The sequence below is a fragment of the Schistocerca cancellata genome, chromosome 2 (assembly GCF_023864275.1).
Source record: "Schistocerca cancellata isolate TAMUIC-IGC-003103 chromosome 2, iqSchCanc2.1, whole genome shotgun sequence".
Lineage (NCBI taxonomy): Eukaryota > Metazoa > Arthropoda > Insecta > Orthoptera > Acrididae > Schistocerca > Schistocerca cancellata.
Window position 1 is genome coordinate 591,599,351 of NC_064627.1, and position 288,358 is coordinate 591,887,708.

At 39.1% G+C, this 288,358-nt stretch overlaps 1 protein-coding gene across 1 annotated transcript; it reads right to left on the reverse strand.

The window, feature by feature from the left end:
- Nucleotides 1-54,406: 54,406 nt before the first annotated feature.
- LOC126162227 (E3 ubiquitin-protein ligase CBL-B-B) lies at nucleotides 54,407-233,354 on the reverse strand. The gene is made up of 14 exons (XM_049918588.1): nucleotides 232,523-233,354; nucleotides 229,857-230,003; nucleotides 204,998-205,129; nucleotides 193,229-193,366; nucleotides 192,886-193,105; nucleotides 192,552-192,692; nucleotides 136,379-136,459; nucleotides 122,209-122,357; nucleotides 119,265-119,362; nucleotides 112,303-112,383; nucleotides 96,503-96,583; nucleotides 92,835-93,146; nucleotides 65,099-65,183; nucleotides 54,407-58,179 (listed from the first exon to the last, which is right to left on the reverse strand). Exons 1-14 carry the CDS (start codon nucleotides 233,059-233,061, stop codon nucleotides 57,840-57,842), a joined length of 2,544 nt encoding a protein of 847 aa, XP_049774545.1. The 5' UTR covers nucleotides 233,062-233,354; the 3' UTR covers nucleotides 54,407-57,839.
- Nucleotides 233,355-288,358: the final 55,004 nt, after the last annotated feature.

Here is a 288,358-nt window from a genome sequence, read left to right on the forward strand (position 1 = left end):
GCAGGAAGAAGACGAACCGATGTGATCCTACACTGGGCTGGGAAGTGACCATAGCTGGCATCTCAAAGACGCGGTTGCTACAGCCTGGAATACGTAACGCATCTGATTCACATTTCTGTAACTAGGTTTAGGGACTGGAGCGTAGTTACTAGTAATACTCAGAACTGACTGCAAACTAAGCATCATAAATCAGTAACTGTAATACTTGTTTTTATATTTCTTTCGTAACTGTACTCAAAAACTAAGAAAATCATTCACGGACGTTTTCATGCCTCACCGAAAGTCGAGCACACCAAACAAATAAAAATAAAAAAAGAATGTGTGTGTGTGTGTGTGTGTGTGTGTGTGTGTGAGAGAGAGAGAGAGAGAGAGAGAGAGAGAGAGAGAGAGAGAAATAAAAAAGAATGAGAGAGAGGGTAAAAAAATTGTTGTAAAAAAATTGAATACCAATATGTTAGGAAATCTTTCATTAAAATGACACGTTCCACATCGTTACGAAATGTTGTATTCATGATCTGTGGAATAAGTATTAATCTAATCTAATCATATCATATTGCTGACTAGCCGTGAAGAGTCATGAATTACCGAAATTTTCGCCAATATCAGTAACCAAATCTAAACTTGAAAATAAAAGACGACAATTTTTGTAATAAACTGGGACTAATATCAAGACCCTTTCATCCCTGTTAACTAACCACGAAAGAGGTCTAATATACCTCCATTCTGAAGTAACAAAGTGTGTATGCATTTGCCGGCCGGTGTGGCCGAGCGGTTCTAGGCGCTACAGTCTGGAACCGCGCGACGCTACGGTCGCAGGTTCGAAACCTGCCTCGGTCATGGATGTGTGTGATGTCCTTAGGTTACTTAGGTTTAAGTAGTTCTAAGTTCTAGGGGGCTGATGACCACAGCAGTTAAGTCCCATAGTGCTCAGAGCCATTTGAACCATTTGTGTATGCATTTAAAGATAAAGCACATGATGTGAAGTTCTGTGACGGAGATACGAACCCAGCACGTAATCGGATTGTTAACTAAGTAAAATTAAATGATACCTATCGGTTTTCTAACTAGCTGCTAGGTGTCTGAATCTAAAAGAAGGATACAAATTTTTGTGCCTGAGCGACAATCGAACCGCACTGGTATCGTTCTTATTATCGTCCACGATTGAACTATACTGTTCCGAGAGTATCAGATCCTCGAAAGAGGACATACAAATTCGAATCACAGTCCAGCACCAAATTTTTCAGCGTCTCTAGTTCAATCAAGTACAAGTAAAATAAGAGCCCTGTTCCTTTAAATATCTATCGGTTCATCAAATAAAATAAAATGCCCTAATGTAAGTAAGTTTACTGGCGACAGTATTTCTGTTTGCCATGACCCCACCTATGTCATTTCCCAAAGTAATCCGGCTCAGTCCAGTTGGGATTGAAGGAACGTGATGTTTAATGCGGATTCTGGATTATAACGTGTTTCTCTTGTGTTACCAGAGGTAAAGTAAATCTGTTTGTGCCTCTTAAAAGTAAATGCCTGAACCCACGCATTGCACTTGTGATAGTTCGTTCCACCAGACCATTATGGCCACATTTCCCAGCCCTAGGAGTGTGCTGTAACGGATGATGTGCTTAGCTTACAAAATTAGTCACGGTGGAAAAAATGCGAGTCTATTAAATGGTTAGGTAGAAGCAAGCTTCTGGCGCGGAGATTATTCTATTCTCACGTCAGCAGGATTTAAAGACGCTTCTAGGCATCGTAGCCTCGATGAGAAGTTCGAGAAAATCTACTGTGATTTGTGAAGTTACCGGATAATTCGATTATTACTGTCATTATTACTATCATTTTCTTCATACCGCTGCTGGAACACATGTGCTTGAAGATCGTTTAAGGCCTTTTGGTCATTATAGAACTACTTGCCCAAGAACAGGTTCTTTCCCTGTCTACGGAATGCTTTTCATGTTAATATCAAACATCAGCAATTACTCGTAGATTACATTAAAACCAAAGTAACTGATGAAGACGTTACTTGATAACAAAAACGCGCTGCCTTTCTTCATTTACTTGCGCCTAGAAATGGCTGTCGAATACTGCCAAACCAAAAGCCAAGCGATCTTACTGCCTTCCGATATACGTCGCTGTTAGTTCTTCCATATGATTTGGTCGACGTGACCTGTTTCAAGTTGTGTATGACAGATAATGTTTTAGAAAATCAATTGTTTTCCATTGCAAGGAACAGAAAGATTTTCATTCTAAGCTATCCAAGTTCAAAATTTTCGCTATGTTAGGTCAAATTTAATATTCGCTTCTATAATGTAGGAAAGTATTTCACAGTTGCAAAACCCGCATCTGACTCATTGTCCTTACACTTAGTCGCTGACAATAAATTCTAGCTCAGAGTGACACCAGTTTAAGTAACCTAATGTAGCGAAGACTGTTTGCCAGTGCTCTTTCTCACCGGAAAATATGCATTTCACTCATTGGGCTCCATAAGTACACTGTAACAGTAATTTCTGTGTCTATGCGGATTGTAGAATTTAGTGGTGCTCTCTCTTCCACTTCTGTATACAATATGCCTGACCTAAACGGGCCCTTTATCTAATGATAAGGGGCCCTGGGCGGTGCAGCATCATATTGACAACAGTAATGTGATTATATTGACAACCTCACTGTTCGTTTTACCTGATTTTGTAATCATTAAAATAAAACAACATGACCTTCCAGTGGGAGACATTTCGTCCCCCTTTTCCTTCTGTGAAATTTGTTAGTAAGCTTTTTGCCTTCCAACCAGCGAAATGCGGCAGAGTACGGCCAGTAACCGATTCACAAACCACGATTTAGTGCCGTTAAGACGATTTCTTTAAACACTGGTGTAGCTGAAGGAATTTAGTTTCTTCTTAAATCGTCTTATGCAGCAACGTTCACAGATATCTCAAATAGGAAAAGCTCTTTATCCAGGTACGAAGGTTGTGAAAAAAAACTTCCCACAGTTTGTGTCACGTTGATCTTTTCGTCTGATAGCACTGCGTAAGTATTTTGTCTAAGAGGTATGACAAGCAGTGTTCCTGTAGCTGTGGGAATCATTGGTTGAAAACGAGTTTAACACCAGTGGGTACAGCACTGCTAAATATTCAAAATGATTATCAACCTGAGTTCATCCACAAACTGAGGCGTATTTATAATATTGAAGCTAGATTGTGTATCCTTCTCTTCCTTGAGTGGGCATCCAAAGGCGTTGACACACACGTATTCAATACAATAAATACTTCTAACGCTGTATTTAACGTTGCTCTCATAAACTAATTTTTTTTAAATTCTTCTGTTTCTTAAGCGTGCAATATGTGTTGTAGATCCAGTCTTGGAGAAAAAAACTGACCGCCGAGTCGTTCACGTAAGGTGGACAATGCAGTTGTGCTCCCATCTGAATTCTATATTCAACAATATGCTCTATCTGGCAACATTGTAGACTGCTACACTTCCCGGAGGAACTCTCGACTGCAGTCTGAGTACATCACTCCGGTCCACGACCGTAGTCTTCAGGTAAAACGAGAGACTAACTAATACGACGTCTGGTAACCAAAAGCACACGTCCACAGAATTTTTATCGCCCCTTTCCTCTCGGTGCTGAAGCTATGAGTATAATTCAAGCGAATCTACAATATATTTCGCTTTCTGTCACATTGGTAATAACAGTTTGGTTCAACAATATTTTAGCGAGAGATTTCTTGGCCGACCATCTGCCTCTGAACACCGCATGCGTCTGAGTTCTTTGTGACCCGTTTCCTGTCTACCGTCGGGGGCTGAGGCACTGCGCTGCCCCGCCATCTGCGACGTCTGCTCCACTCCTCACTTTAGACGGTTTCAATGTTGTTGAGTGGTGACCCATAAAATGTCTACGATTTGTGTTTCACACTCGATAGCAATGGAGGCACAAAACCGGTTTTATTTGATGAGTATTTTATTACACTAGTATGCAATACATCAATGTGGCACGGAATTAATTTCATTGTTTCTGATCCTGTGCGCTGTAATTAAAGCGTCACATCCTGTTCTTTTTCCTTTCACAGGAGGTTCTTCAAATAATTTATTTTTGTCATGGATTCATATGTGTCCAGGCACAGAGAGTAAATGCAATGTAATGTGTTTGGTTTCTTTCTTTGATTCCCTATGGTAAATGGATGCAAAACATTGTGTCTATACCTTTCAGAACCTGCTCTACAGCTACTAAGGCAAATAGCTTGTTTTGACGTCCATACATTAAATAATGGAGAAGTGAACGCTGTTCAAAAGTGATATTTAAAATAATCGATTGGATTTAAGGCGACAAAATTGCCCATATTTGAAGCTACCCAGAGAAAAAGTAAGTTGCTAGAGCTGCCGTTAGCAAATGTCTGCAGAGAGTTCGTAACTGCTACTGTGGATATTTAGCATAGAGGCCTTGTAGTAACCAAGAGGTTCATTTCCTTCATACTTATCACCCTGGTATGTGAGTCTTAAGTGAAGAACAATATTGAAATTCGTATCGTTGACAGTCAATTCGAATTTCTTCAGAGGCGCTTGTATTCTGAAGCAGCTCTGCAGTCAGAAAGCTGAGATCTATGATCATTAACACAACTTACTGTGTCGAGCTACCAAGAGGATTTGATATGTAAAGGTTTTCTCCTGATTTCGTTACAGAATTTTTTCGGGAAATTCGCAGCCCCATAAAATAAATCAGAAAAAAAGTTCCCACGCGGTGGCCTCTACCACGGTTACAACTGACGACTCCTTTCACCGTTGCGACACGAGACATGTGCGGTACCATGGGGCTACGGACACACTGCTGCCAGCACGCCAATCTCATCATGATGTTGGTCGCTCAGCCTCATAATGCATCGTGAAAGGTAATAAAAGTTGTCTAATGTCGAGGTATATCACTCTCTATATGCCTAGTCAGGAATGACTGTTAGTTTCCGTCAGTCACGAAATCTTAGTCTGCATGACCTGGGTTTGAATCCATGTGAAGAACGAGGCGGTTCGTCGTGTCATTTGAAGTTCATACATATTTCAACTAGCTGCTCGTGAATAACTTAAGTTTTTAATGTCATTTTGTGTTAAATAACAAGTACGGTATGATACTTTGAAGAGGAAATCATAAATACGACGAATTTAATACGTGCATTACCTATCTGACGTAATAATGAGAGCGGTAACATTTCAGGTATGTCATTTATTGCCATAAATGTGAGATTACAATCATTAAGGACAGTCTTATCTGTGATAAGGTGTTCCCTGATATTTCTAGTATCGTGGTATTACTTTGCATCTTGAGTTATTGCGATACAGAGCAGTGTTTTCTAGTGGTGACTTGTTGGAACCATTTTCAATAGTCAAACAACTGTACCAAGGAGCGATCAGAGGACCTGCTAGACAGCTGCATTATTTGGGTTGCATGCGAATCAGGCGAAATGCAATTCAAGTCGTTCGGATACTTTTGAGTATGACTGTACATATACGATCTCTATTCTTCATGCTATCTTTCTCTTTTTCGTTCCATTACAAGATTGCTGCGCCCATCATTTGCTTATCTTCGAGTATAGTTGTGAGCAGACCGCCATAGTGTTTTGTAAATTAATGAATAATTCAGTTTTCGGTAAAACAATGGAGAGCTTGAGGGAACGATGTGAAATTTTGATTAGAATCGTATGTGATGGGCGTTATGGCGTAATAAAATGCATTGCCAGACCAAAATTTAAGCGGGTCACCATATTCAACAAGAACTTTGTTGCTGTGGAGATGGCGAAGACTGCAGTAGAGATTACCAAACCTATTTATGTGGGGATGTGCATACTAGACCTATCCAAACTCCACAGTACCGCTTTCATTATGAGTTTGCGAAAACTCATTTTGCAAATCCTAAATTACTTTATGTGGGTACAGATAGCTTCACCTATTGGGTGAAGATGGTTCAAATGGCTCTAAGCACTATGGGACTTAACATCTGAGGTCATCAGTCCCCTAAACTTAGAACTACGCAAACCTAACTAACCTAAGGACGTCACAAACATCCATGGCAGAGGCAGGATTCGAACCTGCGACCATAGCAGTGTTGCTTAGCCTGCATCCACTTGCAGAGGGGTCTGCAGCCGCCTGCAACCTCTGCCATGCAGCCGACAAAGGGGTGCGAGCTGGCGACACATGCAGGTGGGGACCTGTCCCTTTCGCAGCCCCGCGTACACCCGGGGAGGCTGCAGGAGCGTGTACCGTGTGCTGAGAATGTGGTTCTGTAAAGATAGGGCCGGCTGGGGTAGCCGAGCGGTTCTAGGCGCTACAGTCTGGAACCGCGCGACCGCTACGGTCGCAGGTTCGAATCCTGCCTCGGGCATGGATGTTTGTGATGTCCTTAGGTTAGTTAGGTTTAAGTAGTTCTAGGTTCTAGAGGACTGATGACCTTATAAGTTAAGTCCCATAGTGCTCAGAGCCATTTGAACCATTTGTAAAGATAGGACGGAAGCAATAAGTACCCGCATCCACATTATATGAGGAAGAGAACACTTGTTCTTATAATAGCAATAATAATAATAATAATGATAATGGTAATTACCTAATTCACCCTGCCGCGAGGACTGTATCTCCTCCCAAATATCCGCGTCCAGGAGGATGTCTTGCGTTCAATTTGGCGGTGTGTATCCCCGCTCCTCGGCCATTTCATGTATCCTCTCAGGCACGGGGGAGGATGGACGTGGATCTACAGACGTATCCACATCAATAGACTCTGTAACATGAAGCGCATCAATTCAGCAAAGAAACTTCATGCTCTAAACCATAACTGCACAAGGTAATACTGTCTCCATCAGATGTCTGTACATATACTCTAAAGTAGAATGCACAAACAGAATCACAATATTACAAGATAAAGAAGTTTTGAAGTAAGGAAGAGTGCTGTTGCTCTCTGATCTGCTCCTCCGCAAACTTCGGGTTTATTTCTCTCAACATCTCTAGCTCGAATGCTGAAACGAAAGGAGCCAATATAATGTAGGAGAGAGAGAGAGAGAGAGAGAGAGAGAGAGAGAGAGAGAGAGAGATAAAATTTCTTCGACACCAACGCACAAGAACTGAAACAACTTGCACTTCCACGTGCTAAAGATTGATCACACACACAAAAAAAGGATAATCATAACTTACGCTGGGTCTCGGATTAGCGGATGCGTTTGACCTTGTCGGAACTGTGAGCAAGACCGTTTCCGCTCCTCTTCATGGTGTAAGAATACAGACACACACACACACACACACACACACACACACACACACACGAACGAACGCTGAGACGAAGTAAAGAGGAGGGAGAAAGACTGTTGCAAAGCGATTCCTTATATAGATGTGATGACGCAGCATCACGTGTACAAATCGGTGTTGAGCATCTTAGGGAAGGGAGGGGATGGGGGGGTTGTAGTGAGTGGGTGTGGGCTCACTAGCAGTCATAGCAACTGAAAGCTGAACTACCCAGATGCTCTCAGTACCTCGAGGAGACCTGAGTCTCTGATAATTTTTGAATTTACAGCGAAAGAAATGGCTCAAATGTCTCTGAGCACTATGGGACTTAACATCTGAGGTCATCAGTCCCCTAGAACTTAGAACTACTTAAACCTAACTAACCTAAGGATATCACACACATACATGCATGAGGCAGGATTCGAACCTGCGACCGTAGCGGTCGCGCAGTTCCAGACTGAAGAGCCTAGAACCGCTCGGCCACAGCGAGCAGCTACAGCGAAAGAATTTATACTATGAGTGAAGATGCTATTTGGAGTACACGCTGGATGATATTGAATTCAGCCGCTGCATCTGGAGTCAGTATGTGTATTACGAGCTCAGCTGAGGAGAATGCAATTAAATATATTCTTGATCAGGGAAGGGAGGTATTTTTATTGAATTTCGCTCAAAGTCTGTGAGCTTAGTGATTTTAGAAGGTTAATGTGATATATGGATGATACTAGGTTGCTGGTATTAAGACTAGTGTTTCTTACATTTAGCGTAGCTTCGTAAATGCTGAAGCAAATGATTTCAAAAGGCTTGAGATGATAGAACAGAGGATTTTAGTATTTAGGAAAAGATGAAATTCTGTACTATTTTCTTAAACAGCTTAGGACAAGAATTTCTATGCAGACAAGCTGAGACATCAAGAAAGCTCCTACAAAAGAGAACATTAAGTATTTCTGGGACACTATACAAATTTCTGAGAGGTCGACTTGGTTCTTATTCTACATAGCCATGTGACATCATTATAACATTGAGAACCTTGTTAGATGCACTTGCGATGGTATGTAGCTAAGCGCACACATTTTTCGCAGTGATGCAGCAGCCACGCGCGCGGGCTAGACGTGTCTCACATGTCCTATTAGGATCACGAGGGAGAGAAAGCGGTTGAACAGATTTCTATAGCACAATCTGTGCTGTCAGTATGCACAGGTTTCACGCACGCGGGCTAGATGCGGTTCGCATGTCCCATTAGGATTGCAAGGAAGAGAAAGCAGGCCATCAGATTTCTGAAGCGCGATCTGTGACATCAGTATCCAATGGTAACACATCAGCAATGGTAAACACATGTGCGCGTGGCCCAGAGGATGACTTGGCGCTTATTTAGATAGACATGTGACGTCAGTATAACACTCGAAGAACGTTAACTGTAGACATGACTTTTAACATGCTGTTGGCAGCGGCGTGACCCGCCATTTTCCCCTAACACAGACCACCATCTTGGGTTACACCACAGGAGGGATGACAGTGCTCTCTGGTGGTGGTACTGTGCACTAGGTCAGTTGGACTCCGGACCCCATGGCGAACACACTTGATGGTGGTACTGACTCTAATTGTTTAAATAAAGACTGCATGCAGAATAAAGACTTATGTCCAGCACAGGCTGAGTCTTTTTCCCCTCCAGTTCCTAGGAACAGGTGGTGGTTGGATGACTTATGTTAGTGGAGGTAGCCCAAGTGCCCTTTCTTGCCCACCATTTTGTTAGATTAGTAGAGGTAGCCGTGTTGCATTGTCCTGATGGAATTTGAATTTCCCGCCATTTTCTGGGGGTTATGTTAGTGAAGGTAGTGCAGTTGACCTATCTTCCCACCAAAATTCAAACATCCCGTCAAAAGCCGCCATCTTGGGTAACGGTACCTGCATCATCAGCTGACGTCGCGGCCGCCATCTTGCATGATGTCATCAACTGATGTCACAGCCACCATCTTGGATAATGGTACTTTGGGGCTGACCGAAGATTGTCGCCCTACTTCAGTGTCCCATGTTAGCCACTACATTAGTCAAAGATTAATTAAAAGCTTTCTGTGTCTTGTGTTTAAGTGTCCTCTTTTTATGCTAGCAATAACACCTGTGCATCTAAACAGGGACGGCTTAAGGCTCGAATGACCTAAGTGGCTACATAGGGTGCCATGCTGAGAGGGGTGCAAGAGTCGCCCATATCGCAAAGTTTGTACACAGCGTATTTCGTAATTAGAGATCCAGATTTGCTTCTTTAAGTCCTACCAAGACAGTAAGGAACGGTAACTAATGTATAAGGAAGGAAGGAAGGAAATGGGATAGGGGCGAGGACACCACATAATATGTCGCTTGTGTGGCAAAATGAGATCAGTTCTAGTGTGCGATTCCAGTTCTCTGCTTTTAGCAACGATGCCATGGGTGGCGTCACAATTTTACGATGTGAAGGATGTCAGCGGCCTGTTATCAAGTGTAACCTGTGGTTGTCTTAGTAATTGCAGTAAACTATTCTAGTTATTGCGAATACATCGCGGTTTCCGAGGCTGTGGTTAGGCAGGAAACTAAGACCATAGCTTATTTTGTTGTGAGTGGAACGATCGGCAATCATATCTACACTCCTGGAAATTGAAATAAGAACACCGTGAATTCATTGTCCCAGGAAGGGGAAACTTTATTGACACATTCCTGGAGTCAGATACATCACATGATCACACTGACAGAACCACAGGCACATAGACACAGGCAACAGAGCATGCACAATGTCGGCACTAGTACAGTGTATATCCACCTTTCGCAGCAATGCAGGCTGCTATTCTCCCATGGAGACGATCGTAGAGATGCTGGATGTAGTCCTGTGGAACGGCTTGCCATACCATTTCCACCTGGCGCCTCAGTTGGACCAGCGTTCGTGCTGGACGTGCAGACCGCGTGAGACGACGCTTCATCCAGTCCCAAACATGCTCAATGGGGGACAGATCCGGAGATCTTGCTGGCCAGGGTAGTTGACTTACACCTTCTAGAGCACGTTGGGTGGCACGGGATACATGCGGACGTGCATTGTCCTGTTGGAACAGCAAGTTCCCTTGCCGGTCTAGGAATGGTAGAACGATGGGTTCGATGACGGTTTGGATGTACCGTGCACTATTCAGTGTCCCCTCAACGATCACCAGTGGTGTACGGCCAGTGTAGGAGATCGCTCCCCACACCATGATGCCGGGTGTTGGTCCTGTGTGCCTCGGTCGTATGCAGTCCTGATTGTGGCGCTCACCTGCACGGCGCCAAACACGCATACGACCATCATTGGCACCAAGGCAGAAGCGACTCTCATCGCTGAAGACGACACGTCTCCATTCGTCCCTCCATTCACGCCTGTCGCGACACCACTGGAGGCGGGCTGCACGATGTTGGGGCGTGAGCGGAAGACGGCCTAACGGTGTGCGGGACCGTAGCCCAGCTTCATGGAGACGGTTGCGAATGGTCCTCGCCGATACCCCAGGAGCAACAGTGTCCCTAATTTGCTGGGAAGTAGCGGTGCGGTCCCCTACGGCACTGCGTAGGATCCTACAGTCTTGGCGTGCATCCGTGCGTCGCTGCGGTCCGGTCCCAGGTCGACGGGCACGTGCACCTTCCGCCGACCACTGGCAACAACATCGATGTACTGTGGAGACCTCACGCCCCACGTGTTGAGCAATTCGGCGGTATGTCCACCCGGCCTCCCGCATGCCCACTATACGCCCTCGCTCAAAGTCCGTCAACTGCACATACGGTTCACGTCCACACTGTCGCGGCATGCTACCAGTGTTAAAGACTGCGATGGAGCTCCGTATGCCACGGCAAACTGGCTGACACTGACGGCGGCGGTGCACAAATGCTGCGCAGCTAGCGCCATTCGACGGCCAACACTGCGGTTCCTGGTGTGTCCGCTGTGCCGTGCGTGTGATCATTGCTTGTACAGCCCTCTCGCAGTGTCCGGAGCAAGTATGGTGGGTCTGACACACCGGTGTCAATGTGTTCTTTTTTCCATTTCCAGGAGTGTATTACCTTGATTCTCTCCGAATGTGAACAATTTCGTTTAGCTTTTAGGTTCAGTATCGCTGTCTACTTTAGCTTCATAGCTCAGTTTAAGTTGTTGATTCTACATTGCGTTATTTTTCATTAGGTGTGTGCGATTTCTTTTAGGACATAATTTTTTTGTGTACTAGAGCTATACAGCTCAATTCTAGTTGTTGATTCCACGTTTCGTTATTACTTTTAGCAAGTTTCATTTATATCGCGTTCTTGCCTGTTGTATTTCCTCTATTTACTTATTACTAAGAATCTGAGGTTCTTATGGTACATGTTTCTTTCTCCCCACCCAGAACCCCATTTTCCCGCCGTTGTCCCATTAGTTCCTATATTTATTACTAAGAATTTCCCGCGATTCTATAATTCGTGATTACATTTCGGCGCCATGGAAATATTTAGGAATATTGGTCGTCATTTTGTAATCTTTTGTGTGTTGCATCCTTATGTCCGGTATGATGTCACTGGTCAAAGCCGATGGGTGGAACCTTACCCTAGTATTTATTTGAAAAACGTTCTCGAGCCGGCCTTGGTTAAACACTGATTACATTCTGCCCAACACAGACAATATTACGGTTTTGGTCTGTTTTTGCCTCAGTAAGAATGATTATTATTGTGTAAGTCAATATTATTAGCCATTCAAGATGGAGTTTGTAACAGAGAAAGCGTTCCAATTCATTATGAGGAACGTTCAATAAGTAATGCAACATTTTTTTACTCGGCCAATTTCTGTTGAAAAAACGCAGAATTTGTTGTGGGACATCGTGGAATATTCCCAATTCAGTCCCTACAGTTTCATACAATTCCTGTAGATGGCAGAGCTATACATGCCCTTCAAAACGACATTTGTAATGGAGATACGCTCCAAGCAGAGAGCCGTCATTGAGTTTCTGTCGGCGGAAAACGAGAGCATCGCCTATGGAGACCTGGCAGGGGACAAAAGCACGATGAGTCGTTAGGCGAGGCGCCTGTCATCATCACAACAAGGTCGGGCAAACATGTCATAACTCCTGCGGGCCAGCTGGCCGCACGTAGCTGTGACCTCTGCAGTGTTGGAACGTGCAGACACTCGCATTCGAGGTGATTGATGGATGACAATCAAACATCTCACTGCTCAACTGAATGTCTCTGTTCGTGGTGCTGACACACTCGTCCACCAGTCAGGATACACAGAGATGTGTGCTCGCTGGGTTCTTTGCTGCCTGGAAGAAGACCATAAAGAGCAACGAAAGATCATTTGTGTGGAATTGCTTGCTAATCGCGAAAATTTTTTGTCGAACTAGTTACAGGTGATGAAACCTTTTTCATCACTTGGAATCGGAAACAAAACAGCAATCCGTGGAGCTGAAGAAAAACTGCAAAGCCACGCCCTCCGCTGGTACAGTGGTAGCAACTGTCCTCTGGGACCCTGAAGAGGTTACTCTGTTTGTGTCCTCTCTCGTAGCACAACAATCAACTCTAAACTGTATCGTACTATCCTCAGGAAATTGAAGAAATACTTTATCGTGTTAATCAACACGAAAATACAAATAAACTTCTCCTTCTCAATGACAATGTAAGACCTCACGCAAGTCTGCACACCCGAGAGGAGCTCACAAGACTTCATTGGGCTGTTCTTCCTCATCCACCCTTCAGTCCTGTTCTTGCACCTACTGACTTTCATCTATTTGGCCCAACGAAGGATGTACTCTGCAGGAAGCAGTACACTGAGAATGAGGAAGTTACAGAGGCAGCAAAATGTTGGCTCCCACGTCGACCAGTAGAATGGTGCCATGCAGGCATACAGATCCTCTTCGTGAGACTGCATAAGACAGTCACATTGAACATAGATTATGTTGAAAAATAGGGTTTGTAGCCAAAAGGGAGGGGAATAATGTAATGTATTGCAATAATGAATGAAACCAACTTGTTCTCAGGAAAAAACTTGTTGCATTACTTACCGAACGTCCCTCGTATGTTACTCCATTCCAAATGACAGAAACTGACCAAGGGCTCCAAGTTGGACAACAGTGAGACACTTTATGATCAACCATGAGACACATTATCATTCTCCCAGTAGTGTATATTATTTTCTATTTCTCACCATAAATGTGAAATGTTACCAAAAAAGTATTTATTTCTCTGTAGCCTGTGGACTGACATTACACGCTTCATTGCCACCGCATAACGCCCACGACATAAAAAGGGCGAGGAGGTGAACTTTTCTTTCGTGTACTGCTTCCATTTCAGTGACAACTGCTTTGTTTCCAGGATTTCATCCCCCAGTGTCTTGTTCTCAACAAGATAGTTTTCCTCTCCGTTTTCGATCTAGGACTGTTGACATTTTTAAAAATATTGGGTATCAGATATATCGATAGTTAAAAATCGCCTTTAGATATATCGGGAGAAAGTATCGATATATCGGTATATCGGCAGGAAAAATATTGACGAACCTGCCTATAAAAAGATTGGCAGCCAGTTTGAGAGCTGTATGTTTAAGTATTGATTTACTAATAGATACTTACTAATATTTACTAATAGATATTTACTAATAGATATTGAGTAAATCAACAAGCTAATAGCCGGCCTATCCCCCTTAAAGCAAGAACTGAAAGGAAAACGAAGCACGTTTACTCTTGGCGATAACAATGGTAACAGCAAGTGGCAAAATAAAAGATATCTGATACGTCCATCGTTGTTCGGTTTTGCCGCATATCGGATTTCTCTGGAATATTTCATGTCCACTTTCCTGTTTGTTTTTTCATTTCTGAAAACGCCAGCGATACAGCAGTTGTAGTGTCAAAATTGCGTGGTGAAGCTAAATATTGCAGTTTCCGCTGGTAGGGCTGAGCGCCGTTTACGTTAGCATTTCCCCTCACATATCTCCGTAATCGGCAACGACCAGTTTTGTCATTTAGATTTTTGTTCATCATTTTCAGCAACTGTGTTTGAAGAATGTCGATGTAAAGAAATAGCACACTAGTTGCATTAAAAATTGTTTTTTAACGCAACTGGTGTGCTGTTTCTTCACATCAGAAATCGTGTTATTCCATCCACACTGCCAATCCTTGTGCAATTGGAACTCTTCTGTGCCACACAAACTTGCTTCACACAATCAAAGAGACAGACTGGAAGCTCAAAAAAGGGCAAGACTTCGTCACACAGTGAAAGTAAAATTATGGCCTACTAAAATTTATAAAGAAAATCTTTAAATATTTTCTGAAAATTGTGAAAAAGTGTAACATAAAATAAAAATATGGGCACTCGATTTTGCCCTTTTGATATTGATATATCATGGGCAAAATATCGCTGACATATATCGATATTAATTGGAAAAAATATCGACAGCCCGAGTTTGAGCACACCCAACACAGTATTTTTGTGGTTCTGCCCCACATTTCAGCGTCTACTAGTTACTCTTGGCTACTTGGAATTCTTGCTATTGTCTGAGCACACTTTTTGCTCTGTCACATTTCATGATTCTACATCTTGTTCTTGTTTTCTCTTGTCTCATGCTAATACAGCTTTTCCCTTTGCCCCGATGTTTTTCCTTGTGTTGTTTCACTGTGCCCATCTGTTTCCCTCACTTCCTGTCAATACTGGACCCTCTGTCATATATTCGTGATTGGCCTCACTTGCTCTTTTACCATGGCTACTTCCACTCCAGAATTATCTCTCCTGAAGCTTTCCCAGTTACATGTTTACCAGTGGCACTGTTTAACCCAGGGCATCACTCACTTGACATAGCAATGTTTGGTGACAATGCCCCCATATGCTATAGGTGGGACAGCACATGTCCTGCATCATGTATGGCACTTCCTGCATACCACTGAGCTTCTTTGATGGAGCCTCACCCATCGTGACACTTCCCTTGCCCAGGCCTCGTCACCACTGCAATCGCTTCCTCTGTAGTTCAACAATGCCTTTGATTCAAGGCCCACCTTCCCTGCTGCAGTGAACTACCTCCTATATGTTTCTGCACTTCCTATTAGTTCTCTCCTGGCTGCCTCTGACCAATCTGCCTCTGGCACACTCACCACTGGCACTGACTCCACAGGTTCTGCTGCCCTCTCGTGCTCTAATGCATCCCTGGACTCCAGTGCCCTCTCCAGGTCCGATGCATCTCCAGGCTCTGATAACCTCACCAGTTCTGATGCGTCCTCTGTCTCCGCTGTCCTCTCCAGCCCTTCTGCCCCCTCAGGCTCTGCCACCTCCTCCAGAGCCACCTGTTCCAGTACTGCCTGCTCTGCTGCCCATTCTGGCGCTGCCTACTGCGGTGCCTCCCATAGCTGCACCACCATTTCCTGCACAACCTGCTCCTGCGCAACCAGTGCCCTCACCGCTTCCCCCACTGCCTCCTTAGGTTCCAGACCTTTTGCCTTTGACTTCTTTGCTGCTCATTTCCAGCATGGTTCTGGAATCTCTCATAATGTCCCCTCTCGGAGCAGTGAGTGAGGCTGCTCAGAACATGCATTGCCCAGTCGCTAGCTAGCACTGCTGAGTCAACAATGATGGTCAAGCACTGATTGCAGCCCCATTGCAGACATGGAAAGGCAGCAACATTATCTGACTTGTAGCAGGTCGCATTATTTCTCAGAGTCAAACTCTGGACTGAGGGCTGGAGAGCAGCAGAGGGTGAATGGTAGACTCGGGTGCCAGATATGAATGCAAATGACCCCATAGAGGTGTCAGCAGAGCGTTGGCTGCCAGGGCCTGGGCTGTCAGGTAGTGGTTCTTTGACAGTGGCCCAGTGGCAACAGATGTGTGTGTCACATGGAAATATTTTGGAACAGAGGCAATGGCTGGGATATGGCTGTTATCATGTGGCAGCCGGTCAAATTGCTGACATTTCCTGTAAGCTTTCAGTTGCAGGCCATTGACATGTGGAAGGATGACAACAAGTGAGCAGTAACTTTTGCTGAGTTGTTGAAATGGCAAGGACATTGAACAGCAGCAGCCAATGCCTGGGTCCTGGTACAGTGCTTTCAGATCCAAGCATAGCTACAGTTCACCTTTTTGCAATTCCTCCTTCCTAGGGGTAACTCAGTCACCAGATTTCTGTTGAAAACTGATAGAATGTGGTGGCAAAGTATTGGCTTCCAGGGTCTGGGCAATAAGGGGCTGTGTTTCTGTGGCACCATGGAAATGTCAGGAACAGGGTGGTAGCCAATGTCCACCTGTGTGTCAAGCGGCAGTGTGTCAAACTACAGAAACTTCCTGCCATCCCAGACTGTTGACGCACATGCAGAAGTTTGATGCTTGGAAGCAGCTGCTCCTGCTGAGTTGCTGAATGCTGCTTCTGCTGAGTTGCTGAATGGGAAGGGGCACTGATCATTAGTGCTCAAGGCTCACACACCAGCAGTCTGTTCATGGCTCTGGCAGTGTCTTTTCCATTCTGATCTTGTTATGAGGGGCCACTTACATAAGCATATTTTAGTCAGAAGCATGGTTCCAAAATATTGTCAGTGGTGACTTATCCTGGCTCTATGTTCATATAAATACTTCACCTAACTACATCTGACAATGAAAGATACCTTCCAAAACATGTAGTGAAAGGAAGAAATTAATTCTGCGACAAAATTAAAACATTTTGTTATTGCTTACCATGCATTTTAACTCTTGTCAGTAAATTTATATTTTAACTTCTAAGTTTCTGTATTACACTTACTACTGTTACATTAATTTAAAGAGATCCACTTCAGTTGCAGTAATGATTTATTCAATCTGTGAACAGTTTTGGGATGTTAAAGTCCCATCTTCAGGTATATACAACAGTAACACACAAAGAAGGTGAGGGAAGAAATACAACATATCTGGAAAAACAAGAAGAGCAGAGTCATGAAACAAGGTTGCCTGCATATGAGGGGCAGTCAAATGAGAACCAAACATCCGCCACAATGGGACCATGAAAAGATTTCATTCAAAAGTACTCACCACATGTATTAAGACATTGATCTCGCTTGGAGATAAGATGATCAGTTACTGTTTCATAGAACACGGTCAGCTGCTGATGGATCCCAAATTGCACCCACTCTTGCACTTCCTCATCCAACTGTAACCAACATCCATGCATATCTTCCTTCAAATCACACAGTGAAAGATCCAGACTGTGCAGAGGATGTTGTAGTGTTTCCCTACCAAACTGCTTAAGTGTCATCTTCATCTAATTGACAGTGTGGGGGCAGGTATTGTCATACAAGAGGATGATACCATCTGACAGCATTCTCAGGTGTTTTGACTCTATGGCACATTGCAGTTTCTGCCAAGTATCTTCACAGCACTGCACATTGCTTGTGGTTCCATGCTCAAGGTACTTGACAAGCAGAGGAAGCATCCTGTTGCCCAATAACACAGCCCCTGCACCGCCAATTGGCTAAAGGATATACTTCACTGATTTGGTTGGTAAATGCTGCAACATCAGCCTTGCAACCAGGATCTTTCACCATGTGATTTTACATCGTTGGTGACCTGAAAAAGACGTGTGTGGATCTCAGTTTCAGTGAGACAAGGAAGTGGGTCCATCAGCAGCTGATCAATTATACAAAACAAGAACTGATTGTCTCCTTTCCCACAGGAGTAAATGTCTTAGCACATCTGGTGATTACTTTTGAATGGAACCATTCCATGGACCCATTGTGGCAGGTGTTTGGTGTTGATTTGACTGCTCATTATACTATATCTCATTATACATAATATGCAGTTGGTCCAGTCAGTGCAAGGGTTCCAAATCACTGCATCTTAGATGGTTCAACTAGAAGAAAGAGGAGAGAGTCCAATAATCAAATGGATATAAAAATGGAACATCCAGGCAGATGCAAATAGGATGAAGGAGGAAGAAACCGAAAACCAAACAGTGTACTCGCACTGTTGCCATGGGGCAGCTGCATGCTATGAATGCCAACCACGACAGTGTAGAAGGTGAAAAAGACAGAATGAGGATTGTGGAAGTTTGTTCCCAATTTTTATGTCAGTCTTTTAAAGAGGAGCATATTCGCTCTGACAGAAGCATTTTCCAGCTGGTATTTTTTACATCTATAAATGAAGAGTCCTATTTATAGTATATTATAGGGTGACAATTATTGAACTATATGAAAAAAACGTAAGTTAGTTACAAACTACAGTGTGCGCACATTTTATTCAACATGTAAACGTCACTACAAATATTCAGATTTAGGTTATGACATGTTTGATATGCCTGCCATCATTGGCAACGATGTGGATCAGACAAATAGTGAAATTCTGCATGATCTGCTGAAGTGTTGGAACATCGTGACCTGCTGAAGTGTTGGAACATCGATGCTGTATGTCTTGCCTTTAATACAGCCCCACAAAAAGGAGTCACATGTTTTCAGATCTGGAAAATATGGCGGCCAATCGAGGCCCATGCCAGTGGCCTCTGGGTACCCCATAGCCTGAATGTGGTCCCCAAAGTGCTCCTCCAGGACATCAGACACTCTTCTGCTTCAACGGGGTTGAGCTCCATCTTGCATAAACCACGTCGTGTTGAAATCAGGGTCACTTTGGATAATGGGGATGAAATGAGTGTAAGAATTACAAGATTCTTAAAAAGGCCTCTGCAAGACTTGTGGTTAACTACTTTGCACAATATTCTTACTACTTGTTTCTGCTGAACAAACATTTTATTTACTTTAGATGCACTGCATGAGACAATAATTTCATAAGACAACAGGGAGTGAAAATATGTAAAATAGACCAACAGTTTTGTCTTTTGGTTAATATAGTGAGAGATTATTCTAACGACATAACAGAATGAACTGAGCTTGATTAGCTCATGTGTTGACTCTATTTTAACTTGTTATCCGGATGGAGCCCAAAAAAGTTTACACACTATGCTTCATTCAGCCTACTCTCTTTGTCAGAAAAGTAGAAAAGTTAGAGAACATTTTTTTTTCTAAAATTAGAAAACTATCTCCTAGCTCCTATCAAAGTAATCCCCTTGACTACCTGTACAAAATTGCCAACATTTTTGGAGGTCTTGGAGGTAAGCAGGGAAATTTTTTGCTGTAATGCTAGTAAGCTCATTTGTCACAACTCACTAAATGTCTGTGATATCTTGATGAAGCTTTCCTTTCAGTCACCTTTTCACTCACAGAAACAGGAGGGAAAAAAAGAAAAGAAAAACACATGATGAGAGGCCAGGCAGATATGGGATGGTAGTAACAGAATGTCTTGCCAGATTCTCAGTAAGAGATAGATCAGTATGGGGTCTCACACAGGAAGAACCAGTCCTGAGAATGCCACTAATCAGTGACATGAATTGCTTGTTGCAAACATTTCAAGACTTTGATGTTAAGTGTTGATTCACTGTTTGACCTGGAGAAACATACTTACGTGGAACTAATCCTTTACTGTCAAGGAATGTGATCAAGAATGAGATTTTCACTCTGCAGCGGAGTGTGCGCTGATATGAAACTTCCTGGCAGATTAAAACTGTGTGCCCGACTGAAACTCGAACTTCTGCCAGTACTGGCAGAAGTAGAGCTTTGAGTACCGGGCGTGAGTCGTGCTTTGGTAGCTCAGATGGTAGAGCACTTGCCCGCGAAAGGCAAAGGTCTCGAGTTCGAGTCTCGGTCGGGTACACAGTTTTAATCTACCAGGAAGTTTCAATGTGATCAACTTTGTGTGTTCTCGAAGGTTGTCATTTGACTATTTTAAGGCCAGTAATCCAGGACACTGCCATTCAGCACTGTGATACTTCATGTGATGGTCATATTGGTAGCATCAACTTCCATACCCAGCAATAATCTGTGACAGAAATGTGGGATCTTGTCTGGCTCTATCCAGCAGTTCAGCAGAAATTCTTCTTCTTTCCCCTTTCTGTTCATTTGTTAGTGTGTGAGGTACAAGTTTTGCATTAAGTTTCCATTTTCCTAAATCTTCACGTACAATCTTACGACACACATCGTAATTCAAGTTAAGTTCTTCTACTATCACATGCATTTTGCAATAACTGCCTTACATGCTCCATGTCTGCATTGGTACCTGCTGTAGATGGGCAACCAGCTCTGGGACCATCTTGCACTGAATTGCTGCCTTCATGAAACATTTTTTGCAATTTGAAAACACAACTTCTTGTATGTACCTCGACTGCATATGCTTGCTTAATCATGCCAACATTTCACCAGAGGTTTTCCAAAGCTTAATACAGAACTTAATGTTCACTCTTTGCTAGCAATGAGCATCCATTGTGTCACCATAATTAATGTGACAAGAACCCTGACATTATGTTACTAAACACAGCCACGCTACGTAGTGAGTTCATGTGGAAACATGGCCAAGGTCATTTGAAGGATGCATACATACCAGGTAACATAAAAACATTTGTTCCTTTTTGGTTTTTCAAACTTAGAAACAAAAAAGAACCTGTCCTGGAACCTTTCTGACAAAGGAAGTATGAACACTGTTTCTAATCTTGATATCAAAGTCTTTGGATCAAACTTGTAGAGGTGTTCAAATCATGGGGAATGACTTATTTTAGAGACAAAATGTCCACTGATGCTTGCTGGCAACACTAGGCACCATTTAGTATGCGCAGACCCTGGGACGATGAGATTTCACCAAACTAGCAGGGTCTTCTAACAACGTGTTCTGGGTACTACCTACCTCAGTAAATTGAAAGAGTGATTTTCAACAAGAAAAACCACAAGATTTAGTTCCTATTAGTGAAGAAATATATTTAAAAAGTGAATCAGGAACTTTAATATTGTTGGATGCCTAGTGTCGCCAGAAAGTATCTTGTCTCTAACTGAATATCTAGATTCAGGGACTGAAAAATTCTGTTAGCTACATGACAGGTGGCAGTGTTTGTTGTAAAGCTGTATGATAAGTAACAATATACTGCTACTATAAATAGGACTCATTATTTATAGATGTAAGAGATGTAAGAGTTTTTGTTTTCATGCTACTTTACTCTGTGAAAGTTAGCTTAAAATTCCTAAATTGATGTATTTCAAAATGTGAACACATTGAGTACAAAAAAGATTTAATTACTACAGTTCTACAGGTTTACTATGTAGATGAAAGTTATCCTTTGGTGCTGCATGGTCATTATTGTTTGTCTGAAACTGCATAAGAAAAACTTTCAGCAATTGGCAACATTGGCAAGAGCTTGCATCAATATGCATAAGACCGTTTCCACTAACTTGCAGAAGCTACTTCTGCAAGCCAGTGAGACTGGTGAAAGTCTCCTTGCTGAATGTTTTTCCATGTCAAACAACTTCCAGAAGTAACTTCTGCAAGTGACTTGTGGAAGTTTACTTATTAGTGGGCACGTGCCTTTATGTCTTAGTGCCGAGGAATGAGCATCTGATAACAGTGAAGCTGGTTGGCCATTTGTGTGCTTGTTATGGGCCTCTATGGAAAGAGGTTGAAGGACAATGCAACCACAATCAGGTAACAAAGTGTTGAACTTCTATACCTCATCACAGAACTTGGAAGTTTGAGGCTAGCCCACTGTGTAAAGCAGGACAGACCTGATACAGAGTACAATGCTGGTGTATACAAGTGTTTCAGAGCACATTGTTCAGTGCACCTTGTCAAATAGGGCTCCACAGCATATAACCCCTACAAGTTCCAATGTTGACACAATAACATCATCAGTTTTGATTGCAATGGACTTGGGATCATTGATATCAGACTGTGGACCAACAGAAACAAATTCAAGTCCTTGATAGTTTTCTGCAAGTTTATAGCACCCGATGTCTCTGCACAGGCCACAGAATTTCTGTAAATTATGGGCTGTTGATCTATGGGTGGGGACCTGAGGCTTCAGCTTAGACAACAGTTAAACATGCCTACAAGTGGTTCACAGCTAACTGTTTAAGCCCTAATCTCGCAAGGATTCATATTATGCAGTTTTTCTTAAACTTACAGAAGTTTTGTGTGTTCAGTACCAGTACAAATCTGTCAGTGTCAAAAAGGAGAATGGCTAAAAACAGATGGGCCAAAATAAATGTACCATACCATAGGGTCACCTAAACACATAGAATTGACTACCACATGCAGGAAATATGAAATTAATTTACAGATTACCTTGTTTCACCAGAAAGGGATGTGGAATGGACGTACAGATATCTTTCAATATTAGCCAGATTTTTAATTTTAGCATAAACATAATTGCATTATATTTGTAATAAAATTAATAAATACCATTTGGAAAAACTGAACAGTAATTAAATGTAAAAAATACCAGCTGAAAAAAAGCTTCTGTCAGAGCACAAAAATGTGAATATGTTTCTCTTCAAAAGACTGACAAATAAGTGGGGAACCAACTGCCTCAATCCTCATTCTGCCTTCCTCATTCTCTATGTAGTCATTGTTGGCATTTATAGCATGTGGTTGCATTATTGTGGTATTGGGGACATTCATTTTTGTTTCCATGGGATATGTAATTGTAACTGAAGGCATCACAACAACTGTGGACTGTGTGAACATTACTACACCCCACCTGCATCCCTTCAGGCTTAATGTATTCCACAATGATGTTGACATCTTCCAGCAGGATAACTATCTGTGTCGCAAGGCCAGAGTCATGCTACAAGAAAACAGACCTAAGGAAACTCTACACAAAAGAAAGAGAGAGGGTAAAAAAATCAGATCTGGCAGAAATATTTAAATGTCAACTTGAAATCACCAGAAGACAATGTTGTTACTAAGACCTTATTCAGTGACTTTACCAAAAGAATGAGTATAGATACACTGAAGACTGCCTAAAAAATAGTGAAGCACCCAGAAGGGGGTGGAGGAGGGGGTTGGGGGTGGGGGGGATGAAATGAAAGTTCACAGGTTGAGAGAGTATGTGATATTGTTACATTCCATCCTGGATTTTCGATTGTTTGATATTATTTCAGTAATTAAAATATGGAGTTAAATTTACAAAGAACTTGACAATATGAGCACACTTACTAGTCTACATTGTGCCCCTTCTGGCTTGGATGCATGCAGTGATTTTGTTGGGAAGAGTGTCTTGATCCTGTTGTATCTTTTTCTGTGGCAAGCTGGCCCACAACTGTTGTGACTGGATTCTAGCACTGGAACAGAGTTGACATCCCAGCTGGTCCCACACATGTTCTGTTGGATACAGATCCTGTCTACAGGAATACATCATAATCAGGCAGACAGCTCATGGAGGCACATACCATGTGTGGACAAGAATTATCCAGTTAAAAAAACAGCACAAAGATATTGTCACATGAGAGGTATCACGTGACAATGCAGAATGTCCATGAGATACCACTGTGGTAAAAAAGTTCCCTCAGTCATCACCAGCTGTGCCCTGATATTATACGCGATGCTTTCCCACACCCAGATGCCAGGAGTTACACAAGAACTGAAATAAAAAAGGTTTCTGGTTGTGTACTGTAACTCAGTTTTCACTTCATTGTCACCGAGATGCTTCTCATGCTCAGTTTTTACTAATTTTCTTGAAGCTGTGGACCTACCATGCAGTTTCACTAATCATACCATGTAGATTTCTTTGCCATCTGCAGAGAGTGGAGGACTGTAAGAGAGCTCACAAACACGTCAACGTATTACAAAATGATGTAACCATTTTTTTAAGAACTCTTCTGTATTTTGCTGCTCAAATAAAACCATTACACAGTTGGCTGAATAGCTCTCCATTAGCTAGAGAAACACATCTGGAGTTAACCTTATGACAGCACATCAAAGAGTACATTGAATCAAGTTACATTTCAGACTTAAAACATTTCATTTGTTTTTGCCCCTCTCTTTCTGTCATCAGAAACACTGCCAAACCACACCAACAAAGCATTAGCAGCCCCTTCACAGCAGGTGGAAAAGGTTCATTGCCATCTCACTTTGTCAGTATCCTGTGCTCACACTTATTTCATCATCTCTGCACTCATATCAACATAAAGTATAAACAGTTGAATATTCTCTATCTATGAGCTACCTAATATATATTTTCAAATTTCACAAGCATCTTTTGTTGGGCTAAGAGGATAACAGTGGAACACGTTATTCCAGAGAATCTCATGCTACAACACAGATTCCCCCAGTTATGTGAAAAATGTATTGAAACTCAACTTATATAAATAATTATAGTTTTATTATAACGTTTTACTTTTAACAAATTATTAGCACTACATAAATAATTATCTCATGACACTAAATTAAATTTCTGTATAAAAAAACATGACTGATTATGCATCTTCAGTCAGCCATTTCCCATTTAATAATTGCTTCGTCTGTTAAAAGCAAGTTTCATAACTTGACTTTCCAGTTTTGGATAAGCATTATTTTTCATTTTGCTAAAAAAATTACATCTTTTTACAATATTCATTTATTTTTAACATACTTAGATCAACTTGCTGGCAGATATTTATTTACCCTGGAGCTTGTCTGATTGTTAGAAACAATCCATGGGTGCTAGTTGTCCTGTTACATCAGGCTAAACCATGATTTCATTTCTTTTGTTCAAACATTATCAGCTTTATGCTGTCTTTAAACCACTGTATAAAATGTCACTAGGTTCTCAAATATATTAAAGCAGAAAAAAATGAACAAGTTTTTGTTTATCATAAGGAGTTACATGCTGACATTTTACTATACAGTGCTTTCCACACTTCAAAATCTCAGAGTTGTGATAAGCCAATATGTACAAAAACGAAGATTCAGAAATATCCATCGTTGGCCAGGTAAGTCTATTTGCTTTTGGCTATTTTGGGAGAATATTTTATTTATGTGACTAACAGTCACATTACAGTTACATACCTTTGTAAGAACTGCACCTACACCTTATTCTTTGGACATATAATGTGAACATACATTGTCACCTCTGCAGTGGGATTGTCCCTCTCCTCAATCCTCTGCATGAAGAAAAAAGTACATATCATTCCTTCTATGGATTCATCTGACCATGGATCATACTATCCCTTTCCACAGGTTTGTCTGTCCTTTACTCTCCACTACATACAGTAAACAGTACAGACTATTCCTTCTGTGGATTCACCTGACCATGGATTAGACATCCCTTCCTGTGAGTCCGGCTAACCCTTACTCCCCAATACCTGCATAATACTAGGTTGACACCCATCTTAAAATTTTGAATTCATATGCACAGCTTAATATCCTTACTTCTATAACTTTTCATGATTCTCCAAAGCCTATTCTACTCTCTATGCTTTTCTCTAGACCATCATCCATATACATTCTTTTGACTGAAACACTGCACAGCATCCTTTCCCCTGAACATATCTTTAATGGCTATTTCTTATGAACCTTTTCTTTTCTACCAGGTTGAACTATTGTTCTTGGTCTTTATTGTAATAACTGTGTAATACATGAAACTGATCCAAGTAACACAAATATGACTTTATTCAAAAATTTCTGAAGAATAATGGAAATAAGCCTCTCATGAATCCATATGTAACAAGACACAGAAAAACTGACATGAGCAGTACAACTGGATGAACATAGAGGGAGTCAGTCAGCACCACTCCAAGCACATATGTGCAAGAGTCACTGGCAGACATCATGGCAGAGACTGTGCCGTGTGCACACCTTACATAGGTGGCCTCCAGCAGCCAGCCTGCACTGATACAATTGGTGGCTGATTCAAGTGCACATGCATGGCTACACCACAATTGGTGCACTCACATTCACACACAATAGTAGCAGGATACAGCAAACTTCTCCCTCGGGAGGACTAGGCATCCAGGGGACGGAGATGACAGCTGCCTTTGAGAGAAACATCCACCGAATCCTGAGTGGAGGCAGCCGGTGCTGATGGAGGAGGCAGGATGATGTGCTTAGCAGGCAGAGCATAGGGCCAGAATGCGCAGGGGTTCGGGTATGCCTGAGGGTGGTGGGTCTGTGCAGTGCCCGATGACAGCACCGGAGAGGAGGGTGCCATCACCATCGCCATCTCTGCATCGTCATCAGCAGGCAGGTCCCAGTGCAGAGGAGATGGACCTGAGGTGATGATGGCAAGGGGGCTGGTGGAGATGGCCAGACCAGAACAGCAGGCTGCAGACATGGACCCGAGGTCAGAGACAGTGTGGCACCCCATGCTGGGAAGCTGGAACAGCAGGGTGCCACTTGTGGAGGAGGTAGCCAGTTGAACTGGGGTGCCTCCACAGCAGGTGACAATGGGCTCAAGGTGGAGGGCAGTGAGGTGGGCTGCGATGGTGGGGAGTGCACCCGTGAACCAGCAGTTTCCAGCGGTAAGTGGGGATGCAACTGATCAAAATGGCATGCCACCACCCATTGGCAGTACAGATATCACAAAGAAGGTGTCCCTGTCAGCTTACAATAGCAGCCGCTATCCACTTGGGCCTGCAACCAAACCCTCGCACCCACACTGGTGATCCTGGCACATAACCTGACTGCAGCAGGTGCGGCACACACTGCAAAACGTGGAGGAGGGTGCAAGGCTGCCGGCCATGAAGCAACTTAACCAGGCTCCACTGGTGTGAAGCGATAGATGCTCAGAAAATAGAGAAGGGCATCACATGGTGAAGAATCCACAACCTCTTTCATTTGGGACTTGAAGGTACGCACTAGTCATTCTGCCTTACCTTTTGATTGAAGGTGTAATGGTGAAGCCATAACATGATGAATACTGTGACAGGAACAAAACAGTTGAAAAGAGTAAGAAACAACATGGGGTCCATTATCAGAAACTAAGGTACAAGGCAACCCCTCATTGGAAAAACCCTCAAAAGTGTATGAATTGTGACCTCATCCAACATTGACACACAAGGGAGAATGTAAGGAAACTGTAAAAATCCATCCACAACCAAGAGTCAACAGGAATTCAAGAAGGGATCCACAAAGTCTACATGAATGTGTTCCTATGGCTGGTTGGGAACAGGATAGGGGGCAGGGATTCCCTGGGAGCTGCTTGTTGTTGGGCACACCAGTCACATACTGTAACAAAATGGACAATTTTGCTATCAATCCCTGGCAAAAAAACACATCTCCTAGCTAATAGTTTATTGCGCATAACTCCCCAATGGCTCTGGTGGAGAAGATATAGAACCTCACACTGTAGAGGGGTGGGGTGACTACTCTGAGAGAGAGGTCTTCTGTGGACAACAGCAAAACTCTGTCGAAAACAGAGGGGCAATACCATAAGGAAAAATAGTTTTGCAGGGGATCTGAAGCCTGACCCAATGGTTTTCCATCCAGCCCTGTTGAACAAACTGAACTACATGGCAGAGAAACAGGTCAGCAGCAATGGCAGCTGCTGTGCTTGAGCTCATAATTGAGAAACCCTTAGCCATGGTCTGCACTTCAGTACAAAGTTGGAAATAAAGCAATTCTTCATGATCAATGTTGGGATCAGGACTCTCAGGAAGGCGGGACAAGATGCCCTCATTGGTATGTTTAATGTAGGTCGAATATGGATTTCATAATTGTAGCTAGACAAGAACAGCTCCCAGTGTTGTAGGTGGTGTGCTGCCTTGTCAGGCAAGGAAGTTGAGGTTTAAACAAGGCAACCAAGGTTTTATGGCCAGTAATAATGTGTAACTTGGAGCCACACAAAAAGCATGAAATTTCTGGAGAGTATAGACTACAACACGGGCCTCTTTTTCCATCTGAGAGTAACACTGCTGGGCAGGTGTCAGAGATTTAGAGGCAAAAGCAACAGGTCATTCAGAACTTTATGCATGTCAATGCACTAGGACCACACCAAGGCAGTACTGTGAGGTGTTAGTCACTAAAACTACATGCTGGTCAAGAGAGAACGTGGCTAAACAAAAGGCCAAGAATAGTTTGAATTTCAAAATTTGAAAAGCACATTCACAATCTGAGCTCCAGCAAAAAGGTACATTCTTGTGTAACAAAGTATACTATGGGTGGGCCAATATGGCAACCCCAGAAGGTAATTATGGTAATAGGCTATCTTCCCTAGGAAGACCTGAAGCTTCTTCATGGATGAGGGGTGAGGCTTAGACATAACAGCAGAGATGTGGTCTGGCAGAGGGCAAACCCCAAGCTGCGAGATCTCAAATGCCAAATAAACAATAGAAGGTTGTAAAAACTGATATTTTGCAAGGTTACACTCCTAGCCTCCTCACTGTAAGACAGTAAACAAAGTGTGCAAATTTTTCAAGTGATCAGCTGTGGAGAAGCCTGTGGAAACAATATCATCCAGATAATTAATGCAACCCAAAACAGTCACAGACAATTGCTTTAAAAATCGTTTGCAAATAACAGGAGTGCTAGCCACACCAAAAAGCAGGTGCAAGTATTGACAGCGACCAAAAGGAGTATTCAAAACCAGAACTTGCTGAGACTCTTCATCCACAGGAACCTGCATACACACTTCAGACAAGTCAGTTTTAGAAAAGCACTGACCACTTGATATTTTTGCCAATAGTTCCTCATGGCATGAGAGGGGATATGTATCTATGATCAACTGTGCATTGATAGTAGTACTGATGTCATCACACAGGAGAAGTTTTCTTGATGGCTTCCAGATTACAATCAGCAGAGATGACCATTCACAGACTGTAACAGATTGCACCACTTGTAGAGATTGAAATCTGTCCAATTCTGCTTTCACTTGATCTCTGTGGATGACAGGAATAGGATGAGCTGTGGATTTCAAAGAAATATGAGCAGAAAAATTTGTAGCACACTCTATATCTTCCAAAAACTCCTCACACAGTGTTTCCAGTTGAAAATACAGTACCCAATTAGATGTGAGGTGAAGAATATGGTATCCGATCAGACACAAGGTGAACTGTGTTGGCAACAGAAAATCCAAATGCCTGAAATGCTCCCATTCCAAACAAGTTGTCAGAACTGGAATCAGTAACGACCAAAATTGTAATGGAATGAACCAATGACTTGTAAGAGGCAAATTGTCCCAACAGTGCACTGTTCTGTTTGTTATAACTGACTAGTTTTCATGTGTGGTGTCAATGGCAGCGAGCCTAAACTCATGTAAGTTTGAGAATCCAGTTACGTCACTCAAGCACCTGTGTCAACCTGTAGCATTTGGTGAAAAACTCGTAACTCAATAAACAACTTGGGGGAAATCACAAGCATTGGAATGACACAGTTTATGTCAATGTCCATATCTTGAGCAACCTTCAGTGAACAACACATGGAAGTGATGTGGCCTTTCTTCTGGCAAGCATTACACTCAGCCCAGCACTTAGGGCATGCTGAACATTCATGCTGGACAAAACGGAAAGGACAAGACAGACATAGAAAATGCTGATGGTCGTCACAGCTGCTGTGGCTGGCCTTGGTCTGCTTGGTACTGGGCCTGGATGTTTACTGCCATCACTGTCACTTCCTGGTGCAAGGTATCTGTCATCCTAGTGGACACATCTTGTGACATTACTGCCACATCACCCCATGCTTCAATTTGTTCACCTACTGCCTGAGAAACTTCAAAACATTCTCTGTTTCCAAAGCTTCTACCAACAGGGGATTTTCACACAGTAAAACCTTCAGACACAGTTCCTTGGCTGGAACTAAATGGATAATTGCATTGCGCACCATAGAGTCTGTGTAAGATTCATTATGGGCATCAGTACTGAATTGACACTTACAGTTAAGGCCATGAAGTTTGGCTACCCAGGCTCTGTATAACTGGTTTGGTTTCCTGTAGCATCAGTAGAATTCATCTTGCACCACTGTGACGTGCTTTCGGTTGCGATGGTAGTTGGACAATAAACTGCACATGTGATCAAACGTAAGAGCTGCTGGTTCTTGTAAAGTGTCAAGCTGACACAGTAATTAATACATTTTATGTGGAATCTACAAGTGGAAGAAGGCTTTACACAAACTCTAGTCTGTTGAGCCGAAAGCCAAAAAATTCTGTCTGAGTCTTTTTTGTTAAGGTTATCGCTGGCCGGAGTGGCCGAGCGGTTCTAGGCGCTACAGTCTGGAACCGCACAGTCGCTACGGTCGCAGGTTCAAGTCCTGCCTCGGGCATGGATGTGTGTGATGTCCTTAGGTTAGTTAGGTTTAAGTAGTTCTAAGTTCTAGGTGGCTGATGACCTCAGCAGTTGAGTCCCATAGTGCTCAGAGCCATTTTTTGTTAAGGTTTTCAACCCTTGGCTGAGTCATCATACAGAGGAAAAGTGGGTGGATGGACTGGTGGAACAGTATCCCATCTGTTCATGGAAGCTGACAAAGTGGTCACTGCCAAAGTAAGTCGTTCAATCAGGGCAGATGCACGCACCCATAAACACTAACTTGATGAAACCGCACTTAAAGACAGCACACATGGAAACCATTCCAAACTTGTCACCAGTCATGTAGTAACCAAGTAATATGTGAAACTAATCCAAATAATACAATTATGGTTTTATTCATAAACCTCTAAACAACAACAGAAAGAAGTCTCTCATGAATCTACACATAACAAGACGCAGAACAACTGATCTGAGCATTCATTACAACTGGATGAAGATAGAGAGAGTCAGTCAGTGCTGCTCCACACATACAATTGCATGAGTCATAAGTAGACATGTGGCAGAGACTGGGCCACAGGCACACCTCCCACAGATGGCCTCCAGCGGCTGGCCCGTGCTGATACAGTTGGCATCTCATTTCAAGCACACACACATGATGACACCACACTGGATGCACTCACACTCACATGCACAAGTAGCAGGATACAGCATTTATTATTCACATTGCATTTACTTTAAAGAAACAACGGAGAAGTACTGAGAAATACAGAAACAGTTTCCTTCAATTTGTTACTTTTTACTTCCAATTGTATGGACAAATACTAGTGACATATATTAAAACCTAGGTTCCTCAATTAGTTAAGAACATTTCTTCAATGAGTGTCATCTCTATTTAATCCTTTTTTTGTATAAATTGTCATGTACAAAACCTTTACTTAATTACTCTTAATTTTTTTTACTATACAATAAAATATATGATTGATAATTAATTATTGCCTTTTTCTTATGTGGTGTCACCGCCAGACACCACACTTGCTAGGTGGTAGCCTTTAAATCGGCCGCAGTCCGTTAGTATACGTCGGACCCGCGTGTCGCCACTATCAGTGATTGCAGACCGAGCGCCGCCACACAGCAGGTCTAGAGAGACTTCCTAGCACTCGCCCCAGTTGTACAGCCAACTTTGCTAGTGATTGTTCACTGACAAAATACGCTCTCATTTGCCGAGACAATAGTTAGCATAGCCTTCAGCTACATCATTTGCTGCAACCTAGCAAGGCGCCATTACCAGTTACTATTGATGCTATAAAACATGTACCGTCAAGAGCAATGTTCACCATTTATGTATTAAAGTTAAGTATTCCACAGCTACGTCCTTTTTTTTGCTAGTCTCATTTCCTTGACCTGTTCCAGACCTCACGCCAGCCTGCATGAGCTAAAATGCGTGCCTTTCGGCTTCCTCTCATAGTGGGTTGGCTCTCTTGCCAATCCACAACATCTTATGTCTGCCTTAATCTTTTGTACACAGCACACTCTTCCATAGCTGATGTGAGTTTCTCAGAGTACTTCCTTCTTCATCTGTTAAAACAAGTTATAACCGTTATTGAAGGCTAATGCCATGTACTGTGGCCTCAGCAATACAGTTCATGCTTTTCTTATTTGATACCTCTCTTTCAATTGACATTACTAACATATACATTTAACCATATTATAAACAATTTCCTATCTTTATCTTTGTTAATAGGTTGCATGGAAGTTATCTTGTATCTCCCAGCTAAAACCTGTGAAAACATGTTGATATTGTCAGTATGTGGCGCAGATGAAAGAAGGATTACAGCTACAGAAACGGAAAGAGGGAAGATAGAATCATTGCTCCTGTCAGAGAAGAATGAAAGGAAATACAGGAATAAATGTGTTGAGACCAAAGAAATAAAGAAGACAGAACTCCAAAGACAGATTCACTTACCACCCCCATCCCTACCTACACACCCCAAGGTACCCTTCACGATGGGTTCTTCACTAAAACGCCGGAGGACGAAGTGTATTCAGCATGCCCTTCAGAATGGCCTTGTCCTGGTTTCACCTGTATAGGCCCTGAAAATTGATCCTAACTAGATCCCTATATGTAGCTGGTAGAGATTCGGTAACCACATTTTAGTTATCAGTAGTGTTTTTGAATCAGTAGTCTGCAATGCAACAGTTGCTCACATTATTTATTTACTGTGAAACATATGTCTTGATGATAAGTATCTCTGTACTTCACAGTTTGTAGTATTTACTTTACATCTCACATTACCCAACCTCTCCTATGAAACACATACAGAACTATGAAACACATACAGAACCCCTGTACTTCACAGTTATTAGTATTTACTTTACATCTCACATTACCCAACCTCTCCTATGAAAGACATACAGAACCCCACCATTTTTCACATGTGAGGAGAAAGAAAAGGCAGAAAACTGTCACATACAAAACATACAAAGGTCCTCCATCCACATTATAACCAAAGTTTATAAAGCTATTTCATGTTTACTGCAATCATGTGCTTGAGCATTCCATTTTAATCCTTACACCATAGCAAAGATTCATGTCATTCTACTATGGGCTCAAACAAAAAAAATAAGTATATTTCTTTATTTTAAAAGGATGAGTTTCTTTCTCCTTTTATTAATGTTCTTGTAGTTTCTGTATGTGATATGGTAGTTTAAATCTCTCTAGGAAAAGATGTAATTCATGCTTTCTCTTACAAATCCAGAATAGGATAATGAAAGATGAATGTAGCTAAAAGAGAATAGGATGGCTGAAGATGAAGGAATTGCTCCATGGAAAGCTAAATATGAAGTAATGAAGTAATTAACTCTGAACCTAGCAGATGTCAGTCTGCCTCATGCAAAGTTTGCAGATTCTCCTGAGAGTTTTATATTTCTTTATTGCATCTGTATTATACAGCTTATGTAGCTTAGTGTACCTTAATGCTTGCTGTAATATTTTCTAGCAATTATTATTCATTTTATGTTCTCCTACAATACAAGTAATACCCTACATAGTGCACACCAATCTTGCCATCTCACATAAAAAGTGCCTTATTCATCATTAATATCCATCACCAACAGTTATTAAATTTATTTAAAGTGCTAGTCTAATGTACTGACTATCCTATACAATCCACAGTAATGCCTCAGTACCTGTGAAATATTTTATTCAGTTTTAAGTGCATATCTTGTTGCTTAACCAGAAATTACATTTGATTCAAACTTTTCTGCTAAGATGGTACTCAAACTCAACAGGAATTTGCAGAACAATTGAATGTGATGGAGAAAGCCATTTCTCTTTGGTTTCTCTTCAAATAGTGACAGGTGATGAAAAATGGATATATTTTGAAAATCCTAAGCATCATAAATCATGGGTGAATCCAGGCAAACCATCAACAGTGACTGCAAGACCAAATCACTTTGGAAAGAAGACAGTGCTTTGTGTTTGGTGGGATCAGAAGGGTGTCATCTGTTATAAGCTGCTAAAACCTGTTGAGATCATTAACACTGATTGGTACCAACAGTAAATGAATGATTTAAATTACATGAAAAATGACTGGAATATAAGCAAAACAAAGCCATATTGCTCCATGATAGCACCCCATTACATGCAGCAAAACAAGTCAGGGAAACGATTGATGCATTCATTTGGGAAATGCTAGGGCATGTGGCAATATTCTCCAGACTTGGCTCCATCCAGTTATAATCTGTTTGCATCACTGGGACAGGCTCTCACTGAACAACACATCAATTCATATGAAAATGGGTTGCTGACTGTTTTGCTTCAAAAGAAGAACTGTATTTTTGGCATGTAGATGTCAAAGAAATGTTTAAATAGCAATGGAGATTATTTTGAATAAAATATTGTTTATCAGTTTCAAACAACAGACATGTAATTATTGCAACCAAATTCCAGTTTCATACTTCTACACCTAGTATTTTTTCCTTTTCCCTGGTATGGATGCATTTGCACTAAACCTTATTTTCTCAATAAACAATAAATAACATGAAAACTTTGTGTTTGTTCATAATCCTATGCTTGCAGCAATAGAGCTGGAAATTAGTATATACTTGAATACTTCCAATCGTAGTTTTAATTTCCAGAGCTACACTACAATCACAGCTGCATCTTCCGTAGAAAACTCATTATAGCTTAAACTTCCTTCAAATATTCCTTTGCATTTTCATACTTATAATGACAACTCATAATTTTAGTATACCTATGAATATCTTTACTAGTAAGTCTACCTCCTTGACATGCATTGAAATCAGAAATCTTTTCTTAACTTATATACTTGCTACAGCATAAATATTTTTTATACTGAGGTTTACTGTAATCAAACACTTTTGTAAGCTCACTAGGACACAGAAATCCTCTTTGAAACACTGTTTTAAACGGACACATTGTCTTAAACTTATACTTTTAAATAGAACTCCAATCTACTGCTTCCTGCTGTAAAAAATAAATTTAATTTTAGTCATATCCACCCAACTTTTGATTAACACTTCCTTAAACTGCTTCAAAAAAGCAACCGGATGCACCAAAACATATGGTGTGAACGTAATAAATTCCTTCTGGTGTATCACAGCATCATCCAAAGAGCTGGTGAGAGTACTCATGAACTCAAATTTCTCATGTACCTTTGATTAATCTCCTTCTTGTAAGTATTCCTCCAATCTAATTAAAGCATTTTTCTCACCATTTACTTCAATAAATTTTTAAGTTCAAGTATTTATACATATCCATGCTTATCTGAGATTTGGTCACTTATACTTTCACCTTCCAAAACTGATGATTTATCTAGGTCAGTATATAACCTCCTAGGTAAATCTACTAAGGTACCTTCTACCCTAGAAAGTGTATCTGCATTTGTATCTATCTCTTTCCATTTTGTTTTTGAAATCTGTCATACCGTTACACAATGCATCATTAAAGCTTTTAATGTCATTTACGACAGCTTCCCTTTGAATTTGAAGTGTAGTGATACTACGTTTTAGTTCTTCCATTTGGGTTTTGTTACTGTTCTTTAATTCCTCCATTTGTGCCATATTACTTTCTTGTAATTCATCTCATTCAACAAATAAAGCCGCTTAAGAAGAGTAAGAACAGTATTCCCGTTAAATCACACTGCAATACTGTTATACAATTTCAACACCACTGCACAATACTAGAAAGATGTAAATCTACAATTCTGTAAGTCAGATTAAAAAAGAAATTCAGCTTGGCATTTTTACAGCTCACCTAATGGGGGTACACAGCAAGCTGCATTGCTTTGCTGATGCAGTGTGTGTGGGCGAAGTGATGTCTCATTGAACCATTGTGTAGCCACTGTCATAGTCAGCTGACTGGCTGCCATGTTGCAAAGCAAAGGTGTGCTGCTGTTGTATTGTTCAGCTGCCACATAATCATTCTCAGAGATCACAGCTGACTGGGCAACACTGCAACAAGTGTTTGCCTATACCTTCTTGATTGTTTACTTCAGTTGTTCTAGGCAATGTAATATATTTCTTCAGTATTACTTCCAAATTCCTTTCTATAGCACAAAAGCTCTCATATTTCAGAGCCTCTTATCCATGTCATTCACCTTGGGTGCCAAACTGAAGTGAAATGAAAAAGGTTTCTGATGGTGGGTTGTTACCGAATTTTCACTTCATGACACCCTGTCACCCAGAGGCTTCTCATGCTCAGCTTCTAACTTACTTTAATCTTTAGTTACCTTGTCGTATTTTCTTAAAGCTGTGGACCTCTAACACAGTTCCACTAATTATACCATGTGGACTTCTTTGCCTTCTACAGAGATTTGAGAGCTGTAAGAGAGCTCACAACTGTGTCAACTCACTATGAAATGATGTAACCATTTTTTGAAGAACTCTTCTGTATTTTGTTGTTCAGATAATACCAGTACACAGCTAGGTAAATAGATATCACATTAACTAATGCAACACATCTTGAGTGAATCTTATGACATGACATCAAAGAGTACATCTAATCAAGTTACATTTCAGACATAAAATGTTTCAATGTTTTCTTGGACATTGACAGAGCAGACAAGACCCTTTCTCTCTGCCATCCAGAACACCACTACGCAACAACACCAAAGCATAAGTGATCCCTTCACAGCAGGTGGAGATACTCGGATCACCATCATGCTTTGCTGATGTCCTGTGTTCATGCTTATTTTATCACCTCTACATATATACACTATGTGATCAAAAGCATCCGGACACCTGGCTGAAAATGACTTACAAGTTCATGGTACCCTCCATCGGTAATGCTGGAATTCAACATGGTGTTGGCCCACCCTTAGCCTTGATGACCACTTCCACTCTCACAGGCATACATTCAATCAGGTGCTGGAAGGTTTCTTGGGGAATGGCAGCCCATTTTTATGGAGTGCTGCACTGAGCAGAGGTATCGATATCGGTCATGAAGTTGGTGTTCCAAAACATCCCTAAGGTCAGGACTCTGTGCATGCCTTTTCATTACAGGGATGTTATTGTCATGATAGTGCCATGCAAAACAACAAATGGTGCAAGCCCCTCCATGAAAAACACGACCACACCATAACACCATCACCTCCAAATTTTACTGTTGGCACTACACACACTGGCAGATGATGTTCACTGGGCACTTGCCATACCCGCACCCTGCCATCGGATCACCACATGATTTGTCACTCCACACAATGTTTCTCCACTGTTCAGTTGTCCAATGTTTATGCTCCTTACACCAAACAAGGCATCATTTGGCATTTACTGGTGTAATGTATGGCTTATGAGCAGCCGCTTGACCATGAAATCCAAGTTTTCTCAACTCTCACCTAACCGTCATAGTACTTACAGTGGACCTGATGCAGTCTGGAATTCTTGTGTGATGGTCTGAATAGACGTCTGCCTATTACACATTATGACCCTCTGCAACTGTCAACGGCCTCTGTCATCAACAGATGAAATTGGCCTGTATGCTTTAATGCTGTACATGTCCCTTCACATTTCTGTTTCACTGTCACATCAGAAACAATTGACCTAGGGATGTTTAGGAGTGTGGAAATCTCACGTACAGACGTATGACACATATGACACCCATTCACCTGACCACGTTCAAAGTCTGTGAGCTCCACAGAGGACCTCATTCTGCTCTCTCACGATGTCTAATGACTACTGAGGTCACTTACATAGAGTACCTGGCAGTAGGTGGCAGCACAATGCACCTAATATGAAAAACATATGTTTCTGGGGTGTCTGGATACTTTTGATCACAGTGTATCAACACAAAGTGAGCACAGTTGTATGTTCTCTATCTACTAACTAACTAACATATGTTTTCAACTTTCACAAGCATCTTTCATCAACTTAAGAGTTAATAGTGGAATGGGTTTTTCTGGTGACTCTCATTTTACACTACACACCACTGTGGATCTTCAAAGTATTGGAAGAATGAGACCTCTCCTCAGGTTTCAACCATAATTACTAATAATGGGGTCATCAAAGATAACACAGAACTGTGATTCATCACTGAACACAATGTGATGCCATTCATCAGCAATCCATGCTTCCTGGTCATGGCACCACTCGGGAATCAGCTGCTTGTGTTGTGCTGTTAATGTCAACCTACTTATGGGACATTAATTTCCTCGTATGGCTGCTGCTAGTCCCTGACCAATGGTGCAGGATGACACAGAATCCTACAGAGACCCTATTACTTGTTCTTGGATGGCAGGTGCAGATGTGAAGGGGTTATGATGTGCTTGGTGCACAATATGGCAATCTTCCTTTTGGGTGGTCAGACATGGTTGATTTGAACCTTGATGACGAGTATGCCTGTCTGTCTTCAGGTTTTCATGCAGTCCAACATTGGGCCTCTGTCACATCTAAATGCCTCACAAATCTGGTTATTGCACAATTTGAACGGCCGGCCAAATGGAGATCCACAATAAGGCCACTTTCAAGTTTTGTCAGGTGCTGATAATACTGTCTCACACGAGAACATAGAATCTCCATGTCCTTCACAGTGACCACTCAACATTTGATGCAATGCATGCCCCTTATATATCCTACCAGACCTGGTAACAAAACCAAATACAACCAACACTAATGCACTCTAGTGTCCATTCTACCTGTCACAGAGAATTTGCAACTCTAATTATTAACATATTGTAGATGATGTGTATGAGTACAAAGCTACACTGACATCTGACTGTGTTTTGTTGGTACCACATTTTTTTCCCCAGTGATGGTATGTTTAAGATAATCAGCATGGGAACTGCTTACAGTATGTTATACGAGGAAGTACCTGAAAGAAATCAAACATTTTTTTGGTGGGCAAAACTTTTGTGGTACCATGTTTTTCCACTAGGAGTGCATAGAGCGAACAGTGCCATTGGTGAAAAAAGTCAGGACTAGTCTTGCCAGAGTTTATAGTGACATCTATATTGTGTGACTGCTGTTTTTGCAATGGCTGATTTTTGTGAACAGTGTGCAGTGGTGGAATTCTGCTTTTTGCCTGGAAACTCTTGAAATGGACAATTGGTATACCAGGATGATGCTATGGGAGAACTTATGTATTTGAGTAGTTTTACAGTTTTAAAAATGGTGAAATATCATTTGGTGACAAACCTCATTCTGATTGTCCTTCCATGGCCTGAACACATGAAAATGTTGGAAACATTGCTGGAATCATAAACAAAGATTGTTGATGGACCACTGAAGAAATTGTGGAGTTGTCAAAAGTGACCTGGAGTTTGTATAGGGACATTCTCCTCTAGCATCACTTTTCCTCAACAGTAGTAGTCGATACCAGTAACATTTTTTGAATTTTGGACAGATCAATATTATCTCAGCTGTTTTTCTGAAAAATTTCATACTTTACAACTACAACCAGGGACATCAAAGGGAAAGATAATACAAACTATTTGTGAAGCTAATTTGTTTGTGGACTTGTGTGCTTGTTAAGAAAATGAATAGGGATGAAGGAAAAAGGGAGGCAGAAATAGAAGCTGTAGGATCAAGTCACGACATGTCTGAGCCAAGTAAAATTGTAGTCAGTAAATAAACAGTAAAAACTGATATTTTGCAGTTAATTTTGGCAAAAATAGAGGAAATGAAGTCAGATAACAATAGCAATTTGGACACAGTACAGGATCAGATAGATCAACTTAGTAATGAAGTTTCAGAGCTAAAAAATGGGTTTTCAGAGGATTTCAAAAGTGTGAATGAAAAATTTGATGTTTTAGTCAGATGCGGTTATTCAGAATTTGTATCACAATTGGTGGAATGAAATGAAAGAGGATCTAAGCAGGAAGTGTAATTTTGACAGTAACGTGTTTTGTGTTCCTTCTGTAACAAGTGATGTCAGTTGTGCAATGGAATTTATTTATTTTGTTCAATCTTTACCTGACAACATAAGGAACCAAAGTGTAGCAGCACCACCATTTAAGATAGGAAAGTTAGATTCACTGCAATATTTCTGAGCGCACAAGTTACAGCCAGGTGTGGGCCTGTTGACAGTAAGTTATGCTGACCAGCGGTTGCAAAGTAGAATGGAGAGCAAACGTAGCAGTTTGCATGGCGCAAATTACAGGCACTCATGTTATGAGTACATGACTTGGAGTGGCATGTTAGCAAAACAGAGATGCACAGCCACGTATAAATAGGTGCCGGTTTCTAACAAGGGAATTCATGTGTGGCAGCTCTCCTGGATGGCGGCACATCTTACACCACCAGCTACACGCAGCAGCTAATGGGGCGCCAGCATTCCAGTCCACAGCGGGTCACTTATTCGACCTTTTGAGGCCAATGTGGGGTCTGTAGCCAGCCAGCGGTGGGTCACTCGATGGCTCGCTACCGCTCCCAACACACGCCGGAGGCATCCCGAGTGAGGACCACAGATTTGGCTGTCAGATCGCAGGTGCTTGTTGTTGCCACAGTCTTAACCACAACGTCAAAGAAGCACACAGCAGGCTGCCCTGTGGCTCCCAGTGGGTGGTGCTAAGGCAACAGAGATGGAGGCCACTGAGTCGGTTGCCAGTGCATCCTGACATTGTCAAAACTCCACGGCTGTACACGGCCGGCATGCTGCAGTACATTTCTTGGGTCGCTGAGGTAGTCCTTCTGCACCAAGCTGTTTTACAGAGAGTAAAGTGGCGTCCTCAGCATCGCGAGACCCAGTGACATAAACAGAGAAGAATGTGGCACCGTAGCTGGGATTAATAAAGCACTTGAAGATCATGGCCGAGTTTTAATACGGCACATCCTGACAGTTTCCATCCATGTCCTACATTCCTCCACTGCACGCCGAGATCTACATTTGGCAGTGACGGCTACATTAGTTGTCAGAACAGCGGGTGTCGTCTGTACAGTACAACATTCAAGCCCACCACCTCCATTGCAGTCACAAAATGTGGTGAGTAGTGTTGACCAGTTTTTCTTTTTGAGTGTTGGACGTTGTCTTCCTTTGCGCTGTCAGCATAAGTGTTAGTGTGTTTGGGGTAGTAGGATTTTTTTTCTTTCTTGGCATTTAATTACTTTTGTATTGCGTTGAGTATGATGGTTTATTTATCTCCTCCTAAAACATAAGATGACATACTGAGCTGTAGGAAGTAAGTTTATTTTTGTAGTTAAATGTTTTATTTCGGGGGGATTTTATAGGTTGATATGGGACTAATTGGGAACAAAAGTAACATAAAGGCAGAGTCAAGGACGCAAGGTGTGTCAGAACCAGAAGAGGTATGGATTTTGTTGGAAAAGGTAGCAAATTAACAGCAGACAATATAGATGTGAATTAACATCTAGGAGTGAGTGGGAAACCACATCTGATCAGTCGTTGTTACCTAGGGTGCCACAGAGGAGACTGATACAGCTGCCACAAGTTTGATTATTCCATTTTCTGACAAGGCATCTTAAGATGTGCATTCATTTGTGGAGGACTTGGAAAATTCAGCTGTGATGAATGGGTGGTCTGATGAATAATTGTTACGTGTAGCCAAGATTAGGTTAATGGGTGAAGCAAAGACATATGTAAGGTGTTCTCAGGCCTTAAGGAAGGCAGAACAGTTTAAGCAGTTGAAGGAAGGGATTTTACAGAGGTACAAGAAACAGAATAGCACTCGGTACTTTAGGGAGAGGTTGAGTACAATGACGAAGAGACAGGGGGAGGCAGTAGAGAAATTTGCGGACAGAATAAGAGAAAGTATACTTACAAGTTGGGTCAGAGCAATGAAGTGAATGGTGTTCTGTTGCAGGAGGTTGAGCAAGGGGCAGTTGATGTATTTTTGAGCGGGTTACCGGCACATATGGCGCGGAAAGTGTGTGAAGGGACTCCAAAAGATTTGTATTCGGCCATTCATCTGGCAATCCAATGTGAGAAAATAGATATGGCAATGGGGGTATGTGATAGACAAAGTGTTATGAGTGTGGTAATATGGGACATGTGCACAGGCAATGCACCCAGTCACCGAGAAATAGAGGAAGGGATGGAAATCAGCAGCATGGAGGATGAAGTGGAGTTAGTGGAGGTGGACAATCATTAAACAGCAGAGGGGCCCAAGACCCACCTAAGGGAGTTCTTGTTTAATTTCAATGCTACAAATATGTATGAACAGGTGGAATTTTCAGTGGTAGGATCCATAGGAACTAAAAAGGTTAAGATTTTGTTGGAAACATAGGCGCAGGTGTCAGTGGCTACTAAGAGTTGAATGGGATGAAAGAAGTTAGAACCACCACATTATAGGTTGTGTGAAGTGGGGGAAAGGAGGTCACACCTTTGGGATTAGTGACAGTTCATTTTCGCATAGGGAAAGTCCGTTTTGATGCATGCCTAGAGGTAGTACCATGGGTAAGCGAGGGCTACGACATGATCCTAGGAGTAGATTTCCTGCATCAAAATCATGCCAAAATTGATCTTGGACAACAAACTGTGGAACATTATGGAATGTTATTTCAGCTAGGGGAAACAGTTGTCGATGCACAGCTGTCGCGAGGGGTGTTCAACATAATGAACAAACCAATTGAGCCACGTACATTAGCATTAAGGCTTAATTCGCATGAGTGTGTGTCTATTGGCACTGGGAAGTCACTTTGGATAGGTGTAGAGTCAAATCTACATGTACGTATGGTATGTGTTATTGAATCATTGGAGGATAATGAAGTTTTGCATCCATTAGGTTGTTTTGTGAAACGTAGTATCGTATACATACAAAAGGGAAACAGCGGGTAAGTGGTCCCTGTGAACATGGATAATTTTAGCGCTGTAGATGTCAATTTGGGAAAAGGAGCTTTAGTAGCAAATTTGGATGTACCAGATGACGAATACTGGTGCTCAAGAGGTAGGCATAGCGATAAACCACTAACTGCTGATAGAACTGCATTGTGTAACAAAGTTAAGCATTTGAAAGGAGGAGAAAAAGAGCATATGGAAGAACTGTTGTGGGAATTTAAGGATTTGTTTTTTCTGCAAGGGCTGTTACCAGCAAATCCATAAGCTCAACGTAGGATACCAACAAGTAACAAAGCACCTGTTTACCATAAACCATAAGGAATAGCAAGGTATTTGCAGCTGATTGTGGAGGATTTCATTAATCAGCAGCTTGCGGACGGTATTATAGAGCATAGTAATAGTTGCTAGGGAGTGAGCATTGTCGCTGTGCCTAAAAAATCTATGGATAGAACTAAGAAATACAGGTTCTGTTGTGACTACTGATACCTCAATAATAAGACAACAGTGGATGCATACCCCATTCCAAACATGTTGGAGACTTTGGATCACTTAGGATAGTGCTAGTACTTTTCTACGATGGATTTGACAAGTGGTTATCATCAGTTAGAGGTGGCTCCAGAGGATCATCCAAAAACTGCTTTCTCTACTCCTGGAGGCCATTAACAGTACATCAGACTGCCATTTTGTTTGAATAACTCTCCAGCAACATTTCAGAGGTTGCTGGACAGTGTGTTGAGGGATTTGAAACCACAGCAGTGTCTTGTCTATTTGGATGACACTATAGTGTTTTCAAGTAGTATGGAGCAGCATAGACAGCAGCGAAGGGGAGTCTTTAAGAGGTTAAGAGCAGCTCGTTTGATGTTGAGCCTGGAGAAGTGTCATTTTGCACTGGGAGAAGTAAAATATTTAGGTCATGTCATCAGTAAGGACAGAGTGCGAACAGATCCGAGGTTGGTACAGGCTGTAAGGGATTTTCAGGAGCTGAAAACAGTTAAGGAAGTGCAATCATTCATTGGAATTTGCAATTTATGTGGATTTGCATCACCATCAGTGGGATGAGTATTTGAGGCATATTGTATGTGCATACAATACAAAAGTCTGTACCAATACTGGTTTGTTTCCATTTCAGGTAGTGTATGGGCAAAAAATGCTGTCACAGTTTGATTTAATGAAGTTAGAGAAAGGAAGGGCCGGTGAATCTGTATGTCAATTCGTGAGCACAATTCGGGATGTTTGGAAACAGGTAGAAAAGGCGAATATGAAGGTTTTGGAAAGGCAAGAAGTTTACTGCAGTATAGGGTAGGGCAATGGGTAATGCTATCCAACCCCTATATGGCAAAAGGGAAAATGAAGAAGTTCATCACGAGGTATCAAGAGCCATACCAAGTAGTTCAAACCACATCCCCCATTAATGTTAAGCTTCAGCTGCCAACTAGAACAATGAAAGTACACATTGGGCAGTTGTGGATGTGATTCCAGGCATGTCACAGGAAGGGAAGAGGAAGAAAGACAGAGTGGAGAGAGGTGTTAAGTGCAGGGAAAACCAGGAAGATAGAGTACAGCATGATATACATATGCTTTGCGATCCAGCAAGTAGTAGAGAATTTGTAGTTTATTTCAGAGCAAGAGGGGCGCATATCAGCTGAGCAGCTCGTGCAGCGTGTTGCTCAATATAGGGAAAGGCAACGACAAGTAATGATTGTTTTAAGCACCTCTGAGCCAAGTGCCATCACAGCCTTAACTTTGTTGTGTATTGTTTTCATTCTGATCAGGCGGAGAGCCAATTCCAAGAGGGAACCAACAGTACTCCAAATCCCAGTGGATTGGATACCGAGGGCATAAGACGGGTAGGTAACGGGTTGATCGAGCATTAAGTGGACTGGTCATCCAATAAGGAATTTTTATGTTTCGTCTCATACCATGTGTTTTAAGAGGACTAGACCACATCTAAGTTTTTTATTAGTAGTAGTAAATATATCATAAGTCGACCCGGGGACTGGGTCTTTCCGAAGGGGGGAAAAAATGTTGCGGCACCACCATTTAAGATGGGAAAGTAAGATTCGGTGCAATATTTCTGAGCACGGGTCTGTTGACTGTAAGTTACACTGACCAGCAGATGCGATGTAGAATGGAGAGTAAATGCAGCAGTTTGCATGGCGCCAGTTACAGGCAGAAGGGGCTCACTTGCCCAACATAGGTGTTATGAGTACGTGACTTGGAGCGGTACGTTAGCTAAACAGAGGCACACAGTAATGTATAAATAGGTGCTGGTTTCTAATGAGGGAATTCAAGTGGCAGCTCTCCTGGATGGTTGGGCGTGTCACACCATTGGTTACACACAGCAGCAGATGGGGCGCCAGCGTTCCAGTCCACGGAGGGTCCCTGGTTCAACCTACTGAGGCCAATGTGGGTTCTGTAGCTAGCCAGCACCGGGCCACTCGATGGCTCACTACCGCGGGCAGTCTTGTTGGCTCCCAACACACGCCGGAGGCGAGGGCTGCAGATTTGGGTGTTGGATTGCAGTTGCTTGTTGTCACTGTGATCTTAACCAAAACAGCAAAGAAGCACACAGCAGGCTGCCCTGCGGCTCCCAGCGGGTGGCGCTGAGGCAATGGGGACAGAGGCCACTGAGTTGGCTGCCAGCATATCCTGACGTCATCAAAACTTTGCTGTACATGGCTGGCACGCCGCAGTACGTTGCACGGGTCGCTGAGGTAGCCCTTCCGCACCAAGCTGTTTTGCAGACAGTGAAGTGGTGTCCTCAGCATTGCAGGACCCAGTGACATAGACTGAGAGGAACGCGACACTGTAGCTAGGAATAATAAAACACTTGAAGATTATGGCCGAGTTTTAATACGGTGCATCCTGACAGTTTCCATCTACATCCTACATTCCTCCACTGCATGCCAACGTCTACATTTGGCAGTGATGGCTACAAAAGTAATGCTATGGTACCTGTAAAGCTGATAAAACCCCATGAAGACAGTGTGGATGTAGCATTTGATGAAATTGAAAGTGATCTTTTGCATGAAGTATCTGTCAACAGAGAAAAATAAGAAGAGCTACTGGTAACCAAAGGAAATTGGTTAAATCTCAAGTACTGTTAACTTTCAGTACAGAAGACAAGATCCTTGAACATGGATGCATAATGATCCCTAGTCTGGAAGTAAATATACATTGTATTTGCATGTACACACAACTATGTAATCCTGGTTTGTAATGGATTGGTGCTTTAGAATTTGATACATATATGCCATGGGACTAAATAAGTAGATCCTTTTGCAATTTTGAAATGGGACAATGCCATTAAATATCTAGTAATAGATATCTTATCTTAGAATGCTGTTAGTGTTAAATATTATTGTTATTCCTGTATACTTGCAGAAAATATTAAATTGAATTGTCAATGACCTCTTTAGGGTAAAGTCATGGGTGTTGTGGTAAATTGAGCAAAGACTCATTTTATTCATGTGTACTGTAAATATTAGGAATAATATCTTAAAGTTTCATATGTGCAAGTATAACTGTGTATGTTACCTTACTAGTTCATTTTTTCATTGCATTTAGCTCTGTTTATTAATGTGCCATATATGTGAACACTGTTTAACTCATTCTCCCGTAAACCCATATACTTATTTTTTCAATATAAATAGGCAAAACATATGCCATGTCATGTGAGAGAGGTACTGAACAGCATACTTAGTACACAAAGCAACGTTTCATGATTTGATGTGAAAGCTAGACAGGATGTTGGAGCCTGTAATGAGAAATTTAGGGAGGAAACTGAAAGATGTGGGTGGATCCCCTCCCACACTCCTGTATGGCTGCACCCTTGCTGATCCAGTCAACTTACAAGAAATCATAGGTGCTGGGTAACATACTCAAGCATGCGTCAACTACATCAGTCTTGTGACAGAAATTTGTAAACTGTTAGCCAAGAAATTGTCCTACATGAAGAATTCATGGAGTTATTTGTTTAGAAAAGTAGTCGCCTCTATGGACAGTGTTATTCCACTTAAATGTATGTTTTTTTTCAAATAGGGGGATTAACTTCCCAATACATTATGCAACTTTAAATAATGTTGTGGAAGGTTTATGTTCTATGACTGATGATTTGTTATGTGAAAAGTTAAAAAATTCAAGAGTACATTCATCAATTTCCTTATCTCAGCACTCAGTATAAATGTTTTTAATTAGCTGTAAATGTATCTTCTAGGCTTCTATTTACATAGATTAGTTTGTATGAACAGTTAGCAAATAGTGTGGAAGACATTTATGATAGTGATCATAAATCAAGTATAGACTGTATAACAAGATTTATACATTTCTGGTTTCACTCTCTGATTATAGTCCTGAAGCAACACGATTACAGCATCATTCAAAGCTATTTATGACTCTGATTACCTGTATTTATCCTGAGTAGTGTTTTATTGTATCTCATTGGAACTATAGTTGTGTGCAAACTCATACTTAACTCTGTTTTGTGTACACTTGGTCACCACGACTGTGTGTGTGTGTGTGTGTGTGTGTGTGTGTGTGTGTGTGTGTGTGTGTGTGTGTGTGTGTGTGTGTACTCAAGGAGAGTGTGCAACTATTGACTGAGGAGGATAGATACTTCCTATAATTATTCTTTACATACAACTGAAATTATTGATATATGATTATGAACTTTATTCATTTTGTTGTGTCAAAACATTTCTTCTGTTGTGTACCTGGAGTGGTTTGGACTCTCAGGTTGGTCCCCACATCATAAGCATAGGCCCTAATATTTTTTCATTATTTTCTCCTTTCATGAGTCAACATATCCTTACTTACTCTGGTTTATGTGGGTGATTGGTTTTGTAGTATACTCCTACTCGTGACTGAATATATTCTTCTGGTCTGTACCTGCTGTTGTGTTTTTTCAAGTCAGCTTGCTCGTCATAGACTTAGGCTCTGAATTTTTTTCCTCTTTTATGATGATCTTGAAGATGTGACATTACAGATGTGAACTTGCAATTTGTAATGCTAGTAATTTACATTGTCTCTGCACTTATTTCTATAGTTTAATGTTGTAATGTTGTAGATTTGACTTAGTATCATTTGTCTTGTGACAGAATGTTCCACAGATCTGAAAATGTGAATGCCATGTCCTCATACATGTACAAATTATGACCTGTATAGTAGATATATTTCTTACATTTTCTGTAATATGTTATGTATCAGTTACTTCTATTCATCTGTATTCTGTCTTTTGGCATCATTTTGTACACGTTTAGCAAACCTTACAGTAGGTCACAAAATATCGTTAACACATTGTTTCCATATTATGTGAGGGGGATACTGTAAAGGGACACCCTCCTCTAGCATTACTTTTCCTCAACAGTAGTAGTCAATATCATTAATTTTTTTGAATTTTGGACAGGTCAGTATTATCTCAGCTGTTTTTCTGAAAAATTTCATGTAATTTTATACACGATATGTTACATTTCAAGCTAAAATTTATGAAAGGGAATTACTTTATTTTCATTGTTACAGTTGATACGTACTGGTTCTGAATGCACAGTTAAAATGGCTTTTTTTTTTAGAAACATTTGAAATTATGAAATATTTGGCTCACTTAAAATTTCTATTATTAATTATGCAATCTAGTACTGTTTATTACGTTTATTTCTGGATTCATTTATAAATTAATAATCGAGACTATAATAGAAATTCATTTGACAATAAAAATTGTAAATGCTTTGGAATATTGTTGTTATCAGTAGTAAGCATGCCTCTCATATGATCTGATGTACTTTCATATTTTGAGTGAACACTGTAATTTTAGCTTTGTTAATGTGAAAATCCAAAAGACCGTGTCATATACTAAAATGTGACAAAATAAATTAATGTAAAAACAAATCTTTAAAACTATTTGGATGAATTCAACCATGATGACCTAAAATGTGAGAATTTCAGCTTCAGGAATCAAACCTCTAGACAAGAAGTAATGGAGCCAACTCTAAAAGAATAGATAAGTAAACTAAAAAGTTTATTGTAATCTTACTCCACTCTAATCTTCAGAAAAGACTTTGCTCATTGTGAACAATAGCAGCCACAAGGAAGGAAGGGGTAGATTACAAGATCACTGCAGCAAATTGTGACAGAAGATTTGGGAATGAAAATGGTGGCTGCCCAGTTCTTGCCATGACTGTTGAACAAAAACAATGTTGTGTGGAAGCACCACGTGCTTGAAAAGAAGAGTCACAAATGATGCCAACATTTAAAAAAAAAATCACAGATGATGAAACTTTGTGCTATGCTATGCTTATGATCCTGAATCAAAGTAACAATCAAGACAGTAGAAGACTTCAGTTTCACCTGCCCCAAGAAAGCTCAACAGGTGAAATCAAACATTAAGACAATACTGGTTTCTGTTTGTTCTGCAGGCTTTCTACTCTACAGTGTGTGCTGCAGAAGTGGCCTGATTTGTGGCAGTCGAGTGACAGATTTTTCCATCCTGACAATACCCCTGCTCATGCAGCCTTGTCTGTACAACAGTTCTTGACCAAAAATGGTCAATTATTTTGGGTACCCCCTCGTATATCCCCTCCCCTCTGACATTATTATAGTGGTCTATATTTTATGAGACTATAGTGTTGATGTATAAATGTGAGAAGTTTGAAGAATATTATAGGTCAAATCTGTCATAGCAAAATTAAGGAAAGATCTTACTGTTACAAAGATAATATGTTGTAGAAATTGGTGAGAGCAACAGTGTCCATGTGAAAATTAGCTAGTGACAAAAATGACAACTTTAATAAAAGAACATAAGTCTGTGTTGCTCTTTTAACAAGACTGGATAAACATAGTAATTTTGTGAATATGAGGTCATAATTATTTATGGGGACAAATCTCATGCTGGTAGCCAAACAATAATCTGTTAATTCACTTAATTCTGGAATTGTGACAAATGGTTTTAAAAAAATAAGGTATTGATGGTGTTTGTTACTAGGAAATGGGTCAGCATAAGTAAGAGTAAGAATAACAACAATATTAGGCAAAGGACAGATTGCTTCCCACTGTACAGATGACCCACTGAGTTGCAGACAAGCACAATGAAAAGACTGTTACACATTATAGCACTCTTTCTAAAGCATGTGCTTTCATGCAACTTTTTGTTCAGCAGTCGTGGCAAGAATTTGGCAGCAACCATTTTCATTCCCAAATCTTCTGTCACAATTTGCTGCACTGAACTCCAATGCCTGGCATTCCAGTCAGAGCTGCGACTGATAGTGGTTATGTGTGCATGATGTGTGGTTGCTTGTGCAAATATGTGTTTGTTTTCTTGGCTGAGGAAGGCTTTGACTGGACGCTATATTGTGTAACAGTTTTTTTGTTGTGCTTATCTGCAACTCACTGTATCACCTTTACAGTTAGCAGCAATCTATTTCTTTCTTAATAGAGGAGGCAAAGAAAGAATAACTATAATTTCAAGAAAAAATTTCAGGAAAGAAACATAATTTTCTGACAAACGTGTATATTATGAAACAGTTTACAAAATACGTCTGCAATAATCTGCACAGACACTTTGCAAACTCAATTTTCTCTAGTAGCATTCCTGAAAATGCAACTAGCAACTTAATTTTTGGGGAACTACACATGATTTTTATAGTGTGACACACAGTGAAATATTTCCAGATACTGAATAAACAACAAATAATGTGCAGAGGAAAACAGAATGTAGGAACAGGTGTTTTTGATACTTTACCAGTATTTCAAAATATTACATAACAGTAATTCTACCCACAGAAACTAACAATGATGAAAAGAGGCCCAGTTACTCAGAAAAAACTCTAACAATTATTTATTTTTAACAATGTCTGAAGTAACAGACATTGGTGACAATTTTGCAGCTGTACTAAAATTTTGAAATTTATTCACAATTGCAGAATCTTCTTGATATTAGCTGCGTTAGGTATGAACATATTACCTATTGATGACGCATGTAAATTTGTGCCTGACCAGGACTCGAACCCAGATTTCTCCTCCCTTGTCACAAGCAGTCACCTTAACCATTTCAGCTACCCAGGTGCACTTCCAGGACTGACCCAAACTTCCAATTATCATACTGCTTATCATCCCATTGCCTGCAACTTCACTTGGATTCCTGCCACATGGTTTCAAGGAGACAAACATATTCATTGTTAGTATTATGATCATCATTTTACCCCTCAATGATTGCAATACTAATTTTTAACAATGTCTGAAGAAACATACATTAGTAACAATCTTGCAGCTGTACTAAATTTATGAAATTTATTTGCAGTTGCTGAACCCTTTCTGACATTAGCTGCATTAGGCATGAAGATATTAGCTATTGGTGACATGAAAATAGCTTGAACCACAGGATTTCAAAGAGCAGCTGCAAGATCATCACCAATTTATGTTTCTTCATACATTGTTAAAAATAAGTATTACAAGCCTTCATGGGCAAAATGACAATCATAATACTAACATTGAATACGCCTGCCTCTCTGAAATCCTGTGGTGGGGACCCAAATAAAGCAATGAGGTGATTGACAGTATCACATATAGAAGTTTTGGTTAGTCCTGTAAATGTGCCCAGATAGCTGAAGTGGTTAAGGTGACTGCTCAAGACAAGCACAAAATCTGAGTTGGAGTGCTGGTCTAGCACAAATTTTCATGATATCTTCAATATCTTCATATATAAAGCAGTTAACATGAGAAAGATTATACAATTGTGAGTAAATTTCTATCAGTTACAATAACTGGACCCATTCAGAAGTATGCGCGCTGAACAGAGATGAAAGAAAGGAGTGAGATGAGAAGTAAAGAACACTTTGCATGTGCTTAATTAACATGTTGTTGTTGTGGTCTTCAGTCCTGAGACTGGTTTGATGCAGCTCTCCATGCTACTCTATCCTGTGCAAGCTTCTTCATCTCCCAGTATCTACTGCAACCTACATCCTTCTGAATCTGCTTAGTGTATTCATCTCTTGGTCTCCCTCTACGATTTTTACCCTCCACACTGCCCTCCAATGCTAAATTTGTGATCCCTTGATGCCTCAAAACATGTCCTACCAACCGATCCCTTCTTCTAGTCAAGTTGTGCCACAAACTTCTCTTCTCCCCAATCCTATTCAATACCTCCTCATTAGTTACGTGATCTACCCACCTTATCTTCAGCATTCTTCTGTAGCACCACATTTCGAAAGCTTCTATTCTCTTCTTGTCCAAACTAGTTATCGTCCATGTTTCACTTCCATACATGGCTACACTCCATACAAATACTTTCAGAAACGACTTCCTGACACTTAAATCTATACTCGATGTTAACAAATTCCTCTTCTTGAGAAACGCTTTCCTTGCCATTGCCAGTCTACATTTTATATCCTCTCTACTTCGACCATCATCAGTTATTTTACTCCCTAAATAGCAAAACTCCTTTACAACTTTAAGTGTCTCATTTCCTAATCTAATTCCCTCAGCATCACCCGACTTAATTCGACTACATTCCATTATCCTCGTTTTGCTTTTGTTGATGTTCATCTTATATCCTCCTTTCAAGACACTGTCCATTCCATTCAACTGCTCTTCCAAGTCCTTTGCTGTCTCTGACAGAATTACAATGTCATCAGCGAACCTCAAAGTTTTTACTTCTTCTCCATGAATTTTAATACCTACTCCGAATTTTTCTTTTGTTTCCTTTACTGCTTGCTCAATATACAGATTGAATAACATCGGGGAGAGGCTACAACCCTGTCTTACTCCTTTCCCAACCACTGCTTCCCTTTCATGCCCCTCGACTCTTATAACTGCCATCTGGTTTCTGTACAAACTGTAAATAGCCTTTCGCTCCCTGTATTTTACCCCTGCCACCTTCAGAATTTGAAAGAGAGTATTCCAGTTAACATTGTCAAAAGCTTTCTCTAAGTCTACAAATGCTAGAAACGTAGGTTTGCCTTTTCTTAATCTTTCTTCTAAGATAAGTCGTAAGGTCAGTATTGCCTCACGTGTTCCAACATTTCTACGGAATCCAAACTGATCTTCCCCGAGGTCGGCTTCTACCAGTTTTTCCATTCGTCTGTAAAGAATTCGCGTTAGTATTTTGCAGCTGTGACTTATTAAACTGATAGTTCGGTAATTTTCACATCTGTCAATACCTGCTTTCTTTGGGATTGGAATTATTATATTCTTCTTGAAGTCTGAGGGTATTTCGCCTGTCTCATACATCGTGCTCACCAGATGGTAGAGTTTTGTCATGACTGGCTCTCCCGAGGCCATCAGTAGTTCTAATGGAATGTTGTCTACTCCCGGGGCCTTGTTTCGACTCAGGTCTTTCAGTGCTCTGTCAAACTCTTCACGCAGTATCTTATCTCCCATTTCGTCTTCATCTACATCCTCTTCCATTTCCATAATATTGTCCTCAAGTACATCGCCCTTGTATAAACCCTCTATATACTCCTTCCACCTTTCTGCCTTCCCTTCTTTGCTTAGAACTGGGTTTCCATCTGAGCTCTTGATATTCATACAAGTGGTTCTCTTCTCTCCAAATGTCTCTTTAATTTTCCTGTAGGCAGTATCTATCTTACCCCTAGTGAGATAAGCCTCTACATCCTTACATTTGTCCTCTAGCCATCCCTGCTTAGCCATTTTGCACTTCCTGTCAATCTCATTTTTGAGACGTCTGTATTCCTTTTTGTCTGCTTCATTTACTGCACTTTTGTATTTTCTCCTTTCATCAATTAAATTCAATATTTCTTCTGTTACCCAAGGATTTCTATTAGCCCTCGTCTTTTTACCTACTTGATCCTCTGCTGCCTTCACTACTTCATCCCTCAGAGCTACCCATTCTTCTTCTACTGTATTTCTTTCCCCCATTCCTGTCAATTGTTCCCTTATGCTCTCCCTGAAACTCTCTACAACCTCTGGTTCTTTCAGTTTATCCAGGTCCCATCTCCTTAAATTCCCACCTTTCTGCAGTTTCTTCAGTTTCAATCTGCAGTTCATAACCAATAGATTGTGGTCAGAATCCACATCTGCCCCAGGAAATGTCTTACAATTTAAAACCTGGTTCCTAAATCTCTGTCTGACCATTATATAATCTATCTGATACCTACTAGTATCTCCAGGATTCTTCCAGGTATACAACCTTCTTTTATGATTCTTGAACCAAGTGTTGGCTATGATTAAGTTATGCTCTGTGCAAAATTCTACAAGGCGGCTTCCTCTTTCATTCCTTCCCCCCAATCCATATTCACCTACTATGTTTCCTTCTCTCCCTTTTCCTACTGACGAATTCCAGTCACCCATGACTATTAAATTTTCGTCTCCTTTCACTACCTGAACAATTTCTTTTATCTCGTCATACATTTCATCTATTTCTTCATCATCTGCAGAGGTAGTTGGCATATAAACTTGTACTACTGTAGTAGGCATGGGCTTTGTGTCTATCTTGGCCACAATAATGCGTTCACTATGCTGTTTGTAGTAGCTAACCCGCACTCCTATTTTTTTATTCATTATTAAACCTACTCCTGCATTACCCCTATTTGATTTTGTATTTATAACCCTGTAATCACCTGACCAAAAGTCTTGTTCCTCCTGCCACCGAACTTCACTAATTCCCACTATATCTAACTTTAACCTATCCATTTCCCTTTTTAAATTTTCTAACCTACCTGCCCGATTAAGGGATCTGACATTCCACGCTCCGGTCCGTAGAACGCCAGTTTTCTTTCTCCTGATAACGACGTCCTCCTGAGTAGTCCCCGCCCGGAGATCCGAATGGGGGACTATTTTACCTCCGGAATATTTTACCCAAGAGGACGCCATCATCATTTAATCATACAGTAGAGCTGCATTAACATAGACAAAGATAAATTAACAAAGACAAAGATAAATTGTCTACCTTTAGAGATATTGCTTGATACATCCTACAGTAGTGATTTAATATCAAAGGTTATTGATTTTTCTCTCTTAAGCATGCTGAGGTTTTAGAGTATTTTTAACCAGAGGCAGTTCGCCTTTGTTTATAAAATAGCTTCATTGGGCATCGTGGTTTATACATTCTGAAGTGCACACATCATTTTCCTTTGTTGTAAGCACAATTGAACTGGGAAAAAAATCCTGGTTGCAAAAAGTAAATGTGCAGCCAGGTTTTATTCAGCTTTGGCCTCTGCTAACAACAAAGAAAAGGCAGTGAGTGAACTTCAGAAGGTGTAAACAAGAAGAAAAAACACCAATGTCCACAGAAGATATTTTATAAATGAAAGTGTACTGCATCTAACGAAAAATACTCTCAAACCTGCACTAAGCATAAGACAGAATGCTCAATAATTATTGATATATAACAGCTGTTGTGGAAATGGGTGAGGCAAACAAACATATATGATTAAATTCTTTTTCACACATAAAGGAAATGTAAATATTTCATGTGATCCTCTGAAGCTCACATGACACTGGACATTTACCTGCAGACATTCTTCCAATTATGCAAATATGTTGTTCTGTAAAATGATGAAGAATCATATGTAAACTACAGAAGCCTGGAAAACATGACAACAATGTAGAAAGGTAAATACCAGTCACGCACCATTTCCTTTACACATACACAAATTGGAGTCAAGATGTGATATTATCTTTTTATTTATTTTCAATAAATGTTGATACACAGTTTCTATGAGGATAGTGTTCTTATTAAAATGAAATTGCTTAGATATGAGTGACCACATGATTCCAATGGACACTGGAGAAATGATGCAGTAACCACAAACCGCCTTCAAACTCTGCAGCACCTACTTTCTCAATGGAACACACTGATAGGCATGAATATTTTGTTACTTATGAAGTGAATATGATTGCTTCAGTAGTTCTTTTAAAATATTGCAACAGTGACATATTGAACTGACTGTGAAGTACAAAAAGAACATTTAGCTGTTGTAGGGCACAGAAGTTTTATTGCATTGGCTTAAAAAAAGGAAGGCTGCCGTAAGAGGTGAAGAAATTGGTGAGTCTAATGAAATGTTGCCACGTATATTTTCTATCGGCAATCATTTCAATAATTCTGAAACAAAGTTTGCACCTTTACCGAAAATGTTTGAGTATTTAAGAAAAATAAAATATCTGGTCACTACTGAATATTATGTTTGTAGTTAACCAGAATTCAAAGAAGAGTTCATACATGGGAGAGGCATTTTCCAATTAAATTTGTTTCTGACTGCTGAAATATTTCTCAGCTGACAAAGTTTTATTTTTTATGGAATTATGGCTTCCTTAATTTATTTTAACAAAACTAAAGTGATGCTTTCACTTACATGAACTGAACTCTGAAACTCACTCCATCATCCTCATCATAAATCACTTCAACAGTTTCTCATACATATGAAAGTGTAAATACATTATTTCCTTCTTCATATTTGATATATCAGGAAACTTTGCAACTCCTTACAGAATCTCCGAATGGACACAGACATATCACCAGCCATATAGATTAATTTAAATAACATATTTTTCTTATTAAGCAATTAAACAATTATATTACATAATTATTATAAATAACTTTCATTTGAGACTCTAAGAACAAGTACATAGGCATAACAACCAGATAAATTAGTGAAAAAGGGACATTTTGCTACATATCCATGATCATCTGTATCTAAATACAATTATTAATATCTGACAAAATGAAAGGGCAACTGTACTAGCTGTATGCATTTGTCAATTGCTGTTCAAGAAAGTTCCAGTGTCCTGGGATGAAGGAACAATCAGTCAGTACTGTTTAATTTGTACATTGAAAACATCACATTATCCACACCACCAGTGTGGTGAATTCTAAACAACTACAAAAAACTTCATTCAAAAGAATTCAATAGATGTATCACATCAATGAAAAATGAATATGAAAAAAGTCATTCATTCCATAATGATCCTGTAAACCAATAATGCTTAAAAGGCACTCCAAAACACACTTATCTAAACTGTAGGAAGTAATTCCTGATATCCTGATCAAAAACACGATTCAGAACAATATTAACCTTACACACACTGATTTGGATCATCAAGGACAAGCCATATATACAATAACTCTTGCATTGTAATAAAAAAGAAAAAAATCTTTTTATAGTTTATAATATGATGATAATGGTACTGTGCAATTTAATATGTTAGATGATATTAAAATGTCTTGAGAACAGCACTTCAGCATTATTGCTACAGCATATTTCATTTAACAGTGCCAACAAAGAATTCATGTAAAAGTACATGCCACATTCTGTAGTATGAAACTGGAAATAAATACAGGTAAAAGTGTAAGGAATACGTGGAATTATGAGGCACTTGGAGATTGGATGTCGACTTCACTATACACAACACGGAGGTTAATTCTTTTAGTTCACTTTTTCACAGATAAAATAACACAATATAAAATGCAATACAACAATATTTCACATTCATTGATTAAAATCTTAATTAAACTTTGTTGTTCAAAGAAAAATGTTCTTTAGATGGGAATGCTGCACAAGGCAACAAAGAGGTATTTTTCTAGTAATAGTCTCACATGGCCTTTACTCAGTCAGTATAATCTCTCAGAATGATCAATTTCTTCCACTGCTAATTAATGGCAAAACAATTTTATTTCTTGTACTGCACATACTCATTTGTATATACACATTTATATCTTTTAGTCTCAGTCTTTTCATGCATTTGTTGCTATATAAAAATATTTAAGTTTCATCTGCAACAATTCTTTGATTGATATGCAGAATCTCTCTTAAAACTAATTTCATGTACAGTAAAAGTAAACAACAACTGGAGAAATTAAGGCCATCAACAGATGTATCGAGACACTTGGGTACGATACACAAAATAACACTCTGTGTACAAGGAATGTTATATAACAGTGATGTCAATGTGAATAGTAACAAGATTAATATTGATGAGTAATGATTCTCATTAACAAATATAATACACAATACACAAAAATGTGAAAGTATAAAATGGTCTGTTATCAACAACAAGATTTAGAAATTTGTATGCTTTGATTTTAGAAGAAATTCTCCACAATGTCAATAAAATCTGTTCCACATACGTGCATGTAATGTCGACCTCTTCATACAGAAGTCAAAATGTTTCAAAATGTAAACATTCTGGATGGAAGAGGTTTGCTTCTAAACCACTATCTCATGACTCCAAGTCTTTTTACTTTTGAATTTCTGCTCAGAAGGAAATTAAATGATCAGTATAAAACTGCACTGACATTACACTTAGATACAAAAGAAAAATGCAATACAGCTAATGACTGTAGACTAGCTTCAGAAGCATATGATACTTAGGAGGAGAGAAAGTGGCGGCAGCACGTTACAAAATCAGCAGTAACGGGCGTGCAAGCTGCCGCCAGGACCTGATCACGCACTAGTTTGTTTTGTAGCAAATTCATGCAATATGTCCCATGCCATTTCTATATCATTGCGAGTGATTCCAAGAGCACGTATGACAGCATCCTGTGCATAGCCTTCTGATGTAAGCTGTGCAATATAGTCCATATTCAAATTCTCATATGCGACTGCTGCTTCACCTGCTGATGCTGATGCTATTGACTGGTGATAGCGAGCTTTTTGTGCTTCACTGGCCTGTCTTGGCCTCTGGGTTGGACCATGCTGCAGTTGCATGTGAGACTGCATTTGAACGTGTGTTGCAGCCTTTGCTGGAGTCATTGTATCCACATGCATGTCATAGCTCACTTTACTGTTGGGGAAGAAAAAATGGTTAGAAAGAGAAAAAAGGAAGTATTAAAAGTTGTCTACAAGTTAAAAAACTAAAAAGTATTAAAAGTTGTCTACAAGTTAAAAAACTAAATTTAATAACTGTAAATCTATTAGAAATCAAAACCATATGCATTTTGTATTGTCTTATAAACGTATTTATAACCAGTGCTTTTTTTGTGGTACACAATATTGGCACCTTTTTTCTTCCATTTTAAAAATTGTTCAATTTATTTCGAGCAAAATGTATTATAAATATTGCAGTTGATAGCGTTGCCTTTGGGAATAAAATTTCCAGTTTTGTTTCTTAAAAGTTGGCACTACACGTTTTTCCTGGTCCATATGATAGTATCTCTATTCAAATTAAGGAGACCATGAAGTTCAAAAGAAGTGAATTCCACAAAAATGAAAGACATAGTGGTGCAATTAGATCAGGTTTTATAAAAGGCAAAAAGAAGCTGTTGGAAAGTGTTTGCTTTCAGGAGATGACGATTATCGACGTGCATGTGCTAAGATTTCAAGTGTTGGCCATAAAATCCTGGGAAGCATCTGACATTTTGCAATGCTGGAATTAGAAGGTTACCTCATAAATTTCACTTAAATGAAAGAATATCTGCACGAAAATAAATTCCCAAATATATTACTTCTTCTGAAGCACAGTTTGGGCACAATTGCAATATCATCCAGTGAATGTGAAAGGGGTTTCTCTTAAATGAATCTTATTGTTATGTCAGCTAGATGATTTATGCTTGTACAGACAACTTTTGCATTGCTGATCATCAGGATAATAGGGCCTAATCTCACTCAGTTCAGACCTAAGAAATATGTAAGGCGATGGCTGCTCCAAGGTTACTATTCTGCAGTGGCAGCAAAAGCAAGAAGCTATCTAGAAATGATAAGTGTACATCAGGGGAATGTTAAAATTGTGGAATTTGCTGTAGTAATATCTTCTTTGTGAGTGCTGGCACATTTTTTCCCTCAGAAAAAAAGCACTGATCATAATACAACTTATTTTCCTCCTGTATTTTGTTTCAAAAAACACAACATAGGATACATGGAAAATGATACCAATTATACAGTTTTAATATGTATATATCACAACTCTGTTCTAAATTCTATGACATACTCATTGGGAATAATCTCTGCAATTATTCAGTTGTGTTTTAAAGATGTGGACACAATGACACATAGCATACATGAATATAGGAAGAAGATGGTAAAGTAAGCAACAATAGTAAATAAAAGCATTAATCAACAGCACAAAATTATTAACAGAGAAAAGGAAAGACAGGTAGAAATGATATAAACAGCCAGTTTGTCTTCTGAAACAGTGCCTTTATTGTGAACTATACACCTATTGAAAAATGCCATTACACAAAATTTCCTTAAGAGCTCAGGCACGTTATTCCACAAACTTTTTGTCAGGGTCATGATTACCTGCCAGTCCAGTCCACTACTGTACTCATCATTGCTTTCCTTCCCTGCTAACTGGCCATACTTTAGTTACATGCCAGCTGGGTTCCAAACTACACTCAGCTGCGATAAGCTTGCTTGCCTGGATGATGATAGAGGTACCACTGAATATAATTTAATGGCAAATTTACAAGGTTTGTTTGCCATGATGGACTTCAACAGAGCACATTCTGTGGTGTCACCGCCAGACACCACACTTGCTAGGTGGTAGCCTTTAAATCGGCCGTGGTCCGTTGGTATACGTCGGACCCGCGTGTCGCCACTATCAGTGCTTGCAGACCGAGCGCCGCCACACGGCAGGTCTAGAGAGACTTCCTAGCACTCGCCCCAGTTGTACAGCCGACTTTGCTAGCGATGGTTCACTGACAAAATACGCTCTCATTTGCCATGATGGACTTCAACAGAGCACATTCTGTGGTGTCACCGCCAGACACCACACTTGCTAGGTGGTAGCCTTTAAATCGGCCGTGGTCTGTTAGTATACGTCGGACCCGCATGTCGCCACTATCAGTGCTTGCAGACCGAGCGCCGCCACACGGCAGGTCTAGAGAGACTTCCTAGCACTCACCCCAGTTGTACAGCCGACTTTGCTAGTGATGGTTCACTGACAAAATACGCTCTCATTTGCCGAGACGATAGTTAGCATAGCCTTCAGCTATGTCATTTGCTACGACCTAGCAAGGCGCCACTACCAGTTACTATTGATGCTGTAAAACATGTACCGTCAAGAGCGATGTTCACCATTTATGGATTAAAGTTAAGTATTCCACAGCTACGTCCTTTTTTGCTAGTCTAATTTCCTTGATCTGTTCCAGATCTCACGCCAGCCTGCGTGAGCTAAAACGCGTGCCTTTCGGCTTCCTCTAGTCTACCGGGTTGGCTCTCTCGCCAACCCACAACACATTCAAACTTCTATCATGCTCCTTCAAAAACTGTTGTATAAGGCATGCTGTTGGCTTAATACAATGATAACTGTACTTACATACACTGAGTATTCAGCAAAGCTCACTTTTGTCTTTAAAAGAGCATAGGAGTTACTGAACATCTGATTGAAGTGTGAAAACTAATTTCATATTGTCTCTCTTTAAGATCTGAGTTCCTTTACCCTTTGTTGACCTAAATGCACTTCTTAATGTTATATAATGTATAGAGATTATTGCAGCCACTTCTTTTGTGAGAGCTAATTATGAATAAGGGTAGATTATATACAATAATAATAATACTGAATTTTATACGAACTTCATTTAGATACATATTATTGTAATTTATTCAAAATTAGCAACACATCAAATTTTAGGACATTACATTACCAATGTGGATGCACACTTGGTATGATAAGTAAGTTCTGACATTTAGACAAATGAAACAATATGCTCTCATAATTTTTGATAAAAGAAAGTGAGTGCAGATCTCTCTCATTTTTCTTAAACTCTTGACTACTGGTTCCATGATAAATTTGATGCTGGAGACACCCATCACTGTATCACTTAAGCCCCCCCCCCCCCCCCCCTTCATCCTCTGAAGAAATTCTGCACAATATGGTTTCAAATATGAACAAAAATGCTAGTGTAAAACCTTGATTATAACCTAGCTCTTTGAATTAACAATTTGATCGCTCAGCATATAGTTACTCCACAAGTAAGCTATTTTGAAACTCTTTCTTAAAAATGAGTAATGCTGTGAACTCTGTAAAAAGGAAATTCCTATGTGAATTCTATTGTCTTTCATGATGAGAAGAAATGCATTTTACACAAAAATATATTGTTTATGATTTTTTTCTGTGACCAATTCTGTCAAGAAGATTATCCTGCTACGTCCCTATGAGTGTTATAACTCATAAATTCAATAAAACGACAGTGCCTATTAGTTCAGTGGTGATGTCAACTTTTGTCTTCTTTCTCTGTATCAATATGGTAACCACATATTTAATGACCCAAAAAACAGTGAAATATGCAAGCATTTATGAACTAAAACTTACATAAACATGATCTTAAAAAATAAAATATGACTTCACATAAGTTTTTTTAAAAACATTCCCATTGATTTTTTTTATATAAGATTTAATCCAAGGGCTATCCATAAATTAACAAACGTTTTGATCTATTGCAGTGGGCACGGCTACAGCTGCCACTTGGTGCCATAACATTCCTACACTCAGTATGCATCCATTGGTGGTAGCGTGTGGCCTGTCTCTGCTACTTTGCTTTCTGTGACATATTACAATGTGTGCTGCAATAGAAAATCTCATTACTTGTGAAGTGCGTTCTGTAATTAGGTTTCTATTGGCAAAAAACTGCAAACCCACTGGAATTTATTATGACTTTTGTGTGATGTGTATGGAAAAGGAATAATGAGTGAAAGCTGAATGAGACAATGGTGCACTGATTTTAGAAATGGCCATACCAATGTTCACAATGAGGACTGCAATGGTAGGCTTAGCCTTGTGACTGATGAACTGGTGATGAAAATCAACGAAAAAATTCATGAAAATCATCATTTCATGATTATGGAATTTTTGCAACATTTTCTCCAAATTTCACAGAGTTTGGTGCATTAAAATTGTGCTGAAGAAGCTTGATTGTCATAAATTTTGTACTCGCTGGGTTCTCAAAATCCTGATGGAAAAAAAAGAGGCTGGCTGCAGCAATGATTGTCCTCTACAATTACGAGAAAAATGGTAACAAAAATATCTAGCATGTTGTAACTGGGGACAAGACTTGAGTGCAGAATGTCAATTGTGAAAGAAACAAAATGGCAGTCAATGGAATAGGAACTCCAAGAAAACAAGGAAGTGTTTGCAAATGCTGTCAGCAAAAAAGATCATGGCTAATGTGTTTTGGCCAACAGAGTGATTCTTATTGATTTCCCTGAATATGGCACAACAATTAACTCAGAGGGGTATTGTCAATCAGTGACAAAATTAAGGTGGTGATATAAGTCAAGTGTTGGGAAAAACTTAGCATGCACATTTTGTTGTTTTGTTTTTTCATGACAATGCATGTCCAAACTTGGCCAGTCACAGATGAGAATTACTATGGAGTTTTGGGTAGGTGGTTTCTATAATCTACCATACAGCCTGGATTCAATGTCAAATGACTACCAACTCTTCCCAGCAATAAAACCATGGCTTGTTACACAACGCTTTGATACTAAAGCCTAATTTCATGGTAGTATAAACCAGTGATTGCAACTGCAGGTAGAAAATTTCTATTGAAATGATATTGTGTGATAAGTGCATCAATTTGAATGATAATTATGTAGGACAGTACTGAATGGATACTTTATTTACTTTAGCTGAATTTTCCCAGAAAATAAGACAATAGGGAGTGAAACTATGCCGAATATGCTTCTCAAGTCAACACAATGGCAAACATTGTTAAGTGAAAAATTTGCTGTACTTAGCTTCTTGATTGGTTTATCTATGTTTTTCCACTCAGTGATGGCTTGTTAACCAGATGAATATCATGGAATTCTATACATGTTGTTTCACACACTTTCTGGAAGTACTCATAAATTACAGGTAATGAGTGTTCCACATTGCTGTTCATCTCATCAGTAGGTATCTCCCATCAAGACACAGGGGTTATTTGCTTATTTGTGTCCTATCCACAACTCTGGCAACAATTTAAGCTATCAGTATTAGTTCTGTTGTTCTGTCACGGCACCAAATGATAGTGTACAGAGTGTGGATGATCCAGTCACAATGACAAATCTGCATCCACTATTAACAATCTATCTAGTTGTGTGGATTCTTTTCTACCTCTATTGTAATTAGTACAATATTCTATTCACATTCCCTGTGGGAATGACAATATAGGCACAGCAGTATATTCCTAAATTTTTCAATGCTTGAAACTTTGTAGTTGGTGTCTATCTTCTGGCGTCTGCTAAATCACGTTATGTAAATAATGTGTGATATGCATAGATTTTGCACTTCTCTGGTTTTATGACTACTTGTACACTATCATACCAAGAATGAACAGTGTAGCATCAGTTTATCCCACTAAAATTGGTGAAAAGAGTGGAGCACAACAAATCACATCTGACACACTGCAGGTTTTGAGATGAGGTATGATAGAAATTTTGGGGAAAATGATGTTAAGGCATTTGCAGTTCACTTTCAGTTGAACAAATGAGATAAAATTAAAGCTTTTCATATGTTTTTGACAATTGTGAAAACTTTGGTAGAAATTGTGAAAACAAAGCAAAGTATCTCACAAATTAGCTTCCACTGGTGATTACATCAAGACAGTTTCAGTGCCATCAAGTGAATGTCAATCTGATCATTAATGATGGCATAGCCTCTCTGTTAACAAAAAGTGTTTCTTCACAACTTTTTCTGAAGTGGAATGGCCCGTCACTAACTTGCTTTGACCCTTCAAAGTACATGGAATCTTGGCTGCTTCATGAACAGCACACCATTAAGGACACCAACAGCAAGGAAAGATTGAGAGGAGGGATGTACAACAAAAACCTTTCAAAACTTTGAATAGTTATATAAACTGTAAGTTAATTTTCTGTAATAAATCATAAATAGAGAAATAATGTTTAACTTAATTAATAAAACATGTCATGAAAATTTTAGTTTTCACCAGTACAAATATTGTATTCTCACTTTTAAAATGCTCAGAAAAATGTTAAAATAATTTTTGAAGAAGTCTAAATTTCAGAAACACCACCAGAAGGTAACAATACCAGAACCTCTTCTTTTTTTCTACAAAGCACTGCTGTAAAATCTCTGATCAATTTTACTGTTTATCTGAAAAATACCCCATCACATCCCCATCGAGCTTCTTTAACAGTAGACAATTATTTCCTGAAAATAATATTATATATATATATCTGCTTCTGGTATCTGTTACCAATGAAACTCAGAAAGCTCCTGATACACAGAGATTAATCCTGCCAGTGTTATGTTTGTAACTCTTGTAGCTTTTGTGGGATTATCAACAGCTGGATTATTTTCTTTCTTCAACACTCAGTCCTTCCACTAAAACCAACAGAGCATAGATTAAGCCACTTTCTACTAGCTGAATGTAAATTAGAACTAAAAGTTGAGAAAATAAAACAGTGAACTAAAAACATCAACCTCTTTAGTTCTTAATACAGAACTTTCCTCACTCTTCTTTGCCTACAATCTATTTAGATTTATGTGTTCTCTAGTTTTATTTTAAATTTGATAGCAGTACCCCTGCTCATCACCAAGGAATGCGAGGCAGAAGCCAACAAGCAATACATCAATGAGTGGCAATGAAAGCCTCTACAATTATGAATTGTTTCAAACTTCGGCAACATGACTGATAATTATAAATTATTGCTTTGATCATTTCCATAAGCTAACAAAATAACTGGTTTCTTCAATGCATTGAATATTCTAAATATATTGCAGGGCATACTAGCCCCTTAAAGAAGTCCCTAAGTTTAAATACCTTGATTTCCTCGACAATGATGTTGCAGATGGAGAGTCCATTTCAGTAATGGCATTGGCAACAGGTTTCACATGAGTCACACCACCTGTAGATGAAAGTTGTTACCAATATGCTCTTCACATTTATTGATTAATTATTAAACTATAAATCAACAAAACATAAACACATCTGATATACATTCTTATACATACGATGGATTAATTAATCTGTTGCAATGACTAGTAATAGAAGGAAAAACTGTTGTAAACTGTAAAAATTAGCATCAATAATTATGAAAACTGGAGGGTCTGAAAATGAAGAAATCTTTTATGAGAATAATGTACGAGTATGTTAAACAATGGAAGCTCCTTGATGGAATAATGTCAATATTACGACAAGGATAGATTACTACTCACCATACAGTGGAGGTGCTGAGTCACAGATAGGCACAACAAAAATACTATCAAACAAGTAAGCTTTCAGGCAAAAAGGCCTTCATCGGAATCAGACACCACACACACAAACACATGTAAATGCAACTCATACACACATGACCACAGTCTCCGGCTGCCGAGGCCAGACAGTCAGGCCTCGGCAGCCACAGACTGTGGTCGTTTGTGCATGTGAGTTGCATTTGCCATGAGTGTGTATGTTGTTTGAATCCAATTGAAGGCCTTTTTGGCCAAAAGCTTAAATGTTTGACAGTCTTTTTGTTGCAACTATCTGCAACTCAACATCTTCGCTATATGATGAGTAGTAATTTATCCTTTTAATAATAATATCATATAAGTATATTACTTGAATAAAAACTGACAACTAACATTTAATGTTGGCTTAGGCTTTAATGTTAACTTGTTCACTTTATGAATGCTTAAACTGAAAATTGTACACACATCAAGAAAAGTTTTGCATCAGCCCAGTTCCCAGAACTCCTGAAGATAGACATTGACTGTGGATATTGCATCACAGACACAGTCCCTTTGATTGTTCAGAGATCACTAAACCCACCCAAAGATGTAAACAACCATGCATGAGCAGTGCCTACTAAACGGAGGGGGTCCAACAGCCGATCAGTTCCAGTCATTCCACCGGGGAGGAGGTACACGGCTCATGTTGTCTGTAGTTCAACCATGCCTAGATGGTAAATACCACAGTTCAATCATGTCTGCATAGTTACTTTGTGCCAGGAAGGGCTCTCAACAAGGGAAGTGTCCAGGCATCTCGGAGTGAACCAAAGCGATGTTGTTCGGACATGGAGGAGATACATAGAGGCAGGAACTGTCAATGACATGCCTTGCTCAGGCTGCCCAAAGGCGGATGACCACTACCTACAGATTATGGCTCAGAGGAGCCCTGACAGCAACACCACCATGTTGAATAATGCTTTTCGTGCAGCCACAGGACGTCATGTTACTACTCAAACTTAGCACAATAGGCTGCATGATGCGCAACTTCACTCCCAATGTCCATGGCGTGGTCCATCTTTGCAACCATGACACCATGCAGTGTGGTACAGATGGGCCCAACAACATGCCGAATGGACTGCTCAGGATTGGTCTCATGTTCTCTTCACCTATGAGTGTCACCTATGCCTTCAACCAGACAATCGTTAGAGATGTGTATGGAGGCAACACAGTCAAACTGAACACACTGTCCAGTGAGTGCACCAAGATGGAGGTTCCCTGCTGTTTTGGGTTGGCATTATAAGGGGCCAACGTATGCTGCTGGTGGTCATGGAAGGCGCCATAATGGCAGAACAATACGTGAATGCCATCCTCCGAGTGATAGTGTAACCATTTCGGCAACATTTTGGCGATGCATTCCTCTTCATGGCCAACAATTCACACCCCCATTTTGCACATCTTGTGAATGATGCTTGACTAGAGTAGCCAGCATGTTCTTGAGACATGAACCCTATAGAACATGCCTGGGATAGATTGAAAAGGGCAGTTTATGAATGACATGACCAACCAACCTATCTGAGGGATCTACATTGAATCGCTATTGAGGAATGGGACAATCTGGACCAACAGAGCCTTGATGAATTTGTGGATAGTACGCCATGATCAATACAGTCATGCATCAATGCTACTTGGTATTAGGGGTATTGGTGTGTACAGCAATCTGGACCTCCACCTCTGAAGGTCTCGCTGTATGGTGGTACAACATGCAATGTGTGGTTTTCATGAGCAACAAAATGGGCGGAAATTATGTTTATATTGATCTCTATTCCAATTTTCTGTGCAGGTTCTGGAACTCTTGGGACCGAGGTGATGCAAAACTTTTTTTGATGTGTGTATATCATATATTCCAATGAGAAAACTGTAGAATTACAAGGTGGCAGAATGTCTGGCCAGTTCTTTGGTGAAGTTTCAGGTGCTGCTGATAGCCTCGTTCCCACATTACATGGGTCTAGTTCAACATGGTGTAATTGTTGAGGGATTTGTTGATGTATTCAAGTCCAGGATAATATTGGGTGACAAGGGGGACGCTTCTGTGTGGTTAATTACACCAATAACCTGACCAGTGCTTTCCTCTCCTGACCAGTGCTTTCCTCTCCCTCAACTGTCCTGCAGACCTTGTCCACAAACAGATCTCCTGAGCAATACATTCCTCCTCATCCAACAATAATGTTCCTATCCCCGGACCATACAGAAGCATTCCCCCTGTCACCCAATATTATCCTGGCCTCGAATACATCAACAAACTACTACGCCAGGGATATGACTTTCTCAAGTCAAGCCCTGAAATAAGATCATCCCTTGACAATATTCTCCCCACACCACTCAAGAGTTGCCTTTCGTCACCCCCCTAACCTCCGTAACATCCTTGCCAAAACCTACAATATTCCCAGACCACCTTCTCTACCCAGCGGTTCCTACCCCTGTAACCGATCCCGCTGCAAAACCTGCCCCATGCATCCCCCCACAACCACCTACTCCAGCCCTGCTACTGGTAAAACATACACAATTCAAGGTAGGGCCACATGTGAAACAACGCACGTCATTTATCAGCTGACATGCTTGCACTGCACACCCTTTTACATTGGTATGATGACAACTAAACTGGCTGAGCACATGAACGGGCACAGACGAACTGTCCGCCTAGGAGATGTCCAATTCCCAGTAGCAGAGCATGCCCTCCAGCATAATTCTAGGGACCTAGGAGCCTGCTACACCATATGTGCCATTTGGCTTTTCCCACCCAACACCAGTCCCTCAGAACTGCAGAGATGGGAACTTGCACTCCAACACATCCTTTCATCCCCCCGTCCCCCTAGACTGAACCTACGTTAACCAACCTCACTCCCATTTACTCTTCAGTCTTCTCCTCTTTCTCTTTCCTCTTTAGCCATTCACGCATCTTTTTATCCTACATAGTTGTGTTTATACTATATTCCTCTTCACTTCTGTATGCGTCCTCTTTGGTTTGAAGCTGGCACAGTACTTACAGTAGAATATCTTTGGCTTCCCTCTGACACCCAGGCCTCCATCTTTGATACCCTCCCTGTTTACCTTTCTCCTGTTGCTTCATAACCTGGGTTGTGAGTAACTGAATCCACTTTCCCTTCTTCCCCTTTTTTCTCCTCTCTCCTCCCTGATGAAGAAACAAAGTTCCGAAAGCTAGGATAAAAATTTTCTGTTCTGTTTTGTGTATCTATTGGCTGTACTGAGCGGAGGTAAGTACTGGCCAGCCCCTCTATCTCTTTGTTAGTATTTGTTTCACATCTTTATATGAGATTTTCCATTAATCATTTAAGTAAATATAAAAACATAATTGAACCTTTAGTTCTTAGAACTTTCAAAGTAGAGAGTGGATGATAAAAATAGGAAGGAAAAGCTACCTTTTCTTCCTTGTTCTTGTGACTTTTCTCATGATGTATGAACTACAAGGACAATTTGAAAGAAAACATACCTTCACATCATCACAAACAACTTTCAGTTATGTTACTAGTGCATTATCTCACACAACATGCCTCATTGGAAAACTTGTTCTGGAGCACATCATAGGCATACAGTTGCTTCAGGTCATAGAAAGATAGTTTTTTCAACTTTTGAAGTAAGAAGAAAATCACATGAGACCATTCCTATATTGTGAGATGGATATGGAAATACCTGGTTATGGGACTCCAAATGCTTGTATTTGGTCAATATGCTCAGAGCAGATGAATGTAATGATTGCACAAGATGCCATACAAGCATGCATTTGCACACTTCTAGGTTCTTCTAAAAATTAAGGAAATCATATTAAAAAGTACAAATCTGAATTACATATTCAAGTGCAATAGTTCCAATATGCTTGCTTTCAAGGAGGAATGTGCACAGTTGTCTTTGACCCAAACTCCTTGTGCATTTCCTTATTGTTGGAAGAGTATGATTAACATAGATGTAGTAGATGCATGATGCTACTTTGATTTTGATTTCTAGAGTCGCCTCTCACTGAAATGAATAAAATTAACAAATAACTGTTACAGACCTCCACGCATTAGAATAACAGTTATCAAACATCTATTTATAGAGCTGTAAATGCTGAGCCATTACTTCCTTGGCCGGCCGTGGTGGCCAAGCGGTTAAAGGCGCTACAGTCTGGAACCGCGCGACCGCTACGGTCGCAGGTTCGAATCCTGCCTCGGGCATGGATGTGTGTGATGTCCTTAGGTTAGTTAGGTTTAATTAGTTCTCAGTTCTAGGCGACTGATGACCTTAGAAGTTCAGTCGCATAGTGCTCAGACCCATTTGAACCCCCCCCCCCCCCCCCCATTACTTCCTTTGGTGGTAATGACTGAAAACCTACCACATTTGAAGACATACAAGTAAGATGTAAAGGATAGTTACCAAACTACTCTCAAGAGTATACTCTATATATTGGGAGGTACTGATGGTGTTTATTTTCCATATGCAAAATGCATGTCTGCACCAGTAGCTTCGCTGTACATCTGTACATCTGAACCATCTTGCATCTTTGACAGTTTTTCTTTCCTGTTACTGAACTCATTAAAACAATTACAGACTGTGAAGCATCTCCATGGGACTGGCTGTTGAACTCATTAAAACAATGAAAGTCTATGAAGTATCTTCAACAGACTTTTTTATGTTTACTGAACTTGTTCAAACTGTTCAAATGGCTCTGAGTACTATGCAACTTAACTTCTGAGGTCATTAGTCGCCTAGAACTTAGAACTAATTAAACCTAACTAACCTAAGGACATCACACACATCCATGCCCGAGGCAGGATTCGAACCTGCGACCGTAGCCGTCACGCGGTTCCAGACTGAAGCGCCTTTAACCGCACGGCCACAACGGCCGGCGTGTTCAAACTGTGAATCACCAAATTCAAATATACAGCTCTGCAAAACTTAAGGACATGATAGCTAAAGTAACATAACATATTAACTATTGTGACTCGCCGATCTTTCTTTTTGCATTTGTGACACACGGCCCAACGTTAGGGATAATCATCTCGTGAACGTTTCATAAAACTCCGCGGAAGGAAGTTGCCGTGGGGTTTGCTGCAGTTTCTTAGAGGTTTGTTTAGGGTTAGGCCGAGGCTGTGCTTGGGCGCACTGTGGCCACGTCAGCCGGCGGGGACATGCCACACGCTTCGTCAACAGCGCACAGAGGTTGTACATCCCCGACGTCACCCCCTGCCTCTATTTGCGCTCCAGCGGCGCGAGAAATTTCAAAAGACTGAGCAATGAATAGGACATCATCGAGAGTTGGATTTGCTAACTGAACAGCACATTGCCTAACTTCTTTGTTGGGCGCCGACCGAATAATAGCATCCCGTACCATGGAATCAGCGTAGGACTCTTTGTAAACGTCAGTAACAAATTGACACCTTCGACTGAGGCCGTGAAGTTCAGCAGCCCAAGTGCGATAGGATTAATTCGGTTGTTTTGACAATGATAAAAGGCAACACGAGAGACTACCACATGTGTATGCTTTTGAAAATATGCGGACAGAAGGGAGCACATTTCAGCAAAGGAAAAAGACGCAAGATCTTTCAAAGGAGCCAACAACAACCGATACATTTGAGGTGAAATCCATGAAAGGAACAGAGACTTACATGTTTGGCCATCCGCGACATGAAATGCCAAGAAGTGCTGTCAAAGACGTTTTTCGTAATGAGACCAGTCTTCCACCGTCTCGTCGTAAGGAGGAAAAGGAGGGAGCGACAACGACGAGAGACGTCCCGCATTGGATGCCGCGACGAAATCACGAATCGCATTTGTGAGAAGCGTTTGCTGTTCTATGAGACTGTGCAATAGTTGCTCTACAGTAGCCACAGAAGCCTGTAGGTCAACGATGAAAAAGAAAAATTCACTACCTCGTCGCCAATTGTTATAATGTCAAGTTGAACAAATATATTTCAAGGATGGCACAATACATGTAAGTCACAGACCAAGTAAACAAAGTAACACGGGTTAACAGTCAAATCAGAACTGAGTCCGAGTCTAGTGGCTGCTGGCTGGCTGGCTGCTTAGGTGGCACTGCTGCTGCATGGCTGGCAGACAGTGCCGCATGTAGAGGATGCGCGTAACTACGCGGCGGCACTTTGAAAGATCGGCGAACCACAACATTAACTACTCTGTGGAAATAAATGAAAGTGTGGGATCATGTTGCCAGGGTTCATGCACAAAAAGATGGATGTCACATGGCATGAGGTCAGCAGGACTATAGCGCCAGATGGGGCTGGCCCGCAACATGAGGCAGTTGAAGGGATGGGAAAAGACAGTCAGTGTCAATCAACAAGCAGTTATGATGCACTGTCGTGATGTTCTTAATTGCAACATGGAGACAAACTTTTGATGACTTCACACAGGAAAGAATCACCAGGGAACTGGAAGGGTGCAGTATGGCAAGTGCAGCCCAGGGGTTTGGTACTGCTCACAGGTTTGTTCACGGGCATGGAGAGTGTTCCAATCTCTGGTAGCCAGCTCCATGGAAGTTGAATGTCCAACAAAGGTAATGGATCTAGACGGCTGTTAGAGGGCACAGTCTTGTAGCAACACTGTGATCACAGCATAAGTGCACCACTCTTATCACCATGTGAATGCGCTGGCCAATAGTGATCCTCAAGGTCGATATCAATACAACTACCCAGTGAACGGTCAAATGGTCCTATACTCATGTCTGATATTGTCAGTTACTATCATCTCTGTCCTATGAAGTATTGTATAACAACCTCACTTGAGCCTCGGTCTTCCTCTCTTGTCATGATGCAGATTGTCTCTCTCTCTGCTCTTGCTCTTGGTCTGTTGATATCATTGTGGCACAGGTTTTTTGCTGTGCTCTTTGTTTTTTACAGAGTTTGCTTTGATCTTGTTCTTGTCTGTGTCCTGTACACTGTCAGTGAGCTGTGTTTAGCTTGGCTGCCGCTTGGTGCCATGTAACTCTACTGCAGGTTGCTCTTCTGTCTTGTGGCTTCAGGTTTTTCTCTCCTGAGTTCTGACACACACGCTGATATCCAGCTACTCACAGTTATAGCAAAAACCACAGGCAATGCTGTCCAAAGATGAGGAGGTGGTAAAACATGGTCAACTACAACAGCAGTTGACTGCTATATTATGCATCATGTAAGAAGGGACCGCAGCAAACAGTGGGTGCAATTGCTACATTTAAGATGACTGCAACGTATGCAAATCTCATGCTCCACAGTGGCATAGCAACTGCATGATGGTGGTCTCTTTACCCAATGACCAGAATTTTGTGTTCCGTTGACACCCTCACATTGTCCCATTGAGCACATTGCGATGATGCCAAGAGCATAGGGATTGACCAACAAGGACAAGGGTCACATGCTCTTCTGAGATGAGTGGAGATATAGCCTGGGTAGTGATTCTGAAGATACACTTATATGGCCAGAGGTGGTAACAATTAATGCACCCAGGAACACTATCAAACATGGTAGTTTTGGTTGTCCAAGTGTTGTGGTGTGGACGGGTATAATGTTGCATGGGCTTACTGACCTTCAGATCTTTGAAGGTGGCACAATCACCACTCATTGTTACTCTGACTCTGTACTATGTCCTCATAAATGTTTTTTCAGGGATGCATTCAACCCTGTCTGCATTATTACAGATGACAATGCAGGACTGCATCGAACAGCACAAGTGAAATAGGACTTGGAACAAGAAGATATTCAGCAAATGGACTATCCCTTGCGTTACCCCATCTAAATCCCATTGAGCACATGTTGCAAGCTTTGGGGAGACATACATGCAGTACATTCACATGCACAGATGACATCCAGCAGTTGTCAACTGCACTAGTGGAGGAATAATACACCCTCCCATCGGAACTCCTTACAAACCTTGCAGCCAGCATGGATGCATGCTGCAGAGTATGTATTGCTGTCCACAATGATCACACACTCTATTAAGAGCTATGTCCCAACTTTCATGATATCCGGAGGTCCATCATAAATCATGGTGACTTCACGGGTCCATCATAAATTATGGTGACTTCACTGTAATTATTATCTTCCTATAAAAGTTTCATTTCTGTTCATATCATTGCGTATATCTTTCAGTTACCTTCTGTACTAGAATGTAGCTGTTCTTTCTATGTATGGTCCAATTTTCATCGAGCTATGTTATTTGGCAGCTGCACATCATGTGAAAGTTACTTTAATCCATAAGATTTGCACACCAGTGTAGTTGCTCAGGATACTAATCTACAATCAAACTTTGAAATCAGAGTGTGTTGGTATGTTCTGATGGTTCCTTTTTAGTTCATATCCACATCCATACTTATCAAGCCTCCGTGAAATGCATGACAGAAAGTATTTGACATGGCACCACATACTATGGTATCTTTCCATTCCAGTTGTGAGTGTAGCGCAGGAAGAATGACTGTTTAAATGTTCCTGTGCACACTTTAATCAATCTCGTAAGACCCTATGATTAATGCATAAGGGGCTGTACTACACTACTGGCCATTAAAACTGCTACACCACGACGATGACGTGCTACAGATGTGAAATTTGACTAACAGAAAGAAGATGCTGTGATATGCAAATGATTAGATTTTCAGAGCATTCACACAAGGTTGGCGCCGGTGGCGACACCTACAACATGCTGACATGAGGGAAGTTTCCAACCTATTTCTCAAACATAAACAGCAGTTGACCGCCATTGTCTGGTGAAACGTTGCCTTGTGTAAGGAGGAGAAATGTGTACCATCATGTTTCCGATTTTGATAAAGGTCGGATTGTAGCCTACCGCGATTGCGGTTTATCATATCGCGACATTGCTGCTCGCGTTGGTCGAGATCCAATGACTGTTAGCAGAATATGGAATTGGTGGGTTCAGGAGGGTAATACGGAACGCTGTGCTGGATCCCAATGGCCTCGTATCACAAGCAGTCGATATGACAGGCATCTTACCCACATGGCTGTAACGGATCGTGCAGCCACGTCTCGATCCCTGAGTCAACAGATGAGGATGTTTGCAAGACAACAAACATCTGCACGAACAGTTCGACAACGTTTGCAGCAGCATGGACTATCGGCTCGGAGACCATGTCTGCAGTTACACTTGATGTTGTATCACAGTAAGGAGCCCCTGTGATGGCATACTCAATGACGAACCTGGGTGCACAAATGGCAAAATGTCATTTTTTCGGATTAATACAGGTTCTGTTTACAGCATCATGATAGTTGTATCTGTGTTTGGCAACATCGCAGTGAACGCACATTGGAAGTGTGTATTCATCATCGCCATACTGACATATCACCCTGCGTGGTGGTATGGGGTGCCATTGGTTACATGTCTCGGTCACCTCTTGTTCGCACTGACGGCACTTTGAACAGTGGGCGTTACATTTCAGATCTGTTAAGACCCATGGCTCTACCCTTCATTTGATACCTGTGAAACACTACATTTCAGCAGGATAATGCACGACCGCATGTTGCAGGTCCTGTACGGGCCTTTCTGGATACAGAAAATGTTCGACTGCTGCCCTGGCCAGCACATTCTCCAGATCTCTCACCAACTGAAAACGTCTGGTCAATGGTGGCCGAGCAACTGGCTCGTCACAATACGCCAGTCACTACTCTTGATGAACTGTGGTATCGTGTTGAAGTTGCATGGGCAGCTGTACCTGTACATGCCATTCAAGCTCTGTTTGACTCAATGCCCAGGCGTATCAAGGCCATTATTACAGCCAGACAGAGGTGATTGTTCTGGGTACTGATTTCTCAGGATCTATGCACCCAAATTGCGTGAAAATGAAATCACATGTCAGTTTTAGTATAATATATTTGTCAAATGAATACCCGTTTATCATCTGCATTTCTTCTTGGTGTAGCAATTTTTATGGCCAGTAGTGTATGAGACTTGTCTTTGAGACTTTGGAAGTAGGCTTTCCTGGGATTCTTTTATTTTATATGTTTAGTCCTGTATGACCAAATTAAGAAGAAAAACTCCATGGTCCTAGATCAAGTCAGTACATTAAACTAAAATCAGAAAAATTAATAACAGATAAAATTTACAAGAAGCCTATACAGATGACAAACTGCTGAGTCTATTTTAGTATGATCAACAATATAAAACAATAATTAGCTTAATGTTTTTTTGGGAACTGCCTGATGAAATAGAAGGCATTGGCCATGAGGAAACTCTTCACTTTGGAGTTGAAAGATAAAGGATTATTGCTATATTTTTTAAATCTTGCGGTAGTTTGCTGGAAATGGATGTAGCAAAATACTGTGTGTCTTTCTGTACAGGCATCAAGGAGGTGCGATCCAAATGCAGGTTGGATTTTTGCCTCATATTAACCAAACAAATGCTGATAATCCTTGGAATAAGCTTATATTGATAACAACAAATGACATTAACCCACTAATCATATGCTCATTCTGTGTATAAAAATGCTGGTTTTAATTTAATTGTATTTTACCAACTGTCAAAACTGAGTCTTACTGTGATTTATCATCAATTTATCTTTTACAAGCCACAAACTTATGTCCTGAACTGCACAATTTGATGTGCTGCCTATGTTGCACTCAACATACTTCATTATCAAGCTAGTGTCGTCAACAAATGGAAATAATTTAGAATCACCTGCCATACTAGAAAGGCATTTATATACATAAGGAAGAACAGTGGCCCCAGCACTGACCCCTGAGGCACCCTCCTTCCCCTCCCCCCCTACTCAACCATGCCCCAATTAGACACTATCTGGCAGCCATTCTCATTACTGTGGGTAATGACATTTTGCTGTCCGTTCATAAAGTATGAGAGGAGCCAATTGTGAGCTACTCCTCTTAGTCCATAGTTGTCCTCTCCTGTAGTAATATTTTGTGTTCACACATTCAAACACCTTAGTTAAATCAAAGAAGATGCCTAGTGTTCACAACTTTTTGTTTAATCCATCCAGCATCTCGCAGAGAAAAGAGAATATAGCATGAAGCATTGTCAGTTGTTAAACTACTTCCACACCCAAATTATATGGTTGACAGCAAATTTTGTGAACTGAAATGACAATTATGCTTATATGAGGTGTGATAAAAAAAATGGGAATTTTTATTTTTCTTACACAAGTTTTATTTATTTATCAACATCAACTTTGTACCCTTCACAGTAATCCCCCTCAGATATAACATATCTGTGCCAGCACTTTTTCCAATCTTGGAAGCACTTCTGGAACTCAATTTTTGTCATGGTGTTCAGCTCCTTAAGCAATACTGTTTTTGTCATCAAGGGTGGCAAATCAACATCCTTTTATGGTCCTCTTCAGCTTTAGGGATGGAAAGGAGGCCATGTCTGGTGAACACAGTGGCTGAGGAAACATAATGGTTTTGTTTTCTGCCAAAAATTCATAAACATGCATTGAGGTGTGAATGAGAATATTATTGTGATGCAATTTCCATGAGTGGATTTGTGGCAATTCTGGTCCTTTTCTTTGGATAGCGCCATGTCACAGATGCATAACCTCCAATTAGTACTCCTTATTGACCATAAAACCAGAAGATAGAAACTCATGATGCACTATCCCACTGCAATTAATTTTGCTGTTCGATGTTTCATGCCCAAACTATCCAAAAAAATTGCTTGGTATGAGCCAAGGATATGCCGACTTCATCAGCAACCTCTCTGATGGTGATTCAGCAATTTTCCAAAATCATTTTCTTTACTTCTTTCAAACTTTGCTCCCAAGACCACAAATTTAACACTGATTCATATTCATCCAAAAAATTTAGCAAATATGCAAAAACAGAGCACATCACATTTCAAAAACAGCTAGCCCGAAAACAGCTATAAACAAAAAGAATTGTGTGCTTGGTGACAGTGATTGATGTAGAATTGCTGCATTACTGAGAGATAAATGTAATTTAATGGTAACAGGTTTTGTAAAGCCAGGAACACAGTTTTGTGAGATAAATGGACTAAGAAATTCTACTGAAATATCCATCTTAAGTAAAGGTAATTTTGTTATGCAGGGTGGTTCAAACGATGTCTATGGAATGGAATGAATAAGTTTACAAAAGAAATGAAGAATTTTTAAACAACTTATTACATATAAATGCTCTCATCATTAACATCCCTCATCATTATGATTTGGCAACCAAGAAATTTACATTATTAACAAACTAGTCTCAGAAATATGTTCCATATTTCATAACATAGAGATGAGTGATACAAACAATTTAGGAAGAAGATTTCATACAGCACATGGGCTAACTTTAAATATGTTGGGAAAATACCAACTAGCAGAAAAATTATGAAATCATATCTTGAAGAAAACAACCCTAAGTTTCAAAACAGTCAGACAAACACAAATTACAAAATGGTTTAGACCAAAAACAATAGAAGCATCGGCAGAAGCAGCACAGTGCCAACCACTCAAAATCATCTCACCTACTGAAAACTACCTGCAAGAAGCCACATATGAAAATTTTTAGAGTAAGTCCTTTGTTGTAAATACCTTTAGAAAAATAACTAATTAAACCTTTGACTAAGAAGCCAAAAGCCCACCATTTGTTGTATTACATCATAATGTCCAATCAATCATAAATAAAATTCCAATGCTGCAAGTGTTACTTCAGTCACAAATAAAGCCAAATGTAATATGTATCACTGAACTCTTGTTGCATAAAAAAGGAATTCAGTTAACCTCTATTCCAAGGTAGCCACTAACAAGCTAATATTGTAGGAACTTCTCCACACATGGTGGTACTGCCATCTCTGTGAAGCACCAAATAAAATGTTTAAATAAACATCTTGCACTATCAGCATTGATAGTGAGCATTCTATGATTAAACTACCTGAACTAAACTATATAATTATAAATGTATATAGAGCAAAAAGTAGTAATATTCCCATCTTTGTGACCAAATTAGGAGTTCTGTCAAATAATGTCACCACATTCAATATGACAATAATTCTTTATGATGATTTTAACATTAATTTTTTGAAAAACAGTAATGCTATACATGCTTTGATAAACTTGAACAAATCATTCAATATGATCTGCACAATACACTCTCCAAAAAGATCAACTGAGCACATACATTCAATAACTGACTAAATCTTCATAACTGATACTACCTCCATATTCATTGGCGAAGTACTGAGCATGAAATACAGTGACCATGATACTCTCCTATTGAGCACAGATAAACAAAAAAGTAAAATCAGCCCCAAAACAGTAATTCAAAGAAGAACCTTTTCTGAGGACAATATTAGTATTTTTAATTTCCTATTAGCCAAGGAAAATTGGGGAAAGTGTTGATATGCAAACAATTGTTGACAGTATATTCTTAAGCTTTCATAATACCTTCCTTTATTATTTTAATAGAACATTTCTGCTTGAACAAAAATTTCAAGCAATAAAAATAGAAAGTCACGGGTAACAAAAGGAATCAAGATCTCTAGTGAAAGGAACAGATTTCTACAATACTTCCACAAAAACACAAAGTCACTCAACATTTCTCTGACTGACGTAAAACCTACAAAAAACCTATTTTAGCGTTATTAGACAGGCAAAACTTTTATGGAATGACAGTTTCATGAGTAATGTTCAAACAAAACGAAACCCATATGGAAAGTTATTAAAAAAGAAACTTGTAGTTCAATACCTAAAAAAGCGAATATTCCTCTATCACTTAAAGAATCTAAGGTCACAGATCCACATACAGTCCCAAACAAATTCAATAGATACTTCACCTCACTAGCCAAAGATCTCATTCAGGTTACCTGCAAGGTACCATTCTCAAGTTCCACCAATATGTCAAACACCAATAATGTTTAAATATTTGTTTGTGAAACAAACCATAATGAAATTATGAATATAATAAAATAATTGAGCAATAAAACCTCTAGTAGCTATGATGAAGTACCTGGCCTCATATTAAAAGTGTGTGATCCCCTCACAGTAAACCCATTATCAATCATTCATTAAAACTGGCATCTTTCCAGATGCTCACAAAATAGCTAAACTCTCACTGTTATTAAAGTAAGGTTCCCCTCATTTAGTATCCAATTATTAACCTTTTCCATATTAAGCATTTTTTCAAAAATCCTGGAAAAATCTTTTTTGTGACAGACTTATACATTTCATAAACACCTATCAGCATTCAACAACATGGCTTTAGAAAATCTATGCCCACCCAAACAGCAGGTTTTGAAATGTTGGACCACACTCAAAACTCAAAACATAATATAGCCAACATAATATAGCTGCAGGTATCTTCTTAGATCTCTCTAAAGCTTTTGACACTCTATATAATAAAATACTGCTTGATAAATTGGAAAAAAGAGTAATAAGAAGTGTGGCACATAGCTGATTATGCTCTTAGTTACAGAAATGCAGACAGAAGGTGTCACTTCTATATGATATTAATGTACAGAACAAAATCAGTAATAGGATTTTCCTCTCAGTTGAAAGATCAATAAAATATGTTGTTCCACATGGCTCTGTTCTATGACCGTTACTTTTCCTCATTTATGTAGATGACCTTGTTGATCACAAACAGTTCTGGAGACCTTCAGTCAGTGTCTGATAACTCTATGAAAAGACTTTCTGAGTGGTTTAACAAAAATTGCCTTCTTGTTAATAGTGAATAAACTTTATGTATCAACTTCCATTTAATTCCCTCACCCTACCAAAAAAACTATACAAATAAATTTAAATAATGATACAATTGAAAATGTAAATCCAATAAAATTTTTTGATCTATGAGTTCAATAGAATTTAAAATGGGATACACATATAAACAACTTATCAAAGAAACTCTCAGCATTGTGCTAAGGAGTAAGAATATTGAAGTCTGCTACAAGTAAATCCACAGTAATGCAGCATACCATACACAGTTCCACTCCTTGCTCCAATGTGGAATCATCTTCTGGGGAAATTCTACTAATGGCACAAACATATTTAAACTACAAAAAAGAGCATCAAGGATAATTTGTAGTCTGTAAATGTGACTTTATAAATCTTTATGTTCTAAGCATCCCATGCCTGTACATCCAAGAAACAATCCTTTCCACCGGGGAATACCCCATAAGAACAGGAAAATTAATGCAAAACAAGGATATACATACACATTATACCAGAAGACAGTCAAATATCCACCAAATCTCTTAAAGGACACCATCATACCAAAAAACTACAATTCAACTTGGGTCATATTACCTAATAAGATTCCAGATAAAATGAAACTTGCAAGATCCAGTACTTAAAAACAAACAAAAGGCATTTCTAACAAAGCATTGCTTCCATTTAGAGCAAGAATTCCTGGAAATGAAAAATTAAATAAGTGTTAACTGAATATTAATAATGAAGTGTAAACTGAGTTTCCAAACATGAAACTTCTGTTTCCTTTGAAAAGTACTGTATTGAGTGTAGAACATTCATAGGCAAAATAGTAAACTATAATTCTACAGTATACAAGTATGTTTCAGTTACATTTCTCCAAATTTTTTAAATACTTTTTATGTATGTACACCTTTTATCATTAGTAAATTTCATTGTCTGTGTACTCTCAATGTTTAATTTCATGTTTCATACATTTTTAAATGTTATTCTCTTTCTTTCGTATTTTCAATGGTCATTTTCGTTATTTCTGAATTGCAGTGGTTATTTGTATAGACTCTCAAAGCCTGCAAGTTTCTTAGTTGCTCGTATTCATTGACTATAGAGTATGTGTGTAACTATATTCATCAATGAGCAAATTTCTATAAATTTTTAGTAACAATCCATTACCTACATATTTCTTAGCTGCTCATATTCATTTGTCTGTATAGTCTGTGTGTTACTATATTTATCAAAGGGTAATTTTTCTGTTTCCAATCTCACTGAGTAATTTTTTTAGAGATAACAATGTTCTGAAAATGCATAATTCTTAATGAAAAATGACATATCCTACATCACATGTGCTTTTTGTACAATATGTGAGGAAGAGGATAAATGAAACACACATATACAAATACAATGTCATCAGTAATTGACATACTATAACATCAAGGGTAGTTGTCATCTTCAACTTCTTCTTGACCCTCTTTGAAATGTTTATCACACTTGTAAACTCCTGTCATACTCACATCACATTCACCAAAAGCCACAGTCAACATTTCAACTGTAGTCCTGCACTGTATTCCATTTTTCAAGAAAAATTTAATGAAAATTCTTTGATCCATCTTTTCAACCATCAACAATAAACTAAATATTCAAAACAGTTGACAATGCAAACATATATCAGGAACATGCGTACCAGTAACAGAAAAGAATTTGACAATCATATATATAAATCCTGTACACACAAAATTCAAGCTTTTGCAACAAACTGTTGCCTCATCAGGAAAGAGGGAAGGAGAGGGAAAGACGAAAGGATGTGGGTTTTAAGGGAGAGGGTAAGGAGTCATTCCAGTCCCGGGAGCGGAAAGACTTACCTTAGGGGGAAAAAAGGACGGGTATACACTCGCACACACACACGTATCCATCCACACATATACAGACACAAGCAGACATATTTAAAGACCAAATATATATATGTCTGCTTGTGTCTGTATATGTGTGGATGGATACGTGTGTGTGTGCGAGTGTATACCCGTCCTTTTTTCCCCCTAAGGTAAGTCTTTCCGCTCCCGGGACTGGAATGACTCCTTACCCTCTCCCTTAAAACCCACATCCTTTCATCTTTCCCTCTCCTTCCCTCTTTCCTGATGAGGCAACAGTTTGTTGCGAAAGCTCGAATTTTGTGTGCATGTTTATGTTCGTTTGTGTGTCTGTCGACCTGCCAGCACTTTCATTTGGTAAGTCACATCATCTTTGTTTTTTTATATATATATATATATATATTCTCAATAACTTTTGCAAACACCGATGGCACAGAAATAGATATTCTTCCGTAGTCGGCATATTTCTTCATGTGTCTGCACGTTCACATTTTTCAGTATTTCAGTGACACTGTCCCATGAGTCAAACAGTGTGTGACCTAATTATATTTGTAGACTGAGTACATTTCTTGAAAATCCTACCAATGAACAAAAATTACCATACACTTTACTTACAATTGTTGATAATATATTTGTTTGATTGCATGGTATTCAGTTCTTTTGGGCCTATGTGGCCATTCCATTTCATAAAAATGCCAACCAACAAATTTCATTACCTTGCAAAGATTTCAGAAATGTAGAACGCATAAATGTTAACAATACTAGGTGCAGATTCCACACATTACATGGATTACACATTAACAACATGGGGAAAAAGCTGCTTGTTGGGAAAATTAAAGAAATTATGAACAAGAGGTGTCAAACACTCAAAAGCAAAATCACCCTGGATTGTCCCCCCCCCCTCTCCCCCCCTCCCCACCAATATTTGAAGGAAACACCACCACCAAGACCTCACCCACCAACATCAACAACAACAACAAAAGAAGAAACAAGGTGCCTCCAATATTCAGCCACAGAACAACAATGAATGCAGTAACAGCTTCACCAACTGAATGCAGTGACAGGTCCACCGATTGCAGACCCAGCTCTAACACCAGCAGCAAAATCATCAACAGTAGCTTCAGCAGCAGAATCAACTACTGGAGCAGCTGAACAACTAACAGGGGAGACAGACACAGAAGAAAACTCTGCACCAGATGATAACAGAAACATAAGCGCAGTAGGGAAAAGGAAAGCAGTACTTCCAGTACACCTGAATGATTTTTTATTGACAAGATAAAGGTAAGTGATCAATTAAATATGCCAAAGTCTAACAAACCTTTTAATTTCATGCTGATTCATCAAAATGTCCAATCACTGCTAAACAAATTAAGTGAACTTGAAATTTTATTTACTGATGAGTTAAAAAATGCTTCTGTAATGCGTACAAGTGAACACTGGCTGCCTAAAGATGCAACGTCAGTCACAAAACTTGCAGACTTCAATCTTTCATCATCATTTTCTAGAATTACATCCAGTCATGGAGTGTCATGTATATTTGTTAAAACTGGTATTGATTATTGTAACATAAAACCCATTGAACTGTTAGCTGAAGAGAAGGTTTTTGAATTATCCATAGTTGAACTCTCTGCATTAAAATTAATAATCATCTATGTATATAGGAGTCCTGATGAGAACTTAAATGACTTTTGTCATCACTTAGAAGCAACTTTAAATACTATAAAAAACTTCAACAAAAAGTGATCATATGTGGACTTTTAATATTGATTTTCAAGAAGTCTCAAAAGACCAGCAGAGCTTAATGGTCCTACTGCAAACATATAGCATAAAAGCCACCATAGATTCTCCTACAAGAGTTACACCAACAACAAGCTCAACAATTGATCAAATATTAATAAACACATATTTAAATGACAAATTCTGTGCCAGAAATCTTAATACTGGCTTCAGTTATCACTATGCACAGTTTATTGCTTTACACACCCCAAACGAAACAAATGACGAAGAGGAACTTGTAAAAGAAACAAGAAAATTCAGTACCAAACAAATAAACATTTTTATACAGAGACTAAGTGAAGAAACCTGGTATGAAGTATATAGTTGTGGAAATACCAGCAAAAAGTTTGAAAAATTCTGGAAATCTTCATGTCATAATTGTAAGCTGCATTTCCATTGAAAAATCAAAAATGTCAACTTAACTTCAAAAAGAACAAATGGGTTACAACAGGTATTAGAATCTCTTGTGCAGAGAAGAGAAGATTACACAGTATAGCAAAGACACAGACCATGCCTCATGAATTTCATTTGTATGTGAAGAATTACAATCCTCAGAAATGTCATAAGGAAAGCTAAAACAATGGCAAATGACACATACATTGAAAATTCAAAAAACAAATCTAAAGCTTTATGGCAAGTTATAAAAAATCAAACAAGTGAAACCAAACAATATAAAAATATAAACTTATGTTTTGAAGGACAAATGATTTCTTGCCCAACAAAAATTGCAGAGACCTTCAACAAATATTTTGCAAATGTAAGTGAACAGTTGGTGAGTGGACTGGAAGAACACAACAAAATATCACCTCCATCATCCAATAGCATGAGAAATGTGTCGACATTATTCTTCCTTTCACCCACAAATACTGAAGAAAATCGTTCAGTTATAAAAACCTCGAAAACAGGATACTCATGTGGAATTGATGGAATATCAGATGCAATTATTAAAAAATGCTGTCTTGCCTTAGCTGAACCCTTGACACACTTGTGCAACAGCTCAATGGCATAAGGAATCTTCCTTCATGCTTAAAAATAGCAAAACTGAAACCACTGCTCAAAAAAGGAAATCCAGAAGGTGTTTCAAATTATAGATCAATAGCCCTGTATTTTCAAAAATTTTAGAAAAAAAAATTTAAGAGATTGTCTGATTTCCTAAATAAACATAAAATTCTCTCTTCCTCACAGCATGGTTTCAGGAAAGGTTATTCATCTGAGAGTGCACTATTTGAATTTCTTAATGAAATCTATGTTAAAATGGACGCGAGTGAGTTTGTGGCAGGCATATGTCTTGATTTTTTCCACAGCTTTCAGTGACATTGAGCATAATGTCCTACGCAGAAGCTTGACCAATTAGGAATTCGAGGTGTATCCAATGAGTGGCTCAGGACATAACTATGTGGTCGCAAACAGGTGGTTGTAGTGCAATATACTGACCATAACATAATCAGCTAATACTATTCAGGCTGTGAAAATCCTACCCCCATGAACCATGGACCTTGCCGTTGGTGGGGAGGCTTGCATGCCTCAGCGATACAGATGGCCATACCGTAGGTGCAACCACAACGGAGGGGTATCTGTTGAGAGGCCAGACAAACGTGTGGTTCCTGAAGAGGGGCAGCAGCCTTTTCAGTAGTTGCAGGGACAACAGTCTGGATGATTGATTGACCCAGCCTAGCGACACTAACCAAAACGGCCTTGCTGTGTTGGTACTGCGAATGGCTGAAAGCAGGGGTAAACTACAGGCGTAATTTTTCCCGAGGGCATGCAGCTTTACTGTATGGTTAAATGGTGATGGCATCCTCTTGGGTAAAATATTCCGGAGGTAAAATAGTCCCCCATTCGGATCTCCGGGCGGGGACTACTCAAGAGGACGTCGTTATCAGGAGAAAGAAAACTGGCGTTCTACAGATCGGAGCGTGGAACGTCAGATCCCTTAATCGGGCAGGTAGGTTAGAAAATTTAGAAAGGGAAATGGATAAGTTGAAGTTAGATATAGTGGGAATTAGTGAAGTTCGGTGGCAGGAGGAACAAGACTTTTGGTCTGGTGAATACAGGGTTATAAACACAAAATCAAATAGGGGTGATGCAGGAGTAGGTTTAATAATAAATAAAAAAATAGGAGTGCGGGTAAGCTACTACAAACAGCATAGAGAAAGCATTATTGTGGCCAAGATAGACACGAAGCCCACACCTACTCTAGTAGTACAAGTTTATATGCCAACTAGCTCTGCAGATGATGAAGAAATTGATGAAATATATGATGAGATAAAAGAAATTATTCAGGTAGTGAAGGGAGATGAAAATTTAATAGTCATGGGTGACTGGAATTCGAGAGTAGGAAAAGGGAGAGAAGGAAACATAGTAGGTGTATATGGATTGGGGGAAAGAAATGAAAGAGGAAGCCGTCTGGTAGAATTTTGCACAGAGCATAACTTAATCATAGCTAACACTTGGTTCAAGAATCATAAAAGAAGGTTGTACACATGGTAGAATCCTGGAAATACTAGAAGGTATCAGATAGATTATATAATGGTAAGACAGAGATTTAAGAAGCAGGTTTTAAATTGTAAGACATTTCCAGGGGCAGATGTGGACTCTGAGCACAATCTATTGGTTATGAACTGTAGATTAAAACTGAAGAAACTGCTAGAGGACAAATGTAAGGATGTAGAGGCTTATCTCACTAGGGGTAAGATAGATACTGCCTACAGGAAAATTAAAGAGACCTTTGGAGAAAAGAGAGCCACTTGTATGAATATCAAGAGCTCAGATGGAAACCCAGTTCTAAGCAAGGAGGGGAAAGCAGAAAGGTGGAAGGAGTATATAGAGGGGCTATACAAGGGCGATGTACTTGAGGACAATATAATGGAAATGGAAGAGGATGTAGATGAAGATGAAATGGGAGGTACGATACTGTGTGAAGAGTTTGATAGAGCACTGAAAGACCTGAGTCGAAACAAGGCCCCGGGAGTAGACAACATTCCATTGGAACTACTGACGGCCTTGGGAGAGGCAGTCCTGACAAAACTCTACCATCTGGTGAGCAAGATGTATGAGACAGGCGAAATACCCTCAGACTTCAAGAAGAATATAATAATTCCAATCCCAAAGAAAGCAGGTGTTGACAGATGTGAAAATTACCGAACTATCAGTTTAATAAGTCACAGCTGCAAAATACAAAATTCTTTACCGACGAATGGAGAAACTGGTAGAAGTCGACCTCGGCGAAGATCAGTTTGGATTCTGCAGAAATGTTGTAACACGTGAGGCAATACTGACCCTACGACTTATCTTAGAAAATAGATTAAGGAAAGGCAAACCTACATTTCTAGCATTTGTAGACTTAGAGAAAGCTTTTGACAATGTTGACTGGAATACTCTCTTTCAAATTCTAAAGGTGGCAGGGGTAAAATACAGGCAGCGAAAGGCTATTTACAATTTGTACAGAAAGCAGATGGCAGTTATAAGAGTCGAGGGGCATGAAAGGGAAGCAGTGGTTGGGAAGGGAGTGAGACAGGGTTGTAGCCTGTCCCCGATGTTATTCAATCTGTATATTGAGCAAGCAGTAAAGGAAACAAAAGAAAAATTCGGAGTAGATATTAAAGTCCATGGAGAAGAAATAAAAACACTGAGGTTCGCCGATGACATTGTAATTCTGTCAGAGACAGCAAAGGACTTGGAAGAACAGTTGAACGGAATGGACAGTGTCTTGAAAGGAGGATATAAGATGAATATCAACAAAAGCAAAATGAGGATAATGGAATGTAGTCGAATTAAGTCAGGTGATGCTGAAGGAATTAGATTAGAAAATGAGACACTTAAAGTAGTAAAGGAGTTTTGCTATTTGTGGAGCAAAATAACTGATGAAGATCGAAGTAGAGAGGATAGTTTGTTAACATCGAGTATAGATTTAAGTGTCAGGAAGTCGTTTCTGAAAGTATTTGTAAGGAGTGTAGCCATGTATGGAAGTGAAACGTGGACAATAAATAGTTTAGACAAGAAGAGAATAGAAGCTTTCGAAATGTGGTGCTACAGAAGAATGCTCAAGATTAGATGGGTAGATCACATAACTAATGAGGAGGTATTGAATAGAATTGAGGAGAAGAGGAGTGTGTGGCACAACTTGACAAGAAGACGGGACCGGTTGGTAGGACATGTTCTGAGGCATCAAGGGATCACAAACTTAGCATTGGAGGGCAGCGTGGAGGGTAAAAATCGTAGAGGGAGACCAAGAGATGAATACACTGAGCAGATTCAGAAGGATGTAGGTTGCAGTAAGTACTGGGAAATGAAGAAGCTTACACAGGATAGAGTAGCATGGAGAGCTGCATCAAACCAATCTCAGGACTGAAGACAACAACAACAACTATGAAAATGTGAAATATGGTGTCCCTCAAGGATCAGTATTAGGACCCATTCTGTTTCTCCTCTATGTCAATGGTCTTATGTACAACAGGTATTGCCAAACTAACCTCCAATTTGCAGACAATACAAGCTTCCTTATTAGTGGGAAAACAGAAGATAAACTAAAAGACTCCACTATCCAAACAATGAACAGTGTAGAACAGTGGTTTAACTATAACCAGCTAATTTTAAACAAAGAAAAGACAGTAGCACTTAACTTCTATAATCTAAAAGGAAGGCACCACCCAAACATACAAATAGAACTAAGGGACAGAGTTCTTGAAAGTCTTGACAGAACAAAATTCCTGGGACTCTGGCTCCAGAACAGCACAAAATGGGAGGTACACATTGAAGATGTGGAAAGAAAACTAAGCAAAACCTGGTACACAATAAAGATCTTAAAAACTTGTTGCAGAAAAACCAGCCTGTTACATGTATACTGCTCCTATGTGCATTCTGTAATTAAATATGGCATAATTTTCTGGATAATGCAACAACAAATATCAAAGTTTTCACGATGCAAAAGAGAATATTAAGAATTATTGAAGGAGTAAACAATAGGAAATGATGCAGACCCATACTCAAAAAATTGTCAGTTCTTCCTTGCATTTTTGTCTACAAAATGTCAGTTTTCATAAAACAATATATTGATAGACACCCAGATATCTTATTTAAAAAATGAAGATATACATGCATACAATACAAGACAAAAATCTGATCTTCATGTTAAACAGTTGAGAACATCATTGTGCCAAAAAGGCACTCTCCACATTGGGATAAAAATTTACAATAATCTGCCTAGCCATATTAAATCAGTAAGTAAACTCAGTAGTTTTAAGGCTGAACTAAAGGCATATTTAATTGATAATTACAGTACCTAGAAACCAAACAACAAAAATAAAGATGCATTATGAATATTCTACTTTGTATGTTGTCTCTAATGTTTCTTGTATGTATGATTCTTGGCTAAATTACTTAAATATCTAGTCTTTAAGTATGCAATACAAACTGTATTTTATCTTGCAAAGACTTAACCATATCCAATATCCTTGTATATATTCTATATATGTTGGATTAGGAGGAATAAAATAAATAAAAATTAAAAAAATTAAAAATTGTTACACACATGTCTTTGGACGAACGCACTGATTCCAGCTATGACTCACTGATATTGTAGTCAGGGCACTATGGTTTTGTGTTTTGTGAAACACACATTTGTGACATCAAGTTGCCAAATTTTGAAGCATTCTGAAATCTTGTCAAGATCTTACAGGATAATGATGCAGCTTTCTTCAGGTAAAACTTCATTATAGGTAACTGTATCATTTGCTAAATATCTGAGGTTACAATTAATATTGTCTGACAAGTCATTAATATGCAACATTAACAGTAAGGGTCTGAATCTATAGCTCTGCCACATGCCTGATGCTACTTCTAAATCTGTCAATGACCTTCATCCATGTTAACATACTGCATCCTCCCTACCAATAAATCCTCAATCTAGTCATAAATTTCTTTGTATGCAAAATGCATTTCTGTAGTAGTAACTTCCCTGGTGCATCTGAACCAACAAATATTTATCTTCTGGTCTTTGAAACCACTGAAAAAATGAAAGACCAGGAACTCCAAAATCCCAATATAATGCTCCAGATACTAATCTGCAATCAACTTAACTTTAAAATCACCACACAGTAATATTTCCATTTTAACTTCATGGCCCACAGTGATCAAACAATGCATACACCATAAGGGTGGAGACTTCTGTGCCACTGTTGATAGTGCATCACAGAAACCTGTAATAATAGATTGGACTGGACATTGTAATCACATGTCTTTGTTGGAAGTGTGAGAAGGACTAAAACAAAGCCATCCACATATCTGAAAATCATGACAGATAATTAGCCACACATATTACAATTAGCCCTATTCAAGTTTCTCCTACTTCAATGGATGATATGTAAATGTTGCTCTTATGTCTCAAATATCATTAACATTCATTTGATTTTAATTATAACTCTTAACTTATTCTGACATATCTGCATTATCTTTTATGAAATAGAATAAATTAGCATGAATTGTCAATTTACAATACAAGCATCTTTTGCTGAAATGCATAACCTGCAGTACAGAGGCGTTAACTAATGTGGAAAAAAAATCTCTGGGGAATGGACAGAGGAATTCAAAAGAAGCAAAAGAGTTCACAAATTCTTTTGGTCCTTTTTTATTTTCTTAGTTGTAGACACTTTTTTCATTTCTGTCTTTTTGTTTTAAAATTTCCAGTTTGTTTCTACAGATGTTTCTTTTTTTGTCATTGTCAATATTGTCTCCTGATAGCTAAATGAAACGCTCAAAATGTCTACCATCAGCCATAACACAAGCTTCTAAATGCTACATCATGGATTGTCTTACTTGCTCCCATGTTCCAAGCAACTGCAGTACCTTCTAAAATCTTTCTTGAAAATGCTGGCAAAGAATTTCAAGATTTGCTTTAGCCTTGAATACACTATGTCCTTTAAATGACCTCAAAAATAAAAATCCAGTGGAATGAGATTGGGAGATCTGGTATGCCAAGATGCTGCTGCTGCATGACTTATCATTTATTTTGTAAACACTCATTTAAAATTCTTGCTTCAAGAGCAAAATGAGGTAGTATCCCATCATGAATCAGACACATGTTCTGATGTAAGTGTTGTGGAACATCTTCCAGCAAATAATTTAACTATTCCATTAAAAATTCACTACAAAAACAATCAAATTATTTAACAGGATAGATAAAAAATCTATTCACCAAGTGGCGGCAGAACATACATATAAAAGATGGTTGTAACTGGCAAGCTTTCGGAGTGAGTGGCACCTTCTTAAGGCAGAACGGTTGAAGGGGAAGGAAGAGGAGTGAAGGAAAAGGACTGGAGAGGGGGTAGATTTTGGGAAAGTCACCCAGAATTGCGGGTCACGTGAGACTTACCAACAACCAGTCTTTCCTTCTCATCCCGTACGATAGGTATCGTCTCACCTGTGGTTCTGGGTGACTTTCCCAAAATCTGTCCCCTTTCCTAGACATCTCCAGTCCATTTCCTTCACCCCTCCGCCTTCTTCAGCCCTTCTGCATGAAGAAGGAGCCACTTGTTCTGAAAGGTTGCCACTTACAACCGTCTTTTACATGTGTGTTCTGCCAATGCTTGGTTTTTTTATCTATGCAATTAAATAATTGAAAATTCACTGTATGATGCTCCAGTCAGTGTTGCATGGAAAAATGAAAGGTCCAATTAATCTGTGACCAATTATACCAGCCCTTACATTAATGCTACACTGTTGTTGATGTATTGTATCCAAAACTGCAAAACAATTCTCATCTGTCTACACATGCACGTTGTGAAAATTCTTAATTGTATTCCTGGTAAACTTTGCTTCATCAGTGAAAAGTATAGCAGACAGAGAGTCTTGATCCTGAGCATACATCCTCAGTAACCAAGTGCAAAAAGCTTTTCTGGGTTGAAAATCTATTGCAATACAACCATGTACTGTCTGAAGATGGTGTGAATAAAGGAGTTGCTCTGGCAACACTTTCCACACCGTCGCATGAATCACAATCTCAGGTTTCTGCCATTTCTCTGGTACTGCTGCCATCATTGTTGTTAATATGATGAAGTATTTGATCTTCTAAATCAGAAATTCTAAGACTGTTTTTGGTCTGCCACAATAAACTGACTTTTTCTCAGAAAAGCCTGTCTCTACAATATGTTCATGTATTATTGAAAGCCCCTAATGTTCAGCAAATGTCTATTGGGAAATCTGTCAATATACAAACATTTGGCTTGAGACGCATTGCAATTTGAATAGCCACACATTAAGTGCATGTACACTGTGTGCTGTTTAGAATACATTTTAGCCATAAATGTACAGTACACACTAGTCCAATATGAATACGGTCAAACAGGTGTTATGCCCGTGACCAGAAATCAAACATAACATGTTGCTAATGCATATTTATTCCATGGTGGAAATAGCCTATTTGATTCCTGATGGGGAAGAAGTTTCAGTACAAACTAAACACTAGATCAAAAAGAACTGCAGAGTAAGCTTCCACTACTGATTGTGTTCTTAATACCAAAAGATTTTGTTTATTTACTAGTATCATGGCAACTGAGAAAACATAAGAAGGCTTTACTAATACTTCCCAAAACAAATATTTGAAAAAAAAAAAAACCCGTAGAACCAAGTTGGAAATTTGAGAATATCAAGACAGAAATCAAGCAAATATTTACCAAAAAAATTGTGTCTGTAACTAAGGGAAGAAGTGACCATATGCATATATGACATTTTTAGCTTCCTTTTAAGTCCTCTATGCATTCCCCAAAGATTTCCCACACATTAAGTAACATCATGTATGTTTCTAAGAAAAACAGATGACAGCACTTGGGGACTAGCCCGTGCACACCTGAATAAATGTGCAAAACCTCCATGAATTTAAATTCATTCTATTTTATTTGTCTAGAGTTTTCACTGTCGAAACAAGTCATGCTGTAAACACACAGTCCACAAATATAGTGATTAAATCGAGAAGGTCACCTGGTGATTTTGTTTTGTTGTTATCTCAGCAGATTCTTTTGGCCATGCTAAGGTAGTGTCCGTTCTTACACTAAAATATTGTAATTTTGTAAGTTTCTGATACTGACCTGGAGTAATAACAGTGTTCTCATAACTAGGTTCTTCTGTAGCTTCAGTAAGCTCTGCATAGTGCGCAGAATGTGTGCTGCCAGCACTCTGTTGTCGATGTAGCACAGTTGTTTCATGTGGTGTTGTAGCAGATGACTGACTTTGTGCCACACTGGCAGTGGGGGTAACTACAGAACATGACACAGGAGAAGTCGATGTGGTGGAGTCAGTGCTGGAAGTAGATGCAAGAACTGCTTTTGCTCCCTTGACCACACCACTGCATCCTGGAGTAGGAACTGGCTGCAGAATGTCATATCGCCTGTCTGCAGCACCTGAAATGACAAAATACTATTTCTTATAACTTATTCATCTTTAAAGCAGTGGTGTATAAACAGTTTTCTTACCATTATCAAGAAGGTTACATTCTGTACATTTCATTATAGTAAGCAGTCATTCAATGGCTTCACACTATCAAGTGAAGATATTGTATTTACTATGAAAGACCCCATAATATCATCTACAGAATTTTCATTAATGAAAATTGAATATGTAAGGAGAAAATAACAGCATCATTTTCATTCTATATTAACAAGATGACACATCATTTGAGAACACACAATAAAGTATGATAACTTTTTAATTTGCCTGCCACCAGTCAACAGCTCCAGGGTAGATGAACTACACAGCAGAAATATTTTGGTGACAACACACAACCAGAGTAAATACAAGCATCATGCTACACTTATCCATTCTTCTTGAAACATTATATGAGGGGTGTTCAAAAGAAAAGGTACAAAAGAACACTGTGGGTAAAATTGAAGTCTTTATATTTTGTAATCACCAGAGGCCTGAGCACAACTATCTCACTGTTTCATGAGCAGAAGGATATCCTGTTCCCACAATTCCCGTGGATGTGATGAGCCATTCCTCCTCTGTGTCCAATTCGTTGTCCAAGTTGAAGCTCCTCCCTTTGGTATGTCATTTTTGCAGACCACCAGCAGACACATGAAAATCAGAGGCAGATATGTCCAGACTTTAGAACAGATGCTCAGGCTGTTCCCACTTGAACTCGCCCATCAGACTTTGCTTTACATTGGACATGTGTGGACTCATATTTTTGTGGAGTGGTATCACCTCCCTGTTTTGTGGAGCAGTATCACCTCCTCTGTGAGCAGCCCTGGTTGTGTGCTATTTATGGACTTACATAGGCTACAGTGTGTCTCAAAGTTCATGTCACTGGTAATGGATTTTCCATGCCTGAGGAATTCAATGAGTATTGGACCTTGGAAATTGAAACAGATGGTGAGCATCACCTTGCCTGCTAAGGACAGAGATTTGAATTTCTTAAGGGGAAGTGACAACACTATATTTGTGTCCCTGCGTGTCTCACTATGTTATCCCAAACTGTCAAATGCAAATTTCAACCAGTTTGGATGTTACAACGTTAAGTACCTTTTCATTTGAACACTCCTTAAAAAATGACTCCTCAATGCAAGCTTCATCTGTGACCTTTCATTCCAACTGTTCTGTGCACTGAGTGCCATCATACACCTACAAACATCTTGAAATCATCACTATATTTCTTTAGGGGTCATGCAACACTTCTTTCGTGTATCCGGGGTCTTCACCGTACCAACTTATTACAGTGCCATTTATTGTGGGATTGCCTTGCTATGTGGCCACTCTGTTGATAATTCAGTCTGATTGATAACTGTTTAGAGGGAGCCTGTTCTGGTTTTCTTCTGATGACCTCGTTCTTCACCTTATGCTTGAATTTGATGCCCAGCTTCCTCCTCTCCATTGCTCTTTTTACACACTGTGATTTATGAGGATTTGCTTTGTCAGAGCCAATGTTTCTGAATCAAGTTATTCCTGGTAAGACACAAGCATTGAACACTTTCGTTTATAGTTTTGCTGAGACATCCTTAGCGATCAGGATGAAACAGAGGTTTCTTAATTCTGCCTAACTCAATCCTATTACTTGTGGAACGATTCCATTTATTACAAAATTAATACATTTTGTATGATCTAAAACACAGTAGCTACACTTAGCTGATTTGTGTGATCTAGAATACTGCATTAGCTGTTATGTTTAACTGTTTTATTTTCGATGGAACACTGTCAGCATATGCATGGTGAATTATGGAAACATGTAAAACGAAATAGATCACAAAGACTTAAACTAAATGTCAAACATAATATTGACTAAATCCTGCTCTTCAGTTACAAATCTGCATTGTAGTCAGTTTAGTGACTCTGAATCCTTTTGGTATCTCAATTTGTAATAACAATCAAATATTTTAATGAAACCACTATATTTCAAGAAGTTTTTCTGAGCCATTCCACAGTGAATGGTGTACAAGAACAGTCCTAAACAAAAAAAATATTTAAAATAAACAAGTTGAAATTGTAGTACAGCTATGTAAACACATGTACATAAAAACAGTGTTCTTAGTTTTGAAGACTAGTGTTCCCTGTTTCAGGGAAAAAAGAGAAGATAGCGGGGGAAGTATGAGAAGGAGCCTGCCCCAACAATTTCATCCTCCCCGTGAAGCTAGTACCGTGTTTTATTCATTCGATTTCTAAACTAAAATGAGAATTTATATATTTGCTGTGGAAAATGGCCATACCAACAAGCTTGTTATGTGTGTTTCTATTTTCTGTATAGGGAGCTACAGCTCCTGAAGGTAAGTATTGAACAATCAATGTGTTTGTGAATTTAACAAATGTTCTGAATGGAGTTATTTGAATTCTACATCTTTCAACCAATCAATAAAATCAGCATTTTTAAATGGTTTTGTCTTTACCAATATGATGTTAGCTTCAAAATTATCCCTACTTAAAAATTCCAAATGTGTTCCCAGACTCCTGACACATCAGCTGAAAATCATTTCACTAAAATACATTGCTTCAAAGTCAGTGAGGAGTCCTAAGTATTTTGTAGAATAGTTTCCTAACTTTTTTGTGTTTGATCACAGCAATATAGGGGTTAGGTTGTGAATATGTGATATTCCAAGCCCGATTTAATGCCATCCAAAGCAACTTCTTATTCCAAGGTAACTTTTATGCTATCTTGGCATAAAAGCCAAGCCTTCTAGGACAACTTTTATGACATCCACAATAACTTTTTATTCCAAGGTAACTTTTTATCCAAAATAAAAATAAAATTCAGAGAATTACTTTCTGTTGTCATTAGAGAAGGAATAATAACTGAGCATACAATAACAAACAAAAGACTATTATTTTTACATATAAATACTTTTATAAGTATTGCTTAGTAACATTGTGTTGATGTCATTTATTGGTCTGTACAATCAACCAAATACTACAGGTTACATTACCTTTCATAGTAAGCATAGGTAGTCATGGATAAACCAATGGGTTCATGTGATATATGAAACATATCCATACACATCTGATTTGAGATTTCACTTTTCAATTTCCAATGCCTGTAGTTCAACCTAGTGGCTACAGGAAGGAAGTCTCAAGACGACAATTTTTTACCTGGAGATTGAGAATCATCTTCAAATATTGCAGGCAACTTTTGTGGTTACATTTTATTTTGGAAGTTACTTTCCCTATTCTGGAGAAGCATGAAAGCTGCCAGTTGTCTTTACAAACAACTAATTTGTTGGTATGTGCTAATACATATTATTCTTATAAATATTCATTGCTCAAAGCCTCTTACCTAATAAGGAATCAACCACCTCATCATCCCTTGGTGGGAATGAAACCATATAGTGATTTGCGGGCTCAGGTGTTTCTTCAACTGGCATTGAAAGCATACAAGAGAAATTGTTAACAGGCTGACAGTTATGAAAAGGACCAAGAAGTAAACAATTAAAACACACACACATATCTATCCTAAATGATAACACATTTTAATGTACTTTTAAGAATTCATTACTCACAAATTCATGACTACCATAAAATAATACAAAACCAGTAGTAGCTTTATTCTCTGATAAGATGAATTTGTGTTTCAAATCCTGCAAGAGATTTCCTTTATTAAACTATTGCCATGTCAGATATTTCTGCTTGTCAATCATATGATGTCCCTATGAGTGTTTTTTCTTTAACAATTTTCTTTAACAATTGTCTGGTTTAGTGTTGAACAGAGGAAACAATTTTAGTGATGGAAATTCTTCAGGGGATTATTCATTGGAAAAAAATTAAGTTTTGTCTTAATGTGGATGGAAAACTCTCATAAATGAGTTAAAATGTTAAACCTTGAGCTTTTTTTTGTCTGGCTTGATCTCTCAGAAATTAAATACATAATGCCTTTAGTCATCTCAATTAATAATAAATACAAATCTATTTATTTTATTTTGAAAAACATTCACCCTGTAAATGTACGTGTATGTTTCACTATCTTTGAATAAGAAGAATGGCACTGAAAGTGGAACAGTTCCAAGAAAGTCTTCTGTAATAATGAGAAGTACACATAAGAGAGAAAGTATCGAATGATATTTCCATGTGCAATAAATAGACCCTGTAACAAACTATGCAGATTCACAATGAAATTGACAATGTTTTCAACAGTTCCCACATTGGGATAACATTTCTGTTAATGTTTATGAAGCTTGTTGTATAACCACTAAGGATAGCAATGTTTAATAACGCAAGTGCTGAACAATGTGATGTGCCCTATGATGTGATTTTCTTTAACAACTGTTAAACTGGTAAGGCTGTAGCAGCTGTTACAACATTTGTGCTGTGCAAAATATCTCTACAAATCTAAGGTAACCTCTTGCCTTGATCATGGACTCTGGTATCTGCTTTGTTGCAAACCAGCAGCCATATACAATTATGAAACAAAAGCCATGTGAACAAAATGAGGTTCGTGCTTCATGTCTTATTGATATCAGCACATTGTAGACACAGTGCTACATCAGCTGGAGAAGAATAGGGGAAAGGAACTGGCATCAATGTTGAGGAATCCTCTTGCATTCATCTTAAATGACTTAGTGAAATTGCAAAGGCCATATGATAGATTTGTACTACTATGTGGTGAGCTTCCTTATTTGGCAAAGTGTAGCAACTCATTGTGACATTTGCTAGACATTAGGACAGAAAATCCATGGGGAAACAATCAATAATCCAATTTCAGAAGCTGACTATGACTGTTTACTATTTGTAGATGGAGGCAGAGGCAAATATCCCCACTATAGTCAAATAATTCTCAATGAAGTTCCCATTTGCAGAATGTAACATTAGAATTTTCCATTGTGTTTCTTAAGGAGTGAAATACATTCCTTGCCTCATGACATGTGTCCTACACAATTAAAGTACCCCAAGTTCTTGAAAGTGTGCAAATTGAACAATAAGCTTAAAACAACCTGTCAGCAGAATGAAAATATTACTCTGTAGTGGCCAAAGTGAAGGCTCCTGATGGATTACAATTTACTGGATGAGTAACACAGATTGCTGCATGTTGGAGAGAGCTTCTGCAGTATTTGAGGAAGTAGGAGGCAGTTTCAGGAAGCTAGAAGTTTTGTATCAGTCTGTGAGGCATTCTTGGGTGGCTCAGATGATTGATGATGCTGTTACGGACATAATTGTGGATTAAAGTTTTAGACTCAGAAACAAAGTGTATGCAGCTGCTCTGCACTCTGTGAATTGTTCTGAAAAAAAAAAAAAATCTGCAGTTATTTCTGATGATACACATGAATCAATCTTGAATAGCCACTGTAGTCTTTCCTTGCTGGATATCTGATATATTTCCAAATTACTGAATGGTACATATTTCATCAAATGTGAGTTATCTACAATTGTTTCATGAGTTTTGCCCTGTAAGTGTAAAAGGTTCCATTTTCTTCCATGGCCACATTGAGATGCTACCAACAGAGAAGAGTTGATGGTTTTTTTTGTAGGAGCGGATGTTATATAATCGACAAACAAAGAGTTGTAATAAAAAACACATCAGTTTACTTGGATAAATGTGAAATAACACTTAATAAAGTCCAAACATTTCACTACATGTCTCTGTGCTCTTCTACCCCAAAATGAATTTAACGCTGATTTAACTGTTTTACTACTGCAACACCAACTTCTACTACATTCATTTCATGGTAATGGTTCAGGAGGAAAAACTAGTCTGAACCATGTTGCAGTTGGCACCAGACTGAGGCTTTTAAAACTGACAGTCACTACTGCCCATGTGAGCACCTACACTTATTTGTTTATCATACTTTGTCATGATTGATATATATTCATGATTACTCTAGCCAAAATAGCTTTGTGAGTGTGGTGTATATGACCTGACTCCCATATTTAGCACATTGGGAACCTGACAATACCAGAGAAAGAAAGTTGCTATTCACCGTATAGTGGAGATGCTGAATCTAATTATATATGGTGCCCTACTTTATGTGCATTATGGGCAAACCATTCAACTACAGATAAATTTATAAGGTTTCCTTGAATGTTTCTTAGCACTGTTATAAATAATGCTCTTAGTGTGGCAAATTACAATTAGATGGAGTAATTAAAGTACTGCAAATAAGTGAGGCACTTGTAAACAATAACAAATAAAAGCATTAATTGCAGGGATATAATTAAAGATAATTAAAAATGCTTTTATCTGTACATGAATAAGTCACTTTGGATTACATTTAAATTGATGGGTAACCATATCTGTTACGAAATTACTTAATACTTTACTCTGAACTATTTTAGTCAAAACAACCAACATGTTTCCACCACAAGCTAAGATGCAAAATTAACACTCTCATTGTATTAATAATAATACTGGGGCTACTTTCCTTGCTGTTAATTATTAATGCTTTTGAGGCAAACACCACATTTACTGGGTGCTTTGTGCACATCACGATAAGGTAGCGGGTGACAACTCTGTGGGCATCGGATGACTCATGGTTTCCACACTGTGCATGTGAGTCAACAGACAATGGCTGTTGCGTGCATGGTAGCTGGCATGCAGGACTGCACCAGGAATTTGCCAGCAGTGACCCTGCTCAACTGTCATCATTTACAATCATGACCAATGTCTAGAGTGACCTTTTGAAGAGTCTCACATCAGGTTTGGCAGCAAAGTTTCCACCCAGTTGGAGAACATGGCAATGTTATATGGAGTTCTTCAAAATTCTGTCCTGTACATAACCTTACTTTTTATTGGTTGTCCTGCCAAGTGAATTATTTTCGAACAATGGAAACTTTAGGTTGTAATATCAACTATTCCAATTCTGTCACAAGCTTAACCTACTCCATCAGAGGCTGGACCAGCTGTGAAAGCAGCCATGGCATCTACCAGCTCAGCTGCAATCATTGTGGAGCTTTTTATATTGATATGACTACCAAGCAGCTGTCCATCAGGATGAACGGCCGCATCAAAATTGTGGCCAAGAGCAAAATAGACCATCTGTGGCACAACATGTAGCTGAACATAACATGATTGATTTCAATGGCTGCTTCACTATCCAAACTACCTGGATCTTCCCCTCTGTCACCAGCTCTGAACTACACAGATGGAAGTTACCCTTGCAACGCATTCTCCACTCCCAAAATTATCCCGGCCTCAACCTATGGTAACCTACTGTCCCAACACCATCCAGCCAAAATTTTCCAGCCTGTCTGTCCTATCACCTCCTTCCTATTCTCATCCTCACCCTCTCTGTGTGCCATTTGCTACCAATGCACCTGCCCATCTTTGCCCTTACCCACTCTTCTCGTTTTTTGTTCCTCATTCCCCCCCCCCCCCCCCCCCCCCCTTTGTCCTACAGCCTCTTGACACTGTGCCTGTTGGCAGCCTAGCCCCTGCAAGCTCCACCAGACAGCACTCATCTTTCCCCTCACCCATACGCTGCTATCCCTTCCCCTTCCCCACCCCCTCCAGACTGCTGCCACCGTTCTACATGACAGTTGCACAAATGTCTGAGCTGCTGGAGATTGTGATCTTGTGTGCTTGAGCTTGCTTGTGTGTGTGTGTTTCCTTTTCTGAAGAAGGCTTTGGCCAAAGGCTAATGTGTAAATTTCTTTGCCTTATGTCTGTCTTTAACTCAATGTGTCATCTTTATTGTAAAGGAATTATTTTGTTAGCTCTTGCTCTTGACTATTAATCTATGGAGGGTAGCATTAATAATATAAGTTTGGTGCATATGGCACTTTAATGTATGAGTAGATTTCTGAATGCATCATCATTTACGACAGACTTCATAAATTTAAGGAAAAATAATAATTTTGTAGTTTGACAATGTTTGAACAATGTAGAAAATTATGCCTCTTCCAAATAGCTGACACAGAGGAAAATTCAAGTATAACTAATTCACTAGAAACATCTTAATGAGTCAGCAATCATTCAGGAACTGTAGTGGACTATGATATTTCAGTACACAGTGAAGTTAGAGGAAGTGGTAGCCCTAAATTACACTCAAAATTGAATGGTTCCACAACAGATAACACATGTGACCCAGTAAGAAATAACTACCAGAGAAACTTACTTCTTCAAATTTTAGAGAATATAAGTCAGAAACCATAAATTTGAAGGAAATAATTGTGAAGCAAATCAAAACAATGAAGAAAGTAATCAGAAAGTGGAAGAGTATCTCTTGAAAACAAAATAGGAACTTACAGAGGTGTCAACAAGAAAGCATAAACACGTAAGACAGTAACTCCAAGGTACATAGATTTGTATGAAATAAAAATGGAAAAGTCAAAAAAGAGGAAGAGTATTAAAATCCATTTACCGACTTTTCAATAAAATAGGAGAAACTCATAAAGACAAGTTGATGATCTATTAGACACAATGCTGCAAGCTCAAATATATATCAGTGAAGTTTAATTGAAAATAAATACATCAATATAAGTGTACATAGTGCTAATGACACCTATGCTTCCAATGGCTGCCATCTTCTGTCACTCCTTCTAAGTTCTGTTGTCTTTACAGAAATTGAACCAATGTATGTGCCATGATCATTGATATTTCTTTATTTTAATTTTCTTCTTTCACATTGTTATTAGTAGTTTATGATCATGTGTCAAAGCAAGAAATACAAGGTGTCCCTGGAGGAATGGTCAGTGTTCAGGGATATGACGGGAATGAACATTTGAAGCAAAAGAAGTCTAGTCAACATGAGCTCCAAAATGCATACCTTAAGAACTTCGTGCAATTCTTCATCTTTGAGAGGTGGTAGTATGGATCAAAAAAGAAAAAAAAGTCCAGTAAACATGGGCCACAAAGTGCATACCTTAATAGCTGTTAGCATGTGTTCATCTTTGCTACTGTGAAACACAACCCTTCCTCCTCGGACAGCCTGTATAATTTTCAAGGTACTGTTTTGAGTTATATTTGTTTATGCATTTCAGTGGTTAATACATTAAATAAATACAGTAATATCATGGTATTTTTGTTTTTTCAATTATATATATATATATATATATATATATATATATATATTAAATGACGTATCTTTACATTTTATGTTTATTTGACATTGTTTCTCATTATGCCATTCTAGTATGCAAAGAAATGTAAATTTTGGTGCTCGCTTCTTACATTTGTGTGATTTGATTTGATTGATTTGATTTTATTTCATGATCCATAGGTCCAACTGTGTTGGGTTCACGAGGACATGGAACGAGTCGGTCTTTTACAAATATAATATGATAATCTTACAGCATGTATAGACATTTGAGTACATAATTAAATAAAAATGTATACAGCAAATTCTTTGAGTAGGAATACAGAAAAAAGACAATACATATTTTCTTAGAATCATTAAAGCACTACGGAAAACAGATATGGAGCACACACAGATACAGAGCTCAAGTTAAATAGCATTCTTAGTGGCCTTATGTCAACTTGCATTATATAATATTAAAATGTTACAATTTATTTATTTAAAAATTCATCTAAATTGTAAAAAGCTTTTCTAGTGGAAATATTTTAGTGCTTTCCTAAACTTACTCTTGTTATGAATCCCTGTCTTTATTTCAGGAGGAAGAGCATTGAAGAGTTTTGTTCCAGTGTAGGTGATACCCTCTTGCACCAAGCTCAAATTTCTATGCTCACAGTGTATGTCATTCTTCCTCTGTGTGTTATGCTCATGATAATTACTGTTTGGTTGAAATATCTCTATATTTTTCCAAACAAAACACATGAGAGAAAAAATATATTGGCATATAGTTGTGTATATTTTAAGTTTTCGAAAGCTATTTCTACACGAGTCTCTTGGGCGCAATCCACATATAACTCTCAAAGCTTGCTTCTGAGCAATGAAAACTTTCCTTGCAAATGGCTGGTTGTCTCAAAAAATAATGCCATATTTAACGAGTGAGTGAAAATAGCCACAGTATGCCACTTTTGCAGTGTTAAGGTCAACACATGTAGTGACAACCCATAAAGCATATGTAGCAGAGCCCGTAAAGCAAATGTAGCAGAGCTAAATCTCTTACAGAGCTCTATAAAATGAGAAGACCAGTTCATTTTCTTGTCAATGTGCACTCCCAGAAATTACATTTCTCCTTCTGCAATTTCTGTGCCACCTGTTGATGCAAATTAACTATTTTTTGAATTATTTATATCTGTCCCTCAGGTTAAACATGTTTTTTGTATGTACATTTTTGTGTTTTCATTTTTATATTTGCTCCTCAGGCTGTAGATTTGTTGAGATTGTTATATTTGCTTTTCACTTCCTCTACTATTATTTTGAAAAAAAAAAAAAAATATTGCTTGCTGTTAAACTAATTATAACCTGTTAACTTAGACATAGTAGATTTCCTTACTGCATATACCATTCAGGATGCACCAATGACAACATAATTTGATTTGTTATATCTCTAAATTGAATGTTTTCTTGTTGAATACAGACACATCCAAATGCTATGACATGCCAAATTTCACTGAAAATGGTTACTGAAATTTATGCCTAAAAGACAGTAAATGGATCTACATATTTGATGCCTGTCTAAATGAATAGTGACCATTTTTTCAATATAATTACATAATTCATACTTTGGCTATGTAATAATATTTCCAGTGTAGTGAACATCCTTTTGCCCCAAGCTCAAATTTCTATGCTTGCTGTGTATGTCATTCTTCCTCTGTGTGTTATGCTCATGATAATTACTGTTTGGTTGAAATATCTCTATATTTTTCCAAACAAAACACATGAGAGAAAAAATATATTAGCATGTAGTTGTGTATATTTTAAGTTTTGGAAAGCTATTTCTACACGAGTCTCTTGGTCGCAATCCACATATAACTCTTAAAGCTTGCTTCCGAGCAATGAACACTTTCCTTGCTAATGGCTTGTTGTCCCAAAAAATAATGCCGTATTCAACGAGTGAGTGAAAATAGCCACAGTATGTCAGTTTTGCAGTGTTAGGTTCAACACATGTAGTGACAACCCTTAAAGCTTATGTAGCAGAGCAAAGCCTCTTACAAAGATCTATAATATGTGAAGACCAGTTCACTTTCTTTTCAATGTGCACTCCCAGAAATTACATTTCTCCTTCTTCAGTTTCTGTGCCACCTGTTGATGCAAATTAACTATTTTTTGCATTATTTATATTTGTCCTTCGGGTTAAACATGTTTTTTGTATGTATATTTTTGTGTTTTCATTTTTATATTTGCTCCTCAGGCTGTAGATTTGTTGAGATTGTTATATTTGCTTTTCACTTCCTCTACTATTATTTTGAAAAAAAATATTGCTTGCTGTTAAACTAATTATAACCTGTTAACTTAGAGATAGTAGATTTCCTTACTGCATATACCATTCAGGATGCACCAATGATAACACAATTTGATTTGTTATATCTCTACATGGAATGTTTTCTTGCTGAATATGGACACATATAAACCCTGTGATATGCCAAATTTCATTGAAAATGGTTACTGAAATTTATGCCTAAAAGACAGTGAATGGATATACATATTTGATGCCTGTCTAAATGAATAGTGACCATTTTTGCGATATAATCACATAATACATACTTTGTTTATGTAATAATATTTCGTTCCCTGAGATTAGCATTTTTTAGATAAAATTATATTTATCTATAAAAAGTAGTGCAAAACAGTATGTAAGAACTAAAAACAAGCATAGAGGAGATTTCTTGATCCTGTATCCCTGCACTGTTTAGAGTTTGTGCAAATATTGCTGTTGTTGATACTGTTAAGACTTTTCTTTTTTCCTGCCATGCTGCTAAGTAAACTGAATTAGTGATCACCAGGTACGTCTGGCAGAAAGTGTTTGTTTTTAAATTCTGTCTGCTTTTTGATTATCTACCTTCTGCATACACAAATAAATCAGAAGGTTTTTCAACACATGAGCAGGCCGCAGACAACTGTATATGTCAGAAGCATGAATTTGCCAAATTCTGTCCAGAGACTTGTAGTGATCGCCCATCTACATTGTTTATGGATATCACAAATGTGAGTCACAATGGAAACTGCAAACATTTGATATACAAATGCAACTCTCACACACATGACCACACACACACACACACACACACACACACACACACACACACACACACACACACATATATATATATATATATTTAAAAAGAAAGATGATGAGACTTACCAAACAAAAGCACTGGCAGGTCGACAGACACACAAACAAACACAAACATACACACAAAAATCTAGCTTTCGCAACCAACGGTTGCCTCGTCAGGAAAGAGGGAAGGAGAAGGAAAGACAAAAGGATATGGGTTTTAAGGGAGAGGGTAAGGAGTCATTCCAATCCCGGGAGCGGAAAGACTTACCTTAGGGGGAAAAAAGGACAGGTATACACTCGCAGACATGTCTGCTTGTGTCTGTGTATATGCGGATGGATATGTGTGTGTGTGCGAGTGTATACCTGTCCTTTTTTCCCCCTAAGGTAAGTCTTTCCGCTCCCGGGATTGGAAAGACTCCTTACCCTCTCCCTTAAAACCCATATCCTTTTGTCTTTCCTTCTCCTTCCCTCTTTCCTGACGAGGCAACCGTTGGTTGCGAAAGCTAGATTTTTGTGTGTATGTTTGTGTTTGTTTGTGTGTCTGTCGACCTGCCAGCGCTTTTGTTTGGTAAGTCTCATCATCTTTCTTTTTAAATATATTTTTCCCACGTGGAATGTTTCCCTCTATATATATATATATATATATATATATATATATATATATATATATATATATATATATATATATATATGTGTGTGTGTGTGTGTGTGTGTGTGTGTGTGTGTGTGTGTGTGTGTGTGTGTGCACATGAACGCACGTACACCATGTGCATGTACATGTGTGAGTGTGAGTGTATGTGGTCTAATTCAGTAGTTTACTTATTTAACAGTCTTTTTGTTGTGCCTGTCTGCAACTCTACATCTCCACTATCTCCCATAACTTTTCCATTTAAAATTATTGCTTTGATGTTATAACAATCTTTTTCCCTAAAACCCCAGTATTGTTCCAAAACTGTGATGTATATATGACTGGGAGAAGTATGATAGGCATACCACATTTCAATGTTAAAATGTGCAGCAGCATGATTGAAAAATGAAATGAATTAACAGAGGGTACCTTTCAGGACAGGAAACTGAAGTGTGCATATGTCATGGGAACTTGTTGGTAGCAATGGTGGTATGAGGTATAGAGGTGTGGTAGGAAAGGGAGGGTTACATTTCCCATTAATTTGTGAGTCTGTTACTGACAGAACACTAGTGCAGATAAATATGGGGAATGGCTCATACATGACCTAATGAATTACACTCTTACAGCATTCAAATTACCTTTCACATAGTTTATCACTAAAATAATTTGAGAAAGTGTTCTTGCTTATTGTTTTGATTTGTTTGTTAATAACAGAAAATTTAATGGCAAAATTCAGATGACTTAAACTCATGAATAAATTTTGTAAATTACTCAAACATAAGACATATAATAATTAAAGAACCCCCACAGCTGTTAAATGATCCATTATTGAAATGACCAGTTTTGCAGCATAAAGCTGCATATCTATACCCAAGTTAAAGAATGTAGTACTCATTATTAGTTCTTATGAAATCCAGACCAGAGTTAAATGGATGACCCAACATTCTAAGTCAGGTAAAAATAAATTGCCTGTTGAAGGAATGGTAGTCAGCTAATAAAAAAAGAAGAACTATGGAGTCGACCACCCCAGATAGCAAGGGATCCTACAACAAAAATGACAAGGGAATTGATAAAGTCTAAAATTCAGAATTTGAAAATGTGGAATTGAAATGAAAGTGATTAATAAAACAGGAATATAATTGGATAAACTCACCTTTGGGAGAGCAATTCAATGTAGAATAGACTCACTTGACATGGTGGTAGGCAGGCGGAAAAACAGATCATACAAAAACCACAATAAAACAGGAAACCTACAATAAAAATAGAGCATTCATGACCAACAAAGACAGGATGGGGGGAAATAGATATAGAGAAACAGACTATCCATTTTATCATGGTTTTTATCTGATCCGTTTTTCCACCAGCAACCACTGTATGCCACATGTGCCTATTCCACATTATGTTTCTCTCTCAATGGTGAGTTTATCTAACAATATTCCCATTTTATTAATCATCTTCATTACAATTTCAAATTTTCAAACTTTGAATTTTAGACCCAATCAGTCCTCTTGATGTTTTTTTATTGTAGGATTCCTCATTATCTGGGGTGGTCAACTCCATCATTCTACCAGTTTTATTAGCTGACTACCGTACCTTCAATGGATGTTTTATTTTGATTTTACTAAGAATGTTGACTCAATCCATCTAGCCCTAGTCTGAATTTTATATGACAAAATTTTAAGTAATGTTATCTGTAATTTACACATCGTACACACCAATGGCCTCTTTCTGATGTAGTATAAATCGTGGTTTATCTGAAAATGCCACCTGTCACCACTCAGTAGATGTCCAATTGAAGTCTTGGCATGCAAATTCCAGTATTCATAGCTGATCAACAGCAGTCAGCAAGGGCACATGAACTAGGTGTCTGCTGTAGAGACCCATACACAGCATTATTGACTGGAGGGTCATTGAGCAGACTCTGTTGGTAGCCCTTTGGTTCATCTGGGTGGTCATTTGCTCAACTGCTTCATATCTATTCACACGTACACATCTCCACAGTCATCGTTCAACCCTGTCATCTATGGCCCATGGTGCACTACAGCTGTCTCAGGGCCAGGGTAGGATAGCACCATTTTGCCATACATGGTACACCTTAACCATGTCAGCACACATACAGTTTACAAATTTACCCATTTTGGAAATGCTTCCCCACCCTTGACCTGAAAGCCACTGTCAATGCCCTTTTGAATGTCAGATAAATTGTTCCATTTTCTCATTACAACACTGATCGCACAGTTTTCTGAATCTCTCTGACATGCTTAATATACCCTCCACTATTACTAGTGCTGCCAACTGCCGTCTGTGAGTGGTTATTGGACATCGACACTGAACATAGGTGGTGATCACATTAATGTGTCTGGATTGTGTACTTTTTGACTTCCAAGACAAGGCCAAATAATTCAGTTTAGCATCCTATTATTTGCCTAGCACAATTTCTGTGGCATGGTGCTTAGCATAGATGATTAGTTGCACACAAGTTCTTTATTTGATTCTCAGTTGCTGCTTCAGATCTACTGTTGTTAAAGGGGTCTGGAATGTTCTTCACACAGCCTTGTGAGGCCAAATGAGAAGCTACCTGAATAAACTAGCAGCAACATTGACATGCAAGGAGCTGAAGCAGTGTCAGATCAAAAGGCTATGAACCGTATGAGAATTATTTTGTTCATTTAACTAATGAGGAAATTCAAGACTGTGTCTCTTATCTGAAACTGCCTTTCTACTTAGTTGGGTGATTTACATGGTCACCAGTAACAGAAGATATACCTCATCAGGGGGCAATGAATTATCAAATGCCAGATTATTTGTCAGTTGCATGTTAACATGCCAGCAGTTAGTGTATGGAGACATCACACTTAAAGTATTGGTGCCTCCAAAGAAAAGAAATAAAGAATGTTTCATGAACCTGATCAGAAGATCTACTGGTAAACAGGCAGTGATGCACTGTTTGAAGCCTCCAACAGTTGATAACAGTTGATGAAAAAAGAATATATGGTAAATACACAAGATAATATTTAGGAAAGGCTCAGTTTTCATTACAAGTTCCCTTTCCTTGGCTGTAGCTAAGGTAGCAACTGTAGGAGTCAGGAAAGGGGGGACGATGATATATCACTCATGCAGGATAAGAGAAACCTACGAAGTGTAGAGAGTAAGGTAAGAAATGGTAAAAAGAGTGACATTTGTAGGGGGTCAAATACTGTAGGTAAGAAGACAATTACACAAACGACAGATCAAAGGTGACAGAAGGTAAAATAAAATGTTGGAATGAAACAGACAGAAGAAATAAAACAATACAGTAGATGGTATTATGACAGCCAATGGCCTTGCCACAGCAGTAACACAGTTCCTGTCAGATCACCGAAGTTAAGCACTGTTGGGCTGGGCTAGCACTTGGATGGGTGACCATCTCGGCTGCCAAGTGCTGTTGGCAAGCAGGGTGAACTCTGCCCTTATGAGGCAAATTGAAGAGCTACTTGATTGAGAAGTAGTGGCTCCATTCCCCTAAACTGGCATACGGCTGGGGGAGAGTTGTGCTGACCACTTGCCCTCCATAACTACATCCAGTGACGCCTATAGGCTGAGGATGACATGGTGGTTGGTTGGTACCATTGGGCCTTCATGGCCTGTTGAGGTGGAGTAGTAGTAGTAGTAGCATAATGAGAAAGGGGCAGGCTGAGAAGAAAAATGCTAAAAAGGAATGTTCTCATTGTTATAAACAATACTATTAGTCACAATGACAAGAGTGCTGTCTCTACAACAGAGCAGCCATCTGTAATTCAATTGCTCATTTGCATACTAATCATTAAACTGAAAAGAGTCAACTGAATATTGACCTGATGAGTGATTAATGGCAATCATGAATAGATGCTGTAGAGAGGCTACATATCATGACACTGAAAGTGAGAAAATAATCAAGTGTTCTCAGAGTATTTTCTTACACTGCCTAAGAATCATCAGATATATATTACTTTCATAAAATGATGAGACTCATCTTGAAATTCAGCTTAATCACCAGAATTTCGTTGCAACAAAAATAATCAAGATTTTTAGTGTTACTAGTTCTTTTAAAAATTCTGACCAATTGAGTTAAGTGGGGATGAAGATTCAAGAGCTTTATATGGCACTATAAGCATATAATATGATCTTTTTTGTTTCTTATGCCTGATAGGTGTGGTCCAGGGAATGAAAAAGCAGATAAATAAGATATTTTTCACTCTGGACACTATTATGAAACCTACATAGTTTTTAACTACCTATTGCATTCTGTATTCTCAGCTTCCAGAGGCACTGCAGATTTATATCCAATGGACATTGACATTTTTCAAAAATTTATGAATGTGATTACTACAGTTTATCAGATTACGAAAAATGGAAGAGAGTGCATAATCTTCAGAAAACATTCTTCCACAATGAGATGTAAAAGGGACATTTTTAAAAATACTACACAAACTGGACATATTAAGCTTCAGAGAATATTTACAACATTGTACGAAAATTACTGAAGTATAATGGAAAGTTAATACTTTTCATTTTGTATTATGTATCAGTTTAAAAGTTGGTTACTACAACATAATCAAGATTTTAACACTGTAGGAAACCTTAAAAATTAGTGAATATGTTACACCATTAGCCATATGTTATATACACTAAAGCACTAAAGAGCCAAAGAAACTGGTACACTTGTCTAATATTGTGTGGGGCCCCCGCGAGCATGCAGAAGTGCCACAACACAATGGGGCAAGGACTTGACTAATGTCTGAAGTAGTCCATAAATACATAAGAATACAAGGGGGTGGAGGTCTCTTCTCAACAGCATGTTACAAGGCATTTTTATGCTCAATAATGTTAATGTACGGGGAGTTTGGTGGCCAACGGATGTGTTTAAACTCAGAAAAGTGTTCCTGGAGCCACTCTGTAACAATTCTGGATGTGTGGGGTGTCAAATTGTCTGCCAGAATTGGCCAAGTCCATTGGAATGCACAATGGACGTGAATGGATGCAGGTGATCGGACCAGATGCTTCCATATTTGCACCTCTAAGAGTCATATCTAGATGTTTCAGGGTCCCATATCATTCGAACTGCACATGCCCCACACCATTACTGAGCCTCCACCAGCTTTAACAGCCCCCTGCTGACATGCAGGGTCCACGGATTCATGAGGTTGTCTCCATACCCATACACGTCCATCCGCTCGGTACAGTTTGAAGAAAGACTCTTATAAACAGCAACATGTTTTCAGTCATTAACAGTCCAACGTCAGTGTTGACGGGCCCAGGCGAGGCGTAAAGATTTGTGTTGTGCAGTCATCAAGGGTACACGAGTAGGCCTTTGGCTCTGAAAGCCCATATTGATGATGTTTTGATGAATGGTTTGCATGCTGACACTTGTTGATGTTGAAATCTGCAACAGTTTACAGAAGGGTTGCACTTCTGTCACACTTAACATTTCTCTTCAGTCATCATTGGTCCCATTCTTGGAGGATCTTTTTTTGGCCGCTGTGTTGTCAGAGATCTGATGTTTTATCAGGTTCCTGATATTCACGGTACATTCGTGAAATGGTCATATGAGAAAATCCCCACTTCATCATTACCTTGGAGATGCTATGACCCATCACTTGTACGCCAACTATCACTCCACATTCAAACTCACTCAAATCTTGATAACCCACCATTGAAGCACCAGTAACTGTTCTAACACTGCACCAGACACTTGTTGTCTTATATAGGCCTTGCTGACCGCAGTGCTGTATTCTGTCTGTTTACGTATCTCTGTATTTGAATACACATGCCTACACCAGTTTCTTTGGTGCTTCACTGTATGTTTCATTCGGAGGGTGCAGATTAGTCTCATCTTCAGAACATTTGGCATCATTGTATTATTTGATGAAAGTAAAGTCATGCAGTGGTCAGAAGGATCAAAAGATTTACTGACAGGAAGTGAAAGCACTAGAAAAACAAAGAGGGCTAGCATTTATCAGTTTGAGGGAGACTACATAAATAGTAAATAATTAGTACCTAAAATAAAATATAGCTACGAAGAACTATCCTCTGATTATTCTGAAATAAAATTCTGTAAAGATGACCACCAAGAATCCTATCATCCTAACACATTTTTTGAAATGATGACATTTCATGTGTACTGGAGTTTGTAGAAGTGTGAGACAGTCCTCAATGTTTGAAAATATTAAGTTGCAGGCTGTCAGTTAACAATTTCATAGTGATACTATAGTGCAGTATCTTAGTTATGAATGTTGCTTAATAAAATATGTATCACAACTCTAACTTCGAAACATATGTATAAAATATTATCTCTGTAACACTGTAATGGGTGGTTATCACATATTGTTACAAATTATTTGTATGAATTTTCATTTCAAGTTGCTCATATTTCTTACCTAACAAGGGATCAAGCATCTCATCATCCACTGGTGGGAGTGACACCATATAGTGATTTGAAGATTCAGGAGATCCTTCAACTGGTATTGAAAGCATACAAGAGAAACCGTTATATAATGGACAGTTATGCAAAGGAGCAAAAAGTAAAGGCTTAATAAACAGGTAACTTTTATAAATAACAGTGAATTAAGGCTCGATATGTTTTTGGAGACTATACTCATTTTCTTATACTCAGATCGTTTCCTACCATACTACAATAGTGGGTAACGGTTAAGGGTGCTCTGCGGCCTCCAGCCAAAAAACTATAACTGACATATCAGTACAATAATATCATCAAAGTAATTTTAATTAAATCTTAAGACAATAAATATCTCAGACAGACATTGCTGCCTGTTGTCAAACAGTGCAGATGCAACACAAGATTTATTTCACCCAAACTTGAGGAGTTGGAACATTGTTAAAATGTTAAGTATTTCAGACACCTGATTTTTTCAATGATGTTAGTCATGGTAGCAGTTTGGTATGATGGTTTTGAATTGCGATTGAGCTAGCAAAATATTCATCTGTACTCCATATAGTGGAAAGTACATGCGATAATTTACCATATTCCTACTCCACTTGTGCATGGAACATAGAAAGAAAGACAGTATGTCTGCACATAAGCCCAAAATTCTCTAATTTTACCATTATAATTAGTATGTATGAAACATAATGTAATATAATTAGTGGAAGGAGTAAAGATAACCAGTCATCACTTAGTTGAAGCATTGAGGAGTCAACAAGCACATTACAAAAAAAGGATTGAAAACATGGCCAAGCTTTGGGATACGGACACACACACACACACACACACACACACACACACACACACACACAAAGATTGTCCTAACTAACTACATTGCCCTGACTCTGTAGCCTGCCTGAGTCAAGAGGTGGGAAGGAGCAGCAAGGAGGTAGGAAGGGAATGGGAGGAGTGCAATGGAAGGAAGGCTGATGATTGATGACTGAGAGTGAGAGGCAACAAGGAAATGGGATAAGAATGTGGACCAATGAAACTGTGTGGATTTGTTGGGTGGCAGAATACTGATTTGGGAGAGATAGTACAGATTGTGGGAAGGTTGTTCCTTATCACTGCAGCGCATAATGAAAAGCAGTTGGTGGCCTGGTGAAGGATATGGTTTAAATTTTTCTAGTCTGATGTAATACTGGGTAATGTGCTAGTTGCCTGCACATTTTAAATCTGCCACTGGTTCTTAAGTCAGAAGGGAAGTGCATAACATGCCATCTACTGTGAATTGACAATACATGCTGGACGCATATAGAACTGGCATGTTCAGATGGTTGTGGCATCTGTGTTAGTCTAGCTGGGCTCAAAAGTGTACAGTGAACATGGGTTTGCAAAAGAGAAAGTTTTGCTGCAGACGATTATGCAATTTGGTTTTAAGATCAGCAAGAATGCTTCATGTGGCAGGAACCAATGTCTGTACTGGAGTTGATCAGAGTGGCCAGTTTATGAAAGAAAGAAGCTTTTGGTTAGATAGTGAATGATTTGGGGCATTCAGTGCTGGAGCCAGACACTAGGGAGGCCAGTGTTATGGGGCTGGCACCTTGAAGAATACGGAGCACAGTGTGTTCTGTGGCTACAAATGACAAGGTACTGAACTGTGATTGCTCTCTGCTCTTTTTAACTGAGATTGGTGTCTTGAATCCAGTCTGAGTAATGGATGTCGATGACTGTCGTTAGAAGTCTGATGTATCCATACTGCCAGCCATGAAGCGTTAGACATAGCGTGAGCTGCTACTGGTTATTCACAGCTTTTGGTTTCCTTCCTGGACATATATTAAGACACAAGAGTGCTTTCAGCATAGCTAATAAGTGTATAGCACGTTTTACTTGGATTGTTACAAGGGCTGGATTCAAACTGATGAGTCAGTGAGCTGCCATCTGTGTTGACACAATGAAGGTCTGTGAGACGCGTTTGTATAGTGAACGGGTATAGTACTCCGTCAATCTACTCCAGTGTATAGACTGTTGAACATCATGTTTACAAAGATAGAGCAACGTTCTTAAGGAAAAATTGAAATGGCACAAGGTCAGAGTATGTAAAAATGTTTCTAGGAATTGCTTGAAGGATGGGGTGATGCAGCGTTGTCATATAGCACAGTTGCATGATGAGGTAAGGCATTCAGATTAGGTAGAGAAGCTGGAAAGGTCACCATGTACAGAATGACACCATGCAGCGGGCAATACGATTCAATTCCTTGGTTCCCTGTTGGATGTTGATCGCTGCTGGGCTGCATGTGAGTTAGCAGCAGAAGTCACAGAATGCCTTAAAACTGTGCTCCACATCCTGCACGACATCCTGGGGTTCCAGAGAATTTCAGCACACTGGATACCCCACGAAATGTCCAAGATGCAACAATGGCACCACTGTGCCACTGCACAGGATATGTTGGGCTGGTACAAAAGGGAAGGTAATGACTTTCTTTGACGCATTTCCGCTATCAACATGGTCATACGAATCGAACTTTAAATGCCAATCCAATGAATGGAAGCATCCCAGTTCTCCTTGTCCACAGAAAGTGCACACTACACCAAGTGCTGTGTAGGTGACATCCACTGTGGTGTATGACACTGATGGGGTAATACTCCATCATGCCTATCACAAAGGGTTATGGTAGATGCTGCCTACAACTGCACGTTCCTGCAGCACCACCTTAATCAAGCACTTAGGCAAAGACGATGGAACAGCACCCCATCATTCCGTATGGCAATGCATGATGCCACACCGCAGCTGCTGGCCAGGACCTCTTGCGCCACTGGCAAAGGGAGAGTCTGAAACATCCAATGTACTCACCTGACATGAGTCCCTGCAATCATGATCTCTTTGTCAAAGTGAAAGAACCACTGCAAAGTTATCCATGTTATAAGGCAGCCAGTACAGGACACAAACAGAAACAAATGTGCAAATCGTATACAACAACTTCTGGACATTTGGCAAAAGGTCATAAACAACAGGGGCAATTATAATGAAGGTGTGTAACTGTAAGTACATCTGTCAATAAAGTCTTTTCATAGAAAAATAATAGTTTTCATTACTTTTTTATCCATCACTTGTATCATTCTCACCCTATTTACTGAATGAATGCATTTGCCTTTAACCATTTTGTCAGCTGTTTTAAATGGCATAAGTGTGCACCGGTTATCATAGTTGAAAGCTATCATGTTAAAGGGGTTTAACTGATAAGTTCTTAATGGTCTAAGTGTTAATGCATGGTGTTAATACTAATTCATTTTCAGACTGCCATCTAAATATTAAATTCCTTGGCCTTCATTAAAGATGAATAAGAAAACTGAATGTTAGTGAACTGTACTGGCAGTAGCCAAAATTTGTTTATACTTATTTATGTAAAGACCACAATGGAGATATGAGAGAAAGTCTGCCAATTTTGGAATGTTTTCATGGCCTACAGTTTCTTATACGTTTTAAGGATTGTAATTAACTAAATATTTGCAGTTTCCTATGTTAAAGGTCCAAACTGTTAAATTTTAATTCATATTATGTTTAAATGAGGTTGTGTCTGAGAATTGTTTGGCAGTTGATTTTAATAATGGTTAACAGAGCAAAAAGAAATTATTAATAAAGCATGTCTTCAGGTTCATGTAATCTGTAAATTTCAAAACAAATGTGTAATGAAAGGTGCAACCTGTCTGTAATTTAGAACAATTCACCAGCTATTTCTCTCTAGTAAGTTTTTGATATATACTGATTTGCATTTTGTTGTCCACAACAAGGGCAGGGAACTTAGGTGGACCAGTAATGAGAAGGGTAGGTGCTTTTATGCAGCTGGTTCACAGGGGTTGTTAAAGAGTTAGTGGCATACATGGCTGCGACAAGGGAATCCAATTGTGGACTACATTTCGAGGGTAGTGTCTGTCCATGAACACCTTACTTAGTAATACTTTCAACAAATGGATAAGGGAGTTCTTGTCACTAAAGACATGCCAGACTACATGGGAGAGACATTTTAGCATGTGGGAGAGAATTTAGCATGGGAGAGGAGGCAGCTGTCAATGTGGAGATACATTCTCCTCTTTATCATGTACTATGACTTGAAATTTGGTATGCTTATGCCAGAATGGGCTCACGGGTGCCACATTACTATCCCATTCCCTTGCTGCTTCTCTCTCCCAACCATCAACCTCCTTATCCTCCACCCCTCCCTTTCCCATTCAACCTCTTTGTTCCTCTCACCCACTCCACTAGATGGTGAGTGTTACGTTTACTCCTTCTATTATTTGTGTTCTACCATGGACTTTCCAGAATAATATCACCAACCTAATATAATCTTATTGTATTTCATGACTCATCTTAGAATTTAGCTCTCATATTTTAAAGAGTGCACTTATTAGAAATGCACAATGTCATTCCAGTGGAGTGTCCCACTACAGATAGTTGATCATTACTGTGAAGCTTCTGCACTGATTAAACAAATCCATGACAAAAACCACATCTCTTGTTTAAACTTCCTCTAAGTAGTACCCATAAATGCTTTCAATAAAGTAAATTCAGAACAATTTTTCCCCTCCATCCAGGAATGGACCGGTACAAAACCTTCCCAGATGATACAATAAAAAGTACATTTTACCATACACTTTGCAGTTATTAGCAGAGTGCAGATATAGAAGTAGATGTAAAATCAAATTTAAGAGTGATCCATGAGGTAGAGTAAATAAAGTGATGCAGAGATAATGTAAGTAGCTGATGTAATAGAAATTAGGCGCAGAGTAAGGTAAATAAGGAAAGAAGTTGTAACACAGAATGACTATAATAAGGGAATAACATAAACTGGGGGAGAGAGTATGTGCCATGGGGAAAAGGAATGTAAAAAGAAAAACCAGCACATGAGAAAGGAAGGAAGGTAGGAAGCTGACATAAATTGATTCCCAAGAGTCACCCTTGGATACTTCCATGAACACAGTGGTTGTCCAAATTGCAGATAGAAGAAATTGCACTCCAACATATCCTTTCCTTCCACTACCCTCTTGGGCTCGTTAATTATTAATAAATGTTTACATTGCAACTTAGGGTAGGCCTGTATGTTTGTTACAACACGTCATCACATGTTATACCTAAGCAGAACATTTCAAGAATGATCCATAATTCCATTTGTGGAATGCACAGATGAATACATCTTTTATGACACAAAGATGGCCCACATTTCACCAAAACTGAAAGTCAAAAGAAAAAATATAAATAAAGCTGTGTATTAAATGTTGTAGTCCCTAACATGAGGGAACCAGTGGTTCTCAAAGGTAGGAGTACTGTGTTTATTTTCCAAGATGTGACTTTTAGCTGTAAAGGAAGATTCATCTCCTGAAATAAATGCTGGCCAGCCCTTCTGTCTTTCATAAATTTAACAAATCTCAGAATGCAAATTTTGTTTGTATATATCTTTTTTATACATTTTATATGAAAACTTTATTCTTAAAATTTTCTGGTAGATGGCTGATATAATGTACAATATATTACTCTTGAAAATTTTCATTTGGGTGATTAAATTTTATTATTCAACTATGGGACACCCATACAGTGATTTGAAGAGTCAGACACTTTGTCTACTAGCATCTGACACATATTAAGAATAAAGTATTCAAGAGAATGAAAAATGAAGATGTAGGATATCATACATTTATGGCATAAAATAAAATTATTCTTCCATATTTTGTCTGTGGGTGGTATTCATTTTGTTGTTCTCATATTTACACTATCATGATGAATGCAGCAATGGCAGCAGCAACAGCAGCTCTTCACCTTTTAGACAGATACTATTACAATTAAATGGGCCAGAGAGAAATTGGACTTGACCTGACAGCTGATAACATGTCTACACAGACTCTCCTGTACGGGGTGGACCTTATGCATGAACCTCTGTACTGAGTAAGGATGACAGTATCCAAAAAATTCATTTTCAAAGATATGCCACCACAAGGCACTTGTGTACTTCACACATAAAATGAGAAAAGTTCTTTAAATGTTATAATTCTTACATTTTCAAGTGAATACGACATTTACGGAGTTTCAGTAAGCTCTGGCTACACCAACCATATAATTTCCAGTTTTTATATTATCTCTGAGCTGCAAATAATTTACTCATTTATATTTAGCCCAAAATTGTTAGCATGACTATTGGTTATTATATTATAACACAAACTGTTTTTTTTTTAATTTTTTTACAGTAAACAGATGAGTTTTGTCATCACCATAGAAAATATGCAGCTCCTCAATCTTTGCTGAGAGACTAAGAGAGTCCTCTACTAGCAAAGAGAGAAAGCATAAAAATAATTTAAGAAAACCTTGCACATAATGTTGCATAATGGACCAAGAGGCTCAAAGTTAAGAAGACTGAAGTGTCAGCATGTATCATGATAAATAAAATGTCTTATGCAAAACTGAATTTCCTATGAAAACTGCTGCTGAGGTTCAGCTACACACCAGCAGCAGCAAACATTATGCACTTCCTATCTAAAAGCCATTGTAGCTGACGAACTATTCACTTCTTCTCTACAAAGCAGCAAGAAACATGATTAACTAATTTCTAGACCATAATAACTGAAAAAATATTTTATGCACATTTAATTAAAGCAATGTTCACAGATGGGAGCGCAACTGACATGTACCATAAAGTACCCAATATTTCTGCTGAGAATGATGCTTCTGGTAACCCTTTCAAATGCTACTCTTATGCAGCTTAGACACATTGGCATACCACAAGAACTCTGCTGACAACAACTGACTGTAGTAGTACTCTGAATAGCAGCTTCTACATTTAGTTTTGTAAGTTACTTACCAAGAGTAAGACTGGAACTTTCATCAAAAAATTCATGACGGTCTATTTCTATATACTCTAATAGATTACTTTCACTGATATTTATTCTGAATTACTTTGGTTTCCTTACCTGAGAAGGAATCGAGCATCTCATCATCTCTTGGTGGAAGTGAAACTATATAATGATTTGGAGGCTCTGGGGCTTCTTCAGCCGGCAAGGACAAATGACTAGGAAGAGAGTGATCAGATTAGAAATATTCATTTATCAAGATAATCTCACAGCACTGGTGATTCTTAAAATAGATACATAAAATTTAGAAAAAAATTGGAAGGAGAATTGAAAGCAGGAAAATCTTAAGTTGTGACCAGTAGTATCGAAACTAAAGAAGTCCCAAAGCAGTCCCAGAATAAAGAAAGACAAATACGTGCAACTTCCTCAGTTAAAGTCGTCATTCACTCAAGATTTTTAGTACTATTTGTTATGAACTCACTATTAACAAATATGAATTACGTATCTATTAAGCAATGAAATTTGTTTTAATACTTTATTTCTATAAATAAGATATTAGGCAACATTGGAAAATTCAAGAGAGTATTGTGAATGCGCACAGAAAAGTGTAGAGGATGACAAAATGGCAGCCGATGAAGACGAAGAACAAGAACTAAAACATTTCATGGGGGATAGGAAAGTAACTTATATTCACTGATACAAACATGTTGATGGAAGAAGGGCAGTCAAATCATAACTCACCAGTATACTTGCACTATGTTTTAACCAGACTAACAATAAAACCATACTTCATATTATGCTGACAGGATATAAATTATTCTGAATGTGCCCCTTGTACTGAGAGTTTGACTCATCATATAATTACCTTTGATGTTATTGGTTTAATGTGTAGTCTTAGGTTGGAAAAACTAATAATTCACAGGGAAATAAATTTATATATTAAGGGGTGTAAGCCATGGTTCCAGACACATTATTACCAAGGGATATCTGAATTATTAAGAATAATGTGGCTGATAGATTTTACATTAATTTATGAAGGAACATAATACTCAAATAATGGTATAAATAAAGTGAAGCACAAAATGAATTCAAAGGGCATTGTTTTTCTCTCTCATATGTTTTGGGACTACTAAGAGAGAGTCATCATGATCTTTCCAGCGAAATATTTCAGTACACCCTAAAGCAACATCTTTTTCCATCAATCTTACATACATTTTCCAATCTACAAGAAGCCATGAGAATACACAGTTTGGCACAATGTGAGGACACACATTATGGGGTACAACTATGGTTCTGTAAGACATTTAATAACCTCTGTAATGCACCAATAAAATATTTTGGCAACATACTCATTCTCCAATAAAAGAAATCATGCTAATCAATGCTAATATAGTATCTTATACTGTTCAATGATGTACTTCGCCATGCCTCTGCATTTCCGTTTTATTGATGCCTATGCACAATCTGCTTTTAGCATATATACATGACACTTGATAATGACCATGAGATCAGAACTGGCCAGTAGTGACAAATCCAACATTTTATTGGAATAAGAAAGACTTAGTGGAATTGGTGTCTTTTAACCGATATTTGATGCATCTCAATCCAAGTATAAGGAAAACAATACATTTTTTCATCTGAATGCTCATAATATTTTTAACTAGCTGAGAAATATGGTGTAGCTCAAGGATTTATTTGTAGCTGTGTTCAAGACTTCATACATATGGAATTTATTTTTGACTTATAAAGCTTTAAAAAATACACTGTTTGAAGTAGTATGATTGGGGACATGATTGAAGAGATTATCTGCTTCACTAAGCCACATAGATCTGGCTGTGCCAAAAGCAACTGACACTAAGGTCCACATTCGCAATACGCAGCATCTGGCTTTGTGTGTTATTTATGATGATGGCATAACATAAGCTCCCTAGAAATTGTGCATGTTTAATGTGAAATGATAAACTGTTAGGAATAAGCAGAATTTGGAGTATAAAAACTCAAACTCCTGTACCACTACTCCTCAAAATTTTTGCTTCTATGATGTTACATTAGAGAGAAACATTTGGTTTCTGTGAGTGGATGGTTCTGAACAGCAAGATAATGCAAGATGCTCCCAATCAGAGTTATGCTGTGCCTCATTTTTGGAAGGAATTTCCATAGAGCAAATTAATGTCTGATGTTCATGAGGTGCATCAAGTCTTGTCTCATGATCTTCATTGCGTTCTGGAGATGACATAGTCCTCAATATTTTAAGCATTCTAGTGTATTCAGAAAGACTCAACTGTTTTCTAGGCATTTTTATTCATAAACAAAATAAATCAAAATATAATAAGCTGGCACCCAAATCACACAGCAAACACAATAAATTTATTTCCTAGCCAAGAAGTCAAATATAAATAAAACCTATCAAAAGAAGACAAGCGATTTTGTTAACTTTGTAATATACCAAATCTGTAAATCCATGTATCCTAGTGAAGTAAATTCAGTGTTAGTTTGTAAATGACATAGACTTGGGAAAATATATCTGTCACCAAGTTAAAAAAAAAATTCTTTGTTGAACTACATTATAATGATTAGACATCTCAGCTACTAAGCTGAGCATACAAACTTAGACAAAACATTAAATTATGATATCTTCTATACCAGTGTCCTGGTTTTGACAAAATCGAAACTACACACTGCTTGAAACTGCACTCAGGTTACAAGTCAAAACAACATGAAAATTCATCTAGTAGTTTTCGAGATTAGCATGTTCAAACAGACACACATAACTATTTCAGATAAAACTTTCAAACACAATTTTTTTCTGTCATCCGATACATTGCTGATACATTGCCCCAAGTTACAATCAAGTTACCTGTAAGAACATCATGAAAATTTATCCACTTGTTTTGAAGATCAGGAATTACTGGTAACTGTACTCTAAATGTAGCTTCTTTCCACACATGCGATAATCCAAACAATTTGTTATCTTTAATCAAGTCTAACTTATTATTAAAAAATTAAAAATTCTTCCACATTTATAAAAACCAAATTAATAACAAATGAATTTTTGCCAGTATACCTTGGAGAAGAGCTAGGACTGCCTAGAGTGGGTGATGCCCTCCTCGGAGGCAACGGAGGAGGTGGAGCTGCAGTCACAACTGTAGCTGCTGTTGCTCTGCGTTGCAATTGTGGAGAAGGATGTGGGGATATCATAGGGCTTCGTCCACCCTGAAGACAAAAAAATACAATTTGTTTTGTTTATTAAGAATATGTTTGCGTCGCATAGACCAGTGTTGATTAGGTATTACAAGGTGTACAACTTTGCTTTCGCCATTTTTCGCCAACATTTGAGGCTTTAATGAAACAAATTGGTGACACATGTATCATTCAAAGTATTTTCCATCGCTGGCCACTACTTTCTCCCATCTTTTGGGCAGTGTACGAATCTCACATCAAAAAAATTGTTCATCTTTTGAAGCGATCCACGAATCGATCCAACTTGTGACTTCTTCATGAGATCGGAAGTGTTGGTCAGCCAGGCCATGCACCATTGATCTAAACAGGTGATAGTCAGAGGGAGCAATGTCTGGAGAATATGGTGGGTTGGGTAGGACTTCCTATTTTAATGTTTTCATGTACGTTTTGACCCCCCTTTTGCAACATGGGGTCGAGTGTTGTTGTGCTGCGAAGTCACTTTATCGTGCCTCTCACTGTATTGCAGCTGTTTGTCTTTTAATGCTCTGCTCAAATGCATTAATTGCATTTGATAACAAGCACCTGTGATTCTTTCACTTGGTTTTAACACCTCATAGTACATGACACTAAGTTGGTCCCACCAAATGCAGAGCATGATTTTGGAGCCATGAATATTTGGTTTGGCTGATGAGGTGGAAGCATGGACGGGATATCCCCATGATTTTTTGCATTTAGGGTTATCATAATGAACCCATTTTTTGTCCCTGGTCACAATGCAATGCAGAAATACCTTCCATTTTTGCCTCTGAAGCACACAAACACCGTTCAACGTCTCTTGGTTTCAGCTCACATGGTACCCAAGTTCCTTCTTTCTGAATCATTCTCATAGCCTTGAGATGTTTTGAAATGGCTTGCTGTGTCACTCCCACTAATTGTGCCAATTCTTCTTGAGTTTGACGAGAATCTTCACTCAGAAATGTCTTCAATTCTGCATTTTCGAAAACATTCTCTCTTCCACCACTATGCCGGTCTACGACGTTAAAATCACCATTCTTGAAGCGTTGAAACCACTCACAACACATTCTTTCACTAATAGCATACTTACCATATGTACTTGAGAGCATTCAATGAGACTCAGCTGCTGTTTTCTTCATACTGAAACAAAACAGTAACACCTCCCGCAAATGCTGAGAATTAGGCTCGTAAACTGACATTTTCAATCAAGAACAACTGTATGATGCAGACATAAATCGACTAATGTTTGAATGAGGTTATGTTGACCGAGCTCCACGCTAACTGCCTGATGTCTGCAATCTGTTTCTTTTGACCGCTACTTACTGTTGTCGCCACCTATCGGCAAATGGCGGAAGCAAAGTTGTATACCTTGTATAATTTTATCCAGTCCCTTAGCTCTGTAAATTAGCTTCAGTTATGATTAATTTCCTTTTCCACACTGTTGGAAAGTGTCATGTCTTGGTAAATAGCCCATCAACATAGCACAACCTACCTCAAGCTGCCATCTTTATACATCTATGCTACACTGTGACTTGGCCTCAAGAAGCTCTGACACAAGGACTTAGGCATTCAATGACCTGTTACTGTGTTGTGATCTTAGATAACTGTCCTTAACTATGGTCCTTCTGGACATAGACTTTTGCTTTTTTAGAGTCAGTGAACATGGCTGCAGAAAACAGTTACACTCCTTTATCAGACTACTGATATTCACAAACAGAATTTGTTGTGACTTTCTGTTTAAGTCAAACAGTAGTTTACTATAGAACTTTGAAGTGTGATTTGATGTTTTTATCAATAAATGTTTTGTTCCTTGTCGAACTGGGAGTGAGTTCTTGCTTACCAAGCCTTGGATGGGGCACTTCAGTTATTGGCAACAAGAAATGGACTCCTGTTCTGTGCCCCAGTTAGAGAGAGCTTCCATGTTTTCTTTTCAAAGGCATGAGCACCCAAGTGTTCTTATGCAGCAGATGCAGAAAACCAAGCAGCAGGCACAAAACCTGATGTTGAAAGAGATGGCTGCCATCATCATGTCACCTGAAATATCCAAACGACTGTCTTGCATCGAGTCCATGGTGAAGGGTCTCAGGACGTCACCACCATCGTTCCCACCATTTGACAAGAAAGTGAAACCATGGGTTACATTGCCACCTGTAACAGCACCATATTGCGTATGGAGTCTCAGGTGATATCCAGCAGCATGCCTTTTTAATAGCTTACATTGGGGCTGATGTCTATTACATCCTTCAATAGTTAAATCCAGAATGAGAAGAAAATGACTTTCCTACGAACAGCTTAAAACAGTATGGATAGTATTGTGACTCAAATCCATGAGTGGCTGTCCATCATAAATATTTGTAATTGTCTTAACAAGATGGACAATCCCAACATATATGGCTCACACAGTTGGAAGGACTTTTCTGGAGTTACAGTTACAGTGCAAAAACTCCAAGTGTAAGCAACCATATGCCCGCTCATTGCTCAGAGACACGATTTCAATTCATTTGCCTGACAGGGGACACAGAAACGATCTTCAAAAACTGAATGACCACTCATTACCAACATGCTTCCAGCTCATTTGAGCATCTGAACAGCCAGTACAGAACTCCTCACAGGTGTTCTCTACCCACCTGACCACTACTAAAGATGCAGACCCAGACCCACTGCACTGGCTTCACAGCTCCACTGAATAAATCTTCCCCTCTGCAAACACTTTTGAGAGGCCAGCATACCCAGAAATTACAACCCTATAGCAATTGTTTCATCATACACCATAGACAGCAATGCTAGTTATGACATGCAAAGTGTAAAACCTGTGGTAAATTAGCACATAACACAGAAACCTGCCAATCCACACTCAAAATGAATGTCAACAGCACACTCTTTGGAAACTAGGACTCAAATTTGGATGCTCATGTGTCCTCCAGGTGCAAGCAACCTCTCTCAGATGAATTGTTAGCACTGGAAGTGTCACTTAATGACGTTCCTGTCACATTCTAAATAGATGCAGGCTCTTCAACAACCACTATTATTCAGGACACATACAAATGGCTTGTCTCACTACCCCTGTGATCGTTTTCGAAACAACTGAAAATTTATAGCGGTGATAACATTGAGGTGGTGAGTTTTTTTTTCCATGATCAAATATCAAAAATATCTTTTGAGGGCTCACATATTGGTCATCACCACATGGGGATCTACAAATATCTTAGGACTGTATCTTTTGAACATGCTCAGTTTGGAAGTGTATGATTCTATGAATCAAATCCAATCTTTTGCACCTATTACCCATCTTCATGAACTTTTGATGCCCTACACTTCAGTATTTTCCCACCAGGCTACCAGGTTAATGGATTATGAGGCATATATTACTTTGAAGCTTTTGCCACTCCCACATTCTTTAAAGTATGTAATGTGCCTTTCACTTTGAGTGAAAAACTTTGCATGGAACTCTAGCAGTTGCAAGGCAAAAGAATCCTGACACAGGTCTCAAGCAGTCTATTGGCTACACAATTTTTTTAATCTTTGATGATTTGAGGTAATTTTAAGTCAACAATGAATGCATCATCTATAAAGACACTTATCCCATTATAAATGTCATGAATATTACAGTAAAACTTTTCAGGGTATGCTGTCCACAAAGTCATTGTCAGAGACCAAAACCTACAGCTGGCATTATGTGAAGATTTCGCTATCATCCTGATGATTAACACCTCTTTTGGTCTATTGCAACACAATCATCTTCCTTTCAGCATTGCTAGTGCACCAGCCATTTTTCAATGGTATCTGGAGCAACATACTCAAGGAGTTCCAGGAGTGGCTAATTATCTTGATGATATTCTTGTAATGGCCACAAATGCCAAGGACCTTGCCACAAATTTTGTAGCCCTTTTCAGTGTCTTACAAAAGGATAACCTGAAACGCAACAAATACACTCCTGGAAATGGAAAAAAGAACACATTGACACCGGTGTGTCAGACCCACCATACTTGCTCCGGACACTGCGAGAGGGCTGTACAAGCAATGATCACACGCACGGCACAGCGGACACACCAGGAACCGCGGTGTTGGCCGTCGAATGGCGCTAGCTGCGCAGCATTTGTGCACCGCCGCCGTCAGTGTCAGCCAGTTTGCCGTGGCATACGGAGCTCCATCGCAGTCTTTAACACTGGTAGCATGCCGCGACAGCGTGGACGTGAACCGTATGTGCAGTTGACGGACTTTGAGCGAGGGCGTATAGTGGGCATGCGGGAGGCCGGGTGGACGTACCGCCGAATTGCTCAACACGTGGGGCGTGAGGTCTCCACAGTACATCGATGTTGTCGCCAGTGGTCGGCGGAAGGTGCACGTGCCCGTCGACCTGGGACCGGACCGCAGCGACGCACGGATGCACGCCAAGGCCGTAGGATCCTACGCAGTGCCGTAGGGGACCGCACCGCCACTTCCCAGCAAATTAGGGACACTGTTGCTCCTGGGGTATCGGCGAGGGCCATTCGCAACCGTCTCCATGAAGCTGGGCTACGGTCCCGCACACCGTTAGGCCGTCTTCCGCTCACGCCCCAACATCGTGCAGCCCGCCTCCAGTGGTGTCGCGACAGGCGTGAATGGAGGGACGAATGGAGACGTGTCGTCTTCGGCGATGAGATTCGCTTCTGCCTTGGTGCCAATGATGGTCGTATGCGTGTTTGGCGCCGTGCAGGTGAGCGCCACAATCAGGACTGCATACGACCGAGGCACACAGGGCCAACACCCGGCATCATGGCGTGGGGAGCGATCTCCTACACTGGCCGTACACCACTGGTGATCGTCGAGGGGACACTGAATAGTGCACGGTACATCCAAACCGTCATCGAACCCATCGTTCTACCATTCCTAGACCGGCAAGGGAACTTGCTGTTCCAACAGGACAATGCACGTCCGCATGTATCCCGTGCCACCCAACGTGCTCTAGAAGGTGTAAGTCAACTACCCTGGCCAGCAAGATCTCTGGATCTGTCCCCCATTGAGCATGTTTGGGACTGGATGAAGCGTCGTCTCACGCGGTCTGCACGTCCAGCACGAACGCTGGTCCAACTGAGGCGCCAGGTGGAAATGGCATGGCAAGCCGTTCCACAGGACTACATCCAGCTTCTCTACGATCGTCTCCATGGGAGAATAGCAGCCTGCATTGCTGCGAAAGGTGGATATACACTGTACTAGTGCCGACATTGTGCATGCTCTGTTGCCTGTGTCTATGTGCCTGTGGTTCTGTCAGTGTGATCATGTGATGTATCTGACCCCAGGAATGTGTCAATAAAGTTTCCCCTTCCTGGGACAATGATTCACGGTGTTCTTATTTCAATTTCCAGGAGTGTATAAAGGCATCTTTTTTGTGCCACAAGTGGAATATCTGTGAAATATTTTCAATGCTTCTGTGATCCACCCCACTGCTCACCACATTGAAGCTATACAAAAATTCCCAGCATCATGGGACTTCAAACAGCGAAAGAAAGTATTAGAACAACTCTACTGCTCACAAAAACATACAGAAATTCCTGGCACCAAAGGACTCCAAACAGCTAAAGTCAGGGTTAGGACATCTCTACTACTTCACAAAAAATCAAAGTAACTGGTATCCCAGTTGCGGCAAACCCTTTCTGAATATGAAGTGAGTGCTCTCCCAAACATTGTGCTTAACAGTTTACATGGATGCACAATATTATGGTCTCGGGGCAGTTCTCTCTCATAAAGTGAACAGTATTGAGTGCCCAGCTGCTTTCACATTGAAATTTCTAATACCAGCTCAGCACAGTTACAGCCAAATTGAAAAGGAGGCTTTGGTCATTACACTTGTACTGGAAAATGTTCATGAGTGCATGTATGGTCAATGTTTTTGTTCTTTTAAAGATCACAAACCACTTCTACCTCTGTTAAGCTCTCACATGAACATACTTTCTAAGATGGTAAGGCACCTTCAACGTAAGGCTTTGTTCCTCTCTAGATACCCCTATGACATCTACTACTGCTTGAAGATGCAGCATGTGAACACTGATGCACTTTCCCATCTTCTAGTAGAACAAGATCCATAATTTGATGCCACACCATAGGTTTGTTTTCACACATATATGGAGTTGGAAAATGTATCACACATTTTCCCATAAACACTACGGCAACTGCCAGACTGTTGCCCAAGGATCCTGTCATCCACAAGATCATGCAACTTATGAAATGCAGGTGGCCAATGGAGAAAAAACACATACAACACTCAGAAGTACAGGAGTATTGGAACCATCTTCATAAACTATCAGTGGTCAGTGGAGCCCTCCTCCTATACAGCGAAAACAGTAAAATCATGGTTATCACTGCAAAAGCTTTACAACACTGCACTATCATGTTAAGTTTGGAGCAATCATCTCAAAAAGACTGGCTTGCGAACATGATTTTTGGAAAGGCTTTGACAAAGGTATTGAACAAATGGCTTGTGACTTGCCAGCAATATCAGCTCAAGCTAACAGCACAGGCACGCAAATACTTCCCATGGCCTCTGGCAATGTCACCTTGGTCCAGAATTCATCTTGATTTTTCTGGTCCTTTTCTAGATTAATCTTGGCTAATACTGGTGTATGCTGAGAGCAAAGTTCCTTATGTTTCACGAATGCAATCAACCACGACTGCTAGGACTACAAAAGAACTGTCGCACATATTTTCTGTTGAAGGCTTGCCTGAAACCACTATGTTTGACAATGGACCTCAGTTTACATCAGCAGAATTTTGTCAATTCTGTGAACAAAATGGTATCCAATTGGTCCAAACAGCACCATATCATTCAGCATCAAATGGCCAGGCGCAATGTTTCATCAGAACTTTCAAAACCCAAATGGCAAAATTGCAACACAGGTACTATATTGATGATGTTCTGTTCTCACTTTCCTTCTCGCATCGTACTGTTCTACAGCACAGGATGGGGTGATGGGGTGAGCCCAACAGAGAAGTTACATGGCCAATTACAGCTCTCTCAGCAACCCACTGTAAAACCTTTAACTTATGATCATTCTTCTCTGAGGTCTCACTGCCATTGCTGTAAGATCCATGATGATGTGTTGGTGATTGTATTCTGTCAGAGTAGGCATCATTCAGTTCCAGCATGCATCACCTGCCTCCTTGGCAGAGTCATGGTTGAGGTCCAGTTGCCACACCAGTCCCAGTGTTGAAAACTCTAAAAACAAGTGTGTCCTCACAGAACTCAGGGTGCCTCGGCAGGAGACTTCTTCACCGATTCGGTTCCATATCTAGTCCACTTGGAGCCTGACAGTGACAGAAAGCTGCTGCAATAACATCAGGACTAAGCAACCACTGGACTCCTTGACACCAGCTTCCCTGATAACACATCTTCCACATCCAATGCCCCTGTTTCCACAGAAATCAACTGCGAAAGCCTAGAATCATCACTCCCTCCAGACACCGGTGGCGGCAATACCAACATCTGTGACATTGAGATGGTTCACTATCACTCCTCTTGGGGGATATGGAAGGGGGAGGAGGGGGGAAATTGCTGTGTCTGGGCATATAGCCCACCAAAATAGCAGGACAACACCAACAGTAGACAATTCAGGAGCTCTTAGGGGCCACATGAATGAAAGCCAAAACAATGCAAGTTCTGAATGACAACAACCACCACGGTGTGTTCTCGAGGGCAACTCAGGATACCAGGATGGCACTTGTCTCACTGAAAGGTGACAGCCACATTGCCCCTAGAAAGATCGGCTAGCACAGATCTATTTGCTTCTACCATATAAAGTGACCGCAAATAGTGTGTGACAGATTCTTCCACTGACACTGTACTTAAGATCCGATGTAGCCAGTGTTCAGCAGTCTACATCTACTCACCAGCGTGGAGAATGTAGTATACAGGGCCTACCTCAAATCACCATCTGTCCACGTCTATGTTAGACTGTGAGTTGGCCTCAAGAAGCTCTGGCACCAGGACTCTGGTATTTAATGAATTCTTACTGTATTGTGTTCTCAGACAACTGTCCTTAACTGCACTTCTTCCCAACACAGATATTTGCCTATTTAGACTGAGCGAACTTGTCTGCTACAACAAACTGTTACAATCCTTTATCAGACTACTAAAGTGCTCAAACAGAGACAGGTATAATCACAGATAGAATTTGTTGTGACTTTGTTGTTTTTAACTCAAACAGCAGCTTACTACAGAACTGTGAACTTGTCAACCTGGGAGTGAGTTCTTGCTTACTGAGCCATGGAACAACCACTTCAGAATGTTTTATCTTGAAAAATGCAGTGCTTCAATAGAAGCAGACAGAAATAGTTCTAACTAAGCAGGTTCAAAGCCCTTTGCCAACAAAATAGCTTTACACACTGGACTTCGGCACTTTCCACCCTGAGAGTAACTGTGAAGCTAAGTGACTGATGAGAACTTTTAAGACTGAAGTGTTCAAACAGAAACAACAAAAGAGACTTTCCCTTATTTTAAATTCTTACTGAACCATACAGCTTTCTTTGTGCAAGAGTCCTGCAGAGTTCATTCATGAACATCAATGCAGAATACTTCTCTCACTCCTGCCTCTGTAATTTCGTCCAAGCAGAAGATCATATGATGACTCCTCCATTTAATCAGTGCATGAATACCTAAATGGCAGATATTGAGACAAGCAATGCTGGAACAGAAAATCAAGAAAATCTGCTCAAAAGGCAAGAAAAAAAATCAAGAAAACCTGCTCAAAAGTGCAAGAGGCATGTGGACCAGAGTAGACACCTGCAAGATTTCACAGAGATCATGTGAAGGAACTCGCTCCCTTTCTAGCAGTAGTTTATTATATGTTGTGGAGCAATGAAGGATAACAAGCAATTGGAAAAAGTGCAGAACATTCTCATTTTCAAGAAGGGTCATCAGACAGATGCATATAATTATAGTCTAACATCACTAACAACTATTCAATGTGTAATTATGCAAGATGTTTTATGCTCATGCAAATATGCCATGGGTCTCACTAAGGCCTTCAGAGACTGTAGGCCCCATCTTGTTCAGAAACAGATCTGCCAAGCCTTGTCTCTTTAGTTCCTACATACCACCATCCAGCCACAAAGGAGCACTACTCTCATGACTCAATACCACCCATGACTGGAATAACTGAATCACATTCTCCGACAAGGTTTCGACTACCTCTCGCTATGCCCTGAAGTGAGGTGTGTTCTGCCCACTATCCTCCCTAACCCTTCCACAATGGTATTCTGCCACCCACCGAACCTATACAATACCCTTGTTCATCCCTACACCAACTCCCTACACCCCAACCCATTGCTGCATGGCTCATATCCATGCAATAGACCTAGATGTAAGACCCGTCCCACACATCATCATCCCACTAACACCTACTCCAGTCCTGTCACAGACATCTCTTACCCCATCAAAGGCAGAGCTGCCTCTGACAGCAGCCACATGATCTACATACTAAGCTGCAAAAATTGTGCTGCTTCCTACATTGGCATGGCAACTAACAAACTGTCTGTCCACATGAACGGCCATGGCTAAATTATGGCCAACAGAAAGCTAAACCACCTAACTGCCAAAAATGCGGCCCAGCACAATGTACTTCACTTCACTGACTGCTTCACAGCTGGAATCATCTGGTTCCTTCCTACCAACACCACCTTTACTGAATAGCACAGGTGGGAAATCTTCCTACAATGTATCCTTTATTACCATAAGCCCCTGGCCTCAACCACTGTCAGTTCCTGTCCTCCACCTACCTATCCCCTTCCCTGCTCCCACTCCAGCACTATAGACACCTTCTATTCTGCCAATGCACCTACAGTCTCCCCCCTCCTTTACCTCTATTCTTTTCTCTCCCTCTTTTCAGTCTCCACTCCCCTCTCCCAAGCACAGCCTCCTGACTCTGTGCCTAGCACACCTAAACTATTCCCGCCATATCCCTGCATGCTCTAGCAGGCAGTGTAACATCTTTCCCCACACCTACCATGTTATCCCTCCTGATCACTACCCCATGCCTCCTCCTTACCCCTACCAGCCGCCCCAGATTACTGCTCACATTAGACCCAGTCACAGTTGGGCCACATTAGACAGAGACAGTGGCCATGCATGTGTGAGTTGTGCTTGTGTGAATGTGTCTGTGTGTTTTTTATTTCTGAGGAAGAGCTTTTTTGTTCCAAACCTTAAATGTTTAGCAATCTTTTCATTGAGTCTGACATCAAAGCCTACTCTTTGTGCTGGGTAGCAATCTATCCTTTCCATAATACTGTTGTTATTCCACCTGGGCTTTCCATTATTAGAACTGTTATACTCATGGTTGTAATTAAGCTGATTATATTAACTTGTTTAAAAAACTTGAGCATTCATTTTAACAAAGAGAAAATATATAATTTTATTTTTAACTTTGTATGTGGTGCAGAATAATGTGATTGGGACAATTTCTTTATGAACTTCTGATCTGTGTTTTTACTGAAGCTTAAAAATATTGCTATTTCATGTGCCATACCATGATCTCTTATTTATTTATTCACACATCAAGTTTCATAGGACCAAATTCAGGAGCAAATCTCCAAAGTCATGGAATGTTTCAGTACATGAAATTACAACATACAAGTAATAACAGATAAAAATAAAATGTTTATGGACCCAAAAAAGCCAAGCCATAAGTTTAAGTAAACGAAATCAACAATACAACAGAATTAGTTTAATTTTTCAAGGAACTCCTCGGCAGTATAAAAGAAGTGACCCATGAGGAAACTCTTCAGTTTCGGTTTGAAAGTATGTGGATTACTGCTAAGATTTTTTAATTCTAGTGGTAGCTTATTGAAAATGGATGCAGCACTATACTGCACACCTTTCTGCAGAAGAGTTAAGGAAGTCCAATTCAAATGCAGGTTTGATTTCTGTTAAGTATTAACTGAGCGAAAGCTGCTTATTCTTGGGAATAAGCTAATATTGTTAACAAGAAATGACAGTGAGGAATATGTATATTGAGAGGCCAATGTCAAAATACCCAGACTCTTGAACAGGGGTCGACAAGAGGTTCGTGAACTTACACCACTTATTGCTCGAACCCCCCATTTCTGAGCCAAAAATGTCCTTTTAGAATGAGAAGAGTTGCCCCAAAATATAATACCATATGATATAAGTGAATGAAAATGAGCAAAGTAGACTAATTTTCATGTCGAATGATCACTCACTTCAGATACTGTTTGAATAGTAAAAATGGCTGTATTAAGTCTTTGAACAAGATCCTGAACGTGTGCTTTCCACGACAGATTGCTATCTATCTGAACACCTAGAAATTTGAACTGTTCAGTTTCACTAATCATATGCCCATTCTGTGAAATTAAAACGTCAGGTTTAGTAGTATTGTGTGTTAGAAAGTGTAAAAACTGAGTCTTACTGTGATTTAGCGTTAGTTTATTTTCTACAAGCCATGAGCTTAGGTCATGTCTGCACTATTTGAAACCGAGCCAATGTTGCACACAACATCCTTTACTACCAAGCTAGTGTCATCAGCAAACAGAAATATTTTAGAGTTACCCGTAATACTAGAGGTCATATCATTTATATAAATAAGAAACAGGAGTGGCCCCAACACTGATCCCTGGGGCAACCCCCCCCCCCCCCCCCTCCCCACCTGACAGTACCCCACTCAGACCCCACATCACAGCTGTTATCAACATTGTGAATAATGACCTTTTACTGCCTGTTGATAAAGTAAGAGGTGAACCTATTGTGAGCTACTCCCTGTATTCTGTAATGGTCCAACTTCTGGAGCAATATTTTGTGATCAACACAATCAAATTCGTTAGTTAAATCAAAAAATATGCCAAGCATTTGAAACCTTTTGTTTAACCCTTTAGTAACTCACAGAGAAAAGAGAATATAGCATTTTCAGTTGTTAAATGACTTCTAAAGCTGAACTGTACATTTGGTAGTAAACCGTGTGATATAAAATGATCAATTATCCTTACATACACGGCCTTTTCAATAACTTTTGCAAACGATGATGGCATAGAAATAGGTCTAAAATTATCTACATTATCCTTTCCTCCCTTTTTATAAAGCGGTTTTGCTACTGAATACTTTAATCGCTCAGGAAACTGACCATTCCTAAAGGAAAATTACAAATATGGCTAAATACAGAGCTAACATGTGCAGCACAGTACTTAATATTCTGCTAGGCACTCCATCATAGCCATGAGAGTCCTTTGTCTTCAGTAATTTAATTGCTGACTCAATCTCCCTCTTGTCTGTATCACAGAGGAGTATTTCAGACATCCATCTCGGAAAGGCATTTGCCAAGAGAGTTATATGATACCCTATAGAAGCTAAATTTTTATTTAATTCACCAGCAATTTTCAGAAAACGATTGTTAAAAACTGTTCATACATTTTATTTATCAGTAACAGAAATATTTTTACTATGAACTGACTTTATATCGTCAAACTTGTGCTGCTGACCAGACACTTCCTTCACAACTGACCATATAGTTTTAATTTTATCCTGTGAATTAACTATTTTCTATTTGCATACCACATACTCTCCGCCTTCCTAATAACATTTTTAAGCACCTTACAGTACTGTCTGTAATGGGCTACTGTAGCTTGATTGTGACTACTTCTAACATTTTGATATAATTCCCACTTTGTCCTACATGATATCCTTGTACCACTATTCAGTCAACCAGGCTGCCTTTTATTGCTAGTACCCCATTCAGAAGTTCTAATGGAAAGCAACTCTCTAAGAGCATGAGAGATGTGTTAAGGAAAGCATTATATTTATCATCTATGTTATTGGCACTATAAACATCCTGCCACTCTTGTTCCTTCGTGAGATTTAAAAAAACCTCTCTATTGCTGTTGGATTAACTTTTCTGCATAGTTTGTAATTATATGTGACATTTGTTTAAGTTTAGTGTTAAAATTTGTGCATCATGAAGAACGAATAAAAATATTGTCTATGGCTGTACTACTGTTCCCCTGCACCCTAATTGGAAAAAACACAGTCAGCATCAGAATATATGAATTTAGGAGATCTACCAACATCATTTTTCTTGCACCATCATATACAAAATGTGTATCGAAGTCACCACATGTAACTAATTTCTGGTACTTCCTATAAAGTGAACCAAGAACCCTCTCTAGCTTGAGCAGAAATGCTCTGAAGTCAACAATTTAGTTTCACTAAATTCAACTGCCCTTGCACAACATTCAAACATCTGTTCAGTGCAGTGCAGTGATACGTCTATGGACTCAAATAGAATACTGTTTTTTATGTACATGGCCTCTCCTTGAAAAACAGCCAGCTAATCTGTATCCTGGTACTAGAAGCCTGTGAATTGTCAAATTATTTAAGTGGTGCTCTGATATACCAATAATTTCAGAGTCAACATCTATAAGCAGTTCACTAACTTTATCTCTAATACTTCTTATTTTTTGATGAAATACACTAATTCTTTCTCTACTTGGAAACATGACGTCCTCTGAACGTGGCCCTTACTTAGAGCGACTTCCTTTCAGCAGGTATACCTATCAGATGACTTCAATTTAAAATAGGTGCAGCTCTAACACCAACTACTACAAGAATTTTTCCATGAGTGATCTCCCCCCCCCCCCCCCCCCACCACCACCACCACCACCACCATCCACTACACTGTCACTTATAATCTTTGCCAGCCTCACTTTCCCATACCTATTGAGGTGCAGGCCGCGCCTAGTGAAACCTGGTCTACTGATAGACTCAACCAGCAACATATACTGAGGATTCTGCTAACCCAGATTTATATGCCACCTTACTGAACTTCAGGAAGGTTTAATATTCCAGCAGCATCTGTGGAATATCACTTTTAAGACTGCAAGTAAACCCTGTCATATCATACTTTATTGTACACTGGAAAAACAAGTGTTACAGAGTTACAAATCTCTACCAAATGCCCAGTTCTGCTAGTGGTTACTCATTCTGTTCTATGTACACCATTTTTGCAACAGCAGTGCAACTTCATAAGTATGCTTACATGAGAATAAGGAAAAGGAAAACATACCCGACATTCTGCATTTTCTGTCCTAGGTGAGAGAGCAAGGGCTTGCAGACAGCTGTTATTACAGTTCCAGTTGTTTAGATCCTGTAAAAAAAAATCAAATTTGTACACAGAACATCAACTGACATATAGATAAGATTGAAATATGACATGGACCAATTCAATATGATAAAAAGGTTTATTAAAAAAAAAAAGTCCTCTGTAAGACTGTAGAATTTTATTGAAGATGCTAAATGTCAGGGTTATATAAATTCAAAGAAAGTGTTAATTCAACAAGAAAATATAGTTCATGAAATTATTTAGAGATAGAAAATCATTGTTAAAGATACAGGCTGTATATAAAAAGAAAGGAAATATGATGCAGCAGCACTCATTGTATATTAAATAAAGAGATCACATTTTGGCTATCTTTAGACCAAATCAAACTTCTGCATGAATTGTAGAACTCTGTCATGTTTTCCCTTGCTGTGCTACATGGATTCTGGTTCCATGTTCAATTTAATTCAAGCACTCATCAGTTTATATTATAGTCAACCTACCCACATTTCATTTTATGTTTGTTGCGGATCAGTAACTTGTTTGTAGCAGAGACTAAAGATATGATAGATTCAGTACTGTACACTATACACAGGAAGCAAGTTTAATATTCTCTACTGGTGATGACAGAAAAATGTTATGTTTGGAGCAGCCTGGAGTGTAACTGCTCAGTATTGTTACTAAAGTGTGAAGTGGGTGTTTCCACTAACTTAGAAGTGGCAAACAGACACTCAATTAAAACGTGTAACATTGGTTAAATACTGGAGCTCCAAAAGACATTGGAGCTCAGTGCAAGTATTCATCTCAATACAAGTAAAACTCGGGCTTCTTACCAACATGAGTAACCACAATTTGCTGTATGATGAGTTACTGGTAGGGAAAACGCTCACTAGGAGCTGAAATTTCATGACTACAGGCTCACTTCAATGAATGGCATGTATTTGAATATGAGCATCGTAAAGCTGTCCACAAATAATCACTACATCTTCCTCAAAGACTGTTGGATATATGACAGAATGCGTGGATACTATAAGAACTGTAATCATCAGCCTGACAACCAATGTACATACATTCAAAGAGAAGACAAAATTTGAAACATCCACATATTTGTGTATGAAATATATCAGAATTATGGTGCCGGGCTGATGCTGTGAGATGGAATTAGTTCTGGCAGACATTTTCACCATTTTTGAATCCAAAAAATATTCAGACAATATAACCTGCAGCTTTGCAGTCCTCCTTAAATTTTAACACATCTAGTAATTCAGCAAGTGGTATAGCATTTTAAATAGTAATGCAACTTACAACTGATAATATATCGAAACCCAAAACTACTGTTTACAAATTAGATAATGGGGCTCATTGAGGGTGCACAATCTACATCTATTCCGGATTTTCTACCAAATTTCGAGACAATGTTTCGTTGTGGAACATATTAAAGGCATCTTGCATTGAAGTCCATGCCAAATTTTGCGCGTCTGTAAATTTTAGCCAATCTTCGGGATTTCGCGTTCTTCTGAACTTCGCATGCTTTTTACGTTGCCTCTGCAACAGCATTCGGACCTGTTTTGTGTAGTACCATGGGGGATCAGTTCCATCTCTTACCAATTTATGAGGTATGAATCTCTCAATTGCTGTTGCTGCTATATCTTTGATTTGAGCCACATCTCGTCTACATTTGCAAAGTCAGTTCGGAAAGAATGGAGATTGTCTCTTAGGAAGGCTTCTAGTGACGCTTCATCTGCTTTTTTTAAATAAAATTATTTTGCATTTGTTTCTGGTGGATTTGGAAGAAACGGTATTGGGCCTAGCTACAATGACCTTGTGATCACCAATCCCTGTATCAGTCATGATGCTCTCTATTAGCTCTGGATTGTTTGCGGCTAAGAGGTCAAGTGTGTTTTCGCAACCATTTACAATTTGCATGGGTTCTTGGACTAACTGCTCGAAATAATTTTCGGAGAAAGCATTTAGGACAATCTCAGAAGATGTTTTCTGTCTACCACTGGTTTTGAACAAGTATTTTTGCCAACATATCGAGGGAAGGTTGAAGTCTCCACCAACTATAACCGTATGAGTGGGGTATTTATTTGTTACAAGACTCAAATTTTCTCTGAACTATTCAGCAACTATATCATCGGAGTCTGGGGGTCAGTAGAAGGAGCCAATTATTAACTTAGTTCAGCTGTTAAGTATAACCTCCACCCATTCCAATTCGCACGGATTATCTACTTCGACTTCACTACAAGATAAACCACTACTGACAGACACAAACACTCCACCACCAATTCTGCCTAATCTATCTTTCCTGAACACTATCTGAGACTTCATAAAAATTTCTGCAGAACTTATTTCAGGCTTTAGCCAGCTTTCTGTACCTATAACGATTTCAGCTTCTGTGCTTTCTATTAGCGATTGAAGCTCAGGGACTTTCCAAGCACAACTACAACAATTTACAACTACAATTCCAACTGTTCCTTGATCCAAGCGCGTCCTATATTTGCCATGCACCCTTTGAGATTGCAGCCCACCCCATACTTTTCCGAGGCCTTCTAACCTAAAAAACCGCCCAGTCCACGCCACACAGCCTCTGCTACCCGTCTAGCCGCCAGCTGAGTGTAGTGAACTCCTGACCTATTCAGCGGAACCCGAAACCCCACCACCCTATGGGGCAAGTCAAGGAATCTGCAACCAACACGGTCGCAAAACCGTCTGAGCCTCTGATTCAGACCCTCCACCCGGTTCTGCACCAAAGGTCCGCAGTCGGTTCTGTCAACAATGCTGCAGATGGTGAGCTCTGCCTTCATCTCATAAGCAAGACCGGCAGCCTTCACCAAATCAGATAGCCGCTGGAATCCAGAGAGAATTTCCTCAGATCCAAAGCGACACACGTCATTAGTGCCGACATGTGCCACCACCTGCAGCTGGTAGATGGGTGCACCTGTGCTCTTCATGGCATCCGGAAGGACCCTTTCCACATCAGGAATGACTCCACCTGGAATGCACACAGAGTGCACACTGGATTTCTTCCTCTCCTTAGCCACCATATCCCTAAGGGGCCCCATTATGCACCTAACATTGTAGCTCCCAATTATCAATAAGCCCACCCTCTCTGATTGCCCGGACCTTGAAGGCTGAGAATCATCCTCTGAAACAGGGCAGGCAGCTTCATCTGGCTCAGCCAGAGACAGTACCTGAAACCTGTTTGTCAGACGCACCGGGGAGGCTTTCTGATCAGCCTCCGGGGACGTATTTCGCTGCCTGCCACACCTTGGAACGACCTCCCAATCAACCACAGGCGAGGGCGAGGCCCCACTGCAGGCAGCAACCGGGGCAACCACAGCGGCAGACCGATCTGGGGACAGACGGGACGAGGTTGACATCCCCGTGATACCCCAGTCCGGCTCCCCACAGTGGTGCCCATTGGCAACAGCTTCATGCTGCGCGACCAAAGTCAGCACCGCCTGCAGCTGTGAGCGAAGGGATGCCAACTCAGCCCTCATCCAAACACAGCAATCACAGTCCCTGTCCATTCTAATCGATGTTGAACATCAGTTACTGAAACACGAGTCCGTGCCTAGATAACACAAGGGAAACACGCAAAGAATGTATGAACTAACCTGTACAAATGCCTAACGACTGTGCTACAATCTGCCTGAATTTATGATTACAGTAACTAAAACTCGAAATTACACCTCCTATATGAAACTATGTAACAAATAAATGAGCTAGGAGTATGCGACTTGCTGCTGGCAGCTGCTTATCCAATGGCGGCAGGGAGACACGATGTTATTATGTCCTCTGTACCCTGCTTCTATCAGACTGCAGAATTTCGCTCTTAATTGTGTTATATTTTTGTCGGCAAACATATTGTATACAAAAAGTCATTTTCCGTTTGTATTATTTTGAATTTTTATTTGTTCTGTTGTTTTTAGTTTACTTCCTTGTGCATGAGGGAACCAGTCACATTTTACCACTCACTGCTCATCACAGAGAGAGTTTCACTACAATGGAATCAAACATGTACACTGGACTGCAGAGCAGTTATTTGAAAACATATATGTTATGATTTGAAACAATGTTGCAAACTATTTTCATCCAGCAAATATCTATGAAAAGGGGCCTTCAGGTTATACAATGTCTCTGTGTGGTCTTGGACATTTTCATATCTTTGGTTGGTTGGTCGGTTGGTTTGGGGGAGGGGACTAGACAGTGAGGCCATCAGTCCCACCAGATTAGGGAAGGATGGGAAAGGAAGACAGCTACATCCTTTCAAAGGAACCATCCCAGTATTTGCCTGAACTGATATAGGGAAATTATGCAAAACCTAAATCAGGATGGTTGGACACATGTTTGAACCATCATCCTCCCAAGTGCGAGTCCAGTGTGCTAACCCTGCACCACCTCACTCAGTTTCATATCTTTTCATGTGGAACTGTGACTGTGCAGATATTTAGAAATAATATCTTCATAGTTTATTTATGTTAGAATAATGGGTCATTTAAATGTTCAAGGTGAAATTATTTGGCTGCAGAGAGTTTGTTTCACAGATGAATATCTTCTGTGGCAAACAAGTCAGTGCACAGAATACACAGTTAATGACTTGGCCTCTCATGATGTGTGGTTCTGCCCACTATCCTCTTCTACAAACACTTCTCAAACTAAGAGCTCTTATTAACTAAGGCTAGAGCTAAGAGCTCTTATTAAATAGACTAATAGTCACTTCCTATAGATCATGTTAAACCATACATCATTGTGTGTGATGTTTGCATATTTATGATAGCTCCATATTGTGCTGAAACTTCCTGAAACACTTAATTGTGTGTTCACACCTATGCAACTTTTCCTGCGAGACTAAGCAAACGCAGCCATTGCCCAAACAGTCAAGCAGGTGCATGCACCAGTGCAAAGTCAAAAATGCCTCTGATTTGTGCATAATGTTTGATTCATGCACGCAGTTTTCTGATCCCAGATGAGGAAACATATGCAACAGTTGTCTACCTGTCCACAGATCTCTCCATTTGATGCTTTGTCATACTACAGCTCACTGTTCAAAGATTCAGTCTGCCACACAAATTCAAATCTGACTTTGGCTTAGCATTTTGGCCAAGTGATCTAATTAGAAACAAATGGAATTTGAACAGTATTGCCATGTATTTACTATTTTCTGGCAGTTGAATCCCCTTTATTATAAAGATGGGGTGAAATTAAACAACTGTCTATAGTCCCTTACAACCTGGACACCAGAAAGTGACCTGACTAAAACAGAAAGCCTTCATAGACACCTTCTACGAACATACGTTGAAGAAGAGGAGGAATTCTGGGGCCCTGGCTGTGCCGAAGCTGGCGCGGTTCCTTTACGAGCCCTTCGATTCATAAATAGTTTGCATCAACAAGAGAAAATAAATGAACACTTGAATCTCTAGCATAAATGTGAATCCACAAAGTAATTTTTTATTTACATATAGGTTTGGAAACCCGACATCTAATCTCTTGGTATTTTTTCATTAGCCACACGACAGTCTTTGTGTGTTGCAGATCCATATACTGCAGAAACTGATCTCTTCTATTCTTTACAATTTAAACTCCTAATACATTTGGCTTTGCCAGTGAATCAGATTCACCAGATCAATAATAAAATGTCCAGATGTTTCAGAGTCTTTCCAGTGCTTCAGTGTATGAGCTCTTCAAGTGAACAGAAAATACATATTTGTAATACAAACTAAAGGACTTTACAGCAAACACTGGAAGCTCCAGGTAGGAATATCAACAATGTAGGAAAAGATAGATTGCTACTCACTGTAAAGATGACATGCTAAGTTGCAAACAGGCAGAGTTAAAAGTAACTTACACATATGCTTTCGGCCACAGTCCTCGTCGGAAAAAGAGGCCAGTATGCCTGAGCTACTGGAGTTGGCAGTTATATGTGAGGTGTGCTTGCTTGTGTGAATGAATGGTGTGTGTTTCTCTTTTCCTGATGAAGGCTGGGGCCAAAAGCTTTTAATTGTGGCTGTCTGCAACTTAGCATGTTTTACTTACAGTAAGTAGCAACCTATCTTTCCCTGCATTGTTGGACTTTACAAGAATGTCGATTTGATGACTGTTACTTTGTTTTTTCCTTAATATAAAGTTTTCTTGTATTTAGAACTCATCATCATGATTACACGTTTTGCGAGATAAATAAAATACATGAACTTGCATATTTTTTACCTGTTCATAGTGGATTGTTGAGAACAAAGCATGTGTTTTGTTCCTCACAGTAAGCCTTATAAGTAATGTTGGATAGCCTTCAGCATGCCTTTAGAGGGCACATTCATGCTGCAGCCTTACTGGAGCACATCACAGCACACCTCGATGTGTCTGACAAACAAATCCACTGCCCACTAGCCACCCACACATGTGTATTTAACCTGCAGCTGCAGCTCAATCACTGGCGTAGGATGTGTGATTCTCTCTAGGTGTGAATGGATTTATGTGTAGATATTAACATAGAGACATGGACCTCTATTTGCATGTGGGGCAAGCACAGGCACGTGACAAGGAGGCGCAAGTTGCTCAGGTGTAAACGCCCCTTAACAAAGACTTGAACCGAGGACCTTGTTGTTTACAGGCAGTCATCTAACTGACTGAGCTATCCATGCACAACCCACAACCCATCCTCACAACCACAATTCTGTCAGAAACTCTCTGGAAACTTTGTACTGATGTTACTTGTGCTATAGCAAACCAAAACACCTATTCTTTAAATATGATTCATGTTCAAACTGAAAATAATTGTTTGCACAGGAGTTTGTTTTGATACTATATCACTAACAAGTCATTTGTGTCTACACTTTGGTCAAGACTTATCATCTCTGACACTTGACCTGTTGAGATAACATTATTACAGTTTTTATTTGATTTTCTGAAAATCAGTGATTCTTAGACATGTTAACAGCTGAAACAGTTTGGTGAATCAAAAGTCCTCTAATAATGTGTTTCGAAGAAGTATGGCTGATAGGTGGTATCTAAAATGAATGCTAGGGTTTAGTATTCCAGTAATATGAAGGTCATTTGAGATGAAGCATTGGTTCAGTTGTACTTGGATGGATGAGGAAACTGGCTGGGGCCTTACTGAAGGAACGATCTTAGTATTCTGAAAACTACAGGAAACCTGTATAGGTATGACCAGAATGGGTTTCAAACCCATAGGAGTCCATTGTCTTTCATTAACTTTTATATGTGATATCCTACAAAGGAATTAGGAGAAATGGCCTTTTTCCATGTTTCATACAAATTCTCCATAATTAAGTAAGAAACTGTCCAAAAAGAAACAATGGAAACTCCAGGTAGGAATATCAACAATGCAGGAAAAGACAGATTGTTACTTACTATAAAGAAGACATGTTATGTTGTGGACAGGCACAACTGAAGGACACTCGCATAAAGCTTTCAGCCACAGACTTCATCTGTAAAAGAGACACACACACACACACACCATTCATACACACAAGCAAGCACCCCTCATGCACACATGACCACCAACTCCAGCATCTTGGGCTGGAATCCAACCAATTCCGACCCACGATGCTGGAGCTGGCAGTCATGTGTGCATGAGGTATGCTTGTTTGTGAGTATGAATAGTGTGTATCTCTCTTTTGCCAATCGTGTGTGTGTGTGTGTGGGGGGGGGGGGGGGGGGGGGGGGGGGGCAAAAGCAAAACTATTTTTTGAGCCACACAATGAAAATATTATGCTACAAAAATTAATAATGAAAGTATAACTAACAAATCAAGTACACTGACAATATGACTATGCTAGCAGAAACTGAGGAACAGGCTCCAGGTAATGACAGAGAATTCTGTAAGTGTGGGTAAAGAGCTTGGAAGGAAACTGAATGTTGCCAACACAAAAACGGTGAGAATTGTAAAAGAAAATTACATGATCAATATATCACTAGATGGAATAGTATTGGAATAGGTTTAGTCATTCGAGTATTCAGGAAGCTTGATAACTTCCAATAGAAGTTGTAGAGAGGAAGTGAGATGCAGAATCTCTATGGGAAGCAGAGCTTTTGAGAGAGTGAAAGGTTTGGTGACAGCCAGAAGCATCCCCATTACACTTAGGAAGAGGTTTACCAAATATTTTGTGTGGAGTGTGGTGTATTATGGTTCTGAAATGTGGCACTTAGACAGAAAGAACAAAAATATTTAGAATGTTTTGAAATGTGACTATAAAAAGAATAATGGAGGAATGGAATTGAACTGACAGAATGAGAAATTAGGGGATGCCGAGCAGGGTAGGACAGGAGAGGGACTTCATCATGATGATGATGATGATGATACAGAAGAGGAAAACATATTGGATGAGACACATATTAAAAGAAATTGTCTACTAAAGGGAATCACAGAAACAAAAGTAGAAGGAAAAAGATGGAGATGAGGAAGAAGGCTTGGAAAGTTAACAGATGTGTAGAGAAGAAGAAGTTACAAGCAAATAAAGGAAGATGCTCAAGCCAGAGAGATATGGACAACATCCAGCTGATACTTCTCTGAGTACAGATTTACAAAAAGAAGAAGAATTAACAAATCATGAGATTTTAAATTAGCATAAACGTTAACAGAAAAAATTTGAGAGTGAAAATAACACAATACATGTGCAGCAAATATAAACTCTGAGCTGTAGTGCATATGTCTCAATATCACAGCCAAGATAGTCAGAATTTTCAATTTTTAAAGGATAACATGTAAATTTGTAGAACAATGAAGGGAGAAAGAATTTTTATGCATTTTTTTAAAATAATTGTGTTTCAGACAAACAACTGTGCAATTTGTCTGAAAACTGTATTGTTTACTGCCAACATTCATATAGAGAAGCTACTGAGTGTAGATAAAATTTATATACAAAATTTAGCAGATTTAAAGAGCCGAGTGTGCCACAAAATACACTAGGACTGACCCATTAAACCTATTTTGTGCTATATGATGTTGCAATTATATTCAAACATCAAATGCAAGTTTCACAAGTATTCAGCTGAAGGTGAAGTATCTACAGTAATCAATTTGGTAGAAAAGTGTAAAGGATCATTTTTTAAGATGAGAAATCAGGTGAGAGAGTGTAGAAGCAGGTTGCTAGTCTTAAAGAATGGTTATTGGTAATACTACTACTACTACTACTACTACTACTGGATGAAATAAACTACTGATTTATATTTTGGGCAGTATCACAGTATCTCAATATTGCTGAATATTTATTACCTTGTGGTTCTGAGGGCTGCTTGTAATAAACAGGCTCCTATATTCATTTCCAAATGAAGTTTATAGTGCACAATATGATAGAAAGCTTACACTAGGAGTATTTCTTGATCTCTCAAAGGCTTCAAAATCACAGTCATGAAATACTTATGGATACACTGCTACAGCATGAAATTAGGGGAAAATACAACAATTGGTTTAGGTCCTATCTCTCAGAAAGAGATCACAAAAAACTGAAATCATCCTAAAAAAATGTTGAAAGTGTACTTTAGGAATAAAGATGGTCTTCTCCCTGATCCTAAGGAACTATGGGAGATATTCAGTAAGCACTTCATAAACATGGGTAATAGGCTTTCTTCTCTAATTTGTGCTCCCTTACCCCTCTCTCTGCTCAGACCTAGAGGTGTCACGCCAAACATTGTCTCTTGATCTAGTCAAACCAAGTGAAATCTGCAGTATTATAATGCAGAAACCAAACTCACACTCATGTGGTCTAGATGGCACATCCAATTACCTTCTCGAAAAAACCTGCCATCATGTGTCTTATCTCCTGTCAGATATACAAAACTGCTCATTGCAATCGGACCAAATTGATAAAATTTGCAACGCAGCAAAAGTGGTTCCCCTCTTTAAAAAAGATGGAGTGATGTTAGTAATTACAGATCCTCTCCATCCTCTGAGGAATGTCAAATGTTCTATAGAAAGTAGTAGCCTATATCACCATGTTATTAAATTACTAGACACATTTATTAAGTCATCAGTTTGGCTTTTGAGAAGGGAGATAAATAAATGAGACCCTTCATTTCTAAATGAAGTTTATAGTGCATTCAGTGATTGAAATCATTCAGCAGGAGTATTCCTTGATCTCACAAACACCTTCAGTTTCCTCATCCATGTATTACTTATGGAGATAATGTTAAAGCATGGAATTAGGGGAAAATACAGTGACTGGTTTAGATCACATGTATCAGATGGGAGTACAAAGGGGGGAAAAAAGGAAGAAAAGAAATTGTGGAAATTTACAGTCACAGGAGCAAGTCATAAGCCAAGGCACTCTTCAGTGTTCTATGATTGGTCCATTTGTTTTAATTATATTTACCAATGATCTGCCCAAACACATTCAAAAAAGATCTACCAGTAACGTTTCTGATGACACCAATCTACTGTATTCAAATCACTGTAATGATGAAATTCATAACTTGATTTCTGCTGATTTCTGATAGATTCCAAGCTGATGAATTGGTTAAACACAGACTGTTACTGAATAAAGACAAAATTGTGTATGTAAATTTTTGCCCTTTTCATATGTTTTCATCATGGATAAATTATGTCAGATTTGAACATGTATTTACAAACTAACAAGTACAATTAAAATCCTTGGAGTGTGGGCAGACGACACTCTATAGAGGTATGTACACAACAAAAAGTTAGTAAATAGACTGAGCAATTTGTGCTGCACATTTAGTGTCCTGAGTAAAGTCTCCGACACTGAAACACTAAAATGTGCATAGTTTAGTACTGACAATTACATTCCATTTTTGGGTGTCTCACAGAAAGAGATATTTGTTATGAAGAAGAAAATGGTCTAAATAATGAGACAAGTGCCTCTCTACTCCACCACTAAACTTTGACTCGTACTTCTGAAGCTCAGTATCCTGCCAGAATATGTAACTGTTGTTTGTTTATTATGAGTGAATTACAAAATGTATACAAATTATAATTGTATCCATTGTAACACACAACAGGATTTTTGGGGTCAATAAATATAAAATCAATTAATCTGTCTTACATAACTATTTTAACAATCCTTTTTCCACTAGATGTTCATAAGATGTTGCTTACTTATCCCAGATGTCTTTAATCATGGGGCATATTGTATGTGTTTTACGTAATAAAATTCATACTTCATGCAAAAAAAAAACCAAGAATTCAGTATTGTGACTATTTTGTACATTAGGTGTTGGAAATACACATTTGATCATACACAATGAATTAATAATTTGCAGTATTAGTTATCAACCCATTTACTGGTTCACAATAAGAGTAAACCCTTTGCAGTGTAAATTATATGAAGACGCTTTTATCACACTTTAAATTTCTCCAGTATTTTGTGAAATTTTTTCCTGGTTCATGTTAATTGCTTCTTCTTCAATTATTGGTCTAAATTATTAAAATGAATGAATAAATGAACACTGGTTTTATGTAACTTCATACCATGGAGTGATGTGGCACAGTGGTTAAGACAATGATCTTGTACTTAGGAGGATGGCAGTTAAAATCCCCACCCTGCCAAACAGATTATGTTTCTCAAGATAGTTCCTTTAAAAATGGCTTGATTGAATTCCTTCCACAATCTAGGCCTGTGCTTTGACTCTTACTCTTATCATCAGTAGAATCATAAGCTCTAATCTTTCTCTCTTTTTCCTTTTAGTAGATAGATAGTGGAAGGCCTCATTCAAGACTACCGTGTCTTCCACCTATTTGATGGACATCTACAGCCCACTCCGGCTTTAAATTCATTACATTGACATAATTTCTTGTCAGTATCTTTTGATTTCCTCAGAAGCTTCATTTTCCTGGATTTTACCATTGTCACTGGCTGGTGTTTCACAGTTAAGCCTTACAGTTTTCAGTAAGTGGTAACAGTTAATTACACTGTTTAACTCCAATTTGTGTTCATTATTTATTTAATCAGTGTATTTTGTATTGTTCCACTTACTGTCTGAAATTCATGTGGTTCTTATTTTGTTTGAATTCCAAATTTGATTTTTGACATCCTAAATAATTAAATGTATAACACATGGCACAATAATTCTGTTTTCATTTATTATTTTTTGCTCAACTGGTGTTTTTTTGCATACCTGATTTAACATGACTTTCTGTTTAACGTTTTATGTTCATAATCCTTATTGAATCAATTACCTTGCTGCAGTGAACTTGTTGGTGTTTCTTGTGTAATCACAAGTACTATATTGGCAACTAGGCAGAATTTATTCTGATTGTTAAGTTTTGCAATTAACTGATTATTCATTCCTTTTTCTTTTCCATCAAATATGTTGAGCAGCTGTTCTTTGAACTAGCAAAAACAGTGCCTATCATGGTGCAAAGTTTTTTTTAAACTTATTTTAATGTCTCCCCCCCCCCCCCCTCCCCATGAGCCATGGACCTTGCCGTTGGTGGGGAGGCTTGCGTGCCTCAACGATACAGATAGCCGTACCGTAGGTGCAACCACAACAGAGGGGTGTCTGTTGAGAGGCCAGACAAACGTGTGGTTCCTGAAGAGGGGCAGCAGCCTTTTCAGTAGTTGCAGGGGCAACAGTCTGGATGATTGATTGACCTGGCCTTGTAACACTAACCAAATGGCCTTGCTCTGCTAGTACTGCGAATGGCTGAAAGCAAGGGGAAACTACAGCCGTAATTTTTCCCGAGGGTATCCAGCTATACTGTATGATTAAATGATGATAGCGTCCTCTTGGGTAAAATATTCCGGAGGTAAAATAGTCCCCCATTCGGATCTCCGGGTGGAGACTACTCAGGAGGACGTTGTTATCAGGAGAAAGAAAACTGGCGTTCTATGGATTGGAGCGTGGAATGTCAGATCCCCTAATCGGGCAGGTAGGTTAAAAAATTTAAAAAGGGAAATGGATAGGTTAAAGTTAGATATAGTGGGAATTAGTGAAGTTCAGTGGCAGGAGGAACAAGACTTTTGGTCAGGTGAATACAGGGTTATAAATCCAAAATCAAATAGGGGTAATGCAGGAGTAGGTTTAATAATGAATAAAAAAATAGGAATGCGGGTAAGCTACTACAAACAGCATAGTGAACGCATTATTGTGGCCAAGATAGACACGAAGCCCATGCCTACCACAGTAGTAAAAGTTTATATGCCAACTAGCTCTGCAGATGATGTAGAAATTGATGAAATGTATGATGAGATAAAAGAAATTATTCGGGTAGTGAAATGAGATGAAAATTTAATAGTCATGAGTGACTGGAATTCGACAGTAGGAAAAGGAAGAGAAGGAAACATAGTAGGTGAATATGGATTGGGGGAGAGAAATGAAAGAGGAAGCCGTCTGGTAGAATTTTGCACAGAGCATAACTTAATCATAGCTAACACTTGGTTCAAGAATAATGAAAGGAGGCTGTATACATGGAAGAAGCCTGGAGATACTGACAGGTTTCAGATAGATTATATAATGGTAAGACAGAGATTTAGGAACCAGGTTTTAAATTGTAAGACATTTCCTGGGGCAGATGTAGATTCTGACCACAATCTATTGGTTATGAACTGCAGATTGAAGCTGAAGAAACTGCAAAAAGGTGGGAATTTAAGGAGATGGGACCTGGATAAACTGACTAAACCAGAGGTTGTACAGAGATTCGGGGAGAGCATAAGGGAACAATTGACAGGAATTGGGGAAAGAAATACAGTAGAAGAAGAATGGGTAGCTTTGAGGAATGAAATAGTGAAGGCAGCAGAGGATAAAGTAAGTAAAAAGATGAGGGCTAGTAGAAATCCTTGGGTAACAGAAGAGATACTGAATTTAATTGATGAAAGGAGAAAATACAAAAATGCAGTAAGTGAAGCAGGCAAAAAGGAATACAAACGTCTCAAAAATGAGATCGACAGGAAGTGCAAAATGGCTAAGCAGGGATTGCTAGAGGACAAATGTAAGGATGTAGAGGCTTGTCTCAGTAGGGTTAAGCTAGATACTGCCTACAGGAAAATTAAAGAGACCTTTGGAGATAAGAGAACCACTTGCATGAATATCTAGAGCTCATGTGGAAACCCAGTTCTAAGCAAAGAAGGAAAAGCACAAAGGTGGAAGGAGTATATAGAGGGTCTATACAGGGGCGATGTTCTTGAGGACAATATTATGGAAATGGAAGAGGAGTTAGATGAAGATGAAATAGGAGATATGATACTGCGTGAAGAGTTTGACAGAGCACTGAAAGACCTGAGTCCAAACAAGGCCCCGGGAGTAGACAACATTCCATTAGAACTACTGACGGCCTTGGGAGAGCCAGTCCTGACAAAACTCTACCATCTGGTGAGCAAGATGTATGAGACAGGCGAAATACCCTCAGACTTCAAGAAGAATATAATAATTCCGATCCCAAAGAAAGCAGGTGTTGACAGATGTGAAAATTACCAAACTATCAGTTTAATAAGTCACAGCTGCAAAATACTAATGCGAATTCTTTACAGACGAATGGAAAAACTGGTAGAAGCCAACCTCAGGGAAGATCAGTTTGGATTCCATAGAAAAGTTGGAAAATGTGAGGCAATACTCATCCTACGACTTATCTTAGATGAAAGATTAAGGAAAGGCAAACCTACGTTTCTAGCATTTGTAGACTTAGAGAAAGCTTTTCACAATGTTGACTGGAGTACTCTCTTTCAAATTCTGAAGGTGGCAGGGGTAAAATACAGGGAGCGAAAGGCTATTTACAATTTGTACAGAAAGCAGATGGCAGTTATAAGAGTCGAGGGACATGAAAGAGAAGCAGTGGTTTGGAAGGGAGTGAGACAGGGTTGTAGCCTCTCCCCTATGTTATTCAATCTGTATATTGAGCAAGCAGTAAAGGAAACAAAAGAAAAGTTTGGAGTAGGTATTAAAATCCATGGAGAACAAATAAAAACTTTGAGGTTCACCGATGACATTGTAATTCTGTCAGAGACAGCAAAGGACTTGGAAGAGCAGTTGAACGGGATGGACAGTGTCTTGAAAGGAGGATATAAGATGAACATCAACAGTAGCAAAACAAGGATAATGGAATGTAGTCGAATTAAATCGCGTGATGCTGCGGGAATTAGATTAGGAAATGAGAGGCTTAAAGTAGTAAATGAGTTTTGCTATTTGGGGAGCAAAATAACTGATGATGGTCAAAGTAGAGAGGATATAAAATGTAGACTGGCAATGGCAAGGAAAGCGTTTCTGATGAAGAGAAATTTGTTAACATCGAGTATAGATTTAAGTGTCAGGATGTCATTTCTGAGAGTATTTGTATGGAGTGTAGCCATGTATGGAAATGAAACATGGACGATAAATAGTTTAGACAAGAAGAGAATTGAAGCTTTCGAAATGTGGTGCTACAAAAGAATGCTGAAGATTAGATGGGTAGATCACATAACTAATGAGGAGGTATTGAATAGAATTGGGGAGAAGAGGAGTTTGTGGCACAACTTGACTAGAAGAAGGGATCGGTTGGTAGGACATGTTGTGAGGCATTAAGGGATCACCAATTTAGTACTGGAGGGCAGTGTGGAGGGTAAAAATCGTAGAGGGAGACCAAGAGATTAATACACTAAGCAGATTCAGAAGGATGTAGGCTGCAGTAGGTACTGGGAGATGAAGAAGCTTACATAGGATGGAGTAGCATGGAGAGCTGCATCAAACCAGTCTCAGGACTGAAGACCACAACAACAACAACAACAACAACAACATTTTAATGTCTTGTAAAACACTGTGCAGATGGTAACTTCCACACTTTAACCTCTTCTCTGCTTTTTGTATCCTGCACAAAGTTATAATTTTGCCATTAAAATATAATTATTAGGGTCAAAACTGACTGGCCTACAGGTTTGCTTTTCTGTTAAATGTATTATATTTGTATTATGATGCAACATGATACAATGAAAGTTTATATAAAGATGCTGTGACTTACCAAACAAGAAAGCACTGGTAGATACACACAATAAAAAACACACAAACACAAACACAAATTTCAAGCTTTCACAACCCACAGTTGCTTCATCAAGAAGGAGAGGGAAGACGAAAGGGTGTGGGTTTTAAGGGAGAGGGTATGGAGTCATTCCAATCCTGGGAGCGGAAAGACTTACCTTAGGGGGGAAAAAGGGACAGGTATACACTCGCGCACACACACATATCCATCCGCACATATACAGACACAGGCAGACATATGTCTCTTCACAATAGACATGTTGTCCACAAGTGGCGAGGTAACCCCTGACCAATGCACTCACCCAGCAAATTCTATTCCAGTCCTGTCACCAGCTTATCATTCCCCGTCAAAGGCAGAGCCACCTGTGAAAACAGCCATGCTGTTCACCATATCTGCTGCAATTAATGCACAGCATTTTATGTGACATAACCACTAACCAGCTATCCATTAGAATGGTCCTACCAAAGTATGGTCAAGGATAAAGCTCACCACCCAGTGGCGCAAAATAGGATTGTGCATAATGATCGAGTTCAATGGCTGCTTCCATCCATCTGGATCCTTCCCTTCAGTACTAGGTTTTCTGGACAATGCAGATGCGAGTTTTCCTAGAAACACACCGTTCACTCTTGTAATTCACCTGATCTCAGTCTCCACTATTACACTGTCTCCACACCCTCTACCCAACAGTTTTCTCTTCAGCTGTCCTGTATCCCCCTCCAAATCCACACCTCCACGTCATATTAACTGTGCACCATACACCTCACTGGCTCCAGTACCAGTGCGTCACATGCCTAGCTTGTGCACATGCCATCCATACCTTCCGCATTCCTGCCAGCACACATGCTGAATTCCTCTGAGCTGCTGGCTACCCTGGGCTAACTACTCCTCAGGCTTCTTTCTTCCTCAATCCATCCCACCTGACACAAACTCCATTCCAGCCCATTCATCGAATTGCAATCCCACCTCTCTCTCTCTCTCTCTCTCTCTCTCTCTCTCTCTCTCTCTCTCTCTCTCTCTCTGTGTGTGTGTGTGTGTGTGTGTGTGTGTGTTTGGAGAGGGGGAGGGGGGGGGGGGGCTGGGAGCAAACGCATGCAGTTCATCATAGGATTTCTCCCAAAAGTTATCAAAATTTTCATTCTCTTTTGTGGGTTTTCGAGTACTCAATACTTCTGTTACTCAGTGAGTAATTTCCTTCATTCCTAGATTATTTACATTCTGCTAGAACTTCCCTTACACATAAATTTAAAGGTTGCCAATTCAACTAATTACCTTGCAATTACAATTATGAACAACTTAAATTGGAACCATCAAACAGAAAAAATTGTGGGAAAGGTGAACAAAGACTGTGCTTTACCAATGGAGAAGGTGCAACAAATCTACAAAAGAGATTGCTTGCACTGTGCTTTTCATCATTTCCTGGAGTATTACTATATGGTATATGATCGTTACCAGATGGGTTGATGAACATTAACATTCAAAAGTTTGCAGCTCATTAGGTATTATCACAAAATAGGAGTGTCTCTCAGAAAAATCATTAAAACAAATGCATTTTTTGTTGCGAGAAGGTATTTTCATGAAATTTCAATCACCAACTTCCTCCTCTGACTACTAAAATATTTTGTTGACTTCCAGCTACAAGGAGAGAAACCACCAGAGTGATAAAATAAGAGAAATCAGAAGTCACATGGAAAGATGTAGGCATTCTTTTTTCCCCTACATTAATCGAGAAAGGAATGGTAAAGAAATTGCCCTCAAATGGTTCCATGCATCCTCTGCCAGTCACTTGAGTGTGAATTGCAGAGTAATCATGAAGATGTAGATTCAGTTTCTTTATTTTTATATGTTATATTTGATAATTCATTTTTAGGAAATATTTCTTTAGTCACTGACCGATTTCAGAGACAATTCATAAACAATTTTTTTTGCTTATTTAATTACCTACACTGGTGTCCAAAACTTAAGGACAAAAATAACCTTTGCAAATGTCATTGCCATTTAACAGAGCTCAATGAAACTTGAACCATACATGGAAAGAACTTCTACAGTATAGTACAGAAGGAACCTGAAAGAATTTACTGAATATCCTCCCATTCCAAGAGATCCTCCAACTGTGTGTTCGATGTGGTCGCAAATTGTTACCAAAAAAATGAAGTCAGAACCAAATGCATCCCTGAAGGGGGTACAGTGTAACAACTATACTGATTGGTGAGTCTACCGTGTTCAAAGGTCTGGAGGTCAGTTAGCCCAAGCAACATTATGCCTCCCCACATCATATCACTTGGACCACTAAAATGATCATGTTCAACAATGTTCCCAGGTACATTACGTGTTATCACTTATCACCACATCAGGGTATGTCCAGCATCAAGCATGTATTGGGGAGATGAACTGCAGCATATCCATATGCGAAATGACCATAAGCAATTGTCAGCCATGCTGGTTGAGGACTGAAATGCCCTACCACAAGAATTATAGTGCACAGAAAGTTCTTGTTGAGAATAATGAATTATTTAGGAATAAAGAGATGACTCACCAGAAGGTAGAAGTGCTACATCATTGACAGACACACAAAAAAAGGTACAGAGGTTTGCTTTGCTAGCTTTCAAATGAGATCCCTTCTCAAGCTGTAAAAGAAACGTATGCACACACACACACACACACACACACACACACACACACACACACACACACACACTGGCTCACAGATGCGCACACACACAGATACGCACACGCCTGTCCACTACATTGTGCTCATTTGACTGCCAGTTCTTTCCTGGTCCATGGTGAGTGTACTGAGGTGAGGTGGGGTTGCAGGGTATGGTGGGGTGAGGGAGGGAGAGGGGCGGGAGGCAGGAACGGGGTTGTGGAAGTGTCCAGCAGCTTGCAGGAGAGTGGGGAGCTGTCTGTGGGCTAGCTAGAGGTGCAGGTAGAGAGGGCAGGTGGCATATGGCTGAGCATGCGATTTCACAGACTAGGGTGTGAGATGGCAGCACACACCTAGCTGACATGTAGAGTGGGGGTAATGGGAAAGGGAAAGGGATGCTGTAGCCCCCCCCCCCCACACACACACCAGTTGGGTGGGGGGGACTGCAAGTTACCTTAGGTTTAGCCCATAGGGTACGAGTAACTTGCTGTCCTCCCACCCCCCACCCAATAATGTGTGTCTATGTGTGTGCATGTGGGCGCACTTCCATACACCATCCCTTTCCCATTACACCTGCCCAACACGTGTCAGCTAGTTGTGTGCTGCCATCTCACACCCTAGTCTGTGAAATCACATGCTCAACCATCTGCCACCTACCTTCTCTACCTGCACCCCTACCTACCCATGGGCAGCTCCCCACTCTCCCACGAGCTGCTAGACACTTCCCCCGAACTCGTCCCTGCCTCCCGCCCCTCTCCCTCCCTACCCTGCACCCCCACCTACCACACACTGTGGGCCAGGAAAGAGCTGGCAGTCAGGAGCACAATGTAGGAAGACAGGTGTGTGTGTGTGTGTGTGTGTGTGTGTGTGTGTGTGTGTGTGTGTGTGTGTGTGTGTGTTTTACCAATTTTGTGGCCAGCATGGAAGCATATTGCAGAGAACGCATTCCCGTCCATGGTGATCACATACCTTATTAACAACAATGTCCCTCCTTTCTTAATCTCCAGAGAACCATAACAAATGGTACTGACTTCAACGCAATAATTCTCTTTGGGTAAAAATGTCATTTCTATTTGTTTTACTGTGCATTTCTTTCAGTTACCTTCTGTACTATACTGTGGCAGTTCTTTGTACGAATAATTCAGTTTTCATTGACCTTGGTTACTTGGCAGTGTCACATCATGCAAAAGTTACTTTCGTCCTTAAGTTCTGCGCATGTCCTTAAGTTTTGCCTGCCAATGTAGATCCAGCTCTGGCTCTGAAATTTTTGACTGTTCAATTACAGATCATTAACATATGTACCTATCTTTGATTTCTTTTATACATTGTTTTTAGTCTCAGTTATTACTAAAACATCTACTTTTTATTTCTGTTGCACATTGTATAATTTATATGCTTCATTGGACAAACAAGTCATCTTCTGTACTCCAGATTTTAGTTTTTCTGTGAAATTGTAGTCCAACACTTATCTTTTTCTCACTTACACCGTTTGTTTTATATAAGGGAGCATGTGTTTCGTTCCCAGTAATCACAGCAAAATAATTATATACTATTGAAATAGGTGTCATCTTCCACTTTTGCAACTGTCAGACCACTGGCAGGTATTGTAAATGTTAAATCTAACACACAATAAAATTTAATCCAATGCAATGAGAAACACATTTGTTAACTTTAATATTTTCGACAGTGAGTTTTTGAGAACAAGTGGCTGACTCTCCTTGGTATTCTACAGTAAAAGCAATCATTAACTATACAAATTAACATGTAACATCACAAACTATGGAAATAAATCTACATTGGCTGTTCATATCATCATTATCCAATACAACATTCAGCATTTATCTTATACTAATTTTTTGTAATATGGGCCCACAGCTTCTTGTATGCCAACGTTTTCTTTTTTTATAAATATGGTATCATCCTGTTATCGTTATATGTCACACAGGCAATATTCCGCAGGATGCATATTTACTGCTGCAACATTCCACATGCCTCCTTCATGCACATCAGATAACACAAGTACGTACCATGCTAAAGCTGGTTATGCCCATACTTCCTTGATAAATGTAAATGAAAAACATGAGCTGTACATCAACATCAGTAAATATAAGCTAATAAAGCTAAGGGAACAGAGGCTAATTATGGTAAGTCATTGGCTTATCACCAGAACTATGAACTGGTACCCAAATTATAATTAAAACTATAAGGTACCTAATACTCAGTCATAAATTCATAAGTCTTTCCCTTTCATTTTCTTTTTTTCATCTTTATCCCAATTATTTTCTATCTGAATCCAAATTGTCACCAGATGACTTATTCTCTTCAATAAGGAATCATTCTTCAGTTTTATTTTTACTTTCCAAATTCTTCATTTAAAAGTTGCAACATCCAGAAGATTTCAGCTAAGAGTCATTACAGTTCCCATTACCAGATAGGAGTAAGGGCAGCATCAATCATAAATTTTTTATCTGTTCATTGCAGATTGATTGTGGCTACTGTGAAACTTTCTTTAGTGCTACACAAATAAAAGAACATAATGAGAACCAAGCATTAAAATACACATTAAAACCAGATCCCAAATACATCACCTGGTAAACCATAAATTTAACATACCAATTACATCTAAGTCATGACGAGTCATTGCAAATAAAATTGCACATGATACTAGATTGACTTTACAGATAACAACCAGTTAAACTGACTTTGCTGCTTACATTTCAATGCATCATATTAATAGTAATTAGTGCCCTCTTTATTATTGGTGTCTGTGCAATACATTTTTTTAAAATAAAATATAGTAGTTATAAAAAAATTACAATGGCACCCTTTAGTACTAAAATACATTCAATAATTTTGTTAAAATCAGAAGGAATAATCCAGATGTAGGTCAAAATATCTTGGATAATTGGCAACATAGGTTGTAAATACTGAAATTCTTTATTTTACAGATCAATTTTGGTCGACTGTGGCAGCAAGCAATGCTGTCAATTATCCAAAATATATTGACAGTAATAAAGTTGTGGAGCACATGGTTCCCAATGGACTTAGACATTAAAAAAGAAGAAGAAGAAGAAGAAAATAATAACATTCACTTTTGGACAAAAATACTAAAGTCAGTACTAATATTAAAGAAAAAAAAAACAAGTTATACATTTATACATTATGGATACACATCACACACTGAGTGCATATTTATCTTTTCCAACTTGGTTCACATTATGAAAAATAACTTATATGGTTGTCAAGTATGAACCAGTGTTACGATATCAAGGTAGTACAGTGTATAAAGTGACTTATAAGAACTTATCACTGTTTATTATAGAAACATATGTAACTTGGTTTGGTGCTAATAACAACAATAATAATACAGATGCATACACTGTCAGTATCTACTGGAAAAATGGCTTGGTTTGTGAGCAATGAATTTTATTCTCACTTAATGAGCCATCGCACAGCACTACATAGAGCCATATTTACAACATGTTGCACGTCCTTGTTTGGTCCTCTGAAAGCCCCTTACGTTTGGTAAATAGGTGGTCTTTGAAAAGTTCCCAAAATCGAATGGCTCTCATTGCCCCCTGCTCATTGGACAAGGCAGCATGGAGAGAGCTTTGATAACAAAACATCTCCATTCTTTCAGGGGAGATATAGCAGAAAAATAAAAATTTTCTGCCCATCTTGTTGACACGGAAGCTTTTCTTAGAGGGAAAGGACGAGTTTTTTGGATCTCATTGAGGAAGTGGAGATATTTTGTTATCAGGATCTCTCCATGCTACCTTGCTCAGTTCCTAGAAGCAGCCAATTTTGGGAGCTTTTCGAAAGCCATCTATTTAACCAAAGTAAGGGGCTTTCAGAGACCCAAAGAAGGCCATGCAACACCTCTTACATAATGCTCTATGTACTGCCACGCAATGGCTCATTAAGTGAGAACAAATTTCATTGATCACAAACCAAGCCATTTTCCCAATAGCCATTGACAGTGAACACATCTGAATTATTATTATTATTATTATTTTTAGCACCAAATCAAGTTACATATGTTTCTATAATAAACAGTGATAAGTTCTTATAAGTCAGTTTATACACTGTCCTACCCTGAGATCTTAAACACTGGTTCGTACTCGACAATCATATAAATTACTTTTCACAATGTAAGCCAAGTTGGAAGAGAGAATTATGCATTCAGTGTGCAATATGTACCCATAATGTATAACTTCTTTTTAATATTAGGTTTGATCTTTGTTTTTTGTAGAGAAACAAATGTTACTAGTATTTCAATTTGCGACACCCACATGTTGATTATTCCTCTTGGTTTTAACATAATTACTGTCTGTGTTTTGGTATTTAAGGGCGTCATTGCAATTTTATTACAGATACCCTATTTTATTTTTTAAAAAATGTAGTAGTACACAAATGACAGTAATAAAGAGAGCTCTAGTTACCATTAACATCAAACACTGAGGTTAGGTGCTTGGAAATGTAAGCAGCAAGCTCAGTTTAACTGTTTGTTATCTGTAATGTCAATGTAGTTTCACGTGCAATTTTATTTATGATGAGTCATCATGATTTGGAGGTAATTGGTATGAAGATTTATGGTTTACCAGAAAATGTATTTGTGATTTGGTTTTAATGTATACTTTAATGCTTGGTTCTCATTATGTTCTTTTATTCGCGTAGCACCAAAGACAGTTACACAGTAGCTGAAATCAATCTGTAATGACCAGATTAAAAATTAATGACTGATACTGCCCTTCCTCCTATTTAGGATCTCATTAATATGGTCGTGGAGCACATTGTTCCTGACAGAAACAAACCTGAAGGAAGTTTTAGTCAATATCCTCTTAGTCATGATGAATATACTCATCCAGCCAAACATCAGCTATTAGTTAGGACTAGATGGTGAATGAGGAAGGTAAATTTCATCTTTTTATATTTAAAAAATTTACAGAGGATATGGATCTATTAGTAACACATCATGGCTAATCCACTTATTCATTTATAATATGATATCTCAAGAGCTATCACAAGAAAATCAGTAGTATTGTTTTAAAAATACAAACCAATACAGCCATGTTAATTGCCACCAGACAAAACATTTACTGCTTATGCACAGTTACCATAAGTCCAAACCAAGAGTTTACCCAGAATTTGAGCTGTTGGGGAGGGAGGAATCAACTCAGATTAGTCTCATGGAAAGGGATGGAGGGAAGAAACGAACCACAATTTCTTGCCAAAAATTAATTTTACTGAAACACTGTGTTTGCAATAAGAGACTATTGAACTCCCACAACAAAACTTCTGTAGTGAAATAAAGGAAGCATAGCAGATCTTGTGGCATTGTAGTTAACAAAATGCGAACAGATATTTGTCCTCAGAAAAACAAAGGATGTATGCATAACTAAGAAACACAAGTATCAAATTAAAAACAATAGCACTAGAATTAAAAATGAAGAAGACATGGATGAGAAGAAGAAAATCAAAGAGACTATTTGATACTGCATCAAATATGGTGGACTACTAAAATGTTGCTTCTGAAAAGTAGTCTACAGTAGGTTGTGAAACAAGATATGAAAAATAAATAATAATATGAAAGGAAATGTTATGACAGAATACTAGCTTACAACACATATAAAAAAGATGCCCTACACTGACCCAGCGGAAGCAACAAGGTGGTACACAATATTACTTGGGCAAAAGTAGAAATAACTATGAGATGACCAACCCAAATGCTTGTTAAAATACCACAGACATTTTGTAGGCACAGTCCTATTAGACGTAAAAAATCAGATTTCTTCTCCCTCTAAATTTCTGCAGAATCTTCAAAAAAACATTTCTAGTGGTGTGCTCTTTGAACACATATGTGAAACAACTTCACAACAAAACTGCTTGCAGTGACACAAACTATCTTTATAAATTTAGCTATAGAAGAATTGACTTTTTACATGTAAATTCTTCTTTTCTATTTTATTTTAATTTTTTGTAACAATCTAAAGATTTTTATCCCAATACTGCAATGAACTTCTCTTCCAATCTCTATGTAATATTGCCAACACCACAACTGGTGTTTTCACACAAAAATAATTACTTTTGATTAAAACAAAACAAACTGCTAGGATATATCATATCAGGGATTGATATAAGAAATTTGGACATGTATTTCGACAATGATTTAAAAAAATTAAAAACTGAAAAGCACTAAAGACTGTGTGTGAGTGAATTATGACCAAGGGACCAGGAATGCTTACTTTTACAACACAAAAACAGGAAACAGATTTATCTAAAGAAAGAGCTTAAGTAATATTATTTGCAGATATTTTCATGTCACACAGAAGCAGAGAAAGAAATTCAAAGGTTGAAAGTACTGCAGGAACAAAGGACAAATGAAGATATAATTATAACAAAAGAAATATATTTCAGTTAATAAGGGCTAAATCAATTGCACAAATAATCTCAAGTGCACTGGAAAAGTAGCACAGAACACAACATACAATGAAAAAATGTACAGTTTATGCTGGAACACACAAGCTGATGTATGAGAAACCCGGTAGGCATCTAACTGGAATAAAGTTTTAGGAGAAAAAATATACTGCTCTCCAATTAGTAACCCAGTGAATGACTTAGTATCACAGAAGGAATGTGCGCAGCAAAGTACAAATAGAATGATGGGAATTAATTTAAGATACACAGAGAATGTATGAGTGGTGAAAGAAAAGTAAGACTACACAGCTGAATGAAATGGCTAGAAGGGCAGGATGAAATCTGTATTAACGAGATATATGTTGAAATTTTCTTTATGGTGCTAAACCATATATGAACTACACCTTATCTTTCTTACTTGTTCAAAAATAATGCCAGAAATATTGAGAGGCAGTTTAAGGCTATTAAAAGAAAAATGGCAAAAAGGACGTAGCAGGAGCCTCAAAAGAACTACTTTAGCTTCCAACAAGCTAAAATATGATAACCAGATGCAAATGTCTTTCTTAACATGAACCCTATACTTCACTGTAGTGGAAGTTCACTTAGGATTATGAAAACTGATGACCACATTAGTGGAATATTGACATCAGTCTTTAGCAGTTTGAGTGACTGAACTGAATACACTGATGAACAGACACAACATGATTGATTTGTTTGTAGTAGGTTCAATATTTTACTTCCAAGAGTAAAACTTTCAGACTGTGCACAGACAGTAAAATCAGTCACTGCATGAGAAAACCAGTATGCAACCTGATTGATAGCTGTCATCAATACCCCACATTTAAGCCTAATTACATAACAAAAGCCTCCTCTCTTTGTTTCCCCCATTTGCAGATCCGAAGATTATTTCTTCATTACATCAAAACTGGCCCAAAAAAGTGATCCATAATGTCAAAGGATGAGTTTTTCAAAGGAATTTTCAGCAAAGAATGCAATTTAGAAGACGCACAAACAAGAAGCGTCTGTACAAAAGTTTGGTAGCTAATATTATGGTACAACACTAATGCAGAAAAGCAAAACAACAGACTAGATAATAGAAAAGTGCTTAACATATATAAATTCTTGCACACAGTAAACCGAAAAAGTGACAATATTAATATTCTGTTCTGAAATTGTCACTACCCTGTTAACAGACTGCTTTGTTTCTTGAAGATGTCACTGAAGATACCAGCTTTGTAAACAGATAACTTCCTCTAAAACTGATGAAGATATAGGGTATGTGGTACCCTCAAATCATATGACACTAACGTATTTCTTTATAATAACTTCCTTCATTCATGATCAAGTAATAGTATCTCGCTGCAACTTCAAATCTTACATGGAACATCAGTCAGTTTACGATCTATACTACAAACCTTTTACACCATCCACCTATCCATCTCTACTGCATACCTAAACACCACCCATCTATCTCTTTGTAATAAAAACTCCACTTTGTAAATTACTGATTTTGGAGAGTAAAGCATTATAATAATAGATTACTTTGCATACTTCCTTTTACTGATGTAATATGGAATAATTTTCTAGGGGAATTCCACACCTAGACACAAAGTATTCTTTGCACAGAATCTTGCTGTAAGGATAATTCTGGTTCCACCCACAAACATCATGCACACACTGTTTAAAAAAATTAGGCATACTAACAACACCCTCATCATACATTTACTCTATTATGATGTTTGTAGTGAAGAATCAGGCACAACTTGAAAGTAATAACAGCATTAATAAATGTAACACTAGAAGCAATAGTGGTCTCCATTACTCACAACTTAACATTAGTCTTGCACACGCAGGAAGAAAGTATGCACCTCTAACAATATTTGACCACATCCCTCGTGAATTGGAAGTGCTTACAGTTTTAAAAATAATCTGAAACAGTTTTTGCTTGACAACACAGTCTATTCCATGGACAAATGTCTGAGTAGATAGTGTGTATGTAGTTGGGTTACATTTATCAGACTTTGTTGTAGATTAAGGTTAAAACAAAGAGTCTAGTTAAATAAATGTTCAGCATGTAGCCATGTTTGCACAATACAGAAACTGTCCTTTATTTACTTATTTATTTATTCAAATTCCTGTCACCTTTGCATACATACTCCTTGATGATGACTAGATTCAATTGAGTTTGTTAATTTTCAAACCACTGCCTACTACATGTGACCATAAAATAAAACCAGAGTAATTTATAAAATTATCCATTCAAACTGTCTGTGCTTGATACAAGTGACTTACATACACTAGGTCAGCTTGGCAAATATGGTTCACCTATTTGTCAGGCACCCTCAGTGTTCAAGATATGTTCATGCACGCTGTCATCAGTACTGATGCGTACGTGCTTATTTGTAAACCAGCATGTTCCTACATAGAACATGTAAAAAACTAACTAAAGCAAGAGCACTTCTGACATTAACTGTCAGTTGTGACTTTACATCAATTGGTAAGAAGCATACATTCTTCTTTCTATCAGCACACACTCATTGGTATTGTCACTTCAAGAACACATATGATGTTTTCAACTCCTGTGAATTTCAAGCTATATGCACTGTGGAAATGCATATAAAGTTCAACAAACATTAATAAAACTGATTTTATGTACACAGACTGAAACAGCAAGTGAAAATTTGTACCAAGGCTGGAAAATGAACCTGGATTTCCTGCTTACAAGCTAGGTGTGTTAGCCACTAAGCCACTTTGGCACAGCAGTTCGATGCTGAGGTGCTATTCCACAACATGGAAAACCTCGGCAATTTTGTTCATGTATAAGGGGAATTTAAAGTCGACTGGGATGGCAGTGAGAATTTGAATCAAGGAGGGAGCCATGCCAGCGTAACCCATGCAGTTGTGTGAACCACTGGGCTCAGGTGGCTTAATGGCTAGGGCACTTGCCTAGTAAGCAGGAGACCCGGGTTTGATTCCTGGCCTTGGTACAAATTTTCACTCACAGCTTCAGTACATAATACATAAAATCATATCTGCATGAGACCAGTAACATCTCTGAAATTGTGCCATTTCATTAGCGTAAATAAAAATGTGTGTGTTCCAGCATAAACCTGGAACCCTTGGAGGATTTTCAACCCAACTTGGTTCACAAAATTTACGATCTGGATTTTTTTTTTAACCAATTGTGTGATAAGATACTCCTACAAGTGACGGTACTGGTTGCATTTGGAACTCTATAATGCCTAGAACAATTTCAACCAAACTCTGCATTAAATTAAAAAATTAAGTGCAGGAATTGGATATCTCTAGTGCCTGTGGGACATGGGAGTGTACAGTGGAAAAATAAGTATAGCTCTGGAATTCTTGCAGCAATTTCATCCAAACTGGGATATTCACAAGTTCCTTACTGAGGAAAAGGCAATACTCAGGGATATAACATCCATAAAGATATGTGTGGGAATCACAGGATATGTGCAATTTAAGATGACCTATACTAGTGTCAAACCCCCAAATTCCAATGTCAAAATGCATATCAGTGACAATCCTGATAATATTTAGTTCCACATTTAATCAGATACAAAACATTGACTAGCTAAAACATTGTAATGGCAAAAGGCTTCATGTAAACAATGTATTAGGAGTGATTATCTTGGCAGAAAAGAAGAGAACGAGGCACTTTCCATCCTATTGCCACTACTCAGTCTGATGGCTTACTCCTTTAAATTTGAGAGACTGCAGTCACCAGTGAAATTTGTGCTCTAGATTGTAATCAACAAGTGTAGCAGTAGTGTATTAAATACTAAGGAATGTATTTAATATTTATGCTGCTTGCTCAAGAGTGGGCTCACTTAAGAATTTATGTAGTCTTGCACCTAGAGGGAAACTTTTAACTTTTATACTGTAAACTTTTATACTGTACTTAAAATGTGCAAAGATGACTCCACTAGTAATAAGAGTCAATTCATTTTTCTGACTAATAGGGGGTTAGGGGTAATTAAGTAACCAGGCAACCAGCTAGTTCCTAAAAAGAGAATCTCACTGTCATATTTTCTACTCTCATCATCATCCCCCTCGCCCCTTTCACGCGCGCGCGTGCATTGCAGTGTTTGCCTTAAATGATTCAGGGAATCCAAGAGAAACCTAAATCCTGGAAGGCTTGGTGATAATTTGAAGCAATGCAACAAAATTACATTTACAAATAAAGTGATTTGCTAACACTCAAACCACACCCACAAAAACATCAAGCTACTGGTATACAATAATGTAAAGAGTACCCTACGGAACCCATCATTATAGAAATTAAGGTAATAACCGCAACAGACAAACCATTTTTACACTTAATTTTCTTAGAATAATTACTAATTTAAACATGTTTGCATTTTACAGAACTGAATAAAAATATCTCCTCAGGGGACATCGCCTTAACATAGCATTGTCCGTGTGGGCGAGGTGGTTTGTGTGCTCTGGATCCAGAGGGCTATGCCGGTGTTAGCTTAGCTACCAACACTCACCCAAGCTGGACAGGCCAAAGGGGAGAAGCCAGACAAAGTGTGTCCCACAATGGGCTATCGCTCCCCCTTTCCTACCCCAAACCTGTCCTCACCATGTCCTTTTCCTATCATTTCCTGTTATATGAATAAGACCTCAACGGCAGCGACAACGGAGAAAGAGTCTTTCAGAATGGTGAAGCTGGAGGAAGCGGTACCTTTTCTCTTTGGGTACAAAATGAGTACAAGTAGCGACTGTACCCCAGAGGGGCGGCTACAGACAGCATCTGATTCATAGTGAGCAGCTGATTGTAGGCTGGGAATCCTGCTGCCTACGTAGAAAGTAACGGGAAACTACCACATTACATTCCCAAGCAGTACATGATATGTCTCTCCATGTGAAAGATTCCAGAGTTAAAACATCCCCTCATTCGGATCTCCGAGAGGGGGACACATTGAGAGTAGACATATTTCAAAGGGACAGTGAAGGAAGGAAAGATAAGGATTGGAACATGGAATGTGACGACACTGCTGCAAGCAGGAAAGCCAGAGAATGCAAAACAAGAGATGAAAAGGAACAGATTAGATGTCCTTGGTTTGTGTGAAATGAGATGGGGAGAGAATGGGGAGATAGAAAGTGGAGATTATAAGCTCTTCTATTCAGGTGAAATCAAGAGTGGTGAAAATGGAGTAGGAATACTGATAGAGCAAAAGCTGAAAAATAAGGTAATAAAGGTACAATATATTGATGGAAGACTGATGATGATATGACTGAAGGGTAGTTCAAAATATTTGGTGTTAATACAGGTGCACATGCCAACCAGCCAGCACAAAGATGAGGGAGTGGGAAGAAAATAGAAATGCCTGCATTACCATCAAGGGGCACTGGAATGCAGTGGTAGGTGAAGGAAGAGATGAAGATACAGTAGGAAAATTTAGATTAGGAATAAGAAATGAGAGAGGTGAATAACTAATTAACTTCTGTAAAGAAAATTCATTAGGAGTGAGTAACATCATTTGTACACCACAAAAAGAGACATTACACATGGATATCAAATTTGAATAGGGAAAGATATCAGTTGGACTTCATCCTGATACAAAAAAGGTTTAGGAACTGTTTGAAGAATGCCAAAGCTCATCCAGGAATGGATATAAATTCAGACCACAACCTAGTAGTGGGAGAAATACAAGTGATGTTGAAAAAAGTCTGGAGAGGCAAAGCAAAAGAAAGACTAAACACAGAAAGACTCAAAGAGGTAGGAAAGGCATCAGATTTGGAAAACAGATTTGTGGAAAAATGGGAAGGAGGTAGTGTTGATGAAAGTGTTAATGACAAATGGATAAAAATGAGGGGAGGACTCATGGACTCTATTAAAGAAGTAATAGGAATTAGAGAAAATGGAAAAAAATGTATAAACTGAAAAAGGCAAAAAGAGGTTGAAGAGGCAAGGGAAAAATGGATGAAACAGAAATGCGACAAAATAGAGAAAATAGAAAAAGAGGGAGAGTATGAAACGATGTATAGACTGGCTAGTGAGATAGTTTTTGAATGTAAAAGAAAGAGGAATAACATAGAAATAGAAAGAGCGGATGGTACTCCAGCAGAAGAACCACAAGAGGTTTTGAGCAGATGGCAAGAATATATTGAATGCCTGTATAAGGGGGATGAAATACAAAGTGAAATTAAGACTGAAGAGGAGCAATATATGCCGGAAAATGGAAAGGAATTCACCATCTTAGAAGCAGAAGTAGAAAAGGCACTGAAGGAGATGAAGAATAGGAAGGCATGTGGAATTGATGATTTGCCAGCAGAACTGTTGAAGAGTCTGGGAAACAATGCAAGAAAATAAATAGTCTACCTCTGTAACAAGATATATGACAAAGGGGAATGGCCTAAGGACTTCCTTGCAACAGTTATGATACCAATAGAGAAAAAGAGAAACACTAAAAAATGTGAAGAGCATAGGACCATCAGTCTAATTTCTCATGCAGCTAAAGTGTTGCTGAGAGTGTTTAATAGAAGGCTATATGGCAAGCTGGATAGAGGGATTGCAGAGAAACAGTTCAGATTTAGAAGAGGAAAAGGAAAAAAGAGATGATATTGGCCTGTTAAGAACTATAGGGGAAAGATATATGGAAAAAGGTAAAGAAATCTTTGCTATTTTTATAGATTTAGAAAAGGCTTTTGACAGAGTTCAGTGGAACAAGCTGATGTATATTTTGAAGAGGAAAGGAGTGGATTGGAAAGAGATGACTGATATAGAATCTATATTTACACCAGAATGTAAGGATAAGGACTGGAAATTAAATGTCTGAAGGAAGCAGCATTGGACAAGGTGTTAGACAAGGTTGTTGCCTTTCCCCACTGTTGTTTAACGCATACCTTGAAGAGATTATTGTGAAAGGCTTAGATGGGAAAGAGGAATATGTATTGGAGGAAAGAGAATAGACTATATAAGATTTCCTGATGACATGGTATTTGTGGCAGAAGGTGAGCAGACAGTGAGTAACATGCTGAAAGATCTGAATGAAGCTTGTGTGGAATATGGGATGCAAATAAACACAGCAAAAACAAAGAGTGTGGTCATCAGTACAAGACACAGACTGTCCAATATTAAAATAGGACAATCTAGCATTAGCCAAGTAAGTGCATTTAAATATCTTGTAAGCACAATAACTGAAGATTTGACATGTCACCAGGAGGTGCCATAGTGAAGGAGGCATTAAACAGAAAGAGGAGACTCTTATGTGGCAAATTAGATAAAGGCTTGGCAAATGTTTTGTCTGGAGAAGCATTTGAGATGTGGATGAGAATGGAGAGAAAAAGGTGGATGGAAGGAGTGAGTAATGAAAGAGTATTGGAAAGGGTTGGTGAGAGATGTCTGCTGAAGGTTGTAAGAGAAAGGAAAAAGAACTGGTTGGGACATTCATTGAGAAGGGAGTACTTGCTAGCAGATGCTTTGGAAGGATTGGTTTGTGTGAGAAGACTGAGAGGAAGAAGGAGATACAAGATGACAGATGACATAAAGAGAAGAGGAAATTATGCAGAACTGAAGAGGATGGCAGAAGACCGGATGACCTGGAGAACTACCATGTGAAAACCTGCATTTTGGCAGAACACTGATGATGATGAATAAAAATACCCACTGATGCTGGCACAAAGGTGCTGAAACATATTTGGACATTTACAAATAATAGTTGTAAGGGTAAAATTGTAATCTGAACTCCCATAATTCGGCATACTGCTGAATGCAAGTCCAGTATTTACTATTGCACCACATTGCTCAAACTGTGTGCATGTTTCTTTTTTCATATATTTTTTTAATGATTCTAGACACATCCTTCAAAAGCCTGAGGTTTATAATTTTATGTGGTATGGGACTACTACAGAATGTGTGGCATGACTGACATGTCCACATACACAATGTGTGTCCTTTCCTCCACATGCTATTCCTTGATGATGTAGCAAACTTCTGGCATACACAGCCATTGTACAGTGGCACAAATACTGTGATTGTTGCTCTGTTTTCAAACATTATGAAGTTGTTTATAATACTCATCCATTGCCACATGGGCCTAACAAATATACCACTTTGTTCTCTCTTAGTTCTAGATTTCCTTCATAATAACTGAACTGAATATAAATTAATTAAGGCTTATCAACAAAATCCTAGACTTTTATTCTCTCTCTCTCTCTCTCTCTCTCTCTCTCTCTCTCTCTCTCTCACACACACACACACACACACACACACACACACACACACACAGGTACTTTCAACACATGCTTTCAAAATCCAGAATTTTTACGATGGTACAAAAAAATTACAGTTATTATCAACATTCTGTACTACATTCACTGATCTTACCTACTGATAACTCATTAAATGGAATAAACACAAGCTTTTCATTTTGTGCTTTAACAGTGTTGCTCCTGCAGGTCATTTCTAAGATGACCTGATGTTTGTAAAATCCTGTAGCCATTTCGTCTAAACGTTTTATGCAGGTTGCTATGTAACTCACATCCATTATCATTATAGGTTCTACTTGCTGTACTTGGATCCTCAGGACAATGCAATTTCCATGAATGATAATGCAGAGCAGTCTTTACAGGTGATTTACCATGTGAGCTGAAGATGTAGCTTAAGTTATATTTCCGGCTCACAGGAGCATTGAAGAAAAACAAAGAAAACGGAGAATGTTAATGAAATCTACAAGGTAAATGGGTTACCAGGAGATCACGTAATACTGGGTTACACAGTCACTTTCACTGAGAGGAGAATGCTATAAAAACTTACTTCCTCAGTGTCAATAAATTTTGTGGACTCTGATCCATATTTCTCTGCCACACGAAGAACATAGCAGCCTCACAAAAATAAAAACTGCTAAGCATCTGGCCAATCTTTTTGCTCTCTTATTTCAACAAACAAGTCACTTTTTATACAACATTATTTTTGCCACAATTCATTTCACGTTTCTATCCACCTTAAATTGGCATTTTATCTCTTCATCTTAAACGTTTGTCAACTGCATTTTTAACACCACAGCTACATTTTTATTCTGCTGTTGTCCTTGTTTTTCATTTGTGCGCATAACACACACAGTTCTACATTCAGTGGCATAAATGAAGTTTAGAAAAAAAAAAAAAAGGCTGGCTGCTGTTTTTCAGGTAATTTAATTCACAGCCATGGAGATGAGCCAACACAATCATGGATAAGTTAATGTGAATCAACTTTTAGTTTTCTACTGATGGTCAATGTTCGGACATACACATACCAAAAAAAGTTTTGCACCACCTCAGTTCCGGAACTTGTACAGAAAATTGGAACAGAGATCAACATACACATCGTTTCCGCCCTTTTTATTGCTTATGAAAACCACACATTGCATGTTGTATCACAACACAGCGAGACCTTCAGAGGTGGTGGTCCAGATTGCTGTACACACCAGTACCTCTAATACACAGTAGCATGTCCTCTTGTATTGATGCATGCCTGTATTCGTCACGGCATACTATCCACAAGTTCATCAAGGCACTGTTGGTCCAGATTGTCCCACTCCTCAATGGCAATTTGGTGCAGATCCCTCAGAGTGGTTGGTGGGTCACGTCATCCATAAACAGCCCTTTTCAATCTATCCCAGGCATGTTCAATAGGTTTCATGTTTGGAGATCATGCTGGCCACTCGTCGAGCGATGTCATTATCCTGAAGGAAGTCATTCACAAGATGTGCACGATGGGGGCGCGAATTGTCGTCCATGAAGATGAATACCTCACCAATATGCTGCTGATATGGTTGCACTATCGGTCAGAGGATGGCATTCAGGCACTTTACAGCCGTTACAGCACCTTCAATGACCACCAGCGGTGTATGTCGGCCTCACATAATGCCACCCCAAAACAGCAGGGAACCTCCACCTTGCTACACTCACTGGACAATGTGTCAGGCGATCAGCCTGACCGGGTTGCCTCCAAACAAGTCGCCGACAACTGTCTGGTTGAAGGCATATGCGACATTCATCGGTGAAGAGAATGTCATGACAATCCTGAGCGGTCCACTTGGCATGTTATTGGGACCGTCTGTACCGCGCTGCATGGTGTCACGTTTGCAAAGATGGACCTCGCCATGGACATTGGGAGTGAAGTTGCGCATAACGCAGCCTATTGTGCTCAGTTTGAGTCATAACATGACATCCTGTGGCTGCACGAAAAGTATTATTCAACATGGTATTGTTGCTGTCAGGGTTCCTCCAAGCCATAATCCGTAGGATGCGATCATCCACTGCAGTAGTAGCCCTTGGATGGCCAGAGCAAGGTATGTCATCGGCCAGAGCAAGGTATGTCATCAACAATTCCCATTTCTCTCCATGTCTGAACAACATCACTTTGGTTCACTCCGAGATGCCTGGATACTTTCCTTGTTTGAGAGTCCTTCCTGGCACAAGGTAACAATGTGGATGCATTCAAACCATGGCATTGACCGTCTATGCATGGTTGAACTACAGACAAAATAGGCACTGCTCATGCATGGTTGTTTACATATTTGGGTGGGGTTAGTGACATCTCTGAACAGTCAAAGGGACTGTGTCTGTGATACAATATCCACAGTCAACATCTATCTTCAGGAGTTCTGGGAACCACAGTGACGCAAAACGTTTTTTGACGTGTGTACATAATAGAATCTCAGACATTATCACTACTTAATCTGGTCATTCAATTGTTTCACTTAAAGTAACTGGAAAGTGGGCACTTTAATTCATTTCAAAAGCTGAAGATTGGCTAAACATAATCCTAGCACTTTTTGTTTCAACTGATCTTATGAAGTATAGTTAATGGTTTAATTGAGCTGACACCACAAGTCTAATAACAACATAAAATTTATCATATAATATTAATTTTTGTCCACTGTTATGAAATTACAAATGTAGATCAATTAAGTAAACACCACTAGTCTACTGTGACAAAGCCAAATCTTCATAAGATTTGAGCAGTCACACTTTGAGAGTTGCAATAACGTCTGTTGAGGGAACCATGATAACAAAAGAAAACATTTGTACCCTTAGTGTGTCTGGAAAGTTATTTAATCTGAGATTTGGAGGCAGCTTTGATTGTGACAACTGCGGTTGCAGTCAGTTACAAATCATGTACCATGTATGCATGAATGTCTTGTGGCCTAGATAGTGAGTTATTATGGGCAGCTGGTGGGGCGATGAATGCTAGGCTTGCTCATGAGATTAAAATTAGTCCACCACATTCAGCGGTATGCACAGAACTGATGAGGCTGTTCAGGTTTGGAGCCATATGTTGTGCCTCAATGAGAGGATATCATAGGCGGGTGAAATTCATAAACCACTGAGTTTTCTGTGTTATCCATCATGTCTCATTCTTGACATTGTTGATCGAAAATCTCATTAGCAACTTATTTAAAAATATCTCAGGCCGTTCTCCTTCACAGGAATTTTAATGTAGCTAATGAAAATTGTCCAGCGCAGCCAGGAATAAATACGTTACTGAAAGAAACCAGAATAGCCTCAGATCTAGGAATGAATTAAATACTGACAGGCTGGAAAAGAAAAAGAACAAACAATGGATTGCTGAAAATTAGTTTTTGGGACTTGGGATATTAGCACAATAACTAATAAAGAAAATGAATTGGTGAGACTATTGAAAACTGCTAAAGCAAATGTAATCTGTATCTCTTAAACAAAAAACAAGCTTAAGAGTAGCAAGTATATGGAGGATTATATAACATTTTACAGTGGGATAGCCCAGCAGCAAAGAGCAAGCAAAGGTATAGCAATTAAAATAAACAGAAGTGTAGAAGAACGAATTAAGAGCTACAACTGTATCTCAAACAATTACACTGGTGCATCTGCAATGTAAGATTGAAAGGCATGAGGAGATGAAGAAATCCCGATTGGCAAAAGTGGTTTATAAAAAGTGTGTGTTACAAGAATTGTGTGTTACAAGAATTGTGTGTTAAATTACTTTTTCAATAGTGACTAAATCAAAAACTCCTAATGATAGATAAGGAATGGAAGATCATTTAAAATGCTGTAAACAAAGTAGCTACAGAAGTTCCATAAAAGAAATGAAAATTTAGGTGAAATAAATGTGTGAAGATCTGAAGTGCAGAAATTAAAGAGGCTTTTGAGGAAAAGTATACAGCATACAGAGCACTTTTCGGCACTTCCACAGTACAGAATTGGGAAGTTTATTGGATAAAGAGGAATATGACAAACAGCCTAGTAAAGAGAGCCATCAAGTTTCATGGACTAGATTCTTTTCAAACATTGAAAACACTGTACATGATCAACAGTCTTTCTCCTACAAAGCATTGAAAATGTTATGTGAAATTAATAGAAGCCTCAGTTTGGTGGACAGTACCTGTGAAATACACTCCAGGGTAATCAACAGCAGGCTTAAGGACAATATTATCAACCATCACCACGAAGGAACAGTCACAGCAAAACCAAGAGCAGGTAAACCTAATGTACTGACAGACAGGGACTGTCTAACTTTACAGAGGTCATTTGTATAGATATTGCTTGAAATCAACAGAAGGAATTACTCACAAGTTCCAAAATGTTACCAGCACTCCAGCTAGGACAATGACTGTGCACAGCGATTTAAACAGAATAGGGTGCAATGGTCAAGCAGCTCCTCATAAGCCACACATTTCTGTAGTCAATGTCAAGCAATACTTCTTGAGGTTGTGTGAAAGTGACGACACTGGACAGTGGATGACTGGAAATGAGACATTTTAAGTGATGAATAACACTATGTCCTGGGGCAATCCAGTGGAAGGGTTTTGGTTTGGCAAAGCCTGAAGAACGTTACCTGCCATCATGTATAGTGCCAACAGTGAAGAGTGCAGGAGGTGGTGTTGTGGTATGGGAGTATTTTTCATGAAGATGGTAAGGTACCCTTACTGTGCTTACAAAAACGATAAACGCAGAATCATATATCACATTTCACAGCACTGTATACTGCATACAATATAGGGACAGTTCAAAGACAACTGCTTGCTGTTGCTTGACAATGAGGTGCATGACAATGCATCTTGTCATAAAGCAGCATCTGTGTTTTGTGGATGATAACACTCCTGAAGTGAACTGGCCTGTCCAGAGTCCTAACCTGAACCCAATGGAACACATATGGGGCAAGTTAGAAAGTAGACTTCACTACAGAAACCAGTCTCCAACATACATACCTTCTCTTGTTTCAGCTCTTGAGGAGGAATGGGCTGTCATTCCTGCAGACACTGAAAATGTCCCCAGTACACTTCAAGCCATCATAAACGAGAGGAGTGGACATATAACTCATTTAGGTCCACTAGTAGGTGACCAGATGCTTTTGATCATATGGTGTATATCGGATGAATAGTGGAAAGGAATTGCAACTCGTATAAATCTACTTTTGACGATTCTCACAATATTCTGTTTCATTGCAACACTTTAAATGGCTAGTCTCCAATGAATGTAGAGAAAGAAAAGATTATTGTGTAAGAACCCAAGGGAACGAAAGTATAATTCAAAACTTCTAGAGATTATTAAGAATACATCTTTGTAGAACATGAAATTGGCAACTAACATTTTGTAGAGTAACAATGAATATTATACTTGCTTAAATGGTTTTTGAGAGCAATGTCAGATACCATCACACAAACTGGAGCAATGTCATATGCCATAACACTAACTGTGCAAATACTTGCATGTGGTTGCTGGTTCTAATATTGCAACCATTATCAGACAGTGAAAAGTGTCACTAAGTTATGACAGGTGCACTTAAAGATGACAAAGAACTATCTCATGGAAATATGGTGCATTTTCTGTGACCACATCTCATATTATGCACAAGAACCATTTTAGCAGTTAAGTTGCGAAAACCTCAAACAACAATGTACTTGCCTCCATCAATAATATCAATATAATTCTTTTGCGAGTTATATCCAGATTACATTGTTAAACAATGCAATTACCAGGAATGTGACTCGTGATACATAGTAAAGATATAATTTTGAAAATATCTTAAAGCTCACAGAACATTACAGATTTTTGTGAAGTGTCATTTCCCTCACTCCATGAAACAGATAATTTCAGTCTTACTATTCCAATCGTGTTTCTTGGTAATTTAGAGATAATCTTTCTTGATTTAACTTCAGAGAGGAGGGGAGAAAATACAGTAGCACAGTAGTAAATTGCTGCTTGTATCATCTGAATACACAAATGAAGAGATACATTTAGCATAAGGTACAGAGTACAAACTAGACTGTGACAGAACTTTTCTTGGAGAGTACATTACTGATAGTGACACTGGTATGGCTATATACCAAAATAAGTCATGAACCACAGGAGTATGAAAATCACACACACACACACACACACACACACACACACACACACACACACACACGTGCGTGCATTCCAACTAGCTGACTGCTGCCTACAATGCAACTTGAGGAGCAATCTATGTTCATAGGTCACCTGGTAAACATGTTACCAATCCCTTCAACTGTAATTTCCAGTAGATTAATCCTGATAATCCCGCTATTTTTTTTACTGAAACAGTTCGTTGTTTGGCCTTTAATTCCTAAATTATGTTCATTCAACCAGGACTTCCCCTTACCAAAATTACATTCGTAGACAGAATTTCATGAATACCTTAACACAGGCTGCTGTGTCCCTCCTACAAGATAACAATCTACAACACACTCTCATCCTGTGGGGGGCAACACTTCAGGCAGCATCTGCAACAATAGACACAAGCACCTACAAGCCAAACAATGATCCATACTCATTTGCATGTTGGTAAATTTTCTGGACAACATGCTGGTTTGTTGTCCAGTCACAAGAGGCACCAAGTCCGCTGCCCGCAGAGCACACTTCAACTTTCATCAGAATTATTTTTCTACGGCATCTTATATGTTTGCCAGTAGATCAAGCCATATCCATGTGCCATGACCATATTTAAGCCAGCACTCAACCATGGGTTGGCAGATTGGTCTCTGCTATCGAACCAGTTATTATTTTGAGCTCTCTGCATCAGGTGCTGCAGCCCATCAATCAGAATCTTGGTACTGAATCATTGGTGGATAATTGTGTTGCATTGTTTATCCCCTAATTTCAACAGAACATATGGCAATGGCTTTACTTTGCCAGACTTTAACCATATACTGAGTGCAACAGTGTTGTTAACTCCAGACCGTTCCAAGCGCATCTTATTACTCACTTGGGCCTTTGGCCCCATAGTCATCCATATGTAACTTAACACTCCATGAAGCAGACTTACGTTCTTTAAATATTCAAATAAAACTATTCCACACTGTTTACTTGTGCAGTGTTTTCATTGCACCTCCAGTGGCACCCACCATAACAGACTGCCGACAAGTTGTGCTCCTGCACCTACCTACGCCCTCAGATCACAACTGTTTTTCCTATTCATGTGCTGCCACACTTATCTATGCTCACTGGGAGCAATTGTTTCATATCCCCAATGTTCACACACTCTCCTATGCCCTCTTGGCACAACTATTTTTTGTTTGACATGTTTCTGCACTCACTTATAGCCTCCACACAAAACAAGTGTACTTCTCTTGTGCTCCCATACTCCTGTCTGCCCTACAGGCTGCTATTCTATTTTCCAAGTGCTTGCCCAGTTCCTTCCACTCTTTGGGCACGATTTTTCCGTATCCTTTTCACCATTCTCTCACATCTGCATCAGCCTTCTGCATGCAGTGTATCTCTTACTGTGTTTGGTGTCCTTGAAGATTTGTTCCAGATGGCTTGCTCCTCAACTGCTGCCAGCCTTGTCAGTCACTGGTGCCTCCACCAGTGCACAACACATCACAGGTGATCGCCAAACAGAAATGCTAATGTCTCTGGAAGCAGTGGTGGTTGTGGTGGTGGTGGGAGGGCTCCACCAAGACAAATATCAATTCATTTAGCTCAAGAAAGACACCATACACACAAGAAGGTTCTGGAGTAGATAGGCTGCCATCTATGAACTTTCACACCTTGACTGAAGGAAATGAGGCCACATCCTGGACGAATATTTGAAATCACATTTCATAAGTAGTCCAAATTTTAAACAACAAAGTATGTACCTAACACATATGTGCTACTGTACATGTTCGGAGAAATTCTTAATGTGCAGAATAAATAAGTAAGTTCACTGCACTTCATCATAAAATCTACAAATTACAAAAGACAAAGACAAGAAACATGCCTGTGCAGACAGATGCAAATTTTTCAGTACCCTTTGCGATTTATGCAGTTTCTGAAAAACTAGCTTTTGGATGAATCAAGTGCAAGCATTAGCAATTCATTTCTTTCCTCACTTAATTTTTTTAGCGATACACTACTAAGGATTCATAATTTGATCAAGCATAGTACATACACAATGGTTATTCAAAGCGTAAGTCCGAATCACCGTAGCTAATCAAATGTTGGATGAACATTGAAACACACATGCTCACTGATTCCCAGCATGCCTTGCTCATCAAATGTCGTCATTTGCATTGGTGTTGTTACAGTATCTTTTTACAGTGTCAGTTCAGCTTGCCGACTTCGAAACACGGTCAGTGATTCTGTTTCTGACAGCAAGGAACATTGCAGCGGCAGAAATTCATTAGCAGATAAGTGAGATGTAAGGCCACAATGCGATGAATGGTAGCAAAGTGCGTACGTGGGTGAGAGTTTTCAAGGACGAACCGAGAAATGTCCACGATGAACCACGACCGTCCATAATCCCTGGAGTTTTGTTGCTGCATGGCAATGTCAGAACATATTCTGCCCTTCACACCCAAAATCTGATCAGATCTTTTCAATGGGAACAGACTGCCCACTTACCATACAGCAGGGACTCAGCACCGAGCGACTTTCACTTCTTTCACTACCTAAAGCAGTTTCTCAGCAGCAAGTGCTTTGCAACAGATGACAAGGTGAAAGAAGCAGTTAAAAACTAGTTTTACTCACAGGTGGCAGACATCTACGACTTAGGAATACAAAATCTTGTAGACTGTTATGACACATGTTTAAACAAATATGGAAACTAAGTAGAAGAATAAAGAAGCTAAACTAGTCCTTTGAAAAAATTCCTGATAGTTTATGTTTTATAAGAAGCCTAGTCTTACTTTTCAAATAACGCTCATAATGTTGTGTCATAAGTTGCACATGGCTTAAACACCTCATGACAGAACTAAAATTGCAATATTTGTTTGCAGAAAATTAAAAGAACATATCGCTGACAAGGTCACTAGAAAAACAGCCCAAGCTAAAAGTGGGCAAGGATGAGAATGGAAATCAATCATATACTTTTCAATGGAATCATTAGGGTGCTCTTCTTCAAACATTTAGGGAAACAGAGAAAGCCTAAATTGTGACACAATGATTCACTACAGATGCAATGAGCCTGACTATTATTTTCCCAATGACTCAAGTGACACATACCAAATTATCATATGTTGCCTAAATGATGATGATATTATTATTATTATTATTATTATTATTATTTCTTTCTATTCTCAGACGTTATGTCTGGTCAAAAATGGACAGTGACGCGGACCTTGATCAAGCGTGACTTCCTTTTAAGTGTATGGTATATGTTATATTGCATTTAGGAACTTTCGGGTCATTGAACATGTATCAATAATTACAGATTTTTGTAGTTGTATATATATGTTTGGATGTAGCTGTATTGCATTGATGTACTGGTGGATATTGTGAGGTATGACTCCTGTAGTTGATAGTATAATTGGTATAATGTCGACTTTATCCTGATGCCACATGTCCTTGACTTCCTCAGCCAGTTGGATGCATTTTTCAATTTTTTCTCCTGTTTTCTTCTGTATATTTGTTGTGTTAGGTATGGATATTTCAATTAGTTGTGTTAATTTCTTCTTTTTATTGGTGAGTATGATGTCAGGTTTGTTATGTGGTGTTGTTTTATCTGTTATAATGGTTCTGTTCCAGTATAATTTGTATTCATCATTCTCCAGTACATTTTGTGGTGTATACTTGTATGTGGGAACGTGTTGTTTTATTAGTTTATGTTTTATGGCAAGTTGTTGATGTATTATTTTTGCTACATTGGCATGTCTTCTGGGGTATTCTGTATTTGCTAGTATTGTACATCCGCTTGTGATGTGATCTACTGTTTCTATTTGTTGTTTGCAAAGTCTGCATTTATCTGTTGTGGTATTGGGATCTTTAATAATATGCTTGCTGTAATATCTGGTGTTTATTGTTTGATCCTGTATTGCAATCATGAATCCTTCCGTCTCACTGTATATATTGCCTTTTCTTAGCCATGTGTTGGATGCGTCTTGATCTATGTGTGGCTGTGTTAGATGATACGGGTGCTTGCCATGTAGTGTTTTCTTTTTCCAATTTACTTTCTTTGTATCTGTTGATGTTATGTGATCTAAAGGGTTGTAGAAGTGGTTATGAAATTGCAATGGTGTAGCTGATGTATTTATATGAGTGATTGCTTTGTGTATTTTGCTAGTTTCTGTTCGTTCTAGAAAGAATTTTCTTAAATTGGCTACCTGTCCATAATGTAGGTTTTTTATATCTATAAATCCCCTTCCACCTTCCTTTCTGCTTAATGTGAATCTTTCTGTTGGTGTATGTATGTGATGTATTCTATATTTGTGGCATTGTGATCGTGTAAGTGTATTGAGTGCTTCTAGGTCTGTGTCACTCCATTTCACTACTCCAAATGAGTAGGTCAATACTGGTATAGCATAAGTATTTATAGCTTTTGTCTTGTTTCTTGCTGTCAATTCTGTTTTCAGTATTTTTGTTAGTCTTTGTCTATATTTTTCTTTTAGTTCTTCTTTAATATTTGTATTATCTATTCCTATTTTTTGTCTGTAACCTAGATATTTATAGGCATCTGTTTTTTCCATCGCTTCTATGCAGTCGCTGTGGTTATCCAATATGTAATCTTCTTGTTTAGTGTGTTTTCCCTTGACTATGCTATTTTTCTTACATTTGTCTGTTCCAAAAGCCATATTTATATCATTGCTGAATACTTCTGTTATCTTTAGTAATTGGTTGAGTTGTTGATTTGTTGCTGCCAGTAGTTTTAGATCATCCATGTATAGCAAATGTGTGATTTTGTGTGGGTATGTTCCAGTAATATTGTATCCATAATTTGTATTATTTAGCATGTTGGATAGTGGGTTCAGAGCAAGACAGAACCAGAAAGGACTTAATGAGTCTCCTTGGTATATTCCACGCTTAATCTGTATTGGCTGTGATGTGATGTTATCTGAATTTGTTTGGATATTAAGTGTGGTTTTCCAGTTTTTCATTACTATGTTTAGAAACTGTATCAATTTAGGATCTACTTTGTATATTTCCAATATCTGTAGTAACCATGAGTGGGGTACACTATCAAAGGCTTTTTGGTAATCAATGTATGCGTAGTGTAGGGACCTTTGTTTAGTTTTAGCTTGATATGTCACCTCTGTATCTATTATCAGTTGCTCTTTACATCCTCGTGCTCCTTTGCAGCAACCTTTTTGTTCTTCATTTATAATTTTGTTCTGTGTTGTATGTGTCATTAATTTCTGTGTGATGACTGAAGTTAATATTTTGTATATTGTTGGTAGGCATGTTATGGGGCGATATTTAGCTGGGTTTGCTGTGTCTGCTTGATCTTTAGGTTTCAGATAGGTTATTCCATGCGCAAGTGTATCAGGGAATGTGTATGGGTCTGCAATGTAACTGTTAAATAATTTAGTGAGATGTGAATGTGTTGAGGTGAACTTCTTTAGCCAGTAATTTGCTATTTTATCATTTCCAGGGGCTTTCCAATTGTGTGTGGAATTAATTGCTCAGGTGACTTCATGTTGCAAAATTATCACTTCAGGCATTTGTGGTATCATCTTGTATGTGTGTGTTTCTGCTTGTATCCACCGTGCATGCCTGTTATGTTGTACCGGGTTTGACCATATGTTGCTCCAGAAGTGTTCCATGTCTGTTATGTTTGGTGGATTGTCTATTTTAATGTGTGTGTTATCCATTGTTTGGTAAAATCTCTTTTGGTTTGTGTTGAATGTTTGGTTTTGTTTCCTTCTATTTATTCCTTCTAATTATTATTATTATTATTATTATTATTATTATTATTATTATTATTATTATTGACATCATCACATCCTTAATACAAAAATATAGTAACAAAGGACCTCCACAGTCTTAGGTGAGTGAAGCACCACATAGAAGTTGCTGAGCCCAGTGAACTCACAAGGTGTCCAGCAAAGGAGTCCCCTATTTGAAAATTAAATATCTTGAAAACTAATATTGAGACAAGTGCAACAAAAGGTATGTAATTGTGAAAGCTTTAAAAATTTTATACATAAGTTTCAAAGTAGTTCAAAAAGCTGCTAATAGATGGTGCTGCATGCTGTGCAGCCCGCACAATAAAATTCTTCCACTGCAAAGCAGTATTTGGAGTTACATCATAATATTTTCACCACTTGCAGTACAGAACTGACATGCATGACCAACAAAATTTGCCATCACATCCCGTACTGTCCCAACAGAAATGGATTCAGATGCCACACAGACCACCTACTCGAGCTCGTACAGCATGACGGGACAGATCTGGTAGATAGGTCTTTCAATGTGACCCAAAAAAAAGTAGTCACAAGGAGTCAGATTGGGTGAATATGGAGGTCATTCCATCCCTGTGTCAGTAAATTTGCAATAATCCAATGCAATGACTATTCTTGAAGTATTAATCAAGAAAGCAAAAGCTCAGTGCAATGTGGTATGGCCCCATCTTGTATGGGCCACTTAGTGCCTGGTCAGTCCTCCAACAGTGTGGCAACAAACTGTTCCAAAACTGCAATGTAACATTCACTAGTGATCATTTCCGCATGAAAAATAGTGCCAATAATGCCTCTGCTGTGTACTGTAGCTAAATAGTAACTGAGTGAATACAATCAATGGTTTCGCTTCACAAAATGGGAATTTTTCAGAACCCCACAATTGTCAGTTTTGTTTACTCACAACTCCATCCTGATGGAAGGGTGGCTCATCTGTGAACCAGAAGCACACAACATCGAATCCTTCATTATCAATCACTGTGAGAATCGCACACCTCATATAGGTACGGTGTGATGGCTTTGGATTTTTGCATGGAAGCAGGGGGTAGGCTCTGTCTCGGTATTTTCTATAGGTTGAAATGCTTCAAACGAGTCTCTGCTGCAATTCTTCAGATGGATTTTGCTGTAGAATTCTCGAAATTGTGGTAACATTTTTCTGGAATAACTATGGTTTGCCAGCTAATCAGCCATGCTGCATTACAGTTGGAATTTGGCAAAGAGATTGCACATGGTTTTCATATCAGGTCCTTTTAGAACATTAAATCTTGTTTTGAAACTGTACCTTGTTGGCATGGACTGTATTCTAAACTGTGGTATTTCAGCACCATAAAAAAAGCATTTTTCAATGGAATCTATGTTTTTAACCTCTTTCTTTGGTACACTATTTGTTTCAACAATGAAACTGATTTCTCTGTATTGCAATGCACTATTGGCACTGCACACTAAATATACAGCCCCACCTGTTAGCTGTGTTTCAAACTATTTAAAAAATTCTGCATAAAATTCTTACAGCTTTCACAACAAACATCTATTTGTTGCACCCATCTTTCAGTCTTAGTTTTCAGGATATTTCATATTGAAATCAGGGACTCCTTTGCTGGACACACTGTATTTGATCAATAACACTATGGTCACTATCAAAATAAGAGACATTTCTGAGATTAACTAGACATATTAACTATAACAACATCTCACACCACCACAGTTCTTTATTTGTCTGGCATAATGCTTTATAATAGCACATTCGATCAACTTCACAGCATTTTGTACATTGTCAACCAACTATGAAGCAGTACAATCCAATTAATATGTATTTTTTGTCTGGTTGGTTGTATACCTAGTACTACTTAGCTATGATAAACTGTTATGTTACCATTTCCAGACAAATCACTTGTTTTAAAATATAATGGTGATCATGATGAAGGAGCAGGAGAAACTGAGAACAGAAACAGATCAGCATTTATCTGCTCTTAAATGTAAAATATTTAACTTTTCATAACATTTTTCAATGTTATTGTGCCTTAAAAGGTCCAGCACAAAAGAATGCCAACAAATTCTGTACACCCAAGGGCTTAACACTATAAAAATTTTGAAAAAGATAGTATTCCCAGAGTAAACTTCGGCAGTTAGACACAGGTCCTTTTAGAAAATTGGGTTAGAATGTGCTGATGTTACTGAATTTCTTTTGAGATTGAATACAATGGGATAAAAATATCAAAAAAACATGGAGTGCTCTCATAAAACATGGCAGTAGCATAATTATGGAGGATGAGTGGGAGTAATATTTCTGTGGCAGTTAGCTAGTGACCACTTGGTTTCTCCGGGTTTAGCCATCATCATAAAACACAGTCCACAGTAGTAGACAACAAAATAAGACATTCCTACAGTCATTATCATGAAACTGAAATTGCAGTGAAATAAACTCAATGATCTTTCAACTTTTACAGTAATATGCTATCATTAGAATGTGTGACATGCGTTACAAAACAAAAAACAGCCCTCTGTTATAATGATTTATAAATAAATACCACAAAACAAAATACAGACTCCAGTAGTTCATGCTGTCAACTGCACAATAATACAAATTTTGATTTCAAAAAGCCATATGCACACCAATTATGCAACCTACACTCAAAAATTTTTTAATAGAAAAATCTGAATTAATTCACACTCTTTTTACAGCCCAATGTTGTAATATTCTACAACAGCGTGTAAGATACGTAGAAAAGTAAGCCAACAAAACAAATCAATCTAAAACAACCACATGCTGAATGATAAATCTCTAAAGATGGTGAGGTATGAGCAATGGAACTTTACATGAATTACTTTTAAGTCTGAAATTGTAGGACTAAATAACACACAAACATGAACAGTCATGATTGTGTGTGTATTTTCTTATTTGGGTAATTACAAATGGAATTATAACATGTTTTGGCTTCACAGCATGTACTGTAATGAAATGTTATTCTTGTATTTAACAGGTATTACAATTAACTTTTTTCCATATTAGTCATATGCATAAAATCAATACTGTATAAACAAAAGTAATTCAGACTGTCTAAAACATTTGTTTGTACACTGAAGGACTGCTGTCACTGTTGCAAAATTATATCCAACATAGACACATACAAAGTAGAAAAAAATTTGTATAAAAGGACTAATTCAGTTGCAATAATTATCAATATCAAATTAAAAGTTATAAGAATTGCCAGTGTAATAAAATCTACAAGCCAACATTTCATCTTACTGTAAATTAAAAGCAAAATACACTGATTCCTAGGGGATTGTTTTGATATACATAAATTTCCACCCTACAGTCATAGGCATTAACCAGAAACTCTGATATTACTACCAAAATTTCCTGCAAACTAACATCAATAATGTCTATATCTCATGAGTGCTTTTCATTCATTCATTTCTCTCTCTCTCTTTTTACAATACTCCCATGGACCCATCGTCACAGTCTAACGTGCAGCATAATTATGCTGAAGAATGAGAATGCATCTCAATCAGTCAAAAATTAGCTGACCTTAGGGTATAATTTGCATACAGACCTGTGATGGCAGTAATACCAACTTAAATCTGAACTGAAATATACAATCTCTCTTCTGGCACAATAAAGCACTTAACACTCAAAAAATTATATGCAAGCTTAAAGAAATATAATATTAAACATATTATCAGTGGCAAAATTTCTAGCAGGTAGCACGTCTTTCTTTCCATTACTGCTGTTCAACTCCGTTCATCGTCATGCAACCTTAATGAAATGTCAAATGGAACATATGAAGAAGACTATTACAGAATCCAAACATATGCTATGAGCACAAGCTATAATATGTCTTATTTCCAATTAACATTACAGTACACTCCTCTCAAACTTGAGCTTTCTAAAATTTGTTGTTATAATCTACATAAATAAAATTAAAATTATCTGAAACCAAACAACAAAGCAGCATGATATATAATTAATTTCACTGTACTCGTTGTACCAAAGCATTTTAGAAATGGATCTCATTCTGAATGGTAATACACATTTCCACTTTGTTGTCAAAGTCTGTAATGGTATCTAACAGATTATTAGATAAAACATGCCTTATCTTAGAACCTGGTGGTAATTAAATGTCTGTGTACAAAATCTTTAAAGTGCATACACAGCTAGTGATTGGTAACACAGCAGACTCCCAAAACGTCCTCTGATAATTGTATTGAAAATGTAATGTCTATGTTCACAGTGCTTCTATTTTTCTATCACTGGATAATCATTTCCTCTCACAACCATTAATCCAAACACATACCAACTCTGAGTAAGGTCAACCTTCATTCACAGCATTTATTTACTAAGCAATAAATAGTAAACTGTTCTGGAAGTTGGCTCTATTCTGTAGCCTACATCACCATCAAATTGCTGCAGTGGTGCTCAACCTGGGATAGCCACTTTCAGTCCTGATGTGGTAAGAAACAGCATGGGAAGATGTGAAAAGTTACTGACTATCCGACTGTGTGCTAAAGTCTTGAGATGGCCAAACAGTTCCACAATCTCTTGTAGGGATGGTGTAGGACACCATAGGTGGTGCTCTGTCAATCAGATGGTTATGTAAATCTCAGCATGGTTATTGGCTTTATGAAAAAGGGCAGACTGCCAAAACCAGATTTCACCTCCTGCCTGCCTTTCGTTAAGCACATTTCTATAACAACTGTCAGTAACCCAAATAATTTGGTTATACATTTGACCTGCATAACAAGTCAACAGAAGCTAACAGCAAATTATTTCTGTTAATAGCCCTTGTCCAGGACACAAATGGAAGATACCAAATTGTTGTCAACACATTAGCAATTATATAGGGCTAAGAATAGTTCACAAATTGTTGCTGCAGTTCAATTTGCCATTATTATACAATAATCAATAATAATAAATATAATAATACCTATGGACTAAAAGTGGAGAATTCTTTTTTCTTTTTTTAGAAAATAACTAAGTGAAATATAGGCCTCAGTCTAGATGACAAATCAAATCATAACGATGTATAGTAAACTGAATGGGAAAAGAGTGTATATGCATACACCCATACATGTACTAGGGTAGAGACCCAGACCAGGTGACAACTTTCCTATTTGTACTGACATAAACCCTAGAAATAAGTGCACACCTCAGACTACAAGTACAAAAATGATGGTACATCCTTCTGAAATGATATATTATTAAATTTTAACATATACTGCTCTTCAAATATTTATTGCACTACAATTACACTGGGCTGTCCAGTTTCTCCTTAATTACTTATCTAGTCATTATTTCACAGACCTCTGCTCTGATTATATTCAGGAAGTGATATCTATTTTACATTTGTTAAAGAACATAAAATTGTTGGGGGGGGGGGGGAGATTATATATATATTTTCCACTGAGACCACGTTCAAGGAACACATCAGTATTTGACTGAAGTTATTTCAAGACCTTTACAGGAACATATCTGCATAAATTTACAAAATAGTGTACGAAACTTTTACTGTTCTCAATTAAGTTACAAGTTTCAGTATATGTTTTAACACCTACCACAAAAGATTAACATAAAAACTTAATTGTGAAATGCAGTCAATGAACAACATGTTTCCATGTTTTTAGTATCCGCAGGTGTGGTATTCAGATACGGGAAGGGGATGTTTTGATTCTGACTGTCTACTGAACTGACAGATTTTATTTCGTATGTGCTAATGGCAGCAAAGAAGGAAGGAAGACCAAGACAACTGATCGATAGTGATGGGTGTGGCAGTGAAGATAGGGAGGAAGGGAGGGACGGAGGGAGATAAAACAGGGCGAGGGAGGAAAATTGTGGTTGTGGTGACTGTTTTTGTTTTAAGATGCACAACAGTTGGGTGTAAAGCATCTATGCAGCATGCAATTATGTTGAGTCCAGTGAAGGTGGCAAGACAAATACGTTGAAATTGGATAATCACAACAATAAGCAGCAAGGACCGACTTACATAAACAAGCATACATATGGCACTCACTGGTGTATCCATAAGATTTACCTTATTTTGTATAATGTACAAATTAAGAGATATGTTAATGACATGATAAAACCAACAAAATAGAAAACCATATCCATTTCTGAGAAAAGAAGGAAGCATGAATCAACCACTAAGATACATTAAAAATTTGATACCTTGAATGTATAAAAACTCTTCTTACTGAACAAGAGACAGGCTGATAAAATGTTCAGTACCCCATAAAAAGTACAACTGGGTCTTCCTGCTAGAACAAATTGTCATTTATCGTTGGACATTATCCCTCTAGGAATATGGTTAACCCTACAAAGGAAGGGAGCAAAAGAGGGAGATGATGTAGTGGGGAGATGGGAAGGGACAATTAGAAAAAGACATAGAATAATTAGAAACAAAAAGTTAAAGAGTACAGGAAGAGAAGCAGATAGAAGTTAGGAAGCCTCAAAGGCATGAAAGAAAGACATTCAAACTGAAGATTAACTGAGAGCATTATTTACTATTTGCCTTTCTGTCAGATACCGCTGTTTCTGTTTTAGCGACTGACGAGACAGTGACCACTAAGGTCACAAAGGATGCAGCAACTAATCTAATCATTAAAGTAATATATTGGTAACAATTATAACAGATATTATTCAATATAAAAACATGTATGTCGGTCATTTCAAAACATTTCAGTCCGTTTACTATATAATGAATTTTTCGAATTACTACGACAAGAAACAACTGGATCAGGGAATACGCTGGAGTGGAGTATGTAAATGTGGCTATAATGAGAATGAAGTGGAGTTTGGCAGGACTTGCATCTAGGCAAATGGACAGTAAATGGACAAAGAAAATTTACTGGAGACCGAGAGATAAGAAAAGATTTGAGTTGGTCACCTAATAGATGGTAAGTGGATGAAATTATAAAATATGAATAAGAAACATCAGTGTGTACCGTGAAGATGGTAATATGTAAAAGAATCTCCAAGAAATCTCCATCTAACAGTGGATATCAAATGGTGTGTGTGTGTGTGTGTGTGTGTGTGTGTGTGTGTGTGTGTGTGTGTGTGTGTGCGTGTGGGCGCACGCGCATGCGTGCGAGAGAGAGAGAGAGAGAGAGAGAGAGAGAGAGAGAGTAGCAATTTATCTTTTCCTACATTGCAGACATTACTATGTGCACTGTCTCGATCGTTTGAAATTAATTTCACTATGACAAACTTTCATAACGTGGCACCTACTCTGAATACCACCTACTTGAAGAAAGGAAGGAAGATTAGAGTTTAATATCCCATTGAGATTACTAGCTAGAATTGGGGAAGGAAATCAGCTTTGCCATTTCAAAGGAACAATCAAAGCATTCCTCCCCCCTCTTGGGCAATTTAGGCTAACCTCAATAACTTAAATGTGGGTGGCTCGATGTGAATTTGAACTGCCATTGTCCCAAATATGAGTTCAATGCCTTTCCACGGTGCCAACTTGCTTTGTAACCTGATCGATGAAAATTTTCACATCATCGAGAACATTATGGGAGGTAAGCTGTATTTTGCAGAATTCTTGTAATCAGCAGTGATAGCTCTTCAACTGTTGCTGTTACACAAGATTATGATACCTCACACACACACACACACACACACACACACACACACACACAAACTTGTCAATGTCATCACATGGATCACATTTCATGTGAAGCTGCGAGTCTCACCAAAACAGAATAACTACCGAAGCACTGCATCACGCAACTTTAAGGGACCATTTCCTATTTTCAGAATACAGAACCATATCAATTTCTACCTACACCAACTGTAATTGAGGAAACAGCAATTGTGCTGCTAAGAAGGAAAGGCAACATAAATGCGCTAAGCTGTCAATCTTGTGTGAACTAAGTAATTCCTTTTGTAATTACATGAATATACAACACTGTCACCAGAGAGAACTAAGTCAATCTACGAATTTCCAAAGGTCACTTTTGTGGAATGTTAGTAGTGTAAACACTGTTACAATCCTTCAAAGGTTCTTCAAGATAATGTTATACTAAACAAGTCGACACATTTAAGGTCACTAGCACGGACTGTTGCTGAACAATGTGATAGTACATTTTGGAAGCAATGACAAACAGAACTCCCTAACTTCAAATTTTACACAGGATACAACAAAGTCATCTTCCTAAAGAGATTCTGTAGCTAAATATATTAAACAACAAAATCAGGAAGAAGCAAATGATTATGAGGAAAATAGTAGTCTACATATAAATTACAGAATACCTTCAAAAATATAGCTACAGTAATAGTGTGCACCTCAAAGTCGCCCCTTGTAAAAAATAGAAAAAACCTCCGGTAACTTACACTGTGCTATGTGATTAAAATACCTTGATATGATTCCAACTCATTTCTTACAGGAACACCCCATTTTATTCGCAAAGGAAAAACTGTCAGGTTTAGGTTTGTTGTCACATCAATATAATTTCTTATGTAGAACATTCGTACTGAAATTGTGCATAAAGCAACAGTCTTAAGAACTTATTGTACCATTCGTGAGTGTCTAACTACTACAAATTTAGAAGCAAACAATAATTCTATAAATGAAAGGATGTTGCTCGTTTCAAATAAACCTGTACCACTTTAAATTTAAAAGGTAGTATTCATATATTTACTATGTCGAGTACTTTTGCCTGCCTCTCTATGCAATGTTTTTTACTCTGCATATTTCAGCATATGAAAAACACAATTTTATTAGTAATTTGGTTCCTTACAAAAATAATAACATGTAGTACCTACTTTTATATTTACATTATCTAGTACAATCAACAGTACAGAACATACTAAAATATAGTACACAATATTGCACAAGACAAAATTTATACATTTAGCAGTCCCATTTAATTTTACTCGGCATTTGCTTCATAGGTCATTGTAAGAGGTATTGCCTATAGTTATTCAAGTGACTGCACTTTTAACTTTGATATATATTACTAAAGTTAAGGAATGTAAAAATTTTAAAAAGGCAAGCTGTTATATAACAAATTTAAGAAATGCATACTTCCTATGAATGGCTAATTTAAAAAATGGCTGGAAAAATATGGTAAGACTACTTAAAGCTTACTGCTCATTTTATACAAGAACAACTATCCAAAACTGTTCCAATTCCACTGTACATCAGCAAAATGTACTTATCAATAAATCAGCCAGATCCTTGAGTCATTTCTATCACACTGTTTAGCAAAACCAGAGGAAGTTGGTTTCCACTATTAACAAATAAGAGTCTATTCATCATATGTCACTTCACTTGGTCTACAAGAAGGGAAATTTTTATGATAAGATTTAATATAAAACAAGCTGTAATGGAAAATGTAGATATCTTTTCTCTTCAGAATATATCAGGCTCTTATTATGATGTATAGTTTCTATATTTCTGTCTGTGCATCATCTAAATTCTGCAATCCAACTTTTCAACTAATGGAACTCTTTAAATTTATTATACGTACATGTAACATTTAGCTATGTCAGCCAGTAATGTAACTGATACTGGCGCGCGCGCACAAACACACACACACACACACACACACACACACACACACACACCCCTCTTGTACGCATATATCCTGTCTTAAGGACATACCAATGGTTGTGAAATTTCTATTTGGAATAGAAAGAAAAGCAGAGGGCTTATGAAGTTAACATGACAAACTTCACCTTTTTGAAAGTTTACTTAGAAAGCAAACACAATGTTCAGATTTATTTTCATACAGACAATAAAATAAATGCATAATACAGGAAAATGGAACTTTCATTGGGGCTCCACATGGTTTCTCATGCAAATGTACATGCATACATGCACACATGCACACTGTGAGTAATAACAAAACAGGAGATAAGAGGATGTGGAGATGTGATGGAAAAGAGGAATGCTCACACATGTGTACCATGTGCGTATGCAACCTCGAATGATGTTCTCTCAAAGTAACTATTGAATCAGATTGCCCTCACAAAATACTTATCATTATAATTGCTGATTAAATTATCACAGTATTATTGTTACATGTGATATACATCTATAATTTGCAGCAAAACATAGGATAAGGCTGTGCTTTTAATATCTTATGATATTCAATGTAATAAATAAAAATATCTGGAAGTTCAAGAATGTGTGAATCTCCCAGTACTTAAGCAACAAGTACATAAGTTCTATTATATACACTTGAGAATTTCAATAACAGTCTACTGTACTATTCAAAATACAATTATCAAAAACCACTGTACAATATAAAATCAATCTTGTAGCCATTTAACTCCTGAATAACATGTACTTGATAGATAATAAACAGACAAGTCTTATCACAGACAAAGCTCCTGAACAGCATAATAAGTTTACAATATGAAACTTATGTAATATTTATGATTAATACTGATTCAAAACTCATATTAATATTGAGATTAAATAGAAATTCCATTGTTCAATACATGAACCATCACAAAATGAAGACCCTCTTCTCAATATTAGGAGCTGACCTTTGAACACAGTTCAAATAACAAATGATAACACATCACTGTACCAACTGTACTTAATTGCTTCAAATATTTCAGTCAATTTTGTTGGTCAAATGTGTCCAGGGCTAGCTTGAATAATTATGTTGTAATGATTTTGTTGTCATCAACACTCAAGATTAAATGAATAGTCAAGTGTTACACACACACACACACACACACACACACACACACACACACAACTGGGGGGGGAGGGGGGGGAGGGGGAGGAGGAGGAGGATGATGATGACTGTTTTGCCTGAACTGTCTTAAACCCATGCATATTGCAATATTAAAATCACAATATCTGAACAAATTTACGTCCATCATTCATGTGAGTATATTACTACAATAAAACCCACAGTATGGGAACTTTTGAACTTTGCATACACATGGAACAGCCAGAATATTGTTAGAAGAATACACCAAACAGCAACATGAAGCAACTGACAAAGCAAGCAACATACAGGCTCAAAATAACACAGACAGAAAGCAGGCAGAATAAAATGTAAGTGGAGGAGTGGGGGCTATTATTCAGATGGAAGTGCTACCTCTTCATCTTCATCTAGATCCACAAGGTTTCCTGTTGAGCCAGCTTTATGCTGTCTCTTTGGGTCAAATGGATCAACCACTATTTGCTCAGTTCCCTTAATTTCTGCCCGACAGAATGGGCAACCCTGACCTTCAGAGTCCTGCAAAAGTTAGAAGCACACATTAAAATAATATTCCATTTGTCATGATGGGAGTCTATTAAAAATGATTAAAACAATCCATTGTTAATAGTTGCTAGCATTTCAAAGAGAAATTTATACATATTTGGTGGTATATGACTTATCATATATAAAAATCTGAAGACATGTCTAAATGGAAATTTGGTACTCCTACCTGCCAGGATGTTAAGCACGGTGTACACAAAAGATGTCCACAAGGTTCTATTCGAATATCCTTATCATTTTCAGCACAAATTTTACAAAGTTGAAAGGTAGAACCCATTTCACAGTATAATTCATACTGCTCCTGAGTTACTTTTATATGATCTTCTGGTGTTGGCTGAACTGCCCATGAAAGATCAGGATTCACATTACGCCCATCAGGATAGAGGTAGCTAAGAGAAGTGGAGGAAAACAGTTGTCATAAAATACCACAGTTTGAAAAAGTATGCATTTAACTGATCTATGTAAACACATGATTAACTTCACACTGCAACAGGTGATACACGCAAACTTACAAGCCTTCTCTGTAGCCATCCAGTAAGGCTTGGCACAAGGATTTGTTCTGCGGTATAGTCTGCAGAATATCACCGTCACACGTTACATAACCAATGGCCCACTGTCCGAGTCTCGTGCAACTCAGTCGAAATACATAACTGCAAAAATAATGTGTTTTCATTACACACAGTACGTGGTATTTTTATTTCGCAGCTTAGACGAACTTATATCTACTTGAAGATGTAAGAATAATTCCATCTCATACCCAAATTTGTACATCAAGATTTTTTACACTAAATAAATTATCAGGTTGTAATATAAAAACACAAATATCATGTTTCTTCAAAGAAATGAATAAAAATACTTTTATGCATACCAATGCTTAAAAAAGGTAGTAATATTTCTAAAACAATGAAATAGGATATAAAATTCCTTTAGATTCCTCTTTTTTTCTCTCTTTAAACTTGTTGCCCTCACCCCTGAGACCTTGCTGTAGTTGCCATGCATGCACCAGGTATGCAGACTCACCTCTTCAAAGAAATATTCTGTTTTTTTTTTAAAACTACTCTGACATTATTAACACATGCTCAGATTCCACCTGTTCAAAAAATCAGCCAACATAAAACCTAAAGCCCTGCTTTTAGAACTGCAATTTCCAAATTGTGTTGTGCAGAACCTGTAGGTACCACAAAATACCTGTAGGCATTAAAAAAATAAAACAATTATACTAGTGCCACATTATACTGATAAAATTATGTACTATCAATGCACTTCATCTTCTGGGAGGAAACTCCATATTGCAGATTAGGGATGCTGGGTAGAAAAAGGACACACTCCCATCTTTTACAGGCAGCAGTATTAAAGAAAGGAGGGGGGGGACCTACTGAGTTCAAAATGATGTTCAGAAGCTACTACTGTCTCATAGAATCGAAAACTACCACTGCACCTAAGAGGAATCATGTATATTGCTTAGGACGCACAATTGTTTGAAAAGCAGGACAACAAACAAAATCAGCACTCAACAATGAGACTGTAATTCTTATTGTGTTCTAGCTTTGTTTGATTACAGTAGTTTGCAAACACATTACATGTCAGAAGACAACTGCTGACTCAGGGCTAGGTAACTGACAGGCAAAGAGTAAATATACAAGTAAAGTGTCACGTAATAGAAAAATTTTTACAATATGATTACAATTATGCTACATCAACATGTCACTATCATGTTGATGTAATGAAAAGATGAAGATTATTCAGGTGGTAACGATCACCTTCACCATTCCATGATGACAACAGTTGAGACACTCCTGATCTAAAGTAAGAAGCCAAAGGACTACTTTATCATTGCAACAAATCCATTATCTGTTACAGTGATCAATTTTATTCTGCAATTCAGTTACGTTCACAGGGGTAGCAACCAACAATTTCTAAAAAGGAGGACAGTATTCTCAAATGTATGAACAGAATCAAGCAACTTTCGCTTATTACCTATGCGTTAATTCGGAAATCTCCACAATAGGATAAAATATAGTGCATAATTTTATATGAGCAAGAGTGCAGTTAAGTAGTAAAAAGCACTAATGAAGCACATCATGTCATGAAAATCTTAATATAGTATTCCCAACCAAAAAAAGGAACACTACGAGAATACTAAGACAACAAGAACTAATCTTAATATAGTTTCTCAAACTGAATTAGGCATTGCCAGCAATAAAAGAAAGACTCCCAAGTATTTCTCAGAAAATTTGTACTTACAATAAATGCAAGTTCTGGCCCAAAATGGAAAAATACAAAATGACCTTATCAATGTTAATTTGTATTCAGATGAACAGTGAAAGTTTCAAATACACTATTTTCTGCAAATGTATATTGATAAACTATTCAATTTTTTAATAAAAACTGGCAAAGCCGAGCCTGGAAAGAGAAAGTCAGTATGAATATGTTTGTAAAATAAAAAGTACATGTATGGAACGGCGTATCAGTGCTCTTGTAAGTTATGCTCTGGTGTAACATCAAGAAACTTTAATAAAATATTACTGAAGGAGAAAAGGAAGTGGATGAAGATGAATTTGTGGATGCACTATTGTAGGAAGAACCTGACAGGACACAGAAAGATCTAAGTTGGAACAATACACTTTAAGAAAATGGCATCACCTTAGAAGTATAAAGATTCTTAGGAGAACCAACCATGACAAAATTGCTCAACAGGAACACAGAAAGTAAGTCAAGTGCTAGCACACCAGTTGGGAATGATAGAGAAGAGATGGCTGTGAGAAGACATCAGCCAATCACAAGCTGACCGATCCCTCTCGACAACGCGACTGCAGCTGCCCCTATGTGAAGAGGACATAAGCCCAGTGACCAACTGGCGACACTCAATAGAACAGGCAGCTTCAACACTAGAGACTTGGATAGATGTGTCAACACTCTTTACTTCACTTGTACACTCTATGTAGCACAGACTTGGAATTGTTTATACTGAAGATGATTTAATTTTTCAGTATGTTGCCCTTTGCTTGAGACACATCTGTGTAATTGTAAAGTTAAGTATTGTATTTTTACATTTCATAATAAAACTCAGTATATGATTTTTTTGAATGCTATCTAGTGATCCGAAAAAGCAGGTTTCTTAGACACTACATATTTGACAATGATCATGGAAACACAATATCATCAGTTCAATAAGTCACGGCTGCACAATACTAACACAAATTAGTTGCAAGTGAATGGAACAACTGGTAGAAGCTGACCTGGGGAGGCTCCATTTGTGTTTAGGACATACGTTGGAACACATGATGCAATGTTGACTCCATACAGATTGAAGAAAGGCAAATCCACATTTACAGCATTAGTAGATTAAGAAAAAGCAATGACAACACTGACCAGAATATACTCTTTGGAATTCTTAAGTTATCAGGTATTAAATGTGGGGAGCAAAAGGTTGTAACTTGTGTGGAAACCAGACTGCAGCCATAAGAATAGAAGAACTTTAAAAGCAAGCAGTAAATGAGGAGGGAGTGAGACAGGGTTTTAACCTATCCTTTACTGCAATAGTCTATTGCTCTGATTAAAATTTGACAATTTGTGAAACACTTAAAGAAATATCGTTAAATTCTATCATCTTACAAACTTGTGTTATGTTTGAATAGGTCTGCAACAAACTCTCTCACATATGTATGGATACCGTACACAAACACATCTGCAATAAACTTCCTCACATATGTATGGATACTGTACACATCACATATGTATGGATACTGTACACAAACATCAATACTGCTTTTTAAGTAAAGATAACACTCAAAAATGGAAATGTTGTCCTTCAAAAACATTAGTTGATTCAGAATCCAGACCAATATTTTATTTGGTTAGAGAGACTATAATTATTTACTAAGTGAATTGCAAGTGAGAAATTAGGTCACTGTTCATATATCAGAATACTAGGTAAGAACTTTACCAGCTTTTAAGCAGCTATACAATGTGATGGTGACACTATGAAACAAGAAGAAAAATTAATCCGCAATGAAATTTCTAACAAAGGAAAGAAATCATTTTAAACTGGCTGTAATTGTTGTCATGAGTGAGCAAACGTTCGAGAATGGAACTTAATTGTAATAGCGCTCATCTTTAGGGGAACAGTGACACCAGCTTGGCTGGGATGATTGTGGGGACGGGAGTGATGAGAGAGCAGCAAGTTTCATCAAACTGCCAACCATAGAAATCTACACTACATAAACTGGCATTTTATGAACATCTACCACATTTAAACTGCAGTTTGCCCGAGTCCATTTATAGCTGGGATTGAACTGGCTTTAAAGTTGGACAAATACTCAACAATAGTATTCATTTCTGCAGGAGATGGCAAAAGTCTAGATAATGGCCAAGGGAAACTTATATGTTTCTTGCTGCAATGTTGTCAATGGTCGCCTTGACATGTGATGGGATTGATAGGGGGCTGTCAGCTGGTTCTACACAGCCCATGAAAGAGTAGTACGCAAGAGATATGTTTGGAAGCAACAGCCATTGTAACATTCTCACAACATTATAGAAGCATAATCTGATATGTACTCAGAGAAAACAGCTGTGTTCTCAAGTAGCACTGTAACGACAATAGCAACATATTTGGAAGAAACAGCCAAATATGTGTGACAACAAATATATAAATTTCACAGCTGTATTATTAGGATGACGATGATTTAAAATAGTGACACTACTGACTACAGGGCTACTAAGCAAAAATGGTAGAAAAGAAAATGGTCCGAAAACTAATGTAAACCACTTCTTTTAGTTCATTTTATTTCTCCAGGTATTATTAATATGCAGACAATCAATAAATGGCATGAGTTTAGAATAGGTATAACAACTTTTTGGCAGACACTTCATGTAAATAAAACCGTTTGTAGTTTTAATGAGTCAGAAGATACTAAAAGTAAATTTTTCTCAAGAAGCCTCTTAGAAAAAGGGGGTTGAGGGGTCATTTTAAATTCAGGACTGTCTTCTACTCGAGTAAATGTAGTATAGACGAACATGAAAAGGAATTTAAGTTCAGCGGGAAGAAATAAAAACTTTTTAGGTTTCCCAATGACATTGTAATTTTGCCAAGCACAAAAAAAGTCCAGCTGAATGGAATGGATGCCTTGAAAAGGAATTTCAGAATATCAACAAAATTAAAACAAGGGCATGGAGAGTAGCTGAATTAAATCAGCTGATGCTGAGGTAATTATATCAGTAAATGAGACACCATAGGTTTTAGAATTTTGCTATTTGGGTAGTAAAATAATTGATGATGGCTGAAATAATGGGGAATCTAAACAGAGTGTGAATATAGCACACAAAAAATAATTTTATGAGTTGTATTCAGCAAGAAGATTTTAGACAAAATCACCCATAAAATTGGTGCCCGAAAATTTGGCTTCTTACAGAGGGTGTCTGGGAAGTAGGGATGGGTATTAAAGTGCTATTGAACTTAAAAATTTCTGATAATATAATTTTTTTATGAACACATACGTAACTAACTTCTCCAATTTATGTGTAAAAAACTATATCTTCCATGTCACCACTCAAGGCTCTGCAGCAACCAGCAATGCATTCGCTGAAGTTCTCGATGACACATTCACAAACATGTGGTGGAATACCGTTAATAACACTTTTATTTTCACCCTTCAATTGTTGTATTGTTTGAGGTTTGTTCACGTACATTTTTGATTTCACAAATCCCCACAAAAAAAAAGATCACACAGCATAAGTTTTCATGATTTGGTAGGCCACTCCTGGTTGCCTCACAAAGAGAGAATTTTTTCAGGAAACCATTCATTCGGCAGAGCAATCAGGATGTGCAATAAGTAACATAATCTTGCTGAAACCAAAAATTATCAGTTTCATCAATAAGAGGGAAAAACCAATCAGAAAGCATGCTTTGGTAATGGTCGCCATTCACAGTAATGGCAACTCCCACATTACTTTCAAAAAGTACAGGCCCACAACTAACACTACAAAGTCATGTGTTGTGGATGATTTCACCTTCCACAGTCACCCGCGAATTTTTGTTACACCAAATTCTGCAGGTCTGCTAACTGACATACCCACTGAGGTGGAAGTACATCTCATCTGAGAAAATTATTCCTTTTGTGTAGATCTCATTCTTCACTTGTTGAGCCAAGACCCATTGGGCAAATTGATGTCTGTTTCCGTGATATGCTGACTTCAACTCTTATGTACGTCTAATCTTGTACACATGCATTTCCAGATCTTTTGAAACAATTTCACTGAGTGAAATTGGTGATAAATTCAATTGTTGAGCTCGTCGCGAACCAATTTTCTGGGACTTATTGTCACACTGCCACGCATGATAGCAATGTTTTCTCATGTTTGAACAGAATTCGGTCATCCTGTTTCCTTAACGTTTGAAACAGAACCCGTGGTCTCAAACTTCCAGATCAACTTCCAAACCTATGAACGGTTTTAGCAGCATTGTGTCCAAAAGCCACACGCAATTCATGAAAGGTTGCCATGGGACTTTCACTGTTTTTGAAATAACATTTTATTGCTTGGATATGTTGCTCAGTTGTCATCTGCACCATGACGAAAATAAATGTCAAACAACAATGCTCACCACACAAAACCTATCAGACTACTAATGGGAAGGATCACAGATTACAAACATGAAAAAAACCACAGCTGCCAACCATCATAGGACAAAATGGTGCACTATTCAAATTCGTCCTTGCTTTCTGGACACCCATTATCTTAGAAACTGAAGGCATAATGAATAACAAACATGAAACTTTGCATGTAGTAATCCAACATAGGTTCTCAAATATAAAGTTTCATTTATGTACTTCACAATACAGAAAAATTAAGTGCAAAATAAAAGATTTTGTAAAAAGATAAAAAAATGTGTTTTCTTTAACCCAGTTCTGCAAAGAACTATGTTCTGTAGTACTTCCCGAATTGTGTGCATTAGAAAGACCTTGATTTTAATCACAAAAAAGTGTATTTCATTACCAAACATTTGCTACAATGTTAGCTCATTTGATTTGAAGTTGGACACGAGAATCACTGGAAGAAAAAATGTTATCTTCTGATCCTTATATCTCACAGAGTAACGCATGCTGAACATGAAACTTAACACACAATAGGACAGTAGCACAAGGATGTGGAATACAAATTTTCATTTACCCACTATTTTCCAATAATCTACAAATTTGTTGAGAAGATGACAATTCCCCCCCCCCCCCCCCCCCCCCACACATACCATTTCCTATTTAAGCTTCAAAACCAGTGTCACTCAAAAAAAAAAGTTTTAAGCCTACCCAGAACATAGGTTTAATTTTCAACATGGGCCAACAATGTTACACAAATTTAGGTAAAGTAGTCAGAAAAACCACACTGTGGTTATAAGTTTTAACTTTGGCATCTTGTATCTCATTGATTAAAGACATGATAAACAGGAAACTTTGGACACAACTACTTAGCAACAAAAGGCTCTGCAAAAGAAAATATCATTTGAGTACTGCTTTGTAATTTCTACAAAATCCATTCAAACTCCTTTAATAAAATAAATAAATTAAAAAAAAAAACGAAGAAGAAGTTGATCACATCCAATTTGCTTTTAGAAAATCTGTTCTCCATAATCGACATCAAATGAATCACAGTTGGGAAGAGCATGTTTTTCAAGCATTCAGAGAATTACATTTGATTTTCCAATGTGTGCTAACAAAACATGAAAATGAGAGGCAAATTTGAGGGACTGTACCACAGCAACAGGCTACACTGCAGCAACCTGTTGTCTATGTTTCACTGCATTTGATTTTTATTTTTAAATTCACATGTACACTGAAGATCCAAAGAACATGGTACACCTGCCTAATATCGTACAGGACCCCGTGAGCACGCAGAAGTGCCGCAAAATGACATAGCATGAACTCGACCAATGTCTAAAGTACTGCTGGAGTGAATTGACACCATGAATCGTGCGTGGCTGTCCATACACCCGCGAGAGTACGGGGGGGGGGGGGGGGGGGGGGGGGGGGGGGGGGGGGGGGGGCTGGAGATATCTTCTGAACAGCACATTGCAAGGCATCCCAAATATGCTCAATAACATTCATGTCTGGAGAGTTTGGTGGTCCATGGAAGTGTTTAAACTCCAAAGAGTAACTCTGTAGCAATTCTGGACATATGAGATTTGCATTGTCATGCTGGAATTGACCAGTACTGTCGGAATGCACAATGGACACGAATGGACGCAAGTGATCAGGCAGGATGTCACCTGTCAAGAGTCATATATAGACGTATCGGGGGTCCCATATCACACCAACTGCACAAGCCCCACAACATTACAGAACCCCCACCAGCTTGAACAGTCCCCTGCTGGCATGCAGGGTCCATGGATTCATGTTGTCTCCATACCCACACATGTCCATCCACTCAATACAATTTCAAATGAGACTTGTCGGACTAGGCAACATGTTTCTGGTCATCAACAGTCCAATGTCTGTGATGACGGGCCCAGATGAGGTGTAAAGCTTAGTGTCGTGCAGTCATCAAGGGTACACAAGTGGGCCTTCGGCTCCGATAGCCCATTTCAATGATGTTTCACTGAATGGATCACATGCTGACACTTGATGGCCCAACACTGAAATCTGCAGCAATTTGCGGAAGGGTTGCACTTCTGTCACATTGAACGATTCTCTTCAGTCGTCGTTGGTCCCATTCTTGCGAGATATTTTTCCGGCCGCAGTATCATCGAAGATTTGATGTTTTACCAGATTCCTGATATTCACGGTACACTCTTGCAATTGTCGTACAGGAAAATCCCCACTTCATCACTACCTCAGAGATGCTGTGGCCCATCGCTCATGCGCCGACTATAACAACACATTCAAATTCACTTCAATGTCGATAACCTGCCAGCGTAGCAGCAGTAACCAACCTAACAACTGCAGTAGACACTTGTCGTCTTATACAAGCATTGTCGACCGCAGCGCCATATACTGCCCGTTCTGTATTTCAATACATAAGCCTATACCAGTTTCTTTGGCGCTTCAGTATAGCATCTCACTGTATTGGGTTCGTACGCGTTCTTCATCTAGGTTCCCAAGCCTCACATTTGGTTTCTTGGTTTGGATTCCAAAGCCTTGTAGTGGCACATGTCTGCTTATGAAGGCAATTGTTAAGTACCTTATCTCTGATTCTCAAATCTGAAAGAGCATCTTTCACATGTGGAAAGCAAAAAGTAATATCAATTTTGCATTTATCTTCTCAACATTATGGTTTATATTTTCCAAAATTTTTGAACCACTTTCTGCAGTTCATTTTCTGGAAATGATACCATCAGCCAATAATACTGATGGAACAGAGCACCTGGAAATAAAATGAGTTTCTGGTACCCAACAAGCATCCTGTCTTTTGGGCCAATAAAATGAATGAGCCGAGTCTTGAGGACGCATGAACATTACTGGTGCCCCATTTTGTTTGCCGATATCTCATTGCCACAATGCTGAGAAGTTTAAAATCTAAATTGATATTACTTCTTGCTTGCCGAAGGAACAGAACTTAAAATGTCTCCCATGTATGGGAATATACAAAATGAATGTATGAGAGCAGGTTGTAGACACATGGCTGATGACATGGGAATTTGGGTCTGGCCGAGAGTCATGATCAGACAGCCTAATGGTAAGGCAACTGCCCACAATGACCTTGGTGTGTGACAAATTTCAACTTGATGGATCCAATCAATCCCGAGAAAACTGGCTTTTTATAGTCAAACAGACAGACAGACAGACAATAAAGTGCCCATATAATGGTTCCATTTTTACCAGTTGAGGTACAGAACCCTAAAACAGTAAGTAAACTGTTTATTATTTCAAAAGTAATCATCATAACCATTAATACATTTATCCCACTGTGAAACAAGACAATCACTGCATTCATGAAAATATGTTTGCAGTTGCCTACAGAGGCACGATTGTACCCCATGTGTGCACCTCTTCAGCCACAGCAAATTGACGGCCATGAATGTCGTTTTCTGGGCTCCAAAAATAAGGTAATCTACTGGGTAGAGATCAGGAGTGTATGGGGGATGTGTAAGAACTTCCCAGCAAAACTTCTGTAATTTGTTTTGATTACACTGCAAAAGTTTCACTGGGCAGAACATACACATCCCCCATACAGTTCCAATCTCTCCTCGTGCAATTTTCATCGTTTTTGAGCCCTGAATAATTCTCGTGCAATTTTCATCGCTTTTGAGCCCTGAATAACAACATTTGTGGCCATCAATTTGTTTTGGATGAAGAGCTGCACACACGAGTACAATCTTGGTCCCGAAGACAATCACAAATATTTTTCCATGAAGGCATTTACTGCCTTGTCTCACAGTGGGAGAAATGAATTTACAGTTAAAGTAATTACTTTTGAAATAATAAACAGGTTAGTTACTTTCTTCCATCTGTCTCATTTTCAGCTGCAGTTTTGTCTGTTCAGGCTAATCTCTGGAACAACTGTAGGAATTTTAATACTGCTGTCAGTAATAGACAGACTGATTCATGAGAAAGGTTTGAGTATTCAATTTATAAATATTTAACGGAAATTGGCTGAAGTATGATGAATGAAAGTCCCAGCTCACAGGTACATGACAGAATTCACAAATTCCAGACAACAGGTTCAGTTCACAATGCACCACGAACTGGTATGTCCACAATTTTAAGAGAATAGAAGCTTGACAATATTTTTTACATCATGTTGTGAAGTCCATCAGAACCAGTGAGCAGATTATCGCAAGTTGCTAAAGTCTCTCGTATGACACCGCATATGGCTGCAACCAAAAAATGGGGATGTGATCCGTATAAACTTACTGCTGTGCAACAGTTATACTGTATGGACCATGTGGAATGAATAACATATTGTGAATGGTTTCAGTGACATGGAGTTGGTGTTTTACATTGAACCATTTTCACTGATGTGGCTTGGTTTCGCCTATCTGGCTACATTCATTCTGAAAATTCATGAATTTGGTCATCAGAAAATCAACATGATCAAGTGCAACACCATTCCAAGCAGGGAAAATCAAAATGTGGACTGCAATAACGCAAGTGTGAATTATAGGGTCAATCTTTGAAACTACCATCACTTTCGATGTCTACTGTTCCTAAATAGTTCATGCATTTATTGCCCTGATGAATGAAAGTGAAAGCACTCATTCACTTCTCCAACAAAGCAACACTACTGCTCATACAACACATCAGTCCTTACAACTTTTAGATTAAATCTTTGGAGGCAGAGTAATTACGAAAGATCTCTGGCACCCACACTCACCGGATCTGTCTCCACCTAACTGTTTCCTTTATGGGTGTGGCTATAAAATAACCCAAAGACAACAGATGAACTGAAGACAGCAATAATTGATACCTGGAATCGATTACATGTGAAACATTGGTAAATGTGTCTGTAAATAACTGTAAACATGTTGAACTATGCCTTCAACTATGCCAACTATGCATTTCCCACACATACTGTGATATTGAAGAGTACAGTGTACTTTATTTTAAATAATATGATTAATTACTTTCATTCTTTTAATTGTAATAATGTTGAATTCCATCTTCCAATGTAATTGGAGCCACTACCAGTGAATCCCAGCCCCTACCTTCCACAGCGATATGAATGGGCTGCCAACCTTACGTGCTCTGCAAGACAAGACCGGCAGAGCTCACTGTTGCGGAGAGACTTCATGGACACACTGTATAAGATGTAACAGATATTTATGAGATAGATATTTCGCAGTCTTTTAAATTTATATGCCAAATAAATTAAAGAGACTAGTTTTGTCAAAATTGGACAATTCATTTTCTCTTAGTGTAATGTACAATGTTGTATTCGTGGTCAAAGGAAGTTCGTAGACTTTCATCCGGACTAATTTAGTAATAGCTGTTCATTGGCAATGTGTACAAGAAATTCAGATTTAAAATATGGCATTCACCTACCAATAACCCATTTAAAGTAATATCAACCAGTAACAGTATGAGCATTATAATAACAGGTGTCAAGGATTAAGAAGCTGAGACACTTCTGGGTAAATTTCTCAAACAAAAAAAAGTGGGGAGGGAGGGAGGGAGGGGAGAGAGAGAGAGAGAGAGAGAGAGAGAGAGAGAGAGAGAGAGAGAGAGATACTGCATCACTTCTGTAGAGTTTGCAAAGACAGACATTGAAGACTACTGTATCCAACACATTACTTTTCCAGTAGGGTTCTCAAATTCCTCATGAATTCATAATACAAAAATACTTTATATAATTACCTTCCAGGCTTATTGATATATTTTTGTAACCGAGCCTTCACTTCATCATATGTCAGAAACGCCACATAGCCAGGATGTGTTACTGCCAGGATTTGCCAGTTCCTAAGCAGCGTGTTCCAAGGCTGAAATAACCTATTTAAAAAGAAAATACACTTGAGTACATTTATTACAACAGCTATGAAACTACATCCTTGGGACAGTATTTAAGCCTGCATAGAAGAAAATGTAAAAATAGCTCTGAACTGACACTTCTCTACTTCCTCCCTACAAACAGGTTATCATTCTCATATCATTCTACTTGATACTTCAAATATTTCTTAATGTGCAATTACTATGGCAAATAGCAGTGAATTTAAGATTAAAATTCTTTCAACTATTGCTTTCTTCCATTAACTATGTTTCATCCGTTTTGGTGGAAGTTCATAAATGTTGTCGTCTACACTACTATGTTCATAAATTAAATAAGAAATGAATAAAACAACAGAAAGTGAGCCAAAGTTCAATTATAAAGATATCTATCGAAGATAATTGTTGTTCCCCCACCTCCAGATTATTGTAAATTCTTAAATGTCACATGCTCCTGCATTAAATTTTTTGCCACAGTTAAAAGAAATTTTCAGTAGCGCATGGGCATCACTACATCACTTGAGTGGTACTGATTCTAAAGAAAAAATGGTTAATGTATTTACTTATTACTACACAGCACTAGAATTACATATATATCATTTAAATGATTATCAGATGTCACCAGAGCTGAGGAAAGTGGCACGGAGGGAGCAGTCACTTTATAGGAATTAGGAAAGTTTAATACACAACACAGTGAAGACTATATTGAATTTTCTCTTCTACTGAAATAAATTTTTCTATGATTATGTATTCCAACATATATGGTAATTCTTAATTTTGAGCATTCATACCAAGATAAAAATGGTGATTTGGTCCATGGAATGCACTCAAAAGAATCAACTGACAGCATAGCAGCAATGAATTGCAAATGTAATGATCCAGGGAATATAATGTGTGGTCTGTTGACAAGAGTGAGCTTGTTATATTGAGTGGCTATTTCCAGGATTCGCATATTCACAGTGCGAACACACCACAGACGTATGTTAACATTGTGCACAGTTGTGTTCTGCGACAATACAAAAATATAAATTTACTTTTTTTGTCATCATGGTTACAGTGTCCATTTTGGTTCCGATACAAAGAGCATTTGTTATTTGACTGCGTTTGTTCCGCTCTGTGATTTTCAGCAAAATATAATTACAGACAACAGACTATGGACCCAGGCAATTATATACATCTATTTTGTGAATTTACTAGGTTTGACTGGAGGTTTTTTGAGTGGGCTGTGATGCTTAAATTTTGATGCTCATGTTCTGGGACTGTCATATTTTTAACTGGTGGAAAACCTTCATTGTTAGTTTTGAACAAGTACTATAAGTTTGATTTATGTTCAAATTTGCATGAAGATGGCTACACTAAGTTATTGCATCCAGAAATTTGATGGTAAGTTGCAGATTATTTTTCACGTTGAAAAAGTTCTTGATATCATGAAGGAGAAACTGGGGCCAAATAAAGCAGATGAGAGTCAAATAGCTTGGGATGGCTTTAACGTTAATGTGATGCTTGTTATACATTCTGTGATGGAATATGACAAATTGCAATGCATTATGACAAGCGTAAATGCAGCTGAAATGTGCCCCAGATCAAAGACTATGCAAAGACAGTAAACTGAAGTTGATGAAATGGCCTCAAAGCAGGCGTTTTTTGATTACAGAATGTTGCCAACAGACAACTGCACAGCTCATCAGTCAAGTTTAATCTTTGGGACAAGTGCTAGCTGATGCAGGTGAACATGTTCCAGAAGTTAACAAAATGGCTAAAATTTTGGGAAGTCTGCCAGGGAAATTCGGAAATTTTTCATCTGCATGGGGCTCATACTGAAGATCAACAAATATTAGAAAATTTTACTTCAAGATTACTGAAAGAGTAACAGAAACTTTAAAAGTGTAATGAAATGTCAACAGCATTCACAGCAACTAATGTGGGAAAAATAATTAAGTTCAATTCAAGAATATCAATTAGTATAACATGGTCAGTAGAAAAGATGTTGAATGTTGTTATGTCACAAATGGGATCACTTTAAATCCAAGTGCAGCAAACTTTTAGCAAAAAAAACAGCTTGAAGACTGATACTACTAAGCAGCAGACTATAAGAAGAACAAGCAAATATTTGTACTTTAGGTCATGAAAATATTTGGTTAACTGATAGTGCTGCATCGAAAGATAGGATGTCACACAGAGAGACTGGTTCAACACTTTTGATCCCATTCAATATGATGACTCTTGTTCAAATTGGAGACAACTCCACTGTTAAGATAGCAGGCATTGAATCCACTGAATTACTGTGTTTAGTTGGCAGAAAATGGAAACCTTGCACTCTTGGAAAACTGATTTTACATTACTAAGTTAAAGATAAATGTATTTCAAGTGGGAATTCTGACAAAAAGAGGAATTAAAGTTATTTTTGACAACTAGTGAATGGAAGTTCGCAAATTCAAGTTGCAGCAGGAATTAAGATGGACAATCAGTGTTCTCAAATGATGGTTAAACGTCCAGACGAACTAAAAGCAAATACTGCTTCCTTGAATTCCCAAATGATCTGGCATAGGAGACTTGGACACATCCATTTCAAAGGTCTGAAGAATGCGGCTGATTTGAATTTAATTCCTGGTTTAAAAATGAAGATCTTTATTGTGAAACATGTCAGTACAACAGGATGAATAGAAAATTGTGTCATTCAAATTTACAATTTTATCTTCAAATTTAAGTATGTGGATGAGAAAACCATCTCTTGGAGGTGCACATTTGTTCACAGTTTTCAAGGACGATTGCACTTCATACAGATAGTGTATTTTCTCAAATGTGAACATGATACTTTTCCAGTGTTTTTCCCGTTTCAGAGATGGACTGAACGACAAACAGGAAACAAAATCAGAATTCTGAGAAATGAAAATGGGACTGAATTCATAAATAGGCAATTTGAAGATTATTTCAAGCAAAAAGGAAAAACTCATAAGAATACAAGTTTGTACACACCACAGCAGAGTGGCCAAATTGAGCGAGGAACCATGTCCATTGCTGAGTATGCATACTATGTTATTGAATACAGGCTTATCGCAAGAATTATGGGCAAGGCAGTAAATTGTGCTGCATACATCTTAAATCATTGACCATGTAAAGTAAAAAATGTTATTACAAATGAAAAATGGTTTGGAAAACCTCCACCTTTAACACGAGGGAGTTTAGATCAGCACATATGTACACATTCCTGGTCAATTTACGCCAAAATGGGATAGTAAATAAATTTCTTTGATCATGGTTGGCAATCATGGGTATAGTACCAATTATTATCGTCTCTGCAATCCTGATTCAAAGGAAACTATAATCTCCTGCAATATCTCTTTCAATGAAGAAGAAACCCATGGCTTAACCGTGGAACAAGAGATATGCTCAATTTCACCTGGGGGACTTCGCTGCAAAGATATTCGAGAGGAATCTGGAAAGGATGATACTAGTGAACAATTCAAAGAAAATGAAAAGATGAAGCTGAGAGGCTGATAAATTCTGCAAGCATCTGCTGGTTTTTAAAATCTTGACATTCATGTGAAGCAAAATTCTGAGGGATAACTGATTGCTTCAAACCTAGACTTTGTGTCCTTAATCAAAGTGCTATTCGCTTGCACAAATATACTGAACACATAGACATTAAATATTGTTATGTACCAGAACATGTTGAGGACAGTGAGTCACGTCTACTATGTTTTTTTATGATGGACAGTTGGCAGATCTGTTTACAAAACCCTTAACTAGAGACAAATTCATACAGGATAGAAAAGCTCTGTCAATTATTTCAAACACAATCGCAATAAAATAAGATCGGGAGTGTTGACAACAGTGAGTTTGTTATACTGAGTGCCTGTTTTCAGTTTTTTTGTATTAATAATGTGAGCACCCCCCCATGAACCATGGACCTTGCCGTTGGTGGGGAGGCTTGCGTGCCTCAGCGATACAGATGGCCGTACCGTAGGTGCAACCACAACGGAGGGGTATCTGTTGAGAGGCCAGACAAACATGTGGTTCCTGAAGAGGGGCAGCAGCCTTTTCAGTAGTTGCAGGGGCAACAGTCTGGATGATTGACTGATCTGGCCTTGTAACATTAACCAAAACGGCCTTGCTGTGCTGGTACTGCGAACGGCTGAAAGCAAGGGGAAACTACAGCCGTAATTTTTCCCGAGGACATGCAGCTCTACTGTATGATTAAATGATGATGGCATCCTCTTGGGTAAAATATTCCGGAGGTAAAATAGTCCCCCATTCGGATCTCTGGGCGGGGACTACTCAAGAGGACGTCGTTATCAGGAGAAAGAAAACTGGCATTCTACGGATCGGAGCGTGGAATGTCAGATCACTTAATCGGGCAGGTAGGTTAGAAAATTTAAAAAGGGAGATGGATAGGTTAAAGTTAGATATAGTGGGAATTAGTTAAGTTCACTGGCAAGAGGAACAAGACTTTTGGTCAGGTGATTACAGGGTTATAAATACAAAATCAAATAGGGGTAATGCAGGAGTAGGTTTAATAATGAATAAAAAAATAGGAGTGCGGGTTAGCTACTACAAACAGCACAGTGAACGCATTATTGTGGCCAAGATAGACACAAAGCCCATGCCTACTACAGTAGTACAAGTTTATATGCCAACTAGCTCTGCAGATGATGAAGAAATAGATGAAATGTATGACGAGATAAAAGAAATTATTCAGGTAGTGAACGGAGACGAAAATTTAATAGTGATGGGTGACTGGAATTCGTCAGTAGGAAAAGGGAGAGAAGGAAACATAGTAGGTGAATATGGATTGGGGGGAAGGAATGAAAGAGGAAGCCGCCTTGTAGAATTTTGCACAGAGCATAACTTAATCATAGCTAACACTTGGTTCAAGAATAATGAAAGGAGGCTGTATACATGGAAGAAGCCTGGAGATACTGACAGGTTTCAGATAGATTATATAATGGTAAGACAGAGATTTAGGAACCAGGTTTTAAATTGTAAGACATTTCCTGGGGCAGATGTAGATTCTGACCACAATCTATTGGTTATGAACTGCAGATTGAAGCTGAAGAAACTGCAAAAAGGTGGGAATTTAAGGAGATGGGACCTGGATAAACTGAAAGAACCAGAGGTTGTAGAGAGTTTCAGGGAGAGCATTAGGGAACAATTGACAGGAATGGGGGAAAGAAATACAGTAGAAGAAGAATGGGTAGCTCTGAGGGATGAAGTGGTGAAGGCAGCAGAGGAACAAGTTGGTAAAAAGACGCGGGCTAATAGAAACCCTTGGGTAACAGAAGAAATATTGAATGTAATTGATGAAAGGAGAAAATATAAAAATGCAGTAAATGAAGCAGGCAAAAAGGAATACAAACGTCTCAAAAATGAAATCGACAGGAAGTGCAAAATGGCTAAGCAGGCATGGCTAGAGGACAAATGTAAGGATGTAGAGGCTTGTCTCACTAGGGGTAAGATAGATACTGCCTACAGGAAAATTAAAGAGACCTTTGGAGAGAAGAGAACCACTTGTATGAACATCAAGAGCTCAGATGGCAACCCAGTTCTAAGCAAAGAAGGGAAAACAGAAAGGTGGAAGGAGTATATAGAGGGTTTATACAAGGGCGATGTACTTGAGGACAATATTATGGAAATGGAAGAGGATGTAGATGAAGATGAAATGGGAGATAAGATACTGCGTGAAGAGTTTGACAGAGCACTGAAAGACCTGAGTCAAAACAAGGCCCCGGGAGTAGACAACATTCCATTAGAACTACTGATGGCCTCAGGAGAGCCAGTCATGACAAAACTCTACCATCTGGTGAGCACGATGTATGAGACAGGCGAAATACCCTCAGACTTTAAGAAGAATATAATAATTCCAATCCCAAAGAAAGCAGGTGTTGACAGATGTGAAAGTTACCGAACTATCAATTTAATAAGTCACAGCTGCAAAATACTAACGCGAATTCTTTACAGACGAATGGAAAAACTGGTAGAAGCCGACCTCGGGGAAGATCAGTTTGGATTCCGTAGAAATGTTGGTACACGTGAGGCAATATTGACCTTACGACATACCTTGGAAGAAAGATTAAGAAAAGGCAAACCTACGTTTCTAGCATTTGTAGACTTAGAGAAAGCTTTTGACAATGTTGACTGGAATACTCTCTTTCAAATTCTGAAGGTGGCAGGGGTAAAATACAGGGAGCGAAAGGCTATTTACAATTTGTACAGAAACCAGATGGCAGTTATAAGAGTCAAGGGGCATGAAAGGGAAGCAGTGATTGGGAAAGGAGTGAGACAGGGTTGTAGCCTCTCCCCAATGTTATTCAATCTGTATATTGAGCAAGCAGTAAAGGAAACAAAAGAAAAATTCGGAGTAGGTATTAAAATTCATGGAGAAGAAGTAAAAACTTTGAGGTTCGCCGATGACATTGTAATTCTGTCAGAGACAGCAAAGGACTTGGAATAGCAGTTGAACGGAATGGACAGTGTCTTGAAAGGAGGATATAAGATGAACATCAACAAAAGCAAAACGAGGATAATGGAATGTAGTCAAATTAAGTCGGGTGATGCTGAGGGAATTAGATTAGGAAATGAGACACTTAAAGTAGTAAAGGAGTTTTGCTATTTAGGGAGTAAAATAACCGATGATGGTCGAAGTAGAGAGGATATAAAATGTAGACTGGCAATGGCAAGGAAAGCGTTTCTCAAGAAGAGAAATTTGTTAACATTGAATATAGATTTAGGTGTCAGGAAGTCGTTTCTGAAAGTATTTGTATGGAATGTAGCCATGTATGGAAGTGAGACATGGACGATAACTAGTTTGGACAAGAAGAGAATAGAAGCTTTCGAAATGTGGTGCTACAGAAGAATGCTGAAGATAAGGTGGGTAGATCACGTAACTAATGAGGAGGTATTGAATAGGATTGGGGAGAAGAGAAGTTTGTGGCACAACTTGACTAGAAGAAGGGATCGGTTGGTGGGACATGTTCTGAGGCATCGAGGGATCACAAATTTAGCATTGGAGGGCAGCGTGGAGGGTAAAAATCGTAGAGGGAGACCAAGAGATCAATACACTAAGCAGATTCAGAAGGATGTAGGTTGCAGTAGGTACTGGGAGATGAAGAAGCTTGCACAGGATAGAGTAGCATGGAGAGCTGCATCAAACCAGTCTCAGGACTGAAGACCACAACAACAACAAAATGTGAGCACACCAGAAATGTATGTTCATTCTGTGCACGGCCGTGTTCACTGAAATTACAAAAATATGCCTTTCCTCTGTTTTGCAGTTGTGGTTACTGCAGAGTTTGTACCACTCTGTGACTTCCAGCAAAATATAATTACAGACAACATGGTCAAATGCTGTACCACAAGTAAGAGATTTTGGTCCATTTGTTTTCTATGATAAGTGTACTTAGTCCAGTCAAAGAAGGAAAATTAATTCATGTAGTCACAAATTTTTGTACAATGGTAGAAGGGAGGGCCATGAGGAATATACTAAAAATCCTGTCTATGGGGAGCATTGGGGCTGGAGACTTTAAGCATTTAAAGGTTATTTTTTTATGGTTTTCGTAAAGAGGTGTGTGTGTGTGTGTGTGTGTGTGTGTGTGTGTGTGTGTGTGCGTGCGTGCGTGCGTGCATGTGAGCGCGTGTGCATGCACACACACTCACAATGTCTCAAGTGATTGACTCATCATCATCATCATCATCATCATCATCATCATCATATCATCATCATCCACACTAAAACACTAAGGATAGAGACTTGACATCTGGAGGAGATTTTCGTCATATATGGTAGGTTTTGTTTAAGAAAGGATTTTTCAAAATTGCACCTATAAAGGGGTGAAATAGGTGAAAATTAATCGCTATTAAGGCAGTTTTGAAGGTAGCCCCCAAAAAAACTGGTATTCGGTTTCTTGATTGGAAATAAAGAAATACACATTTCAGCATTTTTATTAATCCCTGTGGGGGTGAAAAAGTGGGTACAAGTTTTTTAAATATAAATTATTATTATGAACATATAAATAATAATAATAATGATTATTATTATTATTAACGAAATATTAAAGTATTTTTAAAGCTACATCTATGAAAATTGGTATTTGACATCTAGCTTACAAATTAAAAAAAAAAAATCTATGTTTCAGTGTTCCCGGAAATTCAACCCCTAAGGGAGCGGCGCTAAAGGGCATAAAATGTTTTATGGAAATACTTCAATATGCAAGCATTTTTTAGGCTAAATCTATGAAAATTTGTATTTTACTTCTCTGTTAGAAACAAAACAAAAAAAGTATTTCACTGTTTTTCGAAATTCAACGCCTAAGGGGTTGAAATTGGGATTTGGAATGTTTTGTGAAAATATTTCATACTGAAAAATTTTTAAGGCAAAATCTTTGAAAATTTGTGTTTGGTTTCTCGGTTAGAAATGAAAAAATACGTGTTCCACTGTTTATGGAAATCCAATACCTAAGGGGTGAAATAGGGCCAGACCCATTCATTGACTCATCATCGCATAGCCCAACCTACTAAGGATGTTAGCTTGAAATTTAGAGAGGGTGTAGATCTTATATTGTAGGCTTTATTTACGGAGGGATAATTTGAAATTTCACTCCTACAGAGGTAAAATATGGAATGAAAGGCTTTTTGAAAACATGTCCCTATTGAGGCAATTTTTTAGCTAGTACTACAAAAATAACTGTTTGGTTTCTCAGTCGGAAATAACACAAAGTGTTTCAGCAGATTCAGAAATTTAACCTCTAAGGAGATAAAACTGTGGGTGATAGCTTTTTCAAAAAATAATTATTAAAGAACTACTAAAGCATTTTCAAATCTACATCAATGAAAACCAGTATTTGACTTCTCAGTAAAAAAAACGTTTCAGTGTTTTTGGAAATTCAACCCACTAAGGGAGTTAAATTGGGGATGAAAATTTTTATGAAATTATTTCATTAATAAAGTATTTTCAAAGCTACATCTGTGAAAATTTTTTTGGGGGGATCTACGTTAGAAATAAAAATTGACGTGCTGCACTGGTTTTGATAATTCAGTTCCTACGGAGATGAAATAGGAGATGAAAATTTAAAAAAAATATATTTCATTACATTAAAAAACATTTAAAGCAATGAAAATTGATATCTCATTTCTCAGTTAGATATAAAGAAATGTGTGTTGGTGAATGTAACTCTACTGAAATATTATCACAAGAATGCAAAAGGCACGTTTAGCCAAAACCTTGGATTCAAACTAGCAGAATAACTTTCTGGTCAGAAGTATATTAGGAGAAGACCATCCTTCTGTGGCCTTAATTAGTGTGAAAAGTTTAGAATGTGTTGTAATTTGTGACCAACATAAAAACTCGATTAAAGAAACACAAACAAAAATCTGTGTTCACGATACAGTCTATGTGAGTGAAGCATTGTGTGCTATTCTACTTTCCAACAAAAAACTTCCTATTCATTTTTTCTCTAGGCCCAATAAAGTTTCCGCACTGCAAGGCATGAAAAATTCTCAGATTATTAAAAACATTGTCTTAATGCTACAAAATTAATGTTAATCTTTTAATGAAGTGGGTTAAGAAATATCAAATTTCTGTAACATTTTTAAGTGCAGCTACACCAACGGTGATATTATCAGGGTGAGGGAAGGGGAGGGGAACTTTTGGGGTTGAAGAGCAAGGGCAGGTAGAATGCTGGATTGTGTTCACGCACTTGCCTCCTCCATAAGCGTGCAGACTGTGATTGAGCAGGTGATTTTTCACTCTATTCATCCCCACTACGTTACAAGAACCAGCTACAGGATTTTTCACAAAGTTATACCAATCCTCCACAGTGCGCCTTATGCTACAGTACAATGAAGAACTATCAGAAGTGCATCATTTTAATACAATTTGTCAGTCAAATACCAAATTATAACGCTTGTACCTACGGTCTTTAGACAGTGTGTACTGATTCACAGACTCAGCTGCACTGTCAAAGCTGAAGCCTAACTGATATTGTTGTGAGCTACAAAGAGAAAGCTAATATGTTCACATCCACCTACTTTCATCTTTTTCCCCCATATTTTGTTTTCTAAAAGATCCTGGGACTTTCTTCTTAATTTAATAGACGTATTACATGCAATAAAAAGTGTTGGTCATTACAAATGATATATTCACTGTAATTCTCGGTGCAAAGGCTGTAACATTATTCCAGTGACCAGAAATCTTAACACGACTGTCAGTCTATGTCAGAATGTAAACAAGTTACACACTAGAAATTTTTGTTATTATGTAACATCAGGTAAAATATTATATACCTATCTCATGGTTTTATCAACTGCCTCACGTTTGCATATTATTGGTAAATATCTTATTTAACGGTGATGAGCAGCTTCAAAGAAATCTCCTCTTCCATTCAAATTAAATTACGAAACAAATTTCGATCAAGAAATTATGTGATGAACTACGTTACTTCAAAGTAATGGTAGTCAATGCAACATCAGGATTATGGATATAGAAAGGGAAGCAGTGGTTGGGAAGGGAGTGAGACAGGGTGGTAGCCTCTCCCCGATGTTATTCAATCTGTATATTGAGCAAGCAGTAACGGAAACAAAAGAAAAATTCGGAGTAGGAATTAAAATCCATGGAGAAGAAATAAAAACTTTGAGGTTCGCCGATGACATTGTAATTCTGTCAGAGACAGCAAAGGACTTGGAAGAGCAGTTGAACGGAATGGACAGCATTTTGAAAGGAGGATATAAGATGAACATCAACAAAAGCAAAACGAGGATAATGGAATGTAGTCGAATTAAGTCGGGTGATGCTGAGGGAATTACATTAGGCAATGAGGCACTTAAAGTAGTTAAGGAGTTTTGCTATTTGGGGAGCAAAATAACTGATGATGGTCAAAGTAGAGAAGATATAAAATGTAGACTGGCAATGGCAAGGAAAGCGTTTCTCAAGAAGAAACATTTGTTAACATCGAGTATAGATTTAAATGTCAGGAAGTCGTTTCTTAAAGTATTTGTATGGAGCGTAGCCATGTATGGAAGTGAAACATGGACGATAAATAGTTTGGACAAGAAGAGAATAGAAGCTTTCGAAATGTGGTGCTACAGAAGAACGCTGAAGATAAGATGGGTAGATCACATAACTAATGATGAAGTATTGAATAGAATTGGGGAGAAGAGGAGTTTGTGGCACAACTTGACAAAAAGAAGGGACCAGTTAGTAGGACATGTTCTGAGGCATCAAGGGATCACAAATTTAGCATTGGAGGGCAGCGTGGAGGGTAAAAATCATAAGAGGGAGACCAAGAGATGAATACCCTAAGCAGATTCAGAAGGATGTAGGTTGCAGTAGGTACTGAGAGATGAAGAAGCTTGCACAGGATAGAGTAGCATGGAGAGCTGCATCAAACCAGTCTCAGGACTGGAGACCACAACAACAGTATGTATGTCACATCATTTACAGCATTAGTTTCTGTTCCAGACATTGACAAGTCCTGAATCTTCTTACCACTACATCCACCCATTTTTCTAAAAGTTTCGCATTACAGTTGATAAGCTCTAAAACGATATCGGTTTCAAATTTTAAGAAACTATGCCTCCTTTTCTTGCTCTGCATGGGACAGTATCAATACCCACATGACGATAAACTGAAAAATGTACTAACGTATCACAGACAGTGAGTGATTATTTTTGCATGTATAATGGGTGCTTTCCTTTGTATCACATGGAGTTAACTGCGGTCAAATTCCTGGTTGGCTGAATGTGTTCTGCTAACCAGCATTTAACACTGGTGCAGTACAGACAATTCAATTATGATTAAGCTTTAACCATGATCACGGGACCCTCAGTTATCCAGCTTTTTAATCGACACTGGTGTAATCGGCCCTTGGCATATTAATTCAGTCCCTATAGAAAACATAGCAGTGTCACTTTGTGAATATTATTATGGTAGTTATCTTTCTTTCTTACATTTAGCTTCCCTAATCTACAATAGTCACTGATGTAAGATTGTAGAAATTATGTATTTGCTCTCATAACTTTTCGAGATACTTTTTGGTAAATACAGTGACAACCCACAATAGTAGGGACAATGTTGTAAGTAAACAATTTTGTAGGGCTTAACAATACACAATACTTTTCCTCATATGACAGATTAGATAACCAAAACACAGTGGAACAATTCAGAGAAAAAGTTACAAATAAGGTCACTGTGATTTGCGGTTTAACCAAACATATAACACTCAATAATTCAAAACTCTGCTCTCAAGGGTTAGCCCTTTCTTACACCAACCCCTTCCATTATAAGGAAAAATAATCCTCAGGTCACGTTCGCTTCTCATTCTCCATGCATTAACACTCTTGACAATGAACACCCATTTGATAATTGTGCAACAGTGACCACCACCTTGATGGATATACTTCTACACCATTTAAGGAGCTCAAGTGCAGAGAGTAATCAATAGACAAAAACAAATATGTTACTACTGAGAAATCTCTCATTTCTGTGCAATAACAAGCTGAGAAATATTCCAGATATAGTGCAGGTTGCCTCATGACAACGCCTCTGTTCCCTCTGGAGGCAAAAGTAATTACACTGAAGAAGACTGCCTCCAACGGTAGTTGAAATGTTGATAGTTTTCATACTATGGCACAATATCTCACACAAAGAAAATTTATGAAATACTTTGATTTCAACTTAAGTCACTATTTGCACAGAACTGTGTTTATTTGTAATGTGCTCACAGATGTTACTAAATTTTACAGTTGGTCAAGCAATCTGCTATACATCTTAAGTGCAACTGTGGTAAATCCAAAGCTTGGAATTTCAGTACAACAGATCATAGTTGATGCACCTTGAGTGAATTGTAGGAGAAGCCAAACAACTTTTGCTACTGACCATTAAACTTCCTGTCCCTTGGGAATACTAATGACAACACTTCATCTAGAGTTTATCTTCAATAGTCAAATGAGATACAGCTATTGTTTGCACTTCTGCTTTAATGTCACTACCTTTCTAAAAATGTGCCGCTAAAAAAGCTGTAAGCATGATAAAATTTGTGCAACTGCCGGAAATATGCTTACAGACTTGCCTGATGACCCTTTTTTTTATGATATTCTGTGCAACCAAGATCAGTATAGTATCAGTGATAATGAGAGAGAAAATGACTCATTATGATTATCTGAAATATTAAGCAGGTGCCTGTAGTAGCCTTCACAATGATCCAAGGAACACAAACACTACCACTTCTTGGGCAGAAAAAAATAAAATCAGTTACTGAAATCAAACTCAAAAGTTTCAAGGGAAATGAAAGTTTAAAAACTGAAACTTCCTGGCAGTTTAAAACTGTGTTCTTCATTCTAGTTTAAAAACATTTTCTACAAGTAGTTATAGAGTCATTAAGTGGTGATCAAGACTAGGTTCAAACAACAGAAGAAACTGCACCTGAAATAATCAAATGTGCCCTGAACAGACAGGCAATGGTGGTTTACTGTAATACAAATTGCTCATATGGAAGCCCGCGTTTGATGGGAAAAGGGTTTTACAACTCAACAAGACATGGTTTATTAGTGGTTTTATACCAAAGCACAATATGAACTGTATTAGACCTCAAAAACAGATAATTTCCCAGATTATTTGTTCATGGCTGTCATGGTGCCAGATATCAATTTTGTTTACAGTGTTGACAAAAACACTGAAAAATGATGAACATAACAAATAACATACATATCATAAACAGACTTCCGCATATAAGTGTAGACCAGATGCAGCTTAAATTCGAAGAAATAGTATTGGCAGCAATTGAGAGATTTATACCAAATAAATTAACAAGCAAAGGAGCTGATCCTCCTTGGTACACAAAACGGGTTAGAACACTGTTGCAGAAACAATTAAACAAACATGCCAAATTTAAACAGACGTAAAATCCCCAAGATTGGTGATCTTTAACAGAAGCTCGAAATTTAGCACGGACTTCAACGCGAGATGCCTATAACAGTTTCCACAACGAAACGTTGTCTCAAAACCTGGCAGAAAATCCAAAGAGATTCCAGTTGTATGTTAAGGATCTTAGCGGCAAGAAACAATCAATGCCTCTCTGCACGATAGCAATGGAGATACTACTGAAAACAGTGCTGCCAAAGCAGAGTTACTAAACACAGTCTTCCGAAATACCTTCACAAAAGAAGACACAGTAAATATTCCAGAATTCTAATCAAGAACAGCTGCCAACATGAGTAACGAAGAAGTAAATATCCTCGGAGTAGTGAAGCAACTTAAAATCACTTAATAAAAGCAAGTCTTCTCGTCCAGAATATATACCAATTCGGTTCCTTTCGGAGTATGCTGATGCATTAGCTCCATACTTAACAATCATATACAACCATTCGCTCAATGAAAGATCCGTATCCAAAGACTGGAAAGTTGCACAGGTCACACCAATATTCAAGAAAGGTAGTACGAGTAATCCACTAAATTACAGGCCCTTATTGTTAAAGTTGATACGTACCAGGATTTTAGAACATACATTGTGAGGCAATACTGACCCTACGACTTATCTTAGAAGAAAGATTAAGGAAAAGCAAACCTATGTTTCTAGCATTTGTAGACTTAGAGAAAGCTTTTGGCAATGTTGACTGGAATACTCTCTTTCAAATTCTAAAGGTGGCAGGTGTAAAATATAGGGAGCGAAAGGCTATTTACAATTTGTACACAAAGCAGACGGCAGTTATAAGAGTCGAGGGGAATGAAAGTGAAGCAGTGGTTGGGAAGGGAGTGAGACAGGGTTGTAGCCTATCCCCGATGTTATTCAATCTCTATATTGAGCAAGCAATAAAGGAAACAAAAGAAAACATCGCAGTAGGTATTAAAATCCATGGAGAAGAAATAAAAACTTTGAGGTTCGCTGATGACATTGTAATTCTGTCAGAGACAGCAAGGGACCTGGAAGAGCAGTTGAACAGAATGGACAGTGTCTTGAAAGGAGGATATAAGATGAACATCAACAAAAGCAAAATGAGGAAAATGGAATGTAGTCAATTTAAGTCGGGTGATTTTGAGGGTATTAGATTAGGGAATGAGGCACTTAAAGTAGTTAAGGAGTTTTGCTATTTGGGGAGAGAAATAACTGATGATGGTCAAAGTAGAGAAGATATAAAATGTAGACTGGCAATGGCAAGGAAAGTGTTTCTGAAGAAGAAAAATTTGTTAACATCGAGTATAGATTTAAGTGTCAGGAAGTCGTTTCTGAAAGTATTTGTGTGGAGTGTAGCCATGTATGGATGTGAAACATGGACGATAAATACACTGCTGGCCACCGTAAATGCAACACCAAGAAAGACAAGAGGTAGCACAACAAAATTTATTTTGTAGATAACATGTTGACCAAGTATCAAATGATTACGTTTACAGACGTCTGTGACATGTGGTTCCTGCCAGAATCAGTAGCCAGAGTAGCCGCCATTGTTGGAGATCACCGCTGCCACACGTCTCGGCATTGAGTCAAAGAGACGTTGGATGTGTTCCTGGGGTACAGCAGGCCAAGCAGCTTCCACATGTTGCCAAAGATCATCTGATGTGGCAGCTGGGGATGTAATCTGGGTCACTCGTTGAGCAACCATGGACCATATGTTTTCTATCAGCAAAAGATCCGGAGAGCAAGCCGGCCAGGGAAGCAATTCAATCTGGTTATTGACGAAGAACCTATGGACAATGCGTGCCACGTGTGGTCGCGCATTACCCTGTTGAAATATCGCTGTGGCCGAGCCCTGAAGGTAAGGAAGGACAACTGGCTCCAGCACCTCGGATATGTAGCGCCGGCTATTTAAAGTACCGGCAATGCGTACTAGAGGCGTACAAGAGTAATATCCAATACCGCCCCATACCATAATACCCGGTGCAAGACCAGTGTGGCGGTGCATAATGCAGTTGTCCAGCATCCTCTCTCCATGGTGTCTCCACACTCGAATCCGACCATTGTGGTGCTGCAGACAGAAGCGTGCCTCGTCAGTAAAGACAACGTCATTCCATTCTGCCGTCCACATCCGTCTGTCATCACACCATTGGCGACGGAGACGTCTGTGGTTCTGCGTCAATGGTAGACGAAGCAATGGACGTCTTGCGGAAAGACCACTCTGTTGTAAACGGCGTTGAATGGTACGCGCAGACACTGGATGATGCGTTACAGACGCAATGTGCTGTGCTATGGTTCGGGATGTCACTGAGCGATCCGTCACTGCCATGCGCACAATTTGCCTATCAGCACCGAGGTGAATGCGATCGACCACGTCGGTCCGTCGTACCCTACTGCATCCAACGGTCACATATCCGCATTACAGTTGTTTGGTTTCGTCCAACACGACTAGCGATTTCTCTGTATGATAATCCACAATCTCGGTAAGCCACTATCCTTCCTCTGTCGAACTCGGATACTTGATCAAAAGATGTTCGCTGTTGTCTACGAGGCATAACTGATCGTCTTGTGAAACAACCACAAGGTAAACACACGTGCCGAACGTACACTCGTCGAAATCGCCAAGCCTTAAATGGCGCTATGAGGTGGCACCACAGGCATGCGTGATGTGCGTCTGCGCTGAAATTCTAATCAGTTGCATATCTCATCGCTGCAAACTCATGGTGTAAATTTCACTTGATTCGGATGCTTCCTTCAGGGTGTTGCATTTACGGTGGCCAGCAGTGTAGTTTGGACAAGAAGAGAATAGAAGCTTTCGAAATGTAGTGCTACAGAAGAACGCTGAAGATAAGGTGGGTAGATCACATAACTAATGATGAAGTATTGAATAGAATTGGGGAGAAGAGAAGTTTGTGGCACAACTTGACAAAAAGAAGTGACTGGTTAGTAGGACATGTTCTGAGGCATCAAGGTATCACAAATTTAGCATTGGAGGGCAGCGTGGAGGGTAAAAATCGTAGAGGGAGACCAAGAGATGAATACACTAAGCAGATTCAGAAGGATGTAGGTTGCAGTAAATACTGGGAGATAAAGAAGCTTGCACAGGATATGGTAGCATGGAGAGCTGCATCAAACCAGTCTCAGGACTGAAGACCACAACAACAACATTGTGTTCGAACATCATGAATTACCTTGAAGAAAACTGGCTATTGACACACAGTCAACATGGGTTTAGAAAACATCGTTCCTGTGAAACACAACTAGCTCTTTATTCACATGAAGTGTTGAGTGCTACTGACAAGGGATTTCAGATCAATTCCGTATTTCTGGATTTCTGGAAGGCTTTTGACACTGTACCACACAAGCGGCTCATATTGAAATTGTGTGCTTATGGAATATCGTCTCAGTTATGTGACTGGATTTGTGATTTCCTGTCAGAGAGGTCACACTTCATAGTAATTGACGGAAAGTCATCGAGTAAAACGGAAGTGATTTCTGGCGTTCCCCAAGGTAGCGTTATGGGCCCTTTGCTGTTCCTTATCTATATAAATGATTTGGGAGACAATCTGAGCAGCCGTCTTAGGTTGTTTGCAGATGACGCTGTCGTTTATCAACTAATAAAGTCATCAGAAGATCAAAACAAACTGCAAGATGATTTATAAAAAATATCTGAATGGTGCAAAACGTGGCAGATGAGCCTGAATAATGAAAAGTGTGAGGTCATCCACGAGTGCTAAAAGGAACTCGGTAAACTTCGGTAACACGATAAATCAGTCTAATCTGAAAGCCGTAAATTCAACTAAATACCTAGGTATTACAATTACGAACAACTTAAATTGGAAGGAACAAATAGAAAATGTTGTGTGGGAAGGCTAACCAAAGACTGCGTTTTATTGGCAGAGCACTTAGAAAATGTAACAGATCTACTAAGGAGACTGCCTACACTATGCTTGTCCATCCTCTTTTAGAATACTGCTGAGCAGTGTGGGATCCTTACCAGACAGGATTGACAGAGTACATCGAAAATGTTCAAAGAAAGGCAGCATGTTTTGTATTATCGCGAAATATGGGAGAGAGTGTCACACAAATGATATAGGATTTGGGCTGGAAATCGTTGAAAGAAAGGCATTTTTCACTGCGACAGAATCTTCTCACAAAATTCCAATCACCAACTTTATCCTCCAAATACGAAAATATTTTGTTGGCACCGACCTACATAGGGAGGAATGATCACCACGATAAAATAAGGGAAATTAGAGCTCATACGGAAAGATATAGGTGTTCATTCTTTTCGCGTGCTATACAACAAGATTGGAATAATAGAGAATTGTGAAGGTGGTTCGATGAACCCTATGCCAGGCACTTAAATGTGATTTGCAGAGTATCGATGTAGATGTAGATGGACTATCCAGTTGTTCATGTATAAAGACCCAGACAGTAATTTAAATTACCTTACTCACCATACAGATCTACCACATTGACAATTCCATGTTTTGTTTACACACACTGCAGCAATTATATTCTGCCATAACTGGGGTACACTCTAGCTATATCTTTCAGAAAAACTGTGAAAATCTCACAAGCAAGCCTTTTCTAAACTCAAATTGTGAAAATATAGGAACTGAAATATGTACATGTCACACACACACACACACACACACACACACACACACACACACACACACACACACACAATATATAAGCACACTTTTATGAGAACAGGATGAGTGGTTGGCCATGGCCTTGATGAAGGAACCACCTCGGCATTTAGTTTAAACTTTTTAGGAAATAGTTTCATATATTTTTAGCCGAAATTAATATGTGGTGCATGCTGGCACCTATGTAGTGCTGCATTTCTGTCATAAGGTGTAACTGTTAAGAACACAATTTTCTCACAGCAGGCGGGACTGGAAAGGACAGCACAGAGTGGCTTAATATTGTAGGCCTACCTAAACACCAGGCACTATTGGGATGTCATGAAGCTGGTGCAGTGAATATCAAAATGAGAAATTGTTTCTAGCTGTTGAAGTATGCTTCAGTGAAGAATTATTCTGGTCCGTTACCAGTTTATCACATTCCTTTCTTCTCAAAACAGAAACTTCCATTTCCCCTCACTGGATGCGGATATGGGAGAGCATATGTGTACACTACTCTACCAGCTGTTGTCAAGTTCAGTGACCGGAGCCACTACTTCTCCAGCAGGTAGCTCCTCAATGAATCTCTCATTTAACAAAATGTGTATCTGAAGCAGTTTTATTGGTTGAGTATGGGTGTTCTCTAATATGCATAACTTTTTGCGTGTTTGGCCAAAATATTTCCTATCTCAATTGTGGCGTAATTTTCTTACAATCCCAAGTGTTTGTAATTGCCCCCCTCTCCAATAATTTATGCTGCATTTGTGTTTCAATGTTATTTGCCACTCTAAAGACAACTTTCATATTACTCTTCCAAAACTTGTTCAATTTTATCAGGTGCACTACCTATACAGGGTGGACCAAAAGTCAGTGCCTGTTACAACCCATTGAAATTGTGAAGGTATTCTTGCTGAAACAGTAACTGGAGAGAACTATCTGGAAATGTTGACAATGTAAGCCATTCTGGGACTACAAATAACCTACGATGATTAGAACTAACTTTACTTTGACCATGAAAGGAACCCCACTGCATTACGCAACAGCTGTGTGAAACTACATTGATGTAATTGATGGGAAAGTTATTGGATGGCAAGTGGCAACAGGAATGCCACCCAGACCTCCTAACTTTATACCAATGCATTTCTTATCTTGGGGTTATGTTGAAGTGTATGCTACAAAACCACTTGAAAAAAGCTATTTACAATGCTTCTGAAGCCATTGATTCTAATAAGCAACAGCATAAACAAGTATGCTTAAGCATCTCCAGTCATCTGACAAAATGTATCAACAAAGATGGAAAATAACTCAAGAAAGAATGTTTTAAGTAAACCTGCAGGTCAATAGAGAGTCCAATTACTTCAGAATTGGAATTTTTTGCTTTGTATTCAATTAGGCTACAATAGGTAGTGAATTTTGGCCTGCCCTGTTTATTTCATGGCGGAAAACTTTACTTTTTTCTGCCGGTCCAAAATATGAAAAGTTTTGTGCTGTTTTATTAGTGTGTTATGGAGTCAAGTACTTTCAGAACATTTTCATATATATGTAAATGAGTCCATTGTCAGTAGTGTACATCTGGCTGTTCTGCTGGGTTATTGTTTCCATTTTATGCACAATATATCAATGACTGACCCAGATGTCTTCTTCACATGCTGCAAGTTTTGCTGTTGTGTGTTCTTGCAGCATGAAATCCTGGCAATGCCAACACAGAACAGCAAAACTCGCAACATCTACAGAAGACACTGTGATCACTTACTGAAACACTATGCTTAAAATGGAAACAATAACTCAGTAGAGCACCTGAGAAAACCTGAGAGATACCATAAGTCTTTTTTACAGGCAACAAATCACAGTTTGGAGAATAAGTTAAGAAAATGAGTAACTTGCATCCTAAAGTTTATCTAAGAACAGAAACTGAGACACAAACAAATAAATTTTCTTAATTTTACTATGTGCAACAAAAACTGCTAGTAATGAATGCCACTCCAAAGAAAAGCAGTTCTTCTTTTGAAGCAAGCCAGTCAAAAAGCCATTTTCATACGAATTGAAGTGTTGTTCATGAAGTGTTGTTCAGTGGGAGTGTGTCCCAGTGATGTAAATAGATGATAATCGGATGGAGCCAAGTCTGGAGAATAGGCCGCATGCCCTAGTATTTTCAACTGAACGCCTCAATTGTTTCCCTGAACCATTTTGCTGTGTATGATGGAATGTTATCATGGAGCAATATGACTGCGTTGCCTTCTTCTATATTCCAGCTGTTTCGCAGGTAATGTTCAATTTAAATCGATCATTTACTGCTCGTAACGATTAGTGTTAACGGTTTCACCAAGCTATAGCAGCTGATAACAGATGACACTCTTCTGATCCCACCAAACACAGAACATTGTCTTCTTTCCAAAGCAATTTGGTCTTGCAGTGGATGTCAATGGGTTGCCTAGATTCACCCACGATTTATGACGCTTAGGATTCTCAAAATATATCCATTTTTCATCATCACTCACAAATCGATGGAGACATGACTTTCTTTAGTATCTGGCGAGTAGCATCTCACAAGTGGTCTTTTGAACTGCTTGCTGGCTTTCATTCAGCTCATGTGGAACCCATTTTCCCCACTTTCTGCGCCTTTCCCATATCTTTCAACTGAAGAGAAACAGCTTTTTGCATTACATTCAATTGTTCTGCGAGTTCCTGTTCAGTTTGAGTATCATCTTCCTCCAATAAGGCTTGCAATTCGGTTTCTTCAAACTTTTTCTGTGGTTTCCTGCACTCATCATTTCTAATGTCAAGATCACCATTTTTGAATTTTTTGAACCACTTGAAACACTGTGTTTTCCCAAGAGCATGTTCGCCAAAAGCTTCAACAAGCATTCAATGCGACTCTCCAGCAGTTTTCTTCATATGATAACAGAAAACCAATGCTGTCCACAAGTCATAGTTCGTAGCTACAAAACTTGACATGTTTCTGTGTTTGAAACAGATACCAATGTATGGAACTTGGCTTACTGCGTGTTGACGTTCGTCATCAGCCATTACATGAAGCAGATGGCACTGCAGTCGCAGTCTCATGGACCCTACACTGACGGCTAGCCCTATCTAAAGGAAAATTCCAGTTTCATACGTCTACATCTGGAATATATACATACTTCTCCTTGGGCATCCATAGGTTGGTTTATCTCCCACAAGAGCAATCACAGATAATAAAAGAACTCATTCTGTCACATTACCCATAATACTGAGCATGACTAGAAAATAGTCTACTCCACAAATAACAAAATCGTGAAAGGTCATGGACTCCACAACCAAAGAAACCATAGAAATGAAAAGTTTGCCACCATAAAATACATACGTAGAACATCTGATAAAGTTAAAAATACATTTTTAAAGAATGCCTTTATTGCGATACAAAACCTATAACACAGGTGAGTAGAAAGTCACTACACAACATAGAGAATATTCCTACTGAAGTAATAAAATTGTTTTTGATGCATGTTTTGTGAAATAGAAACATGACATTTGCTCTACTCAAGAACAGTTAACGTGTTTGCACTGAAAGGGTAAAGATAATCAGAGAATTTAGAGAAAATGGACATTTAAATTTGTACACTGAACGAATCTGATAAACTGCTAAACAGGTAGAAAAATTCTCCATTGATACCTATTTCAACTGCTGCAATCCACTTTTCACCAGATGCTCATTATGCTAGCTCCGAAATATCTATCTAGTACCTGGCGTTTACCTGCAGTATTTGATCACTGAGTGCTGTCCTTTCCAGCCCAGCATGTTATGAAGAAATTGTGCTCTTAACCTAACCCAATCTAAATGCTAGCATGCAACTCTTGCTCATTTCTACTAATGAACATAATATGCACCTAATTAATTTTCTTCCATTATTACATTATTTTTTATACTTAATTGTTACTCCTCTCTAATAATTTACCTTTATAATATGGTGTATCATCATCCACAGACCACCACCACCACCACCACCACCACCACCACCACCCTGCCTATAAACCACCCCTCCCACCACTTCTCTACAAATATTCCAATTTCAAAATTGCTTGCATAACATTTTACGTTACTCTACTGAATGTGACTATAAAATCTGTCCAAGTTCCTGTTTCTTTCACACATGTATACACAATTGAATAGACAAAGACTACACTCCTCCTGTATTACCTCAATTTGGACCTACTGTTGCTTAGACACTTACACTAACAATGCAACAGATACCTTACATCACTGCAGGCAGCATGTGTGTGTTTAAATACTTTTTTTTAACATTATAGAGATAGTTACACAGCAGATTTTATAGACGATCTTGTTGTCTCCACTTTTTTATTTACAGAACAGTCTGACAATGGTCACTGGCTGGACAAAACCATTAACTGTATTTTGTAACATTTTTGTGACAGTTGTAACAACAAAAGGAAAGAAGATAAACCATAATAGTATCCGAGTTAGGGCCTACATAATTTAGGGATTATATAAAAAACCTAAAACTGGCTTACCAGACAGGGATTTTATCACTATTTCACCCAAAAGAAATAAAGTGCAAATCAGCGTGATACGTAAGTGTTAATAGTGAGGAAAAACTACACTTTATACAGTGTAAGAAAAGTTTTTGACAGCTGGCTGTTGCCAGCTTTTAACTGTGAAGCACGAAGTCCGATGGTAGATCTGGATCTCTGTGACTGAATAGAATAGTCATCTACAGAGTTGGTACAACATTGCGTCACTGACATATTTAACAGCAAAATTACATTGCATGATTGGTTGTGCTAGATGTGCGAAACAGTCGTACCGAGCCCATTTCAACTACCGAGCTCTTCTTCCATTGAATGGACTATAAATGACACTATAGTGAACACGTACTGTACCTTGTCTGTCATGCTAATGGTATCTAGTTATGCCACAATTAAGAACAGTGACCATTTTAGTCAGTATCAGAATGTTCACATCCACTCTAAGTATAATGGCAACTTGCCAGTTTCACAAAGCCACCACAGCAATCATACTTTAGCTTCTGCAGTAGATGCTATAGGTTGCTGAAGGCTTTTCCCCTCCCTCCCACTAAAAGCACTGCACTTTCTGAGGCTGTTGTTCAGTTTCGGACAGGAGACACTGACTTACATGGCCATAAAGTTTTACAGTTCTGTTGCTGTCACTTTCAGTTCCAGATCACCTGCTTTGGGAACTTCACACATCATAGATTGATTTGCCTCCCGAGATTAGAAATTAGCTACAATATGTTGCCTGCTTGCCATTTTCTCACTAGCAAGTTACAATCTGCTGTTTATCTCCCCACTTGTATTCCCATCACATATGTCAGGAGCTGTTGACATGCTATGAAAAAGACATAAAGAAACAGCATTTGTCCCTATTCTGCACTTTTCCAGTATTGTAGAATGTTGAATTATTCATTCACTTTCCTAACTAGTTTGTGGTAAATCTCTAATACATAACAAAACCCAACACTCACTCATAAGGTAAAACAAATATTTAAACCTAAATAGATTATGCATCAGAATGATTTCATTTCCAAATTTCTTCAAATATCATTTGCAGATAATAGGCAAATATTAATTGATGTCAACTTCAAAGACTTATGGTGATTATGTTCAGATTGTGGGGCACTCAAATGCGCAGCCATTAGTGCCCGTACAAAGTCCTTATGTTCTCACAGTCCAATTTTTACATAGTCCAATCCAGCCACAGTCACAAATGATGATGATGAAATGATGAGGCCAACACAAATACCCAGCCCCCAGGAAGAGAAAATCCATACCTGGCTGGGAATCAAACATGGGACTTCGTGATCCAGAGACAAAAAAGGCTAGCCACTAGACCACAAGCTGCGGACCTTCAAAGACTTGTGTTGGAAGTTGTTACTTATTTCTTATGAATACTCCATCTTTCAAATGTATTGGATTTGTTTTTAATTTACATGAATTTTAACTTCTTGCTTAGTACAGTACAGCCCCCTCCCCATTTTTTCTTTCATGTTCCTCTTTGACTGTTCTAATATTTTGAGAAACTGTATAAGTGACGAAGATCTGCACATCAAAACTTGCTGTATACAGTGTGTAGTTTGCACAATCAACACGAGAAACAAGTTAGAATCACTATACATAGAAGAAATACAAACAACGGACACCTGAGTAAATTATTATTGCCATCAACTCTACATTTATAATAGTCAGTTGTATCTTTATATTTACCTGGTAAAAACATCAAATTCAAAATTTGATATATAGTCATTACACGTTAGGTCTATGGTTGACTTTAAAGCCATGGCTTCGAGTCCAGAGCTGATGGGGTGAACTTCATTTAAAACTTGTCTAAACACTTTCCATGGTACAAGAGTGCTGAAAAAATGTAAATTACAAAATTGTGAGACAATGTCATTAGAATGTTTAAGTGCAATAAATATAGAAAATAGTGTTTACATAAAGTTTCAAATACCAAACAGCATAAAATACTAAAGATAAGTGAAATTTGCTATTTTTTGTCAGGAGAAAACTGAACAACATTTGATTAGATTTGATTTTAATTTTTTACATTATAAGTTATTGTCTGCCAACAACACCTCCACAATCAATGAATGACTGTGGCAATGTATTACATTTAGAAATAATATGTTAAAAGGTGGTAAATCTAAGGCTGCCTCAAAAAAAGTCTCCAGTTATATTCTTAATGGTACATCAATAAGCCACCAGACAATGTATTCTACTCCATCACAAGTGGTTTCTCCCGCCTTTCAGCAAGAGAGGGATAGTATTTGCCAACCCCCCTCCCCCCAAATTTAGTTGTATCGCAGATATTACTCTGTAATGCAACCCCCAAGATCTAGATTATTTTGGAAGTTGGCAATTTTTGAGCTGGCACAACCAATTAATGTGCATAAGAAATGAAGGTGGCAGTAACAAACTGCTTTGTAGAATAACCAAATGTCAACATTCATGTCATATTTAATGCACTTTTCATTATAAAAACTGAAACGGCAACATCAGTTCAGAAAAGCTGTATTAATTAACAAACCACCTATGAGTATTTTGGTGCATACATGAATTATGAAAAAGCATGGGTGGGCCACTATATAAATCTTAACGTTCACATTTCAAATTTAGAGTAGAATACAGTCCATGAGATGCTAGAAGCATTGGAGCACATGTGGTCCATCACCGTGCTCCCATACTCCAACTCTGAAATACACAAAACTATGTATTGTAGCTCGGCCAGCATTTTTGGAGCACTTGCTAGCCAAGGTATGGGATTACATTTGTTCCAACACACAGTATGTAGAATTGGATGACAATTTTTTTTCAAACATTAGGTTTTGATGCTTAGTGACTATACAGCTTCAAAAGTGACATATATGTTGTATATGGCTCACATCATCTGACTACAAATAAACCAACTGAGACCTTGTACATGGCCGGCTTTCAGCACAAATCCATTATTCTCATTTTAATTACTTTCTCTTCATCGTATGCAATCTTTATTACACGTGTGAGGGCATCAGCTCTCTCAAAACATGTCAAAATAAATCATCCATCATTCCAACAACTCATATAAAATTTCATACCAAGAATTACATGTGATTAATTTCACCAGCCAATGTAATATGCTAAACCTAAATTTGTGTTTCACTCAAAAATAGTACAAATATATTGCCTGTTTATATAAGTTATGTCAACCTGGACAAGGTAGTGGCTTAACGAACAGTGCCCAAGAAATATCCATGAACTAAACTATGATGATTCACACTTTAGTAGTTGGTTGTCACCTAGGCCTACATGGAAAATTCAACTAGGATATTTCATGAGCAACTAATAGTAGTTGGTTGTCACCTAGGCCTACATGGAAAATTCAACTAGGATATTTCATGAGCAACTAAGTATCAACTATAGAATTAATTTTTCACTCTGCACTGGAGAGTGAGCCAATATGAAAATTTCCTGCCAGAACAAAACTGTGTGTCAGAGCGGGACTCGAACCCATGGCCCTTGCCTTTCACAAGCAAGTGCTCTACCCGATGACCTAACCAAGCACAACATACAGCCCATCCTCACATATTTCGTGGAAGAAAGGATACTGCAGACAGGTGGCTCAGCCACAGCATGGGAGACTGTTTCCATAATGAACTTTTTATTCTGCAGTGGTGTGTATGTTGATAAACTTCCTCGCAGATTTAAACTGTGTCCCACACGGGGAACTCAACTTGGAGTGCCAGTCCGTGGGTTACACAGAACTTCCTGTTTGGAAAGTAGGACATGAGATACTGACTGAAGTAAAGCTGTGAAGATGGGTTGACAGTTATGCTTGGGTAGCTCTGTTGGTAGAGCACTTGCATACGAAAAGCACAAGTCGCAGCCAAGTAAATAGCTTAAATCTGACACAAATATCATACACATCATCTGCTGAATAAATGTTATACTTTTGCATATTTAGAAGTATGCATTTTTCACCAGTAGGGGTGTACGATTACCAGCTGGACGTGGATGAAATGCAGCAAATTGTGTGTGTGCAGCTGCACTCATTTTTTCAGAGAGGAAACAATAAAATTGTAAGATCTTGCAATCCATCATACTTCCAATGCCTTGTGTTTACATATGTGGCATGTATTCTTCACTACATTGAAACTGTTGGGCAATACATGCAGCTATACAACAAGTTCTTAAAATCTGACATTAATTAGTCCAGTATGTGGAACAACTATTAAGCATGCATGACATAAACCCCAGAAAGATAACACACACACAAAACCTATAAATTTGAAAACTCTCTACAGGCTAACAATATTATAAATGATATTCAAAGGGAAGTAAAGTAACTGGCTGGATGACAGAGAATGAAAACATTTAATAAAGAACGACTGCTGTACCTGTTACCAAAATTATTTTTCCAGAATTCTGCTGCATCGCTTTTTGTGATTCTAAATTGGTCACCAGCAAATGTTCCATTAGGGAATATTGCTTTGAGTTCACTTAACATATGACTAAAAACCAAACTAAGTTTCGTAAGGTTACGTCTATAGTGAGAATTCTCGTCAAACATCTTCTCTTTGCCTTCCTTAAAAAGTTTAATTGCTTGCTTGCATTTCCTCATCAAGTTCACTATAAATACGTTAAAATGTTCATTGCTGTGAAGAACCATCATCTTATCTTCATACTTCGAATAAATTAGCCTTAAGCGTTGATAAGTGTCAGGAAGAATATCTAAAATAAATGGTGGAGAGTTTTTCAAGTTCATTTTTTGATGTTGACACAGCTTCACGACTTTATCCATTAACTTCCATGTTTTGTCCAGCGTCCTTTTATCGGTGGCGAGCTTCGGAGGTGTCACTGCATCTGAGAACGCACCGTGAAGTTTTGAGAAGATCGATGTTATGTGTACTGTTCTATTCCTATTATTTGCCGCCATGATGACGTTTCTTCACACGCACCACACAATTTTCGCACTAATACGAACTTCCTTTACGAAGCTCTTCTTCGATATTACTTCCAAACTCTCCACGGTTTTCCACTGAACGACACTCCACCCGTCACCCAGCGAAACCGCTTCTTCACACAGTAAACGATGTGACACTTCATCCCACGCACTGCTCGTAAAGCTTCATAGACGAATCATATATGTTGCTAAATACTGAATTAAACTGACAAGGACAGAGGAAACACGCCATTTTCTACTACCGATATCAATTTGTGAATGAACTACATTTGTTGCCATCTATAGGGCAACACCGAAACTGGTTGTGGCGGGTGATATGAATTGATCCTACGCGTACTCTTATTCCTGACTCAAAGAAATGGAATACCACTATAAGGAAGGTAATACTTCATAGTATAAACTAGAAAGTGTATTTGCTACTAACTTTTTAATCATTTTTTTTTAGTTCCGGCTAAACGAAAAGAGAAAGGCAACAAAGGATAAGTAAAATATTTAGTTGATTTGTTCTTAGTTTATTTTGCATTTTAGTAGACAACGTCAGTTTAACACAAGCAAAAAAATGAGAGTATTGCATTACATGCCCGACCCGAGTTACACCACAGTCTACTACATACAGTCGCGACACACTCTACTACTAAGTTTGTTTTCGTTTGACAGCTGGAGTGACACTAGCGCTCCAAGTGGTGAGAAAGCTGTTACTTGCGTCGTAAGGATAAGTCTTCGATATGTCAGACGGTGGTTATACTATGGTCACGCCACAGACTCTTGTTAGAAAGATATAGATACACAAACCGAAATACACATGGAAATGTATACACTATTTACGAAGACAAAGAACTTTGTGCATACACCTACACAATCAAATATACGTAAATGGGTGGCCTTAATGGATATTTGTTCCTTGTGTTGCATGTGTTATCCTAATTGCTTCACATAATGTGCAGTATAGTATGCTTCCATATACTTGGATACCAACAACGGCAGTATTTACAGAAGAGTGGTATATTGTGTGATCTGTTAAAGACATTTGCTTGTGCAAATCGCAATTGTCTTTTCAGTAAATTAGAATATTAGCATGTAAAAGGAGATACTGTAAAATGATTCAGATCATATGGCTCTGACAGACAACGAAAAGTTCAACAGGAAAGAATATTGTCTTAAGCTTTCAATCATCACCCAAATGAGAACTAATTCCTTATGGTGTGCCTAAGGTTTTACCTATGGGCCCTCACTTTTCCTTTTACCAGTTGACTAACTTTCTTAGATGACACAAATATTGCAATAAATTACAAATCAAATATTATTTTTAAAAATGAAAAATTTTCATAAACATTAATAAACAGGTACTTGTGAATTACTTATCCCTAAACTTCGAAATGACACAGTATATGCAATTTGGAACTCGTAATATGTTTCCTCCCAGTATATGTCTAAAATATGATGACAAGCAGTTAGAAGAGAGTCACAGCATTTCATTCTTGGGATTACAATGAGATAATACATTCAGTTCGGAGGAGCATACAACAGAACGGCTGATGCACCTAAACAAACCTTTATTTGCAATGGAAATGTTGTCAGACATAGAAGATACAAAAATGAAAAGCTACTGTACTTCCTTACTTTCACTTCTTAATGCCATATGGAATAATTTTTGGGCATAACACATCCAGCCAAGCGATCATTTTCTAACTATGAATTATTGTAGTATGCATTATTTGTGGTGTGAACTCAAGAATATCTTCAGATGATTGTTGAAGGAACTGGGAATACTAACTACTGGTTCCAATATATTTTTTCTTTAATGAAATTTGTCACATATAGAAACCAGTAGCTCAGTTCATGGAAATAGTGCTAGAAATAAGAATAATCTTCACAAATATTTAAAGTCATTTACTTTGGTCCAGAAAGGTATCCCTCATTCAGAAATACTCTTTGACAAAAACTCGGCAGCACCTATAAAAAAGCCAGGTACTGGCAAAGATAAGTTTAAAAGGCGTCATAGGATTTATTGGTGACCAACTCTATCGACGAATTTCTTAGCACAACCAACTGACATGAAAATATTATTAATGATATCAAATAACGTGAATGGAACAGTTTCATTATAGTGCGATCATTGTGAATAAGTATTATAAACTGATTTCCTCCATTATGATGTATGGGTATAATGGCCAAAGATTTAACATGTACTCTGCAGTGAATTCAGGCATTCAATGAGTGAGTTAACTCTCCGATATAAAATAAAATATAAGTGTTCTGAAATTTGAAGGGCCAAGTTGAGCTTAAATAAATAGCCTTAATTGTAGCATTTTGATACGAAGAAAAATTACAAAATTTCTTTGCTACTTTGGAGATGTTTCACATTTACAATAATGAATTATGTGGAGAGTAACCTAAATATTCAATGCAACATTCGCTTCTTGCGGAAAGTGTTAATAGCTTTGTAGTACAAGCACCAAATAGTGAACTGTATTCACAGTGTAATGACTGATGGAATATTATTGTAATAGAATTGCAATTATATGGGGAGGTCGTTCACAAAGTGAAATAGAAGCAAATTTTCAAGTAACTGTATAGTAATTTCCTATGTAATTTGTTCCTGATGAAAGATATTCATAATCTTAAGATATACATATGACAAACAGGACAGTAAAGTATATGAAAAATTAATATGTGCAAGGTGCCATAGAGCTGAAGGTAAGGCACTCACATTCAGTATCATTATTTACGTTTTCCATACTTCCCCTGCATTGATAAAGGAGAAAACTGCGATGTATACATCCATAAAGGCCATTCTTGTCGCCTCTCCTCATCTAATGTTTCGGGAGATATTTGTAATTTTGTATTTGCAATGTGTAGCTGGAGTCAGTTCAAACAAATTCCGCTTATCATGTTTTTCATGCTACTTCTAGTGTCGACTGAAAGCGTTAATTTGTTTCTTGTTGCAAACAAAATTATTTTCTGCTGCAACATCAGAGAAAATGCGCCTGATGATTCTCAGGAGAGACACCTGGTATACATATATTTGCTGAACCACTTGAGAACATGCGCCTGATGAGTCTTAGGAAAGACACTATCGGATGTTTCTGCTACGAGTCGTCAAGAACGTATTTTCAGATGTTTCGGCAGATATTTGTAATTTGGTTTTGAAACGTGTAGCTGGAGTTTGCCCACGCAAATACTGCTCTTCATACACCGCCCATTGTCAACAGAAACCGTCCGTTTGCTCCCAGTTTCACTCAAAACGATTTTTAAAGGGAAATTTTAGGTGACCATTCGAGAGAACAGTTCCAGATTTGTGTAATGCAATGTTTGTTTCACTGATACATGTTAACAGGAACAGTAAAACATGATCAGTAACTATTACTCAAGCAACCATTCACGTGTCGCACTGTCCTATGCCGACAGCTATTGCTATGCAGCAGTGCACCTCAGTCACTGCTAAAATGTTGTGCGTCCTTCCTGTCCTACTATCCCTGTAAAAACAAACTGATAAAAACTAATATCGCACAAGACAAATCTGGGATTGCTCTATCGAATGGTCAAGTAAAATTTCCCTTTAACAATAGTTTGTGTGTAACAGGAAACAAACTGAGCTTTCATTTGAAACCAGGCAATATATGAAACATGTCATAAGCAGAATTTGGATTTATTCCAGCTACACATCAAAACACAGAACTGCAAGTACCTGCCAAAATTCCAGAGAAAATGCGCCAGATAACTCGTAGGAGAGACACCCTATATATATATATATATATATATATATATATATATATATATATATATACTGTTTCTTACCACCCTACATATGTATCTGAAAAGCTTGTATGGGTATTGTAGTGTAGGCTGTTCTCAAAAATAGCTGTCTGTTAAGAAAAAATTCAATATGTTGCGCCATTTCCCAGTTAATTATCATTGTAGTTAGCCAGTCAGGCTGTTTTGGATGAACAGTCAAGTGGCCCCCAGATGTGGTGTCACCAAACACGTTCTTCCATTTGGTTTCGTAACAGAGAAAAAGGGAGCAATCCAAAAATTGGACAGCTGATGGTAGTAAGAATTGAACCACAGCTATGGTATGAGAGCCACTGAGATTAATTTTCCTTGTGGGCCGCTTGAGTTTTCACATGCAACGGCCCGATTTGCTAACTTCAGCGCTAATTAACTCAGAAACAGTGCTACATATCGAATTTTTTCTTAACAATCATTTCTCAGCACAACTTACTCTTGCTATTCCGACTTTGTTTTGACAATCTTGTATACAGGGTGAACATAATGTCTGAGAATACTTTCAATTATTTATTGCACAAGCACCAAACATTGTACAGATATCATACATGTGTCATTTTGAAGAGAAATCCTGAAAGTTTTTTTTTTTTTCATGTATACCTCCACAGCATAGTTTGGTAATTTGCCGATAGTCAGCGCTAGTCGCAAACATGGCGAGTTCAGGTGTGGAGCAAGGTTTCTGTGTGTTGGAGTTCGACAAAAACAAGTGTGCATCAGCTGTTCAACGGATGTTTAGAACCAAGTACAGTAAGAAGCCACCAATCAGGAAGGCCATTTACCACTGGCACAACAAATTCGTTACGACAGGTTGCTTGTGCCCGGCAAAGGCATTCATAAAGGGTCCAATGAAATCGGTGCCTCATGCATCCTGTGAACTCGAAATGGCTCCATTGACAGTGCGGATAGTCCTGCGACAGAAGCTATCTATGAAAACATTGAAATTGGAGCTAGTGCAGAAGCTCAATGGCAACGACAAAGAAAAGAGTTTTGAGTTTGGTCACAGTTGCAACAATTGAATGAGAATGGGGATGGCATTGTGGATTGCTTAGTTTTTAGCGACGAAACCATTTTTTACACTTATGGGAAAGTGAACAGGCACAAGTGTCGAATGTGGGGTACAAAACATCGACATGAATTCACTGAATTTGAGCATGATTCCCCAAAGGTAAATGTTTTTCGTGCCTAGTCACGTCGAAAACTGTACGGGTCATTCTTCTTTGCCAAGAGCACTGTCACTGGATATCCCTACTTGGACATGTTGCAGCAATGGCTGATGCCTCAAATGCAATCGGACTCTCCGTTCATCTTGTAGCAGGATGGGCCTCCATTCCATTTTCATCGTGAAGTTCATGGGTACCTGAACACAAAGCAGAGCTCTGGGAGAGAATACGGGGAGTGACTGCCACAGACGACGATGTCATGCTGGGACGGGTACGGCAAGAATTCGATAACCGTATTAACGCTGCTGTGTCACTCATGGTTCGCATATCGAATGTTTATAAAAAAAAAAACTTTCAGAGTTTCTCTTCAAAATGCAGTATGTATGACATCAGTACAATGTCTAGTTCTTGTGTAATAAATAATTGAAAGTGTTCCCAGACTTTACGTACACTCTGTAAATATATATATTAATAAAACCGACAAACTTCAGGGGCAGATTCCTGACTGGAGATGGAGGAAAAAAGGTCAAATGAACATTTGTCTGGATTTGCTTTGGTACCACACTAGATGGTACTGATGAATGAAAACTTCTCTGACAATGTGCCACGTGTTTCTTGTTTGTTGCAGTCTGTGTGATTGATGAAGTGTTCTGTAACTAGCAGAATGGTCTGGTATTCATGTCAGGAATAGCCCAGATGGTGTTTGTGGACGGCCAAGCAGATGTAAACGGTCGACAGGCAGCAAGACGATACCAAAACAAGTACCTTCATACACACCTACAATATCACACAACATGCCAATTCTTTTCGGGCATCTGTGTGATCCTGGGTCCTTTCAGACAGACGAATGTGCAGCTTTGGAGGTCCAGGTTCTATAGATTATTGAGCTGAACCCTAGCACCCGCCAACATGGTGTAAGCCGAAGTACGATTATGTGAATCCCATGTGGCAATCACTACTATCCCTATCACCTGCAATGAGGGCAAGGATTATCAGTAGTGGATTTCCCTCTACGGGAAGGACTTCATCGATTGTTTTTATATCAGACAATCACAATTATGGGATTTTTGTCGTCAGTCCTCTTTACCGACGGAGCAACCTTTATCAAAAATGGTTCAAATGGCTCTGAGCACTATGGGACTTAACATCTGTGGTCATCAGTCCCCTAGAACTTAGAACTACTTAAACCTAACTAACCTAAGGACATCACACACATCCATGCCCGAGGCAGGATTCGAACCTGCGACTGTAGCAGTCGTGCGGCTCCGGACTGAGCGCCTAGAGCCGCGAGACCACCGCGGCCGGCCAACCTTTATCATAGCTGGCATTGTCAACCTACATAATCGTCATCTGTGGGCTGCAGACCGTCTTTGAGGAATAGTTGAGGTATCTCATGAGCACCAGTTCAGTATCAACATGTGGGCAGGGTTTTTTGGCGACTACAAACTTGGACCAATTATCATTCCACAATGCACTGAGGGAGGAAAATATCTTGACTTCCTGTAAAATACTCTGCCTAAGCTGCTTCAGAAAGTGCTCTTCGCAATACGACAGGTTATGTGGTTTCTGTACAATAGAGCACAGTCTAATTTCCGCATTATAGTTCACTGACATGTGAACAACATCTTTCCTAGTCATTTTATAGGATGCAGAAGCCCTGTAGTATGGCCTACTAAATCAGCAGATTTAAATCCCCTACATTTTTATCGCTGGGGGCATCTGAAAATCGTTGTGTATGCTGAACCAGTTCCTGAGGCAAGTGCTCTACCATCTGAGCTACCCAAACATGACTCATGAACCATCCTCATAGCTTCAATTCTGCCAGTACTTCGTCTCCTAGCTTCCAACCTTCAAACAAGCTCTTCTGTGAACCTTGCAGAACTAGCACTCCTGGAAGAAAGGATATTGTGGGGACATGGCTTAGCCACAGCCTGAGGGATGTTTCCAGAATGAGAGTATGAGAGTTAGAGTCTTGGTCCAGCACACAGTTTCAACCTGTGTATACTTACATAAGGAAAGGCCTCGACACACTATGATAAGCGTTAAAAACCAATGACAATAAACACTAGACAGACCACTGTAAGCATCGGCAAAGATGTATTTTGCTATGACGGAAGGCGAATGACAAATGATGGAAATTTTGTTCAATTCTTTAGAATTGTGTTATCTGAATAATAATTTTTATGAAAGTATGAAGAGTGACAGTTCTTTTTAGTGCAAAACCACGTAAGTTTTTTTTTTCTTCCATGCATTATGCATTATGTCACTGAAGCTGCCTGCATCTGAAGAGGGAAGTCCGATAAAAATCAAAATTGTATTCAAGGTCAAAAATGAGAAGTACTTATGGCAGAAGAAGAAATATATATATAACTAATTTACGGAAATCTCAACAGCGTAGAGAACGCAAAATCCGACGTAAGTTCACACTAATACTGACTTACAGTGCATAAGAATTGTAAATTAAGATCAAAAGATAATCCATTTGATTCAAACCATTCACTTCAAAGTTTATGAAAATCAAATTTGATTTGATTGTCAGTAGCACTCAACACTTCATGTGAATAAAGAGCTAGTTGTGTTTCACAGGAACGATGTTTTCTAAACCCATGTTGACTGTGTGTCAATAGACAGTTTTCTTCGAGGTAATTCGTGATGTTCGAACACAATGTTGTTGTTGTGGTCTTCAGTCCTGAGACTGGTTTGATGCAGCTCTCCATGCTACCATATCCTGTGCAAGCTTCTTTATCTCCCAAAACTTACTGCAACCCACATCCTCCTGAATCTGCTTAGTATAGTCATCTCTTGGTCTCCCTCTACGATTTTTACCCTCCACGCTGCCCTCCAATGCTAAATTTGTGATCCCTTGATGCCTCAGAACATGTCCTACTAACCGGTCCCTTCTTTTTGTCAAGTTGTGCCACATACTCCTCTTCTCCCCAATTCTATTCAATACGTCATCATTAGTTACGTGATCTACCCATCTAATCTTCAGTATTCTTCTGTAGCACCACATTTCGAAAGCTTCTATTCTCTTCTTGTCCAAACTATTTATCGTCCACGTTTCACTTCCATACATGGCTACACTCCACACAAATACTTTCAGAAACGACTTCCTGACACTTAAATCTATACTCGATATTAACAAATTTCTCTTCTTCACAAATGCTTTCCTTGCCATTGCCAGTCTACATTTTATATCCTCTCTACTTCGACCATCATCAGTTATTTGGCTCCCCAAATAGCAAAACTCCTTTACTACTTTAATTGTCTCATTTCCTATTCTAATTCCCTCAGCATCACCCGACTTAATTCGACTACATTCCATTATCCTCGTTTTGCTTTTGTTGATGTTCATCTTATATCCTCCTTTCAAGACACTGTCCACTCCGTTCAACTGCTCTTCCAAGTCCTTTGCTGTCTCTGATAGAATTACAATGTCATCGGTGAACCTCAAAGTTTTTATTTCTTCTCCATGGATTTTAATACCTACTCCGAACTTTTCTTTTGTTTCCTTTATTGCTTTCTCAATATACAGATTGAATAACATCAGGGAGAGGCTACAACCCCGTCTCACTCCCTTCCCAACCACTGCTTCCCTTTCATGCCCCTCGACTCTTATAACTGCTATCTGCTTTCTGTACAAATTGTAAATAGCCTTTCGCTGCCTGTATTTTACCCCTGCCACCTTTAGGATTTGAAAGAAGTATTCCAGTCAACATTGTCAAAAGCTTTCCCTAAGTCTACAAATGCTAGAAACGTAGGTTTGCCTTTCCTTAATCTTTCTTCTAAGTTGAGTCGTAAGGTCAGTATTGCCTCACGTGTTCCAATATTTCTATGGAATCCAAACTGATCTTCCCCGAGATCGGCTTCTACCAGTTTTTCCATTCGTTTGTAAAGAATTCGAGTTAGTATTTTGCAGCTGTGACTTATTAAACTGATAGTTCGGTAATTTTCACATCTTGCAACACCTGCTTTCTTTGGGATTGGAATTATTATATTCTTCTTGAAGTCTGAGGGTATTCCGCCTGTCTCATACATCTTTGCTCACCAGATGGTAGAGTTTTGTGAGGACTGGCTCTCCCAAGGCCGTTAGTAGTTCTAATGGAATGTCGTCTACTCCCGGGGCCTTGTTTCGACTCATGTCTTTCAGTGCTCTGTCAAACTCTTCACGCAATATCGTATCTCCCATTTCATCTTCACATACATCCTCTTCCATTTCCATAATATTGTCCTCAAGTACATCGCCCTTGTATAGACCCTCTATATACTCCTTCCACCTTTCTGTTTCCCTTCTTTGCTTAGGACTGGGTTTCCATCTGAGCTCTTGATATTCATACAAGTTGTTCTCTTTTCTCCAAAGGTCTCTTTAATTTTCCTGTAGGCAGTATCTATCTTACCCCTAGTGAGATAAGCCTCTACATCCTTACATTTGTCCTCTAGCCATCCCTGCGTAGCCATTTTGCACTTCCTGTTAATCTCATTTTTGAGATGTCTGTATTCCTTTTTGCCTGCTTCATTTACTGCATTTTTATATTTTCTCCTTTCGTCAATTAAGTTCAATATTTCTTCTGTTACCCAAGGATTTCTACTAGTCCTCGTCTTTTTACTTACTTGATCCTCTGCTGCCTTCACTACTTCATTCCTCAGAGCTACCCATTCTTCTTCTACTGTACTTCTTTCCACCATTCCTGTCAATTGTTCCCTTATGCTCTCCCTGAAACTATGTACAACCTCTGGTTCTTTCAGTTTATCCAGGTCCCATCTCCTTAAATTCCCACCTTTTTGCAGTTTCTTCAGTTTTAATCTACAGTTCATAACCAATAGATTGTGGTCAGAGTTCACATCTGCCCCAGGAAATGTCTTACAATTTAAAACCTGGTTCCTAAATCTCTGTCTTACCATTATAAAATCTATCTGATACCTTCTAGTATCGCCAGGATTCTTCCATGTATACAACCTTCTTTCATGATTCTTGAACCAAGTGTTAGCTATGATTAGGTTATGCTCTGTGCAAAACTCTACCAGACGGCTTCCTCTTTCATTTCTTAGCCCCAATCCATATTCACCTACTATGTTTCCTTCTCTCCCTTTCCTGCTCTCGAATTCCAGTCACCCATGACTATTAAACTTTCGTCTCCCTTCACTACCTGAATAATTTCTTTTATTTCATCATACATTTCTTCAATTTCTTCGTCATCTGCAGAGCTAGTTGGCATATAAACTTGTACTACTGTAGTAGGCGTGGGTTTCGTGTCTATCTTGGCCACAATAATGCGTTCACTATGCTGTTTGTTGTAGCTTACCCACACTCCTATTTTTTATTCATTATTAGACCTACTCCTGCATTACCCCTATTTGATTTTGCATTTATAACCCTGTATTCACCTGACCAAAAGTTTTGTTCCTCCTGCCACCGAACTTCACTAATTCCCACTATATCTAACTTTAACCTATCCATTTCCCTTTTTAAATTTTCTAATCTACCTGCCCGGTTAAGGGATCTGACATTCCATGCTCCGATCCGTAGAATGCCAGTTTTCTTTTTCCTGATAACGATGTCCTCCTGAGTAGTCCACGCCCGGAGATCCGAATGGGGGACTATTTTACCTCCGGTATATTTTGCCCAAGAGAACGCCATCATCATTAACCATACAGTAAAGCTGCATGCCCTCAGGAAAAATTACGGCTGTAGTTTCCCCTTGCTTTCAGCCGTTCGCAGTGCCAGCACAGCAAAGGCCGTTTTGGTTAATTTTGCAAGGCCAGGTCAGTCAATCATCCAGACTGTTGCCCCTGCAACTTCTGAAAAGGCTGCTGCCCCTCTTCAGGAACCACACGTTTGTCTGGCCTCTCAACAGATACCCCTCCGTTGTGGTTGCACCTACGGTACGGCCATCTGTATCACTGAGGCACGCAAGCCTCCCCACCAATGGCAAGGTCCATGGTTCATATGCATAATTGTCGACCTGGTGACATGACATTGAGAAAATCATGAAAAGTTGTGTATAAGGTAAATTGTTCAAAATTATTTATGACATTGTATGAAAATTTTTCATGCACTAACTATTTTTAAATTTTCATGTGCAGCATCACGACTGGGAGCAAAATAACCAAAATTTTTTTGGGTAAAGTAACCAATCCAAGAAGGAATCAAAAGTGAAATCGGAATTTGCAGAAAGTTTTGAAAATATGCTGTTTGTTTCCTCGCAGCAAAGGTAGGACCGCTACGCAACCACTTGCTTAGCTATGCTTGTAGCGTCTCCTGCATTGTAATTAGACGTCCTTTCCTTAATTTTCCTTTCCTAAATGTTTTGTAGAGAACATTTCAGGAATGTTTATGTAATGATTAGCGAGAGAAAATTTAAGTTTTTGTGTCATAACATTTAGTGCATCATAAAAGTAGCAAATTAACGTTTGACAACACGTAAATCGTATTTTTCAGTTTCCGAAAATAATATATTTAAATTTTCTATTTTTCAAAATTTTAATTTTAATATTTAGTCAAAATGGCAAAAAATCAGTTTCCATTATTGTTGACGATGGCGAAAACGCAATGAGCCAAGATGGCATACAATTGCAAGACAAAACATCTGAGATACCAGCGCCATGTCTTCCACACTCAGAAGTATTAGGTAGTTCAGAGGTGAACATAACCGAAGCAACAAGTGCTAGTGAGCTTTCACAGAGTTCTAACCTCCATGGTTCTAACTTTGATGGTACACTGACGACAATAGATGAAACTACATCGCGTATCTCCACGAGCAACATTCTGCTTGCACAGGAAAACATAGAAAGCGAAGATAACACGATTTTTGACGACACTTTACCGTCACCCATCATACGAAATCCAAATGTTAATTTACAAAGTACAGTTGTTAACAACCAAAGTTCATTAGATACCAAGCAAATTAGCGCACTTACTGCAATAATTCAAAAACTCGATAGCTTGAACAAACACCAGTTTGCATACAGACATAAATACAAAATTTGACAGTTTGTCGCAAAATGTTTCCATAGTCACAAAAGACATGAAACAAGAGCAGAAACAAGTTTTAAAAGATTTTTAGGATAAAGTCACACAACAGATCAGTGATTTGACAACGAATTTTCAGGAGGAAATGAATGTAAAATTTAAAGACAAGGAAAAACCGCTAAAGCGAAATGTACATTCCGAAGTAAAAAATGACATTATGAAAAAAACAGAAATTAGACACTCTTAACGAGCAGAATGATACAGTAGAGCAGCGAATTTAAGCGATTAAAGACACACACACAAGACTGGAAGCTACACAAACACAATTAACTTCCACAATAAAGAACATCACTACTGTAGTGAACAAACTGTATCAGGGTTACAAAGATATACCAATAGCAATTGAAGAACGCTGTGCCAAAAAAGAAAGAGACAAAATTAGTGAAAATTTATCTGATGTAATTTCACAAGCTGAAGCAGGTACTTTGGACAAAACCAGTACTGTAGCGGAAAAAGTAGTGAATGAATGTAGTTTAATCACTGATGTAGTTGAAAAAGTAATTCAGCAAAAGGAAAATTACATTATCGACAAAGTAAACACCAATTTGTAAGCTACAGTGCACAGCATACGCAACTACTTAGGTGAAACTGTTACAGAGACACAAGTTGTACATATAAACAAAGTGCCAGCCACAGCAAACCAAAGTAATGCATGCACACAGATAATTGCAAACCCCACAAACAATGCCAGTAGTAATTACAGACCACAGAGTGTAAGTTTACATGGCATAGCACCAGAACCAGTACCTATGAGAAATGTAAATAATTATGACAGCTATGTATACAAAGCACAAAATGCAAACAGCATATCCACTATATTTGCTGAGGCAGGTCTATTAAGACACCGTCAGTTTCCAATGTTTACGAGTGAAGGTAACAGGAGGAATCCTGTTGTATTTATTAGTGCTTTTCGACATGAGTTTCCTAGAAATTGGGCGGAAGTACAAAAGATCAGATTTGTTGTTGGGAACACGCAAGGCGATGTACTACTGTGGGCAACCGAGGTAGCCGAGCGCTCTACCACATATTTTCAATATGAACGGGCATTTCTTGACAAATACTGGTCAGAAGCCATACAGGAGAGACTTAGGTAAGAGGTTTTTAACCCCACCCCTTTTAACAGTAAATATGGTAGCTTCCGAGGATATTTTGAGAAGTATCTCAACAAAACGCGTTATTGGACGAATCCTATTTCTCATGTTGATATTTTAAAAAGTCGTTTGCCAACACACATCCGTGAAAAATTAGTTACCACACCTGAGCACAACACAGAATATTTTCTATCCATTTTAGATTCAATCGACCTAATATATGGGGAGAGAGTAATAACAAATAGAGCGTCAGACAGCCAAGCACCACAACAACACAATTCGAATAATCAATACAAGAAACTAGACACCAACATACAGCAAGGTTGGTATGTGCAAATGCAAGAATACATGAACCACAGGAACAGATAAGGGAATTGAAATGAGAAGAACAAAAGATTTAAACGAAACTTTCCGTATAACAGAAACGATTACCATCCACAAGCTAATTTCAATCCCTCATCTCAAAATTATGCACCGTGTGCAAATAAAAACAGTCAGCCATACCAATAGCTGGTGCACGGCAACAACAATAACATTCCAGACACCGTACTGCAGCCAATCTTTGCCCAACAAAATCGCAAATACGGTAACATTTCTCAACAGCAATATGAACACTCGAGGAAGTATGTCGCGAGCTGGTAACGATACAACTGACAGAAATTGTTCTGTGTGCAGAAGTAGATCAGACCACACCACAGGAAAACCTGAATCGGTCATAGTTGAGCCCTCTACTATAGATCTTACAAGAGGTGGGGGCAAATCAGATTTTCAACATTGTTTCGTACAATACGATGAGCAAGGAGACATAAAAGACGATCTATACCAACATGAAATAGAATAGACGAAAAATACACTAGAAGAACAAGTGCAAGCAGTAATCAAGGTGAAAATTCTTGGTATAGACACACAGTTAATACTTGACACTGCTTCCATGACTAATTTAATCTCTGATGCATTTTTCACTGAATTAAAGAGACGGAATAAATTTCCTGTTTTTCCAGTACAAAATTGCAAAGTACAAACCGCTACTGGCAGCAAAACCAAACTAGTAAAATACCAAGCTCCTATCACAGTGCAAATTTAACAATTTTCTGTGCAATGAAATTTTTGAACAGTAGACAAATTTACAGTCAACTGCTTGATAGGCATGGACACATTTAGAGCATACAAAACTCAAATAGACATTGGTAATGGTAAGTGCCATTTCTTTGTGAAAGAACAAAAATTTTCTAGTAACCTAATTACAACACTGGAGAGGTATAACAAAGTAAAGCCAAAACCCCATTTCACTGTACAGTATTCATATCCCACCGTATGTTTTTTGAACAAATGTGATAACGAACATGATACCGACACTGAAGTTAACCATAAATTAGTAGAACTAAAAATGAATGAATCAAATATTCTAGATACTACACAATGACAAGAACTTTCTGACTTAGTAGACTTATTATTTAGTTATGCAAATGTTTTTAATAAGAATCCAGGGGTAATTAAAGATTATGAATATAAATTTAATTTCTATCCTCATGAAACATTTTGTGTTATGTCTTACCCCATACTGTGGACAAAGCGTGAAGCATTTAAGCAGGAAATCAATTGGGTGAGCAAATGGGGAATCATACAGCTATCATTTTCGCCAGATTGCAGTCCAACACTACCAGTTAGCAAACCTGATTGATCAGTACGACTAGTTTTAGATGCTAGAGACATAAACAAAATCCTAGTACTAGTAAGAACAAAATCAGATAATTTAGAGGAATTTTATAACAACAGATACTTCAGCACCATCGATCTGAAAGTCCTACTGGCAAATAATGTTACATGAGGAGAGTGGAAAATACACAGCATTTGTCAGCAATGGCAGGAGTTATGAATTTCAAGTTCTACCTTTTGGCTTAAACATTAGCACAGGTGTATTTATATGAGCTTTGGACAAGGTCTTAGGACCAGAATTGCTCAGTAAGGTTACCATTTATGTTGACGATATGTTAATCGCCACATCAACTTAGTGAGAACGTATCAGTCTAATGGATAAAGTATTTCAGAGATTTACAGCATACAAAGTAACAGCAAAACTTAAAAAATCTAACTTCGTCAAAGAACAAGTAAAATTTTTTAGGACATATCATATCGGAACAGGGTATATTACCAGACCCCAAAGAAACTAGATGCCATACGTAATTGCCCAACATCAAGGAAAAAAAACAATCGAAAGCATATCTAGGACTAACCTCTTTCTTCCGAAAATTTATACCACAGCAACTTATGAATAGCGATACCCTACTTAGCCTGTTGAGAAAAAAATAGGCCTTGGCTATGGGATGAGAGATGCCAGGAGGACTTTACCAAAATTAAAAATGCATTAATATCAGCAAACATTTTGAGTCATCCTGACATGTCTAAGGACTTTTATTTAACCACGGATGCCTCATTTCAAGGGCTGGGGGCATGTTTGTTCCAGATACAAGAAGAAGAAGGAAAACTGTACCTAAAGTCATTAGCTTTGCCAGCAGAACTTTATCAGAGGCAGAAAGATTATAGTCCATATCAGAACTGGAAAGTTTAGCAGTAATTTGGGTGTTTAAGAAATTTGAGTATTTTCTTTGGGGTAAGAACACTAAAGTCTATTGTGATGACCAACCATTATCTTTTCTCTTAACATGTAAGCTATTACACCGAAGACTAGTGAGGTGGTGTCTCTACCTACAAGAATTCAATTTTGAAATAATACACGCATAAAAGACTGTCAGAATGTTATTGCAGATGCACTAGCCAGATTACTGCAGGGACTAGACAAGTTCAGTGAACTGTCTGAAAATGTTTCAGAAATCCGAACATTATTGATGGCAAGTAATACACAAAAATCAGATTACAAAAAAATTTGTAAACAGATGAGAATGATACAACATCGAGACAATAGGTGGAACAAAGTAATATAAAATCTTAACCAGAATATAAAACATGACGTATGTAAATGGTATCATTTATACAAAGGCGTTTTGTTTTACCAGAAGCACGAAAGTTCTAACCAGTGGTGTGTATGCCTTCCAGAGAAATATATCGAAAACTCTGGCGCATGAGACGATACGTGGACGTTGGCGTCATTTGGACCACAGCTGCAACACGGCGAACGGAAACTCTGTTACTTTCCTAATTTGTGAAGATGTCTTTTACAAATATTAAGAAAGTGTGCTATTTGCCGAAGAACAAAAAATCCAATGTAAAAGTTTACAGAACTACACCCCATATTAACGAAAGCTCCACTGGAAATGGTTTCTCTGGATATCGCAGGCCCATATCCCAGAGGAAAAGTAGGTGTCAAATACATAATAGCTCTTTATGCTATTTTCACAAAATACATCAAACTTAATGCTATCAAAACCAGTACAGCCAGTAGCATCATAAAAGGAATTGAAGAGGATTACTTACAAAGAGTAGGGAAACCCAAATAATATTAACAGACAACGCAACCTATTTCGTAGGAAAAAATGGAAACAATTCATCAATACACAGTGCATGAAACGTATCTCGGTAAGTTTTTACCATCCTGAAGTAAGTCCTGTGGAGAGGGTGTTTAAAGAATTCAATATATTTATAAGGACATACACTCCTAATAAGCATTCATGCAAATAGTAAACAATCACCCCCACTTTTCCACAGGTTTCACTCCTAATAAACTGATGTTTTACATAAAACAAACTGACAAATGGGAATCACCCATGCCAAAATTACCTACTAAAGAGTTAACTTTACAGGATAAAATCAAACAAGCAGTAATCACACTGGAGAATAGAGCAGAATACAGAAAGAGCATATCCAACAAAAAGTTGAAACGAGTTACAAAATTTTTAGACGGGCAAAGAGTCCTCTTGAGAACACATCCCAAATCGAAAAAGATCGGTAAACTAAATAAAAACTGGCAGTTACTATACTCAGGAGCATATACTATTGCAAAAATACCTTATCCTCGAATTTTTAGGTTGGTATATGAAAGAACAGGGAGAGACAAAGTCTCCACCCTCACAAAGACTTAAAAGCTTTTCAAGAATAGTGACACAATATCACAGCAGTTTTCTTGTCATAAAATATATTTATAAGTAATGTCATAGTTTCATAAATAAAAAACATTGTATTATGTGCATTTCTGAATGAAATATGGATAACCCTCAAATTCTGAAGGTGTAAGGGGTAAAATACAGGGAGCGAAAGGCTCTTTACAGTTTGTACAGAAAGCAGATGGCAGTTATAAGAGTCGAGGGACATGAAAGGGAAGCAGTGGTTGGGAAGGGAGTGAGACAGGGTTGTAGTCTCTCCCTGATGTTATTCAATATGTATATTGAGCAAGCAATAAAAGAAACAAAAGAAAAATTCGGAGTGGGTATTAAAATCCATGGAGAAGAAATAAAAACTTTAAGGTTCGCCGATGACATTGTAATTCTGTCATTGACAGAAAAGGGCAGTTGAACCTAATGAACAGTGTCTTGAATGGAGGATATAAGATGAATGTCAACAAAAGCAAAACGAAGATAATGGAATGTAGTCGAATTAAGTCAGGTGATGCTGAGGGAATTAGATTAGGAAATGAGACACTTAAAGTAGTAAAGGAGTTTTGCTATTTGGGGAGCAAAATAACTGATGATGGTCGAAGTAGAGAGGATATAAAATGTAGACTGGCAATGGCAAGGAAAGGGTTTCTGAAGAACAGAAATTTGTTAACATCAATTATACATTTAAGTGTCAGGAAGTCGTTTGTGAAAGTATTTGTATGGAGTGTAGCCATGTATGGAAGTGAAACATGGACGATAAATAGTCTGGACAAGAAGAGAATAGAAGCTTTCGAAATTTGGTGTTACAGAAGAATGCTGAAGATTAGATGGGTAAATCACATAAGTAATGAGGAGGTACTGAATAGGATTGGAGAGAAGAGGAGTTTGTGGCACAACTTGACTAGAAGAAGGAATCGGTTGGTAGGACATGTTCTGAGGCAGCAAGGGATCACCAGTTTAGTATTGGAGGGCAGCATGGAGGGTAAAAATCGTAGAGAGAGACCAAGAGATGAATACACTAAAGAGATTCAGATGGTTGTAGGTTGCCGTAAGTACTGGGAGATGAAGAAGCTTGCACAGGATAGGGTAGCATGGAGAGCTGCATCAAACCAGTCTCAGGACTAAAGACCACAACAAGAACAACAACATGGATAACCCTAAGCAATTTTCATGTTTTGCAAGCAAAGACAAACATTTGATGATAAGGAAACATAAAAACACAGCTTCACATGAAGCGAAATGAAAACTCGAGCAGTGTACGACTCAGCTGTGTGTGCTCAATGATCCATTCTTGCGTCAGTACTAGGGAAGAGACGTTGACCTTGTGCATGCGCAACAGGCTAACTCACAGCGCAACCAAATACACTCCTGGAAATTGAAATAAGAACACCGTGAATTCATTGTCCCAGGAAGGGGAAACTTTATTGACAAATTCCTGGGGTCAGATACATCACATGATCACACTGACAGAACCACAGGCACATAGACACAGGCAACAGAGCATGCACAATGTCGGCACTAGTACAGTGTATATCCACCTTTCGCAGCAATGCTGGCTGCTATTCTCCCATGGAGACGATCGTAGAGATGCTGGATGTAGTCCTGTGGAACGGCTTGCCATGCCATTTCCACCTGGCGCCTCAGTTGGACCAGCGTTCGTGCTGGACGTGCAGACCGCGTGAGACGACGCTTCATCCAGTCCCAAACATGCTCAATGGGGGACAGATCCGCAGATCTTGCTGGCCAGGGTAGTTGACTTACACCTTCTAGAGCACGTTGGGTGGCATGGGATACATGCGGACGTGCATTGTCCTGTTGGAACAGCAAGTTCCCTTGCCGGTCTAGGAATGGTAGAACGATGGGTTCGATGACGGTTTGGATGTACCGTGCGCTATTCAGTGTCCCCTCGACGATCACCAGTGGTGTACGGCCAGTGTAGGAGATCGCTCCCCACACCATGATGCCGGGTATTGGCCCTGTGTGCCTCGGTCGTATGCAGTCCTGATTGTGGCGCTCACCTGCACGGCGCCAAACACGCATACGACCATCATTGGCACCAAGGCAGAAGCGACTCTCATCGCTGAAGACAACACGTCTCCATTCGTTCCTCCATTCACGCCTGTCGCGACACCACTGGAGGCGGGCTGCACGATGTTGGGGCGTGAGCGGAAGACGGCCTAACGGTGTGCGGGACCGTAGCCCAGCTTCATGGAGACGGTTGCGAATGGTCCTCGCCGATACCCCAGGAGCAACAGTGTCCCTAATTTGCTGGGAAGTGGCGGTGCGGTCCCCTACTGCACTGCGTAGGATCCTACGGTCTTGGCGTGCATCCGTGCGTCGCTGCGGTCCGGTCCCAGGTCGACGGGCACGTGCACCTTCCGCCGACCACTGGCGACAACATCGATGTACTGTGGAGACCTCACGCCCCACGTGTTGAGCAATTCGGCGGAACGTCCACCCGGCCTCCCGCATGCCCACTATATGCCCTCGCTCAAAGTCCGTCAACTGCACATACAGTTCACGTCCACGCTGTCGCGGCATGCTACCAGTGTTAAAGACTGCGATGGAGCTCCGTATGCCACGGCAAACTGGCTGACACTGACGGCGGCGGTGCACAAATGCTGCGCAGCTAGCGCCATTCGACGGCCAACACCGCGGTTCCTGGTGTGTCCGCTGTGCCGTGCGTGTGATCATTGCTTGTACAGCCCTCTCGCAGTGTCCGGAGCAAGTATGGTGGGTCTGACACACCGGTGTCAATGTGTTCTTTTTTCCATTTCCAGGAGTGTAGAAAGTATCAAACTCAGTTTCAAAATAAATGATAACGTGTATTACTATGTTTACTATCAGGGAACGAAAGGATATAATATTACGTCAACATATGAAGTTATGTCAATACTAAGATATACACATTATAATTAGAGGTAAAAGAAAACATTACAACGAAACATACAAGTTGTGTTATCTAACAAAAGATAAGATAACATAGGAGGTGTCAAAGTAACTTTCTGTGTAGGGTAAGTGTTCAGAAAGAATTAAAATGCAAGTGAATAAGTACACAAACAAATAACAATGAAATAGGAAAACGTCTGCGAACGAATGTGATCACCGAGTACATGAGTGGCCTATGAGTTGCAAAACACAATTAGTTTTTAAGTTAATTATAAGTTTTCTATATTGCAGCGACCAGTGCATCAAAATGGCGTAGAAGAAGAGATTTACGAAAGGGGTTATTGGTACCAAATGAAAGAAAATGGGCCACACGTCAAAGAAATGATTTAGTTATTAGTATGTCTATGTGTATACTTTGGTCATCAAGCAAATGAAAAATAAGAATATAAATCATCACAGTGCAACTATAAACCATTTACCCGTACCTACTGACAACAAAGTGCACATAAACACAGTGTCATGTGCCCTCAAATAAAATCAGTTCCTATCGTATCACATGTGAATACAAACAACGTCATTTCTACCTAATTGCAAAGATGTAAGCATGAGGTAATGCAACAACTTCTGCATTATGAACACAAATCTACACATAAACAAATATAAGCAACACTAAGGTAAAAAAAAACATGATGGTACCTGAGTAAATCGTTGCTATGTGTCGTTTCCATGCAAAAGGATTTCTTGACAAGTGATTAAAGAAAGTAGAAACAGCATTTCCTTGGTAGTCCATAAACCAGTAGATTAGTAATTCCATATTCCCTCCATAATGCAGGAGGTGGCGCCGAAGTGGAGTTAAGCCAGCAACGCGTAATGTAGAATCCACATGTAAATGTTTTTCTCTATTTTTCCCAAGGAAAACAATAAACTCTCATAACTGATGTATGCATGACTGCAAACCAAAATGTAGATGCATTAAATGCTTATATAGTAGCACAATGCAATGAGATATAAAACAGTTGTATGTATATGGGTATGAAAGAATTTTGAGGATAACAAACAAACTGTATTGACCAGTAACTGTAATTGAAGAAGGAATTTTCTAATGTTTTAATATTAAAAATCTTACGCGTTTACTACAAATAATGGGTGGAATTTCAGCCTTAGATGTAAGCCATTGTAATATGCATTATTATGTCAAAATGTTTATGTGAATTTTAATGGAATATCGAGCCAAAACTAACAAAACAGAAAAAAAACCTTGAAGCCTAAACTGATTCTCACAAAGTGAACAACGAAATATATAGTGGTATTCAACTGCATGTGCAATAGTGCAACAAAACAATTTTCGTAATGTTACGCTACGCAACATCTGATATATTAATCATCAAACTATAATTGTGTAAGCATCACTTACCTTGATATCGGGTGTTGATGTGAGTATTCACTCCACTGAAAAAATGGATATGATGGGGAAGATTTATTCCTGGGCTGTATGAAAGGTCAATCTTGTGCCACAGCACCGGTTCTTGAAGAACAAACGCACATGCACCGCACTAACAATGGAAAAAAAACCACAGCCAATTATTCGACAGATAGTATGACACTCAGTGTGAAAATGACGCTAAAAGCGCGAGTGGAAACGCGAACGACCATGCACAATAGTACGTGGAACACTAACGGCTCTTGCCCATCCAATAAATATATTTTGTGGGCATGTTCAGAGACTGGCAATGCTGCCAGAAAGACAAGTAGTCGCTCTTGCAGTGCTCTCATGTAAATAATTAAATGAATTATCATTCCATGTGTAAGTTACGTATTTCCTGTAGGATAATGTGTAAACAATACAAGCTGACATCTCAAACACAATATACAGATAAAAATACTTAGATAAATAAAGGTCATTGTACCCCTTTTCGGCAAAATTTAAATTTAAGAAGTATGAGTGCATAAAACACTGTATGTCTCCATTGCATGTCACGGCACAGTATGGAGGCAATTGTTAAGGTACATAAGGAAAAGCCCCAACAAGCTATGATAAAAGTTAAAAAACCAATGGCAATAAACACTAGTGCAGCCACTGTAAGCATCGGCAAAGTTGCATTTTGCTACTCCAGGAAGCGAATGACGAATGATGGCAATTTCATTCAATTTTTAGAAGACTTTGTCGTTAGTTCTCATAGGGAGACGACGTATTCTTGTGAGAAATGTGTAGTAGACATTTTGTTATCTGAATAATAATTTTTATGAAAGTATGAAGGGTGACAGTTCTTTTTAGCGCAAAACCACGAAAGATTTTTTTTCCATGCATTATGCTAACGTCATGTCACTGTAGCTGCCTGCATCTGAAGAGGAAGTCCTATAAAAATCAGCATTGTATTCATGATCAAAAATGGGAAGAATTTATGGCGCAATAAGGAATATATATATATATATATATATATATATATATATATATATATATATATATATATATATATATATATATAACTAATTTACGGAAATCTGAACGCTGTAGAGAATGCAAAAATCGATGTAAGTTCACACTACTAGTGAGTAGTGTACATGAGTTGTAAATTAAGAACAAAAGATGATCCATTTGATTCCATTCATTCACTTCAAAGTTTATAAAAAAATCTCATTCAAGAAATTTAATGTTGAACCAGAATCTTAATCAGTTATCAATGAAAGGGATTTCATTATAAATTTTAAAAAAGGAAAAAGAGAAAGTAGTGCAAAACTATCTCATTTTCAAACCCATGCTTCTAGTTAGACATTAACTACAATTATCACATTGCAATTCGAAATTAATAGATATAATACATTAATGGGATCATATTACATTCAATTCCCAGAGAAAATTTAAAAAAAACTTGTATTAATGAAGATAATGATCATAAATGTTGTAGTTTCAGGATTAAATCCAGTAAATTGTAAGTAATGCAAAAATCCTGACAGAGCAAGCAGTTACTAGAATTTTGTAGTAGAATTGGTAAAAATTGTCAAATACCTCTATCAGGCCAGAAATTTATGATTTTTCAAAATTTAGACTGAAATTAATTCATCTATTAATATTTATTCATTTGATGAAAAATATCACATTTATCCATTATAAATAATAACATCTAAGAAAGAAAAGTATGTTAAACTAGTTTATTTTATGTAAGGTAAGTAATCCCTCTATTGTTGGTTGAGAGATTTATCTCGATGTGTTTCAACTCAAATCTCAAAAAATAAAAAAAATCAATAATTATTTGTGATTGATACAGTTTAGTAATAAATGAATGTAGAAAATCACTTAGCAAATTCCTTAATTAATAAACAATGAAAAATAGAATTACCAGAGGATGGTCAAAAAATTTCTTCAAGAGAATTAAAATACTTAAAAACTTACATTTTTTATTTTTGCAAATTTTTGAAATTTGTTGTTAAATTAATTAACAAATATCCTGAATTAATGGCAGATGATACAGGGTGTTTCAAAAATGACCGGTATATTTCAAACGGCAATAAAAACTAAACGAGCAGCGATAGAAATACACCGTTTGTTGCAATATGCTTGGGACAACAGTACATTTTCAGGCAGACAAACTTTCGAAATTACAGTAGTTACAATTTTCAACAACAGATGGCGCTGCGGTCTGGGAAACGCTATAGTACGATATTTTCCACATATCCACCATGCGTAGCAATAATATGGCGTAGTCTCTGAATGAAATTACCCGAAACCTTTGACAACGTGTCTGGCGGAATGGCTTCACATGCAGATGAGATGTACTGCTTCAGCTGTTCAATTGTTTCTGGATTCTGGCGGTACACCTGGTCTTTCAAGTGTCCCCACAGAAAGAAGTCACAGGGGTTCATGTCTGGCGAATAGAGAGGCCAATCCACGCTGCCTCCTGTATGTTTCGAATAGCCCAAAGCAATCACACGATCATCGAAATATTAATTCAGGAAATTAAAGATGTCGGCCGTACGATGTGGCCGGGCACCATCTTGCATAAACCACGAGGTGTTCGCAGTGTCGTCTAAGGCAGTTTGTACCGCCACAAATTCACGAAGAATGTACAGATAGCGTGATGCAGTAATCGTTTCGGATCTGAAAAATGGGCCAATGATTCCTTTGGAAGAAATGGCGGCCCAGACCAGTACTTTTTGAGGATGCAGGGATGATGGGACTGCAACATGGGGCTTTTCGGTTCCCCATATGCGCCAGTTCTGTTTATTGACGAAGCCGTCCAGGTAAAAATAAGCTTCGTCAGTAAACCAAATGCTGCCCACATGCATATCGCCGTCATCAACCCTGTGCACTATACCGTTAGCGAATGTCTCTCGTGCAGCAATGGTAGCAGCGCTGAGGGGTTGCCGCGTTTGAATTTTGTATGGATAGAGGTGTAAACTCTGGCGCATGAGACGATACGTGGACGTTGGCGTCATTTGGACCACAGCTGCAACACGGCGAACGGAAACCCAAGGCCGCTGTTGGATCACCTGCTGCACTAGCTGCGCGTTGCCCTCTGTGGTTGCCGTACGCGGTCGCCCTACCTTTCCAGCACGTTCATCCGTTACGTTCCCAGTCCGTTGAAATTTTTCACACAGATCCTTTATTGTATCGCTTTTCGGTCCTTTGGTTACATTGAACCTCTGTTGAAAACTTCGTCTTGTTGCAACAACACTGTGTTCTAGGCGGTGGAATTCCAACACCAGAAAAATCCTCTGTTCTAAGGAATAAACCATGTTGTCTACAGCACACTTGCACATTGTGAACAGCACACGCCTACAGCAGAAAGACGACGTACAGAATGGTGCACCCACAGACTGCGTTGTCTTCTATATCTTTCACACAACTTGCAGTGCCATCTGTTGTTGAAAATTGTAACTACTGTAATTTCGAAAGTTTGTCCGCCTGAAAATGTACTGTTGTCCCAAGCATATTGCAACAAACGGTGTATTTCTATCGCTGCTCGTTTAGTTTCTATTGCCGTTTCAAATATACCGGTCATTTTTGAAACACGCTGTATTCTTAATAGTTGGAAAGGAAAAAAGAAGACATTGACACCGGTGTGTCAGACCCACCATACTTGCTCCGGACACTGCGAGAGGGCTGTACAAGCAATGATCACACGCACGGCACAGCGGACACACTAGGAACCGCGGTGTTGGCCGTCGAATGGCGCTAGCTGCGCAGCATTTGTGCACCGCCGCCGTCAGTGTCAGCCAGTTTGCCGTGGCATACGGAGCTCCATCGCAGTCTTTAACACTGGTAGCATGCCGCGACAGCGTGGACGTGAACTGTATGTGCAGTTGACGGACTTTGAGCGAGGGCATATAGTGGGCATGCGGGAGGCCGGGTGGACGTTCCGCCGAATTGCTCAACACGTGGGGCGTGAGGTCTCCACAGTACATCGATGTTGTCGCCAGTGGTCGGCGGAAGGTGCACGTGCCCGTCGACCTGGGACCGGAGTGTATATAGCAATAAATATGTAATGTGACTGAACTAAAATTAAAAAGAAATTACCAATACCATACTATCAAATATTAAAAACATAAACCAAACGCTTTTTGTTATATGTTACAAACGGATATTATAAAGATAATGTTGTTTGTACAGGACCTAATTTTGATAAAAAGTTTGTAGAATGTATTTAATAAGAAGTAGAAAAATTTTGATGCATTTATTCCAAAATTAATGAATTGACACCACTAAAATCTGAAGAACAATCAAAACCAAATAAATTTAAATTTGTTGTTTGTGTAGAAATCACTCTACAAAGAACAATGAAAATCTTCGTCAAAACGATATTTTAGCAGAAAAAAATTAGTAAATCCATCATGTAATAATTGTGAGTAGTAACTACAAAACCCGAGTTTTGTACCAGTATATTTACATAATTTATCAGGACATGATTCTCATTTATTTACAAAAGAACTTCATTAGGATGAAAATAAAATATATTTAATACCAAATAATAAAGATAGGTATTTTAGTTTTGGTAGAAAAAACAGAAAATTTAAAAATGAGATACTTTGATACATTTAGTTTTGTGGCTTAGCTCTTCACAATCTTTGTTTCAAATTTAAGAAATAAATAAATGACAAATATTAGAAATTCTTCCAGGAGATCTACTATGTTTAGTAATTGAAAAGTAATTTAACCCTAAGATTATATCGATTTTTGGGAGAAATGTGAAGAAGTGCAAGTTACACGAAATGAAGATGTTTGCAATAAATCAAGTGAATATGATATTAGTGAAGAAGTTCAGAAACACACAAAATTAATTTGGGAAAATTTAGTATAAAAAATCTTAGAGAGCAATGTGATTTATATCTCAAAACTGATTTTTTATTATGAACTGATGTTCCCTAAAATTTTAGAAAAACTTGTATAAAAACTTGTGATATGGATCAACCTTGCTATTAGACGACTCCTGGATTTTTTTTGATGGAATGCTAAAAATGACAGAAGAAAAACTAGCTTTAGTAAGGATTTTTTCTTAGGATGGGAAAAAGAACAAGAAAAGGAATATCCCAATGTTGTAAAAGATATGCCAAGGCAAATAATAAATATATAACAAATTTTGATATAGATTTTCTTAGCATATTTGGACGCAAATTATTAATATGGTTGAGCTATGAGTCAACATTTGCATATGGGTGATTTGAATCAGATTATCCAAATTTATGCAATTCTAAAAAAATTAAGTGAAATACCGTAATTTTTAAAATTAACACTGAATGGTTGAAAAAGTATATAGACAAATACAACAATGTGGACACAGGCGAAATATAAAAGTTTGAAAAGATTTTTACACAGTTATGAATAATTCTTTGTTTGGTAAACTATTAGAAAATATAGGAAACAGTGACTAACAAAGTATTTTCAGACACAAAAATGTGTGCATAACTTGTGACAAAACAATGTTTAATGAAAATCTTGGTGCAATTCCTATGAATAAGACAATTTTTTTAAGTACACCAGTTTACATTGGAATGATTATATCTGATTTGGTGAAAGAATCGATGTATAATTTTCAGTATAATGATGTGAAACCAAAATATGGAGAAAATACGAAATGTTATCACGATACTAATAGTTATATCTGTAGCAAAAAAACTAAAATTTTTATGAAGATACGAAGATAAAGACTGGAACATTTGATGCCAGTGATCATCCAATAGATAATTTATAATATTCCTCAAGTAAACAATAAAGTTATAAAAAAATGAAAGATGAATTTAGTGGAGAAATAATTGAAAAATTTTGTGTTTGAGAGCAGATATGTATTCCGATAATGTTCGTGACATGGAAGAGAAAAAAAATCTGGAAGGAGTTAAGAAAAATATTTAAAAAATAAGATAAATTTGTAAGATAATAAATATTGTTTTTTTAACAATAAAAACAACATAAAACTATGAATGTAAGCTTTAAACATGAAGTTTATTCCGTTCAGAATGATAAAAACTTTTAAGTCTGCAGGATAATGGAAGATAGGTTTTCAAAAATGAAATATTACATTATCATATGGGCACTATAAAATATGAAGCAGTTGATTGCCAGAATTTTCACTTAATTTTTAATAAAAACATGAGAAATAAGAATTACTGAAAAACAGGAACTAGGAATTATTAAAAAATGAGTATTAAGGGTTCCTATAAATTCAGAGTTGTGACTGCATATTTCTGATATCTTTTAGAATATTTGTCCTTAGAAGCAGTATTTGAGGAAAATGAATGTAAACCTTTAATTCCTTGAAAATTTATACTTTTTAATTTTTGTTCTCTGTTTTCATCATTTTCACTGGCAATATTATTCACAGCTGAAGGCATTATTGATCAGATATTCAGATTATTTGTTGGCTGAAGGTCCCAACAGTAACTATTCAAAACAATTTGACACCTGAAGACCTAGATAGAAAATTCTTACTAAAATATTATAAAAAGAACTATCATATTAAGAAACAATATCTAAATTAAAAAATTCTTAAGTCAAAATTGCATTCATGGCTGAAGGCCTGTATTACAAATGAGGAAGACAATTACATGTTAAAAATACCAAAATCATTATTTAAAATAATCATATTAAAGAAATTGACTGTAACACAAACTGAAGGCCTTATTAAGAAGAATTCAAATTATTTGTCAGCTGAAGGCCACAATCAATAGGAATAATTTAAACAAAATAATATTTTTAAACAGTTGACACAATCAGACCAAGTAAAGAAGGGAGTGATCCACAGACAGTGCTCCAAGGATCGACCTGAGAAAAAGTCCCTACAGCTGCATAAGCGGTGTGTCAGGCAGCTAAGAGTTATGCTCACTCAACAGGATGGCAACTCAAACTAGGGACAACTTAAACGCCGACCAGCACACTCGCAAAATCCATCTAAGATTCGATAACCAATACCACGATAGAATAACAGTTAACATCGTCAAATGACAAGCATTTAATTGCACAAGTGGGCTCCACCAAATCCAAGTACGCAGACAGGGTTAAGACCAAACTGACTATTCAAAATCTGACTAGATGCACATGGAACTGCAAAAGACAATTCCACAAACAAACATTGCTAAAACAGTCGCTATACAGCAACAAAACGAATTGCACATAGACACGAACGCTAAGAACATAGAAACGGTCGAAAGACCAGATACACGTCGTCCACTGTGACGACCGACCGAACGACCAACGATCGGTCGTTGCCAATCAAGTCAGGCAACGGAAACGACGGAGTATAAAACCGCCAACTGACAGCTTGATGGAATGTGGTCACTTCGACGGGCAGACACACGCACAAGTGAAAGATGCACTCTTCGAATATAACAATCCATTCAACTTAAACTCGCTGAATCCGGACCTCGGCGTGGTCCACATCCTTCCATCAGGCAGTGCATAAATCGCCAGCTCCTTCGGCGAATACAGGCGCTGTCGGACCTCACTGCAGCTCCTCCGCCCTAAGAGAACTGTCTGACACATGACGACCCAGAAATACTAGAGGTCGCTCCAAAGGCAGAACCCCAGTACTTGCTATCGATAAGCGCTGCTGCTGCCACTGACTTACAGACAAAGTGAGCGACTATAGTGGTGCCAGTGAACAGACTAAGAAAGCGAGAGTTGACAATCCCAATACACGATGCCAACCTGTCAATGGCACCAAGGCGAGCCGGAGCACAGTTCAGTATACATATATATAAGTATTATATTTCATGATTTTGCTGATTTTGGTAAAAGTGGATGGCAATGTCATTATTATCCTACTCTTGGGAAATGCTTAGTATTGCTTCTGTTTCACTCAGTGGTTTTACATAAATTGTGACCTTCGAGTTTCATGAAGCGTTTGTGTTGCATGACTGAGATGGTGCTTCATAGACATGCATTTTGATTGGGAGTAGCTTGTGAGGAACAGCATCAAAAGCATTCTGAAAATCTAAAAATATTGCGTCAGATTGAGCTCTTCTATTGATAGAAGTCATTACTTTGTGAGAATAAAGAGGTAGTTGTGTTGTACAAGAGTGATACATTCTGAATATGCATTAGCTATTTGTCCACAAATCGTTTTCTTCGAGGTAGTTCAGGATGTCAGAACACAGTATATGTTCCAAAATGCTAATGCACATCGATGTTAGTGATACATGTCTTATCTTGAGTATTTGTGTGACCTATGCAACTCTACGGCTTAGGTATGGATCTTTCGACTAATATATAATAGGGAAAAGTTTTAGCAAAAACACTGAAAATTTCTTAGTCGATTTACTATCAGTTTTTAAAAAATACTGTAACATTCTGACAGACATGGCTACATTGTTTAAAAATATGCATGGCTTATAAATATGCATAAAATATGTGAAGAGAAAAGCCTGCTAGAAAAAATGACGAGATGTTCTTGACAACTTCATATCAGATTTTTACAGAATATTCTAATAAATATTTGAACAGACATAGGAATACATACACTCACAGTTCAGTCACATTAATATGACCACTGCCCTTATTCAGTGTCAACTAACAATTACCACTCCAGACGGCAGGTGCCAGCACTAGCAGTTTGGAGAATGTGGAAAACAGTGCTGTCATAGTCATGTTGAGGAAAGGAGCGATTTACCTGACATCTATAAATGCATGATCATTGGGTTTCATGCTAAGGGTGCAATCATTTCCAAAACGGCTAAATTACTAAGCTGTTGGCATGCCGCCTTGGTTAAAGAAAACTATGTATGGAAAAATGGCACAATCCAAAGTTGGCACTGTGGGTCACCACAGGCCACAGACAACAAAGGTGAACAATGAAGGTGGAGATGTGAACAGGCAAATAATGAACTGTTCCGAGTAACTGACCAGCCAGATGAACCAAGGGGCTACAAACAGTGTCTCCTCAATAACCATTCAGTGAATGCTGCTGGGTATGTGCCTTTCAAGAGGTGCCTGCTTCATGCGTCCATCCTGACTGCTGTTCATCACTCATGAAAGCTGGAATTTGCCTGCCAATACAGCAACTGAACGTCCACTGAGTGGAAACAGATGGCCTTTTCCGGAAAGCACAATGCGTCAGGACAAGTATGCATCTATCCTTGTGGACCATATCCACCTGTACATGCTATCTGTTTTTTATCTGTATGCTGGCATCTCTGACAGGACAGTGCACTGTGTCACATGTATGGCAGAATACATATGTGGTTCAAAGAGCAGAAGGATGAGTTTATGCATTTCAAGTTTTGGGATTTGCACCAGCTGTCTATGTCACACCATGTCTTGTCATGTCAAAGTTTCTTCTGTAGAAAGTTGATGTTGGTGGGAGAACTGTTTTGTCTGCTAATATCAGATGCTAATTTTCTGACGCAGTTGGATAAAGACAGTAAGACCCTAACTGATAATGTTTTTCTTTGGTGGATCTCAAAACAAGAAAATAACTTTTTACTCAGTGACAAATGTTCTCTGTTATCATTATTAAAAGTTAGTTAGGATAGTAAACCTGTGAGGACAGGGTGTGAGTCGTGCTTGGGTAGCTCAGTCGGTAGAGCACTTACCCGCGGAAGGCAAAGGTCCCGAGTTCGAGTCTCTGTCCGGCACACAGTTTTAATCTGCCAGGAAGTTTTAAATAACATATTGCTTACAGTATGGATACTTATAACTGCAAATCAGTTAAAATAATTAATGACTTCATGTCAAAAGTTTTTAGGAAAGTTTACAAGAAATGCTGCCTGCCACCGTTGGATAAGTAGCAGCCAGCAGCAAGTCGCACTCTTAGCTCACTTATTTGGTTTATAGTTTAATACTCAATTTCTTTGGGTGTTTTGGGTACTTGCATAGATTAATTCACAAATTTCTGGCGTGCTATAGTATTTGAGAGTTGCAGCATCGCGTTTTAGTATCTGAATATTGTAAATTTGCGTAGTCGTCAGTCATCTGTTTTTGTTCTGAACGGCCAGTGACGGTTGGTCACAGCCAGTGAGCTACCTGCCGCCATTGGATAAGCAGCAGCCAGCAGCTAGTCGCACTCTTAGCTCACTTATTTGTTTTATAGTTTAATACTCAATTTCTTTGGGTGTTTTTGGGTACTATCATAGTTTAATTCACAAATTTCAGTCGTATTACAATATTTGAGAGTTCTAACGTCGCCAATGGTCGGCGGAAGGTGCACGTGCCCGTCGACCTGGGACCGGACCGCAGCGACGCACGGATGCACGCCAAGACCGTAGGATCCTACGCAGTGCCGTAGGGGACCGCACCGCCACTTCCCAGCAAATTAGGGACACTGTTGCTCCTGGGGTATCGGCGAGGACCATTCGCAACCGTCTCCATGAAGCTGGGCTACGGTCCCGCACACCGTTAGGCCGTCTTCCGCTCACGCCCCAACATCGTGCAGCCCGCCTCCAGTGGTGTCGCGACAGGCGTGAATGGAGGGACGAATGGAGACGTGTCGTCTTCAGCGATGAGAGTCGCTTCTGCCTTGGTGCCAATGATGGTCGTATGCGTGTTTGGCGCCGTGCAGGTGAGCGCCACAATCAGGACTGCATACGACCGAGGCACACAGGGCCAACACCCGGCATCATGGTGTGGGGAGCGATCTCCTACACTGGCCGTACACCACTGGTGATCGTCGAGGGGACACTGAATAGTGCACGGTACATCCAAACCGTCATCGAACCCATCGTTCTACCATTCCTAGACCGGCAAGGGAACTTGCTGTTCCAACAGGACAATGCACGTCCGCATGTATCCTGTGCCACCCAACGTGCTCTAGAAGGTGTATGTCAACTACCCTGGCCAGCAAGATCTCCGGATCTGTCCCCCATTGAGCATGTTTGGGACTGGATGAAGCGTCGTCTCACGCGGTCTGCACGTCCAGCACGAACGCTGGTCCAACTGAGGCGCCAGGTGGAAATGGCATGGCAAGCCGTTCCACAGGACTACATCCAGCATCTCTACGATCGTCTCCATGGGAGAATAGCAGCCTGCATTGCTGCGAAAGGTGGATATACACTGTACTAGTGCCGACATTGTGCATGCTCTGTTGCCTGTGTCTATGTGCCTGTGGTTCTGTCAGTGTGATCATGTGATGTATCTGACCCCAGGAATGTGTCAATAAAGTTTCCCCTTCCTGGGACAATGAATTCACGGTGTTCTTATTTCAATTTCCAGGAGTGTAGTTCCTGCGAATTACTATGCGTAGAGGTTATGCTCAACAGCCGTACCAAAATAACAATTTGCTTCTTCCACCCCCCCCCTTCCCCCGACTCAGATGATGTAATAGCTGAACGGTTCAAAGAAAACTTGAATCTCATTACAAATAAGTACCCCACTCATACAGTTATAATTGGTGGAGACAACAATCTACCTTCGATTTGTTGCCGAAAATACATGTTCAAAGTGGGTGGAAGACAGAAAACATCTTCCGAAACTGTACTAAATGCTTTCTCTGAGAATTACTTTGAACAATTAGTTCATGAGACCACACGAATTGTAAATGGTTGCGAAAACACACTTGACCTCTTAGTCACAAATAATCCTGATCTAATAGAGAGCGTCATGACGGATACAGGTATTAGTGACCACAAGGTCACTGTAGCGATGCTCAAAACCATATCAACCGAAACCACTAAAAAAAAGGCAAAATATATCTATTTAAAACAGCAGATAAAAATTCGCTTGATGCCTTCCCAAGAGAGAGTCTCCATTCCTTCCAAGCTAATTATGTAAGTGTAGACCAGATATGGCTCAAATTCAAAGATGCAGTATCGACAGCAATAGATAGATTCATATCGCATAAGTTAATAAGAGACGGGACTGATCCACCATGCCACACAAAACGCGTCGGAAAACTGTTGCAGAAGCAACGAAAAAAAGCATGCCAAATTCAGAAGAATGCAAAATCCCCAAGACTGGCTAAGTTTCACGGAAGCTCGAAATTTAGTGCAGACGTCAATGCGAGATGCTTTTAATAGTTTCCACAATGAAACATTGTCTCAAAATATGGCAGAAAACCCAAAGAGATTCTGGTCGTATGTAAGGTACACCAGTGGCAAAAAACAGTCAATACCGTCACTGCACGATAGCGATGGAAATATTACAGATGATGGTGCCACTAAAGCAGAGTTACTTAATACAATTTTCCGTAATTCCTTCACGAAAGAAGACGAAGTAAATATTCCAGAATTCGAAACCAGAACAGCTGTTAGCATGAGGACATAAAAGTAGATATCTTAGGTGCTGCGAAACAAATCACTTAAGAAAGGCAAGTCTTCCGGTCCAGATGGTACACCAATCAGGTTCCTTTCAGAGTATGCAGACACAATAGCGCCTTTCTTAGCAATCATATACAACCGCTCACTTGACGAAAGGTCTGTTCCTAAAGACTGGAAAGTATCACAGGTCACACCAATATTCAATAAAGGAAATAGGAGTAACGCACTGAATTAAAGACCCATATCACTGACCTCAATTTGCAGTACGATTTTGGAGCGTACACTGTACTCGAAATTATGAATCACCTTCAAAAAAATGACTTATTGATACATAACCAACACGGATTCCGAAAATATCGTTCTTGTGCAACACAGCTTTATTCCCACGAAGTATTGAGAGCTGTCGACAAGTGATCTCAGATCGATTCCATATTCATATATTTCCAGAAGGCTTTTGATACCGTTCCTAACAAGCGACTATTAATCAAATTGCGTGCATATGGAGTATCGTCTCAGTTGTGTGACAGGATTCGTAATTTCCTCTCAGAGAGGTCACAGTTCGTAGTGACAGACGGTAAATCATCGAGTAGAACAGAAGTGATATCTGGCGTTCCGCAACGTAGTGTCATAGGCCCTCTGCTGTTCCTGATTTACATAAATTTTCTAGGTGATAATCTGAGCAGCCCCGTTAGATTGTTTGCAGATGAGGCAGTAATTTACCGTCTAGAAAATCATCAGACGATCAGTTCCAATTACAAAATGATCTAGAGAGAATTTCTGTATGGTGCGAAAAGTGGCAATTGGCACTAAACAAAGAAAAGTGCGAGGTCATCCACATGCGTACTAAAAGAAATCCGATAAATTTAGGGTATACGATAAATCGCACAAATCTAAGAGCTGTAAATTCGACTAAATACCTAGGAACTGAAATTACGAGCAACTTAAATTGGAAAGACCACATAGATGATATTGTGGGAAAGGCGAAACAAAGACTGCACTTCGTTGGCAGAACAGAAGATGCGACAAACCCACTAAAGAGACAGCCTGCATTACACTTGTCCGTCCTCTGCTGGAATATTGCTGCACAGTATGGGATCCTTACCAGCTAGAATTGACGGAGGACATCGAAAAAGTGCAAAGAAGGGCAGCTCGTTTCGTGTTACCGCGCAATAGGGGTGAGAGTGCCACTGGTATGATACGCGAGTTGGGGTGGCAGTCACTGAAACAAATGCGGTTTTCTTTGCGGCGAGATCTATTTACGAAATTCCAATCACCAACTTTCTCTTCCGAATGCGAAAATATTTTGTTGACACCTACCTACGTAGGGAGAAATGATCATCATAATAAAATAAGGAAAATCAGAGTTCGAACGGAAAGATTTAGGTGTTCCTTTTTCCCACGAGCCATTCGAGAGTTGAATGGTGGAGAAATAGTATGAAAATGGTTTGGTGAACCCTCTGACAGGCATTTAAGTGCGTTTATGTGACAGGTGGTAACATTAATGTGACTGGACAGTACAATATATAATACGGAAATGTTCTTGACCAACTTACTTCAGATTTTTATGTGATACTCTAATAAAAATTTTGATGGGCTTAGGCTATATATTTTTAAACAAAACTGTTCAGGTTATCTCTTAAAACTAATGGCGAGAAAGAAAATGCTGTGCTACAGTGTGCTGTGAAAATGTGAGGTTTCGGTTTTTTTTACCTGCAGTCAGTTTTAAATACTAGAGCAGAACCACTAGACAAGTTATTTCTCCCACGTCGTTATATGTATGTTTGAACGAAAGTTGTATAGACAGCTGTGTGCTGTTTTGTTTCCTTCCTCACAGTCAGTTTTAATAGAAAATAGAAAACTTATGTTTATGGCATATCAGCTTATAATTAGAATATTACTACGAAATTAGAGTCATCTGAAATTTTGTAATCCTACCCATTTGCAGATTAAAAATATTGAAATACTGTCATTGAATTTATTACCCTCACAGATCCAGCAGAAGGAGGATCTCTCACACTCGATACGCCAAATACACCAGCCGATTTACCCATTCACTTTAACCAACTTCAATTAATAATCAAATTTTCTTCGGCTATAACAATAAACAAGGCCCAAGCTGAGCAAAAGGGGAAGAGGGGACAGACAGAGAGGGGAATGAAGGATATGGACATAAAGTGAGGGCACGAGGAGTTGGACAGGAAGAGGAGGGAGGAGGATGTACAGAGCTGTAGGGGGTGGAGGAGATAAACAGACAGAGGTGGGAAGAGGAGATGGACAGTGTGAGGGGGAAGAAGGAGAGCAGAATGTATAGCCAATTCCCGTACATATTTAACAACTGCAAAGCGTTGCTGATTTTGCTAGTTACAAACCAGGTGAATCATGTAAAACTTGCACTGCAAATATTACGGAAATGGAAAGTGCTATTGATGTACAGTTTTCACAGAAAGAATTGGTAGTCAGGGGGCCAGTACTGTTAGCCAATAAACAGATTATAATAAAACTTAGAAAGCGTATTTTATGTGCAAACATACATTTTCTAAATGGAACGATACCTACTGTCATTAACATACTAAAGGTAGAATAAATTAGAATATCAGTGGTGTTTTTTGCAGGATTCTGGTGCGAGCTGTTTTCGGGATATTGTATTCTGAAACGTGTCCACACTGACACTTGTTTGTGCTACTCAGTCTTTGCACTTGCTATGTATGATGTTCTCATGTTTCCTTACATCTACATCTACATCTACATCTACATTCATACTCTGCAAGCCACCTGACGGTGTGTGGCGGAGGGTACCCTGAGTACCTCTATCGGTTCTCCCTTCTATTCCAGTCTCGTATTGTTCGTTGAAAGAAGGATTGTCGGTATGCTTCTGTGTGGGCTCTAATCTCTCTGATTTTTCCTCATTGTCTCTTCGCAAGATATACACTCCTGGAAATGGAAAAAAGAACACATTGACACCGGTGTGTCAGACCCACCATACTTGCTCCAGACACTGCGAGAGGGCTGTACAAGCAATGATCACACGCACGGCACAGCGGACACACCAGGAACCGCGGTGTTGGCCGTCGAATGGCGCTAGCTGCGCAGCATTTGTGCACCGCCGCCGTCAGTGTCAGCCAGTTTGCCGTGGCATACGGAGCTCCATCGCAGTCTTTAACACTGGTAGCATGCCGCGACAGCGTGGACGTGAACCGTATGTGCAGTTGACGGACTTTGAGCGAGGGCGTATAGTGGGCATGCGGGAGGCCGGTGGACGTTCCCCCGAATTGCTCAACACGTGGGGCGTGAGGTCTCCACAGTACATCGATGTTGTCGCCAGTGGTCGGCGGAAGGTGCACGTGCCCGTCGACCTGGGACCGGACCGCAGCGACGCACGGATGCACGCCAAGACCGTAGGATCCTAAGCAGTGCCGTAGGGGACCGCACCGCCACTTCCCAGCAAATTAGGGACACTGTTGCTCCTGGGGTATCGGCGAGGACCATTCGCAACCGTCTCCATGAAGCTGGGCTACGGTCCCGCACACCGTTAGGCCGTCTTCCGCTCACGCCCCAACATCGTGCAGCCCGCCTCCAGTGGTGTCGCGACAGGCGTGAATGGAGGAACGAATGGAGACGTGTTGTCTTCAGCGATGAGAGTCGCTTCTGCCTTGGTGCCAATGATGGTCGTATGCGTGTTTGGCGCCGTGCAGGTGAGCGCCACAATCAGGACTGCATACGACCGAGGCACACAGGGCCAACACCCGGCATCATGGTGTGGGGAGCGATCTCCTACACTGGCCGTACACCACTGGTGATCGTCGAGGGGACACTGAATAGTGCACGGTACATCCAAACCGTCATCGAACCCATCGTTCTACCATTCCTAGACCGGCAAGGGAACTTGCTGTTCCAACAGGACAATGTACGTCCGCATGTATCACGTGCCACCCAACGTGCTCTAGAAGGTGTAAGTCAACTACTCTGGCCAGCAAGATCTCCGGATCTGTCCCCCATTGAGCATGTTTGGGACTGGATGAAGCGTCGTCTCACGCGGTCTGCACGTCCAGCACGAACGCTGGTCCAACTGAGGCACCGGTGGAAATGGCATGGCAAGCCGTTCCACAGGACTACATCTAGCATCTCTACGATCGTCTCCATGGGAGAATAGCAGCCTGCATTGCTGCGAAAGGTGGATATACACTGTACTAGTGCCGACATTGTGCATGCTCTGTTGCCTGTGTCTATGTGCCTGTGGTTCTGTCAGTGTGATCATGTGATGTATCTGACCCCAGGAATGTGTCAATAAAGTTTCCCCTTCCTGGGACAATGAATTCACGGTGTTCTTATTTCAATTTCCAGGAGTGTAGTTCCTGCGAATTACTATGCGTAGAGGTTATGCTCAACAGCCGTACCAAAATAACAATTTGCTTCTTCCACCCCCCCCCTTCCCCCGACTCAGATGATGTAATAGCTGAACGGTTCAAAGAAAACTTGAATCTCATTACAAATAAGTACCCCACTCATACAGTTATAATTGGTGGAGACAACAATCTACCTTCGATTTGTTGCCGAAAATACATGTTCAAAGTGGGTGGAAGACAGAAAACATCTTCCGAAACTGTACTAAATGCTTTCTCTGAGAATTACTTTGAACAATTAGTTCATGAGACCACACGAATTGTAAATGGTTGCGAAAACACACTTGACCTCTTAGTCACAAATAATCCTGATCTAATAGAGAGCGTCATGACGGATACAGGTATTAGTGACCACAAGGTCACTGTAGCGATGCTCAAAACCATATCAACCGAAACCACTAAAAAAAAGGCAAAATATATCTATTTAAAACAGCAGATAAAAATTCGCTTGATGCCTTCCCAAGAGAGAGTCTCCATTCCTTCCAAGCTAATTATGTAAGTGTAGACCAGATATGGCTCAAATTCAAAGATGCAGTATCGACAGCAATAGATAGATTCATATCGCATAAGTTAATAAGAGACGGGACTGATCCACCATGCCACACAAAACGCGTCGGAAAACTGTTGCAGAAGCAACGAAAAAAAGCATGCCAAATTCAGAAGAATGCAAAATCCCCAAGACTGGCTAAGTTTCACGGAAGCTCGAAATTTAGTGCAGACGTCAATGCGAGATGCTTTTAATAGTTTCCACAATGAAACATTGTCTCAAAATATGGCAGAAAACCCAAAGAGATTCTGGTCGTATGTAAGGTACACCAGTGGCAAAAAACAGTCAATACCGTCACTGCACGATAGCGATGGAAATATTACAGATGATGGTGCCACTAAAGCAGAGTTACTTAATACAATTTTCCGTAATTCCTTCACGAAAGAAGACGAAGTAAATATTCCAGAATTCGAAACCAGAACAGCTGTTAGCATGAGGACATAAAAGTAGATATCTTAGGTGCTGCGAAACAAATCACTTAAGAAAGGCAAGTCTTCCGGTCCAGATGGTACACCAATCAGGTTCCTTTCAGAGTATGCAGACACAATAGCGCCTTTCTTAGCAATCATATACAACCGCTCACTTGACGAAAGGTCTGTTCCTAAAGACTGGAAAGTATCACAGGTCACACCAATATTCAATAAAGGAAATAGGAGTAACGCACTGAATTAAAGACCCATATCACTGACCTCAATTTGCAGTACGATTTTGGAGCGTACACTGTACTCGAAATTATGAATCACCTTCAAAAAAATGACTTATTGATACATAACCAACACGGATTCCGAAAATATCGTTCTTGTGCAACACAGCTTTATTCCCACGAAGTATTGAGAGCTGTCGACAAGTGATCTCAGATCGATTCCATATTCATATATTTCCAGAAGGCTTTTGATACCGTTCCTAACAAGCGACTATTAATCAAATTGCGTGCATATGGAGTATCGTCTCAGTTGTGTGACAGGATTCGTAATTTCCTCTCAGAGAGGTCACAGTTCGTAGTGACAGACGGTAAATCATCGAGTAGAACAGAAGTGATATCTGGCGTTCCGCAACGTAGTGTCATAGGCCCTCTGCTGTTCCTGATTTACATAAATTTTCTAGGTGATAATCTGAGCAGCCCCGTTAGATTGTTTGCAGATGAGGCAGTAATTTACCGTCTAGAAAATCATCAGACGATCAGTTCCAATTACAAAATGATCTAGAGAGAATTTCTGTATGGTGCGAAAAGTGGCAATTGGCACTAAACAAAGAAAAGTGCGAGGTCATCCACATGCGTACTAAAAGAAATCCGATAAATTTAGGGTATACGATAAATCGCACAAATCTAAGAGCTGTAAATTCGACTAAATACCTAGGAACTGAAATTACGAGCAACTTAAATTGGAAAGACCACATAGATGATATTGTGGGAAAGGCGAAACAAAGACTGCACTTCGTTGGCAGAACAGAAGATGCGACAAACCCACTAAAGAGACAGCCTGCATTACACTTGTCCGTCCTCTGCTGGAATATTGCTGCACAGTATGGGATCCTTACCAGCTAGAATTGACGGAGGACATCGAAAAAGTGCAAAGAAGGGCAGCTCGTTTCGTGTTACCGCGCAATAGGGGTGAGAGTGCCACTGGTATGATACGCGAGTTGGGGTGGCAGTCACTGAAACAAATGCGGTTTTCTTTGCGGCGAGATCTATTTACGAAATTCCAATCACCAACTTTCTCTTCCGAATGCGAAAATATTTTGTTGACACCTACCTACGTAGGGAGAAATGATCATCATAATAAAATAAGGAAAATCAGAGTTCGAACGGAAAGATTTAGGTGTTCCTTTTTCCCACGAGCCATTCGAGAGTTGAATGGTGGAGAAATAGTATGAAAATGGTTTGGTGAACCCTCTGACAGGCATTTAAGTGCGTTTATGTGACAGGTGGTAACATTAATGTGACTGGACAGTACAATATATAATACGGAAATGTTCTTGACCAACTTACTTCAGATTTTTATGTGATACTCTAATAAAAATTTTGATGGGCTTAGGCTATATATTTTTAAACAAAACTGTTCAGGTTATCTCTTAAAACTAATGGCGAGAAAGAAAATGCTGTGCTACAGTGTGCTGTGAAAATGTGAGGTTTCGGTTTTTTTTACCTGCAGTCAGTTTTAAATACTAGAGCAGAACCACTAGACAAGTTATTTCTCCCACGTCGTTATATGTATGTTTGAACGAAAGTTGTATAGACAGCTGTGTGCTGTTTTGTTTCCTTCCTCACAGTCAGTTTTAATAGAAAATAGAAAACTTATGTTTATGGCATATCAGCTTATAATTAGAATATTACTACGAAATTAGAGTCATCTGAAATTTTGTAATCCTACCCATTTGCAGATTAAAAATATTGAAATACTGTCATTGAATTTATTACCCTCACAGATCCAGCAGAAGGAGGATCTCTCACACTCGATACGCCAAATACACCAGCCGATTTACCCATTCACTTTAACCAACTTCAATTAATAATCAAATTTTCTTCGGCTATAACAATAAACAAGGCCCAAGCTGAGCAAAAGGGGAAGAGGGGACAGACAGAGAGGGGAATGAAGGATATGGACATAAAGTGAGGGCACGAGGAGTTGGACAGGAAGAGGAGGGAGGAGGATGTACAGAGCTGTAGGGGGTGGAGGAGATAAACAGACAGAGGTGGGAAGAGGAGATGGACAGTGTGAGGGGGAAGAAGGAGAGCAGAATGTATAGCCAATTCCCGTACATATTTAACAACTGCAAAGCGTTGCTGATTTTGCTAGTTACAAACCAGGTGAATCATGTAAAACTTGCACTGCAAATATTACGGAAATGGAAAGTGCTATTGATGTACAGTTTTCACAGAAAGAATTGGTAGTCAGGGGGCCAGTACTGTTAGCCAATAAACAGATTATAATAAAACTTAGAAAGCGTATTTTATGTGCAAACATACATTTTCTAAATGGAACGATACCTACTGTCATTAACATACTAAAGGTAGAATAAATTAGAATATCAGTGGTGTTTTTTGCAGGATTCTGGTGCGAGCTGTTTTCGGGATATTGTATTCTGAAACGTGTCCACACTGACACTTGTTTGTGCTACTCAGTCTTTGCACTTGCTATGTATGATGTTCTCATGTTTCCTTACATCTACATCTACATCTACATCTACATTCATACTCTGCAAGCCACCTGACGGTGTGTGGCGGAGGGTACCCTGAGTACCTCTATCGGTTCTCCCTTCTATTCCAGTCTCGTATTGTTCGTTGAAAGAAGGATTGTCGGTATGCTTCTGTGTGGGCTCTAATCTCTCTGATTTTTCCTCATTGTCTCTTCGCAAGATATACACTCCTGGAAATGGAAAAAAGAACACATTGACACCGGTGTGTCAGACCCACCATACTTGCTCCAGACACTGCGAGAGGGCTGTACAAGCAATGATCACACGCACGGCACAGCGGACACACCAGGAACCGCGGTGTTGGCCGTCGAATGGCGCTAGCTGCGCAGCATTTGTGCACCGCCGCCGTCAGTGTCAGCCAGTTTGCCGTGGCATACGGAGCTCCATCGCAGTCTTTAACACTGGTAGCATGCCGCGACAGCGTGGACGTGAACCGTATGTGCAGTTGACGGACTTTGAGCGAGGGCGTATAGTGGGCATGCGGGAGGCCGGTGGACGTTCCCCCGAATTGCTCAACACGTGGGGCGTGAGGTCTCCACAGTACATCGATGTTGTCGCCAGTGGTCGGCGGAAGGTGCACGTGCCCGTCGACCTGGGACCGGACCGCAGCGACGCACGGATGCACGCCAAGACCGTAGGATCCTAAGCAGTGCCGTAGGGGACCGCACCGCCACTTCCCAGCAAATTAGGGACACTGTTGCTCCTGGGGTATCGGCGAGGACCATTCGCAACCGTCTCCATGAAGCTGGGCTACGGTCCCGCACACCGTTAGGCCGTCTTCCGCTCACGCCCCAACATCGTGCAGCCCGCCTCCAGTGGTGTCGCGACAGGCGTGAATGGAGGAACGAATGGAGACGTGTTGTCTTCAGCGATGAGAGTCGCTTCTGCCTTGGTGCCAATGATGGTCGTATGCGTGTTTGGCGCCGTGCAGGTGAGCGCCACAATCAGGACTGCATACGACCGAGGCACACAGGGCCAACACCCGGCATCATGGTGTGGGGAGCGATCTCCTACACTGGCCGTACACCACTGGTGATCGTCGAGGGGACACTGAATAGTGCACGGTACATCCAAACCGTCATCGAACCCATCGTTCTACCATTCCTAGACCGGCAAGGGAACTTGCTGTTCCAACAGGACAATGTACGTCCGCATGTATCACGTGCCACCCAACGTGCTCTAGAAGGTGTAAGTCAACTACTCTGGCCAGCAAGATCTCCGGATCTGTCCCCCATTGAGCATGTTTGGGACTGGATGAAGCGTCGTCTCACGCGGTCTGCACGTCCAGCACGAACGCTGGTCCAACTGAGGCACCGGTGGAAATGGCATGGCAAGCCGTTCCACAGGACTACATCTAGCATCTCTACGATCGTCTCCATGGGAGAATAGCAGCCTGCATTGCTGCGAAAGGTGGATATACACTGTACTAGTGCCGACATTGTGCATGCTCTGTTGCCTGTGTCTATGTGCCTGTGGTTCTGTCAGTGTGATCATGTGATGTATCTGACCCCAGGAATGTGTCAATAAAGTTTCCCCTTCCTGGGACAATGAATTCACGGTGTTCTTATTTCAATTTCCAGGAGTGTACGTAGGAGGGAGCAATATACTGCTTGACTCTTCGGTGAAGGTATGTTTTCGAAACTTTAACAAAAGCCCGTACCTAGCTACTGAGCGTCTCTCCTGCAGAGTCTTCCACTGGAGTTTATCTATCATCACCGTAACGCTTTCGCGAATACTAAATGATCCTGTAACGAAGCGCGCTGCTCTCCGTTGGATCTCTACCTCTTCTATCAACCCTATCTGTGCTTGTGTGTTCATTGAGTGCATTGTGACTCGCTAGTCTGTCAGTGTGTGACAGTCCAAGCAGTAGGTCGTGAGTGGACGATGGCATAAGAAGAAAAAGTGTACATGTTCATGGTATATGGAGAGTGCACGAAGAATGCAGTTCGTTCTTGTGCGGTGTATGCAGCAAGATATCACAATAAACTTCAACCATCTCAGCAATCCAGAATGAGATTTTCATTCTGCAGCGGAGTGTGCGCTAATATGAAACTTCTTGGCAGATTAAAACTGTTTTTAATCTGCCAGATAGTTTCATCTCGGCAATCATTTATCAGTCTCTCCAATCAGTCACATGAAAGTAATAGTATAACAACAAGGCGACATAACAGAAGGAAACAAGTGACGACGAAATAAGGGAAAATTAACGCTCTTAATGCTGTTGCAGCTGATCCACACTTTAGCTCCTGTGTAGTCGCAAGAGGAAGTGGCGTGAGACAGACAAGTGGCCTATACATTTTTCATCGACATAGTATCCATGCTTATCACATCTCTCTCGGTCAAGAGCTACTTGGAAACGATTATGGGAATTGTATTAACCTCTGTACGTGAGCATTAAGGCAGAATATTCCAGGTGTATCATGTACCTTGTTTAGTGATGATGCCACATTTACCAATCATGCCCGAAAGATGCACTAGTGGTCAATTGACAATCCCTATTGGTTTCGTCAGGTGGAAGTCAGCATCCATGGAGTGTAAGTGTGGTGTGGGATAGTGAACTCACAGCCCAATAGCAACGCTCTACCAGCCTCGGCAGTCCTTACCTGAACTTGTTATGATGTGTGTTTCAGCCAGTCGCCGCAGAGCGCTGACTGCCAATTGTTGCCAGCTGCTACTGACTGTTGAGTTTAGGTGTTAAACACGCAGCACCTTTCGATTCAGCGATATGGAGTTCAAAAACGCCGGTTTTTCGTAAGCTTGTGTAGCAAAGGAAGCTATCTGCTTCAGCACAACTGGAGAGAAATATTTGCATACAAGAGTACTAAGAAGTATTGTACAGTTTTCCCCATTATGGCTGCTTTTCCTAGTTCTGGCACTATATACGTTTCCAGCTGTTTTCTTTCGTCATGAGTTTGCAAGTACAGGAGAGCATTTGTCACGGCAATATATCAAATCCCTTAATGGAGATTTATGTGAACTGGCTGAAATCAGATGTTTGCATGTTGAACAGGATATTTCATTTAGTACTTTCATTGCAACACATCCATCAACATAGGCCAATGATGAAAGATTAATAGTATTAAGATGTGCATCTGAAAAAAAACCTCTTTATTAGCACACGTAATTTAAAATTTTCAGACTTAGACTATATTGGTTTTTAATAATTATTAAAAGTGCTTAAGGGAAAATTTAAATTCTGCTTTCCTAAGAAGGTGATATTAGATTATTTTAATACAGGTAGATGCATAAGGTAATAATTATTATACACACAAAGACTTAAGTTGTATTTCATGAGTATAAGCTAGTATGTTGACAATATGAGCAGGGGGTTGTACTTTCCCATTGTTTTCGCCTTCACTACGAGGTGATGATAGTTTTGTATACGAATTTTTCCATACTGAAACTGCTGTTTTGTCCATGTCTGTGTTAGTACATGAAAGGTACCGATAACAAGCCAGTCTTAAAAATTCTGTTCATGCTAAAGGTCACTGTCTCGCAGTCTAGCATGTCATTATCGCCAGCTGTTAATTTTAGTCCACTAAAGACCATTTCTACAGTCACTGTTAAAACTCCGACTGAGAACAAAGTGAAATTCACTATTTAACAAATATTTTGTGCATTCAGTTGTCGAGATGGTAGTAAGTTTAATGGCTTCATAAATTCCATCACTTAGGAATTCCTTCCCGGATGTAGGGCTTTCCTTTTTAACCATCCGTCAGGAGCAATTCAGGGATTCCAGTGTTTGGGCACAAATAGCCTGACAGTACCGATTTTGAAATCAACTATTAGCTCATATTTTCAACTTCAGTAACCTAACCATAATAGAGGACTTTCATGGGAATTTGTAGAAACAGAATATATGAAAATGGATGCTAAAAAAATCGTATTAATCACAAAATAAACTAAATATTAATGACCGAAATTTTGAATCCACCATGAACAGTTGTAGTTTCTTTTAAGTAAATTTTATGAAACAGTATATTTATGCAGAAAAACTCCCATTTTAAGCCACTGTTTTGGTGCTGGTACCTTTCATACTCAGAATTACCAGAAAAAATATGTTGGTAGGCAGAGAAGCAAAGTTGACAGACCATATTTGCATGGGATAAGCAGATAGCGTTGTGGCAGTTTTTAGATTCATAGTTCACCATCCTTTTGCGCCCCATTTCTGCAATGCAGGCAATGCATCTACATCTTTTGGAATGTGGGAGAGGTGAATTTTCCCTGTCTACTGCGAGGAAAAATCTTTTGAGTTGACTTTACAAGCTGGAGGGGATTCCAATCTTTTTCATACTTCTTCCGCGTAACTCTCCAAGAACAAGCTGATGTACCAACTATTTTATGTAAACGCAGCTATGCAGTTCCTCAAGTTGATTTCCAAGGTAAATAGCCTGGGAGTTTATATCACCTGTATTGAACATGGTGAAAAAAGTGATATTTGGCCAGAGCCTTGTGTTTCTCCTCACACTATGTAGCACACATGATCTGCAGTAGCAGCGCCACCTTTTGTTGACTTCTAGAAAGTGGCTATCTCTGGTTTGTTTCTCTCTCCAGATTCAGGTTCAGTAACATTGATATTGTGAAGCAAAGACACAAGAATCACGTTTTTGTTATGGTGTGGTATGTAGGAAACCAAAATCTTCCCATCATTAAAGCCAAACATACTGCTGTGTTGTGTCTTCCCTTTTACATCAAAAAACTCTGATGGTGATTATCTTTTATTTTTTCTGGAACATACGACAGCATTTTTGTCTTGAAAAATCGATGAGGTGAAAATCAGAAAATCAGTTATCAGTAGAGATATTTTTACCAGATCCAGATACAGGCTTAGCCATTCTTCTGAAAATTTCGGTTGGTTTGTTGCTAACACAGAAAGGACCTAGGTTGTAGTACAGCATAGATTTCCATTTTACTGTGTATATTACTTTAGCATCGACAAGAGCAGAATGTTATATTCCACATTTGTTTGGTTATGAGCGTACATACTGCCGAAAAACACATCTACCACGAAAATCAGCAAGCATTTCGTCTATTGTGATGTTATGTACAGGATAATAGCTCTTCTGACAATTTTCCATGGACTTTGCGTAAACTTCACGAAAAGGAGCTAAAATTCCTTCTGTTGGGCTCTGGTAGTTCTGTCCTCAAAACAAAGACAGTGTATCAGACTTTTAACCTGTTTGAGATTCATCACGAGACTGAATGTTCCAACGTCGTCACCTTCAACCCCCAAAGTTCCTCCAGGCTTTGACGATTCCCTCTGTAGGCACCTGCTAGGTACAATGAACCAATAAATGCTCCTAGTTCAATTACATCTGTGGAACTGATGTCTCCATCTCTGGAGAAACGATTCTTGATAGTGTCAATGTATTGATTTGTGTATTCGACGATGGTGTCAATGATGTTGTCAGTGAGTCAATTATTCCATCATTCAACTGCACTTTGAGCATCCTTAGCATTTCCTATGACTCCAGGCAAGTGAGTGATAGTATTGTGCGATCCCATATAATGTCTTTTCCCAGGTGGCTTTTTGGCCCACATGGTCCTCTTATCTCTTTCCAGATAAAAGTTTATTGTTCCACCTCATCTTGTGAGTCAATGTCGTTTTCATCGCCAAGATCCTCAGACAGCATGGGGTATGCCTCATCACTGCACATCAGCATATGCTGTATTCCTTCAAGATGCCATGGGTTAAACAAGTCATAATAATTCTGAACCATATTTGTGGAGAATCTGCATCGCCAATACAGGATGCGCAACATGCAACGTCCTATGTGAGGCGATCTTGTTACCATAAACTTGTTGGCATAACTAAAACTGATTGAGGATGCATTTATATGTTGCGCTAACAGATAGAGTTACTTCAGTACTTGAGCCAAGCTCGTAAGAGTATTTTGCAAACGTGGGACAAAATTGGGTCTTGTGAGGACGTTGGGACAAGAAGGTCCTTTAATTATATCATTTCCAATACATCATAACAGATGGCAACGCTAATGATGACCGCAGTTCCAGTAGACGTTAAATCCCGCCAATAATATGGAATCTAAACCTGTTATATTCAGTGTATATTTAATGCCGTGAAAAAGATGCGTCCCCAAAACCTTTATTTCAGTATACTTGTCAAATCACGTTTAGAATACGTTTTAAACATTATTGTAATTTCTCTTGTGAGGTAAATGTTTATTTTGTTTAACTTCCTGTAGGCTATTTAATATTTTGTTCAATTTGGATCCTGGCGCAAATGCACATTATTAAGCAACAGCTGGTTGGCCGGATTGAAAATAAAGTACATTCTAAAAGTATTGTCATGAACCCTTGTTATGTGTTATAGCCCTTAACTACTACCTTCCAGCAATATCTGCTTGAAATTTACAAGAATTCCCCAAATCCACGGCTGTACTTATTCATGGCGCAGCATACTTTCTCCCTTCCGAGAAGATTCGTCCTCAATCTTAAACATCGCGCTCCTACTCAACTACCTTAACTCTAATAATTTACGTATTGAGGACAATCTACTGAATTCACCATACAGGACTTCTGCGCACACTTTGCTACCACCATGTACCCCTTATCTTACCCTGATACATTAATTAAGACCTTAAAACTACTTACTTCCCCGACCAATACCGATCAGCCATTCTGCTGGTAACTGGTTGTTGGCATATCGACATTAATTTCCCTTTTACATCTTACCCAGAAATACAGCACCCAAAAGCCTGCTAGAAACCCGCCAAAACTAGTGGCTGATAACGCTCGCCACTAATACTTTGTGCTCCCATTCTTCCCAGAGATGGTGTACCTCATACCACATTCGTTCCATCGAAATTCCCCCTTGCTAGGACTCTATTAATCTGTCCAAGGACTACAAAAGCTCTGGAGTGAATGTGTCATTTAAATACGTTAAATTTTGAACTTGCACCCTCAGAGATTCATCTGGCCAATACGATGTATTCCACGACAATGTCATAATAGTTGAGTTTGTAAGCGTGACTGGAAGACGAAAATTCCTCCCAACTACCTCAAAAGTAGTGCCATTAATGAGCATTTCGGTTTCCCGAAGTTAGAGTTTTTTTCAATCCTACCGGTCTGTTTGCTTCGTATCGATTCAATCATACATTATCCGGTGTATAACCAATGTGTACCCATACTCTGAAAATATGTTCACGCTGGCAGAAAATGCTTCCCACGACTCACCCCATTTACTTCCCCCAGAAACAAATTCGCTTCACATACCTGCATATAAGTCTGTACCTATCCGCCTGGAGTTGCAATGTAGGGGAAAAAAAGATCTAAAATATATGGAGAAAAGTGGGTGACAGAAAAGTGGGCGTGGCAGATAAACACACGTGGTAGAAAAATGCTCTTTAAATGCTCGAAAAAAATTTTTTTTCAGCAAAACCCTTTTCAGAGTACTTAAATAAAACCTTAATCTATCGAAATATGATGAAAACCGAAAATCGGTTTTCTTCGACCTGACCTACGGTGTGGTCACCTTAAATGAGGCAGTCGGTTGTGTTTTGGAACAGATGGTAGATAGTCGGGAACATCCAGTAGTTTACGCTTCAAGGCAGTTAAAGAAGGCGGAGTATAACCACTCAACAACAGGGAGAGAGATGTTGGCGCACTTACATGATATTACGTATTTTCGATGTTATGTGTAGGGTGGGTAGTGTAAGGTCATGACCATGTCTCATTGAAATGGTTGCTTGATCTGAAAGGTCCATCTAGCAGATTAACTCGGTGGCATTTAAGCTTAGTGAATTCGAGTATGAGATAATCCATAAGCCAGGGAGATCACATGCAAATGCACATTCGTTAAGCCGCAGGGTAGTGATCTTAAATACGTAAGAGAAGAGCACTGAAGAGTGGCAGTGGGCACAGGCAAGGGATAAGGAGTGCTAGGCATTTAAGTCTCAGTCACATTTCGGTATGCACGTTTGTTTGTTGTGTAGAACGATGAAGTGTGGACCATTTGTGGTGGTCCCAGAGGGTCTTTCGGAGGAAGTTTTCCAGTAAGCTGACGATCGTATATTGTCAGGTCATGGAGGGCAAAGTGTGTTGGACAGATGAATGGCAGAGCAGTTTTGATGGAGGAGCAGTAAGCACCACATAGAGCAGTATGTTAAGCACTGTGTGGCACTGACATTACACACCAGAAAGTGCCATTGCAAAGGTCACCAGAGGCGTCCAGTCCGTTTTCTATGTTAGGATTGCATGTCCCTGGGCCATTTAATAAAACGCCTGCAGGAAATAGGTATGCTCTCACGATCACTGATCATTTTTCGAGATTTCTGGCAATCGTACCAATGCCAGACCATCGGGCTATTACAGTAGCACTATGTGATCCAAAGTATCAGGACACCTGGCTGAAAATTACTTACAAGTTCGTGGCGCCCTCAATTGATAACGCCGGAATTCAATACGGTGTTGTCCCACCCTTAGCCTTGATGACAGCTTCCATTCTCGGAGCCGTACATTCAGTCAGGTGCTGGAAGATTTCTTTGGGAATGGCAGGCCATCCTTTATGAGGCCTGGCACGAAGTCGGAGTTCCAAAACATCCCAAAGGTGTTCTATAGGATTCAGGCCAGGACTCTGTGCAGGCCAGTCCATTACAGGGATGTTATTGTCGTGTAACCACTCCGCCACAGACCGTACATTATGAACAGGTGCTCGTTCGTGTTGAAAGATGCAATCGCCGCCCCAAATTGCTCTTCAACAGTTGGAAGCAAGAAGGTTCTTAAAACATCAATGTAGGTCTGCGATGTGGTAGTGCCACGAAAAACAACAAGGGGTACAAGTTCCCTACGTGAAAAACACGACAACACCATAACACTTCCCCCTCCGAATTTTACTGTTGGCACTACACACGCTGGCAGGTGACCTTCACTGGGAATTCGCCATACCCACACCCTGCCATCGGATCGGCACACTGTGTACCGTGGTTCGTCTCTCCACGCAACGTTTTTACACTGTTCAATCGCCCAATGTTTACGCTCCTTACACCAAGCGAGGCGACGTTTGGCATTTACCAGCGCGATGTGTGGCTTATGAGCAGCCGCTTGACTATGAAATCCAAGTTTTCTCACCTCCCGCCTATCTGTCATAATACTTACAGTGGACCTGATGCAGTTTGGAATTCCTGTGTGATGGTCTGGATAGATGTCTGCCTTTTACGCATTACGACCCTCTTCAACTGTCGACGGTCTCTGTCAGTCAACGGACTTGGTCGGCCTGTACGCTTTTGTGCTGTACGTGTCCCTTCACGTTTCCTCCTCTCTATCCTGAACAGGTTCGACGTCCATGAGTTTCTCGGAGCACCCTTTCCTGCTCTGTCACGATGTCTAATGGCTACTGAGGTCGCTGATATGGAGTACCTGGCAGTAGGAGGCAGCACAATGCACCTAATACGAAAAACGTATGTTTTGGGGGTGTCCGGGTACTTCTGATCACGTAGACTAACTGGGTATTAAAGTTTAGGGTGCCTGAGACCATAATTTTAGTCCAGGGTACGAATTTCGTCGGATTTAATGGAACAACTTTGCTGTTTGTTGCTTACGCTGTAGTTACAGACAAGTTCATTTCGTCGAATTTAATGAAACAACTTTGCTGTGTGTTGCTTACGCTGTAGTTACAGACTAGTTCATTTCATCTGCACGCCGTTGGGAGAACCAAATGCATTCACAAGATAAATGAAAAGTTTTGAGCTATTTCATAGGTTCCATGCACGACTATTGGGACGCCTATTTACTTTATGTACTGTGTGCCTGTAATTCGAAGGTTCATACTGCAATGGGCTTGTCGCCATTTGAGGTGGAGTACGACAGGAAAATGCCATTTCCCTTTGACGTTTTGACTCCTAAATTAGGACCAGATAGTGAGTCACTGAGGAAGTTCGCCAGAAGAAATGGGGAAATTTGGAGAAATGTACAAAAGGCAAACATGAAGGCGCTAGAACGCCATGAATAACCAGAGAGATGCATGGACACATTGGTGCAATACCGCATGAGGCAATGGGTAATGGTCACTAATCCCTATAAGTCAAAGGGGAAGAAGAAGAAATTTTTCATAAAATACACTCCTGGAAATGGAAAAAAGAACACATTGACACCGGTGTGTCAGACCCACCATACTTGCTCCGGACACTGCGAGAGGGCTGTACAAGCAATGATCACACGCACGGCACAGCGGACACACCAGGAACCGCGGTGTTGGCCGTCGAATGGCGCTAGCTGCGCAGCATTTGTGCACCGCCGCCGTCAGTGTCAGCCAGTTTGCCGTGGCATACGGAGCTCCATCGCAGTCTTTAACACTGGTAGCATGCCGCGACAGCGTGGACGTGAACCGTATGTGCAATTGACGGACTTTGAGCGAGGGCGTATAGTGGGCATGCGGGAGGCCGGGTGGACGTACCGCCGAATTGCTCAACACGTGGGGCGTGAGGTCTCCACAGTACATCGATGTTGTCGCCAGTGGTCGGCGGAAGGTGCACGTGCCCGTCGACCTGGGACCGGACCGCAGCGACGCACGGATGCACGCCAAGACCGTAGGATCCTACGCAGTGCCGTAGGGGACCGCACCGCCACTTCCCAGCAAATTAGGGACACTGTTGCTCCTGGGGTATCGGCGAGGACCATTCGCAACCGTCTCCATGAAGCTGGGCTACGGTCCCGCACACCGTTAGGCCGTCTTCCGCTCACGCCCCAACATCGTGCAGCCCGCCTCCAGTGGTGTCGCGACAGGCGTGAATGGAGGGACGAATGGAGACGTGTCGTCTTCAGCGATGAGAGTCGCTTCTGCCTTGGTGCCAATGATGGTCGTATGCGTGTTTGGCGCCGTGCAGGTGAGCGCCACAATCAGGACTGCATACGACCGAGGCACACAGGGCCAACACCCGGCATCATGGTGTGGGGAGCGATCTCCTACACTGGCCGTACACCACTGGTGATCGTCGAGGGGACACTGAATAGTGCACGGTACATCCAAACCGTCATCGAACCCATCGTTCTACCATTCCTAGACCGGCAAGGGAACTTGCTGTTCCAACAGGACAATGCACGTCCGCATGTATCCCGTGCCACCCAACGTGCTCTAGAAGGTATAAGTCAACTACCCTGGCCAGCAAGATCTCCGGATCTGTCCCCCATTGAGCATGTTTGGGACTGGATGAAGCGTCGTCTCACGCGGTCTGCACGTCCAGCACGAACGCTGGTCCAACTGAGGCGCCAGGTCGAAATGGCATGGCAAGCCGTTCCACAGGACTACATCCAGCATCTCTACGATCGTCTCCATGGGAGAATAGCAGCCTGCATTGCTGCGAAAGGTGGATATACACTGTACTAGTGCCGACATTGTGCATGCTCTGTTGCCTGTGTCTATGTGCCTGTGGTTCTGTCAGTGTGATCATGTGATGTATCTGACCCCAGGAATGTGTCAATAAAGTTTCCCCTTCCTGGGACAATGAATTCACGGTGTTCTTATTTCAATTTCCAGGAGTGTATCAGCGACAATACCAGTTCATGAAAAAGACCTTACCGGTCAACGTGAAGATACAGTTCCCCACAAAAACATCTGTTATACATGTCAGTTGTATAAAACCACTTAAATGAATGGTAGAGGGGATACCACAATTATCGGCAACCAACGACAAAGTGAAAGTTACAAAGGCTAAAAAGGAAGAACATGGGATTGGTGAGCAACGTAAGGTACATTATGTGCCTTATTAGGCTAAGATAATGTAAGTAAGTTGTGAAATTGTAGTTTGTTGGTTTTTTTTTGTTAGTGTATCAGGGACTGCGTATTTTTATTGCATAGGGATATTTGTTGTTTTTTTTGCAAAGTTGTTAGTTTTCATGTCATTATTGCTGATGTTGTTTTTTGTGGATTGCATGGTCTGAGAAGGAGGGAGGGAGTGTTAGATAATTTTGTTCTACAAGTGGCGAATACGTAACGACATCTTGGGGACCGAGGACGGTCCTGCTCTTGCTGTATGTCTGCAAGGGCGAGGAGCGCAGGTGACGGCTGTTATGTTCTCGAGGCATCCTAATGTGTAGTTTACTATTCGTAAATGGAAGCTAAAACTAAAGTGGAGATCTACCAGAGTAGGAACGAGGTATGTAGGCTGCAGGGTGCCTTTTTGAAATTATATAAGGAGATACAGGGAAATAATTTAGTTACAGAGATAAAGGAAGAGTATCAGGAGTTACAGTTCACTTACAGTAAATTAAGAGTGCAGTTGTCACAGTTGGTGGATGTAGTTCATCAAAGTAGGAGTCAGCGTAAGGGGGGCTGGCTAAATGCTAGAGGAAAATTGTTGAAGACAATATTCAGAACAGCAGACGAAGAGGAAGTGCAGGAGTTAAATAGCAAATTGTTCAGGTTCAGCAGATGGAAAGTTCTATGAAAGATGCCATGGAGTTATCGTAATTAGAACCAGGCATGTTGAATAACATAAGATTAGTACAGGAATTAGTAGCAGAGCAAACCTGAGGTGCTGGCGAAATGAGAGAGATGCTGAATAGCGATTTGGAGAAAGTACAGAAGCAATTGGACGCATTGGACATTGAATTAAATGTAGCTAGGTTGCTGCATGGGCTAGCGGACCAACTTGGGGATGCTAGGAGTGAAGTGGCGATACTGCAACAGGCGATGTTTCATGCTGTGATGGGCAACTTAGTCCCATATTGGTTACACTGAGGGAATTCATGATCGCGATGGGCAGAAAGGCAGTTTCCCGTGGAGTTACAGCATATACCGAAAGTGTCTCATGAGAAAATGGTTCAAATGGCTCTGAGGACTATGAGACTTAACATCTATGGTCATCAGTCCCCTAGAACTTAGAACTACTTAAACCTAACTAACCTAGGGACAGTACACAACACCCAGTCATCACGAGGCAGAGAAAATCCCTGACTCCGCCGGGAATCGAACCCGGGAACCCGGGTGCGGGAAGCGAGAACGCTACCGCACGTCTCATGAGAATCTGGCACTGTTCTTCCATAGAGCTAGGGTGGAGGTAGAAGTAAATGGAGCCAAGGTGTATATAGCGATCCATGTACTTGTTGCAGGGAAAAACTCAGAGTTTCACTGCTACAGCATTCACGTGTATCCAATGATATTGGGCATGTCGGGGAAGTGGGTGCAGGTGAGGACATGGAAAAGTATTGCTAGTCTCAAAGTACACTGCAATCCCTGTGTACACAACTGCTTGACAGATTGCTGTTTACAGAGTTAGTTGCGGCATGACGTGTAATTGCACATGTTGGACGCCGCTGCTATGTGTTTATCTGTTTCCTTGTAAGAGGTATTCTCCATTACTGACGATCATTTTATATAGGACTGATTCGAGTATAGTATCATTTCTGAACTGTGATTGGATGTGAGCATTGGGCACTATACATCTTTGTAACGTTATATTGCTCATGTATCACACAGAGCCACTGTTT

What these genes read in the sequence shown, in the direction of transcription:
- LOC126162227 (XM_049918588.1), bottom strand. Translation starts at nt 233,061, where the DNA reads ATGGCGGCAAATAATAGGAATAGAACAGTACACATAACATCGATCTTC. An exon ending in GAACACTGTTATTACTCCAG is followed by an intron (nt 65,184 to 92,834) that starts GTCAGTATCAGA and finishes TTTCATCTACAG; the next exon opens with GTGGTGTGACTCATGTGAAA. An exon ending in TCATTGTCGAGGAAATCAAG is followed by an intron (nt 58,180 to 65,098) that starts GTATTTAAACTT and finishes CTTCCCCAACAG; the next exon opens with TAAAGTGAGCTATGACATGC.